The sequence below is a fragment of the Nilaparvata lugens genome, chromosome 1, assembly GCF_014356525.2.
Source record: "Nilaparvata lugens isolate BPH chromosome 1, ASM1435652v1, whole genome shotgun sequence".
NCBI lineage: Eukaryota > Metazoa > Arthropoda > Insecta > Hemiptera > Delphacidae > Nilaparvata > Nilaparvata lugens.
Genome location: NC_052504.1, coordinates 30,830,666 through 31,078,004, shown reverse-complemented (window position 1 = coordinate 31,078,004; position 247,339 = coordinate 30,830,666). Strand labels below are relative to the sequence as shown.

The window sequence follows — 247,339 nt, the reverse complement described above, 5'->3', positions numbered from 1 at the left end:
CACACACACACACACACACACACAGGACCGGCTCCAGGGGTGGGCGGACCGGGCGGCCGCCCAGGGCGGCAGGTTTTGAGGGCGGCAAATTTTTAGGAACGGAAAATTTTAAAATACCGTACACATAAATGATAAATTCATAATAATGTGGATAGTAAAATTATATAAGAAGCTTTTCCGAACTCGAGCTAATGAAGACTTTTCTAAGATCATCAATGTCCCAGGAACATGGGTTCCTGAGCGGTCTGAGTGGTTTAGCGAACATAAAATAGCTCAGCTCCTAGATCTTGTAGAATTTGTGATGGAATTTTCCCATGCAAAGGTCAGACGAGTTCTGCTTAATCAAACAGGTGTGTTGAACAAACTTGTGTTACATTACTTAGCAAGTTAAGTAAGCCAAGTTATACTCTCTTGCAGTCTACGTCTGTGCAAAGGCTAAAAACAAACTTTCTACTGGTGATATTTTTCAAAGTTTTTCGATTTTCATATTATCAAGCTATCAAAATGAAAAAGTTTTCTCAGGAAAACATTTTTTTTCGATCATTTCTTTTTGAGATGTGAGCGCCTTAAGTTTAAATTTTCGGGACAGAACATTTAAAACTTGGTAAGAGATAAATGAAATTTAGAAGATCAACTCTTCATTGTATTGTTGATTGAATAAAACAAGAAAATTTTGAAAAATTTTCTGAAAATATCATTTTCTGAGAAAGTTAATCAATTTACCAAAAATGACCAAAAATAAATCAAAAACGTTATTTTTGGTCATTTTTAGTAAATTGAACAACTTTCTCAAAAATTGATATCTTCAGAAACTTTTTGTTTTATTGAATCAACAATACCATGAAGAATTCATCCTTTGAATTTCAAGGATTTATCTCGTACGGTACCGAATTTGAAATGTTCTGTCCCAAAAATTTAAAGTCTAGGCGCTCATGTCTCAAAAAGTAATGATTAGGAAAAAATTTTTTCTGAGAAAACTTTTTCATTTTGATAGCTTGATAATATACAAATCGAAAAACGTTGAAAAAAATCACCAGTATGAAGTTTATTTTTAGCTTTTGCACATCCTGTTTTCTCATTGTGTACATGTTTCGAACATAAAAATAGTTTAATCAGATATTTTGTGTTACTGTTCCCCAATATAATTATATTTGTCAAATATTTGTTTAAATGTCAATAAATTATGACTTAAACAGCTGATAATCTTCGGGTAAATTTTCAAGTCAGCTTATAAAAAATATATCTCCATAAAACAGTTTATGAAAGAAAAATAATTATTTTAAAAATCTGGTGTGGTGCACTCACACAACTTTCCTTGCCGTTATGAAAATTGATCAACTGACGCTAGTGTTCCTGCCAGCGCATCTCAAATCTACTTTTCTAAGATCTGAGCCAGCTGGTGACAGTGTAACCGAACTGGCGGGTAGATCTGGTAGCGGGCCCAACCAGTTCGGACATAAACTTAAACCTAGTTAGGAGGTCGGCCCAATCCTGCCTATACGACCCTGGAAGAGGCCCTCTGAGTTCAAGTGGGTTGAAATCTCAACCCTAATGGGAAAGAGGCACAAACTCCTCCAGGAGACGCAGACCACAGCAGAACTGTTCGACTCTCCCTCTTATCTATTTAACATGCCTTAACTAAGTGAGAACAGGGCGACTGGAGAAACAACGACTGTTGAAATGAAATAGATTTAATTTACGAAATAAATTGAATAGATCGATATTATGTATCCCTCACTAGTTCGCAAGAATGTCCAATTAGTTAACGTTGGAACATAAAATTCTTCTCAACTCACATTAAATTCGAATTTTAATACTACACCAAATTAATGCCTTAGACATCGGCTTAAAAAGTAACATAGGTATACACATTTAAATACTCTCTACATCATAAAAATATGCAACTGTCGTCAGGATAATTGTTAACAAAATTATAACTGTCTTCTCGTTAATGGTACAATTGAATAAAATGGACAAATTTATTATAAGTGTTCCTCAATAGTAGGCGAGAGTATCCAATTAGCTGTTAACGTTGGAATATAAAAACCCTTCGCCACTCTCGTCCAAATCAAATTCTAATAAAACACTAACATTTCAATTAAATAACATTCAGAGTAATTATCAACTTGGTCAATTAAATAATATTAAATAATAATAGCACAGTACAACCTATCTCTTACTCCAGCCGCCAAATATACTAAGATAAAAATAATTCTCGACAATTTCAAAGGGAAGGTTCGGTCAAATATTAATCAATTATAGTGGCCAGAATAGATTCACTCACCCGTGATAATAATTCCGAGGGTCACTTTCATTAGGATCGAAAACCGCATCTTGGCTTCTGGATTCAGGTTAGAGTCACACGAATAAGTTCCACAAAATATATCAGAAAACTACAGGCGAACTTTATCGTTCATACTTCAGGAATAAGTTCAACAAATTAGCCTATAACGAAAAACTGGAACCAATCCTTATTGTCCGTATCGCTCGAATAATTTCAACAATATTATAACGAAACACAAAGAAAGATTCTATCGTTCATATCTCACGAATTGTTCAACATAACACAACGAGTACAACGAATTAATTCGACATCAACTAAACACTAAAGACAAATTTTATCGCTCGTAGCACGCGGATAATTACAACTAATATAACGAATCAATTGAACTTGATTTTTATCGTTCGAATCACAAAATAAATTTAACAATATATAACAATTAAAACTTATTTCACCGCAGTGCGTCTCGCGTTCGAGAGTAACCGTTCGCTCAGGAGTCCATCGCTGACTGACTCGAGGGCTGTCCATGGACATTACCCTAGCCTAAAACGCTTGGGAAACTCACCTTTTTCTCACGGCAGAGAAAGAGTGAGAGCTCAAAATTGGATGGAGAAAGAGATAGTTCCTCGTGGAAAACTGTCACCAGATTGCAGTTTTTTCTCCACGAGGCAGAAGAATACGCTGTACTGTGCACAATTCTTATATTCTAAAACGCAATAATCTATTTCTCACACTAGAGAAAATTGAAATACCCTTACGTCTAGAAAAAAAATGAACATTAGAAAATTCAGTCCGATCACGCCATCGAGTCCAAAGTTCAATGATTTTAGATTGGCGTATCATGAGAAATAAAAAAATTAAATTAATTCACCTCCTCTCAATAATTCTACCCATTTACATTGCACCCCCCTTCGGGGAAGGGTGGACATCCCCTTCCGCACTTCTAACCGCACTCTCTTTCTTTGACACCTTGGGAACTTTGGCTTTGTTTATGGCACTATCACTAGAACTCACTTGTTGGGTGGTGGTCACCTGGGGCAGAGGTGCAGGCGCCTCCTCGCCGCTGGGGGTGGGGGCGGTCTGACTGGTCAGCAGCCTCCAGGCCACCGCGCCGCCGGACAGTGCCATTACCATAGTGACCGCTGCTATAACGTAGTACCAGCAGGGAACCAGCTGGTCAGAAGACTCCTCCGCCTCCAACTCTCGTAGGGAGTTCATCAAGTGGTTGACCGTGACCTCTTCCACTCCACTCGTTCCAGGCCAAGCACGACCTTCTTGCAGACGTCTCGCCAGCTGCAGGCGAATCTGGGAAGCCGAGAATCGACCCTCAGCCAATGACAGGGCCGCTGGGATGTCGATGGCCACTGGCCTCAGTCGCACCTCGGTTCGACCACCAAGGCTGGTTGGTGCAGGAATCTGATAAGAGGGGTGACTGAGTGTGCACCCCTTTATCGCTCGCATCGCTCCAGTGCCATGAAGGTGTAACTCGTTCACAGTCGTCTGCCCGCCCGTCTTGCATTGAGAGACGAATCGTTTCTCCATTGACAGGCTATATATCCAGCTGTTATCGCTCCGACGCCATAGCCAGACGTCAGGATGATCCTTAGTCAGCACAAGACGTGTGCAGTGCTGACGGGCGAGCGTGATCTCTCCCAGGAACAAGAGGCTCAGACAGGACGGGTGGTGTCTGGCATAGAGTGGTGAAAATGCTGGACAAAGGGTGAGCGAGCCCACTCGGTTACACTGTTCAAGCATTGATTCACTCAATGTGGAATAACGGTCTCTGTCCTTGCTGACAAATAGAATTGTAGAGTCGAGTTGGTAACGCACACTCACATTAGTGTGGAAGTCCTTGACTGGGAGTACAAGTGCCTGAAACATATCAAATCTGCGTCCAATTGAAGAGAGGGGTACAGTCAACAATAGTTTAATCACTTCACCACTGGTTACCGCACAAGTCTTTATCAACTGGTAAAACGCCATCACTTGAGAAATGTCTGTTCCAAAAACTAATTCTAAGCCACTAGGTAAACTTGACCGAACCTTTAACAATATATTTCTTAATTCTAAAGGCGATAATAAATTCATACTCAATTTGCCGCTAGCAGCATCATTTAGACATTGTAAAATTTTTCTTAAATCTATTAGGGCCTTAAAAGTAGCAAGTTCTAATTCTTCTAATGCAGTAGAAGTATCCATATATACATGTAGTAAGTTTTCTACTTCAATAGTTTTCTTATTAGTTGTCAAAAATTGATTCATGAGAACAGTTAGATTACCATAGATTTCTTGTGAAACCCTTCCTAACTCTTGATGATTACGCTCCGTTTTCCGACTAAGTTCTCTAGTAACGGTCAAGTGTTCTCCTTCAATGTGTATTAAACTGGCAGTTTTCAATTTCGTCAACTCTTCGCTGTGTTGTACCTTCTCTAAGTCCTCACTCTCGGCTACTCCAAATAAAATATGAAGGATCTTCCCCCCCAAGTTTATTAATCCTCTACGGCTCCGTCCATAGTACAGATCGGTTAACGTTTGTACAATATCTTTCAATTCACTTTCCATTGTTATTATTCGTTGAAGTACTTTATGTTGAACTCCTAGAGCAGGGAGTTTCTCGGCCGCTTGTGCTAGCAGGTACGCTGTATCCTCTGTTCGTCCCTGAAGTTCGGCTACTTCTTGTCGAGTTTCAGTGAGATTGATTTCGATGACGATGGTCCACTTCTCTCCGGTAATAAGCGCCTCTCCCATACTTTCGAACCATACTCCCTCCTTGTTAGCTTCGTGTGGAGAGTTAGACATCACACCTGTAACCAATTATATTCGATGTTCTATTCTGTCAGAGTTGCCTTTATTCCACCCTTATTCCACCATAATTCCACCACACCTCCATTAATTTTTATGGGTTGACAATTTGGTTACCCATTCATTCAATTCCGATCAATTCCAATTAAAAACCGGTTTTAATGTCAAGTGCCAATTGAAGTTAACAATTTCTCTGAACAACGGTGACTCAATGTTCATTGTTGGCCTAGGAACGCTGATTCAACAAGGCTGTCACAAGGTAGAACCGTTGACCTACAATGTAAACATTGGACTCCATTGTTATAGTTACAACTGTCGCCGCTAGATTGCGTAAGATTCCAATCGCAGAAATTAATAAATTTTTCTCTAATATTTTTCTCACGGCTGTCGTTCGTTTACCCGCGTGAACATGGTTGCCGTTTCTATTGAGTTGTGGTAAACAATGGGTATTAGCTTAGGCGTGTTTGTCACTTTTCTTCTATCATGTAATTCGATACAATAAATTACCTTCCGTCACAATAATTCAACCCGTAATCTTGAACAAATCATTTTCCTAGATTATAGGCCTGCTTGCAAACCTTTCTATCAATCATAATAATATTATTCTATAGTCTCTATCGTCGTTTATTGGTTTTATTCACATTTGTATTGAAGTACATTTTATCACAACAAAATTTTACTACTAAAATTCTTTCACTACTAAATCCTTACTAAAATAAATTGGAACGTTTCTTGTTCTCTTCTAGAACGTGGGCCTATTCCAGGGAAGTTCAACCAGGGCTCGGTTTGAGTACTACCGCCTACTCAATTCAACGATAGCCCTTACCCCTTATGGTTTTCACTAACCAACTGGTCATCCCTTACCGCAACAGCAATTATAACGTTCTCGAATCAGATACAATAAATTCGTAATATTCCCATTGAAAATATTCATAAACTATTCCACAAAATTCAATGACAATTCAATATTATACAGTTGCAATTATTCTCAACACGACTTACAAGGTAACAATTTAACAATAACTAAACATCAATCCTCATCAATCTAATCTCAATTATAAAATTACAATCAATTACTGCATCTCTGTATCGAAATTAATTTTTATACATCATAGTCACGTAATCTAAAACAATTCTTCCTAACACATTGAACTACAATAATCACGAAATCATCAATATCATCATAACATAATACAACAGTTATTATTTCATAGTCTTGGACTCAATCAAATTAATCGTTATCAATCAAAACATCAAATAACCATAAGCACTCGTTATCGAATTACTCTTCAAGTACAACATAAATCAATAATTCATCGAAATCATATTCTCATCGGAATCATAATTATTGAATCGCAATTAAAGATACATTACAATAATTCGTCATTACATAACAATTATACACAGTAGTCGTCAGCAATCGATAATAGCATTAATTTCCGTAAGCAGCATATGAGTCAGCAACTCAATTTATCACTCATCATTTATCGCACCTTATTCATAATCACATATAAATCAACAAAATAACGTAGCAGCTCTAATCTATAATCGTCTAGTTTCATCAACATCATAATAACGTCATCGTCTTATCAATATTCGTTCATCTTCATACTAATCGTAAATCGTTTTTTTTTTTTGTAAACTAATTCCTTAATAGTTTGTTTGTCGGATCTACCTTCATCTCATTTCGAAGCGATTAGCAAGCCATTGTGTATGCCTTGACATCTTATAACAATAGGCGGCTGTCCGTCTTCTTTCCTTCATTTCATTTCGCTCGTGAATAGTGTATTGATCTATCACACTCATTCATTCTCGATAATAATATTATGAAATTTAATATTATTCATGGTCTTTTTTTTTCATCTCGATACAATAGCTTCTTACTCGAAATTCCTTTCTTATTTCGTTCTACTCCAATTATCACGTAATTATACTCCATTCAATCGTTACATCAAATACATTAATTTTTCCGTACGAATTCATTCATACCTTAAATACCGTTTTTTTTTTTACCCTAATTTTGAACGCAGTTTTATGACATGCTCGGGTCATAATTTTCTCATTTTCCAAATATCGTTCGCCTACCCTAATCTTGAACGCAGTTTTATGACATGCTCGGGTCATAATTTTCTCATTTTCCAAATATCGTTCGCCTACCCTAATCTTGAACGCAGTTTTATGACATGCTCGGGTCATAATTTTCTCATTTTCCAAATATCGTTCGCCTACCCTAATCTTGAACGCAGTTTTATGACATGCTCGGGTCATAATTTTCTCTCATTTTCCAAATATCGTTCGCCTACCCTAATTTTGAACGCAGTTTTATGACATGCTCGGGTCATATTCTCCTTATTCCTTATACTCTAGGTGATTGTGCGTGCTCTCGATCGCAGAGGATATGGTGATCTCTGCTCCAGATTTACACGCTCGGTTGGTTCAAAAGTGAGGTCCCGTGAATCGTCATCAAAAACGTTATCCGGTGAAGAGGGCTCCATCACTTCCACGTTTCCTTCTTCTGATCCCATCTCGTCATTGTTGTCGACGCGATTTCGTGATTCCTCAACATATTCATCTTCGTCGCTATCTGGCTGTTGATAAGGTTCTTCTTCTCCATCTGTTTCGTTCATGTATTCGTCATTGTCCATTATATCGTTCTCGACTTCCTTCTCTGCTTTTGAGTCATTGGTACTTTGTTTCTCCTTGTTACTAGATTTCAGCCTATTTACGTGCACTACGACTTGTCTCCCATCTGGTAGTTGTAATGCATAGTTCACTATCGATAACTTTTTAACAATGATAAATGGTCCATTCCAGGGTTGGTGGAATTTGGTCGCCTCTCCCGGTTTGACAGCAGGGTCGTATAGATAGACTGATTCTCCAACTGCAAATTCTCTCAGCTTTCTCCCTTTATTGATTATCTTAGATCTTTTTTCAGCAGATTGCACGGATTTTTCGTGGGTTGTTCTGTAGGCTTGTGACAATTTATTCCGCAGTTTGATTAGATGGTCGCCCACGGCCGTCTCCTGGACTTCCCTTGGGATTACACAGGTCCCTGGAAATATCATCTCTCTTCCATGTAGCAGATAATAAGGGGAGTATCCAGTCGATGCATGAGGGATAGATCTATAGGCGGCTAATACATACGGTAGCCATTTATCCCAGTCAGCTCCATCCCTCTGTACATAGTGTGCAATTGATTCATTCAGTGTCCTGTGCAAGCGCTCCAATCTACCATTTCCTTCGGGATGGTATGCTGTCGTCCTCAACTTCTTAACTCCTAATAGTTTACACACCTCGGTGAACAGTTGGGAAAGAAAGTTGCGGCCTTGATCGCTAAGAAGTCGTCCTGGTACGCCGTGTCGGGTGATAACGTGGGTAACAAACACACGTGCGATCGTCTCTGCTGTCTGGTCGCGAACTGGCACGGCCTCTGCGTAGCGGGTGAAATGATCAATGAAACTAACGTAGTATCTATTGCCAGCTTGTGTTACAGGCAATGGACCGACTACATCGACACTTATCAGTTCAAACGGATATCCAGGTTCCTCTGCAGTTTGTAAGGGTGCTTTTAACATGATGGGTGTTTTCCTTCGAGCACACTCATGACATCTCATTACGAAATTTTTTACATCTTCGTCTATACGTGGCCAATAGTAACGTTGTTTTATCAAGCGGCTTGTTCGTTCTCGTCCTGGATGGCCCGCCCATGGCACGCTGTGGTTGAGCTCGATTATATTCATTCGCATAGATTGGGGTATAGCTAATTTCCACTGTCTGTTCTCTTCTATATTTTTAGTCCACCAGATTATTCCGTTTTCGCATTGACCCTCTCCGGTTTGTAGAATCTTATTACACCAATCATCCCCTTTTTGTTCTTTGACTATTTCTTCCTCTGATAATTCACAGTTTTCAATCGTCATTACAGCTCGACTAAGAGCATCACAATTTACATGTTTCTTCCCAGGTCGATGCACCACACTGTACTCGTATTCGGATAATCTTAAGGCCCATCGTGTCAACCGTGAAGAAGGATCTCTCAAACTCAGCATCCATTTTAGGGCTGCATGGTCAGTGATAAGAGTAAACTTTCTTCCCAGGAGATAACATCTGAACTGGGTGGTTACTGCCCATATTATGGCTAAGAGCTCTCTTTCAGTTGTCGAATAGTTCCTTTCGGCTGTATTTAATTGTCTACTTGCATAGGCGATAGGTCGTTCCTCTCCATCAAAGTCTTGTGATAGTATTGCACCGACAGCCACCCCTGATGCATCAGTTGCTACTGTGAATGGTTTTGTAAAATCAGGAAAGGCTAGCACTCGGTCTGAACATAGGGTCTGTTTCAAGCTGTTGAATGCCTGTTCTTGTATAACTCCCCAATCGAATTTCACTTCCTTCTTTGTTAATTGAGTCATTGGTCATGCTATTTCCGCAAAATCTGGTACAAATCTCCTGTAGTAGCCAGCTAGACCTAGAAATCCTCTTACTTCTTTCACGGTTTTTGGAGTTGGGAATTTTGCTACTGCTTCTATTTTCGACGGATCAGGTTTCACTCCTTCTGCTGATACTACATGTCCCAAATATTGTACTTCCTCCTTTCCAAAATGACATTTTTCTAAATTGGCTTTCAAGTTTACATTCTCCAAAATTCCAAGTACTTGGTCTATCCGTTTGGCATGCTCTTGAATTGAACTACTGGCTATCACTACGTCATCTAAATATACGAAACATCCAGTACCTTTTACGGAGGCAAGAATATTGTCCATTAGTCTCTGAAACGTTGCTGGTGCTCCACATAGCCCGAACGCCATACGTTGGTATTCAAAATGCCCGCCTACCGTTGTGAACGCCGTCTTTTCTTGATCTTCCTTAGCAATTTTAATCTGATGGTATCCAGCCGTCAAATCGAGTGTAGAGAAATAACAGCAGTTTCCCAGATGTTCTAAAGTTTCGTTGATTAGAGGCAACGGATAGGCATCTGTTTTCGTAACTTCATTAAGGGCGCGAAAATCAGTACAAAAACGGTATTTTGTTGTTCCGTCAGTGGATTTTTTCTTGACTAAAACAACTGGCGCACTATACGGACTCATAGATGGTACGATTACTCCCTTGTTAAGCATATCCGAAAGGTGTTCCTCTACTACTGGTCTTAAATGAAAGGGGACTCTGTACGGTCTTTTCCTGATGGGTCTGTCGTCTGTGGTTGGAATCTTATGTTCTACAGGAACATTACAACCCTCCGTATCTGGTTCACCAAACACTGCCCAAGATTTCATTAGAACAGGCTCCAGGATTGCTCTCTCTCTTCCTGGAAGGTGAGCTATTTTTTCTTTTATCTTCTGACGAATCTCTTGGCTATCACTTTCATCCTGTGATATGGTTGCTATAAATGGTCCAATATTTTCATGATCCAATAATTCACCGGTTCCAATTACTGTCTTCTTCTGTAATTTTATAGCGTTCTCTGTCACGTTAACTATGGAAGTGGTTACACATCCTTTCTTAGGTATGGCTAGAGCTCTGCTAACATACAAACCCGGTATCTGATGGTGAGGTTCAATAATATCGGATTACCGTGTAAATCCCCATCAATTGACAATTTGATCAACAACTCCGACTGTGGTGGTATCACCAAGAATTTGGAATTCCTCAATTCATAAGTGAATTCGTCATAAGCATGGTTTTTTGAAACTGTACCGCGCGCGGTGACGTCACAGTTTGAAGCTCTCCCTATGCAGGCTACAGAGGGAATTTCGTTTCGGCCGCATTGCCGTGGTGACTGGGAATTTCCCTGCGGGTGGGAAATTTTCATAGGTTGCGGAACATTTGATGTCGGCTGTTGGTTAATCTGGATGCGCGCGCAAGGCTGACCCTCCTCCTCCTTCATCTCAACTCGTCTCGTTACATTCTTGTTCTCCTCCTTCTTCTTCTTGTCGGCCTCTCTGCTTTGTGCGGTATTTCGTTTCTCGCTATCAATTCTATCTCCTTGTGCTCCGTCGTTTGTACGCTCCACTCCCTGGTCACTGTTATCATTGTCTATCGGTCTCTCTTTCTTCTCTCTATCCGTTCCACTTCGTTCCACGATATGCACTGCGCTGACTGGCGGTCCTTGTCGCTTATCGCCTATTTCATTATACTCATCTTCTTCTGGTGCGACTCCACAACACGTTATTCGTTTTCTTTTCACGTCTATCACTGCTTCAACTCTGTCTAGGAAATCAGCTCCTAAAATGCCGTCAGCTTGTATTGCGATTTCGGCTATAGAGAAAGGGTGAACAAAATTCAAGTGTGCTATCCGACAATTTAAATATTGTATGCCGAATACCCCCAGTGTAGCGCCGGTCACTCCCCGTGATCTTGAGTGTTTTTTCGATAAATCCACGCCTTCTATAGGATACTTCAGGATGGATATCTCGGCTCCGGTGTCCACTAGCAGGGTTCTCGTCTCTCCCTCTATGCGTAGTCTGACGTAGATGTTGTTCGTCTTGCCTGCTGCGATACAAGGTATCCAATCTACTGGTCCATTTTGGGTCTGGCCGGCATCTGGACCTCTGATACCTGGCCGTTCCCATTTGGGTGATTTCGGATATTGTCATTTTTTGCTCCCTGTCCACGAGTCGGGCAGTTGAATGAGAGGTGATCGGGCGCCCCGCACGAAAAACAAAATTTCGGCCTTGCTTGTCCTCCGTCTCGACGTCCACCTCTCGATGTTCGGTTCGGCTCACTCGGATTCGTTCTCTTCCTCCTTGTGGCGCACTCTCTCCCATAATGACCGAACCCTCCGCACTCGTAGCAGGTGTCTTTCTGGTTGCCTCGTTTCGGAGTAGACTCGTCTCTACGTTCAACTTTTCGACCTTGTATTAAATTGACATTGACGTCATTGTTCATATTTTCAGTTACTATTGCGAAAATATTATTACTGGAGTTAATTGAGGGTTGTGCCTCTGCCGTTCGCTCTGCTATTCCGATCGCCTCCTCCAAGTCCTTGGGTGGGAATACTTGTAGAGTGGTCGCTGCTGGGCCCTTGATTCCTCGTACGAAGGCAGACAGGAGAGTGCGTTGCAGCTGGGCACGCGTCCACTCAGCCTCTTGTCGGTTGCTAGGAGCTGGCATCGCCTTCAATCCCATTTCTCGGCATCTATCAGCAAATGCACGTGCGCTCTCTCCTACATTTTGCTGTACCGTACTCAGTGATAACAGCCAGCGTTCGGGGTCGATGGATCTTTCAAATCTTTGGAGAAGTAGCTTCCTAAAATCTTCAAAAGTTGCTGATTCGAGTGTAAGCTCTGGGTGGGCTTCAATACACGATGCAGCCTAATCCCACCGCTGCCACCAAATAATGTAACCGAACTGGCGGGTAGATCTGGTAGCGGGCCCAACCAGTTCGGACATAAACTTAAACCTAGTTAGGAGGTCGGCCCAATCCTGCCTATACGACCCTGGAAGAGGCCCTCTGAGTTCAAGTGGGTTGAAATCTCAACCCTAATGGGAAAGAGGCACAAACTCCTCCAGGAGACGCAGACCACAGCAGAACTGTTCGACTCTCCCTCTTATCTATTTAACATGCCTTAACTAAGTGAGAACAGGGCGACTGGAGAAACAACGACTGTTGAAATGAAATAGATTTAATTTACGAAATAAATTGAATAGATCGATATTATGTATCCCCTCACTAGTTCGCAAGAATGTCCAATTAGTTAACGTTGGAACATAAAATTCTTCTCAACTCACATTAAATTCGAATTTTAATACTACACCAAATTAATGCCTTAGACATCGGCTTAAAAAGTAACATAGGTATACACATTTAAATACTCTCTACATCATAAAAATATGCAACTGTCGTCAGGATAATTGTTAACAAAATTATAACTGTCTTCTCGTTAATGGTACAATTGAATAAAATGGACAAATTTATTATAAGTGTTCCTCAATAGTAGGCGAGAGTATCCAATTAGCTGTTAACGTTGGAATATAAAAACCCTTCGCCACTCTCGTCCAAATCAAATTCTAATAAAACACTAACATTTCAATTAAATAACATTCAGAGTAATTATCAACTTGGTCAATTAAATAATATTAAATAATAATAGCACAGTACAACCTATCTCTTACTCCAGCCGCCAAATATACTAAGATAAAAATAATTCTCGACAATTTCAAAGGGAAGGTTCGGTCAAATATTAATCAATTATAGTGGCCAGAATAGATTCACTCACCCGTGATAATAATTCCGAGGGTCACTTTCATTAGGATCGAAAACCGCATCTTGGCTTCTGGATTCAGGTTAGAGTCACACGAATAAGTTCCACAAAATATATCAGAAAACTACAGGCGAACTTTATCGTTCATACTTCAGGAATAAGTTCAACAAATTAGCCTATAACGAAAAACTGGAACCAATCCTTATTGTCCGTATCGCTCGAATAATTTCAACAATATTATAACGAAACACAAAGAAAGATTCTATCGTTCATATCTCACGAATTGTTCAACATAACACAACGAGTACAACGAATTAATTCGACATCAACTAAACACTAAAGACAAATTTTATCGCTCGTAGCACGCGGATAATTACAACTAATATAACGAATCAATTGAACTTGATTTTTATCGTTCGAATCACAAAATAAATTTAACAATATATAACAATTAAAACTTATTTCACCGCAGTGCGTCTCGCGTTCGAGAGTAACCGTTCGCTCAGGAGTCCATCGCTGACTGACTCGAGGGCTGTCCATGGACAGCCCTAGCCTAAAACGCTTGGGAAACTCACCTTTTTCTCACGGCAGAGAAAGAGTGAGAGCTCAAAATTGGATGGAGAAAGAGATAGTTCCTCGTGGAAAACTGTCACCAGATTGCAGTTTTTTCTCCACGAGGCAGAAGAATACGCTGTACTGTGCACAATTCTTATATTCTAAAACGCAATAATCTATTTCTCACACTAGAGAAAATTGAAATACCCTTACGTCTAGAAAAAAAAATGAACATTAGAAAATTCAGTCCGATCACGCCATCGAGTCCAAAGTTCAATGATTTTAGATTGGCGTATCATGAGAAATAAAAAAATTAAATTAATTCACCTCCTCTCAATAATTCTACCCATTTACAACAGGACAATAGCGCTGCAGACACACGAAGTTTGCTATCTCTTCATAGTGAATGATTTAATAGAATCAACAGTTTGCAATTGAATAATCACATTTTCTCGAATTTCGAGCTTATTTCCAATTTTAGGTGAAAATGCTACTGAACATTAATTGTAGAGATTTTTATGCTCAATCTTTTCCACTTAAAATTTTTTGTTCAAATTGTATCTGAAGCCTGATAATTGAGAATCTTAAATCAAACTTTGCATAGATGGTGCAGTGCTCCTGAAATTTTTACAGATATGAGTTTTGTGGCAGTTGATACACCCTTATCAATGACTTTTCTAGGTATGGATTTGATCAAAATCGTTGGAGCCGTTTTCGAGAAAATCACGAAAAACCCTGTTTTTGACAACATTTTCGCCATTTCAGCCGCCATCTTGAATTGCATTTGATCGAAAATATTCGTCTCGGATCCTTATAGTGTAAGGACCTTAAGTTCCAAATTTCAAGTCATTCCGTTAATTGGGAGATGAGATATCGTGTACACAGACGCACATACACTCATATAATATATACACACACACACACTCAGGGGACTCAGGGGACCTTGAAACGTATAGAAATTTAGAAATTGGGGTACCTTAATTTTTATCGGAAAGCAATACTTTCCTTACCTATGGTAATAGGGCAAGGAAAGTAACAAAAAATGGCCAATTTCTATATTCAAAGCTATGTATCTCGGTAACCCCTTATTATAAAAATTATTATTTGATCTTGAAATGTACAATAGAATTTCAAAGAATACACACACACACACACACACACACACACACACACACACACACACACACACACACACACACACACACACACACACACACACACAAATCCTTAGATGGGTTTTCGACTGTTACTAAAATGCAAGATAAATTACTTTTAACATGGCTCTTACTCAAAGACGGAGAGGTCCGATGCTCAATCCTCTACTAATCACTCCCATTACGTAATGTGGGAGATAAATTTCTTTTAACACGGCTCTTTCTCAAAGACGGAGAGGTCCGATGTTCTATCCTCCACTAATCTCTCCCACTACCTAGAAGCATTCTCCTTCTTTTGTGTCTGTGTGAGAGAGCTTTGTAACGCTTCGCTCCCCTCCACTGGCAATGCTCCAAAGTGATATGTTTGTGTATGTTACGGAGATGTGTTCATCACAAGAACCTGAAGCGAAATGACACGGCGCATCCAATTGTGCGCAGGATGTCCGTCTGTGACTATGCTACAAACTGTGGAGGGAGAATTGGGTTTCTCCTCGTCATGTTAAAAGTAATTTATCTCGCACATTAGCAGCTTCTCCTTCTTTTGTGTCTGTGTGAGAGAGCTTTGCAACGCGTCACACCAACACTCTCCTCCAGCTATTAATTGCTGGCAATGCTCCAAGTAGTGTACTGGTCAGCAGGTATATTGGTTTGTGTATGTTACAGAGATGTTTTCATCACAAGAACATGAAACAAAACGACATGGCGCATCCAATTGTGCGCAGGATGTCCATCTGTGTCTATGCTACAAACTATGCTACAAACATGTTAAAAGTAATTTATCTCGCACTTTAATCCATATAGCCTAAGATTAATAAATTGCAGCAGTCAACCGCTCTGAATGAAGTTAAGTAATGTATGCCATTAATAAGTGATTACAAAACTGATGGAATACATGATTCCCAATAATAATAAATAACTTTAGTCTCCAGGAGAGAACGAAAAACTGTCTGAATAAGACATGATTCAATCAGGTAAATAAATAATTTAGTTTAGAAAAGTAATGTATGTACTGTACAGAATCTAAAAGCGGTCTCTCATTCAGCTCTGCAAGTCGACCGAATCAGGCTCAAAAAATAGTTATCAGGCTGAGCAATAATACATTAAAAAATACCAAATTACAAAGGACGTGGTGGGGATGACAATAATTTCCCTTAATAGAACGAGAAAGGAATACAACTAACAAGGACAGAATACAGCAAAATTCCTTCAATCGAAGTAGATGACTCATCCAGCAATAGAATGGATGTTCAACTGATTTTTTATGATGATTTTGCATCTACAACAATCCTAAGTACTCAAGGAAAATGTTGGGAAACAATATAGAGAAAATATTAGAATTTAATTACGTAATGTGCTGAATTACTCCAATACCGTGAGAATCACTACTTTAATCCAGCACTCTAATAAAAATTTATCTTGGAAAAGTTATAATAAAAAAAAAATTCGGCACAGTACTATATACATATGTAGTACTATACTTGCAGTAGCATTGTAGGTTACCTAGAATACATTCTAGAATTCTTTAGCATCTAGGATCATCGACCGTATGGCACCTCAAAACAGAAAAAAGCAAGGCAGTAAAAATGCAGCAACTGCACAGAGTGCATAGTAGGGAAGGGTTACTTTACCCTGTTGGGTCTTAAATTTATGTTGGCTTTTAAATTAGGCCTATAGCCTATTATTGCTGGCCCACCGTTGGCCCATCCATTCATATCAATGGCTACCGCCTTACAGCATTTCTTATGAAGTCGTCTGAAGGTCTATTACTGGATTTTTGAGAAAACGCGGCTGAATCCACAAGGACCGCTACCGACCACCACAGAGAAATGTTTCCACTCAGTTTGTCAACGTGTGAGAACTGAAAACGTACTGTAACAAGCGTTCAGCTATTATATATATATATATATATATATATATATATATATAATATATATATATATATGTTAACTTTTAAAAATTCGCGGATGGATGAACATGCTAATATATCAACCGGGTACATCCGATAAGCAGTTTTACTTACTTTTACTCAGCTTACACTGAGTGTAGCTAAAAACTGCGCTCCGAGGATGTCATTTGTTATAATACTATATATGTATATATATAGCTTATATGACTATGGAACAGCCCATGGTAGGCTTTATTTTAGATTAACAGTATATATATATATATATAATATATATATATATATAATATATATATATATATATATATATATATATATATATATATATATCAGTATATGTATATATATTGTGAAGCGTTTTTTAACGGCTTCACATATGTTTAGTGAATCTTGTAATGCTGTATTTAAATGCCTCACGTTGCAAGCCAAATAATGTAGTGCTGTTTTTAAATGCCTCACGTTGGGCCGGCAAATCATGTAAAGCGGTATTTTACTCACCTCACATATGTAGGGTGAATCTTGTACTAAATCAACGGTGTTGAGGTTATAAATTTTGCAATTGTGTGCGTGGACGCTGAGTGTACACCAGACTGATTGATTCACTACAAGATTCAATACAATTGTCGGAATCGCGGGAGGCCTAAACGCTCGCTCACCCTTGATTCTTCTAATGACAGATTGTATAATGATGAAATTTTTATAAGTAGTGTAGCGGACGCTAAACACTGAATACGGATACCTTAAAATTATTACCTGTGAAGAATGAGCATACAAAATCATACAGGTCAAGCAAAAATCCCGATGTAGATAATTTACGGGACTGCGTCTCTAATAAGTTCTGAAGGATTAAAAATATGGTATTTGGACCAAATATCGTTCAGAATATACTTCGAGAACAGAGTCTTGTCGGGTTTTAAGCTCTATTGTAGGAAATTATATGATCTCTGGCTGCATCTGCTGTACTGTTGATCTGTTCACTCCTAAGTTGAGGTTGGTAACAGATAAAAGCTGATATATGAGCAGGTAAGGACAAAGAATAAATATCTCGATCTGACCCCACTCGCTACATCCACTTAGACCTGTTCCAATATCCAGCTTAATTCAATTATTTCAATGACCGTATTCGATCGGTTCTTGATGATATAGAACGTATCAGACACAATAATTGACAGGCTTAAGAAATAATCGAACTCAGAAAACGAATTAACAAAATTGAAATATATTATAATAAAATATGTGATCTCACAGTGCAGATTCAGAATATGATTTACAGATTGAAAGTGGTTTAACATTAACAAAAATGATTAGCAGTTTTGTATTTGCATGATACCATGCGTGATTCGACAGAATTTTACAATTGATAAAATTTAACAGTTTGGAAAAAATAGTGAAAAATGAATTATAAAATATTTTTAAAATGCTCGGGGTCGTGGTTCTGGCAGCGGAGGACAGCTAATCAACTACAAGTTCGTATAAATTAAATATTGAACAAATTCTAGGCTCTTAATAACTAATAAGCACTTGTCGGCGTGGCCAATAATTTAACGAAGAAAATTTTATATCTTTCTGCACTGAAATATTTTCGAAGCGTAGATTGGGGCCCCTTTAAACTTATAACTCACGTGAAATTCCTTGGCGGTCGTGGTTTTCTTCTTTAGATCAAAAAATCGTTTGATCGGCAGCGGGTCCAGGCTTCGGTTTCAGCACGTGGGGAATTTTAATTTAATATTTCCTTCACCAAATTAATTAAGGGATGATTTAACTTTAAACTTTTAATTTATCGACTGATGAAAATAGATTTACAAATAACAAATAGATTAGCCTAAAATATTGGCTCACAAATAAAACATATAAAATCGAACGAGAATTTTTTTACGAATAGGTCTTGGTAATTATAAAGAGATCTGAACGGTGAGGATTTCAAAAGGGAAGTGCTGTCTTTTTCTCTAAGCTTCTTGGCTAGACCTTTCTTCTGAGAATCTCGATGTAATAATTTGCATGAAAAATTTGCCATTGGTAGAACGATTGTGACGTAGACGTGACGTCAGTGGCAGGCAGTAGAATATAATTCCTTTAATTACAATAATAATTCAATTTATGTAATTCTTAAAACTGCTTAATCTTCTAGACATAGTTCCTCTCATACAATGTACATGTTCTAGCATATATGATAAGGCAGGTTTGTTGTCTGATAGTAGATTAACATGTGTTGCTTCCAAACAATCACCTTTTTGGTGCTATTTTTATGCACTATGATTGGCTTAGGCTTGCCAAAGAGATTCAATTACCATGTGGTTCAGTTGAAGTAATAATTAATAAATTAATATTCTTATACAATTTTTATTATGTCTGAGACTGTTATAATTAATTTCTGCAGTTTTTACCAATAATATAATTTCATGCTATGACCTAGTTAGTTACAATAAGACTTGACATTATAATATAATTTCTTAAGTAATAAATAATTTCAACGATAATACATACATTTTATTTTTTTTTATTCGAAATTCTTGGTCCTTTATTGATAGTTTTTTAATTTTTAGAAATGATATTATACCTTGCGTGAAACTGGCGTGACATTTGACAATACTTTGAATCAGTCAGCTGTGTTCAGGCTGCTTTAAACATCTGATCGGCAGTAAACAAAGTGTAACCTCAAAATTCAATGAGCAATTCATAAATAATTCGTGCTTTATTTGCAGAATAATTATAATTTTATTGAATAATTTTCTAGAAAATATTCAGTACAGAACGGTACTCTTATCTAATATACAGTTACTGATAAGTAAGCTTTATTGCTCGGTCGCTAACTATTCCTTTAGCAAATTCTTTCATTTTAAAAGGTAATCACAATTTTCTCTCTTCTCATGAGATCTATTTGAAAGATTCATCACACAAAAGCCCCCAGGATATTTTAAATAGGTAATTGGGAGACGAGTCGAAATAATGACTATTTGAAAAATCTGATATTGTGATGAATACACTATTTCATCTCCTTACTTCTAAGAAAACTCGACACTTAACACTAAAAACGATATATCGTGCACTTTTGGCTACGAGAAAATAAATAATTGATTGTTCCTTCCATTGGATACAATCGAAATACAATAATTAATGAGGTCTCTTTGGATCCTTCATTAAAACAACTCCACAACTTCCATTCACGGGTGGCTTATGAGCAGACCCATAACTATAACAAATGTACAAAATTCAACATATTATCCTCTTAGGATTCAAACAGTATTTGCAACAAATATAGATTTTCATCATTTTTCATGGTTATTACAAGTTTCAACTCTTTGTTCTGGCTTTTACATAAATTGGGTGAGAGTGTGATTTAACTTCGGTGACTTGACAATTGTCTACCGTTTGATTCAAGCAATTCCTTTTTTACGCTTAGTACGTTGTGTACAAACAGGGTTACACTTGAAGTGATTTTGATTTTTATCAATGCTGGTTACAAATATTATGCTTTCAAGATTATATTTATCAATTTGAATTACAATTCATGATCTTTTGATGCAACAATAATAAATTTTCACATTTGAAGGTAAGAATTTCATTTTCTTTTGAGCTTTTTAGAGATACATTTATATGACATAGAACATGCACATTTCGTGCAATTTAACATAAATATATATTTTTGGTTGCGTTTTTCACTTATAATTTCACATTAAATAATAGGTTACATTAATTAATAACGATATTGCTTTGATTCCATTAAAATTGACTCTATGATCTCGCACACATTGGTTAATACCTAATACCTTAATACCTTCAGCTTCATCCATTACCCACAATTGTGGGATCGATGGCGTCAAAAAATCAAAACACGTACAAACACATGAAAAAAAAAACTGTAACAGTTCAGATGGCAGTGATCCAGTGCTCATGCTCTCAATAAAAATTCAAATTATCACTCATAAATTCGTTCACACTGTAGTATGCCTTTGCACACAGTAGCTTCCGGACGGTTCTCTTGAAGGCGGCCTCATCCAATTGCTTCACACTATTAGGCAGCTTGTTGTAGAATTTCAGGGCTGAAATCCTGTAACTGGCCTGTGATCGGTGGAGGCGTCTCCTGGGGATATCCAACAGCTCACTGCGCCTGGTGTTGTGGCGGTGGATGTCACTACGGGCAGCTAGAGTATGCTGTATCTTCTTGACATACACCAAGCACAGGAGAATGTAATGGCTGAAGACAGTCAGTACACCAAGGCGAGCAAAGATGGGCTTGCAGTGGGCAAGATGATCGCTGCCTGTTATAATTCTTATAGCCCTCTTTTGCAGTCTCAGCACATCAGCAGCCCCCGCTGAATGACCCCACAGAAGCAAGCCATAGGTAATGTGGCAATGGAAGAGCGCATGATACATCATTATCAGGTACTTCTCAGTCACCAGGCCCCTCATCTTGAGCAGCAGAAAGCAAATGCGGGAGAGTCGACTGGTTACTTGCTGTATATGACTGTTCCAGCTGAGTTTGCTGTCCAAGACAAAACCCAGCAGCTTCACTGGATTCTGAGGGTCACGCGGCTCACGTGACAAGCTGCAGATGATCCTTTGGGTCTTGTCCTCATTCAGCTGGAATCGATTAGCCAGGAACCATGAAGTGGCAGACTGAAGATGCTCCGCAGATGCCTCCAAAACCCGCTCAAGCTCAGCACCCGATGACAGTAGAGATGCATCATCCGCGAACATCAGAGAGGAACCGTGGTCGTCGAGGTCATTTATCATGACAAGAAACAGTGTAGGCCCCAGCACCGATCCCTGAGGAACACCAAAAGTTACCGGAAGTGTCCGGGAGTCAGCACCACTGAGGGAGACAAGCTGAGTCCTTCCAGAAAGGTAAGAGCCCAAGATGGAAAGGGCAGAGTCTCTAAGACCATAAAAGCTCAGCTTTCTAAGAAGAATGCTATGGTCCACGCAGTCAAAGGCTCGGCTCAGATCACAAAGAGCAAGAGCAAGAGACTCACCATCCTCGAAGGCAGCATCAATACGCTCAGCCACATGGTCGACTGCACCCACTGTTGATCTCCCAACTCGGAAACCAAACTGCATGTTGGAGAACAGGCCATTCTCCTCGAAAAAGGCCTCCAGCTGAGGCTTTATCACTGCCTCAATCACCTTGCCAAAGACAGGAGTTATGGAGATTGGCCTGAAGCTACGAAGGTTCTCACAATCACCCTTCTTGAAGACTGGGACAGTTCTTGATGTTTTCAAGAAATCAGGAAAATTTCCAGACCTCAAGCACTCATTGACAGATGCAGAGAGAGGAACTGCAATGGCATCAACAACCTCTCGAAGCATGCTCACAGACATGCCAAACACATCTGGACTTTTTGAGGGTTTGAAAGAGCGTATGATCCTCCTCAAGGCAGCTGGTGTGGTGGGGCGAAAGAAGGAGAGATGCTCCTGTCCCGGCTGGATTCTTCCTTCCAACAGATCAATTGGATCAATGGCAGTATCAGGCAGGGAATCCACTATATCCTGAACCGAACCCACAAAGAAGCCATTAAAGTCATCCGGGCTTGCAAAGTCGATCTTTTTCCGTGGCATGGATCTGTTTGTATTTATCACATCCCAGGCAGCTTTGCATTGGTTAGGTGCATCCTCGATCTGTTGCTCAGTTGCCAACCTCTTAGCCAGCTCGATCCTCCTCTTGTAGAATTGTTTAAAGTTTCTATATCTAGCAGAGCTGTCAGCATCACCATCCTCACATCAGTTCTTGAGAGCGAGCATGAGTCCCTTAAGTCTGGCCAGATCATCAGTATACCACTCCCTGTGGCCATCCAGATGTCTAGGTCTCCTCCTTAGTGCCTGGGGGCGGTGCGGCCTGACAATCTCAGGAAAAAAGAAATCAAATCTGTCACGAAAATATTGAAAAAAAGCTGCAAACAACTCAGTACCACCTGAGGAGAGGAAAATATCATTCCAGGGTGTACTGGACAAGATACCTCTGAAATTTTCAAGGGCTGATTCATGCACAGGTCTCGTTCGAAAAATGTAATCAGCATGCCAGGTAGAAGAGGGCGCGACACTTGCCTCAGCCGCCTTCGGGAGGATGCAAGCAGTACTCAAAGCAGAGTGGTCATCCCCATGCAACTCTATCACATTTGTGCTGCAAAATTCAGACTGAAGGCTAACTGCAACGTTGTCAAGGCAAGCTCTTCCTCTTGTAGGTTCAGTGCAGGTGATATACATTCCATAACATTTTAGCAATTCAATAACAGATCGAGTTTTTGGGGCATCACTGATAAAATCAACATTGAAATCACCAGCAATCAGAATTTCAGAATCATATTTCTTGGTTAAAAATATCAATAGCCGTTCAAAAAGTTCACAAAAATGCACAAAATTCCCACTAGGTGAGTGATACAAAGACACAATAATAACACGTAATTTAGGCACTGAAATGGCAACCACTTCAAGGTCAAGTTCGCAACAAAAAGGGGTTACATCAATAACATTGAAGTCAAGGTCAATTCGAACATAGAGGGCACATCCCCCACATCTCGTCACACATCTACAAAAAATTGAAGCAAGAACTAGGTCTGATATCTTCATATAGAAATCAATTTCAGAAGTAGTCAAAAAATGTTCATTCAAACATAAAATGTCAAGTTTTTCATTCTCTACAAACAATGAAAGCAAGCCTTGTTTGTTTCTCACGCTCTGGGCATTCCAGTGACCCACAATTATGACAAAGAAAATTTTTAAGAAAAAACACCAACAAAGGTTGGTGTGACAAAGAAAATTATCGAACAGGCTTTGACTCTGAATACATTTTTCTATCGATTCTGTATTTCAAGGTTAGATTTACACATTTTTGCAAATAAACTTTGTTTATATTATTTCCTCCTATTCACTACTAACTTCATCTGATTTCTAATTTACAAGGTATTTTCCATGGATAATATAATTTTTGTTTCTGTTTTTCAGTTGTGCGGATTGTACCAGGCGATTTTTTCTGTGATGACTATGACATGAGGCAGATGTCTTGATCAGGTTGGTGATTTTTAGAGTTGTTTTGTAGTTTTATTCTCTTCTGTTATTAAAGTTGATTCCGATTTCTTTACTTGATGTCGATTGATAATATTTCATATTAGCTGAGATGCGGCGAAGTTAGGTTATGTTGTTGATTAGGCAGCAGTAGAAAGATGCTAGTCTGCAAAGATATGATTCGATGGGTAGGCTGTGGTTATTAAATGTTTGATAATTTGTGTAATCCACGAACGTAGTTTCAGTTAATTAAAATATTATTCTTTCCTCAAGCCCCCATCTAAATTTGATTCGGTGTCATTCAAGGTCCAATTTCAATTTGCAACTATCCGTTTTATCAAACTTGGCTTAAAACGAATGTGCCTGCGAAGTAGGTAGATCTCTTCAGCCAGTGTTGTTCTTCCTTGTTGACCGGTGACATGCAGTTTGATATCCTTAAACCTTACATGCCGGTGGTGTCTGTGGGTTCTTCTAAATAATATTTTCCTTTTCTGCATGCTAGTGTACAGTCTGTTTGATTTCAACCTGACATGACTGCGGTGGTTGTAGGTTTCTCTTGACACTATTTTTCTTCTCTGCATGGCGGGGAAAAATCTGATATTCAACTTCAGCCTAACATGACGGCGGTGTAGATAAACTCTATTACTGCTTCTTCTTTTCCGTTGAACTGCTATTTTGCTTGTGTGTAGTTTCGATTTATAGGTTTTTAGTTTTGGTTGTGATTCTGATTTGTTGTGTGTTTCCGTTTCATTTCTATTGTTTAGTGGATGATCTTCATGAGTATTGGTTTTATCTGTTGCAGGTGCTGTCTTTGATGGCTCGGAGATACAGGCGGTCGGCGGTCCGGGCTGCTCTTCAACTCGGCGGGCAACGTCCTTGGACTCCTGATGTCCGACACGCGGGGGTACGAGCTGTCCCTCTATGCCATGAATGATGTCCTCAGCTTGGCGGGCGATGTCGTCTGGCTCCTCTTGGCATTCTGCGCGCGGTGGTACAGGCTGTCCCTCTATGCCATGGATGACGTCCTCAGCTTGGCTGGTGATGTCGTCCGGTCCCTCTCGGCGTTGTGGAGGGTGCGGTGCAACTTCAGTCTTGACATTCTCGGTAGGTTGGTCTTCCATACATGTGTCACGTTTGCTTGCTTGTTTGACTTTCTCCCCGAGTGTGTCTGCCTTCGCATGCATGGGCTCAGTCTCTGGTCCAATATTGATTTTTATTGTCTGATGATCCTCCTCGATTTGCCGTGTTAACGTCCTGCTTTCCTCTGCTGCTTCCTTCAACCTTTGTTCCGGTTTTTCAAAACCTTGTTCACTTGCTATCCGCATCTGTCGGACTTCTTCAATTATTTCTTCATTTGCTCGTATATTTCCTTCCCATGCATTTTTTACTACTTCCAGGATGATGTTCGCCCAATATAGTGGGATGGATGTGTGGTCTTCGGTCAGGGGTGGGGATTCTGTAGTGTGAGGTATAGACGTCTGGACCTCTGGGACGGCGGTGCATGGGCGTTTCTCCTGCGCGACATCTTTCGTCTCTGAAATCGCTGATGGGGCCTCCAGGATGCGGTGTGGTTCTTCCATAATTTATTGGATGATACAATGATGCGAGTGCAGTGAAAATTCGTTCAATGAAGAAATACAAAAGTGTGATTCAATAATATGTTCAGTGATGAAGTGAATCAAATTAGCAATATCGTTAACATAAAATGATAATGACATAAAGAATACAAAATGGATAATTATGCGGTAACACAGGTACGCCTCTGATAATTTATTATTATTACTATTATAAATATTTTACTCTTATACGTTCTTGCCGCAATTATATATAGGGCTAGTATTCTTCGCAAAATTTTATATGAAAGCAGCAGTGTTCTGCTTGAATTATTCCGCAATATATCTGTGATTTAATTTTACTTCCCTCTTTATGCTTTAAAAACTTTAAAAAATGTAAATAACTTTGATCCTCTTTTCCATAAATTTCTTATAAATTGTTTTGGCATAGACCTAATGCTCTTAAAATAACATGACTTCTCTTATGGTATTTCTTATACCTATAACTTATAGTATGACCAATTTTCGAATAACATAATGAAATTCTGAGTTCGATTTTTTCTCTAAAAAATTCATCAATTGATAAATTTCTTTTCTGTTCAAAAATTGGGTATGGCACGTCTTGCTGTTTTATATAACAGTGAATAGTTAATACTAAATTTGAAGAAATTCACAACCATGAATTTTTCAAAAAATTTTCCCGTTGTCAGCGCTATAGTATACTGAGCAACTAAATAATCCTCGTAGTCGATTATCCACCTCTTCAATGCCTATCACTGTTGGGCGCCAAATCATGTGAAGCATTTTTTAACGGCTTCACATATGTAGAGTGAATCTTGTAATGCTGTATTTAAATGCCTCACGTTGCAAGCCAAATCATGTAGTGCTGTTTTTAAATGCCTCACGTTGGGCCGGCAAATCATGTAAAGCGGTATTTTACTCACCTCACATATGTAGGGTGAATCTTGTACTAAATCAACGGTGTTGAGGTTATAAATTTTGCAATTGCATGTGTGGACGCTGAGTGTACACCAGACTGATTGATTCACTACAAGATTCAATACAATTGTCGGAATCGCGGGAGGCCTAAACGCTCGCTCACCCTTGATTCTTCTAATGACAGATTGTATAATGATGAAATTTTTATAAGTAGTGTAGCAGACGCTAAACACTGAATACGGATACCTTAAAATTATTACCTGTGAAGAATGAGCATACAAAATCATACAGGTCGAGCAAAAATCCCGATGTAGATAATTTACGGGACTGCGTCTCTAATAAGTTCTGAAGGATTAAAAATACGGTATTTGGACCAAATATCGTTCAGAATATACTTCGAGAACAGAGTCTTGTCGGGTTTTAAGCTCTATTGTAGGAAATTATATGATCTCTGGCTGCATCTGCTGTACTGTTGATCTGTTCGCTCCTAAGTTGAGGTTGGTAACAGATAAAAGCTGATATATGAGCAGGTAAGGACAAAGAATAAATATCTCGATCTGACCCCACTCGCTACATCCACTTAGACCTGTTCCAATATCCAGCTTAATTCAATTATTTCAATGACCGTATTCGATCGGTTCTTGATGATATAGAACGTATCAGACACAATAATTGACAGGCTAAAGAAATAATCGAACTCAGAAAACGAATTAACCAAAAAGGAAATATATTATAATAAAATATGTGATCTCACAGTGCAGATTCAGAATATGATTTACAGATTGAAAGTGGTTTGACATTAACAAAAATGATTAGCAGTTTTCTTGTATTTGCATGATACCATGCGTGATTCGACAGAATTTTACAATTGATAAAATTTAACAGTTTGGAAAAAATAGTGAAAAATGAATTATAAAATATTTTTAAAATGCTCGGGGTCGTGGTTCTGGCAGCGGAGGATAGCTAATCAACTACAAGTTCGTATAAATTAAATATTGAACAAATTCTAGGCTCTTAATAACTAATAAGCACTTGTCGGCGTGGCCAATAATTTAACGAAGAAAATTTTATATCTTCCTGCACTGAAATATTTTCGAAGCGTAGATTGGGGCCCCTTTAAACTTATAACTCACGTGAAATTCCTTAGTGGTCGTGGTTTTCTTCTTTAGATCAAAAAATCGTTTGATCGGCAGCGGGTCCAGGCTTCGGTTTCAGCACGTGGGGAATTTTAATTTAATATTTCCTTTACCAAATTAATTAAGGGATGATTTAACTTTAAACTTTTAATTTATCGACTGATGAAAATAGATTTACTAATAACAAATAGATTAGCCTAAAATATTGGCTCACAAATAAAACATATAAAATCGAACGAGAATTTTTTTACGAATAGGTCTTGGTAATTATAAAGAGATCTGAACGGTGAGGATTTCAAAAGGGAAGTGCTGTCTTTTTCTCTAAGCTTCTTGGCTAGACCTTTCTTCTGAGAATCTCGATGTAGTAATTTGCATGAAAAATTTGCCATTGGTAGAACGATTGTGACGTAGACGTGACGTCAGTGGCAGGCAGTAGAATATAATTCCTTTAATTACAATAATAATTCAATTTATGTAATTCTTAAAACTGCTTAATCTTCTAGACATAGTTCCTCTCATACAATGTACATGTGCTAGCGTATATGATAAGGCAGGTTTGTTGTCTGATAGTAGATTAACATGTGTTGCTTTCAAACAATCACCTTTTTGGTGCTATTTTTATGCACTATGATTGGCTTAGGCTTGCCAAAGAGATTTAATTACCATGTGGTTCAGTTGAAGTAATAATTAATAAATTAATATTCTTATACAATTTTTATTATGTCTGAGACTGTTATAATTAATTTCTGCAGTTTTTACCAATAATATAATTTCATGCTATGACCTAGTTAGTTACAATAAGACTTGACATTATAATATAATTTCTTAAGTAATAAATAATTTCAACGATAATACATACATTTTATTTTTTTTTATTCGAAATTCTTGGTCCTTTATTGATAGTTTTTTAATTTTTAGAAATGATATTATACCTTGCGTGAAACTGGCGTGACATTTGACAATACTTTGAATCAGTCAGCTGTGTTCAGGCTGCTTTAAACATCTGATCGGCAGTAAACAAAGTGTAACCTCAAAATTCAATGAGCAATTCATAAATAATTCGTGCTTTATTTGCAGGATAATAAATAATTCAATTTTATTGAATAATTTTCTAGAAAATATTCAGTACAGAACGGTACTCTTATCTAATATACAGTTACTGATAAGTAAGCTTTATCGCTCGGTCGCTAACTATTCCTTTAGCAAATTCTTTCATTTTAAAAGGTAATCACAATTTTCTCTCTTCTCATGAGATCTATTTGAAAGATTCATCACAATATATATATACTGTTAATCTAAAATAAAGCCTAATCTAAAATAATATGTAATAAATATACAGTATATATATATATATATATATATATATATATAATATATATATATATATATATATATATATATATATATATATCAGTATATGTATATATATACTGTTAATCTAAAATAAAGCCTACCATGGGCTGTTCCATAGTCATATAAGCTACGGAATAGTACTATATGGGGCCATGCGGGTAGCTGTGAAAGGATTCTCCTTCTACAGAAGAACGTTACCTTCTTGCCATCACGTCATCGCATTACCTGGAGCACTGCCGACCAATTTTCAAACGTCTGAAAAATACAGGCGTTTACACTATTAGTCAAGTATGTATAAAATGAATGTATTTTACAAACTTGAAGTCTCAGGTTTACAAGAACAGAAATTACCTACTACCTAGTAGTACCGTACCTATACCAATGTAGACCCTGCTTCGTAGATGTTGAAATGTTTGACTTTTGGATTCAACTTGATTTTGAAGGTACAATTTTTTTCAACCTACAAATGATAAAATAAGTTGAAAACAGTTTGTCAGTCAATGTGGAATGTATAAAAAAATTAAAAGAAAGGTAACGGTAAGAAGAAAAATTAGAGATTACGCATTAACTTACGGTAATAATATTTGTTTACTTCACAGGCCTAATAATACTTTTTGAGAAATATGAATTCAAGTAAACTTGAATTGAAGTTTCCAAAATCGCCCAATTGACTCTAACGTTGAAAAAACGTGAATTCAAGGAAACGACTAATGTAACTTCAACGGTTAAACCTTACATAAGTATGAAAAAGGCAATTCAAATGGAGACGCGGCCCCTACGCCCTTTCTGGATTCAACAATAATAATTATTATATTTGATTTATTTGTCAATCTATTCACTTCCCTTGATGTAATTGTCATTTTTAAAACATTATATTAACGCTACATTTGAATTTGACGTTATAAAACCGCGCCACGGCCACGCCGCCAATGGTAGTGACGTTGACAACGAGAAGGCCCCGGGTTTTCTTCAGTTTAGAGGGAGACCAGGAGTCTTCTCGTTGTGCGCTAAACCGCTAATTATAGTCACAGCTGACGATGACCAGCTGACAGAACGACAGAAGCACATACTGTGGCAGTGGCACAGCACAGAAGAGTAAAGAAAAGTTGGTTATGTTTCTGACTCTGACTTACTGTACTGTGTTTATCAACGAAATTGATCTGAAATTGAATAGTTTACTCATTTAAATTAAATCAGTTGAATCTTTTCTTTTAATATAAACGTATCATAACGTACAACCATTGATTATTCACTTATTTAAAGGGTACAAAAGTAGATTATACCTAAGTTATTTGGTACTGCAATTAATAAGCTTATGAATTCACGTTTCTGTTCAACGTACAGATCTGCATTTACTTTTCATTTATCAAATTCAATAGAAAGTGTGGAAAGTTCATGGTTTTTATTTATTGTAAGTATCAAATTTGTCTATTCCTAACCCAATTTTATCACGGTAGGCTCTATAACAAATATATCAATGACGTTCGGATGAATGATCAATTACCGTTTGCCTCTTAAGTGCATAAAATATAAATTGAATGTTTATTGAGATAGTACAACATTTATTGTCATACTGTATGTGCAAGGCTTTAAAACTCAACAAGTCCTGACATTTATGGCTGGTCTACAGCTTGAAAAAATCAGTGACTACTTCAATAGTGCTACCTTTAATTAAGTAAACTGATGAATAAACATCTGAAGCAGGGTGTTTTCCCAGACCTTCTCAAGATAGCCAGGACAGTGCCAATTTTTATAAAAGATGACCCAAAAGAACTTATCAACTATAGGCCTATAACACTCATACCAATTTTTACAAAGATTTTAGTCAGTTATGTAAATTCATCTTTCTGTCTATTTTAAGAATAATTCCCTTTTCACAAAAGATTAGTTCATCTTTCGTCTAGGGAAATTACCTACAGATGCTGTTCAACGCCTGGTTGAGACTTACTTCAGGCAATGGAAAATAATAACTCAATTATTATGACACTTTGTAATCTAATAAGAGCCCTTCGATTGGGTCCCCCATGATATACTGTTGGGGAAACTTGCAAAATATGGTGTATGTGGAGTTGCCTCGAGAACAATGGAGTTATCTTTTGGATCGCAGACAAGTTGTGACAATTGATAGAGCCAAATCTCAGGCAATAAAAATCAACTTTGGAGTTCTACTGGGTTGAATTCTAGGCCCTCTGCTTTTTCTCATATAATTTATATAAATGATCTCAGCATGGAGGTAAAAGCATAACTGTTTGCTGATGACACTACTCTAATCGCCCAGGATAAAGATCCTCATTTGGCTATTCTCCTATCAGCACAATTGCTGGAGGAAGCCAGCTCATGGTTTAGAGTTAACAGGCTGTGCATGAACAAGGCCAAGACACAAAATGTTCTATGCACCTTGAAGCGTAGTCTACCTTTCTTTGGTGAGGTCGACGTTAAACTTCTTGAATTTATGGTAGATGCCTCCCACTCTACTCAATGGGTGAGGAGGAGTTCACAAGTATTGTCCACCTATTTGGCATGCCATCTTGATTAAGTGTAATTGATGTGAAATATTGTGTTTTTATTCTTCTATGACGAAATCTATCCAGCACAAGCTGGTCATTGGTTCATGAAAAATTGAATTGTATTGGCTACGAAAATTAGTAGAACATTTAGGAGGTAGAGATCAGGTAACTACCATTTAGGAAATACATTCAGGCTACATTATTTTTTAGTTCAATGTAGAATCTATAAGCTATATATTCTTTTAATGTCAATTCCATAAGGTTATTATTGCAGCCCTGTCAAGAAAACACAAAACAAGTAAGCCTGCCGACAAAACAAAACAAAGAAAAGCAGGCATAGAGGTGTGATCGAATTGAATGCGTATATGCGCAAGTGCACGTTCGATTATGCATGACCAAGCATGCAGATGAGAAACAAACGGTGGAAAAACAATACAAACACTTAGGCCCGGTTGCACAAAAGTCGGTTAAATTTTAACCGTGATTAATTTACCAAAACCAATCAGAGAAGGCGTTTTTGAAAAGACGGCTTCTCTGATTGGTTCTCGTAGAACTAATCACGGTTGAAATTGATCCGTCGTTTGTGCAACCGGCAAGTAAGTTGAACTCATGCATGTAGTGGGTGTGTTCACTTCAGTGTGAGCAGCTACATGCAAGTGTGATGGTGATGATATTGTAATAAATTAATTAATTATGGGTTTGTGTTTTCATAGAGATAAATTTAGTATGGGTTCATTCCAAAAGTGTAGAATTAGGGCTTCAACAATGAGACTTTAGCTGAATTTTGTGTATACATTTTTATTTTTATTTAAATTTTTTTCCTGTTGAAAAATAATTTTCTCACATTAAGATTTTGCTAACTTGCGTCCGGGAAGACTCCAATTTCATGCAGGGTTGAGCTATTCTCACGGAACTGTATTTCCGTTAGCGATGGAAAATACACGAGTATTTGGGAATATTTCAAACTTGCATTATTTTCCTTTCCCACGGAATTATGCTCGTCTCCACATGGACCGTTGTCTCGTTGGAGGAAGGGGAACATAATTTGCGTGGAAAAAGAGCAGTTCCAATCAAGCCGCGGCCGGAATCAGATAAAAATCTAGAGGTAGCCTTGAAGGCCCTATTTGAACGTGTTACATGTGGTGAAATACAAGTAGTGTATGCATTTTCAAGATGTTTCATTCGTCCGATTTCGTGAAGTTATTTAAAGTAGTTTGAATTGTGTAAGTATTTTTTTGTTTATCAACAACGTAGTGTAGTGAAAAGTTTCAGTCGTGATGAGATTAATAGTTCTAAAGATAGCGAGTGCTATAATGTCTTGCTCATGTTTTAGAAACCCAAATTGACCGAGTCCCTAATTATATTCATTTAGTAGAAAATTGAGTAAAGTCCACGCTACCTTCGTAAACAAACTACCAGAGATCAGAGTTAGCAAAATCTTATAGGCGTTTTTTTGTCATAGAATGTGTAATAAATTGTTGCAGCTTTTTTTGTTGTCCAAATTCAAATTAGATTGACTCATTGAATAAAATTTAGAAATTGATTAGAATGCAAAAAGTTTATTATTAATCAAGTTCCATGACTCGCCCTTTAGAGTTTAGAGATCTCTGAATTCTACCCCCATCTGGGTCAGTTACACAAGTCGCAACGTGTTTCAATGACACTTTCCAGATTTGGTGTTTTGGCTCATGCATGAGCTGACGTGCATTTGCACATAGTGTACACATTCAATGTGATCACACCCTTAACACAGAAAAGAATAGTAAAAAAATATGAGCTTAGCAATAAGTTGCTGTCCAATATGAAAAACTCACGTAGTGAGCACAAAGGCTCATCCAATAATAAGCCTCTCAACGCCCTCCGAAACTGCCCAGCTGGTAAAAAGACTTCAAAATAATTGGGCTCTACCATCATAGAGCCAGACTTCAAATTATAGATCATTATATTTTACTTTCCTTGCCCTATTACCATAGGTAAGGAAAATATTGCTTTCCAAAAAAAATTAAGGTACCCTAATTTCAAGTTTTCTATACGTTTCAAGGTCCCCTGAGTCCAAAAACATGATTTTTGGGTGTTGGTCTGTGTGTGTGTGTATGTGTGTGTGTGTATGTGTATGTGTGTATGTCTGTGAACACGATAACTCCATTCCTAGTTAACCGATTGACTTGAAATTTTAAACTTAAGGTCCTTATACCATAAGGATCCGACAATAAGAAATTCAATTCAAGATGGCGGGAAAAATGGCGGATAATTACTAAAAAAACCATGTTTTTCACGGTTTTCTCGAAAACGGCTTCAACGATTTTCTTCAAATTTATACCATAGATAGCTATTCATAAGCCCTATCAACTGACATGAGTCTCATTTTTGGGAAAATTGCAGGAGCTCCGTAATATTCTTGAGAAAAATGGCAGATAATTACTAAAAAACCATGTTTTTCACGATTTTTTTTAAAAATTACTTGACCGATTTTTTTCAAATTCATACCCTGTATAGTTATTTATCAGAACTGGCATGAGTCTTTTTCCTGGGAAACTAATGGGGGGTCCACCCCATCCTTGAGAAATGGACTTTGTAACCTCCTCGTGCATGAGGTAGGTAGGTAGAGCACTTCATAAAAGAACACAGTCATAGTCGAGATATTTCATCTGTAGAACAGCTGTTTTGACAACTTTTGAAAAAATCATCGAATTTCACAATTTACACAAAGGAAAAAAGGAAAAAGTACTCTGAAAACAATTATATATACACATATAAAGTAGTCTGATCGCAAAGTTAGTAGACAGAAGGTTGGTCACTCGTCTATAGTATTGTAGTTGAAATGCAATTGGAGTGGGGGAACTGCAGCCGTGACGTAGGCTGTAGTACAGAGTAGGCAGAATATCGCATTCTTGAAAATCATAGGGTGACGTATAGTCAAATTATATAACACAAAAACACAAACATTTTCTGACATACAAGCTTTCTGTTTCTGCATTACAATAATTATCAAAGCATTCAAATAATACAAGCATTTTGCCATATAAAAGAAAAAAACCACCTCCTAACCTTCCCTTTCAAATCCTTAAAAGGTTTTTTCATCTTTAGGTCGTGTTTATATTTTTTGTAGTTTGGCTATAAATCAACTTGTGAATTTCGGGGATGAGATATTTTGATTCTCGTAGAACATGTGCTCGATACCAGCATGTGTTCATTGCATTTATATGAATGAAATTCATCGGATTTATCGGGTTCGGTTTATCGGTTTATTGCAATACATTGGTTTATCAAGATTTGTTATGGATTAATCTGAAATTATAATAGTATAACGTTGTCTACTTACGCTTTTCCAGTTTATTAACTTTTTCTTGTCATGTTTTTAGATTCTTGAAAAACTTTCAACTTCATTCTATTCATACAAGTTGAATGAACTTGAAATATTTAACAACATCATTAGAATCGGTGATTCATTCGCTATAAATATGGAGAACTTTTAAGTTCTAGGTCAATCTTGAGGAGATTAAACGACGATGTAATTGAAGATACAGTGAATAAACTGTATGCTCAGTGTGGTTACTATCACTTTTTTACTACACGTGACGTCACGCTGGCGTTCCCCCCACCACTTTGAATCTTACACCTGTGAGTGATCAACCTTCTGTCTACTAACGTTGGTCTGATCGTAGTTGCAAATATTTTGCCGCCAATCGTCATTATGTTATTGCCCTAAATTATTCTCGTCTAAGAATGAGGCTTACAGTTCATTGAACAAGGAAAGTTGTGTGAGTGTACCACACCAGATTTTTATTATAGTATTACTGGGGTTGATAGAATTGGCTAACTCGAATTCGCTGACTCCATGATGAACTGCCGTATGAATCAAAACTGCTCTGATCATAATATGGTACCGTATTGATTCATATGGCGAGTCAGCGAATTCCGAGTTAGCCAATTCTATCAACCCTATTACTGTATATTTTTGAGATTTTTTCAATACAATTACTAATAATAAGACTTACCATAGCAATTTTTTATTATTTGACATACGGATCAGAATAGAGTAGTTTGTAGTGGTTTCAAATATCATAATGAAGCGTTACGGTCATTGTAAATGTACTCTTTAGTCTATAAGAAATCATAGAAGAAACATAACATTAAGCGTATGATTTCTATATTAGGCCTATCTTGAATTTCTTGGCCAGCGGCCATTGTAAAACATACGAAGCTTACACATGAGCTTGCTAATAAAGGCTATCTAATATGACTTTTAAATATTTCAGAATCTCAATGATTGTTGTTCATTTTTCAAGCATCGTTTTATTTGTTTCAGATTGAAATGAGATAAGATTTTTCAATTCAAAATGGAGAGCGGCGCTCCTTTATTTGCTGGAATGACGTTTTTGGCAATGCGTCACTCTGGTGAACTATGTGGCAGTAATGGCCTTCCTTTGACTCCGAATTCCATCACAATCTACGGCCGAGCACAGATGCTAAAAAAGCTTGAACATCCCAATCTCTGCTCTTATCTGGATATCATAAGAGGAAAACATGGTAAGCTTTAAATTTCTTCACTCAAATCCATCCTCAATTTTCCTTACCCTAAATAAAACAGGAAGCAGTTGGCTTCATGATCGCGCTGATGAGCTATTGGAAGGGTGATCATCTCTACAGCCGTAACCACTAATATTATCAATTTTGAGTTTGAACATTGTTTCCCTGTGGACATCGCCCTCAGCAAAAATAAATAATAAAGCTCTCTTAGAAATACTGCAATAGTTACTGTAATCATCTAGGAAGAATTCAGAATCTGACTAGTTCAATTTTACGCAATCTACTTTTAAATTGAATGTCCAACATTTTTGTTCGATAAGTGTAAAATTACTAGTTTAATAGTAGAACAATTTTAATCGGCTTTCATTTTTCAAAACAGCTCTGTTTTTATGATATCTATATTTTAATAAACATGATTCACGAATCATTTTTAATTTCAATCCTTCAGTTAATGAAATTCATCAACCTAATGCAAAAATCAGTTGAAGGATGTCAATGATTATATTGAAAATACGATTTGTCTTACAATACTAACTAACTTGACAAAACTTAATTTGTTCATTTATTTAGTTGTAATAATAGAACCAAATGCTAGGTTTGATGAGCAAAATGCTAGGTTTGATGATATGAAGCAAGAATTTGCTAGCATAAGACTAGAGCAGGTTAGTATGAACCTTCTATTGAAAAATGCACATGGAACATTGAGTGATAATCATGAAGATGAAAACAAATTGAAGCAGGATAATAGTAGTGTTAAGATACAGGATCAACTCATTCAAGTTTCTGACAATGTAGGCCTAGTTACTATTGTTGAAAAAGTCAACCCTAATGAGATAGTAGAATTGAGTAAAGAAGTAGGTAGGGAGTTGTCTTCACTGAAAGTCAACTATCATGAAAGTAATATTGCCAAATTGAAAGTTAGGAAAACAGTAGATAAAGTGAATGTTTACATGAGACAGGTTTCTGTAGAGGTTAGGAACAATGTAAACAAAATGAATCTTGCTTTGTATCAAGTTGATGAATTCAACTTTCAACTGAGAATTGAAAAGGTGTATGCAATGCATTCTCAAGTGAACATGACTAACTTTTGTAAGCAAAATGGCTTTGTTGAAACAAATGAACCCATGAATAAAATTATGTTCTTGAAGAAACAAAACACAAAGTCACCATTGATGTGTTAGTATTCAAAGGTTGTTTCAAGTTGCTTATTTACAAGATGATGACAGTGAATCACATGATGAAAGGGTATTCCCCAGCACACAATGATTAGGAATCCTGTGTTATGCCAGGATTCAGAATAGCATAATCGCTACGCAGTGTATGGTAAGAGTCCATAATTGTGTCTTTTTTCTTTCCTGTAGCCTATTTTTCTTGGCCCTTAATCTTTTCAAATTTCGATTCTTTCCTGTCTTTGTGTAATGTTTAGTAAAATTCTTCTATGATGCATATCTTAACCAATCTTGTCCATAGTCATTTAAATTTGTATTCTTCTGAAATAATATTAGAAGTTAAAATAGTAGCTTATTTTCCCAATCTTTAAATTGTTGATAAAACTTAACTTTTCTAAAATCTATCCATTGTAGTGTAATAATAGTTTGCTTGTGGTATATTTTTTCATCATGTATTCCATATTTAATCATGTCTATTTTTTTTCAGGTATCATATTAGGTAATTAGGTTTTCAGAGCAAATTATGTCCCATTTTCTCATTTTCAGTATATTATTAAATATACTTCCTCATGAAAGTTTAGTACTGACATGTAGGATAGGCTCTAATTAATCTTTCTCTTCCTTGTATTATTTAGGAAATTTATTTACCCAATTTTCTTTTTCTCTTGTTTGTATTTTTTTTAGGGAACTTATTTACCCATTATTAATCTTGATCATCTTTGTATTGTAATCTTGAAATGTTTATATTTATTATACAGTCTTTAAATTATAAATTATTTTAAAAAATAAATGGTTCAATTTAGAACATGCTGAAATCTATTCTTATGTATAAATTCTTTTGTTATAATAAATAAACTTCAAAATTTGAAAGTATTAATGAATTGTGTAGCCATATATATGTGATGTATTAATGAAAGTTAACTTGAATAATAATGTTTTCATTGAATAAAAACGTTGTGTTATATTATCAATTGAAATGAGTTAAAGGTTAAAATTTTTCTAAAGTTTTTGTAATTGATATCTTTTTCAAAAATTTAAAACTGTTTGTTCTATAAATTTTGATATGATTGATTATCGTTTGAAATGGATGCTGGAGTGTATGTAGAATTTTTAGTGGGGTTTGTTGATTAGAATTTTGCTGGTATGTGATTGTTTTTTGAGATGGAAAACCATTATTGCCTAAAGAAGAAATGACCAGAAGGTTATGACTTAGAGAGGCAATAATGAGATAATATTTTTTGTGTTGATTAATAATGTTGATTGCCATAGATGCGGATTAATTATGAATATTGATTGCCTTTGAAGCAAAATATTATTGATGTTTTGAATGATTTCTTGTTTAATGATTGATAGTAAAGTTTTGTCATGAAATGTAGTTTGTGTTTAGAACATTGAAAAGTCGAAATAAACTATAGTATCCAACATACGATGATTAATAATATTGAATAATTTGCTTTTTATAAAATATTTGAACAGTGAATAGATGGAAATGAAATTATTTTTTTTTTAGATTGAAATTTATAATTGATATCTCCATATTTCACAATTTATGTATTGCTGACTGTATAATAAGATGTTAACAAATTTCAATTTTATATTGATTATATACTTAAAAATAATTATCATGTGTATTAGATTGTATTGATAGCCTAATCAAGATTTCTTCTTAGTTTATAAGCATTTTAAGATAACAGGTACAGCACAGACATTAACATTGAAATAATTATCATGTGAATCTCGAAATCAGTGAACAAGTGAACGCCATGAAAAGTGTTAAGAACATTTGGGTGATTTTCGAACTAGTGTGACTCAACTACGCCAAAATCTACGCTGATGCCTACACTAATAACTACGCCAATGTCAACACCAATATCAACACCAATAACTACGCCAAAATCTACGCCGATGCCTGTGCTGATGCCAACGCCAATATCTACGCCGATGCCTGCGCCAATGCCAATGCCTGCGCCAATGCTGATGCCAATATCAACGCCGATGCCAATGCCGACACCAAAGCATACGTCAATAACAATGCCAACGCTTATTGCTGACTTTGTATCTCAAACTTCAACACTACTACATTACCTGGAGGTAATTGCCATCCATGTTCACGTTCGCAACTTTGAATTCAGAATAACAGTCACAGTATCATGAAAGAATTAATTCAAAAATCCTCTCCTAAATTATTCCTGTATGCAGAACTCTAAACCTTGAAAGCTGAAAATATCAAAAAACCAAACCTTACCTAAATTAATCCTGTATGCAGCGTCTATCTCTTTTCCAAAAAACGAATTACATTGTCATTTCAAGCCTGAAATGTACATTGTATAATTACAAATATGATACAAAATTTACGTGACTCTGTATCGAGTTTGGTATGCAGCCGTCTACTACAAGCATGAGGCAATGCTAACTGAGATGTCACCTGTATCGAGTTTGATATGCATCAGTCGACTACAAGTATCAGCCCAACACTACGAGTATTCGGATCAGCCCAACACTAACGTCATCACATTGGAGTCACACTTAACTGAAAATCATACTGAGTGCCTTAACGGACTGTTTTCCAAAATGTGCATCGATGAAATCAACCACGTCAATAGTGAAAGAAATGAACATTTTTTGATTTATTGAAATTTTATGTGAAAATTAAATGTAACAATTCATCAATTCATTTAAAAAAAAAATAATAATAATAAATTTTTCATTCAACATACTAATTTTTTTTTTATGCAATAAAAAATTAAATTTTCTATCTATTAAATTTATGTGCAATTTCAAAAAAAACAAAAAAACCACCTCCTAACCTTCCCTTTCAAATCCTTAAAAGGTTTTTTCATCTTTAGGTCGTGTTTATATTTTTTGTAGTTTGGCTATAAATCAACTTGTGAATTTCGGGGATGAGATATTTTGATTCTCGTAGAACATGTGCTCGATACCAGCATGTGTTCATTGCATTTATATGAATGAAATTCATCGGATTTATCGGGTTCGGTTTATCGGTTTATTGCAATACATTGGTTTATCAAGATTTGTTATGGATTAATCTGAAATTATAATAGTATAACGTTGTCTACTTACGCTTTTCCAGTTTATTAACTTTTTCTTGTCATGTTTTTAGATTCTTGAAAAACTTTCAACTTCATTCTATTCATACAAGTTGAATGAACTTGAAATATTTAACAACATCATTAGAATCGGTGATTCATTCGCTATAAATATGGAGAACTTTTAAGTTCTAGGTCAATCTTGAGGAGATTAAACGACGATGTAATTGAAGATACAGTGAATAAACTGTATGCTCAGTGTGGTTACTCTATCACTTTTTTACTACACGTGACGTCACGCTGGCGTTCCCCCCACCACTTTGAATCTTACACCTGTGAGTGATCAACCTTCTGTCTACTAACGTTGGTCTGATCGTAGTTGCAAATATTTTGCCGCCAATCGTCATTATGTTATTGCCCTAAATTATTCTCGTCTAAGAATGAGGCTTACAGTTCAATGAACAAGGAAAGTTGTGTGAGTGTACCACACCAGATTTTTATTATAGTATTACTGGGGTTGATAGAATTGGCTAACTCGAATTCGCTGACTCCATGATGAACTGCCGTATGAATCAAAACTGCTCTGATCATAATATGGTACCGTATTGATTCATATGGCGAGTCAGCGAATTCCGAGTTAGCCAATTCTATCAACCCTATTACTGTATATTTTTGAGATTTTTTCAATACAATTACTAATAATAAGACTTACCATAGCAATTTTTTATTATTTGACATACGGATCAGAATAGAGTAGTTTGTAGTGGTTTCAAATATCATAATGAAGCGTTACGGTCATTGTAAATGTACTCTTTAGTCTATAAGAAATCATAGAAGAAACATAACATTAAGCGTATGATTTCTATATTAGGCCTATCTTGAATTTCTTGGCCAGCGGCCATTGTAAAACATACGAAGCTTACACATGAGCTTGCTAATAAAGGCTATCTAATATGACTTTTAAATATTTCAGAATCTCAATGATTGTTGTTCATTTTTCAAGCATCGTTTTATTTGTTTCAGATTGAAATGAGATAAGATTTTTCAATTCAAAATGGAGAGCGGCGCTCCTTTATTTGCTGGAATGACGTTTTTGGCAATGCGTCACTCTGGTGAACTATGTGGCAGTAATGGCCTTCCTTTGACTCCGAATTCCATCACAATCTACGGCCGAGCACAGATGCTAAAAAAGCTTGAACATCCCAATCTCTGCTCTTATCTGGATATCATAAGAGGAAAACATGGTAAGCTTTAAATTTCTTCACTCAAATCCATCCTCAATTTTCCTTACCCTAAATAAAACAGGAAGCAGTTGGCTTCATGATCGCGCTGATGAGCTATTGGAAGGGTGATCATCTCTACAGCCGTAACCACTAATATTATCAATTTTGAGTTTGAACATTGTTTCCCTGTGGACATCGCCCTCAGCAAAAATAAATAATAAAGCTCTCTTAGAAATACTGCAATAGTTACTGTAATCATCTAGGAAGAATTCAGAATCTGACTAGTTCAATTTTACGCAATCTACTTTTAAATTGAATGTCCAACATTTTTGTTCGATAAGTGTAAAATTACTAGTTTAATAGTAGAACAATTTTAATCGGCTTTCATTTTTCAAAACAGCTCTGTTTTTATGATATCTATATTTTAATAAACATGATTCACGAATCATTTTTAATTTCAATCCTTCAGTTAATGAAATTCATCAACCTAATGCAAAAATCAGTTGAAGGATGTCAATGATTATATTGAAAATACGATTTGTCTTACAATACTAACTAACTTGACAAAACTTAATTTGTTCATTTATTTAGTTGTAATAATAGAACCAAATAGCTATTGCGACATTGCACTACCTATATTGTTTCATAAAAAATGTACGGTAATTGTTTTTTCATTTTTTAGAAAGAACTATTGTTGTAAGCGAGTATCACCGGAAAACATTGAAACATATGAAGAATCTGAATGTTGGACAAGCAATTGGAATTGCGAAAAGTATATTAGATGCTTTATCATACCTCAATTCTCACAGAATCGTCCACCGCTGCCTTAGTCCTGAGAACATTCACGTAGATTTCGATGGTAATATCAAACTCCTCAATTACGGATTGTATTACATGACTGGTGGCGGAGCAGACGTTTCATTTCCCATTGGGTAAGATCTCAAGTGTATTATTGTATTCCATCATAAGCTGTTCAATACAGATAATTCAAATATCTTTCTAATTTTAACCGTAATAATTAAAATTTAGTGTTGAATAAAATAAATAAAGGGTGGGTGATAAGTCCGAGAACGGCTTAATATATCATACACAAAGGAAATTTGACAGTGGGTGTGATTGGGGAACCTACTAAAATTGAAAATACTACTTTACTATGACTTCAAAAATCTGGTCCGCTATCTTGGATCCGTCATTTTGAATGCGACTTTGTTTTTTACATGATTTGGAAACGAAATTTTATGAAAAAATGAATGACGAAACCGCACATTGATATCTCGAACCATTTCGAAGATATTCACAATATTAATCAATACTATTCAAAGCAGAAGGAAAGAAAAAAGTATGAGAACGGCTTAGTATCTAATGGAAAAATATGATTTCAAGGTGGGTGTGATTGGGGATCCTACTCAAATTGAAAATACTACTTTACTATGACTTTAAAAATCTTGTACGCCATCTTGCATCCGCTATTTTGAACGCAACTCAATTTTTTTTTAAATAGGAAGGTGGTCATGCGATACATAATTTCAATACGGAATTCCAAGATAAAATGAATGGCGAAAACCGCACATCGATATCTCCAACCGTTTCGAAGATATTCACAATATTAATCAATACCATGCAAATCAGAAATGAAATAGATGATGATTTCTTGATCCATTCCGAGCTGCTTTGTATAAACACACTTTTTTATGTATTTGAACACGACATGCAGTCGATTATTAAGTAAATATTAAAAACTTTTACTTACTGACTGGAGTACTTTCAATCGTCTGGCAATCGTCTGTTGACTGTTGAAAATGATCGCCAGACGATTGAAAGTACTCCAGTCAGTAAGTAAAAGTTTTTAATATTTACTTGATAATCACTTCTCTTTAATTACTTTATAATAATAACAATAGTCTGTTGACTGTTGAAAATGATCGCCAGTCAGTAAATAAAAGTTTTTAATATTTACTTGATAATCGACTGCATGTCGTGTTCAAATACATAAAAAAGTGTGGAAATATATGAGTGGTATTGATTAATAATGTGAATATCTTCGAAACAGTTCGATATATTGATGTGTGGTTTTCGCCATTCATTTTATCTTGGAATTCTGTGTTGAAATCATATATCGCATGACCACCTTCCTATTAAAAAAAGGTGCATTCAAAATGGCGGATCCAAGATGGCGGTCCAGATTTTTTTAAGTCATAGTAAAGTAGTATTTTCAATTTGAGTAGGATCCCCAATCACACTCACCGTCAAGTTACGTTTGTGTATGAGATATTAAGCCGTTCTCGGACTTTTCATCCACCCTGTATGAAAAGGATGAGGACCTTTTGATTTAGTATAAAATGAATAAATGAGAGCATTCCGAACTGTGAATATCTGAGCCGAGATAAAGGAAACTAATATCATGGACATTTTCTATAAATTATAATCAACATTTCAGTCAGTAAGAATTAAACAAGATTTCAGATAACGCTTCGTACAAAAAAAATAATGAAGAAATATTCTAATGAATTAATTTGTATAGACACTTGAATATCTCTATTGTATGAGAATTCTATCTTTAATGATTGATTCAAGAGATGCATACAATATTCTGTTATTACTTTTTTATCATATTGTTGTAAATTTGCTTTTGTAATTGACACTTTATTAATTAAAAGTTCACATTGAACAAGATAAAAAAAAAATCTGGTGTGGCGCACTCACACAACTTCCCTTGCCATTATGAGAATTGATCACCTGACACGAGTGTTCCCGCGCATCTCAAGTCTACTATTCAAAGATTTGAGCCAGCTGGTGACAGGGCAATAACGCTGGAGTCACACATGAGGTCTGCTATCTCTTCATAGTGAATGATTTAATAGAATCAACAATAATTTGCAATTGAATATTTACATTTTCTCGAATTTAAAGCTTATTTTCAATTTTAGGTGAAAATGTTACTGAACATTAATTGTAGAGATTTTCATGCTCAATCTACTCCACTTGATTTTTTTTTTTGTTTCAATTGTATCTGAAGCCTGATAATTGGGAATCTATCTGCATTGATGGGGCGGAGCTCCTGAAATTTTTACAGATATGGGACTTGTGGCAATTGATAGAGCTTATCGATGACTATTTTAGGTATGAATTTGATCAAAATCGTTGGAGCCGTTTCCGAGAAAATCACGAAAAACCCTGTTTTTGACAACATTTTCGCCATTTTAGCCGCCATCTTGAATTGCATTTGATCGAAATTGTTCCTGTCGGATCCTTATAGTGAAAGGACCTTAAGTTCCAAATTTCAAGTCATTCCGTTAATTGGGAGATGAGATATCGTGTACACAGACGCACATACACTCATACACATATACACACACACACACACACACACACACACACACACACACACACACACACACACACACACAGTCACACACACACACACATACAGACCAATACCCAAAAACCACTTTTTTGGACTCAGGGGACCTTGAAACGTATAGAAATTCAGAAATTGGGGTACCTTAATTTTTTTCGGAAAGCAATACTTTCCTTACCTATGGTAATAGGGCAAGGAAAGTAAAAATACAACATCATGTTCTAACATCTCTTATAAAACTCTCACTTAAAACTCAACTAGTTATTTTCTCATAAACAGTTCGTTGTCAAAACAGTCACCTTGGCAACCGGGTCCACATGATATTCACGTAGGGCTAGCCTACATCAATATCATGAATTGGAGTTTGCTTCCACAAAAATGCTTCATACTAATAATTGTATAATACTCAACAATCCAAGACACTCCACTTAGTACTAGGGAGTCGTTGATGTAATTTGGAGTTGAATTCTATCAATAAATTTGAAAACCATCTATTACTGAAGATATTACTGTTGTGTCATGGAGTACTTAATGCTAATTGATGGTACTCAATACATGGAGTATTTTAATGAAAAACGCCCTTTATCCAATTCTTTATTCATTGTATGGTGAAAATAACAGAATAATATTCAGAATGGTACTTATACTTACTTCATACTTTCATACTTCTGTCCTTCGTCATTGACCAGCTTCCTGGATGGACGGCGACATTTTATATTCAGACCTAATTTGGTCGTCGTTGATTGTAATTTTTTTTTCAAAACTTGTCAAACATTAACGTTTTTAAAGCTTAAAAATAGATTGAGATGGTCGGTCGGATTCTAAATCACTTGAATCAAATTAAAGACTTGTCGGATGGTGAAACTAATACATGCTTGTTTATATGAATTTCAGATCACCCAAATACACCGCACCCGAAGTATTTCTCATGTCCAATTCGAAACAAAAATCGTGCCAATCTGGCCCCAAAGTCGACATTTGGTCATTGGGTATGATCATGGTTGATATTCTTCTTGGATGCAGTCTTTGGTCAGATTTGAAACTGGGACAATGCTTGAGAAAAGTGCTTTCACTATTGCATTGTGATGGAAGTGTATTTGAAAGACTTGCTAGAGAAGCTGACAGAATGGATGTCTATCAGGTAAGTTATTTGTTGAAAATCATCTTTTTAGAGTACTAACTATGGTGTAATAACCGAAACCGGTCTTTCTGAGTATCAATAAATCTGTGGTTTTTTGACAATTTCTTAGTTTTTTTCATTTAATATGAATAATTACCACAATATCAATTTCTCAACTAAAAAAGTTAATTTAATTGCTTGACAATAATTCATTCCATTCATGATTTTGTATAATTACTTTAAGGACTGAATAGGTGTGAGTTCCATTTTTAATCTCGATAACAATGTGTTGCAGGGTCTTGATGACGTGGTTAAAGATTTTGTAAATTTATGTCTTACAAAAAATCCTAGAAATCGTCCAACAGCTATGCAGCTTATTGACCATCCTCTATTTCTAGAAAATTATGAGAAATTGGATTCAAACATGGATGATGCCTCTATGGATTCGTAAGTTTTGGCAACTGTCATTTTATTGTTGAAATAAAAAAAGATTAGAATTCCATTAATTGTATAGGCTACTCTAAAATTGAATTTTTCCATCGTAATTTACTATCAGTCGTAAAGTTTAACGTGCAGTATTCTTATTTCATCAACTGTAAGTAAAATAAATTATTCATAGTTCATCAAGTGTTGAATTAAATGTTCAGATTTTTTGCATTTTATTATTATTTGGCATAATGAGGTAATACTAATCAATAAAAAACGATTAATTATTAAATTTTATCCATCTTTATATATTTCCAATATTGTAATAATTAAGTGAGAATAATATTAAGGCAGAATTCTGCAGGATTTTTATTTTACAGTTATTATAGATAGGAATTCTTTCCCCACACACGGACCAATAGTCTATGTGGGAAAATAATTATTTCCTGAAAATATGTATTATTGAATTTTAATGTAAATATTTTATTAATGTATTTTTTTGATGGAAATAAATTGAATTGAATTAATTCTGAATACTTACAATAAAAGACATTTTTTTGAAATATTTACTTCGTCTTATTGAGACTGCAATACTTGAAGATGATGATGCTACAAAAGCTAGTACTACTTTCAGTCACCGATTTTCAATACATGAACGGTTACACTTTTTTCGTGATTTTAAATTTGAATTATATGCTATTGACCTTACAGGCTTGGAATAGAACTTAATTTATCCAAATAAATCGTAAGAAGTGATTAATTATTGGATTACGTCGAATTATTCATGGAAATTTAAAAGGGATTAAGTTTTGGGCAAAGCCTGTCATTTCTTAATGATTTGTATTAATAAATAAATAAAAACAGTCTGAGAAAAGTCTTTCTGTAGCATAGTGGCTTTATATACTACTGAGCCTAGAGCTCATGTGGATATCACCCTCAACAAAAGAATAAATTGAATCCGATGTTCTTTTTAAAAGAAAATATTGCTGTTGAGATAAAGCTGTAAAGTTATGAAATAGTTTTGAGAAACAAATCACTCTGTCAACAAACACTTATTATTTGAAGACACACATGTTGCCATCTTGATGAAGCTATTAGTTGATAATTACCGTAATTAATATCTTCTTCAGTAAATTACCGGTACTTGATGGTCAAATTATTTTAAAATTTTCTTCTTGTGCAGGTTTCAATCGTGGAAGAAGAATAGATTGAGTGAAAGATCATTATCAGAGCTGTACTGCATGTGGCGCCTAGCTGGAGGTGACGTTCCTGGTGAAATGAAGAAACAGGGACTAATCAGAAACAAAGCACCCATTCTATCGCTTCCAAAGTAAGACTGACACTTTGAATTAGGTGATTTCCATTATAACTCACTCTTGTAAATTATAATTCAATAAGGCTTTTGGAATGCAAATGATAGAAATTCGAATTTTAATATTAAATTTATTTGGATGATACAGTAAATACAGTATTTATGTAGAAACAGGTTACTGAGAACAAGAACAAGCTCGTTCCTTATCCAGTAGTCTGTGTAGTTGATCATGTGTCTACAACAAGGTCAAGATAAAACACTTTGAAGCATCTATAACAATTTTTGATGCCTGGGTAATGTTAGCTTATGAGCATATACTGCAGATTTGTATTTTCAATAAACTTGTATGAACTACCAAAAAATTTATCAACTATGAATTGATGGGAATGCTTCAATACTGCGAGTTTTCAATTTATCTAGTGTATAAACATAGCCTAAAAGGTCCTGTTCAATTAGATTTTAAATGTAGAAGGAGAGGTTAGGGAGGTTAGGGTTTGGCTTTTAAATGGCAATATGTGAATTTTATTTGAAATATATTGATATTTCTATAAATACAAATAACAAATAGTTGAAATAATCGCACTTTTGAGATATTGCACTCACGGATGACACCCGAATTGATAATGAAAATTGAATTTGTTGAGTTATGGTAATAAATTCATATGTTTCATCAATATTTCATATTTTTCTAATTAAATAAAGTAAATTGAGATTCACGTTATAAATTTAGCACCTGAACATTGATTTTCTATCCTTGTTTGTCATTTGATAAATCAGGTAGCTCCATTATTTTCTAGCTACCAAATATCCAACGTTGCCGAATTGTTTGTTGGCTTTGTAGAATTATGAAGTTTCATAATATCTAACCCCAATATATATTATAAAAAAAATATTATCAAATAATGAAAAAAATACATTTTAGTTACATATTTTCTTGGTTATTATAGTAAATTTTAGATAAAATCGATCATTTTCAACAAGAATCAACTAGTAATATATCATAAAAAACGTGATGACTTCAATTAAATCTATTCACTATAGAACGCTATGGACAAATAAAACTGGCAACTATGCGCCCTATCATTGCCACTGACTTAACGTGAATATCAGAACTCACTGCAGAACACTTTTGTTGTTTTAAGACACATGTTTTGTGAACTATATCATTTCAATTGGGTAAACTTCTAAATAACCCTAAAAATAAATCATTAATAGTTTTCATAACTGAACATCGTTTTGTGTTTGATTGCAGCCTTGTTCTGCTGGAGGGAACATCATTCGGACAATGTCGAGATCAAGCAATGTTGTTGGATCTGAGATTAGTTGCCTTACCTATGAGTTCTCTTGTGCAGAGACTGAATCACCTTCCCGTCACTGCTTTTTATCCTTTGATTGAAGTCAAGTGAGTATATTTGTTAGCTAGTGTATGGTAGTGAATGTGTCGGAGAGAGTCACTAGTGAAAGGTTCCCGAGAGCCTTTACTACAGCCTTAGGCGGCGTTCAAATTGGCACGATACGCGATATATCGCAGAGAAAATATCGTTGAGATAAATTGCAAGGAAGTTATATGACTATACTCACAGCATCACAGCCTTCTCTGATAGGATGCGCCTATAAGGGGATTATCAACGTCTCACAATCAGGTTCAGTCAACTTCGATACTTGAGCAATGGAAATTCCAAGATAGGTTAGAAAGCATTGAGTTGTGCATGCATGCCGCAGCTGGCAGCTTTTAAACCTACGTTTGCAGTGTTGCCAACTCGTTGGGCATGACACTTATTGAGGTGGCTGTGATAAGTTTTACGGCAAAGAGCGCCTCTTGGTGTATAAGTAAGTTATAGAGTTTAAAGAGCAGTGCTGCCATATCGTAATGTTCAATACTCGAACTAGGCAGGCATGCTTATGGGACCAAAATAGCTAATATCGATATAATAGAAAGTTTATCTTCATTTCCTGTGCATGCTGTTGAATTAGACCTACCCAAAATTTCATACTACACCGCCAAAAAGTGTACGTGATACCGATGGGACTAGGCGCCATGCATTGGATAGAGCATCAACTCTATTCCAGCTCAACTCTTAACCATTCATTCCAAATCCTGAATATTCATAATAATCATAGATATTCAGGATTCATCATAATAAATTGTTGTGTAATTATTATAAAATACATGTGGATTCAAGTAAAATCATGTTCAGTTATTTATCTGATATTTTTGGCAACGCTGCAGGAATATGATTTGCTTGCTCTGAAAGTGACTCTGAGCTCACGACCTCAGTAGCCTTTAAATGTTCATCAAAAGAAACTCAAGAGAATTATTCTCTTGTCATAAGCACTGTAGAAACATTTAGTATATTTGGACTCTAGTAATTCTGTGGTTGTTTCTAAATAGAAGTTGGTGTGATTATAATAATTATTATTATTATGTTGATGTGGAAAATAATTAACATTTGTATTGAATTATATTGGAGGACTTATTAAGCTGACATAATAAACAAGAGATTCGCGAATTTTCAAGAGAGAATTTTCAGTGTTACCGTTCTTCTGAGAATGATTTTAACATTGATATTTTCAGATCAGATATAATTGGTGTTGATGAACAAAGCGATGCTGAATCCCTTCCTCTGGTGATTCGAGAGCGCGACACCGAATACCAGTTCCGGAGGATAGTTCTCTACGACAGTCTGTTGAAGGTAGAGTACCAAATATAACTGCATCATATTCTCACTTAGTATTCAAAAATTACAATCACGATTATTATCTGGTTACAGTATGTAACACTAAAACTATAACATCGGTTCCTGATGTTGATCGGTGTAACCTGATGTTACTTCTAGCTAAACTAATTGTAAATTTTATTTCATTTATATTTATTGTGACAAATTTTCTCTGGTAGACTGTATACATATTTATTTTTGTGTAATTCTCTCTGGTAGGCTGTATTCATATTACATATATCTGGTGAACTGTGTCACTGTGAACTTATCTGTATGTACTTGCCCATGCATGTATGCACATGATAACTTGAGCACATCTAGTGAATTTTGTCAACTCAAGCTCAACAAAATCATTGAAATGACTGGTTATCTATTTCTTCACAGGGTTATCCTTACAAGAGACCTGCAATACTGAAAGAAGCCCACAAAGATATTCCTCCTTTCTTCAGAGGCAGGTTGTGGGCCGCTCTGCTGGATATTAGAGGGGACATCGAGAGCAAATATATTTCTGTTGATAAAGAAACACCCACAGACACCGATCGACAGGTACGACATATTGTCATAAAAATACTTTTATTAACTATTTTTAAATAACAAATTGGAGTTTTATTATGTTGCAGCTTCGGAAGCTGTAAAGTTGCGGATTTCAAAGAACAATACTAAAGTTCATGAGTGTGTTCTCCTCCAACACGGGGTTCACTAGTTAGAAAATACCGGGTGTTTCAAAAAGAATGACCCAATTTTAAGCAGTCCAATTCATTTCAAAAAATGGTGCACACAAACCAATTTTACTTCAAATTACTCACAGAATTATCAAGTTTATGATGATGGCTCGGACGACATCTAGACGGTAGTCAAATTCATTCCAGACTGTTCGCAAGATGTCTTCTCGGACTGTAGCTACTGCATCAGTTACCCTGGTTCTTAGCTCCTCAATATCAAGTGCTAATGCGAGAACATAAACACGATATTTAACGTATCCCACAGGAAAAAATCATACCATGTTATGTCAGGGGACCGTGGAGGCCAGGAATGCATAGCCAAGTCTTGCTGTCCTGTGCACCCTATCCAACGTTGGTGTTGAGGAAATGGCGTACATCTTTGTGCCATCAAAAGGAAGGCACATAGAACACTTATAATACATCATCATAAACTTAATTCATCTGTGAGTAATTTGATGTAAAATTGGTTTGTGTGCACCATTCTTTACAATATCTAACTGTTTGAAATTGGGCCATTCTTTTTGAAACACCCGATATCTTTTATTCTTGAAACTTTGAGCGAGCTCACTGCAAAGCATCGCTGTAAAGGAGCGATAGTCCGAGACATATTACTTTAACATGAAGAGGGGAAACTGATTACTCCTTCCACAGTTTGTAGCATGACAGAGAAGTGGAGCACACTTCGCACAATTGGATGCTGACACAGAAGTAGGGAGAATGCTTTTAGGTAGTGGGAGTGATTAGTGAAGGAAATAGCATCGGGCCTCTCTGTTTTCAAGAAAAAACAGTGTAAAAAGAAATATCTCTAGGACTTTAGTTGTTTATTGAGTGTATTTGGAGACGAAACCATTTACTTGGGCTTAATTGTGGGACAAAAAGTTATTGAATTGTTGAATATTTTGAACAAGAGTCTCCAAGGGGAGAAGAGGACATTGGCAAGGCTGTTTGGAGCCGTCCAATACATTGTTGAAGAACTGGAAAAATAATAACTAACGAAATGTTCTCTTACATCTTCCAAGAGTTCTTAAAGAAATAGATAAGCTTGGCTTACAGGAGTCAAGACTACCAAGAGAAAATAGGACACCTAAAAGAATATCTGAGGAAGATGATGATCATAGATTCAACTCACCAGAAAAAGATTTTATGCGGCAATATTTCGGAATCATTGATACAGCTAGTCAAGACTTGAGAGCACGCCTTCTTGAGCCGGCTGGAAAGAATGGAGTTTGAAGATATTTTGCTTGGAAAGGATACTGGTGATGTAAATATCACCATATCCTGAAATAAAATTGTCAGATTCCACGAACGGAGTTTTGGTACTTGGCTCATGAAAGATGGAGCTTTTCCTCTACATAAAGTGAGGAAAAATCATAATTGATCAGGTGCAACATGAAAACTCAAAACCTGAGTTTTATACTACCTCAAAACCTGAGGTAGCCAGGTCAGTCGAAATTCTGCGGGGTGAGATGTCTCCTCTATGGTCTTTGTCTTTCCAAGAATATTAGATCTATTGTTTTAGATATACCGGGTGTTTCAAAAAAAATGTATACACACTTTGAACCTCCATAGAAAATTTATTTACAATTCTACAAAGTTGAATTTCAGAAAATTGGAAAGCTGAAAGTCCAATATAAATGAAACATAAATAACAAATGTTAATACTGTTTAAATTGGTGACCTGCAGCATCAATACAGTTCTGAGTACGAGTCACCACTGATTTTGTACATCGTATCAAAACGTCCAATGAGATTTCTCTACAGACGGCTTGAATCTCATTCCAAAGAATGTCTAGGTTACGTGGTTTACGTTTGTATACCTCTTGCTTTACTGTGCCCCATAAGAAGAAATCCACTGGTGAAAGGTCTGGAGAGCGTGCTGAAAACTCGATTGGCCCCCTGCGTCCTATCCACTGGCCCGGCGAATTTTGATCCAGGTAAGCTCGTACGTCCCTGTGATAGTGCGGCGGGGCACCATCTTGTTGGAAATGAAAATTATCATTACCGTATAATGCACGAATGGCAGGAAATATGGAATCAGCAAGCATTTTTAGGTAATTAATACCAGTTACAGTGCCTTCAAATCGAAAAGGTCCAAGGCTGTTCGAGGTTGACCTGAATGACCTTTATGCACATCGCACACTGTTCCATGAACTACAAATTTATCTCATATGCGTGTAATTGTTAACCTTGAAGGTGGTTCTGTATCATATCCCCTTCTCCACTGTCTTTGAACTTCATTTACATTCTCGAATTTCCAGTACCACTTAATAACCTGCTTACGTTCTTCAAAACTCAAACGTACGTCCGCCATGTTGATATTACAAATTCCAACTGTCAATATAACATATGACAGTTATATGCTGGCACCTGGCGAAGAAATATAACATTAGCCTTGTAGAGCGGGAAATCTACTATAGTTTAAAGTGTGTATACATTTTTTTGAAACACTCTGTATTAAAAGCACAATATCACAGTGAAGCTAATTTTCAATATATTCATATCTTACTACAGCACAAGCGGGTTTGAGAGAGGCGGGGGAAAAAGTGACCCAAAGGAGAGTGAAATGTATCGCATTCTTTCTAATTTATCTTGATTTGGATGAGCCTGAGTGCTTCTATTTTAAATGTTTATACTTCTTTTTCTAGATCGAGGTCGATATCCCACGGTGTCACCAGTACAACGAACTACTATCATCCTGTGAAGGACATAATAAATTCAAGCGTGTTTTAAAAACATGGGTCGTCAGTCACCCTCAGTACGTTTACTGGCAAGGACTTGATTCACTGTGTGCTCCATTCCTGTTTCTAAACTTCAATGATGAAGGTAGACCTACATTATATTGCAATGAAAAGAAATTTGCGAAACAGAGTAATAATTATTATTATCGTGCTTTTATTAACAAAAATCAGGGATACGTATATCCTTAGTTGAGTGCCGAATTCGATTGGTTTAGACGTTGGATTTGTGAACCAGAGGTCCTGGGCTCGTATCTTGGCGAGGGCAGATATTTTTTCGGGCCACTCTCGGATTTCAGATGGACACGGCTGCCTAAAAGCATGCTAGAGGCCCTGAAATTGATCAGGTGAAACATGAAAACTCTGACACCAAACCTGAGGTAGCCAGGTCAGTCGACATTCTGCGGGGTGAGATAAATGGTCTCCTCTAATGGTCTTTGTCTTTCCAATAATATTCGATTTATTGTTCTAGATATTGTAAAAGTACAATATCATAGTGAACTAATTTCCATTATATTCATATCTTACTTTTTCTAGCTTTAATTTACTGTAGCATTTTATTTTCTCTGTAGATCTATTTCCTTGAATCATAGCATTTGAAGAATTTGAGCTGATATTATTGCTTATAATTAGATTATCAATTTATATAATAAAATTTTAATTTCTTCGTGTAATGCATGCAAAGTGGATAATTAATGAATATTGTACCAGTGAATAAATAATTGAATATTTCATAATTTGACAGAAGCATTTGAAACTGAAAACTCACAAAACTGTTTTGCTTCTTATTTTGAATAAATAGTTTATAATTATTTAGTAGTGTAGTTAAAGCCCAAATTAATGTTTGTTTCATTCTTTCTTTTAATTTAACATGGAAACCTTAAAATTCAAGTCAAAATGAAGCAGAGCGATTATCAATTTGAATCTTTAAAAATTTGCAATTTTATTTATTTTCAATTTTTTTTGTGCAATCATACAATCCTCACTCAAGCAGTAATATGTGTAATGACGACAGATTGTTTGTTAATAAAATTCAAGTTGTGAAATTCAATTAAGTATTTGTTTTATTGTTTCAGCCCGAGCATATGCGTGCTTGTCAGCGTTTGTTCCCAAATATCTGCATAACTTTTTCCTGAAGGATAACTCTGCCGTGATCAGAGAATACCTAGCCAAATTCTCCCACTTGATAGCATTCCATGATCCTGTGCTCGCTAATCATCTCCATGACATCAATTTTGTTCCGGAGCTGTTTGCAATCCCTTGGTTCCTGACGATGTTCTCTCACGTTTTTCCGCTGCATAAGATCTTCCATCTGTGGGACAAGCTGTTGTTGGGCGATGCCTCGTTCCCTTTGTACGTGGGTCTGGCGATTCTGCAGCAGCTGAGGGACACTCTGCTTCCGTCCGGCTTCAACGAGTGCATCCTCCTGTTCTCCGACCTGCCAGAGGTCGATATAGAAAAGTGTGTGAACACGTCGATCGAGCTCTACTGTAATACTCCTCGCAGCATAACCTATCGAAGCCATGAGCTGCCCTGCAAACAGCGGGCTGTTGACTTGGACCCGAATCTGGAAATGAGTCCTCTGACGGTCGCCCAGTTGCAGAACGAGTTCAGTCCCCGGATCAGTGGCACCGACCTCCTTCAACTGCTCAACTCCAAAGCCACTCGTCCCAAAGTACTGATTATCGATGTGAGGGATCACGACCTCTATAAGGAAGGAGCCATCATGTGCAGCATCAACATTCCTCTCGGCTTCATCGATTTCGAAACCGAGGATTACGATTCAGCCATACCATCTTGCCCAGAGCTCAGTGTTCTTTGTAATTTCAAGGGTAAAATAATCATTTTAGCAGGAGATGATCCAGCTGAAACTGCTAAATTTTGTCGAGTATTAGTTAGACGCAATTTCTCTCATGTTTGTTGCCTTCATAACAGTATTGATGCTCTCAAGGGAAAGGGGATAATAGGTCCTGTTTTAATATAATTGAATCTTGATATTCATACTGTTGAACAGTAATTTATAGATCAAAATTATGTAATGTCTACATAATTATGTACCCTACTTACTGTATATTATTGATTTTAAAAAGATCTACATTCATAATACATATTGTATATTATTCATTTATTCCATATTGTAAAATACAACATTTATATTTACTATTATATTCCATATAGTATTTATACAGGTCTCAATCTAATATTTTAAGTAGGATTTTTTATTGAAGATTCTATGTGATACCGTAATCGTATTTGTTGTATGATTTATGTACAAAAATGATACAATTATAAATAAATAAATACTGCAGAAGAATACTCATTAAAAATGTTATATTAATATTTGTTGTTTTTTATGACACCTTTAGACATCTATGGGATGTAAGATGGATGACCAGATGGATGTAAGATGGGTGGTGCATAGACCTGCGAATTTTGATGGGTTCTGAACCATTAGATCATTATAAATCCCCTCTTAGTGAGAGTCTTATGTTAAATTTTTGAAATTGACTAGCAAGGCCAAATGATCAGGACAATAATTCATTCATTTCTCTCTCTCTCTCTCTCCCTCCTTCTTCTGTACGTTACATTTCGAAACTTATTAGATTTACTGACTATTACGATTTATTGAGTTTCATGAATTAAACTGAAGTTATCGGCTTCAACTAATCGATACAACTTGAAAAACACATTTAATTCAAAAACAACAATTTACCATAATTATTGTTTTTGAAGCAAGTGGTCAAAATTAATTTTTCGCCACACTTGGATGTAATGAGCTGGTTTACGTGCGTCATATGGAGGCCGAAAGTGATTGTTTTCCGACCAGGCCGGTAAAACTTTACGGCCCTAGGGCTGTAAAATGACCTTGAATAACAGCTGATCGTGTCCGATCTCACAAAAATCATAGAGATAATCTCATAACGACTGTAATAATCTATATAATTATGTATCGTGAATCGCGGTATCATGTCTATAATATATTTTATGAATTACTGTTTCATAATTTAATATTTATTATTGTGTTTTTGATATCAAACAATAGAGTACCATGATATCTCCATAGCCTCAACAATATAATGTTGGCTGCATTGTCCAATGTCAGAAAGGTACGTATCGCAAGTATTTAAAAGTGAAGAATCGAATTTGAAATCAAAGTACAATAATTGTATCAATATTTAAAAGTGAGGTAGAGTAATAATTGTTTCTTTTTTATTATCGAATTCCACTTCTTAATGCAATACAATCAACAATAATAATAGGAAAATACAGCAGTGATTTAAAGTTTAAGGTAAGCCTACTGGTGAAACTCAGCCTTGACTGGAAAATTCCTAGTAATTTTTCTGTAATTCATTATTAAAACTTTTAGATAATTTTTCTTCAATATCAAACCATATAGAGAAAACATTAGGCCCACTCAAGATTGAATCTTCGAATGTTTTCTCTATGATTTAACTATTTTCAGAGCAATATTTTGTTGTGAAAATGCCGGCAAACCGGCTTTAAGTTTGCCGCTATACACTATATTATCGTTACCTGACTTACAGGCCTCTTCGATCAAGAATATGCAATGGCCGAGAGCGTAAAGGCGTAATACCTCAAAGCTCAGTGAATTACAAACATGATCTAGGTTCGAACCTCTCGGTCAGTGACATTTTTTTTTGTCGATGAATTTCGACTTTTATTAGCTATTTTTTATATTAGTTACCGTAATTTAAATTTCAATCAATTTTTTAGATATATTTTGAGACAAAACTGTGAAATATGGAATTATATTAATTTTTTAATCACATTATTTCAAAATAGTAATGAAAATTCTATTCATCCATCTATCCATGAGTATTGCACCAGGCGCAAAGCGCGAGCTATAAAAATTCAAACAATTATTTGAAATATTAATAGTATAAAAATATTGTCACTATTGTAAATTATTAATTAGTAATATTGAAATTAATTGACAGTGAAAGTTGACATAACCAAGATTCAAACTATCAAAATAGGCTGTTTGAGTTTTATTTATTTTTTAATTTCTTATATATTGGGAAGTTTTTTTTTGGTGTGGCAAAAAATAGCGTTCGCACCATGGGCAAAAATGTATTTCCGGCTCTCAATCTTTTCTAGTCCTCGGCCTACGGCCTCGGACTTAAAAACCGATTTCGAGCCGGAAATATCTCATTTTCGGCCCTAGGTGCGAAATATACTATTGTACAACCAACATTTTTTTGACTTCCATTGATAATATTATTGTTCTATCTAATAACTTATTTGAAGAGCTGAAAAGATTTCTTCATTGGAATTAAAACTTATAATAGAGCCTGGATATCCTATTACAGAATTATAGAAACAGTAATTAGTAAAAAATCAGAAAATAGGCCAATCACTGATGAATTTTTTCAAAAAGATGAGGAAACGGAAAGGTATAAGCTAACATAATAATTAAGAGGTAGGCAACATTATTTAATAGATTTATTCAAACATTTCTTGATTACATCGGTGATTAATCACCCGAATAATATTGTTTCTAAATATGAATTAGACAGATAATTTATTAAATAAATTCAGCCAAAAAGTACAGTCTTCGCTTCAATATTATAATGTTGGATTAAAAATTGCGTTTTTACATGCAGTAATATATAGTTAATTCAAATAATATATAGTCAAACATTGAGCCATTCGTTTTTCTTAATAATTAAGCTTCCATAGTAAACTTAAAATTAGATTTAATAAATTCACTTGTTATACAAAGCCCACTATAACCAGTATTTAGCCGGGTTTATGTTTCATGTTATCAATTTATCCTCTACCAACAATCTGATTTGCTTATGCTGCGTTTACACCAAAGTTATTAACTTAATCTTTATAGATTCTATTAAATTGAACATAAATTATCATACACATGATGAAATATTTGTTTGTCAAGTTCCGTTCAATCTAATAGAATTTATAAAGATTGAGCTATTAACATTTTTTTAATAACTTTGGTGTAAACGCAGCTTTACCATAAACAACTATTTTGACTCTATAAACTTGGGCTACTTGGAATGAATTTCTACTCAAAACTAGTACTACTTGAAATGCTACTTTTAGCTTCGAATATCGACCAGATCTTCGCTTGGTTAGGATAGTACAGATATTTATAGTACTTGATATAGTTGGAATAATAGGAAAGTACAGTAATAAGTATACTGTTACTTTTCTAGACAAGCCTTATAAATTATCAAAGTCAATGAAAAATCTATGTCATTACCTAGAAATATATATCAGATGACAAAAACCTTTAAGGCACTATTGGAGTAATCATTAATTCAGCTTCATGGAAGAAATCATTATTTAGTTTGGCATCCATAATACCTTTGGCAAGGATGTATGGTATGAAAGGGATCTCAGTACAAAATTGAAAGTATTTCTATTATAATTGCCCGCAACTAATAGTTTCTTCAGTTTTCTATGTATGCTATCATCAAAATTTATTAGAGCATCATAATTGGGGTCAGAGTTGGCAAGAGGAAATAGATTTTGTGGTAGCCCACTCAACAGTAGGATTTCTATGAATTGGTCATATTTATTGGTTTTACCATTATTTTTAATTAAAAAAACCAAGGGAGCTCCATAGCAAATCACTGGAGCAACAAGTAAAGCTAGTTCTTCAAAATCATTCATATCTGAAGGAACAAAAGTGTAGTCCAATGCATTTGGCTCAAATGAAATCTGATAGAGGCCTTTCTTTGTTACAATCGATGCACTGTGAGTGGATCTGTGGCATTTCTCGGCAAAGTAAGAAAAGATGTCAGCTGCATGCTGGACTTCTTCCGAATCAGTACTGTAAACAGAAAAACAACATAAGCATTTGTCATATGGGACATATATATGAATAATATGTTTATCTCATATTGATCAGGATTTTAGAGTTTTTATTTTCCTTGCCCTATTACCATAGGTAAGGAGAGTATTGCTTTCCGAAAAAAATTAAGGTACCCCAATTTCTAAATTTCTATACGTTTCAAGGTCCCCTGAGTCCAAAAAAGTGGTTTTTGGGTATTGGTCTGTATATGTGCGTCTGTGTACACGATATCTCATCTCCCAATTAACGGAATGACTTGAAAATTTGGAACGTAAGGTCCTTACAATATAAGGATCCGACACGAACAATTTCGATCTAATGCAATTCAAGATGGCGGATAAAATGGCGAAAATGTTGTCAAAAACAGGGGTTTTCGCGATTTTCTCGAAAACGGCTCCAACGATTTTGATCACTTTTATACCTAAAATAGTCATTGATAATTTCTATCAACTGCCACAAATCCCATATCTGTAGAAATTCCAGGAGCTACGCCCCATCTATGCAAAGTTTGATTTTAGATTCCCAATTATCAGGCTTCAGATAGAATTTAAACAAAAAAATCAAGTGGAAAAGATTGAGCATGAAAATCTCTACAATTATTGTTCAGTAACATTTTCACCTAAGTTGAAAATAAGCTTCGAAATTCGAGAAAATGTTATTATTTCAATTGCAAACTGTTGGCAACTGTTGATTCTATTAAATGATTCACTATGAAGAGATAGCAGACCTCGTGTGTCTCCAGCGTTATTGCCCTGTCACCAGCTGGCTCAAATCTTTGAATAGTAGACTTGAGATGCGCGGGAACACTAGTGTCAGGTGATCAATTCTCATAATGGCAAGGGAAGTTGTGTGAGTGCGCCACACCAGATTTTTAAATTAAAAGTTCAATGAACAGTATTTTGCCTTTGAACAATCTTTGTCATCGACAGAAAGATTGTCTATTTAATTTGTTGTCAATATTAACGTTAGCTCCTCTCTGTTTCTAATAACAAACGTGCCGCTTGTGCGACAGATAGAAATATGTACTTGAAATGGCTTTCATGTTTGGCATTGACTGAGTTTATATTAATACCCAAAGTTTAGCTTTTGGGGCAGAGTTCATTCAATAGGACTGTGAGTAAAGTCCGGCTGTTCTTGTGAAAAGGATAGATTTTGCTCTTGTTTTATAATACAGTTTTCCTGTCGCAGTTCGGGCAGTTTATAGAGAATTGTATTATTGAATAAGACGGGATCTGAACCCATTCCACTAGATCAGTTATTTTGATTTTAACTAATAATTAACGTCGCGTTTCAACCAGTGAATGCCAAAGAGGGAAGCCATCTTCAAAGGTAGGTGTTATCCATTTTGAGTTTTCTTTTTTCATAACCACAAAGATTGTATCTTTAGCAGCAAGCAAGTAGTTCCCCCATTAATTTCATTTTAATATTGTTTCCTTATAATAAAGTAATCTTGATTGTTTAAATGTAAATAATATATGTTGAAGATTCATTAAATTATATAGTAGATTGTTCACCTTTTGTTTTATCTTTATAACCACCAAAACATATTACATATACTGTAGTAGTTCTTTTCCCTCCTTACACATTTCGCAATAGAGAACTATTGATGTCTCGCACTGAGACATTGATTACACTGCAGGGTCGATAAAAATATATTAATGCTTATTCTCACAGTAACTTGACAATATCACAAACTACATGCGTTTGCTAAGGACGATATGATGAAACATTTCAATAGAGATAACGAATACATCCAGAAAGTATGTCACTAAGATGGTCATGACTAGCTAGTAGGGTGCTTGGTCTCAAGTTATTGAAATCGAGAACACGTTTTCGATTACAATAGCAGCCAGTCTCTATAACTGTATAAAATAATGTTGATATTCGTATTTATGTTGATATTCGTAATTAGGTTTATTGTAAGTATGTATTGAATAAAAGCTCATGTTAGACAATATTTTGAAGACATACCTGTCGGACGATTCAAGGTGTTACTGAGATAAGACGGAGATTCAAAATTGAGACACCAACTGAGGAATCGAGTAGCATACATTGAGTATTCAAGTAACTCATAGCTGAAAACAATCTGGAAACGTGCACTGCATGCTGAAGTTTCAAATAAACCTTGTGTTCACTATAATTATCCAAATTAGATAGATTAATTCGTAATAAGCTAATTCTTTCTTCACTCCATTACATATAATTGGAAAATGGTTATGAAGGCTGAGTTAATATAAATAATAAATGGATTGATTGTTTTTGACATACCTTTTACGGAAATTGTAAGCAATATTCGATAGAGTTTTGGCACGTTGTAGCAAATCAACTTTCTGCCACTCTTGGGAAGCCTTTGTAGCCTTCTGCTTAACATTGTTTGGGCACACATTGATTCCTGCGTACCTAATAAGCAATGAATTTTGAATTGTTAGTGAATGCAGCCATACAATTAATAACAAAAATATTGGTGATATGGAAACAAACTTTTCAAGTTCGGTAACAAGAATATTATAAAGTGAAAGTAAATCAGTCAACAGAAGTGTTAATTCATCTTCACCGCACAAGGTTTATTGTAAGTATCAGAGTAGCGTGTTATATGTATTAATTTGTTCATTCCGAATTTACAAGATGTATACCGTAATAAAAAAAAATATGTGCGCCCGAGATGCCCACATTTGGGGCATTCGCAGGGGTCAACCAAGTCGCAGAGCAATGACAAGGCCTCGCCCTGGCGGAACCGCCTTCTTGATCACGGTAACCCCCACGCCAGGTAAGTATAATAAAAATTCACTATTTGCTAGCACGCTGAGCTATTTCGTGGGAAGCGCCCGTGGCGGAACGTTTTTAAATTAAATGAGAAAATTAGAACATAATTTGACACGGGGAGGATAAGGATTCCGCATAAAAAACTCCAAATAGCTATCATTGCCTCTTCAACTGTAAAGTAACGGTAATACAGTCTGATCGAAAAGTTGTGCACATCGGATTAATTTGGACAATAATTAATTTGATTTTCTATTTCGATACATCGAATAGTACTTTATTTAGAAGTAGGAATTCAAGAAATTTAAATTATTTATAGTACAAATTAATCCATGATTTGCGTATTGCTGAGCGCGACTTTTCAATCGCACTGGTAAGGAGCTTATTTTATCAATTCCTTATTCCCAAACATTAATTGGCTTGATGGTAGCTTTCAATAAAAATTGGAGAATACATGCATAACCGGAAGTAATGTAGATTTACTTCAAAATCTTAGCATTCCTTATAAATAACATTATTTTTTCTCTTCAATTAATTACCTTTGTCCAGGAGGTTCATTGTGAATCCTTTTGCGATAGGTATCTGGAACAGAGTTATACATACTTTAAAAATAGTTAAATCGGAAACCTTCGGAATCGATTGTTTTAAATCGACAATCACATAGTTTCAACATTGAAAAACAATACAGTAAAGAGCAGCAGAATATGAACAGAATAGCAGTAGGCAGTTAACCTTTCAAAGAGGAAGCCTAACAGAGGTTGGGCTGAGCAGACTAAAGCCGAGGACACACCTGTCATGCAGATTTTCCTCGTTCCCAAATATATTCCCTCGTACTGTACGATATGAATTAGTACGAAAATTCCGCTTTTCTTTGTTTTGCATCAATTGTTCGTTGAAGTTGATTTATTCATCAAGCAGACACTTTTTTGTTTTAAAAATGATAAGTATAATGCGAATTTTATTCAATTTAATCAAATCATATACTATTATACATGCTGCAAGTTTGTAGGATGTAGGATAACATGAATGATTACATCGGCAACGTTTGATTTTTACATCTTAGATGTATTTATTATAAGTGCTATTTTTATTGTTCATGTTCATATTAATCATTTAAAGCATGGTGAAATGATTCATCCAACCAACAGGTCATTATTATGTAAGCATTCTATTTGATAGAAGCATTTCATTAGAACTGAGATCAGAGTAAAATTCATTCACTATACAAAACAAATTTTTTGGTAGAATCAATTCAAATTCGATATTTGAAATACGGTTTTATATATTTCCAAGACGATAGTGTTGCAATAACTATAAACTATAGTACAGAATTATTCTGTGTTGATTATAAAACTTACCCCATTTGATCGAGAAGTATGCCATTTTAGTTGGACAATAAATCGGTACCAGAGGGTCCATTAAACCATGTGCATTCAGCCAAATAGTGTTCATCTGAAATATCACAAATAATACCATTCATCTTAATATGGTTAAGTAGTGACAATTGCATCAGTCGAGTAATGGAGTATTCAGTTCCAAAGTCTACAAAATTACACTCCACCCCAAAAAATATCAGCAATGATTGATTGTGTGAAGGTTTTACTTTTTCAAATTTATAGTTAAAGAGCAGGTATAACCCGTGCTCCGCAAGGGTCTTTGAGCAATGCAAGGGTTGTTGAAGCAATGAAAATTTCACCCCCTACATTGAAGCTGCTATAAAAATGAAAGGAAAATTTTGAATAGTGAAATAATAATAGTCATTTCAAAGAGAATTCAATGCTCTACAAATCCACGATAAGCATCAATTTAATATCACGAAATTCCATTGAACAAAAAGTGTAGAGAATTTAAAAAAGCTTCATTTTTGGATAGTTATTTGAGTTGGTTGAACGCATTGTTCTCAAGATATGAGCGTGGAAGCAAAACGCTGAAAAATGCAACTTGTAAACCACCCTCATCCCCTTAGCACATGGGTTAGGAATGGGGACTTTTGATATGTTCTCCTCCTAACTAGTCTCAACAAAGCTGTAAAGTCAAAAAATTTGTTTAAAACATTTCCTCCAAATTCCTTTGTCAAGAAAAATTATTAGAAACACTATAGCCAAATTTTAATTCCCTAAATCATACAAATAAAAAAACTGCACTATAAATATAATCAATTACTATCATTTTATGGTGATCTCCATTCGATTTGGTAAACAGAACAAGTCTTGTGGTTTTGGAATCTAGTTGGATTTCCTAGGTTAGGTTTCACATGTTTACAACGTGAAACAAGTGTCATGGCGGCTCACTGCAATACCTACTATTACTTCAGGCCCCACAACTAATTAATGACGTCATAACATGTAGATTGATTCTTCGTAGAATTATAGTAGTTTCTACTAGCTTATCAATGTATGCTCTCTAACTATTGTTACTGTATCGATTTTTTATTGGGTAAAATACTATCTAAATTCCAGATTAGAGACATTTGTATTTTATTAAATAGAAATTTTATTCAAATAAAAACACTTTATTCCACAAATGCCATAATTTATCCATACTTTCAGCTTGATAGACATAGTCTGTCATTTTAGTTGGACAATAAATCGGTACCAGAGGGTCCATTAAACCATGTGCATTCAGCCAAATAGTGTTCATCTGAAATATCACAAATAATACCATTCATCTTAATATGGTTAAGTAGTGACAATTGCATCAGTCGAGTAATGGAGTATTCAGTTCCAAAGTCTACAAAATGACACTCCACCCCAAAAAATATCAGCAATGATTGATTGTGTGAAAGTTTTACTTTTTCAAATTTATAATTATAATTATAATTATAATAAACAGATGTAACCCGTGCTCCGCAAGGGTCTTTGAGCAATGCAAGGGTTGTTGCAGCAATGAAAACATTACATTGAAGCTGCTATAACAATGAAAGGAAAATTTTGAATAGTGAAATCATAATAATCATTTCAAAGAGAATTCAATGTTCTACAAATCCACGATAAGCATCAATTTATACTGTTGGGAATATCACGAAATTTCATTGAACAAAAACTGTAGAGAATTTAAAAAAAGCTTTATTTTTGGATAGTTATTTGAGTTGGTTGAACGCATTGTTCTCAAGATATGAGCGTGGAAGCAAAACGCTGAAAAATGCAACTTTTAAACCACCCTCATCCCCTTAGCACATGGGTTAGGAATGGGGACTTTTGATATGTTCTCCTCCTAGCTAGTCTCAACAAAGCTGTAAAGTCAAAAAATTTGTTTAAAACATTTCCTCCAAATTCCTTTGTCAAGAAAAATTATTAGAAACACTATAGCCAAATTTTAATTCCCTAAATCATACAAATAAAAAAAACTGCACTATAAATAACATCAATTACTACTATTTGTAGGCTGATCTCCATTCAATTTGGTAAACAGAACAAGTCTTGTGGTTTTGGAATCTAGTTGGATTTCCTAGGTTAGGTTTCACATGTTTACAACGTGAAACAAGTGTCATGGCGGCTCACTGCAATACCTACTATTACTTCAGGCCCCACAACTAATTAATGACGTCATAACATGTAGATTGATTCTTCGTAGAATTATAGTAGTTTCTACTAGCTTATCAATGTATGCTCTCTAACTATTGTTACTGTATCGATTTTTTATTGGGTAAAATACTATCTAAATTCCAGATTAGAGACATTTGTATTTTATTAAATAGAAATTTTATTCAAATAAAAACACTTTATTCCACAAATGCCATAATTTATCCATACTTTCAGCTTGATAGACATAGTCTGTCATATTCTGATAGACAAACCCAAAGACCTTAAAGAGATATAGACCCACAATGCCTATGCCTTCCCAATGATAGCTCTTACTTGAAATTGAAGGCCGTCATTGGGGTATTTTAGCACGAGATATTATACATTATATATTTGTAAGACTACAGATCACAAAGGCATTGGTGGCATTGGTATGTAATAATCTTATGGGTTGCCCCCTCAATGGCGGATTTCAATTCCAAGTACGACACTAGCGCTGCATGTGAGTCTATGCATCTTTAAGGTCTTTGGACAAACCATATTCATTGAAATGGCGATATTCATTGTGAGACCGTGAAAATTGGATTTGTAATTCCAATTTTGTTGATTAACATATTATCAGATGTGATAACAAGCATCAGCGCTCTTATTTCGCTTGCTTACCGCCAGTAGATCATTGATCTACATGTGATGACGTCATAGTTTATTAAAGCTTCAGTTGTGGGGCCTGAAGTAATAGTAGGTATTGCTTACTGCTACCCTGATCCACTCTAATCTGTCGTTTAGTAATGTAGCATTAGTTTTTGTTGGTGAAATAAAATTTCTTAATCTTTCGTTAAAGTCATCAGTTGGTGTCTGGAGATTACTACGGAAAGCGTTAATGTAAATTTGGTGAAACTCACCCTTAAGCTGCGTTTACACCAAAGTTATTAACAAAATGTTAATAACTTAACCCTTATAGATTCATAAGGGTTAAGTTATTAACATTTTGTTAATAACTTTGGTGTAAACGCAGCTTAAATGTTTATTATGGTGAGTTTGTTTCTTTAATTAATAAAATTTTAAACACATGTTGCAAACATGTGTGTGATGGTAACTTTCAAAATGAAATATTTCCTACTATTCGGCCATTCTTATGAGTTTTGCTTGCCCTCAAGCCACACATTCACCCATTCACCTTCACTAAATAAAACAAACAATTTGGATTCTTCGGATTTCCAATAAAACCCAAACAATTATGTATAGCAGCATTCGATCCTAAACCTTGTGGGCTCCATCGCGTCCCCACCAACGTTTCTCAAACCTCCCTGACAGATATCCATGCTTCTGCAGTTCTGGACAACTGTGCTTCCTCTCAGCTACGTGCTGAGGACTGAGGAGTCCCATTCGAGCTAGTCACACCTTCACTTGTTACTGATTTTCTTTCTCACTTATTTTGACATTCTGAATTTGTTGAAACCATGAAATGGAATAAATTGGAGAAATAGAAGATATTATTATTATTGTCAAAGGTTAGAAAGAATATCAAATGAACTGTTACCTGATAAGCAATAAAGCTTACTTATCAACAGCTGAGACTGAGATAAGAGCACCGTTCTATATGGCATATTTTGAAAGAATTATTTATTGAACATTGTAATTTATTGCAAATTGTTTGTAGTCAATCATCAAATTTAGAGGTTATAACTTTGTTTACATTATTGAACAGCTGTTTTGAATGCAGTCAAAAAATTAGTTAAAATGATTCTGTGTAGTACTGACTTTACGACTGAGACAAGACAAAGATATATACGTATAAAACTAATAATTATTGTGAAAAGGATAAGAGTTTCAAAATAAAAAATATTTATTATTGTTAAAATTATTTATTAATGGAAATGTACAACATGTTAAATATTATAAAAGCGAACAAGATCATGATACAAGCATTATCATTGATAAGAACAGTCATAACAATTATTCATTTTTTGTTATTTATGATTGTAATAAGAATCTTTTGTATGAAATGTTAATATTATATAATTATTATAAAATCAACCGAATGGATTGATGTAAGAATCTCTGTGATCAGTTCAAGCCAATCATAGGTTAGAAAAATAACACCAAAAAGGGATGACATTCAAACTTGGTATTCTAATTTGTTATCAGCGATTAGAATGGTCTTATCATAATATGTGGTAACACGTTGTACGTTGTATAAGGGGAAAATATGGAGAAAATTTATTTACTCATAAGGGCAGATAGTTTGAGTTTATTTATTGTAAAACAAGAACTATTACGTATACTAATACGTCATACTAATTTTACCAATAGCAGAATTTCTATGCAAATTAAGTAAGATGGAACTGTTCTGCCAAAAGCTTAGAAAAGCAAGACACTTCCCTTTTGATGCCTTCACCGTAAAGACCTTTATTTAAAAAAAAATTATCATTTTCTAGTGAGATTCTTGTTCGTTCAATTTTATGTATTTTAATTATAAGCCAATACTCGAGGCAATATTATTTGTTACATTTTAAATTATTCTGTCAGTTGATTACTTCTGTAAATTTGAATTCTATTTTTCATTATTTAATTGGTGAAGGAAATAATTAATTTCAAAAATCCCCACGTGCTGAAGACCGAAGTTTGGACGAGCCACCGATTATATAAATTAATTTAAAGAAACCACTACACCAGGAAGGATCACGTGAGTTCTCTTTTTTTATGGGGCCCCACCCTTCGCTTCGAAAAAGTGCAGAAATTATTTCAATTTTACTTCGTTAAATAATTTGGCCACGTCGACAAGTGCTTAGTTATAAGAATCATTCTGAATCAGAACTGTAAAGTTTTTGTGGTCAATTAACTGTCCTCATCTGCCTGAACCACGACCTTGATTAAGTCTCTAATATTGTTGTATCTTGGTTGAATCATTTTAGAATTTTTATTTCTTTGTAAGTTTTTTTAAAACTTTGTAAAAAACGTGCATGATAGCAAAGCATCATAGCACAAACTCAATTAAGTCTGTCAACATTAAATTATTCAAAACTTGTTTTCAGAATCAAATTCTGAAACTGCACTGTTTGTTAATTATTATTATTGTTTATTATATTTCCAATTTAAATTCTGCTTCCTGAGTTCGATTATTTCTTTAGCCCTTCAAATTTTGTCCCTGGCACTTGCTTGCCCTGGCACCTGTCCCTGTCCTTGCTTGTTAGGAGCCGATCCAAGACGATTGTTGAAATAATTGATCCAAATCTGGATAAAGGAACAGATCTAAGTGGAAATATTGAGTGGGGTCAGATCGAGATCATATATTCTCTGTCCTTACCTGCTAATATATCAGCTTTTATCTGTGCCTAACCTCAACTTAGGAGCAGATCTCCTACTACAGAGCAGAGGCAGCTGCGGTAATAATTTCACACAGTAGAGCATAAAGTTCGAAAAGATTCTGCTCTCAAAATATTTTCTGAACGGTATTTGGTCTATCAAACCTATCCTAGCCCTTTGGAATTTATTTATGGAAGCACAGTCCCGCAAATGATATGCATTGAGGTTTTTGCTCGACTTGTTTGATTTTATATACTGTTTTCAACACAGGTAATAGTTTAAGGTCACCGAATCTAGTGTCTAGCAATCGCTACACTACAACCTACACTTGCAAAAGAACATTATTCTCATACAATCAGTCACGGGACGAATCAAGGGTGTGCAAGAGTTTATGCCTCCTGCGATTTGGACGATTGAATTTAATCTTCTACTGACTCACTCAATCTGGTGTTTTATAGTTTTCATTCACACACTTACAAATTTAAAGTTATAACACAGAGGACTCAGTATAAGATTTTTCATATGTGTGACGTCGTTATCTGGGGCATTGCTCAAGTATTATTAGAACCCCCCCAAGGAGCGTTATATTATGCATACCCTAGTGCATGTTGTAACCTGCACACACTAGGCCTGTGCACACACCCTATTTGTGACTTCCTTGAGGCACCAAACAATGTTGCTTCCGACGGCCTGCTGCTCCCAACTATTCATATCTGATACTCTAGGTCGAGAGATAAAAATATACCCTTCTTATCTTGGCAATATCATTGAATAACTTTCAGTTTTTAAAACCATTCCACAATCATTCAGATAATTCTCAATTTATCCCATTGCACCGAGTCATAAATTCCCAGTTTATCTATTTGATTAAAATCATTCTTCATTGATCAAAGGAATTCGAATTCATAAAATCTTGTTTTAAAATTCATAAAATGATTAAATCAGTCAAACGAGGTTACAAGAAAATTGACTCCAATCGTCTGTATCTCTTGTAAGCCTCTCCAACAGATTCTTGGTAAATTTTTTGACACATTTCTTGGTAGATTCTTGGACATATTGAGGGAAATATCTTCACTTCACTTTTTGACAAAACACTTCCCGTTCAATTCAATCCAGGACGAGCCCCCAAAATGTAGGATATCTTATATTTCAAAATAAGACTCTCCTAACTCACTTCATAAACTTCTGTTTATTTTCGTTTTACTACTATCTTTTTCGCACAACATAATTATTTGAGCCCATTCCAATGACTAAATGTTTATTTTGGCGAGTTTGTTACTTTGATTAATAACATTTTAAACACACGTTGAAATCATGAGTGGGATGGTAACTTTAAAAATGGAATATTTCCTACAGATTTAATGTAATGTAATATTGCCACTGACCCGCAATAGTTTATGGACTTTCATAGCCAACGCCTCAGATTCAGTCCAGAGAGAAGCATTGGTGCACCAAATGTTGTTATTTGCAAGAGTAATGCACTCCTCAGTAGTTCGAAATGGTTGCGTGGCGATGAATGGTAGTAGAAGATTATTCTGATTCAATGATGCACAGCTTGGAGGTTCGCCTTTAAATATTATTGGGCCCTTCAAACCAGTCTTTGAAAATGTCGTCTCAAGAACCTAGAAATTGAGAGATGATAAAATTAGAAATAATCTTGAGAAAAATTTAGATGATCGAACTCAATATTACAATGATAAAAAGTTTCCAAAATTCATCAAATATCACTCCCAAGATCAGCGTTTAAGAGAACCATTTATAGTCAGCACTATGTGCATTGGTGATTGCATTATACAGAGTGTTTCCTACCAATATTCTAGGGAACTGTTCCTGTGTACGAAGCAGATCTAAATATAATTTTCAAACTGTCTGAAAGTCCTTAATTACTTACACAGCCGCTATTTTTTCAACTTACAATTTATTTTCTAAATAATGGCTGAACACACGGAAGTGAAACTTTGTACAATAATTTATGTCAACAAGACAGAGCTTCAAAAAATATTAAAATTCTTCGAATACATAAAACAATATGGCGACCGTTTAAAATGTTATTTCTTGAATAACCAACCAAAAAACCGTTTATTTTCCAAAAAATAAAAATAAAACAGAAAACCACACGAATTAGTCAAGTGCTGAAATGTTGAGTGAAAGGGAGTCGGCTATCAGCCGTGATAGAGAACGGAGAACGGACGCTTGTTGTCATAAGAGAGCTCTTATCGCTTTAAGCTAACTGTTTTCGCAACGTGAATCAAGTTGAAATTTCTAACCTTACTTTGTGCAATTCTATTCGTACAATTAAGAATATTGTGTTAATTTTTACCGAATGCAAAATACTGTAGATAATTATTTTTCAAGTGCGAGTGGTAGAAGAGAGAAAAGATCTCTTAGTTCGCCGGACAGCAACCAACAGAATAAAAAGCCAACTTCAGTTACAGTGTCAAACAATTGCGACTTGGAACTTTCATCAGTCATGACAGGTAATTCAGAAAATATTGAAAATATTCTTAGTAAACTACTAGATCAGAAGCTTGGCTCCCTGGCGTCGAAATCCGACATTGCAGAACTGAAGAAATGTTTCAGCGAATTATCCGTCGAGAATAAACAAATTGAAAAAGAGCTGTCAATTCTAAAGTCAGTTAATAATAGGCTTATTAAAAAAGTTACTGATTTGGAAGATCGTTCTAGAAGGAACAATTTAATCTTTAAGGGTATAAAATATGGAAAGAACGATGTCTGCTGCGATGTTATAGAAGATTTTTGTGTGAGCAAGCAACTCAGGTGATTAGTGTAGTTAAGGAATGTATGGATAATTATTCAGAGAGGAAGAGTGTGTGCAAAATTTAAGCAAGCATGGTATGATTGGGAATGTGAGAGAGCGCGATTGCGTAGTTTTAAGAATTTGAATTTATTTAGGAATAGTAACACCACTTATGCAAAGGAGGCTTATCTCGAGGCTAAAAACTATTATAAAAATATATGTTGCCAAAAGAAAAAACGTTATTATCAGAGTATGAGTGATAGATTAGCGAATGTACGAGACTCCAAGGGTTTTTGGGAAGCGGCAGAGGTTTTCAAATTTAATAAGAAAATAATAAACAATTCTATACGGTCAGATGAGTGGACTCAGCATTTTAAGGAAATTTTCACCTCAAGTAGAGTAGCAGCATCAGCAGACTATGTAATTCCTTTCAAAAGAGATGACATACTAGACAGTGTGATAGAGATGTCAGAGTTGAAAGCTGCATTGAAAAAGGCTAAGGAGGGAAAAGCACCGGGCACGGATGGGGTACCTATAGAGTTTTTCAAAAACGCGTCAGAAGAGCTTTTTGAAACGATTTTGGGACTCTTCAATCATGTATTAGAAAATGCAGACGTACCAACCAGTTTTAGGGATGCGGTCATATTCCCTATTCACAAAAAAGGAGATACGGCCAATGCAAAAAATTATAGAGGCATATCATTTGTGAATGCGCTAGCAAAGTGGTTTGCAGGTGTTTTGCTGGCTAGGCTTGAAAAGTGGGTACATATAAACAATGCACTCTGTGAACACCAAGCGGGGTTTAGAAAGGGCTATTCCACGATTGACAATGTTTTAAATTTACATAATATTATAAGTTTGAAATTAAGAGGAAGAGGGAAGAAATTATATTGTTTCATTGTGGACCTGAAATCCGCGTTTGATCGAGTTGATAGGGCTGCACTTGTTCTTAAATTGTATGATATAGGTCTATCAAATAAATTCGTTAGAGTTATCAGTGAGCTATATAGAGATACAAGAGCTAGTATATGGTGCAACAAAGAGATGACAGATTTTTTTCAAACAGTCAGCGGTTTAAAACAGGGCTGCTTGTTATCTCCAATTTTGTTCTCCTTGTTTATTAATGATTTGCATGATAACATGGTGGAGGGTGTATGGATTGATGAGCTGAATGTTAAGTTATTACTCTATGCCGACGACTTGGTTTTGTTTGCCTCTACTCCAAAGGCCTTACAGAGAATGATTAAAATGTAAATGAATACTGTGACAGATGGGGATTGGAGATTGATACAGATAAATCAAAGATTATGGTATTCAAGAAAGGAGGACGATTGGCTGCACATGAAAAATGGACCCTATGTGGTAACTCTATTGAGGTGGTAAACAAGTACAAATATTTAGGAGTAGTGCTTACCCCTCAGCTTTCATTCACACAGCATGTAAAAGAACGTGTATCGGTAGCTAAATTTGCGATAAATGGAATGTGGAGAAATTTTATTGCGAAGAATGATGTAGGAATTGAAGCAAAGTGGAAAGTATATCATGCTGTTATGAAGTCTGTGGCAGTGTATGCAGCACATGTCTGGGGGTTCAAGTACTGTGACGTATTAGAGTCTTTACCTAGATTTTTTGTAAAAAAATTGTTGGCATTACCTAGAGCCACACCCAATTATATATTACAGCTGGAACTGGATTTAGAATCAATGTATTTATATGTTTTAAAAATGCACATCGAGTATATTGCTAAAACCATGAGTCTCGGCAGGCACAGATTAACAAGAAAATTGGCTGAGAAAATAATTAGATATAAGATATCTTGGTTTAAGGAGTGGATGCGTTTGGATATAGAGTATGAATGTAACTTAGCAGAATGTTTGGTGAATGGAAGTGAATGGAAGAGTGAATTTGAGCGTATGCATGAGAGAATGAAAGAGAAAAATAGACTGAGTTGTTTGCAAAGCGCAACTAATTCACGATTTCACAGCGTTTATCATATTTTAGACATGAGTAGAGGAAAGAGCTATTTGAAATCTGGATTGAACAGGAAAATGATGAGTTCTATTCTAAAAGCTAGAGGTGCATTATTAAATTTGAACTATGGACATGGAAGAGAGGAAGAGCAGTGGATTTGTTCAATGTGCAATATGGGGCAGAGGGAAAATATTAAACATTTCATTGGAGTATGTCCAATCCTAAGTGGAGTTCGAAGAGCCTTTTTGGGGAAAGTTGAATTGAGTGACTCAGAGGTCATTGATTGGCTCAATGGAAGTGATTGGTGGAAGCTGGCACGGTACGTGCAACAAGCAAGCAAAATAAGAGAGTCACTAATCAAAGAATTCAATTATTGAATTGAGTAGGTCATAATAGTAGTAATTAGTAATTTGGCTATATAGTGGCGAAAGTATGCCATTCAATTAAAATCATTCAAGTATTGTTTTTTTTCTGTTTTGTTTTGATGAAGGGAAAAGTTTATTTATTCACTATGTATTTTCTATTCATTATTTTAAGAATATTGCATATTATTTTTATTTCTAGGATAACAGTATCATAATTATAATTATCAAATTGTTAACTTTATTTTTAGTTTTGTTGATCGAAGGATATTAATCAGTTAGGATAAAGCATTGTAAAAATGATTCAGTAGATACCGACTCCTGACAGACAACCTTCCGGTTATGTCAAATTAGTCTTTTATACAGTTCACTAGGTTTATTAAGAAGTATTTTTTTGTTTTGAAAATATTTTGTTCAATATGTTGTATGCTTGATGATTCGTTTGTTTTGTTTTTTAAATAAAGACGCTTATTATTATTATTATAAATGTTCAAATGGAAGTGCAAAAGCAGAGTATCCTAGTTTGATGTGAAAAATAACCTTTAATTAAATCCTAGATCAATATAGAAGACTGAACCAATGGGTTCTACCTTCACAAACAACATGCCTATTCTTATGAATTTAAGTTAAAATAGAATAGCTTATTAGTATTTAACTAGATACTATGAAAATCATGAAAGAAAAAATACAAAAAATTACAATGATAACTTTTTTAGTAAATTTAATTACAAATCGATTGGCACCTCATTTTTCAAGATTGAACGATTATTAAGTGAGATATGACTGCTTTAGGGATCGGTGACCTACCTTCAGAAGGTTATGTAAGTTTTAGTATTGTTTGAAATAATCTAGAATCACTTACAAATAACATGTAAAGCAAATGGAGATTGTTCCATTATTGAGGTGGAAAGTGAATTTATAACCTCATTCTTTTTTGAAACTTTTATTTGTAAAAAATTGGGAGAATACAGTTTTGGGCTATGCTGCCTGTTGTCTTCTCCCAATCATATTATATTTCAATTATGATTTGTGATTGTAAATTAAATAAATAATAAATAAATGAGGCAGACTACAGTATGCCTTTATGTGCTCTGTAACAAACCTTTAGCGGTCACTTATCGCAAAAGCTGCCGATTTTCACCATTTAAATCTATACTTCAAAATCCCTCTGGGCGTAATTTGTGCTCTACAACCTGAGGCCAGGTAGAGTGTAAAAATGTCACAATAATAAAGTAATGTGATTTAATACTATAAAATTTTCGACTGTCAGATTGAGTAGAATTTTAATTAGAAAAGACAAGTAAAAAATTCAACTAAATACAGTACTTACCTCTATTCCAACCGATTTTGCATCTGAAATATTTTTTTCCAGTTCATCCAGATTTTTGGCATAGTCTGATGGTAGAGAATCGATTTTAACTATTTGTTTCACAAGATTTTGAATGAATAAGTCGTATACAGTTTCTTGAACAAGTACTTTCTTAATTATCCACATTCTCTGAAAGGAAAGCATGAAAATAATTTAATCAATCAAATTTCATTGCACGGCCTATCCATACTAATTGTCACGTAATGCTATGACATTACCATGAAACAATGAATCCCAACAAGAAGTTCCGGACGTTATATTAATATAAATAAGTTCAGGTAGAGGTAGAAGCGAAATTAACTCAGAAATGAAAAGTGCAGTCTCCAATACTGAGACAGGCGTTTGGTGATTTAACACAGTCAAAAATCAAAACTACAAAAAGATCAATTTACAAGTTGGAAAATTTCTAACCTTATAGAAGACACTCATTGCGTATTAAAATTGCCAAAGAAGTACGTATTTACCTGTTTCGGTCCATGCAAATAGTTGTTGATGAGAGTGTCTATTGCACTATCAACGTCACCGTCGCCAAAAACAAGCATTACTCCTTCTTCTATTACTGAGGTTTTTAATTTGGATTCACCTGGAAAAATTGGACAAAAGTCGGTCAATGGAAAGTATCCGATCAGCTCAATCAATCTAATCAATTTTCACTAGAAATTAATAATGTGATAGAACACAATGATCACCATTAAAAAGATAATAGAATATCGATTAAAACTCTATACATCTAAACTCTTCATACTTCATTAGATAGCAGATATAATCACAAAATCAAGATTTTAATAAACCACAGGGAGTGTATCATAGCTGGCGAAATTGATGAAGTCTGTAAATTTTCACAATCATGGACTTTATATAGATAGCCTGTCTTATCGAAATAGTAGTTGTATCTATTTTTCAAAGGAAGCTACTCTGAAGTAACACGAACTACTGAACTATCATGGTTTCAGATTTTTTTACAATCATATTGTATTACTATAATCATTGTTGGATTATAAGAAAAACAACTAGCTTTATTGAGAATTAGAAAGTATTAATTTGAATTTTACAGAGGATAGACTAATGTACGTATGTAAAAAATTCACAACGGGATTTGATTAGCATTAAAATAGTAGTTATACCGTATATTTCGTTTGCTCTGCATCAAGCCTGTCGTGATTACACTATTGAATCACATAAGTTTGTGCAGCAATAAAAAATTAATTCATCACTCTATTCAACACTTGATTATTCTAAATAATGATAAGCATCTACTTTTCTATCGTTATTATAAATATTTTGAGCTAAAGCAATCATAGCTTAGCTTGCAGTCTCATGTAATTTTTTGATTTTGTTTTCTCCTTGAACGTTGAATGATTCAAGTAATTAGAATGATTTAATTAAGAATGATTTGATTAAGAATGATTTTCTGTTTGATTTATTGTAAGAATCTTACCCTCTTTCACGACATGGACCTTCCAAACCGAGTCTTCTGTGAATCTGAAATTTCAATTCAACATGATGTTGCCTTATTGTGTAGGAATCAGTGAGGCAGTATTTTATCAAACTGGGTTGTACCAACCGGGAACATTTTTTGTAAAACTAGCATGTTGAACTGAATAATTGCCAGTCGATAGGTTAATATTAGCGGTCTCGATCCGTACAAGTAATATTCACAATATTTATTCCAACATGTATAATAGGTTTAAATAGACAGAAATTCTTTTCTGCATTTGAATAGTACATGCAAGTTATATGAGTAAAAGCTCAATGTATTGCACTAATGAATGTTGTCAGCAGTATTGTAATTAGCTAGTAGAATTCAATAATGTCCTGTATTAACCGTAGAACCTGTCAGATCTCCTGTGAATGTATATCAGAATATTATTCGTTGTAAATTTGTGTTTGAATATAAATTGAATACTTTTTAAAGTTCCAGTATAATCAAAAGACATATGCGAACATACACAAATAAATGGATGAGTTTAATTAATATAATGAGTACCGGTTCTTCAATAACATAAAAGAAAAGATTATACAGAGGGGTTCAAAAAATTATAATTTTTTATGGAATTATTCACTCTTAGGCTGGCCACAAACGGTAGAACATGTACACATACACACATGTTCAACATCAGCTAGAGGCTTCTAACCTGAAATAACCAATAATATTAATAATTCATGAAACTATAATATTATATAAAGGTTATAATAATGTCATTATATAAATTATATTACAAATCGTTTGATACATATATAAATATATATACATACCCAGCCTTGGACATAAGTTTCATGAACAGGAGAACAGGAAGAAGAAAGTCTTCAGTGATGACTATATTATTATAGCTTTTACAAGGAAATGCTCCAAAGTAACTGCACAGCTTGTAGACATTGTCTATAACTAAAGAGAATAATGTTCTTTATTAGAAATAATAGTTTATTAAAAATACGATTTTAAAAATACTACTATATTAATACTATTAAAAATACTACTAATATTTTTAAAATACTCGAAACTTGATTGAACATACGAAACTACCTAGTTGTTATTGTATTTTATATACAACTGTTTTTTAAGGGTAAGTTACCTACTATGAAATTATTTTTTATCTAACTAAAGAGAATTTATTATTTGTTTATTAGACTTTTGTTCATTAGAAATAATTAGTGGTGTGCTATCCTTATCTGTCATTTAACAAAGCAGATAGCGCTATCCTTTTCTAGCTCCGCTACGTTGCCAGATCGTATTTCAACAATGTAGAAATATAATTAATAAACAAAATATTGTATCTCAATATTATGAAAATTCATTAATTAATCATTGAAAAAAATTTTCTCTTGACGAATAAAATATAATTGATTATTTTAAACAAGAATGAAAAGTTAATACTACATCAGATATATCGGTATCAGCTATCTTCTACAGAAGGCAGTGGCAAGGCAGATAATCGGCAACGCTGTTGTCCTATCTTTCTCCACTGCCATTATAACGTGGACCTCATTATAGTCTATAGATGATTTGGCTACATTCAATAAACTGGCATAATATGGACTTTTTGGAAATTGAATTTATATAAAGAATGAATAACAATTGGCAATTATTATTTCCCTGATAAGTTAGTATCCTTGCATTACGTACTTACCATCATCGTTAACGACATGCGAGAAATCCATTTCCAATAAATGAGAAATTGTTGGATCTTGAACACATAGATTGAAGATTTTCAAACAATCTTTCAAGTAATTGACATCATAATCCATGAAGCACCCAAGCTCCCAGTTCTCTTTCAAACAAGCCAATTGTCCAAACAGTTCGGCATGTTCTTCGAATAGAGTTATTAAACTGAAAAATAATAGCAAACAAAATTTTAAGGTATTAAGCAGTCTACAAACAAGGACAAACTAGTAGCGTCAACTAAGCGTTCAATAGCTATCGTGGGATGTCCTGAGGATATCCCGCACGGTTCCTGTCTGCAAAAAGGGTGATCCCGAGTCTATGAACAACTATATTAACCATTCCTATGTTGGGTAAGGTGTTCAAGACACTAATAAAGGATCAGCTTGTGTTCAACTACGAGAGAAATCACCTTTCCTCTGTTGCACAGCATGGCTTTAGAAGCAAAAGATCCACGTTTAAAGCTGTCTCAGAAATGATTGATCGCCTTTGAAAAAAGGGGTCTAGTGTACCTGGTACTTGCTGATTCGAGCGTGATTCATGGAATCCTTCTTGAGAAGCTTGCCAGGTATGGACTTGATGGTGAGGTGCTTGAAACCCTCAAATCCCACTCAACTTGAAGGAATCAGATCATATCCATTGGAGGTACTCTCTCACAGACTTTGCAGGTTGATCATGGCGTACCACAAGGATCGGTGATAGGCCCCCTACTCTTCCTGGTCATGATCAATAATCTTGTACTCTTTGGAACGGTGCTGATGTCTTCGGATTACATCACAATCAATGCAGAGGGCCGATAGTTGAACAGGCTGGTTTGCAGACTCAGCAGGTTTTTTTATATCAAGCAGTGATTTGAGAGAAATAGACTCTGCTTGAATGAGGACTTCACAGCCTTGCTGACTCAGCTCATAAATCAGCAATGAAACTGCTGGGATTTGTTATTGACTCGAAGTGGGCAAGCCACATTGATGAGGTTTGCACCAGGCTGGCACGGGTAGTCTACTTTCTGCTTAGACTCAGAGCCCTCCAGAAGGAGAGATTTGGTGATGGAGTACTTCGCCCTTTTCCATTCCCATCTTCGGTATGGAATCTAGCTGTGAGGGCATGCGGCGAGTTGCAAAAGTGTACTGATGCTCCAAAAGAAAGCACTTCGAGTGATCACCTCGGCAGGGAATCGAAAGCACTGTAGACCAATCCTATGACAGTCATATGCAGAGAGTTGATGTTCATGCATATATTACAACAAGGAGGAGACTTGAAATTGACATACCACGCTGCAGAAACAATCAGAAAAACGCCTCCTTCCCTATATTTACACTGTTAGATGTACTATATATGATATACCAAGAGACTTTTTTATGGTAGGCCTAATTAGCAAAACAAGATCAAGTGATTACCCATACAATGGGAGAAGCGGGCGCCAAAAAAACGTGAACCCACACGATTACTGCAAACCTAATGTCTCTTATACAATACAGATGCTATCACTTGAAGAAATGCCTGGTATTCACGATTCCAGTGATGTTCTTGTTACTGAAGGCAGGTTACCAGAAGCAAGCAATTTGAACCATGTATACACTTACTTCAACATTTTTCTGGCAACCTGCCTTCTAGCAGGCTCATCCAGTCTACTTGCACAAGACAACTAGAGAAGTAGTCAGCTTGAAAAAGGGTGGCCCCTGAGGGTTGAGGCCCCTTCCAAGTTTCTGGAAGCAGGTTGAGGTCTTGACATTGTGTTCCATTTTCAATCTGAGCTTGTTTACATCTTAGTTGTGCATTAACAAATTATTCTAACTATGAGTCAGTGGTGTTATTATTTTGGCCTTATGGAGAGAACAGAGGCAGATTGTACACGGGCTAACAGGTTTCGTGCCCACATAGTTCAAGTAAGTGTCCAGATGATGCAGGTTGCATGCTTCCTGTATACAGGAGCTACAACACCAGTCATAAGAGTATGGCAAGTAAGAACAGTTTATCTATCAAATGAGAAGGCACTTATAGCACTTATGGTAAATCATCTCTACAGCTTTTAGTAAATACAACGACTTACCTCTTTGATGCTGAGATCAATTGATCATGAGTAATTTTTTTCACCTTATACGCATCACCCATTATTAATTTCTCTTGTAGATGAAAATTTTCATGTTTTACTTCCAATTTTCTATTTAGTAGAACATTATTGATCCATTCTAGATTCGAATCTAACCATTTCTGAAAAAAATTACATAACTTACAGTCATGATTGTACTAATTACTCTACTTCTAAATGTTCTAATAATAGCCACTGGACATACAATGAAAAATGCTAAAAACTATAGTTAAAATAAATAATAATTTAAAAAAGTCATTGGCAACTCGAAATTTTTGAAAATAATCCAATAGAATACCATTTTCATGAATTTCATTTTGAGAATTCCAGTTTTGAGATTAATATAAAAGTACGTAATCGTTATCACCGTACGTAAAGTACTGAATTTCATAATTCGACATAATTTACACAGAAGTGACGTGGTAGTGGCGTGACACTTACTTTTTGTCGCTTCCACGCCACTCATAGATAACCATGTGATCTCCAATTCAAACAGAAAGAGCGTTTCGCCACTCTACCTCTGTTTGAATTGGGCCTAATAGTTCCTAAATAAATCTATAAATCTATAAATCTTGGTCAATAAATCTATACCAAGTTCACAAATATTTTGAAATACTTTAAATTTGAAATTTTTTTTCACAATAAATAAATCCATATCAAGTTCACAAACATTTTTATGGTTTGTTCGAATATAATTTGGCTACTGAAATTAAAATTATAATTATCAGCTAATTGGAACAACTAATATGTGAAAAAATGAAATAAAATCAAGCCAAGCTTTCAATTTCACGACTGTCACACTAATATAATTGTCCATTGTACTATTCCATTCAGAAACGATCTACCTAAGGATTAGGTCTATCTAGGATTAGACCATACATAAGCTAGTTAAACTGTTCAATAAGGAGATTACTAACATTGCGAAAACATACTCTTTGAACAAAGTTGGGATGTTTAATTTTCCAAGAATATTTCATACTACCCAAGGACTGCATTTGAATGTAATAGATAAAAACATGTACACAAATGAATTGAGAAAGATATTTAAAAATCAAGATCGGCGCGTTTTACTATTTATTTTTAGAGAAAGAGAACCAGATTTATAATAATTGTCTTTGATTTCGGATGTCAGTTTTTCTCCTTCAATTGAATCTAGTGAGAGAACACTTGATGATGAACAAGCAGCTAATGATTGCAACACAAATGCTGACTTTCATTTTCAGAAAAATCTCACGAGTCTCTGGATTTGATCAACTCAACCCCTTCTTCCATATTCAATTAAAATATTCAGGGTGTCAATAATAGATTTGAAGAGTTAAATTTTATCCGATCTTGGTAAACCTTTGCTGTTTCTTTCAATGAGCACTGGCTAGACGCAGCTAATGTTTATGTTTTGAATTCTCTGAATGACTAGCAGTAAGCTACAGCTAATCTATAAAACAGAGAGGTGGCACTAGTATACTCATAAGAAGAGGACATAAGTTTGCAGAGCGAGAGAATATTAATAAGCTAACTGTGGAGAATGCTTTTGAAAGTGTTTCAATTGATTCTCAGGTTGGGGAGAATAGAGATTTCTGTATTTTGACATATTTTTGTAATGGCATTTAATATTGTTTATGGTATTTTGACATTTGCTATAGAGATGTTCTATAGAACATCAATATAGATGAATTTATTCTTAATTATAATAAAATGCAACATCTTTTCAGGCGCGAGTACAAAAAAGAAACCATTTTTATTTGTGAAGATTTCAATATAGATTTGTTGAAAGACACATAAAAACCCACCTTCTTGAATGCCACGGAATCAAACAAATACGACACAATGCCGACATTTCAAGGTGCTGACAAGGGTAACTCTCAGTTCGTACACATGTTTATTTTTATTCAATTTCACTGTTTGTGAGTTGAACTGCAGATTGAAATAGGATGGATGAGATTAAAATGATTGTTAGCGGTCCGATGTGGGCATAAATTTCTCGGTTCAAAAATCTACAATTGTTTGCCAAATGAATTAAAAAATTAGACAACATGAGTCATTTCAAAAATAAACTTGAAGGCTCCCTCATCAAGATACTATACTACATCATTCAATAATATCGTGAATGAAGTACATCACACTGGAGACCAGAAGCAAGTTAAAATTACCGCGTTTGCAACCATTGACGACCACGGCGTTGATGCGCTACCAGTGGGAGAATTTCAAGTATCAAGTAACTAAGCAAGTATCGTGTAACAATATCAAATGTATTCAATCAGAAAACAGCGGTAACGTCTACGACAACTTTGTTTGAGAGAGGGTAATTTTATTTAGGGTTGAAACTTTTCAACCAGATCAGCACATTAGTGAGAAGTTCAGATGCTAGACTGCTTTTGAGAACTGTCACTCAAAGACTCGTATATAGAGTGCCCTACACTGATTCCTGTGAACCTGTTCCGATAAAGATTACTATGACAACAAGAACTTTAAATGTTGCAAGCTGCAAGAGCTCTGCTTACTTTAGATTAGAAGTATAGATTAACAATTTCAAAATAGCTACGGTAGACTAAAACAACAAGTTTGACAAAACTATTTACATCTCAGCAAATCCAAATAAGTCTAGGCTTGACTTGAATTTTCCATGAAAATTTCTAATAATAATAGTTTCGAGTGACCTGGATAGCTCAGGTGACCTAACGACTGCTTATTAGGCAGCCGGAACTGACGACTTGACGTGTTCATCGGACACACGGGAGTGACCCGAGATAAATATCTTTCCCAGGTCTCTGAATCATAAAGCCAGCATCTGATCCACTCGACTACGGCCTCTCCTAATATTTATAATGATTACAACATACTATGTTGACGTTGGTTTTGAGAATCTTAGCTAAGTATAGGCCTAATATAATGCTCAAGATATACTATAGGAAATCAGATAATACTCAGTTACTTGACGGAAGAAAACAAGGCTGCACTTTAGTATATGGGCCGCGGAATCCAACATTTTTGGTTTAAAAGAGGTGAATTTGTTTTCATGGTGATTGATAGGTATTTTAAACTATTGGATTTAGTAGAATGATAAATTCTAAAGAAAAAATGTTCAGTCACTTGATAGCCTAAACTCAAAATTGTTCGAGATATTTGGGCAAATAAAAATATTGCAACTCCATTTTTTGCTACCTAGGGAGAACTTAGGTTAGAAAAAGCTTAGATTGGGGAAAGCTTAGGTTAGGAGGAGCTTGGATCAGGAAAATATTAGGTAAGGGGAAGCTTAGGTTATAAAAAGCTTAGATTAGGGAGAGCTTAGGTTAGAAGCTAGGGTCAGGAAAAGCTTAGGTTAGGGAAATCCTAGTTTAGGAAAAGCTTATATTAGGAAAAAAGCTTAGGTTGGGAAAAGCTTAGATTAGGAAAAGCTGAGGTTAGGAAAAGCTCAGGTTGGGAAAAAGCAAAGGTTAGGAAAACCTTAGGTTAGGGGGAGCTGGGTCTGAGATAAGCTTAGGTCAGGGAAAGCTTGAGTTAGGAAGACTTACATTAGAAAGAGATCTACTTAGGAAAAGCTTAGGTTGGGAAAAGCTTAGATTAGAAAAAAGCTAAGTTAGGAAAAGCATAGGTTAGGAGAAGCTTAGGTTAGGGGAAGCTGTGTCTGGGGAAAGTTTGGTCGAGGAGAAGTTTTGATTAGAAAAAGCTTAAGTTAGGAGAAGCATAGGTTAGGGGAAGCTGGGTCTAAGAAAAGAATAGGTTGGGTAAAGCTTGGGTTAGGAAAACGTAGATAAGGAAAAGCTCAGGTTAGGAAAAAGTTGAGGTTGAGAAAAGCTTTGGTTAGGAGAAGCTTGGGTTAGGTAAAGCTTAGGTTAGGGGAAGCTGGGTTTGGGATAAGCTTAGGTTGGGAAAAGCTTAGGTTAGGAAAAGCTTAGATTAGGAAAAAGCTTAGGTTAGGTAAAGCTTAGGTTAGGAAGAACTAGGTTTGGGAAAAGCTTAGGTTAGGAAAAGCTTGATTTGATTCAATTATTTTAACAATCTTTTAAAGCTTCTGAATTGCATTGGAAGCTGAATAAAATGTGATCCTCAATATCGGTCTGCACTATGCCTATGCAAACATATTGAACTCTTCTAAAGCTAAAATACTACATTTTCTTGTATTTTTTCCAAATATCTTAATAATCTATAGAATTTTCTAACCTCAAATCTATTTTAATGGATTCCCTGCAAAAATCCCAATAAGATTTAGCCAATTTAGTAGTTACTAAAAGTAAAAAAAAAATAGAAAACTTTTTTGAGTTTGTTGTGTAAGTGTTTTTGGTGTTTTATTAACTTACATTTTTATTAAACATAGCTTGTTTTCCATAGCAGATTGTTATTTATTTATGTAATTATCATTTATAAAAATGGTAATCTCCTGCGCAGCATATAATTGCAATGAAATTTTTGGAAAAAAAGTGGAATATCTTTTCATGCGTAACTTGAAATTTATACCCATAAATATTGTGAGTTGTAACTGTAATATTATCCTTGGTTATTATGATGTAAGTGAACTCATTGCAGCATGACAATAAATTGGTTTTGTAGGCTACGGTACCTTATTATTTTCAAAACACATTATAACTTTGAAGCCGATATCACATAACACATTATAACTTAACCGATATCGTTTTTGCCCGTAGCTAGAAATAACCTAAAAACAATATGAATCTGAAAGTTTTCCAAACGATGCGTGACGTCAAGATGGGTGGATTTGGCAGTAGATGTTGGCTTCAGAGGCTAGACATCCTAGCGTGTCTATTCTATAACTGGTCTAAGGCCGTGGCACAGAATAGGTACAGAATGAAAACTTGTAATCAAACGCCTATCTAACCAATGCTTTTTACATGACGCAAAAACTAGACACGTCACGTAACCTTAGGAAGTTCAAATCCAATACAATATGTATGGCTCTGGTTGACGAATGGAAATGGGAAAACTATTAATTAATATTTCTCTTTCGGTTTGTATTTTAAATATTGGGCTGGTACAAAGTGGGACGACAATGAACTGGGACTATTCCAATTTGTATAGTGTAGTTATGATAGAGTATTCGACTATAATAGTAAAGTTCACGTTAAATGGCAGTGAAGGAAGATGGGATTACAGGGTTACCGATTCTCTACATTTAACTCCATTTTGCCACAGACTGTACCATAACACAGCCATCATTATTGGATAGCTGTAACTAGAATATTTCAATTAAGACTGATCTAATATTAATTTCATTTTCTTTGATAAAATGATCAGTTCCATGTTAACTGACCCCCAGGGGGGAACAGCTCACTAAAGAACGGTTGTATTGTAATCTTTGAAACATTAAATTATACAGTGAGAATTGTGAAAACATGCTATATATTCATTTTACAATACTACTTTGACAGTAGGTTTCATTGAGAATCCTAATTTGAAATGAAAAATTAGGTTGTCTGTCGCTTCAACATTTTAATGCAAATTCATTTTTTTCAATGAGAAGGTGGTAATTTGATACATGATTTCTATACAGAGTTCTAGGAGAAAATAAATGGCAAAAACCGCAAATTGATATCTTAACCCTTATTAGTTGAAAAAGTTGTGAATTATGTTGTACATTAACAAGCTGAAATCATTATTTGAGCTACCATGAAGGTTTGTCTGTGTGATAGTTTTCAAATAGCCTCAGCTGATGTAATGAATTGAAAAACTGTTTTATTTAGTATTTATTTAAATAAGTCCATAAAAGGGATCACTAAAGTGAAGCCCACTGGGACACATCAAAAATGTAAAACAACTGCCTAGAGGCAGAAATCAAATACGAAAATAGGCACTCACCACACTGCTCTCCAACATACAGAGCTCACGGAGTGAGTACAGAGGGTGATCCGTCAGCAGGCTCCTCAGAGCCCCTTGAAACCGCACCGCAGGCAGATCCCTGGCCAACAGAGGCAGCCTATTATAGAGGCTGATAGACATATGAGCCAGACCAGTCCGAGTTCTGCTCAGCCTCTGGTAGGGTAAATCCAGCCTGAGTCTACCCCTAGTCTCATATGGGTGGAAGCTCTGTTGGGTCACGAGCAACCCCACGTTCGCATGTGTTCTGCAAAGGGTATGGAGAACATAGAGGGAGAAGACGGTGAGGATCCTCTCTTTGATAAAGAGTGGGCGACAGTGGGCTAATCTACCAGCCCCACAAATAATCCTCAGGGCCCTCTTCTGGAGACGAAGGACTCGGGCGACATCTGTGGCTCCACCCCAGAGGGGGAGGCCATATAAAATCACACTCTGAAAAAAGCCAAAATAGCACATTTTAAGATAATGAGGTGGCACACTGTATTTGAGACCCCTCAGCAGGAAAACCACTCTGCTCAACCTGGCGCAAACTGTCTCAATGTGCTCGCCCCATGAGAGCTTCCTGTCAAGGGTAAACCCTAACAGTTTGACAGGCGCAAAATTGTATTCATTCCCATTTCTGAGACTGAACACAATAGACTGAGTTTTGTCTTCATTGAGGAGGAAGCGATTGGCAGAGAACCAGTCCGATGCAAATGCTCCAGTCTCCACCATAGCGGCCCTCAGTCCTCCCATCTCACGACCAGCATTGAAGAAGGTGGTGTCGTCCGCATAAGAGACAACACACCTGCCATCCACCTGAGCTATATCGTTAACTGAAATAAGAAACAACAGAGGCCCCAGGACAGAGCCCTGAGGCACTCAACAGTCAACACAATCCCTGATCTCAGAGAGAACTCCATTAGCCAGCACCGCCTGTCTGCGACCCCCCAGGTAGGCCTGAATCAGTTTGAGATCAATAGGCCATTGTATCAAATGTCAGGTAGGCCATTGTATCAAAGGCCTTGCTGAGATCACACAAGGTGAGCCCAGCAAGTCCACGTGCCTCAAAGCAATCAAATATCTTGGAAAGCAGGAAATCTACTGCATCAGTGGTGGATCTATTTTTCCTGGAACCAAACTGGGTGGTTGCAAACAGGCCGCACTGGTCACAATAAGCAAGGAGTTGCTCAGCAATAAGAATTTCAAAAATCTTCGATATAATAGGCAGGATGGAGATAGGCCTATAGTTAGTAGAATCATGCTCATCACCCTTCTTAAAGACAGGCACTGTCTTAGAAATTTTAAGTTGAGAAGGAAATACAGACTGCTGGAAACACAGATTAATACAAACAGTCAGGGGAGAGACAATAAGAGCTAATACATCCTTAATAGTAGCACTGGTCATACCATAAATGTCTTTACTAACCGAGTTGCTCAAACAGTTCACAACTCGAGTGACATCATCACAAGTAATACGGCGCCAGGTCAACAGCCGAAGAGCGGGGGGCCGAACCGAAGCCGAGAGCAAATCCGCCGCCACCACACACAGGGGAAGCTTGGATCCCCTCGCAGATACCGCGAATAGAGCTGGTCCACGCGTCGTGAAGATCATCTGCAGATACCGGAACAGCACCAGGAGCTGGTACACCCGCAGCGGCCCTGATGATACCCCAGGCAGCTTTACACCTATTGGGTGCCCGGTCAATCAGCTCAGAGTTGTAGCGCATCCTGGCCGCACGAGCAGCCCACTGGTATGATCTCCTCAGTCCCATGTAGGTCCGTTTAGAGGACAGGAGTCGATCAGCCCGAAACCGCTCATACGCCATAAGAACCAGGTCTCTCAAGTCAAGAAGGTCGTCCGTAATCCACAGTGGACCACGTTTACCAGGCCTTCCAGAGAGGAAACGTTTTAGTGGAAAGCAGTTGTTGAAGCCAGTCAGGAGTCTATCAAAAAACGCCGTGAAATTGAGCTGTGCATCAGGATGATCCTTCAGAAAGCTCCAGTCAATCAGAGTCAGATAATGCAGAAAACGCTCGCGTCCACCCTGTGTGATGGGTTGCACCCAAGTGAATTGATCACGCCCTGCAGGTATAGAGGCAGGGTAGGTGGAAGTTGGCAATTCCACATTGCAGCCGAGTGCCAGGTGGTCACTGAGGAGAGGATTTACAATTGAACAACTAATGTTATTGCCAATGTTCAGATTTGTAATCACATTATCGAGGCAAGCATCAAATCTAGTGGGCTGCCAGTTAGCCACATAGAGGTCCAGAGATCTCAATAGGTTAACAAACTCCCTTGTCCTGTGGTCAGCCTTCAACACGTCAATGTTGAAGTCACCGCCAACAATTATGTTAAAACCTGGATTTAAGTTAGCTAGCTGAACAACAAGTCCCTCAAGTGAGTTGAAAAAATTTTGAAGGCAACCAGCTGGTGACCGATAGATTGTAATAATGTATAACTTCGCATGCAACAGGGATACACATGCGAATTCATGCTCTTTTTCAACACAGTGCATAGAAATGTCAATGCATGCAAAGTGGGCAATCACAGATGTGTCTATATAAATAGCAACCCCACCACACTGGAACTCACTTCGACAGAAGTAGGCCACCAACTCATATCCAGCAATTTTAAAAAGTTTCAGATCATCCAAGCACATCCAATGCTCAGACAGACACAGCAATTTAAATCTCATGTTTGTGCTAAGAAACAATTCAAGTTCATTCACTTCATTTTTAATGCATTGCACATTATAAAAAAGCATGTCAAAAAGCAGTTTATCACAAGGGAAATCATGCATGGAAACACAATCGTCAGAATTGATTAGTCTTTCAGTTGAGGAGCCAGTTTTGGACTGCCTAAAAAAACATTAGATGATTGCTTATTTCTCCTGTTAGCAGGGATGTATTTTTTAACTAAAGTCCCCTCCGTCCAAAATTCAGCAGACAGCACACGATCAAAGAACTTATCGGCTGTTGTAATTGCATGCGATGAATTCTTCAGCTGACTAAATGATGAATAACAACAATTTTTCCCTATGCACTCTCAATGCTATTTGTTACATCCTGAAAAAGGACGAGGGAGTAAGACAATGTCCAACAAACTTCACCTGTAATAAAGTTTGAAGCTAATTGATTGATTTTTTCCAAGGTTATTGTAGAACATACAAGCAGACAAACAAAGACTTTGGCCGTCAGTAAGTCAAACCTGAGAACTCGTTAATGCTCCTTCAAATATTAAATTCATTGATAAAATATCATAACTTTTTACATAATTTGATTCAAAATTATTTCAACTGGAATCAGACTTTTTTGACCGAGCGAAGTGAGGTCTAAGATTCAAGTCGACGGTTAGGCATTTCTCTTATTGTTTAAATGTTCAAATGCTTAAATGTTTATATGTTGCGCATTTACGACGAAACGCGGTAATAGATTTTCATGAATTTTTACAGGTATGTTCCTTTTTTAATTGCGTGTTGACGTATATACTAGGTTTTTGGAAATTTTGCATTTCAAGGATAATATAAAAAGAAAAAGGAGCCTCCTTCATACGCCAATATTAGAGTAAAAATCAGACTATAGAATTATTCATCATAAATCAGGTGGCTGACAAGTGGATGTAAGTGAACTTATTGCAGCATGACAATAAATTAGTTTTGTAGGCTACCTTACCTTATTATTTTCAAAACACATTATAACTTTGAAGCCGATATCACATAACACATCATAAATTAACAGATATCGTTTTTGGTCGTAGCTAGAAATAACCTAAAAACACCATGAATCTGAAATAGACACAATCTGAAAGTTTTCAATACGATGCGTGACATCACTTTTGTGACGTAAAGGTGGGTTAATTTGGCAGTAGATATTGGCTTCAGAGGCTAGACATCCCAGCGTGTCTATTCTATAACTGGTCTAAGGTTTCAATCAGGTACTCTTGTAGATGAGAATACTGCGTGAGGCCGTGAGGTCTACTGTTCATAAAACTACTAGTATTCTAACAATCATAATATACTCATTTTCTTAATTTCAAGTTGAATAGAAAAAATCTTTTACAAAAAAGACCCAGTTTGTCGTAGCTCTACAATGTCGTTATACCGCTTTGTCGGGGTTCCGGAATATTCAAGTACAGCGTTCCCAGTTCTGTGATTCTGATTTCTGCTGAACAAGTTGCAGCTGCGGAGCTGAACAACATTCACCGGATGGATCAGCTTTTTGTTGAATACAATAATAATAATAAATTTATAGTAAATTTTGTAATTTGTTGGTGACATTGAACAATATAATTTTGACACTTTATTGTAATGTAATGTTGAATATAAACATTTCATTGTTGGGTAAGTACTGTATTCAAATAACATTTTTGGCCGTTATTTATTTTTTTTTGAAACCGTACTGTAAAAGCAGAAAAATATTAATAAAGTTAAATTATATTATAAGGTTAGCAGATCAACACAACATCAATTGTGATTTCATTTAGATCTATATTGTGCACTTTAAATTCCAATATTATTTCAAAATATGAGAGATCAAGAAACAAGCCAGACTATAACTTAACCCTAGAAAGACAACACAAAACAAGCAACGTTTAAATACAACATTGGGTTACACATAAGGCATAACCCCTGAGATAACAGAATCAAACTCGATTGTTTTGGACGTTCAGGTGCCCACTGTTAAGGAAAGATAACCCTTATCGCAATCTATAGATCACCTTCAACAAATACAGATATATTTCTCAATGGTTTAAATGATTGCTTGCATTCTATTAGAAACCGACCCAACATAATTTTTGCAGGTGACTTAAATATTCATTTAAATAAAAATAATTTAGTTGCAAACGAGTATTTCGAAATTTTATCTCTTAATGGTTTGAAATCCTTTATAAATAAACCTACTAGAATTCAAAACGGATCAGAATCATGTATAGATCACATATTTTTCAAAAATTCTAACTTTAATCCCAATAATGTAATGAGTTCAATAATAAAAACAAATATTACCGATCACTTTTGTGTCAGCATCCACATAGATTTAAACACAGACCTTATTAGTACTGTAAAACCTAATCATTCATTTTCAAAAATAGACTATAATCAATTGCTATTATCAATAGAAACTGAAAAGTGGGATGACTTATTAGAAGCTAATTTCCACGTTAACGAACTAATGAACATTTTTACAAATAAAATATCTGATCACATTGAACGTGCTACTGTCAGAGTAAATATCTCTCATAGATTCCAACCTCTTAAACCTTGGATCACACGTGGTCTTATAAACTCAATTAGAAATCGTGACAGGATGTTTAAAACACTAACCAAACAACCTTTCAATACAATATTGAAGGAGGAATATATGGCTTATAGAAATTTTCTCAATAAACTACTAAAACAAAGTAAATGTGATTACTATAAAAGCAAAATAAAAATAATACTAAACAAATTTGGGAAACTCTGAATGAAATGTTAGGAAAAAAAAAGAAGTACTTAATCTCCAAAACTTGATGCCGATGTACTTAATCAACATTTTGCACAGGTCGGAATAATCTATGCTGAAAATTTGAAAAAAAATAATCCCATCTCAACTGCAGGTAACAAATTCAAAGATTCATTTTTGCAGAATTCCCATGAATCGTTTTTCCTAACACCTACAAATGAAGAGGAAGTCTCCACCACTTTGAAATCTTTGAAAACTAACGCAGCTCCAGGTGTGGACAGAATTAATAATAAATGCTTGATAATTATTTGGCCATTTATTGTCAGACCTTTGACAATAATAATAAATCGTTGTTTTTTGGAGGGTCATTTTCCAGATAGTTTGAAATTAGCAAATATTATACCCTTACATAAATCGGGTGACCCTTCAAATCCATCAAATTACCGTCCTATCAGTATGTTGAGCAGTTTTTCTAAAATATTTGAAAGATTAATTAAAACCCGTCTAGTTACCTATTTACAAAAACATAATATCATTCATAAACATCAATTTGGTTTATCAATCAAATAAAAGTACAAGAGATGCAATTTCTCTTCTAACCCAGACGATTTCTAATAATTTTAATAATAATATGAAAACCATAGCCATATTTTTAGACCTTGCCAAAGCTTTTGACACTGTCCCTCATTCTAAACTTCTAACAAAAATAGAAAAGCTAGGCATTCGTGGAGTACCCCTCAAACTTTTCACCAGCTATCTAAACAATAGACATCAATTCCTCAAAATTGACAACAAAACTAGTTGCAAAGAACTCTCTGAATACGGCCTACCGCAGGGTACAGTACTATCACCAATTCTTTTTCTTGTATACATCAACGATCTTATCAAACTAGAAATAGAGAATTGTGTGACAATCTCCTTTGCGGATGACACGTCATTGTTATTCACTGGAACTACATGGGAGGAGGCCAAGGATAAATCAGAAACTGGTCTTAAAATTATAAAATCCTGGCTTGATAATCATATCTTAACCTTGAATATAAATAAAAGTAACTTTATGACATTTTTTAACCAACTGCTGCTGGTCAGCCATATGCTCTTGACAACATCATTATACATAATTTAAAATTGTCCAGACACTAAATGTTCTTGCTCCAAGTTGAAAAAACAGAAACATGTTAAATATCTTGGCATAATTGTTGACCAACATTTACGATGGGATGTTCACATAAACACCACTTGTAATAAACTTAAACATTGGATAAGTAAATTTCGCAATATCAGCCAAGTTAGTGACAAAGAGGTTTCAAAGCTTATATATTTTGCTTATATACAATCTTACCTGGGATATGGGATAAGAATATGGGGTGGATCTTATTCTAATCATATAGATAAAATTTTTGTTATTCAAAAAACCCTAATCAAAGCCATACTAGGAAAACCTAGACGCTATCCAAGTGAAAATCTTTCTCTTGAATTCAAGGTTCTAACAGTAAGACAGCTATATATCAAAATTCTCATAACTTATATAAATGAACATAAAGATCTATTCAATTTGCGTGAATCTACTTATAATCTTCGTCCCTCATCCATAACTTTTCAGGTTGCTGACACTAATTTGTCCATTTGCAGAAAACAATTTTCATACATTGCATCTAAACTCATTAATAAAATCCCTCATCATTTCATCACCAATAAATTGAGTAAAAAGCTGGTAAGAGATATAAATGAATAGTTATCTTCGAATGACATTAGTTTTTAAATATCTGCTACTAAAACTAAGCCAATTTTATCCATTTTTTTCTCTTGAGAAATAGATTAATTTAATTCTATTAGGTATCCCTCTTCTTTCTTTCCTGTCCTTTCTGTTCTCTCTTTACCTTCTTCCTTTTCCTCTCTTTTTCTTTTTAAGTTAAGTAACTTTTTTTCTAAGTTTAAGAAGTTTAATATTTTTCTATCAGTTATTATTTTTCCTTTCACTGTAATTAGTTTAATATTTTTTATTAATTAGTTTATCTTTTATCCTGAAATTTAAAATATCTAGATTTTTAACACTCGGCCCCTGCGCACAGGTTCTTTAACCTTGCGGGGACCTTCCTTATATTCATTGTATAATTCAATTTTATACTGTAATACATCATTCTAATGTAATTCTATTTCTATGTTTCTGATTTTCTGTTGATGTTATTATTATTAAGGATAAATAAACGATTTTGATTTTTTTTTGATTTGATAACCCCAACTTGAAAATATCTAAAAAAATTACTACTAGATCCATTTTTTACACTGTTTTTCATGATCAACCTTTCAAGTATCATCTTTTGATATCTTACGTGATTTTCCAAATTTCATTAACGAGATGAATTTAAATTAATAATATCAAATAACCTTATGGGCCACCAAATTTTATACTTTATGCAGCTCAAAAATTAATACCCATAATTTTCTATTCGATTGTCATGATTAGTATTCAGTCTGTTAAAAAACATGTTGATAACGTGTCTATGAACTATAAATATCAATTTAGAAAGGTCTCAATTTGAAAAATCTGGTGTGGTACACTCACACAACTTTCCTTGTTCATTGAACTGTAAGCCCCATTCTTAAACGAGAATAATTCAGGGGAATAACATAATGACGATTGGCGGCAACATATTTGAAACTACGATCAGACTTCTGTATTTATGTGTATATTATAATAATTGTTTTCAGAGTACTTTTTCCTTTGTGTAAATTGTGAAATTTGATTATTTTTTTAAAAGTCGTCAAAACAGCTGTTCTACAGATGAAAATATCTCGTCTATGTGTTCCTTTTATGAACTGCTCTACCTACCTAGCTCATGCACGAGAAGGAGGTTACTAAAGTTAAATAGGTAGGTGAAATGTTAGGGAATTTTCAAAAATATGATATAACTAGAATAGAAAATGATAATGTACTATATAAGGTGAATAAAGATAATAAGGCTAACACAGGTTTAGAATCTGTAGAGCTTGCTGAAGAATCTAATTGTGAATATAGATGAAAAATGTGCTCTTATGTTATTTTTAAACACTCTACTAATATTATCATTGATAAGTTTGAGCATATTTCTAAATATGAATTTATAATTTGGATCGTATACATAAATAATATTCGAAAATGAGCAACATTTTCGAGCAAAGCTCAATAATTGAATCAACTATACACTAAAGACAACAGGGGTTTACGCATAACCCCAAGGAATTTTTTCACCCACTTCTGACCGACTTACAGCTTCTAAATCGCGTGTGCAGGAAGTTGATGGACTAGTTAGAGAATACAAAAAATCCCAGATCTGCAAGTTTACTGCAGCCAAGGTTACAATAGAAAATATAATGATCTGGGGTTACGCATAGTCCCTGTTGTCTTTCTAGGGTTAAGATCTGTTATTTATCAAAGTGAATTTGCCAAAGATAAGACCTGATGCGAAAGCTGAAGAGGCAAGTACCGACCAGGTACCTACTAACAGCCTATCACGGTCTCTTCCATATTCACATTAACTATAATTATTATGGTATTGTGATCTGGGGCCATGTAGGAGCATGTGAAAGAATTCTCCTGCTGCAGAAAAAAGTTCTTCGCATCAGCCTATCAGTGGTGCACCTCGCTTTGAACTCTGTATGCCAATCTTTAAAAGACTGCAAGTGCTAACTGTCTTCAGTCAATACATCTACAGCTCATTGCTGCAGCTGAGAGGGGAACTCCACAGGTTTCAGGTGAAAGGTATATTACATCAGTACATCACCAGGTGGCGCACTGATATCGACAAGCCATACTCCAAATTTCCCCGTTCACATAGCAGCTACATCATTCAAGCTCTAAAAATTTACAAAAGACTGCCACAGAATGTCACTATATATTGTCATCCACTGGACCTCACTATATATTGATGTAGTTGTTACATTTTGTATTCAATACCACACTTGGCATTGTTCTGATTATTCAATTGTAGGACACAATTTTTCAACGATTGTGAGTAGCATGTAAATTAGTAAACTGAATCTGTGGGTGGAACTGCAACTTGGTGGTGTTGATTCAAGCATTCCATTTGCTACATTCCAACCACAATAATAAGAATTTAATGCTACATAGTTTGAATTTTTTTCTAGCCAAAACTAGGTATTGATGTAGTATACAAAATCTTATTTATTTAAAATGTTTTACAGATTCATCTATCTGAAATGGACTCGAACCGCTCATCGGATGCATCTTCTTCAATTGCAGAATTTCTAGAAAAGGAGAAAATATGCCAGGTAATCACTGCTTTAAAATTTTGTATCTGCCATATTATTTTTTCTCAAGAATATCAGTTTCTTAGTCAAGTGTTGCTCATGTTTTTCTTTAAAAATTAATAAATGCTCTGTACTTACAATTTTTGTACCATTCAAAGTAATCTGAAATACTTTTAATTTTATCGTCTCCTACTTGAACCATCAAGAGTTCATGTCTGATGGTCTCATCATGAATGTATTTTAAATGATTAATATTTTGGTCGAAATGTATAATTATTGAATGTCATACTAATTTTGAAATAATAAAAAGGTGAAAACGTTTGTTCCAAATTAACTTATAATAGAAGATAGTTCAATCTATGCTATTTCTCTTTTCAATTTTTCTTCTCTTATTATTATTATTATATTATTATTATTATATTATTATTATTATTATTATATTATTATTATTATTATTATTATTATTATTATTGATGAACGTAGTTATGACAATTCAAATTAAATTTCAAAGCTATGATCATGTTATTATGTTGAATAATCCAGTATTTTCTATCACAATTTGGTTTTCATGAGAAACATTTGTGTCAACTAGGAAACATTTTTGTTTCATTTGAAACTTCATTTGAGGAACTTATCCTCCTCAATAGAAATGGGTTTATTTATTTTTCAATCCAATCTCAACTAATGTGTTGCCTGGACTTATTCCAATTCTGTTTTGCTATATTCCTAATTCATCGGCATCCGATGCTCTACCATCGTACTTTCTCTGATTTAAATTTCATGAAGTACCTAATTCAATCTCTTTTATTTTGCTTGAAGCAATAATCATATATTGTATTACTGGTACCAGTATGTGTTTCAAAGATCCCTGTGTTAACTCTTGAGAGATTTTATTCGGTTTCCAAATTTTGTAGAAATGACAGTCTTTCAGTCATGCGTGATTCCTGTAAAACTTGTGAGTAGCGTAGATATGTACAGTCATAAATAAATAAATTTTTGTTGTCATTAACCAACATTGGCAATAGACAAAGTCAAAACTAATACTAGGCATTATATAAGTCAGAAGGATATGAGATAATTTATTTGAAAGTATGTATGGTATACATATATAAACACAAACAACTATATCTGAAGTAAACCTAGAAGATCTCAAATATTCATCACTGTACAAACACAGTACTAAACAATGCCAAGTCAATATGGTTGAAATAAGGAAGAAAAGTTTAAAAAATCAAGGGATCAAATATCAATAATCATATCGGAATCGATATGTCTAATAAAACGCTTCTGAGAAAGTACATGTTTTCTTATTTTAGAATCGAAGTTGAATCTATTCAACAAATTCATGGGTTTGAGTGGAATTCAATGGAATTTCTAACGTCTATCGTATATATGAAGGAATGTCTATAATAAATCAATATTCATTTTCTTGTACCGGAAATTTCAGTAATTTCATTCTGATCTTCATTACTGGTTTATAGAATTTATCATCATATGCATTTTTATTCCAGGTGGCCACAAATGATGCTATTTCTTCGCTGAGGGTGATGCCCACATAAATTGTTCATGAGTTTCTAATGATATCAATGTTTTGTCCCTGATATTTTTGTATCATCATAAAAAACTTCAAAACTTCTAAAGTAAATACTAGATTTTATACAGAAATTTATTTCGAACAAAAATCTCATGAGAAATGTTCCAAAAATGGTCTGCTTTAAACTTTTAATTTAAAAGTAAAATCACTTTATGGACAAAACATTTTCACAGCACTTTCCTCAAGTCACAATTTCCTTCATTATATACGATTTGTGTATTGTTTTCCACACTTTAGTGTTCACTGGAACTTTTAAAAAGTAATCCACTGTTGACCACACAGTTTTAAATTTGTTTTGTTGTATTTTACTTTTCTAGGATTCGCACAAACAAACTGAAATTGCTGGCACAAATTCTCACATAGATTGTGTAGTATCGGCACATGATAATAAAAACTGCTCCATTTCATCAGGTATGCAACTTAATAACAGTAGGCCTATTGATTAATTATTCTTGAAATGTATTTATAAAATATTATTATAATACCCTTTTTTGAAACTAATAAAATAATAGATTAAAAATACAAAATAATTATAATATATAATCAATATATTTATTAATTATTATTGTATATTTCTTCTCTTGTTATTTTAATCTTTTGAGGATTGAAAGCCTCTCGCTCAACTTTTTTCTCATTAAATGTAGTTTAAGAAGTTAGTTTTAGTTTCTGTGACTTTTGTGCAGACCAAGTTTCATTCGTAGCAATAAGTCTACTCAGGAATGTTTTCCGAATAGTGCCTCAATTCCTGCCTTCATTGGAAAATTTCTTCAATCCATTTTAAATTGATAACGAATTTTGTTCATCTTGTTCATTTTGTCTAGTTATTTAAGTTATGAATAATAGTAAGATGCACGCAGAGCTTTAAAGTGAATTGAATTGATTATTTTTTGTATCAGTGTCACCTACTTTCTTTGTTCATTTATGTACTGGATACTATTCTATCAACAGATAAAAACCCCTAATTTATTTTTCTTTTCTTTTAGCAGATGAAGAAATCGGAAGCCTGTTATGTCAAATGAAGGAATTGTTATCGCCTGTTGACTTTGACTATTTGGGTTAGTATAAATTTCATACATTGCTTGGACTTTCCATCACAATCTTACTCCATTCACCTTCAAGATTATTCCTCGAAGTATTTGCCATGAAGGCATAATTTGTGTTAGATGAGACTAATGTTTGTGTTATGAACAAATCTAGCTGAGTTCTATTTGCTACCTATAACTTAGAACTCGGCTGTTAGGAACAAAGTTGAGCTCAGCCGAGCTACTTTCCTACAATAATTAATAAATATGGTCCAAAAACTCAGGGGCACAAATAGTGTTCTGCGTAAAACTATAAACTTCAGCATTAGCGTTGCAATAGTCCTATGCAGTAATTGTAGTTGATTACAATTGGTGTAATCCATGAATAACGTAATAATACATCATTATAGACAGAAAGTTTTATAATTAAAGATAAGAAACTTACAATGATCGAACTTATTAAAATATTCTATCGAACTGCAAATATCTATAACTATAGTATAGAATATCGCTTATATGTACATAAAACAATTGTCAGCCTGACTTCAATATACCATTAAATCTGTACATGGATTTCCGTAGTTTCTCAAGAACACATTAATATTTTCAAATGTATGTCTTATATGTTAAAAGGTTGATTTAATTGTGTATCTTATTTTTCATTCCATAGTCTATACATCACATTAAATATTGAATGGATATCTACTTATAATCGGAAATGTTTCATTTGTCATTCAATAATGGACTCTCTATTTAAATTTTTATTTGGATCAATTACATCTATTCTCTAAAAACTGTTAGTAGAAAATAATTTGTTACAGTTTTGTGACTGTGATGAGATTTCAACATCTTGAAATCCTTGCATTATTTAAATACCTACTACATTTATCCATTATGTTTTTTCCAGACGCTCATGAAGGTCGATCTGTTGAAGATTTATTGAAAGAAGCCAGAGAACTCATGCGAACTTCGCCATTATACAATCATCTTGAAAAAAACTCAATCTGCATTGATGCTCTAGACAACCATAAGTTGATTGATTCTCCTACTTCTCCGGCCAAAGAAGAATATGTTTCTCAAACGCAAAACTTGAAAGGTACCGGATCAAACATTTCAGAATTATCAATCTTCTTGAATTTCTCGATCAAAAAACTGTCATTTTTTGTTGTCATTGAATAATCTATGTTTATTTTTTCTGTTATAAATTAATTGTTGAATACATTTAATACATCATGATGACTTCTGAGATACATAAATTTTAATGTGTTTTAGCTTTCTGATCGTTTATTGTTATCCCTTCCAGTTTATCCTGAGCTGCTTCATCTAGAAATTTAGATAATAAAAACCCTTTTCCAATGTGAGAAACAATTTGAATACTCTTGAGTCTCTAATGTATTGAATCAACAAGAGTCTTTAATGAATGAATTTGGCTCTTTATGCTATAGGTTCACCAAGTAATAATAGGTTTACGTATATCCACTTCAATTCACAATTAGAATATTCAATTCTCAATATTGACTAGTACTTTTATTCATATTATTTTTAAGTGGCTGTTCTCTGGTCTATTTGGCTCAATTTCATACAGTTTCATCCAGTAAATTGAAAAAAATATATACTAAAACCATCTAGCACGTGTGTAGCACCTATCAATTTATAATCAACTCATCATATATATTATTCTATAATCACTAAAAATCATAATCCTACCCCCAATGCAAAACAATAAGAATCAAGCTTATTAAATAGTTATTTCTCTACAAGGTTTTGACGAATTATACAGATTGGTATGTGTTATCACAAATATGCAGAGCGTTTTTAAAAAGTCGCCTAGGTTTTGAAATTTCATAATTATTACGAGTGAGTAACTGCCAGTCAGAAAAGCATGGAGTTTGCATAATTATGTTCTCTTTGTTGTTATATTATTTATTTCACAAAAATGCATATTCGAGAGCACCAATATGAATATTGGTTCATAATATAAATATTGGAGCACCAATGCTTGCTTCTCTGTCATTCCTATAATTATGGCTTTTTAAAGCGAGTTTTATTCATTTTTGCAAGAGCTTCCTCTCATATAGAGTGCCTTAGAAGTCACTACTCATTAGGTTTTTTCATAATCTTTATGATGGATGGTGTTTTTTGGGCCATCTTGTATCATGATTTTGAAGGCAAATATCTGTTAACTTATTTTAGAAAATTATATTTTTGTTGCAGGAGTTGCTGGTGGCACTAGTAGAATAAGTGAGTTGGACATGGAGAGAATGCAGGAAGCCTATACAGAAGAGATAAAAAGACTGAATTTAACAATCGAGCTTCTTCAATTGAAGGTGATTGCCGTTTTATTCAATGTACGAATATGTAATGTAATATGCCGTAATATTTCATTATCGTAATGTGTAATATTGCTGTTATATTATTATAATTATTTTCGGCTTATGCGATAAAAGTCTTTATCCTCACAATATTTATGCTAGTGGTAATTGAAACAGTATAATTTGCACCAGAATACAATACAGTTACTCATTTACAATGTTTTGTATTAACAGATAATATAATAAATAGAAGCATTGGCTTATACACGTACAGGATAGGAAATCCATGAATGACGCATCATCACGACTGAGCTACTGGACTGATCAACTTGGTATTTTGCATATAGATTTTCAATTTACCGACGATGATTATAGACCTATTTTAAACTCTTCAATATTTCAGTAGGTTCAGCTTTCAGTTTGTTTAGTTTTTAATTTGACTCTAGCAGAGCACGGGATACCTGATAGTTTTGTAATAATCTAACAAATTTCCTACACATAGCCTACCTATTATGATCGAAAGGTTTTGAAATCTGAGCTTTCTCCGCAACTATCTATTCTTATCATAGAAATTGTAGAATTAAATTGGTTATTCACATGGTTTTGCATACACCTCAACAACTTTATTCCCAAACTTTTTCATCCATAGTAGAAGTTCATAATATAAATTCAATAATTTCTATTTCAGCTTGCTAAATACGAAGCCGAAAACATGCCTGATTGTGCAGGTGATAGGGAGGCAGTTGCAAAGGATTCGGACGGCGCGGACCGCCTGAAAGCTGAGATACACACTCAGGAGCGACTCATTGCCGGATATCAGAAGGAAAACCAGAGACTCTTCCAACAAATAACAGCCGCTAAGGTAGGATTCATCAAGTCCTTCATTAAATAGTCTTAAGTGTTTCAATTGATTTTCTGATTCTCTTTTACATAAAATATCCATTATCATTCGTGTGAAATACTCAAAGTTATTTATGAATAATAAAACTATTTATATGCATGTAATGTTTGTATTTTTAGAACTCGTCCTGAATAAATTTTATAGTTACTTGACTTTTGGCACATGAATGGAACTATCTCAACCCCAATTTGAAAGTTTTTCTCATCTGCTGGATTTCAGATTTCTTGATCGATCTATTCGATCTTGATCTTCGAATTTGTGTTAAATGCTTGATATCTTGGCTTTCTTCTTGTAACAGTGACCGTATTTCAGGATATTTCTCTGTCTTCTTTGTGACAGTTCTCTTCCTAGTTAAGAATTTGAAATTGAATATGCAAAACTCCAGAGAATCCAGCATCAACGAAAAATCTAAAGGTATGTGAAATTATCTACTTTTGTCACCTCTGTAGTTTCTTAAACTATCGTTTTTCACCATTATATCAACTAAGATCGTTATTTACTTTGATCTGATCTGAAGCTTTGATAGAAACTAGCACTTTTCAAATTATTGGAAAAGATGTTATCAGAATAGACAAATACAGGGTCTGTATAATAAGTAACCGGACTGACCTCAAGAAATTTTTTATTGGCGAAATATGTGCAATATTTCATTAGATATTTACAAAGTAGCCCTATTGGAGTCGATAACACGCTGATAACGGATTTTCAAATCTCTGAACGCTCCCTGGAAGTCGGCAACCACTATGCTGTCTAGAGCCCTCGTCGTAGCACGTTGAACGTTTTCCAGAGTCCCGAACCGCGTCCCCTTGAGTTGTCTCTTGATCTTGGGGAACACAAAGAAGTCCGGTGGTGCCATATCTGGGCTGTAAGGAGGATGTGGCAACGTTACCCTCGACTGTTTGGCCAACTGCTCGGTGACGAGCAGGCAGGTGTGCGATGGATCATTGTCGTGATGGAGGATCCACGAATCGGCAATCCCCGGACGGACTCGACGAACCTGAGCGGTTAGTCAACGGAGCACCTCTCTGTAGTACTGGTCGTTTACAGTTTGGCCGGGTGGCACAAACACTTTGTGAACGGCGAGTTCTACAGAGAGGTGCTCCGTCTTCTAACCGCCCGGGTTCATCGAGTCCGTCCGAGGATTGCCGATTCGTGGATCCTCCATCACGACAATGCTCCATCGCACACCTGTATGTTGGTGGACATTTTGAAAATAATAGAAGATATTTCCATTGATGAATATCGTTTCCAACGATAAATTTTCAAGATTAATCATAAGTCTCGTTTCAAATAACGAAAAGAAATGGGCAAATCAATTGAATGTGACTTGTAATACATATGAGAATATGAATATGTATACATAATACGTATATTGAATAAGTCATACATACTCTAGTATCTAAATGAACTACCATAGTTTTTATTTATTTATTCATACATTGATACATAGGTTACAATATCATTCTCAACTATGAATGATTGGAAAAGGAACAACAGACTAAAAGTCCAAAACTGTTCCTTTCCCTTAATTTTGGATAGAAATTGTCCAAAAATAGGTTATGTTGATCACTCTATAAGTTTTGTCTTTATTTGAATGGGTTAATCCCCGCTTATTCTTATTTTATCTCTATATCTGCTTAGTATTGATGATATTTTGTATCTTAATATCTCATGTATTTTTTGTAATTCCAGTTATAAAGGAAATTAATGTAATATTAATTATAGGTACGGTAGTGGTTTTATCAAGTATAAGAGTAGCGTATACTTTTTTACATGCAGTAAACATAATAGTTTTTTACTTTTTAAAGCCCCATTTTACCTGTTTACTTGATGTGTACCGATTATCCTTTATTTAGTGATGGTAGGTCATCTACTCGAACATCCGCTTTCAAACATTAGTTTGGAAAATACTTTTTTAAAATAATGCTCATTATAGTTTTTAATATTGTTCAGTTTGATAGGTATCTATTATTTAGATTAAATAATTTGAAAAGAAAATTAGAATGGATTCTTTGACACATTAATATATATTGATATAGCAACCAATCAATACCATTCAATCACACTGGAAAGAAACAATTTATTTAATATAATTTATTAGAGTACTTGAATTTTTAATATGCAACAAATAGTACTCCTGATGAAATAAATTTCATGGGGACAAACAAGGAACATCTGAAATAAAATGATTAGTACAAGTATTTCATCAGCAATTTCCTAATCTGAATTCAAATAAGCAGCAATAAAAAATGTATTTCCGGAGTATATCAATGCACATCAAAATACGGTACATAATAAATTTTATTACTTTTGCAAATAAACTGACAGATTGATAGAACTGAAAACCATCATTTTTTTATTAAATATGATTATTATTAAAATTATTAGCAATGAATTCATTTAAGGATCATTTAGAGCCGGTTTCCGAGCTCGGGATTTAGCTAAGCTCTAGACTTTGAACAGCTGGAGTCAGAAAAGTGGCTTTCCGAAACGGGGCGTAGTCGCTGTCATTGTCAAAGTCACTTTTAAATTCAATTTCGAAAAACTAGATAATTGTAAACAAAATGAAATAAAGAGAAAATAGTGTAAAGATTCAGCTATTTTGAATTATTTGGGAATGTTTAATTTCGCCAAGGAAAAACGTTTCCAATTACAGAAATGAGAAAATAAAGATTGTCATAAAAACTGCGACTACGCCTCGTTTCGGAAAGCCAATTTTCTGACTCCAGCTGTTTAAAGCTAGCTGTTTAATCTAGAGCTCGGCTAAATTCCGAGCTCGGAAACAAGCCCTCAAAATTAATAAACAAATTAGTAACTTATATGAGAATGGTAAGTACAAAATAAATGCATTTCAAATTCATAGACACTCCAATATCAATAAAGTAATATTGTATTCACTAAAATTCATTACTTTCGAGTTCTATTCAGCATGATAACCTAACCTAGTGAAGTGGAAACCAATCAGCCATAGCCATTTAGTGATAACATGTAGGTGTGGTAAGCGAAATTCTTTATCAAATAAGGACACAACTAAACATAACAATTTAATTATTTCAACTTGACAATTCAATTAAATTAATTTTTTCAACTTTTAGTTCTTGATATCGCTTTTTCGCAAAGCTCTTTTCCTAAAATATGACATTTTCTTGCTTATAATCCTTGGCGATACAGCTCATTCAGAGCCTTGACCTCCTTCAAAAAGCCTCTCCATTCGTCTTTATCGTCTTCATCGTCATACTAAGACAATAAAATTTTCTTTTGACTATTGTACAATATACTAAAAAAACTCAATTTAATACTTGATTTTCTCTTTTTTTTATTTTGTGTTCAATTTTCTAGTTCAAATTTTAATTCGTGGACTGCCACTACGCCCCGTTTCGGAAAGGCAATTTTCTGACTCCAACTGATTAAAGTCTAGAGCTTGGCTAAATCCCGAGCTCGAAAACCTCTCAATTTTGATTTATTTGAATATGAATCGCCAAAGCTATTAATATTTTTATGGATAGTTACAATGTCTTCTTCATTTTGGAGATTTATTTCAATCTGTTTTTGGTACAATGTTTTATTCCTACCCTCACTCTAAGTTTTTCATTCAGAACTACAGTTTTTGTCATTAAGTTTGGCAAATTAATTTTCATTCAGTTTTCTTTTCACTGCTACCTGATTTTCGATGGTATTCATAATTTAGCTTGATAGCATCATTTGGCGTTTAAACACCGGCAAGTGATTCTATTCTCTAGCTTAGTGTAGTTAGTGGAGCTGGCCTAATTGTCTTCCTTCAGAAGCAGTTATCTGAGAGATGAGATCCCATGTTAACTGCGCGTACTATGACAATTACTTCTTAAAAATTCAAGTGAAATCTCTTGAACTTGATTAGTTAATATGTTTATATTACAGAAGTACAATAATCTTCAAAAATAAAATAATATTCTATAAAAATAATTATCAGTACATGTTGTAATAATCATAGTAATATTATCAATATAGATTATTGGATTATATTAGAATCTTAGTTGTTCTGCAATCTTATTTCATATTTCTTATTTCTGCTCAGGTTGCTACTTATCAAATTTGTTATATATGTGCTCACTCCTCCCATATGTGTACACTCTTCTCGATTCATTATTATCAGATTTCAAATACAGGTAATTCAACTCAGTATCATTATTCTCAATATAACTTTTATTGTATCTACTCTAATACAAATATTAATTTGAAACAACTAGGCTATTCATTCATTATCAAATAATAACAGTACTACAGGTAGGAGCAAGATTAGGAATGAATTCTCTTGAACTTGACATCGAATGTTTTGAATGGAGGTCAATGTTGCAGCTTCCAGCGCTTATTGCGCTTGTTCCGTCTCCATCATGAGATTCTGCGGTTGACAGAATGTCAGAGGTTCACTTTGTTCAACGCTTTTCAATAACAGAATTTCAAAGATGACGAACTCAATTAGACTTTCTCTCATGAAGTTTGATAATTCTCGTATTTTTTGAACGAGCGTAACGAGCTCTCACTTGTGACTAGAGTTTTGAGTTTTTGTCCGTTTCTGGGTTTGTTTGTTCGTTCGACGATTACTTTCGTATGCTTTCATAGATCCAACTTCAAATTTTCAACAAATATCCTATAAACCTTTGAGCGAGTTCTCCAGCCTGGGGGCTCACCAGTATCTATTAGAATAACGTTTTTTGTGAATTATGAATTCTGTTTGGATATTATTGAAAAAACTCTTTTTGACTAGTGTGAATTATCCTCACAAAAAATTGCAAACTTATTTATTTATCCCACATATAAGTACCAAACTTATTCAATAATAGCGAAACCCCATGCAAAAATGTCAATCACTTTCTGACCGTTTGCTTTCCTCAGCTCCTCCTCTCCCTAGCCATAGGTCAATATGCCAATCACACTGAAGCTTCATAAGTGAGTTGTTCATGTGCACACTAAACTTTGACCAATTAATAGAATAAATGTGCATTCTAGACTTTGACCAAAATAATAGAAATTAAATTCTAAACGACTCACTGAATTTATGTGGTAGGCTTCTTTAATGCTTTTGGTACGTCGACGATCAATTTCCAATTATTTCAAGTCAAGTTTCGATTATTCCTATTGGTGAAACTTTGAGGCTTGATTTACGGGAACTAAAACTCTTACTGTGAATGGAATATACTAATTCCACCACACATTTTTGACCCCAAATTCTAAGGGGTTTCTTCGTATACCATTTTATATTTCTTCCATTCATAACATTTGCTACTCCCATGTGTTGACTCCTTTTATTCAAGATAAAACATTGTTTCTCAATTCAAAACTTGATGCTTGCTTCTTTACAATTTTTACTTTCCTTACCTTATTACCATAGGTAAGGAAAGTATTGCTTTCCAAAAAAATTAAGGTACCCCAATTTCTAAATTTCTATACGTTTCAAGGTCCCCTGAGTCCGAAAAAGTGATTTTTGGGTATTGGTCTGTATGTGTGTGTGTGTATGAGTGTATGTGCGTCTGTGTACACGATATCTCATCTCCCAGTTAACGGAATGACTTGAAATTTGGAACGTATGGTCCTTAAACTATAAGGATCCGACACGAACAATTTCGATCAAATGCAATCCAAGATGGCGGCTAAAATGGCAAAAATGTTGTCAAAAACAGGGTTCTTCGCGATTTTCTCGAAAACGGCTCCAACGATTCTGATCAATTTCATACCTGTAATAGTCATTGATAAGCTCTATCAACTGCAACAAGTCCTATATCTGTAAAAATTTCAGGAGCTCCGCCCCATCTATGCAAAGATTGATTTTAGATTCTCAATTAGCAGCCTTCATATCGAATTTAAACAAAAAATTTCAAGTGGAAAAGATTCAGCATAAAAATCTCTGCAATTAATGTCCAGTAACATTTTCACCTGAAATTGAAAATAAGCTTGAAATTCGAGAAAATGTGATTATAAAATTGCAAACTGTTAGCAACTGTTGGTTCTATTAAATCATTCATTACGAAGAGATAGCAGACCTCGTGTGTCTCCAGCGTTATTGTCCTATCACCAGCTGTCTCATATCTTTGAATAGTATATTTGAGATGCGCGAGAACACTAGCGTCAGGTGATAAATTTTCATAACGGCAAGGAAAGTTGTGTGAGTGCGCCACACCAGATTTTTATGCTTGTAAATTAAATTAATGGATGATATAATACGTATTGTTTTTCATGGAAGAAGGAATTTCTTGTAGTTTGATTAAATTTAAATTTCTTGTAAATTAAATTAATGAATGATATAATACGTATTGTTTTTCATAGAAGAAGGAATTTCTTGAAGTTTGATCAAAATATTTGAAGCACTGTTTCGAGAGAAAGATAAATAGAATTAGTCACTCTACTAGACACTCCATGGTTTCAAGAAGTAATATTCATTAGAATCATTTCATAAGCACTGCGTTTTTATTTTGATATGTTGAAGAAGGAATGAAACTTCTTATTTGAAATATAATACGTATTGTTTTTCATGGAAGAAGGAATTTCTTGAAGTTTGATTAAGATATTCGAAACACTGTTACGAGTGAAAGATGTACATAATTTGAATTAGTCACTCTATTAGACACCATTAGTCACTCCATGGATTGAGATAATTTTCATTAAAATCATTTCATAAGCACTGCATTTTTATTTGTTGAAGAAGAAATGAAACTTCTCATTTAAAATCTTGAGCATGTCGTAGACTGTGGATTCAATTTTATTTCATTGTTATTATGCAATGTATTGGAAAATAATTGAAAAAATCTACTTGCAATAGAAGAATAGATAAACGAGTTATGGTTTCTATGGAAGAAAGAGTGAATTTATGAGCTTAACTGTGAAAACGCTTGTTAAATGTGGTCGTTGGGCTTTCGGCTTTCAACGAGAAGGCGATAAATTAGAATAAGACAATGCGGTTGACCAGATGCCCCAAAGCCTCAGTTACAGTTACTTGTCTTTAACTAGAGGCACTTGCTCCATCATAAACACTTCTTCAAGTTGGCTTACTTTTAGAAAAGTTGCTACTGATAATTCATTAACATGCACATGGCTGTTGGGATTCTAATTTGAAAGCCGGCCGATTCTTCTTTGTTGTAAAGTTTTCTTTCTCATGTGATTAATGATTTTCTATCAATATTCTGTAATCTGTTGCTTAACATTGTCTTTCAATTTGTTCTCTCTTATTGTTGTTCAAAATTCTTCAGTTATTAATCTATCAATTCTTCATAATTTATTTTTTTAAATCCCAAACTAAGATGCTGTACAACATTATTGTTGTAAATCGCATTTATTATTCTTTGACAAATGTTAATTAATTTTCAATACCTCCTGGTGAATTCTAAAATAGTATCGTATGGAAAAGTAGACAGAAAATAAGATTTTTAATATTCTACCTTCACTTGATGAATCTGTTTACCTAGCTGTCCAAACTGTTTGAATGTTATGAAAATTCTAGTCAACCTTGATAATTAAGGTTAATGAATTATTCATAGACCAACATTCTATCAATTCTCATAGACCTTCCCTTGATAATTTCGTTCTAAACTTTGAGTCTGCTTTTTTCCTTTGCAAACGAGAGACTGTTCATCTGCATACTAGGGTGTTCTGTTGCACCATCCATAGCTATCTTTATGGTTTTTAGTGGACTGTATTAATTAGTATGAGAAAGAACTCGTTCATTGTAATCATTGATTACAGTTTATTGCACCGTGTGTAATCACGTATTATATCAAAATGAATATATTATATTGTACTCGTTATCTGCTCTTATTGTGCAAAGAGGCTTCCTTTTATTTGTTCAATCAAATTAGCACAATTTTCATGACCTTTGTAATCAGTCTTATTTGGAAACAGTCCACTTTTAAAATTTTCAAAACGGTCAGTGTTAAAATTATTTTAATCGGACTAGAAGTTTGAATCAAGATCGTGGTTGATAGTTGTGATAATTTAAACAAACTATACAGTTGAGAAATAATCCGAGAAATTAAATTAGTAGTTGACTTTGAAATTGAAGCTCATGATAATTTTAGAGTGAGTGATTATCAACTTAGGGCATAAGTTACAAAAAGTCAACAACAAATACTCTTCTTCATCCAATATTTTAAATATTGGGTTCAAACAACTCTTACAGTTTCAGGGATCAACGGCCTTTCGGGGCACTACACAGTATACCTAATACTTTTATGGTGTTGGTGGCATTTTATCAACAACAACAACAATCCACTTCCCCCTTCTCTCTGCCCACTTGCACTCGTAATATTATCGAAGTGGTGCTCTGGTTGTGGTGAATGGAGTGGAGTACCACCTAACTGTAATACTGGCTGACCCACAGCCACAGCCAGAGCCAGAGCCGACGGTTCGTTCCGTTAACCGCCCACGCCATCAACCAAACCTGGCCTTGATCTTGGAGCGCCATATAACCTTCTTCGCCCGCCGCTTGTACCTTATTAGTAGATCGTTGCAGGCTATTGCTCCGGAACAACGCTGTATCTTTCCGACTGTTTGATTCTCTAGTTGACAGTTGTGTATCGCTACCATGAACTCGTGAAGTTTGCATGATGGGATGATGATAATAATCTTTATTTGCATAATTTGCATAATACATATTTGTATAATTTGCTGAGAAATATAATACTGAAACTCGTAGGTAGTAAAAATATGCAGGATAATGAACTATAATAGAATTGATTTCTGTAATGAAACAAAAAAATCAAACCTACTTTTAGTAGTCAATGATTCATTTATTTATTTAATTACTGGTAAAAAGTTCAATGTGCAGCCTTAAAGCCTTGTGCACACCGGTGCGATATGCGTCAGGGCGACGGATGTGAGAAAATTTCAACCATCTAACCAGTTAAAAATTCTCGCCGTCACGTGTTTCTTAATGAAAAATGACAACTTGATAGAAGCCTAAATTTGGAACATTGACTGTTAAGTATTGACTGGAAATGAACTAAGATTGGAAAGTTGAGGATAGCAATTCACTTGTAGTTGAGTAGTCATTCAGTTATAGTATAGTATAGTCTTGTAGTAGTCAAGTCAGTCGCTTATAGTCAAGTCAGTCTTATATTATTTTAGTCTTGAAGGGGTTTGCAGTCAGTAATGGATAATTAGAGCATTCTGGAATAAAGCTCTTTATAGTGATCCTAATGAATCACTAAAATGTAATGAAATAGTATTACAGCCATCTCTAGAGATGGCTATGATAGTAATCAATCAACAATTGTTTCAAATTTTTTGCTTCATTGATAGATTAGAACATTAAACGTTTTCTAATATTCACTTCATTCTGGATTAGAAAACTTAATCAATGTTATTATTGTATTTTTTTTCGTTAGGGCAACTGTTGAATATAAATGAAAATAGAAGATTGTGAGTAAACAATTCTAAAAAGGGTACTTAGATTTATATTTTTATTTATATTCGATGTTATTACTGTATAGTTCTTTGTCAATCCGAGAATCGATTCATTCATTTAGTTTTTCTCGCTCTCTTCTATATCCTAATTCCTCTCTCATTCGACAATTAATTTCTAAATTTTGTCAAATTTTTGTAAGTGACTTCATCTTACATCAACATAAATTATGGATGACTTATAGCATAGCCACCGGCATGACTTATAGCATATAAGGCCCCGGCCTACGATATTGCAACGTCGCAGTGTAGGCCTACAATCTAATACATGATTGGTGAAAAAGATCAGCTGGTATTTTTTTAAATCTTTCTGATTTTAAATCAAAGATTTTATCACGACACTACGCAGTGTAGGAGACGTTGCAATATCGTAGGCCGGGGCCTTTTATTGGAAGTGGCTCTGCTTATAGCCATTGAAAGAATAAAGCCTCCATGCTACTCCAAATCTTTAAATCTGTATGAAAAACAACGTATTTATCACCCCTTTCTCAGGTTTCTTTCTATAGATTAGTAAAACTCTCTTTTAGAATAGTTCTGAGAATTAGGCCAAATAAGAATGATAACTTATTTACCACGTAATATTAATTCATATGGCTATTAACTAGAAATTTCAGGCGCCAGTCTGTTTTGTTTGATAAAATATTTCCTTGTTGGAAATAGGTTCATCAAAAATATAATGCATTGGATACTGATCCCAACTAATGGATTCTTTATTATAATGTAGTTTGTCGAATATTCGACATATTATCGAACTATGTCCTCAATCAGTTTGTTTAAAGGAAACTCAAGATGGACATGAATAAAAAGTTATTAATAAATAAACGATTCCCTGTCATCAATATTAATATAAAAAATTAATTATCCTTTTGTCGGAGAAAGTAATCTATATATTTTATTGTAAAAGCTAACATGAATCTATAGTAGGAATATAGTTGTTACACAAAATAATAAGTTTGATCGGTTTTGTAATAATTGGTATAAAATAGTTATAATAGTTGTAATAATTTGTGCTTCAATATTCAAGAATTCAAAAGGTTTTATATAATACTATAATTCAATTTGTCTAGTCGAATGTTTTTAACTAAGATGAAAAGCTTAAATTTGTATAATCCACAAAACAATTTGGCAATGATTGGGAGCTTTTCACGAAAAAGCATAAAACACTCTTTACAAATTGTGATATTTTTAACAAAAATCAATAGAATGATAAAAAATTGTTTTGTTTTTTTGAGCTGGTAAATCAAAAAGTACATTTTAAGCCTTCACAATTTGTTTGATTTTAAGAATTTTGAATAAGACATGGAAGATTTATAAATGACGGGTGGCTAAAAAAATGTTATTGCATGAGCCTTTTCCAATTTATTTGAATGGAATATAAAAATTGCACAGTCCAGCCTATTCAAACCTGATGAACCATATTTCTTCAATAATGTGTTGTAGTTGGATGAAATTTATTTCCATTAGTCATGAGGTTCGGTTGAGATTTTCAATAAAACTGAATTATCATTCAGCATGATGATTAGGCTATTTATCTAGCTGAAACACTGAAACTTCTCATGGTAGGTTTTACCTCCACCATAAACCACTTAGTCAATAGGCTTAATTATCCTATCAAACTGGAATAATTAACTATTCTTGAAGCCATAAGAAACAAATTTCTCAAGTATTGTTGTTTGGAGCAATTGAATTATTTTCAAGTCACTACTCAATTATTATCATTAAGATTTCCACCTCTGTGGTAATGATTCCTAGTCAATTGTTGATTGAAATAAATTTACCAGCGAGTTGGTAAACTATTATGTTTTGTGGTTATCTGTGATTAAGACGGCATTCAAGTGCTATAAATTCTTATGAAGGAAATGTCTTGAATAATCATCATCATCTTTGTCTTATTTTTCTCATTGCATGCGGTTTTTTATTTTTAATCTATATACTCTTCGACATGCTTTCCATGAGGATATTTTGTCCTGATAGCTCGTATGTATAGTATTAACTTTCTGGTTCTTTTGGCTGATAGATAATTGAATAGTTGATAAGTGAAGAAATCAATCCTTATTTCATAGAAATTTTTCACATTGAATATTTCGTACAAGTATATTTCGAATATTATTAATTCCAATTAATAAATCGATAAACAATCAATAATTCATAAAATTATGTAACTTCACTACAGTTGAGAAGAAATAAAGAAAAATATTCTTCATTCATTCTTCATACTAGTACACTTCTTGATTTTACTCTTCTACTCATGTTGTCTACTTCTATTAACGTTTTGGTAGAGAGTTAGTGGGGAGGATATTTTTAATATTCTTTCCGAAGAATGGACATTGATATGTCCAAAGCTCCGCCAATTTATGTAGATGCATAACAATATGATTATTATCTATAGTTATTATATTACAAATTGCTTTTTCATATCATATACAGTTCAATAATTATTTTCTTAGTCTATTATATTATGTAAATTCATCTATAATTTTGCTGTATTGTAAGCTATTGTATATAAGTGTATAAGCCAGTATATATTGTAATCTACATAAATAAAGTACTCAATCAATCAATCAATCAATCCTTCATATCTTTTCAGTGTGATGATATATTTATGATGTCTGCATAATTATTACGAAGAGGATTTATGAACTGTGTATTAGCCACATTTATCATATTATTATCCAGTTTTGTACTGGGATTCATCCAGAAACATCAATTTTATTCTATAAACTCAAGAAAACCCCAAACTTGGCTTTTGATCTTGTACATGAAGATGTATTTTAGACTTTATTCGCATACATTTTTTAATCAAATGTACACAATAACACAATATATAATTATTTGAAATTTATGTTTCATTCTTGTCATGAATTGACCAGCTAAAGAGACTGTGTCATACTTGAATCTGGTTTTCCAGAACATGAATTACCCACTTCAGATTGGATTAAATATCTGGTGTTCCCTTGAAACATTCACCACAAAAACTAATAACTCAGGTTGTGTAACCTTTGGCATCCGTAAATTTGTAAACGCTTTTTACGAACTATTTGTTTAGAAAAAAGGTGGAAGTGATGTTTTATATTGGAAATTTACGTAACAAGGACAATGGAACCTGGCGAAATGCGACACTCGATTGTTTAACTCGATGAATCTTGATCAGGGCCGATAATGGAAGGAGAAGGAGACAACACGCGAGTGAAGCGACGCTCTCAATTCGACTTGTGTGTTGGGCGTTAGTGAGACAAATTGCAAACAGTTGGCTTAATCACAATAGATCGGATTCCCTGACGCGGAAAACACACGTTTGCCAACATATTGTCAAGTGAAACGACCTTCCTGGAAATCGGTGTCTTTCTTTTTAATCTGGAAACGACTTTTTGGGAAAGAAGTAGGTGTAAACCTCGTTGAAATGTCGAATATCTTCTCGGCTTGTCGAAAGAAATCATTTTTAAATTAAATTTTAAACATTGTGAAATTGATAGCTGAAAACGGGGTTCCAAGCAGGAATCTTTATGAGGCTCTCAGCTGTAAACGTAGACAAAAATAAGTTATCGTCTGTAATAAAAAATATATTTGAAAATGGTAACATCCAACTTATCAATAACTATATTACAATATTTTAAAATCTTATTAAATACTAGCAGATAACCCGTGCTCCGCAAGTGTTTAATTAGAAACTTGAAAAACTGAAAACTCGACCTACTGAAATCTTTAAGAATTTCAAATAGGCCTATAACCATCCTCGATAAATTGAGAGTCTATGTGCAAAATTTCAAGTTAATCATTTCAGTAGTTTAGAGGTGATTATACTTTTTTATGAATTTCCTATCTCGTACGTGTATAAGCCAATTCTTCCCTTTATTATATATTATTATTATATCGGGTGCGGCAGCAATAAACTTAATTTTTTAAAGTGAACGTCATTCAATCAGCTGATATCGTAGTAGAGCAAATTTGGTCTCGTTAGAAAGGTCAGATCATAAAGTCTTTTTCTCCGACATGTTTTTCGCCATCATACATTGTAACAATGAGAAGCGTGCATTTGCCTTTGAGACTTATTTTTCGAGCGGATGTTCTATGATCACAACCCAGCAGGCATTTCGAAATCGCTTCAATTTAGCCCCTTCGGCTACTGTCCCGGACCGGAAATCAATTGTTACTTTGGTCACTACGTTCAGACAATCTGTAAGTGCGACAAGACGAAGAAGTCCCTCGGCCCATTAGGTCACCTGAGAACATTGAGGCAGTGAGAGCTTCAATGTTGCGATCACCACAGCTTTCTGCGCGCAAACATGCGTCTGCTCTTGGACTTTCCGATCGTTCTGTGTGACGAATTCTTCATGATGATGATCTTCATTTCCATCCATACAAGATGGCAATTGTGCAGGAACATTCTGAACTTGACTTCAATTGAGGAGCGATTTCGAGTGGCCGTGATTTATGTGAACCGCCAAGGACCCGACAAGATTTGAAGACCAATATCAGAGAAGAAATTGCTAACATAACGCCTGTAATGATGGCAGGAGTCATGACAAGAGCCAGAAATCGGTTTACTCATTGTATGGAGAATGGGGGACGTCATCTATCTGATTTGATATTCAAAACCAATTGAAACAAAACTTTAAATATGAGTTTACATTACAAAAAATGAATACAAACTTCTTATCCATACAAAGAGTTTTATTTACTTAGAAAAGGAAGTTTCGCTGCCGCACTCTGTAGAAAATAACGATATAGCTCATATATTACTATTACTATATGGTGTTTAATGATATATGAGAACTCCGCAATAGGAATAACCAACACATAGGGCAAAATGGGATTATTTATCTTTTTGAGAATTCGCAAAACTAGAACACGAATAAAAGATAATTACAACTGATTATTTTCCATAGTACTTTGCATATTTCATTAATGTGTGCAATTAATGTAATCCTCAAACTCATACTAAATAATCAAAACCCAATTTAAAAATGTTTATGAAATGGGATTTTTTCAACTCCCCATATTTCTAAAGATACAATTCACAAGATGTCAAAATGAATTTCCAAAAACGTCTCACAACTTCTAGAATTTTATTTGTTTAAAAAATCTGATGATTAGTTTTTGCTTAAGGGCAGACTGATTTTCAAACGCTAGGAATTTCTCAACTGACCATGATCGCCCAGGTTTATGTACCAACAGATGCTTTCCTGAAGAACATAGCATATTCAAGATACAGTATTTTCATGCTGACACATCTTATAAATAGTAGGTGGTAAAATAATTAATAGCTTGATAAGACGATAACAGGTAGGTGGGTGATGCGTTGCATTTTCATTGAGCCACGATGGAAATGTGCAGTCGCCTCAAACCAGTCAAATTGAACATGTCAACTCCACTTTACTTTGCAGTCAGTGTGAACTCAAGTGGAGCCAAGGTACTAAGCCGGTCACTATTTATAGTTTAATGTGTAGCTCCTTCGCAGTAATGAATGGCCGTAATAGAATGTTATGACTCGACAAAATAATACTGACGCGTCGGTCGTTTATCTTTCTAATTAGGCCTGTATTTTTTATGTAGAAAGAAATTGCAGACCTCTCTGAAAAACTTTAATAGCCTATTAATACATTAATTCCATTTCAAGAAATAAGAACAAAAAAGTAGAGGTTAGATCAAATGAACAGTTTTAGTTTAATATTTTATGATGAAAAAACTTTTCCAGTTCATTTTCACTTGTAATATTTATTTTAACGTGTTAAGTTAGAATAAGTTCAATAGCATTAAACTTCACAAACCTTTCACATGTTTTCCATGATCATTTTTATTGTTGTTCGGAAAACCTTCAGTACACTAGGTTTATTCTTCCTTTCTCACCTAATAATTTATCTAAAAATGTGATTTTCTGTTATTGAAATAAACATTGTGCAACGAATCAGGCTTCCTGCCAATCAGGTAGTATAATTTTTTTCAAATCTTTCGTTTAATTATGGCATTGTAAATTATATTATCATCCTCATTATTCTATTCTAAATTGTTAACTCATCCTAATAAAATTAAAAATTATTCTCGACCATCACAATGAATTCTGACATCAATTTTCATCATTCTTGTTTGCTTCCAATCTTTTCCTTCCATTTATTCTGACTGTGAATGATGTTTACATGAGCCCTAGACTTGTGCTTCGGTAACGGGAAGAAGATTCAACAATTCTCAGTTGATTCAGGTGAGCTTCGAACCACCAAAAGTTATTTTTGGATCTCATATCTGTATTTCCACGGAGCTGGCCTGAGGCTCTTCATCCTTTCCAACGGATGAACCAAGAGCACGGTGCTTATCTAAGATAGGTGTCTGACTGCAGAGTGCAAGTCTATCCCTCAATTCTATTTTCTATTGAGCATTATTTAATTGTATCTAGTTAGATATTTCTCAAACTTGAAAGTGATGCTATTGATTTGTACATAATTATATTAACGTTTAGATTCTATGAATCAGAGAATTCTTTTTTTGTAAGAAAACCATAATGTCAAGGTAACTGATTACTTTATGCTGAATTAAAAAAGCGTTCAACTTTCACAATCTTATTTACTTGAAATACTAGCAAAAAACAAAATTTACAATTAGTAAATCACGATCCAAATGACTTTTTAATTGAATTATTTGATGCTACTTAAAATTCTTGATGCGTATTTATTAGTGTACGATTCATAAATATCTTAATATCTATCTATGGAAAATTGAATAATGGCATCTCAATAAAAATTATAATATAAATAATTAGCGCATAGGAAAGTTAATCCGAAATATATAATTATATTTATAATAATTTATAAATATAATGTGATCAGATATATTGATTAGAAACACTGAATTAATATATGCGTTATATGCAACATACTGAAAAATGTATTAATACATATTATTTGTTTCATGAATAGTAAAAACACTTTTAGAATCTAGACTCGGATTGTCAGAACTGAAAATGAGAAAAATATTCTTCCTTTGAAGGATGAGAAATCATTTGTATAACTCATTCGTTCCAGAACTAATCTAGCAGCAATTTCCTTCAGGCGCTGCCTTTTATCGTATGATCATCTTTCTTTTTAAAATTTGAATTGCTATATACCTAGCATTTATAGACAAGTTTGCTCTACAGTTGGCTCACAGTGTGAATAACATAACTATAAAAATTAATTGCCAACATCAATAAATCATGGTGGAATACCTCATCAATAAATCATATCTTTTCAAAGCGTTTAGACGAAACCACAACCTCTTATCTGCAACATGAAATATTTTTCAATGAATTCCATCCAACAATTTCTACTGAAGTTCATTAAAAATATTCAAGAAATGAAGTTTTTGAATTAGGATTATTATTTCAAAAGTGAAAAAAGCTTACAGTAGATCGATTGTCTAGAGGCTTCCAGCTTCATTGTTTGAAAATTCGAAAAATTCTGTACATTACTATCATTAAAGGCTTGATATTTCATTAGTGCTTCATTTGCATCATTGTTTATTAGTTGAGGAACTCTGGATTTGTGGTCAACCTCATAAGGCTAGCTTCACACACATTCGGTTTCATTCGGTTCGGTTCGTTGCCGAAAACGAATGAGGCTTTCATACATATCAGGTTTTAATTCATACGGTTCTAATTAGGTATTTTCTTCTCAAACACAGCTGTGTTTGGATTTTTACAATTCATGCTGTTAATAAAATATAAAAGCTGGTGTTCAAACAGTAAGATGTGATTTCTTGAACAACAAAATTTTCAATTTAATTAAAAATTGTGAACTATTTGAATAGTTTATTTTTTATCATATTAATTTTGGACATTCAGAGTGATTTTTTTTTAATTGAAAATGTGTTTCAATTTTGACACTTGGTACATAACGTTCATCTCATCTCTCCATTAATAAAATCATGTAATTTTCATGGAAAAATAAAAATAATAAAAATAATTCTCCCTGAGTTTTAATTTATCATCATATTTCTTTTAGCAAACTATTCATTGAGAAAAAAATGCTCCAGTGAACTAACATAAATGAATTGACTATATGATTTTGACATGGAAGATTTTTGAACAGATAATTACGATATCAGGTTAAAATAAAAAACAAAAAAGGGAACGTGTGTGAAAGACTTTGTTTCTATTTCCGGTTTCCTAGCAACGAATTCTAATATGATAAAACCTATTCGTGTCGAGGGGGCGTTCGGTGCTATGCGGTTGCTATTCGGAACCGAATTCAAACCGAATCACCGTTTAACACTTATCAGAAAACGAAACGAACCGAATGTGTGTGAAACTAGCCTAAGTGTTTACTCCACTCTGTTCACTCAGAAGTGTTCACTTTTAGTAGAATAAATCGATGCTCATTGTAAATGATTTGTCTTCTTTCTTCGTGAGTTGCAGAACTCAGGTCAGGATATGTGTAATTGTGTGTTTCTCTCCATCAACGTCTTCACTCCGACTTGACTATGAGTAGAGTTAGTAGTTCATTATGGATGATCTCCCATCACTTTCCAACGTCATTTTTTTGGGTTGTAAATCTCAGGATCTGTGCGATACATTTCACCATGGCTCTATGTACTTCGCTCAGTGCTTTGATTCGAAAATCAGTAAAGATAATACCTTATTGTGGATGATCTCTCAGTTGTGCATTATGATCAATATTTGTTTATCAGTTTTGGAACTCAGGATCTGTTGGTTCGAATTCATCACCGTCTTGTGTAGGTAATTCATTCTGTGCACTCCAATTTTACTATATTAGTAAAGGTAGTTGTTTATCTCTCAGTTTCACATTTTGCTGTTATCCCTGTCTATCAGTTGTGTTGTATGGTAGTTCGAAACTCACCTAGAGGTGTAGGTCTTCTCATCTCCCATCTTTATCTGTATCATTTCCCGAGCACAAGCCAAGAGATCATTTATGGGCATCACCCTTAGCAAAAAAGTTATGTGACTGAGGAAGTATGTGGTACAATCTGTGTGGTACATCTCAGAACCCTCCTATGTACTTAGATCTGTTTGACTTTACTCTTTCAGTAAAAGTACTTACTGCCTTTTAGGGATGTAACATTCCTTGCCATTCAGTAAAAGTACTTACTGTCTTGTTGTGGGGTTGTAACATTCCTTGCCATCCTGTCCTCTTAATTCATCATCTGTAAATATAGTGTCTGAGAATTTTGTGAAGTGAACAACTACAAGACTTAACCTATTTCGGACTATGTGTAACCTTGTCTAAATTTGGGAGAGGAATAGCACAAGGTCACCTTATTTTTTCTCTCCCCATCATGTTTGATGATGCACTTTTGTATGAATCAATAAAGGATAAAGGATGTGGATGCAATATCTTTCTGAACTGATCACCTAAATTTGGAAGAAAAAATAATACAAAGATTGCCTTAGTGTTAGATCTACCAATGTTTTCACATCAGTGTTTTTTGTTATATAAATAAATACACATTCTTTGTACTTGGACTCATCTCTAGAGGTATTGTGAGGAAGTAAAACTCAAACTATTAACACTCCTTATAATGTTGTAATCCACCCAGTGCTGCCAGTCTGAAGAGATTCTCGCTGTAGTGGATGCAACAATGTCATCCGCATCCCTAGTGTTGGTCCAGAGCGGAGCATGCAGCAGGGAGGTGGTGTAGGGAGAGGGGAGGGGTGTGCTTGGGGCTATAAAAGGGAGTGGCAAGAGCAGCGAGCGGCCAGTGTCGTGCGATGCTTCGTCTCAGACAGTGGTCGACGCTGGTCGTCGTCTTCACTTTTGCCGTCGCCGTCTCCTCAGCCGCCGACGATCAAGATGCAGCCGCCGTCGGTCAAGATGTAGCCGACGACAACAAGGTGTCGTACGACGGCGCACAACTCTTCCGTGTGCGCGTCAATAAGAACACTAGGAAACTGTTGGACAAACTCGACGAATCGGGAGGTAGCCTACACAACTGTTTTCGGTTTTCATACTATTCATTTAAATAATAAGCAACTAGCGTGGGAATACTTAACATTATTTGTTCCCCGTTTTATATCTTTGGAATAATGCTTAAAAATTTATATAAACGTATTTGTTAGGGTTAAAGTCATTGCATGCGAATCATTTGCATGATTCATCTACATGAATTTAAATAAACTTTAGTATTATATTTGTTTATCTTATTTGAAATTTCAATTAGAAACATTAGAGATTTGGGAGTATTTCGATTTGTAGCTCTTCGAATTACCTTCCAATAGCAATCTTTTGCAAGAATTAAAAAACATATATTTTGCACCCCCTTTAAATTACCCTATTAATAATAAATCAACATTTCACTTCCTTCAATCTTATGTTTTGTTGTTTTAAAGAAAGTAGTGTCTTCCAGGATTAGCGTCCATATCGTATTTATTAATTTTAATTTTTTTTATAATGGTTATAACAAACAAGGAACATACAATAATTGTATGATCATTCGTACACATACATAAAATAAGATTGCAACATGAAAATAAGATATTGTTCTTTCGTTTATTCATATTAAAACATGTCAATCAATTGTTGAAAAATCACAATTCAAAAATGTTTTTCCATTATACTTATATTAAATATTTAGCTATTTTTTCCATGAAGACAAGCGAAACATTTATAGAAAGTCAGTGAAGAAAAGAGAATTATTATTAGAATATTTTTGCTTGAAATGTGTTCATAAAAAATTCGAGTTATTAAAATAGTTGTCAAAACTATTCAAGTGAAGATCAGTAAAAATTAAGTGAACCGGTCAGGAAGTTGGGATAGAACCGCTGATTGGAACAGTGAAATGGTTAGCGCATTTACCAGTTCGCCAAATAATTAATTGAATGACAAATCAAGCCTTGGGTATGAAAACAGTTAGAAATTGCAATTATGAACTAATATTTTAGGAAATTTTCTTGATGATTTGCATAACACTTCAAAGAAAAGAGACCATAAAGAAAATAGAAACATAGTATTAATAATTATTAGCACTCTTGTAGTGAAAAAAGTAATCTTATAATAAAAAAGCAATCAATACATTGAGTCATTCTGTTGATTCACTATCAAGACATCTAGAATAGTTCAGGATATTGATGAAAGGGGAAGTTCTGGAAGTCATTGATTCAAATACTAGAAGTGAAGGATTCAATATTCATTCAAAATACTATTTTTACAACTGCTACATGTCAATTCTCCCAATCTAGCTTCTAACTCATCATATTATACCTCCATAGATGTAAATTCTTCTCTGTGACAAGATTCTACCCTCTTCTCATCTATATTCATGTTTGCATTAAAAAACTATGAAGTGTTACTTTGAAGTATTCAGATATAGGTACTAATAATACATTACAATTTTTTTTATTTTTATATATTATAAAATTGTTTCTCCTTTATGATAAATTAAATTCCAAACAAAATTTATCGTAGTATCAAGCTCTCCAGTTTATAGTTTGGTTGTAATTCGACGGATTACAGTTTGTTCAAATCAAATCCCGATTATTTTGATTGAGAATGGCATTGGCTCAGATATGGGTAATTTATCGACAATATATTGAGCCTTGAAACAAATCACAAGTATGATGAAATTCTTGCGTGAAATTTGCTGCTGGACCTGCGTTATTGGAATACACATTCATGGCTGTGACATTCATGGCAATAATGTTCAATTCTATTTGAATTCGGAATCAGGTTGAGTCTCATCTAGAAGTTGTAAAAACTATTCACGAATCATGAATTTCATGCTTTCCGGATGTAGAGGACCAAGTTTCCAGATATTTTCTGAAAAGTATGTCCTTATATTATTTCTTCAAGTGTTTTCTCCATAATAATCTCATAGTTTCTAGTCAAAGGTCAAAGAAAACTCGCATTCTGCACAAAATAGATTCTCAAACATGTAACTTCAACTGATCACTTCTAATTATTTACTCATAAAAGTTCTAATACATTATGATACAGATAAAATGATCTCTTTCAATTGAATATTCAGTAAATTAAAAAGGTAGGTACTGCAAAACAATGAAATGTCTTCAATTATTTGATAATTGGATTAATTTATTAATGAGGAAATATTTTAACATGTTCGATAAGCCTCTTATTTATGTTCGTAAAATATTTTTTCTTCGTGTATTGTCCGATAAGAAATGTCTACCAGATGATGACTTTTGTCCAGCAATTCTAATGTGCCATAAAGGAGGAAAATCAAGTCCCTGAGCATTATAAGCTACTTCAGCCTGAGCCAAATTTGTTTGTCATGTTATCTCTTATGTATGAAATATTTCTATAGTCGGTGACCTAACTTGTCTGGCTTTCTACCTCAAAATTATTAATGGTTCAACCAAGGCTCAATTATAATTATAAAAATTGTATTATTTTCTTAACCTTGCCATTGTCCGAAGCTATTTAGAATTTGATTTTTGTCAACTCATTTTACAGTTCTTCTTCCGAGGTCATTGTCCTCAAAAATTCAGAAGTCTTTTTGGAATGTCCATGGTTTTTAAGATGGCTTTTTATAGCCTAGCTTATTTTTTAGATGTTTGCTCAGAGGTTGTAGGTGACATTGAAAGGTAACGGATTTCTTATTGAATTGAACTCAAGAAGATCTTGCTCCTGGACCGTTCAAACTCTTCGTCTTTGATGGCAGTCAACATTGTCAGAGTTTCAGTTTTAAAGATACGTTATGAGATTCTTCACAAGGCCATTAGATAACTAATCTTAATTCATTAACTCTCCTACTTGTTAGCCATTAGTTTCAAAACGAAAGTTACGGTTTATTTTAGCTACCATCAAACTCGGTAGGTGATTGATATAAATGTCGGTACTGTATTAGTGATCAACCAGAAGACTGAATAATCTGCAAACTATGAAATGTAAGAATGTTATTAACATATTATGTTAATAACATTATAACATTTCATAGTTTTATGAAATGTAAGAATGTTATTAACATATTATGTCATAATATATCAACATATTATGTTAATAACATTATAAAATTTCATAGTTTGCAGATTTGCAATACCGTGTTATCAAATCGGTCGATTCCATTATTATTTGACCCACCTATTCTAATAAATAATTTAATTGGGATTCTTCCAGTTTACGGTCTTACACTCAGTCCTTGAAAAGTTCATAAGTTTTCGGTTACCCACCATTGTATTGTATTAATACTCGAAGGAGACTCTTGCCTCTTGCCATGTTTGTTGCTGCATTACTTTAGTAGTTGGTTTGAAACCAAAATCAATTCAAAATTATGTATAATGGGCACATGCAAAGAGAATAAGATAAATCAAGGGAGTTACCAACCTTTCGACACATTTATAAAATTAATATTATTACTGCTGTCAGCCCAATAGTTTTCAATTGCAATGGAATCCAATGTAATGAGAATACAATAAGTTATAATCAGGATTATCAAATTCTTAGACATAATACAATATTCATTCATTAACATGTTTGGCATGCATATCGCTCTAACTCATTGGTTCCCAGCGTTTCATGTTTGGCGAGCCACCTATGCGTATTTTTCCATTTTCATGAACCACTAAATCCCCCCTCCCTCAACAAACTGAAATAGATTTGATCATGATTAATTTGATTTCATTTTTGATCATACTCTCCAGACCATAGAATCTTGATTCTTTCCCAATGTTTTTGGTTTCATAGATTTTCAGATCTTCTGATGAAGGAGTTAATGCTACTTCACTGTTTTGATATTAGCGCTGTGCTCTATGCAATTTATAGATTTATCACATTTGTTATATATAATTCCCATCATTTTATAACCGAATATAAAATTATGAGTTTGGTTAATCTAGTAATGTTTTAATAGAGAAAAGTACAAGTCGATGGTTTACTAACCCCATACCCCTCTCTTGGAGCATTTAATCGCATCAAAAATATACTGTCTTGTTATGTTTGAACATACTAATAACATTATTTCACATTGTTGAAATAAAATTAATGGTGGATAATCAGTGAATTTGTTCAATTTTCAGTAAGTCACAACGCGACCCACCATAACTCTTTGATGATCCACTAGTGGGTCAACCTCTGCGAGTTAACTGATTTCAGTTCCAACCAAATTTGAAGTTGAAAAAGCTTAATTTTTGAAAACAGGATTTCAGATATTGACAATATTTTTTGCTCCATGTAATTGCTGTATTGAGCTACTGTACCTCTAGAATTCCTATCGATAGACTAGTAATTAGATGAAGAAGTAGTGATCAGTTCTATTCAAACGTCTCCTCTCGGGTCCTAATCGATGGGTGCTTTCACTGGCTCATCGAGTTATAAAAACTACCTCATTGTTAGAAAACTGTCCATTCTGTTGTGTATTACTAAACTTTTACATTATAATGAGCTAGCTCCTTCTAATCCAACATTTCTCTAGTCGATCTCGTAAAATATCGTACTTTTTCATCATGCTAGTTATCAACTCCAAAAACATTCTCCTGGAAGTCTCAGTCCAAGCCAATTCAGTCCTATCGAGAGAGAAGTAATTCGATTTAAAAAAACTTATAATTATTATGGAAATTCAGTATTAAAATACTTATTTTAATTATTATGAAAATGCTTTGTTTCAGTCTAATTTTATAAAATTCACACTAAATATACTACCCTAAAAGACTATCATTCATCTTTTCTTGTTCCACTTTAATTACTATAATTATGCTATAAAAGCTACGGACTTTGCGATTTCTCATTTTGAAGTGTATATTTGGACTCGCATACTATTTTAATAAAATGTTTTTCAATTTTACTTTAAATTCTCTTATTATTGAGCTTTTATTTTCTTTGAGACACTGTTTCATGTGGCCAATTATTTATTTTACAAAAACTTGAAATTTAAATTGCATTTTTTTTAAGAAATAAATTTAAGGATTTCTCAGATGTATGTATCAGCAAGCATATAATTATTCTAATTGATAAATCACTTATCTATAATCTCTTTCTTAAAAAAAGAACAAAAAAATCTACTTGCTCATTTTACTGAAGTATAATTAAATCCTTCCAATTCGAAGAGGATATGTGCATAGATGCAAGATCAGAAGGAAAACTAGCATTACCTTTTCCTATTGTACCTATTATGTAACTCAATGTATTCTGACAAATTATTACATATCCTTGAAGTAATTTTTCGAATGACAATGCTGTTATTGACCATGCAAACCTTGTTAACCGAAGAGTACAATAATAATTCACCTCATTATTTATAAAATAAGTACAGTAAATAATTATTATCTAGCCTATATTTGTTGAAAATATTTCTCACGACAAAGAATAATGATATAACATACTATCCTTCACAGCATCATTTTTCCTTTCATTTCTGCAGAGTCTTCCTCATTATTTCTGTTATCCATTCTATACTATTACTCATTAGAGAATATATCATATTCATGGTTGGTATGTTTCATGGCGTTATAATTATCTTTTGGTTGAAAAGTGCGTTAAAATTGTGCATGAAAGACAAACCTTTATTTGGGACTGTATCATATTATTACCTAATAAAATCCGTAGAAAAATACACTGTATTACTCTTCCACTATATATATATATATATATATAGGTACTCTTCACTATATATACACTATATATTACACTATATATACCTTCCACTGTTATTCACAGTTACCTTTTCAAATAATGAATAGGAAAACTTATAGAATTTATGAATTAGGATAATAGTAAGTATTGAAGATTAATAACTGTTTAGTTGTGAACGAACATACCAAGTGTAGGTTACTGAAAACGAGGGATAGAAACTTGGTATCTTTTTAATTATTTCAAAATGATACACTTCACCTTGAATTTATGTACAAACTGAATAATATGAAAACTCTTTGATTAAAAACAATAAGAATCCACTTGATCCTTAAAATTATGCGGAGTATATATTGAAACATCTAATAAATTAACATCTAATAATTGGCTCTATAAATTGGCTATGTTGGTGATGCATTAATTCGTAATACAAAAATATTGAAATATAGATATTCATATTTCTCCACACCAGGGTAAATAAAAATCAATGTTTTGTCAAATGACTAAATACTTTTGAATACTTTCTTCCAAGTACGTATTGGAAGTAATTTTAAAGAGCTTTGAGGTCTTGTACAATATTAATTGAATAAGATTCTCTGTTAGAAAATGTGACGCTGCGGAAACGCTTCAATATTGTTCTGGCTTTTTCTCCCTCCCAAGGTAATGATTAGCCTACCGGTACTCATATTCAAGAAGGATTTTGGCTGCTATATCACAGAATCCAACAGCTTTTCTTCCTGATCACTCACAGTCGTATCTGAATTCCCTTCTCTCTTGCTCATTGTCCCTTCATTTGTTATGCCCATTTGATACCTCTTTGTTCAGATGTATATTCATTGAACTTGAAATAAGGGAGACTTGGCTGTCAAATGCATTCGCCATGCTTCATAAACACATACAATAAAATCTCACAACCTTGTTTACAAGAGGAGAAACATTTTACAAGGATGCTAAATGATTGACCACCAAGAAGTGAAAGAAAGTCTGCGACAGCTTTAATCACTTTCCATTCATTTTTTAAATCATTGTTCATCTCATTTCGAGCGGCTGCTGAGGATAAATTTCCTACTATTGTGTGGGAGAAGAAAAACAACTTTCTGGTCGCTGGTCTCAAACGGTTATTATAATAACTGTGGCCATTACTGACAACAGTAATTCAGATTTCTTCTAAGAGGAAGTTTAATTATCATACCTTTCATTGAAAAATATCTCTACTGGTGACGAGTTTCCTTTTTCAATTATAAGGATTGTTTCAATTGAAAACATTGTTGTTAGTACAAGCTGACTTAACTTGTTCAATTAACTTTGAACTAAAATTTATCACTTTCCGCATTTCATTTCGTAAACTATTGGAATTATTCAATGAACAAAATGTCGTACAAAAAGTACGAAGTTGTCTTTTTTCAATTAAGTAAGAAAGTACTTCAATTATACGAAAAGACGTACAAAAATCTAAAATTAACAAATTCCACTTTTAAAATAAAAATAAAACCTAGTTAATCACCCTAATGATAATTTTAAAGTTGTTTTAAAATAGTTAATATTCTAAATTAGTTTTGAAACAATTCTACTTTCTTTCGAAGTCTATTATTTTTTCTTATTCTCTTACAGTATTGACAAAATAGGCTACATCATAATTTTGTGACGATATAACAGGAATCGTGACTAATCGTGGCTAGCTCCACTAACATTTTTCTGGTAGTTCTGATCCCACCTAAAACTATAGGCTTATGGATCCCCGCATAAGAACTATAGATCTATTTATCTTCTTTCTTCCTTTTCAAGCACAAGTTCAAAGCTAAGCGCATAGTCATCAAAAAATAATAGTCTCTGTGGATAAATTACTCGGAATATCAATCCATGCAATCTTGTATGCATTATTACATTGCTCCATGTACAAAATGTCCAGTAACATGTATTCAATATAAGTTTTAATTTGCCGAATAATGTTGCAGCTGCTGAAAAATGGAGAGGAAACGCCACAGAACAAGATCTGATGGTGCGCAGTGAGAGGATTGATGAAGTCACTCAGTTTCTCAACTCCAATAATATGACTTTCAAAATAATCATCGATGACATTCAACGTGCAATTAGGAGTGAAAATCCAGATGAGCAAAATGATAGAAACAAACGTAAGTAGAAGTTTTTCAAAAGTCACTTACATGGTTCAAAACATTAAATTTAGTTGGTGGAGGTTTAAAATTGTCTTCATTTGTCTTTTAGAAATTTGATTTTACTCATAACTATGTTATCTCGTATATATCTTCATTTGTCTTTCAGAAGTTGTGATAATACTAACTATGCCGATCTATAGATCATAATATTTAACCCTGAAATTTAATCACAATTTACATCCTTTATTGATATTGTTTCAATCGATTCCAAGGAACAGAATGTATTTTATTTATCAACTCAATATATTTAAAAAATTGGATCGATTTCGTTAATAATTTCAAAATAGTTGAATTGAAAATCTTCAAATCCAGCCTAATTTTTGCTTAGCAACTGCATGATATGAAAGTAGAATATGTTGTGCAGAAATATTTTATTGTACTTTCTTATAATGTAATGGTTGCTTTAATCTTGATCTTCAAAAACATTATCGTATTTCATGTATCGTAGTTCTAGGTTTGGAGAATGGAATAATATCTCAAACTGAAATCAAACACTCCTCGTGATTTGGTTGGCTTATTATATTATTCTTCATCAAGCAAAACTCTAAACATTATTTCTACATCAATAGTATTCTAATACATAGTATTTTTCGATTAGGTACGACATACCGGTACTATATTTATTATAAGTCAATGTTCTCAAATTCCCTCTTACATCTCTCACATCTTTGGTAGAGAGTTAGTGGGGAGGATATTTTTAATATTCTTTCCGAAGAATGGACATTGATATGTCCAAAGCTCCGCCAATTTATGTAGATGCATAACAATATAATTATCTATAGTTATTATATTATTACAAATTACTTTTCATATCATATACAGTTCAATAATTATTTTCTTAGTCTATATTATGTAAATTCATCTATAATTTTGCTGTATTGTAAGCTATTGTATATAAGTTTATAAGCCAGTATATATTGTAATCTACATAAATAAAGTACTCAATCAATCAATCAAACATCTAGTTTGTCAAAATGGATTACCTTTCAGGAAATTGTCTTATGCACAGCTAGATCACGATGGACGAGAGACATCGCTTATATATTAAGATCACCAAATAAGGTCATCTGGAACGTCGTATTGCCTTCTAGGAAAAATTGGGCAAGGAAAAGAAAACCAACTTTCGATAGGGGTGAGCTTGGTTTGGGATCGTTCTTCCATTTCTGTTCTGGCACTTGAATGCTGCTATCACTTGCAATGCTGTCATATTGCAAAAAATAAATATTTCAGGTTACTTCTGTCTGAGCTATTGGAAACTCGGTTAGATGCTTCTATTCTACTATTCCAATTATCTTCTACTATCCTATTTTACTGTATATTTTTAAAATGTTGCTATTCTTTTCAAAGATAATCAACTGATGCATGATTCTTTCATCAATCTTATTATTCACGCAATATATATTTATTTTTGCACAACAATTAATATGCTTTGTATGATAGCTCAGTTCCAATTATTCTATTTTCAGCTGTAAACTCATTTTACTTGTATATTCTTAAAGGTGGTAATAATTCAATGTAGCATATTATGACACATGACTGAATTGATTGTTTATTCGTTGCACTTGATAATTCTATTTATATATTTTTGTGTTGTAATATGAATCCGGCTTTCCATTGAAATTCGTTTCCATCATATTCCTCACCTATGCACAATTTTCGTAAGACGGGAAATCATTTTTTTTACCGACAAATTTTTCTATTCACAAAATTATTTTTCAAAACACTATCTCCATATTCATTCTTCTCATTATGAACAGAATACAATCTTGTTTGAAATTGATTTATTGTTAAAAGATTCATTATTCGTGCAATTTTTTTATTCATATCTTAAACCAACCTATCAATAATTTTCTCGTTGGCTGGAAAGCTATCTGTCAAGTTCCAAGATATCTTGAAACTATTGTATTAGAGTATGACTAAATGGAATGAACTCTATTATTGATGTCCTAAAAAGGTTGTTCGTTGGCTGCAAAGTTACACTACACGCTTATTGGATGGGTGTAGAATTATTTTTCATAAATTACAAAAAAAAAATTATTCAGATCTAGATAATGCATGTTCAACTTCAAGTTCTATGATTTAGTCATGTTCTTGAATATCTTGCGATTTATGATAATTGTAAAATTATAGGAGATTCATTTGAAATAATTATTTCTGTCATCCTTTAGTTTGATTAAGTCATTCAATAGACTAATTAATAAACTATGTAGTATAAATTTGACAAATGCAACTTAACATAGAACACGCTGTTCAAATTCAACTGAAAGTATTCATAAATTATAATTAATGTATATCATTTTGTAAAATAATATTGATTCTACGATTATTACTACTCATTATTTTGGAGAAGAAAATGAGGAAATGTTCATTATTATTTTATCGACAGTAAAAGTTTATGAATGTATCTTCAAACGCTTCTTGAATGGTAACTTCTCCTCTTAAGTTACTTGACAATTTAATTATAACCAGAAATTCCATGTACTAACCTTCTGTTCTATTAAATTTTGCAGCTTATAGACTGACATGGCAACGTTATCATCGCTTGAGCGATCATATGGAATTCCATGATTACCTGCAAAAGGAATTCCCAAATATGGTTCAAGTGGTGAACATTGGTACCTCAGTCGAAGGAAGACAGATGAGAGTTCTCAAGATCTCATCAGGACAGCCTAACGCGAAGGCTGTTTGGATTGATGGAGGTACGATATTGAAAAAAGTAATTTCAATCCCCTAGTCTTGAGTATTACTCAGTCTTGATTCTCCAAAACTCTTTGATTGCCACATTAAAATCCATAAGAATACTCATTCTTGCTAATTATCTTTGTCTTACTCTTACAAGATTTTGTGATCATTCACAAATTTTACATGAATGTTGTCTTAACCACCATGAATATTAAAATATTTATAATATTGAATTACCCACTTGTAATGAATATGTTCTTAGATCATCTTGAAAATATATGTTGCATTCCTTTCAATCCAAATTCTATACAAAAGGATTTATTCATTGATTAATGTATTGACAATAAATACAATACGGGAAGTTCAACTTAAAACTCAAGATTAATTGCTAAGAACGGCTCTAATTCCTATTCCAAGTGAATTTAGTTCATAGAGCACGAACTGCATGACTTTTATTACTTCTTATTTTATTTTTCTCTATGTCTATCTTTCTATCTTGTTTTTAGAGTAATTCACATTTTTACTGTACTCATTAATTTATCATAATTGTAGTTTTACATTGATTTATAGTTTATTCATGTACAGTACTATTTTGTTTTGTACCATTGTTAGACTGAGTGGAAATTATAATATTGTATAAATAAATAAATAATAGAGTATGAATGTCGAATCTCTAATTTCTGTGAATAAAGTTTTTGTACTATCAGACGAAAATTTCACATCGTGTAGTACCGTAATCTCCATGGAATTTCGCTTTACTAAAATGTTCGTTTAAGAGTAGTTTGTAATGTCTCTGACTTTTTGAGTTTTGGATTATCAGACAAAAAATTAACATCTTTTGGGTAAGGATTGTCCACAGTGGGAATTTCGCATGAGTAAATTGTTTTTCAAAGAGTCCTATCCAATGACTAAAAATGAATTAATTGTGCAGTTTTGGTTTATTTTGCATATTTTGGGTGTGGACTCTCCACAAGGGAAATTCACATTAGTGAATTATTGTTCTTAGTGAGACAATTAGATATATCTGATACTGATGTCTGTACTTGGCAAAGTTTGTTTTATCAGACAAAATTTTTACATCTTTTGGGTAAAGACACTCCGCAAAGGAAATTTACGTAAGTAAATTATTGCAATTTGTACAATTAAATGTCTCTGGTACTGATGTCTCTGATCTCTGTACCGTACCGTACTTGGCATAATTTTGCACAGGCACTCACGCGAGAGAGTGGATCTCGCCAGCGAGCGTGTCGTACATAGTGAGCGAGTTTGTGGAGAACCGGGCGGCGCACGGGCCGTACGTGGCGGGCGTGGACTTGTACGTGGCGCCGTTCGTGAACCCGGACGGCTACGAGTACTCGCACGCCGTCGACCGGCTGTGGCGCAAGAACCGGAAGGCGGGCGGCAGCGGCACGTGTGCGGGGACCGACCTGAACCGCAACTACGGCTACAAGTGGGGCGGTGCCGGCTCCAGTCGCCAGCCCTGCAAGGAGATCTATGCCGGCAACCGCGCCTTCTCTGAGCCCGAGACCGCTGCAATCTCCCGCTTTGTGCTCGCCAACAAGGACAAGATCAAGGTCAGTCTCCTATTATGATAGAAATAGAAATATTTATTATCCCATACTTGAAATAATACAGTGGGCCATGTCACATAATAAGGATTACAATACGGAATACGGTACATTCATAAGTATAAATTTCGATATAACTTGAATAGATCACAAGAAAATTTGTGTAATATAGTGATAACCTCCTATATAATACTAGCAAGAACCCGTGCTTCGCAAGGATCTATTTTAAAACTTGACAAAATGAAAATTTGAAGAATTGAGAATAGGCCTATAACCATCCTTGGTTAATAAGAATCTATAAGCAAAATTTCAAGTTAATTAGTCCAGTAGTCCATAAGCCAGCTCTTTACTTTATATAATTATTACAGTTAACGACTGCAAGAGATAGGACTGTGGAACAGAATAGTGGTGAAACTATGGTAGCGCCAGAAGTGTCTCAAACACAATATTAGGTACTACATGAACTTTTTGAAAGTGATTTGAAAAAATGTTAAAACAACAGAACTGAATCCTTATCATTCTACCTTCATTTAGAGAGGCTTTTGTTTGAGCCGAATGGAAATCTATTTATAAAAAATGAATGTCTGTTTGTGTGTTTGTTTGTATGTTTGTTTGTTCCCTGTAGACTTGAAACTTTGGGAATATGTTGTGTGAATATTGGGGATGGTTTCTGAACAGAAATTTTAATAGGGGGGCTAATAATAATTATTTATTAATCCATTTTACAGACATATATGTTTTCGAAATTTTCGGCCGAGCGACTACTGAAGAACGAAAAGATGATCATGATTCAAGATCATATATATGTGATAATATGATTTAGCATCTAAAGTTACCAGCTGTAATAAACATATCACCCTGTGATAAATTATTGTGTACTGGTATTAAAACGGTAGTTTGGAGTTGAAGTGTAGTTGATTGGTCCAGCTGTTGATAATGGTTCCTTAGAAGACCTATACAAATAATAATTATCACTTCCCTATCATTGAGAAACTGGAAAATGTTGAAAAAAATTATTCACCTAATGAAAGAGAGTATATATATATTGTATAGTATATATGTATAGTATTCATATTGCATTCATTAATTACTGAGAATGAAAGAATAATTTACAATTTTTTGAATTTAGCTTAGCTTATATTCATCCTAAAATGGAAAGAATATGGAATTCTGTGTGATTCATCGTACATCGCATATTTCCTGGACCATATATCGACAATCTACAGCTATGAAAACATTGAATATTTTTCTTTGAAACACTGATATAACCTTTTCTTTAATATTGAAAACTTTACTGATAGATATTACTACCAATTGATTGAGAAGAATAATATGTTTTCGGAATAATGAATGCTGCATGACTTAGCCCATAGGAAGTCTGTATTGAGATGTAAATGAACATGTTGATTGTCAGATAAATTTTATGATTCAACAAATAAAGTCAAGTGTAACATGAGATACATTGGCGATACGAAGTTCGCTGGGTAAGCTAGCTGTAAATCAAGCTTTATTATTAATAGACAACGCTGAAAAAGACAGGCTCAATCACCAGGAATACTATAAATCTATGAGGGACCAGTAAACCATTAATTTTGAGTAGTTCAATTACTTCCATCATGGACACTGGATACATTATGGACAATCAATACGTATGAAATTTATTAGCTACCGTACAGAATAAAAAATTTTTATTGCAGTGACCCCGACTACTGTATTATGAATAACCATTCGGATCAAATATAAGGAATTACTCGCATCTCTCATCAACTCGTAATTTTTATTCACAAAATATTAACAATATTATATATATATATATATATATATACAGTTATATTTAATAAACTCACGGCTAGTACTCAAGTTTGTCTTTTTCTGGCCGTGCTACAAATAAATGTAGGTATATGTTTGACATTTTGTTTCTGTAATCTTGTTGTCTTGTAAGAAATTTTTCAATGTGATTTTTGATGGCTATAAAATTTGAATTTGAAAAAATAATTATCAACAAACTCCTAACCAAAGAGAACCTTTGTGCTCTGTTCTAATCGGACTGTATGAGACTCCATATACAGCTGATAGAAGGCGCAAACCAAACTGGCCAAGCATACAACGATGGAACAAACACGTGGTAAGCTCGCGCTCTCAATCAACGCAAAATTAATTCGATCAGCTAATTGATGAAATTGTTTCAAGCTTTCCAATGATTACAACATATGTTAGAATATCATGTGTCAATTATCTCAGTTCCATATGGAGTTCACCTTACCATAAGCTTACTTGAGAAGAAGAAGAAGAAAAAGAAAAAGAAGAAGAAGAAGAAGATAGATTATTATGTTGCTTTGGCCTGTGATCTGTATAAATGTCCTGTAACAACTAAAGGTGCGTCCACACATGCCGAACCGAACCTCGAACCGCGCAGCAAACCGTGCATTCCTCCGAACATCTTGCCTTTCAACGAACATGAGCATTTGTTTTCATAATGTTAAAAATCAGCTGTTAATCATTCGCCGTACCGTACTCCGAACCATTCGCCGTGCTGCTTGCATCTGTTCTAACTGCTCGCCTCACCTCACTCCGAACGCTGAACTTTTCAGCCAATCAGAGCCCTCGATTACAATTCGCCGTGCAGCTTGCTCCACAATATTTTGGCTATCCATCACAAGTGGCAAACATGCGAACATGAATACAGTATGGGCAATTTTTAATTTTATTAAATTCATGTTTTGAAGAATTCATTGTTACGAATGATAAATTGATAGGAGCTTATAAATATTTTCTAATTCAAATGAAATAACTTCTGAAAAAATAATGATTGGATGAATACCAATATTGAATTATTGTTGACCAAGAACTCAGTACATCGACAATTCATTCAACTAATTCTGTATTGATAAAATTATAATCATTTTCTCTATTGATAATCAATTTCATCAACTAACTGAAAAAAGTACTTCAATTTCCATGAATTTATTAATAGAATTATATAAATCTAAAGTGTAGGTCATATCTAAATTCACAAAGAGTTCGATTCTTGTTGGCAAGATAGATGTTATTCAATGCAGAAATCATTGTTATTTTACTAAAAGATAGGATAAAATGAATAGTTCTCTTTCAGGGGGAGTTTTGACAACCACAAAACTCATTTTTCATTTGAAGAAATAATATCAAAAAGGTGCATAGGACCTTACTTTTTTGTTCAGCTTGCCAAAATACCCCTCATTTCAATATTAAAATTTTCGACTGACTGTACAGTGAGTCAATCATTCTATCAAGGCTTGAATAATTTTGAAATTTTAATTAAATAAAAATGGTAGAGAATAATTATCATGTAGATATCAACACCTTTATTTAAAGACATATTAACTGCATGCGTTTTCATATTGCCGATACAGCATTGATAAAACTGTAGACGTTTATTTAGCAGTCTCAAAAAACTGTTCTAGCTGAAAAATTAATAATACATGCCACGTGTAGGCTTATACATTGCATCAGGAAAACGAAGTTCAAAACTATGGTTTTCCTAAACATATGTTTTTGAGATAATTTCTTTGATGCAGCTGTTTCACATTCACCATTATAAATTATACAGAGTTTGTGAAAATAAAAATATTTATTGATTACCAAAACAATACTATTATTATATTAATGATAATAATTAATTATTAAAACAATACTTTTATTATATCAATAATAATAATATTATTAAACATATTTATCAATTATCAGAACAATATTATTGAGGTTGAGTGGAATCAGGTAGAAAGCAATAATAGAACAGATGTTCTTTTTTGAATTTCTATCATATTATTTTGTTATTTCCAATGATTACAACATATGTTAGAATATCACATGTCAATAAATAAATTATCTCATTTCCATATGGCACTCACCTTACCATGTTCATAACCTTACTTAATAGGATCCTTTTTCATCCTTTGAAACCCTTAGAGGCAAAATATCTCAAAATCCGTTCTTAGTGCGCGTCTAGCATGTTTGAAGAATATTTGTGCAAAGTTTCAAGTCTGTAGGACAATTAGTTTGAGCTGTAGTGTGATTTTACATCAAAATTTTCGAAAAATGCCCTCTCCTGGACCCCCCTGTGCTCCTGATCGAAATTTTTCTGCATAGATCTAATTTTTTTCGTAGCTGAACAAAAAAGTTCCTCATGACTTTGCTGTGCAATGAGCGGTTAAAAAGTACAAAATTTTGGGGGGGCCCCAGCTCCCTCAGGGGGGCAAATTTCTGAAAATCCTTTCTTAGTGGATGTTTTCAGGCTACCATAAACAATCGTGCAAAATTTCAAGTTTTTAGGCTCAGTAGTTTGGGCTGTGGTGTGATTTCACTCTGTCGGGGCTTAGCCTTTTATAAGTATAGATATATAGAAGATAGTGATAATCACTTTAAGGTTGTACAAAAGAGTTTCGGGGATATTTCACTTGTGTCATGTTTCAAAGTTTTTCGATTTGGATACTATCAAGTTACCAGAATGAAATTAATTCCTGAAGCTGGCCACTAACGGTAGAACATGCATGATAAACATTGATTGTTTATCATGCACATACACATGTTCATCATCAGCGAGAGGCTTCCAACATAAACAACAAACAACCGATAACAATAAATAAACCACTGGAAAATAACAAATTATAATGATACAAAATTCAACCTCACATAGAATAGAACACAAAACAACAAAATTGAAGATACAAAACCCTAATCAACATTTTGCTCTAAGACTTTCGTTGTGATGACACAACAATGTATGACGTCATGTGTACAAACATTTCCATCATGCATGTCCTAACGTTAGTGGCAAGCCTGAGAAATTATTCTTATTATTAATTTTTGATCTATGATCGCATATAGTTGAAAATTTTCAAATTATTCATTTCAAAATTGGTGCCAGATAATCCAAGTTATTATTCAATTGGTACATTCTTCAATTTATTGTTCATAATATTATTTACATAATTTATCAGAATATCATGTTTAGGGAAATTTATTGCATTTCTAATGCATAACTATAATGGAGTTATTATTCAAAATCATAGGCTAATACATTTGTCTAGAATTGATATTCCTAGGAATCAAGTGAGTAATGCCTTGAAGAAGTTTCTCTAAAAATCTCATGAATTGATTTGCTAAGTTACTAATACTGTATTTTGAAATGATTTTTTTTTTAATTCATCTTCAAACGCTCGTATCTCGACAATTTTCAATGAAGAGAATTTCCTTAGTAATATTATGTTTGAAAAAGGTAGTGGAGGCAGAAAAACTGCCTCCAGTAGCACGTTTCCAAAGCCCTATGCACTACCTTGAACTGTTAGCAGACGGGTTGAATGGGAATATTATTGATGTTGTTTATAAGGAATGCTGACAGAAGTCAATCTCACTATAGACAATTTATACAGATCATTTTTCTAATATCTCTCTTGAAAAATTCAACTTCTACTTGTAATCGTGGGTATAACGCTAATTAACCATGCTACTACTGTATTTAAATAGATTTGATGTATCAATAGGATGCGTTTTTCCAATAATTAATTGGTACCTATCGATTGATGGCTTGTTGCAGGCGTATGTGACATTCCACAGCTACGGTCAGTACATCCTGTACCCATGGGGCTACGACCGGAAGGTCCCTCCAGACTACGCTGACTTGGACAGAGTGGGACGCAAAATGGCCAGAGCCATACAGTCGGCTGGCGGACCTTCATACACGGTTGGAAACAGTGCTGCCACCTTGTATGCTGCTTCAGGTACAATCAAATGTTGTCTAATATTTATATAATTAATACAATATTATAATATAATTATAATTAATACAAATATTTTCAAATATTCATTCCACATCTTCATTTAGGCTTGATGAGACCCTTCTCCTCTATGATACTTGCCTTCGAACTTGGCAGTTCCGTTGAGTAGTAGTTTGCGTCCCCTCACTTCGCGGTATATGTGAACAAAAGGTGATCGCTTGGAGGTGTGGGGGGATAACACGTGTGGCTTCCAGCCATAACCAAAGTCTAGATAAGACTCACTTTAGATAACAAAAATTATAATATCATTCATACTGTTTAATGAACTTGAAAGAAAGATAAATATAAAATATAAAACGGGTAGATGATGATTAAACTTCAAAATTGAAGCATCAATGATTGTCATTATAATTCTGAATCAAGTGTAAAATGTGAAGGTTTTCAATTGCATATTGTTAAAAAAAGTTGCTATTTACTAATGTACTGAGTATATGTTTACAGAGAATTTCGAATTTATTCATAAAATTGTTTCTTGAAATTCATATACAGTACAGTTTATAAAATTCATTCAGATGATAATAGATCACATTAATTGATACTATGATATTCTTGTGTCCGTCACAATTATATCAACTTTCCAATATTATACAAAATGCTTTAGTACACAATAATGAATTTTGAATTAGAATGTATTTGTAACTGTAGGTGTAGCCTTTTATTGGATAATAGAAAAATGATTGAGCAATACTGTAGCCTGTTTTTTCTCTGAATATTGTATCTGTTTGCTTCACAATAAGTGAATGAATATTTCATTATTAATACAAAAAATAGCATCAACTTAAAACCATAAATTGTTATAAAACTAAGCTACAATAATGGTTCATTATCGGATAGTTTATCGCTGTAAACTATTTGTAGAACTGTACAAACTCACCCAAATATACCGTGACATCTGTGTTGTTCTTCAAGATAACTGTAAATATTTCCCAAAACCTCTTGAGTTGGTGAAATAACTTGAAAGTACCATGTGATATTTACTTGAAAATATATTTTATTACACTTGAAAACACTTTAATCGAGAGCAGACATTTGAAAGTTATTAGGTAGTTATATGATTTTTAATATTGTGTTGATGTATTTCAGGTGGAGCAGATGATTGGGCGAAGGGCGCGGCCGGAATCAAGTACACCTACACAATTGAGCTGCGAGACAACGGAGCTTATGGATTCGTACTCCCGGCGCAGTTCATTGAGCCAACCGCTCGCGACGCCATGGCTGCCATTAAAGTGATCGCCGAAGAAGTCTACAACTTGCCATAGACATCCAGAATCATTGAGGGACTCCGATAATTGTGATATTAATAGTTTACTATTACTCTAGCTCAGTAATTCCATTCCATCTGTTTTTCATATTAGTTTTTCTAGTTTAGAACGACTTGTTTATCTTTTTCCATGTTTGTTTTTGTCTATTTAAGAAATTATTTATTTATTGCACGTAATGTTTTACGTTATTCGTTAAGTAATTAGACTGTAGTTATTCTCAATCAAAGAGAACTTCAATGATATGAAAGACAATAAATCAATATTTTTATATGTTGCAATCATTATTCAATCCTTTGGTCTATGTGAGGAAAATTTCTTCGCTAATATAATGAAATGAACGGCATTATATAAAAATCATAAGGATTTCTCTATTAAAGAATACTATAAATTATTCAAAAATTGATTATGTTATGAATTCATTCAACACTGATGTGTATTTCATGCAATTAGTACCAAATTGACGATTCTATAAATCAATATTCAAGTTCCTCTAAAAAATACCCTGAATCATGATGTCAATTTCATGCAAACCCAAACAAACAATCAAATGCGATATTATTGATCACAAATAAGCTTGATTTTTCAACCATATTCGATCCAATTAATACCATTCTTAGGCTCCCTTTTAAATTACAAACTGAAAAGTTTCTTACTAATTATTTGAATCTGAAGAATCAGGAAATTCAGAACAATATAATTTCAAAATGAAATGTGGATTCATAATAATATTGATTACTTACTACGAGTATCAACAATTACTGAGCAATGAAGAACCCCTTTCAATTGTATCTATTTTAGTACACAGTCAGACGTAGTGCATGAGTTATATTTACGGAAATGTATGGTTATTGTTGATATTCAAATTATGCTCATTAATCTAGTAAACAAGCAGTAACTTCTATTCGCAAAAATTATACACTTGCAGCCTGTATAATATTATTATTTCATAGAGCGCACAATTTGCATGAAATTAGTACTTGAGCTGAAGATTGTTGAGTAACAATAATTTCGAATCGAAAACGAGGTCAAATAATTCAAGGATCTATCAAAGCACCTACCACATCTTGTACGATGTGTAAATGATTTTTCATATTTATATTTTCCTTTAGAAGGTATATGATTTAGAATGCACTCAAGATTCAGAACAGCTTGTTACAGAACAAGTAACTTCAATTAATGACTAAGAGCTTTCTATTAAAGGTGCTTATAGCGCAATAGACTTTTTAATTATTTGAGCTTCTGTCTACGATTTAAAAGCTGATTTCTATCTATTGTATATGGAAAATCGTCAATGAGCTTTGATTGTATTATGTAGTACAGTGATGCGAATCTATGTCTTGATATTATACAAGCATTGACAAATATTTCGGAACAGCTTGATCGAGAATAGAATCAATTAAGATAGCGGTGGTGTTCATTGATGTAGTAGAGTTAAACCTACTGTGGCTCAGTGGCTCAAACCTACTAACTAACTACCTATGGCTCAAAAAATACACAATTCAATATTAAACCAACTTCGGTTTGCACTGTAGTTACAACAATATATTCCGCTGTATATCTTGAAGTAACGGCAGTGTGGACCGATAAATAATCATTACCGTATTATGACACTTATATTGATCCACAATCAATATATTAAGGTTGCATTTTGTTAATAATAAATTAAAGTTGTTTCAGTAGTACAGAATAGAATCAAGTTGAAATATCTTAATTTTGAATTGTAAGAAGGAAAAACGATAAAGCTGGATTGCACCTATCAGTTTTAATCCGGGAACAGCCTATCCATGATAGTTGATCCCGTTTGGTGCAAAATGCGATAAAATAAAGTTTGTTTCCTGTCAATTCTATTTTTTTATTAACAAAGTTGTCGATCTGGTCATCTTTATAATTCATTCATCTATAACATGTACACATAATCATAGAATGATTGAGATATAAAAATCAGGCTTGGCCGTCACTATTTCATTCCTAAATTTTTCATTAATAATATTCGATTGAGTATTGCTAATGTTTCTTCCTCCATTAATGTAGCCCGACGGTGTTTGTATTTGATACTTTCCAACTTGACTCTACTTCATCAAGACTATTCACTACTACTACTTGTAAGTTTTATTCATGTGATGAAAAATATTTCATCTCACAAAATTATTGATTTGTTGTTGTTGAGCAGTGATTTTTACACTTCTTTCACTTTACAGGTTTCTGAAATTTGAGTTCTGGAAAATCAGAAGCATGACTGACTTCTCCTCTTCAATGCGAGTCTGGTGCTGAGAACCATTTTCCATGACACCAATAAACTAAATGGTTTACCGGTTTCTCATTCTTTTTCTAATAAACGCTGATTCATGTCAGAGATAATCCATTTCATGTGCCAAAAGTTCCCTAAAAATAGAAAAAATGACTTCTCACAAGAAGTTTCAATTGATCCAACTCATGCTATCCATTAAAATTTAAATATAAATAATTCTATGAAAATGTTCAATGTCTGATATGATAATATTGAAATATTTGCTGATGATATTCATGATTTATCATTGAAGCGTGTTGTTTTTATAATTAATTCTATTCTATTATTTATTGCAGGAGCAATGGAAGAAAGAGAAGGAACGACTAGAAGAAGGAATACGTATAGCATCGTCGAGAAAAATGAAAAACACGCAAGCTCTTGAAGAACAATTGAAAGATGCCAAAGAAACTATTGTTCGTTACAGAATGGAGTTGGATAAATATAAGGTAATCAATCTCAGTTTTATCAATTCTCAGATTTTCTATAGAGAGAATTGATATAGAGCTAAACAATATTCTTAGTTTTATGAATATGCTACGAATTAAGAGTGGATACAGAACTCAAGTTTGACTCAGTTAGGAAGGCAGATCTAAGAAAATGCATCAGCTTGAAAATTGACATGAATCTGAATAAAATTGATATTTTTTTTTCAAAATTCTGCAACATTAATGATTTATGTCTTCAATAATTTGGAGTGTACGTCTGTGTACATAATTCGTTATCTTCCAGGCAAATTACCACCAGTTAGGAATAATTTTAAAATCAGACGAACTTTATATTACGTGTAAAATTAATTTTGGACGAATGAAAGAGTACAATTATGGCTAATAATTTTTTATCTTGATGTGGTTTTCTGATAATCATTGTCATAAAATCTCTTATTAGATGATTGTGTGATTCCCTTGGTTTAGTAGATTTGAGGCTGATTCACAATAAGCTATATTTTTCAACTTCATCAATGATTTATTCACTTATGAATGAAATCGGATAATAGGCGATTACGGTTAACTCATGAATGAAGCAAAAACTATCAATCAAATTTCGTTTAATATATTGTGTTTCCTATATGAGCCATCTTCGGAACTTCAACTTACTGTTGTAAATAATATCTTCAACTTTTTTTATTGTGAATAATATCTTCAAGTTTTCTGTTTGTAGGCTGAGAATGAAGAACTTGAGGATGAATGCGAGCAGCTGAGAGAGACAATAACCCTCCTAGAAGCAGAGGCCAACGACCACCGGAGACAGATTGACGTACTATCTAGTCAGCAGTCAGCAACGAATAAGGCCTCCACTCCCACTCCTCTTCGCCCCAACGCTGAGTTAGCTCTCACCCAACAATTGACAAAAGCGCAACAACTCTTGTCCGATAAAGAAAGCCAAGTAATAATTAATTCTACTTTATCTTAATTTAATGCCATTCATTTTCTCATATAAGTTCACTTAGTTATTCATAGAAAGATTCAAATGTTCAAGAAATAGGTAGTTCAGTATTATCTGATCTTGGTTTTAAATAGACAGTAGTTCATTAAACATTTTTTACGGATATTAATGCCGGTTGCAGACGATCCACAATCGCATGTTGGATGTGGGAGCTACTATTTTCTTCTGTGATACCTCAAACGCATCGCATATGGGATGCATTGACAGGCATGGCAGTGGCATTGATACTTCCACATGGCGTTGCGCGCTGTGGTAGGGATTATTTTCCTTGCGATTGTGGTACCACTGGTTTGAGCACCACACTCCCCCTAGCTTCTGTACATAATCCCACAATCGCACTAATGAGCGTTTACTCAAATTTAGTGTGAAAGACTGCGTTAGTCGTATTGTTCTGTGGTATGTCGATCCCTTATCCCACATGCGATAGTGGTTTGTCTGCAACTTATGACGGAATATACTCTATTCCTCGTTATTTTAGATGATATCTAGTCCATGACAAGTTCATTCTTTACCATTTAATATAAAAAAGTGTTTTCCATGGAGCTGTAATAGTATATTTCGCACCTAGGGCCGAAAATGAGATATTTCCGGCTCGAAATCGGTTTTTAAGTCCGAGGCCGTAGGCCGAGGACTAGAAAAGATTGAGAGCCGGAAATACATTTTTGCCCATGGTGCGAACGCTATTTTTCGCCACACCCAAAAAAAACTTCCCAATATATAAGAAATTAAAAAATAAATAAAATTCAAACAGCCTATTTTGATAGTTTGAATCTTGGTTATGACAACTTTTACTGTCAATTAATTTCAATATTACTAATTAATAATTTACAATAATGACCATATTTTTATACTATTAATATTAGGCGCGAGCTTTGCGCCCGGTGCAATATCATGGATAGATGGATGAATAGAATTTTCATTACTATTTTGAAATAATGTGATGAAAAAATTAATATAATTGCATATTTCACAGTTTTGTCTCAAAATATATCTAAAAAATTGATTGAAATTTAAATTACGGTAACTAATATAAAAAATAGGTAATAAAAGTCGAAATTCATCGACAAAAAAAAGTCATTGACCGAGATTCGAACCTAGATCATGTTTGTTATTCACTGAGCTTTGAGTTCTGACTGATGTATTACGCCTTTACGCTCTCGGCCATTCCGTACTGTTGAACGTTGGGGCCTGACTGATAACCCTTAGCATACACGTAATACTGTAATACTAGACTTCTAAAAAGTTTACTTCACTCCTAAAAAGCGTACCGTACAACAGACTTTGGCTCATGACTTATATTATTAAAATTAATATTATTATCTGTCTCACAATAAAATTTTCACTCTGAATTAAGTCAGATAACGTAGGCTATGTAGGCTACTATAATAATAGAGTATAGCGCAAATTTGAAGCCGGTTTGCTGGCATTTTCACAACAAAATATTGCTCTGAAAATAGTTAAATCATAGAGAAAACATTCGAAGATTCAATCTTGAGTGGGCCTAATGTTTTCTCTATATGGTTTAATATTGAAGAAAAATTATCTAAAAGTTTTAATAATGAATTACGGAAAAATTACTAGGAATTTTTCAGTCAAGGCTGAGTTTCACCAGTAGGCTTACCTTAAACTTCAGATCTGTGCTGTATTTGCTTATTATTATTGTTGATTGTATTGCATTAAGAAGTGGAATTCGATAATAAAAAAGAAACAATTATTACTCTACCTCACTTTTAAATATTGATACAATTATTGTACTTTGAATTCAAATTCGATTCTTCACTTTTAAATACTTGCGATAGACTACGTACCTTTCTGACAATGGACAATGTAGCCAACATTATATTGTTGAGGCTATGGAGATATATCATCGTATTCTATTGTTTGATATCAAAAACACAATAATAAATATTAAATTATGAAACAGTAATTTATAAAATATATTATTATAGACATAATACCGCGATTCACGATACATAATTATATAGATTATTACAGTCATTATGAGATTATCTCTCTATGATTTTTGTGAGATCGGACACGATCAGCTGTTATTCAAGGTCATTTTACAGCCCTAGGGCCGTAAAGTTTTACCGGCCTGGTCGGAAAACAATCACTTTCGGCCTCCATATGACGCACGTAAACCAGCTCATTACATCCAAGTGTGGCGAAAAAATAATTACTTTAAAAGGAAGCTCACTGAGATGAGTACGAGAATCTCATAGCCGTGGGCAATAAGGGTCAACTTCTCAGATGTCAGCAGAAAATGTTTCGAAAATTGATTACCATACAGTAGAACAAAAAGACTAGTGAATAACTAGTCACATCACTCTTTTGGATAAAATAAGATCTTCAACTTTTTTTATTGTGAATAATATCTTCAAGTTTTCTGTTTGTAGGCTGAGAATGAAGAACTTGAGGATGAATGCGAGCAGCTGAGAGAGACAATAACCCTCCTAGAAGCAGAGGCCAACGACCACCGGAGACAGATTGACGTACTATCTAGTCAGCAGTCAGCAATGAATAAGGCCTCCACTCCCACTCCTCTTCGCCCCAACGCTGAGTTAGCTCTCACCCAACAATTGACAAAAGCGCAACAACTCTTGTCCGATAAAGAAAGCCAAGTAATAATTAATTCTACTTTATCTTAATTTAATGCCATTCATTTTCTCATATAAGTTCACTCAGTTATTCATAGAAAGATTCAAATGTTCAAGAAATAGGTAGTTCAGTATTATCTGATCTTGGTTTTAAATAGACAGTAGTTCATTAAACATTTTTTACGGATATTAATGCCGGTTGCAGACGATCCACAATCGCATGTTGGATGTGGGAGCTACTATTTTCCTTCTGTGATACCTCAAACGCATCGCATATGGGATGCATTGACAGGCATGGCAGTGGCATTGATACTTCCACATGGCGTTGCGCGCTGTGGTAGGGATTATTTTCCTTGCGATTGTGGTACCACTGGTTTGAGCACCACACTCCCCCTAGCTTCTGTACCACAATCGCACTAATGAGCGTTTACTCAAATTTAGTGTGAAAGACTGCGTTAGTCGTATTGTTCTGTGGTATGTCGATCCCTTATCCCACATGCGATAGTGGTTTGTCTGCTATAGATTCATGAATAGCCAAAAGATGCAGTTGTGATAGATTACGCGTGGATATACGTTTAGGTGATCTCCAAACCATAAATAAGCAAACGATAATTTTTGAACGAACATGATAAAAGCCAAAATTTGAAACCAAAGTACAACACCCAGTTGTACCATTACAAAATCAAATTGTGCTGGACATATGTATGTAAAAATAATTACTTTAAAAGGAAGCTCACTGAGATGAGTACGAGAATCTCATAGCCGTGGGCAATAAGGGTCAACTTCTCAGATGTTAGCAGAAAATGTTTCGAAAATTGATTACCATACAGTAGAACAAAAAGACTAGTGAATAACTAGTCACATCACTCTTTTGGATAAAATAAGAGTTTATTGTTTATTAAAATAACGTTCATATAATATGGATGCCTACCACATTATAATGTTCACTATAACATAGAAAATTGGTTACTTTGTTGACATTTGAAAACTCTTACTTATTTTATTCGTTCCAAGTAATAAATTAGTATAGGTTTGATTAATGGAAGTTTTCATCCAAGCCGTTTGTTCTCTTCTGGTCATATTTTTTGTTTAATTTGTAATTGTATGAATAGATAGATGAAATAAACTTCCAAATTCCTTGATTTGTATTGAGCGTGTACTTAAATTTGTTCAAACTCATTTAATTTTTGTTTGCACAGCTAGAAGACCTGAACAGAGAATTGAAAAGCTTGCGATCAGGACCTGGAAGCTCAAAAAAGGAAACTGAACTGAACACAGAAATAAACTCTCTGAGAATGACAGTGTCCCAGTTGCAGAGTTCATTAACACTGGAGCGAGCTCAGAACAAATCACTGAACAAAGATAAAAGTGTACTTGTTAGAGAGAATAGCGATTTGAAGCGTCAGGTGAAAGAAGTTGAAGGAATAATCAAGCAGCGCAATAAGAGTGACTCGGCTGTGGCTAGTATAGTTGGCGGAGAAAATAGGGTGAAGGAGATGGAGGACCTGTTGGCCACTCGTCAAGCAGCCATTGTTTCTATGCAGGAGCAGCTAGAAGAAATGGAGGTATGACATTTTATTTACAATAGAAAAATTATGATAACGGAAATAAGAGCTTGTAGTTTCTTCATCTGGCTTCAAGGTCTGTGATGGGTCTAAATCTATTTTTAAACTTAGTCAGAGCAACAGGTAGTTGGAAAGGGTCAGCTATTGTTCCTAGGTATATGAATGCCCATTGTTGGTGGCTAGTATGAAAGTTGGACCCAAAGGTAATTTGTCATCTAAAGAGAACACGATTTGGAGTAATGTGGAGTACTAGGCTACACATGCATATTGGTGAGTGGTCCTATGGATTTAGGAGTTTAAGGCCTATGATAATAATTATTGTTACTAGTGTTATTACTAGTAGTTCTGTGAACAGTAGACCTCACGCAGTATTCTCAACCACAAGTACCTGATTGAAACTATAGACCTTATGGAAATACAGCAATAGACTGGCTTCTCCACACATCTGTGTAATCACTTGTCAGCTGATTTATAATAATTCTTTAGTCTGATTTTTATTGGCGTATGAAGGAGGCTCCTTTTTCCTTTTATATTATCCTTGAAATGCAAAATTTCCGAAAACCTTGTATATACGTCGATGCGCAATTAAAAAAGGAACATACCTGTCAAATTTCATGAAAATCTATTACCGCGTTTCGCAAATGCGCAACATATAAACATTTAAACATTAAGAGAAATGCCAAACCGTCGACTTGAATCTTAGACCTCACTTCGCTCGGTCAACAAAGCCCCCCCCCCCAATCTATTTCTACTATATAATTTAGCATTATCTATTGATAATATAGCAGAGCTATCCACAACAACTTTCAGGTGACAATGCTTGTTTCTAAGATAAAATTTAAACTAGCTCAAGTTAAGCGTGGGGAAAGCGAGTCTTTATCACATCATTAAGCAATTGAAATTCATATTAGGCTTATCTCATTTACCATTTTGATGCATTTTCAGCTACTACATGAGTAAAAATACAGCAAAAGTAAAATTACTTTGTCCAGGGAATTATTTGGCTCGGAATCAAGTTGGTGAGAAGTATGAGATGTTCAACTACCTTCTAACCTACCTCTAGTTCATTTGACGAGAAGATAAAGTAAAATCATTGAGAAAAAATGAAGTAAAATCAAACTCTCTAGAGGTCTATCTGTCTATGGTAAAAGAAAACGATTATCTGTGTATCTATGGTAAAAGTAAAAGATTATCTGTGTGCCGCAGACAGATAGATCTCTAGAGTGTATGATTTCCTAATGCTTTTACTTTATTTTCTCGTCAAATGAACTATACTAGATACTGAAACTGAAGATTTGATTCGAAATAAGAATTTTGTGGTGTAATGAAAGTTTGAAGTGTAACTTTATAGCAGTTTCATATCGGGCAGTACGGGGTTGAATAATACGAGCGGTACGGACCTCTCATGGGTCCACAAAATATCTACTCCGAAACGTGCTATCTATAGTCAACAGCAACAGAGAAGGCTCAAAATCGAGAAAATGGTCATACTTTCCAACTAATATAGAACAATAGAAAAAGAATGAAGGAAGAAATAGTGCCACCTTTATAAACAATAGGACAACCCTTTCCGATTCCATCAACCTGTTGCATTTCTACCTTCAGGTAGTTGAACCCACCAGAGACCTCAAAGCCTTTCATCTTCATTCATAGTTTCTTTTATTTTTTTCTAGTTACTAATATAATTTGATTTACAAATAATTTCTAGCACAAATTTGGCTAATTATCTATATATTTTTGTTCTAAACTACTAAAAATTTGACTGCAGGCTGAGTCATTTCTACCATAATTTAGCATAATTCGTTTTTTCTCTCATGGTGTGAAACGTATTTCTCATTTCATTCCAATAGAAAGAACACTTGAATTGAAAAAAATGTGTTGAATAGATTTTTCTTTCTTGTTATAATGAATACTAGATCCAATAAATGCCATATTTAAACATAAATCTATATAAATAAAAATCGAGCCTCAAATTGAGGCGGTAGGTGCAATAAGGGCCTATAGGCCTATAAGCCCTTATTGGGGAGAACTCGGAAATGGATTCTCCATAATTTCTTCTATATAAATGTGAACATTTCATTCAAATATCTTCATTCTTGAGGTTGGTATAACTATTATAGCAAACCCATGTTCAAGCCCTTCTTGCAGAGAACAGCTAATTTTCCTTACTTTTGTGGTTTTATTCACTATAACTTGAAATATTACCTATTAAAAGCGTTGCAATTCAGCACAGCAGTATTGTATTATCAAATACAAACCTTGTGGTACACTTGCTGTGTCTAAATCATACTCTCAAGTGTATGAACCTTTCAAATATTTGAAGCAGCTCCCTGAAGAACTTTCTTTGTCTATTGCACCAGCAGTTCCACTTAAAATAGGAAAAATCAAAGATGTTAAAGACCTCTATCCTTATTTGAAACAAGAGACGACAGTTTTATGAAGTTTTTTGTGAGAAGGGAAACTAACCAAGAAGCTGAAGGAGAAGTACACAACTTCTTTACTGATTCAGAAGATGAAGAAAATGATGAACCGCAGGCCATGGATGTTTCGTCATAAGACATTCACATATTATTTTCAAATAGGATAACACTCATATTTGGGGCATCATCTCAACTAATATTTGGCATCTGGTTTCAAGACTTCATTGAACTATGAACACTTTTGAAGTTTTATTTTTCATAAAGACATATAGTTTTCAGCCCAAGTTTACAAGATTATATTCAATATGAATAAATAAGTAATCAAATATATTAAACAGTATTGTAATATTTATTACCTATACGAAATTTACTTATTAAAATAACCCAAGACCTTATTGGGGAGAAGAGATTTATAAGCCATTATTGTATAGAATGTCACAGAGAGTATTCTCCCCAATAAGGGCTTTCAACATACTACCATATTATATTAAATTGAAAATGAAGTATCTTGAAATAAAATTTGTTTTTATCAATTTACCACAGAGAACATATTTTCAAAAGAATTGAACCATTCATATTTCAACATTGATAACCAAATGTTACAAGATATATGTGTAAAAACGTTGGATCTTCATATCTCAGAATGATAGTTTTGAGTTACATCCCTTATTGCACCTACCGCCTCAATTTTGACATTCAATAACTTTTTTATGTGTGCACCGAATTTGATGATTTTCTTAGCTGTGTTCCTTATGTTCAGGACCAGATTTAAGGCCTATCAAATTTATAATCCAACTTCAGGACTCTTTCTTACGGTCTTTCAAAGTTCACATGTAATCCTCATGGGAGAAGATTTGTGAACTGGCCACACACAGAAATGAAAATCAGCTGTTATGATCATTGCGTCATCCAACAGCCGTCGATAGATAGTACACAAGAGTGTGTGCTGCTCCATAACCACCCATGTACTTTTTTTTTCTAAATGATTGTTCTGTGTGTAACCATCCAGCAGTTTGGCCTCAGGTTAAAGACCTTCGGTTTTTAGAATTAAATGATTTATTTTGGAGTTGGATAATTATCTATATAAATGAAATCCATTAAAATCCCCCGAAGCGAGTAACTTATTCAAATATCAGTTACTCATTCAGTTACATTTATATTAGAGTCAGTTATTACATATTTTAGTTATTAGCCACATATATTCAGCTACTTATTCAGATTTATTATTAATCGATCTTTTTCAATACTTAATTTACCGAGGATGGCTGTAGGCCTATTTTCAATTCTTCAAGATTTCAGTAGGTCAAGTTTTTATTTGGACCCTTGCGGAGCACGAGTTACCTGCAAGTTTTTAATAAAAGTTGATATTTGAAGCTATTACTGATAAAAGTAATCAATATTGTACCATTGATTTCTATCGAAATCCTCGATTATCCAATTGAATTGAAAATTTCTTTATTCATCAAAATGCACAAAATACATCTGAACAGTGTCAAATTACAAAAATAATTATTAATATCGTCACAAAATCATCCTTTACACATACAGAAGTCAAAAATTCTGATAAAAAAACAAGATTCTAAAATCTTACAGTCAAATTGACATACTCCTGCAAAGAGTATAGAGATAGTCCCATCAAATATTCCTTTAATTTTTTTTGTAGGTATTCAACCTCCTCTATTTCTTTCAACTCTCTAGGAAGTATATTGAAAAATTTTCTCCCCATAAAAAGTGTTTTTTTCTTAAAGAAATTCAATCTATGCCTCTCCTCGATCCTTCTTAATCTGGTGTTGTAGCCATGTGTTTCGTTTCTTGATCCTGTTGACGAGCATTTTTTAAAGTACATGACTACGTCAAAAATATATTGCCCATAGATTGTTAAGATTCCAAACTGTGGAAAACGAGTTTTACTGAGTCTAATCTTTTTAACTTCATTATTATTCTGAGAGCTCTTTTTTGTTGTAATAGTATCTTATCAAGGTTACTCTTGGTTGTACTTCCATAGATAGCAAGTCCGTATGCCAGATGAGAATGTATTAAAGAGAGGTACAGGGATTACATTGTCTGTATACTGCAGATATCTGTCAATTGCCGCAAAGCAAAAAGGCCGGGGGATATCTTTTTTACAACCTGAGAAACATGTTTATCCCATGATAAGCTGCTATCAATATCAAGGCCTAAGAATTTTGTGCCATCCACTAATTCTAAGGTTTCGCCATTTATTTCAACATTTGGGGACCAATGATTAATTCTTTGCCTTGTAGAAAAAGGAACTACAATAGACTTGCTGGCGTTTAAAAGAAGATTCCTATTATTTAGAAATTTATTAATGGAATACAAGCCAACAGCGGATGCTGCTTCAATCTCTTCAATGGATTCACCCGAGAAGATGATGTTTGCATCATCAGCATAGAGACAAACAGCAGCTTTCCCCTGGACCACCCTAGGCAACCCTTTGATGTAGCACAGGAACAATAAAGGACCCAATATTGAGCCTTGAGTGACACCATATTTCAGACTCCTCAGGTCAGAGCGGTATCTGATTTTATATTGCAGCGCATGCGTCTCTTCAATATGCTCTATCTCAACAAATTGTTGTCTATCCTTCAGGTACGATTCAAACCATGTCTGTTCTATTCCATTTACACCTCGAGTTTTCAACGTATCTATCAAAACATTATGCCTCACACTGTCAAAAGCACGAGTCATATCCAAGAATATGACAACAATTTTCTCCCCTTTGTCGATTGCATTTACGATAGAGTTAATGAAATCGACTCCAGCCGTTATCGTGGACTTTTTAGAGCGAAAACCATGCTGTTCTTTGTCCAAAATGTTATTTGTTTCTAAATATTCTATTAGCTGCATGTACACCACACGTTCAATAATTTTAGAAAATACTGATAAAATAGATACTGGCCTATAACAAGCAGGTTCTCTGACATCACCCTTCTTAAATATTGGAAAAACCCTGACTACCTTTAAAATGTTTGGAAAATGGCCCGATATCAAGGAGGAATTTATTATATGAGTCAGGGGTTTAATTATTGCCGGCAAGACTTTTTTAACTATTGTAATTGGGATGTCATCTGGCCCTGAAGAAAGTTTATTTTCAAATGACATTATTATTTTTACTAACTCATATTCTGAAATAGTTTTGAATCTGAATCTCAGTGTGGATTGACAGTTTGGATAAATCGGGGTTTCAACAGGTTCACATCTATCAGGAATATTTGGTATGAAAAACTTATCTACTGCTGTAACAAAGAAATCATTAAATATATTACTAATAGTAAGAGGGTTTGTTACATGAATTCCATTATCTATAACACTTAAATTTGAGTTTTTATTTTTGTTTTTACCAACATTATCGTTAACAATCTTCCAGATAACTCTATTTTTATTTCTTGCATTGGCGACTTTATTGTCAAAGACTTTTTGTTTATTTATTGCTATTTCCTGTCTCAAATCTCTCTTTCTAGTTTTAATTTGATCTTTTAAATCATCACTCTTTGTATTTCTAAATATTCTTTCAAGCTCCAATAAGTCTCTCTTTTTCCTAATGACCTCGCTGCTCGAATATTTATCCTTATTTGTTTCCTTCTCATTCATAAATAGCTTTGGAATATTAATGTTGAAATAATATGAAAAAATTGAAATAAATGCATTATACTTATCACTTACTGAAGATTGATAAACATCCATCCAATTGACGCTCTCTAAATCTTTGAAAAATATATTGGAATTACAGTCGTCAAATCTCCTGCTAAGACCTCTTATTGGTTTTTTGTGAAAGTTACTAACATTAAGAATTTCAAATAGCTGAGCATCATGATCTGATATATGGGTTATAATGCCTGACACTTTCAAGTTCTCATCACAAATATTTGTAATAAAATTATCAATAGCTGTTTCAGAGGTTGTAGTTATTCTAGTTGGAAAATCGACCTTAAATGACATATTATACATTTTTAGAATATTTCTGAACTTAAGGTAAACATTATTCTTTTCTAGTACATTAATATTTATGTCACCTGCTAGTACAACATTTTTGTATTTCCTGCACAGAATTTCAAGCAATATTTCAAGTTTTTCTAAAAAAGAATCTAATTAACAATGTTGGGGTGTTCTGTACAAACAGGCCATAACGAAAGAGAAACTATTAATAGAAAATTTGGTTACACAACACTCAAATTCTTTTTCCATCGTTATAGACTTTATTGCCGGCAGTTCAACGGGCTTGCAACTTGAATAGATTTTATTACTAACTAAAATCATGACCCCGCCTCCCATATTATTACTCCTAGAGAAATTCGAGCTTATAAAGCTACTATATAGAGCTCCTCTAAATTAATTCTTAGCAAGTCTAAACGGGATGGCAAGTGCTGAACATTCTGATGTAAAATTGATATTCTTCCGGATCCATCCTGTGAGACACTTGTAGCTAAGGTTGAGTAGTTTCCACCGAGCGGCAGTCGTTTCCCAAATTTGCCGCAGGAGATGCAGCGATAGACTGGGACTCGACCTCGGGAGACTGCATGTCGCCGAGCCGCCCAATTGGTGACCGGGGTGGAGAGGCCACGCAGCCTTCAGAAGCAGCCCCCCGCGAAGGTGAGCCGTCATCGGCCAGAGAAACAGGAGAGTCAACAATCGCATAGTCACCGTCCTCAATAGCCGCAGAAATCCTTCCAGCCAGCCAGCCCTTGCCCCAACGGTTGAGGTGCATGCCGTGTCGAGTGTGGTGGAATCTTTCTGCCCGACTTGCCTCTACAAGTATCACATTCTCATACCTCCCGCCAATAGCTTTGAGTAAACAGTTCGTCCGCACTACTTCCATGTTTACACAAGACCACTCAACAAGGTCGTGTCTGTTTGGAACATCCACTAAGACAATTTTTTTTTTTTTGAAATCGATTAATCGTCTCCTCGATTCTCGTTAGTGCCTTTTCTGCCTCGTTTCTTGCAACATCGTTAGCGCCGCACAATATAATTAGAATATCATTATCTGCAATTTCACCACATATATTATCATGGCATAAAATCTGTTCAGTCCTAGCGCCAGGACTTACAAAACCAATACATTCATAGGAGTGTTTCAACCTACCATTCAAATGCCACGTTAAATTCCTTCCATGACTATCAGATACCAACAGTATCTTCTTTGTTTCATTGAGCATATTTTTAGGGAGATTGTTTTTTACTAATTCTGGTGCATTTTTTTATTGTGAGGTCGTTTGCGTTTTGAGGTAGCAATCTCTTCAGCCATTGCAGCAATATTTGCATCTATATCCTCCTCATTTACTTGAAGAGGCTGGTAAAAGTTACGTAGCTTGACGTTGAAATTGCTAGGCAGACTATTCCTTATTTATTTCTCCTGTTAGTAGGTTCTAACTGGAAAACCAGAGTATTACGCTTGAGGTCAACTATTTCTTCATCTCTCTCCAAAATATTTTTTTTTTAATTTACAATTTCCTTCCTAGCCTGTTCTAAGTCTTCTTTAAGCATTCCTAAGATAGCTTTCTGGTTCTCAATTTCCTCTATGAGAAGGCTATTCAATTCTACTTTTAGATCCCCCTCATTTTGTTCACCATCAGCATTAGATGAAACTGAGATTGAGGTCTTATCGTAAATCTTATCCGATGCCTGTACACTACACTCGACACAAGACCATATCATTTCACCATTTTTTATTAACTCGTAATCATCCTTAGAGAGACCAGTGCATTTTACTAAGTGGAACCACTGCGAACAGTTTCCCCTGCAAAGTACAGCTTTATTGCACTTATTTACATTTTTGTTACATTTACCACAAGGGTACTTTTTTGTTCTCTTACACATGCTGTTCAAATGCGAATCGTATAAAAAACTATTTTAATTGGTAAGGAAATTGACAGGAAAAAGAATGCTAAGAGAGCAGTCAAAGCAGTCGGAAAATTTGGAAGCTCCTGAAATTGAGAAGGACTGAGGAAGAGAAAGATAGATTGGAGAAGGAAAAATTGGATAATAATAATACAATCGATGTGAAAAAGTAGGTCAGTGGGTTTATACCGAAGAAGATAGCAGATAAGAGAAGAAAGCCGATTGATGAAGCACGCTTATATCAAAAATAGTATTGCCGCAGGCAACTGATAAGGAATCACAGAACTGTAGTTGGAGCGCAAAACAGTGTAGTAGCAGACGACAATACAGCCACCGGCTGGTGAGATCAAGTTCAGCAGTGCAAAACAACAAATAACTTAATCATGTTGAAACCAAGTGCAAGAAGATGCGGATATGGTATAACGAATGAATCGACCTTACTCACGAACCACACATATGTCCAGGTGGGTAGAGTGATAATACAACATATAGATCACAACAGCACAAAAACTAACTCAAATTAACGTGTAAAACAGAATAATTAACCGAAAAATCACAGAGCCATAAAGATCATGATCATCCACGACAGGCAGTCCTGCCAACATCTAATTATAATTCCCACATCAGGGTTCATCGTCACTCACCAATTATTTAAAAAGTTTGTGAAACAATTAATTTTCCAAGATCACGCATTAGATTTAAGAGTTTTAAATCCCCTGCATGTTTTGAGTAAGAAGAAGGAGTTGACGGGGGAGCATATGTGATTTATGCAAAAATATAGCATAGCTTAAACTATACATGTCGATTAATGATAAGCGTGATCAATTAATATTTTTTCAGTTATGATTTTATCGTACACGCACATGAAAAAGTATGCTGAACTGATTATTTGGCCAATAAAAAATAATAGGATGGTCTGGATTTGAGGATTGTCAGTATGGGTTATAGATTTTGATGTGTACATCCAGCTAAAGTTTGTCATGAGATGCATCAAATATTTGGCGTTACGAAGTTTGCCGGCCAGCTAGTATTGAATAATTATCATCAATTTGGCAATTGGAAGTCTAGTTATTTCAGTTCAGAAAAAAACACAGTTCAAAAAGAGTGGTGTGAATTATTCCATCGTTTCTCGTTTTTTATTGATGGAAGTAATTGAAACACAAAGGTGTGACAGCTTAGTTTTTTGACAATTTTCTTAAAAATTTAAATTCGATTAAATGAATCTTCATGTTATCTCAGTACCAAAATATGATCAATGATTTATTGGGACTAAAATATGACCAAAATTACCAAAAATGGTCAATAAATATGATTTAAGAATAAGTTTAATAATTTATTCAACACCTCTCCTCACATGATTTTTTACTTTTGTTTGATAAAATGAGATCGATGGAGATTTTTTTTCATTGATCTTGAACTAATCCAATGTGTTATTCCTTCTTCAGGAAAAATACGAAAAACATCTCACCGAGCTAGAAAGGAAGCTGGTTGCCCTCAGTGAGGAGAACAAAGCATTGAAAGAGAGGAAAAACGAGACAACAGCTAAGGATAGTCGAGGATGTGAGCCGTCATCTTCGAATTTAAAGAAATGCTCCAGCTCCTCATCCCGATGTGCTCCTTCATCTTCCAACTGCAACGCCGCCGCTGCAAGTGCTAAGGAGGATGCACATCTGTTGGCTACCATTCGAGGCATGAAGCTGGAACTGTCAAGTAAAGAGAAAGAAATGCTGAAGCTCAGTAGGGAGTTAGAAGATGCAAAAAAGACTAACAAACGACTACAGAGAGAGAGGGAGAAACAACTGAAAACCGCTTCACCTCTAAAACCATCTTCTGAAAGTGCGTTCCCCTTTGATATTTTCCCCATTGCTATTATTATAGATTGTAGTTCTCAATAGTAGAGCAAGGAAAAATCCATATCAAATTCAATTATTTCAATATGATATAGTGTTTGATTTGATTTTGATTTGATCTCAATACATACTTGAAGTACCGTATTCTTTAGGATTTCCAGTCATCAATATTCACCTCCGAGTTACATAAAACTTCAAATTCTTCCAGGATAATTTGAAATCAATTTCTGATTGAATTACTCGTGTTTTTAGAATATTTCCAACACTTCTACTTTGTCAAGAATATAATTTCAGGAAATTTTCTAAAAAAATCATTTATGCTGTTATAAATGGGTCAAATTCTTTGGTATTTTTGGGTGACATTCCTGTTGTCACTTTTCCGTACATGGGATGGAACGGTGTTTTCAAACCGCAAACTTTAAAGGATATTTCCTACTAGAATCATTCGAATGATTCTTATTCACTGATGCTTGTGGTTTGTTTAATTTGAAAAGTATTTGTTTGTTGTCCAGTGTCAGTCAAGAGCGACAAATCGACCTCCGCCAACGTGGACATCGCGGATTCCAATCCTGTGAGAGGTTACAACCCAAATATGTATCAAGGTAAGTTTATTAAAATATAAACTATCGTTAATATTTGTCTGTTATGATTTTACGTATTCCATCTTGGAACTGAATCCATATAAATATTGGTATAGGATACTAAGTTATTTATGTTGACTGTGACTATAATTGACTAGCTGATTTGACGTTGTCTATAACTGTTATTATGTTGAATGACAATAAAATTCTATTATTATTATTGTGTAAAAACATTTCAATATCCCTATTTTTTGTGAAGCTCAAGTCTCATTTTCATTGTATTCTATAATTCCACCTATCTAGTAAGGATCTTATTATATTCCAGCTTACAGTACTACAAAATTCCAGTAAAATATTTCGTGTTTTTGTCCAGGGATTCTTCAAGATAGTTACGTAAGAACAACATTCGCAGTAACAGAAAATGCTTCTGAGATAATAATGAAAATGTATGCTAGAACCTTTGACTTTGAATTTTGTTTCAAATTGAACAATTATAAGTAAATATTTACGGAAATCTACGCATAAGACAAGTTAGTGTAGTAATGGAGATTTATACTTACCTATTTCGCAAGTCTAGACCAGAATCTTATTTCAGTGAATAATCTTTTTTTTGTATCAAATATGTTTTTGAATAATCTTCCATTCGTACCTAATATTGATAACTGCTTCTTATTTTACAGAAGAGATTGAAGCAGCGGCTTTGATAAAAATGGAAAATAAAAGTCTTAGAGAAGAAATCAGAAGACTTGGTAAAGATATTTTAGCGCTAAACAACAAGCGGCTGCAGGATGTGAGTATTCTGCATTGATTGTGTTAAAATTATGCTCTTTAGTATAAAAAATGAGAGACTCTTCCACCCCTAATCATACCAGTAAAATACTTTTATGAATGATGAATCAACAATGCTGGTTATTTCCTCAGAACTGCTGCAATCTCTTCGAGGAGTTAATTGAATAGAATACCTCAAACGATTACCTTCAAATAATTTGAACCCTACGTGTCGACATGAAAAATCTCACGTTGGTATACTGTTTGCGCGATCGAAGCTCACATTTTTTACCAATATTTCTACTCTTCCTCGTGTTGTTTTCATGCATGAAACGTTATTTTTAAAGAATTACCACCATTCATAGTGAGGTCCACGTTATAATGGAAGTGAAGAAAGATAGGAGAACAGCGTTGCCAATTTTCTGCCTAACCACTCATTACCTTCTACAGAGGATAACTGATACCGGTATATTCTATGTAATATTAACTGTTCATTCTTGTTAAAAATAATTATATTATATTTTATACGTCAAGAAAATATATTTTTCAATTATTTGATTATAAATTTTCATAATTGAGATTGAATACTTTGTTAATTATATTTCTAAATATTGTAGACAAGGATAGCAGCACCAATGTCAATCAAATACTGCCATTATAACATGAACCCCACTATAATTCTTGGAAATTCAGTTGTATTCTACTTTCAAATAAATTATTCTCATAATATTATCTTTTTAAAATCTAGGCTATAATTTAATAAAGGAAATATTCGGCTTATACATGCTCCAAACTTTTCTGACCCACGGCTCCCTTTGAGTACAGACGGTACTGGCGTCAGAACAGGATTGAGTACAGACGGTACTGACAGTATTGGCGGCGCACCTAGTATAATTTATTTGTTTTGCATTGCATTATTTATTATAATCAAACTATTAGTTTATATTCTTAATAGTTATTTCTTAATATACCTCTATAGAAATTTTATGACATAGATATGAATGAAGTGCTCACTTGGAAAATGTTACACTTAGTTTAGCAAAGTCCATGGCAGCAGTCATGAGCAAAGTCTGATTTAATGGGAGGGATGCACTTGTTTCGCTTTATAAGTTTTTTGTACCTGGAGTTCATTCTTCAAACTGTTTTGCCAAATCATGTCTTCTTGAATGCTTACTAGTCGTCGTCGTCGTCTTCTTACAGGGGTAGGCATTAATACCTGTTCCGCCTTCAAACATTCTCCCACCTTTTTCTTGGTCTGCCAATACTTCTCCTCCCTTCTGGCTTGTAAGCAATGACAGCTTTGGGGATTCTTCCGTTTCCCATTCTCTCAACGTGTTCCCTCCACTGTTTTCGATTCTCGTCAACTCGTTGAGGTATAGAGATCACATTGAGCTCTCTACGGATATCAATATTATAAAGCCTGTCCTCTCTGGTGCATCCCTTCACTGACCTTAAAAATCTCATTTCGGCCGCCTGTAACCTGCTCCACTCCCTTCTCTTTGGTACCCAGGTTTCAGAGCCATACAAAAGTGTAGGGACGGCCATTACTTTATAAAATTTGAGCTTCGTCTCTTTTCGGGCTTTATTTTTGAGAGTTCTGTTGATAGTTCCGCATATGTACTGGAATCTGTTAATTTTTGCATTCAAGTCATGGTCTTCCTTGTATGTAATATCACATCCCAAATATTTGGAATGTGATACCTGTTCCAGTATTCTCTTGTTGAGAACTATTTTAGAACGTATCGGAGACTTCCCCAGAAATGCCATCACTTTTGGCTTGTGCAAGGAAATCTTCATATTATATTCTGAGCTCAGGAGATGGAGTTGGTATATTGCTCTTTGCAGATCGTCCTCTGATTCCTGCAATATCACTTGATCATCTGCAAACCATGATGAATTGACAGCAATAATGTGTCTTACTAGTCAATTGAAAAATATCTGCTCTGAACAAAGCTCAGGCTAGAGCTACCAGAGGACTGTAATTTACTATTTAAATAATCAAATACAAACAAGGGGCAAAATTTAATTTTCAATTTGAGCCAGGTTATTTGTACAGTTAAACTCTTCATTAATGAACAATAAAAAAGAGCAAAAACTTACCAAATTTATTCCAATCTTGACTACTTGCCCTTCAAAGCCTTTATTAGGTGTTTTGGTCAGGTTCAGGGTGGGACGAAATCTGGGAATAGACAGGTTCTTGCTTCTGGGCTGCCTTTTCGCGTTCAACTTGCAGGTTATGCACTGTGTTTTGAACAAAGCTCAAACTGGATTCTTTATAAATTCAAATCCGATTCAAATTAATTCAATTCAATACTATTTACGCTGTTATATTCATAATTCACACACACGACACTCAAACAATTTACAAGAAATTTCCGATCGAAAATTACATGACAGACAAACACAATTTTGTCTTGCAAAAGAACGGGCTGATGAGACAAGACAGACGACTCACAAAAACATCGACAAGGCCAAAGCAGCAGGACGGTCTGCACCGGTGCAAACACAAGCCTGCTATTGGCAGAACTGCAGTCTGGCATTCTGGCGCTACAATTCGAGTTCTCTGGCCAGAACAATATCCTTATTCTTTCCCTGCAAAGACTTGATTAGAATGTTCAAACGTTGAAAAATATCTGTTAGGAACACCAGTTTAAAGAGAAAACTTCCATCAATAAACATGTCAGCAAGAACATTATTTTCTTCAATTAGAAATATGTGGATTTCTTGCCTAAGTTGAAATACTCTTAGCAGAGAATCGCCCAGAGATAGCCATGGCGCACTGCTACAGTACAAAAGCAATGAGTGTTCAGCACCTGTGTCATCACACAGTTTAGAAAAAAATTGGGCCTTCATTGTTCTGGTCTTAAAAAAATTAATTACTTGTATCACGGTTTTTATAACTGCACTTAACTCTGGACTGAATTTTGCTGCTGCCAGTGCTTCTCGGTGTAAATACAGTGTGTCCAAAGAGCGTTTGGGGCTTTTGACCGAATCAGAGATTGCAGTCCTTGGTAGTGGCTCGACATTGACCGGCCTCCATCAGTACACACTCCAACAGTCTTCCCAGTTGATATCATTCGTCAGAAGTTAGTTTGGTTGCCGCAGAGCCAGAGCCGCACTGCGCACGCACAGACTGATCCGCACTGTTTTGTAGTGTGACTCTATGATAGACAACGGCGGCGCACCTGGCACTAGCTCGCGCGCCGCGGCGCACAGTTTGGGAGCCTCTGATGTACGGGATAGGAAATTCATGAATGATGCATCATCACGTCTGAACTACTGATTAACTTGAAATTTCGCATATAGATTCTCAATTTACAGAGGATGGTTATAGGCCTATATCAAATTCTTCAAGATAACAGTAGGTCAAGTTTTCAGTTTGTCAAGTTTTTAATAAGACCCTTGCGGACCACTGTTTCCGGCTAGTTATACATATATCTCATTATATGATTATTATATAAATATCATAAGCTGATGAATAGCATACATGGTGTGTGAAGCCAACATCGATTTTTGGACGTACATCTGTTTGCAGTCATTATTAACTCTACGAGATTGAATGGAACTTTACAAATACATGATACACTGTTGACGCATGAATATGTGATTCAAATAAAAATGAAACTAGCTTTACCGTGCAATAAAAGAATAGGACAAGAATAGTGAAATTCGATGTAAAAATGCATAATTCCCAGAATTAAAGGAACAATAATATAGAATATCGATCTAGCATCTCTTAGAAACAAGTAACGTAGAAGAAACTAAAAACCATAACAAACATGGGTCGATGGGTCGCACACTGCTTTTGTTGTCTGCTATAAGCTATATGATGTCACTGTCGCAACTTACTTGCTAGAAAACTTGCATCCCACACTCTGACATGTATATGAAGTTTCAGGACAATACATCTAAGCTTTAAACAACTACAACAAAAAAGTAGCAAAGGTGAGCGAAGCGGTCATTCGTCGATTAACGGCGGGTTATCTATACTTTAAATCTCAACAATGTATTTCTTATTTGCAGCTGGTATCGTTGCAGTCTGAACATCAACAAGAAATCCAGCGTCTCATAAATGATTACACTAACAGGCATTCTCAGACAGCCATAGCTGAACTTCAAGGCCAAATTTACACTCAACAGATGGTCATCAATCACTTGAAAGAGCAATTAAAACAGTGAGTTTTCTTATTTTCCCACTTGAAAATATATTTATACAAATATATGATTTTGATCCCATCATTTCATTTAATAATTACATTTTAGCTTTCCCGTTATCCTATCATTTGCTATTGATTGATGGAAACGTATTTGATACTTAATTATGAGTTAATTGAGTCACGTATCATGTGTCATGCCATGACGATACATTCTTATCATCAAAATTATCAAGATTTTGGTAAACGTTGTAACGTTTTATGCACATTTTCTCAAATGATAGACTTCATAAAGAATAAATCCTAAATGCTGTTAGAATGCTGTTCACTGCATGCTGCATGTTCATTGGACGGAATATGTATTAGATAAAACTGGTAGGAGACTATGAGAACGTTGGGAACCGTGTTCTCTATCATAATAGAGTATCTACTGCAAATATTAATATTGGCCCTTGTCACACATGCTGATTACCAAAATGTGCTCATATTTTGTGCATATAGGAAGTGGAATAGCCAATGTTTTTTCACTTTTTCAAGTTGTCGCTGTATAGTATATAAAAGGACTATGCATGCTACATCCATTGTAGAGCTAACGTCAGACATTTCTTTTTGAATCGAATATACCAACATGTTTGAGGTTCTGTGCCACCATTAGGCTTGATTCAGTATTATTGTATCATTACATAGAGTGAGAGTTGTAGCAAGCCAAACATTCCCATATTCAAAATTTGATTATTTACCACTTCTGTCAATTTTGAAGTCCAATCCCTAAACGGCGACTGTAGATTTGCCACGCGGCTAGTCGACAAAAATGATATACTATAATAGACTATAGCCGTTAATACAGCATAGTCACGCGGCTACAGTCGCCGATTAGGAATAGGACCTTCGTCTTTACAAATGAGTATTCTTTTATGCCTGAAAGTATCCTTGATTTAATTTTTATTTTGCGAACGAAAATAAGTTCATGTAATTTATTTGTTATCTGTTTTACTTTTCAGACTGACGCTACTGCAAGAAGAGAATGCGATGCTGAAGCTTGAAAGAGATCATTTGGAGAAAGCGTTGATGGGAGCCAACAAGAAAGTTCAAGAACTCGCAACACCTGTACATTGAAAATGATTCTAAGCATGCTTGTAGATCTCTCTTTTCCTGTCTACTCAATTCTTGTTTTTATTTTATCAAGCTGCAAATCCAAAGGCTTCAAATACGAATATTAATATCTTGCTTCAAAATATTTGATTCTCAACATATTTGATGAATTCACTAATTAAAAATATTCAATAACTAATGTTCATTTCTGTGTCAATTTACTTTACAAATGAGATTCTTAAACTCACTAGTTAAGATCATATTATGTATAAAAGTAATAAAGAAATTCAATAAAATTGTCTTTAGAATGGATGCTATTCAAGGTACAACATAAATGCAACCCTGAATTCTCTCATACTAGCTTTGGTTGGCCTAAATATTATGTGTCCAAGGTATATAACCGAAATAAATTACGTTCACATTTCTGTCAAATTCAACCCAGGTTTAGCTTCGTAGTAGATAAGTTATCATTTAAAATTGAAAAGCCATATTTTTATTAATGACTCACTTCACAAGTGGTAATTACCATAATTATGACCTATTGTTTATGTTCTAAAAGAACAAATGTGGAAACAGAAATATATCATGACAATTTTTAGAAATCACTTCTTGTTAAGATAGATCACTCAAAGTAGAGCCTTTTCATACCTTATATCTGCATATCCTGTAGCCATACTTTACGTGTTACAAGTAAATATATTTCATTCCTCTCCTATTCATTTCCCCATTTCCAAATCATTGTTCATGATAAATATATGCTGTGCGTTTTAATTTTGCAGGAATCCTGCCAGTACCGAAATTTGTTGGAGAAGTTTGAGAATCTGGAAAGGAGACACGAAGTGAGGGAGCAGAAATTGCAGAGCATCGTGAGAGACCTGCTGGCCAACAACAACTCCGAGCCAGCCGTTACATGTGGCACTGTGTGTCGCAACAAGCTGCTCGACAAAAACCGCGAGATCTGCTATTATCGGGTAGAAATGGACAAAATCCTAGACGCTCTTCGTGAATTCAAACGATCAAAATAGATTAATCAGTTTTTACACTGTAGTTAAATATGTTATCGGCTGTGATCATTCCAAATAACTCCACTTCTAGTGATATTCTAACATTCAAAAATGATAATAACGCTTTAATCCATCCATACTTAGTCCAACCTTAGCAGCCCAGTCCTCAACTGCTATAAAAATGATAATTTTTATAGATTTTTTATCTTAGTCCATTTATCGCAATAGTAAGTTATTATTAAAATACTCTAAATAATTCATTATATATTAGAAATTCGTTATATTCTAAAGAATTATTCTATTATGACAAATGGGAGCTTCATTGTTGAGAGTAATACATGAAAGTTTATTGGGACTTGGGAAGGAACTGTTGAGCTTAGAAAAAAAATGTGTGATGAACGTTCTCTTGTAGTAGCCAAAGATTTTCAATGTTAATTAAGCTTGGCTGTGGTAAATATTTTTAACGTAGTAAATCATATGAATTCCATTATTTAATAATAGTTTATCAAACTATTTAAACAGATTATAAACAGCTTCATGCTATTTTTTCGTAAAAAACTGAATCATTCTTTAAATAAAATATAGGTACGTAATCTTGAAAATTCTATTGTTAAAAGTGATGTACATTAGAAAGAATTGACTTTGAATTAAGTTCCAAACGAATAAATATGACTAATTCAAGGTTTGTAATCTAAATCAAATTGTAAAATCAAAATGTATTATCGTTGGATTGGCTGATGATGTTGTTTTTGAGTAGATTACTGTAATTCTGATCATTTTCTCAAATCACTTATCTTTTATACTTAAGATCATATCACACGAAGTAAGAATACGATATTTACATGAAATAAGTCTTACAGCCAATATTGAGGTATTCACCTCTATGTTGTGGAGGAATCTCATCTTGTTCTGAAATTATGTTTTTTTATTCACTAACACAAACTGCACTTTCAAGTTAAAATGAAGATTAAGTTCACCTCATTGCACAAAATTTGTAGAAATTTGTTTTAAGAATATGCTTTAATTGAAAGTTATATGTTAATTATATTTATGTGATTAAGTGAAAATGCTAAACTCAAAAATGACAAATGTCTCACAAATCACAATATTTTCAAGTGAAAACTTCCATAATCAAAAAGAACTATAATAATTCAACATGACTATATTAATTTTTAATTACAATAAATTCCATAGCACCAAAAAATAAATGAGTCTTTTTCAACGAACCTCAAATATTTATCATTTTAATAGAAAGAAAAATCACATCCTCAAAATTTCACTCCAATTTATCGATAATTGAAAAATTGAAAGAGTCAAATAATTCAAACGGTTCTCGACATTATTGATGAAAACAATAATAATAATTGATGTTAGGATTGAAAGCTATAAGTTGAAATTGTCCTTGAAACATTTATGAAATGAACAAGCATAGAATTTTTCATCACTAATTGTGAGCATGATTATTATATTGCTTAAGAGCTAATAAACGTATCGTGAAGAAGAAAAAGTGATGATTCCTTTCATATAAATATCACTCAATGAATGTGATCATTCTTCTGATCCCAACAAACGTACAATTCTGGCGCTCTGTTTCTTTATGTCAGCTCTAGATGGCACTGATGGATCTTCTATCATTACCACTTCTTTCAGAATCTCAGACATAGCTGTTGACAAATATAAATGCTGTTATGAAAAGTTCATAATCCACATAAAGAAAGAATACAATGAAATCGTGCAATATTTTATGGTGAAAGATTGTTTCAAATATTGTCTCTTTCCATCATTACTACCATAATTTTTTTGTCATAATGCTTTTGATAAACCAAGACTATTTTGTTGCATTGATATTAATATTTTATTGTTATTGTACATTCTCGAAAGCTCAGAAACACACACTTTTACAATTCAGTATTAAAAATATTCTACTGAATAACTTATCGATCAATACATCGATAAATAATAAATTTATACCATAAATAAATAGTAAATGAAAGAATTGATATTATAACAGAATAATAGATTAGAGAAATAAAACAAACCGTGTTCATAAACATCCTCCACAACTTCGGTGGCATTGATCTGAATGATTTGCTGCTCAAGTTTCTTTTTGCCTCTCAAATATTGTGCATTGGTTAACGGAACATCAATCAGCTTGTACCTATTTACCAGCATCAGTAGTTTTGTGTTCACACTTTCCAAAATCGAAAGCGCTAGAACATTCAAGTAATACATTAATTACAAAAATATTCCATTTTTTCTCCATCGTATTCTATTTATTTGGCTCTATTTCATAGGACGTAAAGAAATATTATAATGAAAGGGCATCGGCATGAGTTGAATTGATATTGATTACTCTTTACAATGCTGAAATCAATCAAGAATGCATTTGAAAAAAAAGTTGCATCAATACATTATCCACCTTCGAATAGACCGGTTCAAAATAACTGCGAAAAATTGATCTCAGTTCCTCCACGACGCTCTAGACATGCCAAAAAAGCCCATTGAACGATAAACTAATTTACAAAAGATGTTTAATCAACAATCATTAATGGTGTAATAGGTAATCTTCTATTAAATTTGATAGTCTAATATGGATTACGGATCAAAATATTTGATCATGTAATCGGTCACAAAGTAACACATATTCCCCTAGAATTTACGATTTGTAATTGAAATTGAATTATACACAGTATATATAGGAAATTCATCAACTAGAAAAAAATGAGCGTTGTTTTAGTCTGAGCTAAAACTAAGATCACGTTGTAGTGTTGAGACCAATGACTGCAGTGTCACCATTGTGAATAAATTTGCTTCTTTTTTAAACATAAATTCCCAAGTAGTCTCTGAAGTCAAAACTAACAGCATGGCTGAAGTACTGAAACAAAACTTGTATGACTAGAAAACCTTATTCAATAAAAATGTATTGTTCCACTTACGATCAGTTGTTGAAGATGGAAGTATGTCATTGGTCTCAGAAACGCATGGATTCTCCAATTTATTCAACTGTGCTTCGTATCTTGACAGCCTATCAACCCGGTCCAACTTTCTGTTGAGTGTTATCAAACCCATCCTTATGTCTGACACATATGCTCCTATGTATTCTCTCTCTTTCTCTGCAAGTTTCTTATCTTCTATCATTTTATTTGTTTCTTCAACCAACTTCTGTTGTTCTATCTTGAAACTAGAATTATACATTCAATAATGAGTTTGGTAACTTTTGTAGCATGGAGAGAATATGGTACTCAGTAGAAATTTTAGCAAGTTGAAATTTATTCTATTGATTTAGGCTTGTTCTTGGTGACTACAGCTATTGAATTGAATAATTGCTTTTCTTAAGGGCGAGTTAGGACTCTAGGTCCTGTCTGCAGTCTGCTTTACAACCCTAGTAATGGCCACACACTCTAGTAACCTAGTAACACAAACCTAGTAATCTGCCACACAACACAGCTATTATGAGACACAGAACACTGATAACGTATAGGCTACTAGGAATGCAATTTGAATTCATTGAAATCACAAAATCATTCCAATATCAAATCATTGATTAACTCAATCAGGTCATGGAATGAAGTAATGAATTATGTGTCTATCCACTCCTTATAAAGCCTAACAAAGTTCTCAAGTATTCTTCATTTTGAACAATTTTATCGCCCATATCATTTATTTGGTTCTATAAATAATAATAATAATATATCTAAGCTGTAAACTGTTTCATCAATACCATCTTGACCAACATATTATGTTGCCGATACATTATAATTATTATCCTTTCCAATTATTTTCATCACTATTATAATAATATAATAATCAATTAGACCTATCCGTGATTGCCAGGTTTTCTACCTTTCTGTGGATGGCACTATTGTCTGCTCAAGATGTTCGCAGCAAGCAAATAACTCGGTATTTTGTTCCAGTAGTTTTTCTCCGAGCGACTCTTGCTGTTTGACCATATCTAGCAAGGCATTTCTAGTGTCATTTTGCAGTTTCATTCTGAAAAATAAAATACGAACGTCAGCTTCTATTTTTGAATAGGCTAATTTATAAGATACTATATGAACAAGTTGATGAAACTATTTTGAGTGCTGAAGATGGAAAGTTTATGAGAAGAGTTTCTTAGGAAATGATTCAACAAAATTGTTTTATAGCCTGTATTGAAATTGCAAGCAATTAACCCTATCACTTCGTTGAACAATAAAATTTAACAAAAAGAATAGAGTTATAAAGAAAAAGAAAAATCTCAGTACCCTTTTTGAAATATTTTATCACAACATGTTAAATATTTCGAAAAGAGTACTGAGATTTTTCTTTTTCTTTATAATTATATTACAAGTAGCCCTATACAGAAAAGAGATAAATAATAGAGTTGTATAGCTCACTACAGTGCAACCCCGATATAACAAATAACCCGGTATAACGTTCTTTTTTCCGGTCCCTTGAAAACCCCATAAACCTTAATAGAAAATTAACCCCTATGTAGGCCTAGCGTACAAAATACGTATTCGTATACACCTCTATATAACGTTTGGTGTGTTTAGTAATATTTTGACCCCTGTATAACGTATATAAAAATTAGCCTCTATATAACGTATTCCCACGGTTCAGACCCCTGTATAAAGTATTTTATTCTTATCTAGGCCATCACTTGAGCATGTTTGAACATGAAAGTTTTCATTTACCCCCCTTCCGCTCGCCGCCCATAATAGAGTACAGTACTGTCTGTAATGTTCTATATATTCTTGTGTATTCTCAGACAGTGAAGTCTGAAGTGTACGGTTGCAGATTTTGAATGAAAAGTTTTTGTGTGACTGAAAGTGTGTTTTTGTGTTTTTTTTTTTTTGCAAGTTTGTTTTTGAGTGTGTCATGGCCGAGAAAAGAAAGTCTTTGAGTGTTGACTTCAAACGTAAAGTTTTAAAATTCATAGAAGAAAACCCTCATAAGAAGAAAGTGGACATTGCAAAGGAATTCAACATTACACCAACAACTCTTTCAACAATTCTTAGAAATAAAAACAGATATGAAGACGAAGGTGAACTTTCTGGTCAGTGTAAAAGGGCTAAACCAGCCGAATTACAGGACGTTGAAACTGCTGTCATGTTATGGCTTAAACAGTGTCGTGACAAAAACGTATCCATTTCGGGACCTATACTTCAGGAAAAAGCTCAACAATTTGCCGAGCAGTTGGGCCATAATTCTTTTCGAGCAAGCAATGGCTGGTTGGACCGCTTCAAGAAGAGGAATGAAGTAACTTTTAAAAAAGTGTGTGGTGAAAGCGGTAGTGTTGATGCAGTGTGCGCGGAATGGAAGAAAAAACTGATAGACTTGACACAAGGATTCAATGAAGATGATATTTACAATGTAGACGAAACAGGCTTATTCTTCAAATGCCTACCAGACAAAACTTTGACTTTCAAGGGTGATCCCTGCAGTGGAGGGAAAAACAGCAAGGAACGGCTTACGGTGATGCTTGGGGCTAATGCATCAGGTACACATAAGCTGAAGCCCTTAATAATCGGAAAATCAAAAAAGCCACGCTGCTTTAAACACGTTACGTCTCTGCCAACAAAATACGTTGCTAATAAAAAAGCTTGGATGACAGGAGAAATTTTCAGCAACTGGCTAAAAGAAACAAACATACAAATGAAACTGAGAAAGAAGAAAATCTTGTAATTTATAGACAACTGTTCGGCCCACAAGGACATCCCGAAGTTGACCCATATTAATCTCCAGTTCTTGCCGTGTAATATAACATCAAAACTTCAGCCCATGGATCAAGGGATAATACAGAATTTCAAAACACTCTACAGACGGGAAGTGGTTAGACAATACCTGAACGACATGGATCACTAAACTTCAACTAACATCAACCTTCTCGACGCCATGTGGATGGTGATGAAAGCATGGAATAATGTTTCTCAACAAACAATTGCAAATTGTTTCAAAAAAAGTAGTTTCAAACTCAGTGTGCAAGAGGAAGCCACGGATGAAGAGGAGTTGGATAACCCGTTACCCGCACAGCCTGGTTTGAATGTCGAAGCCTCCTGGCCAAGAATTCAAGAAGCATTGGATATCAACATCGAGTTTGAGGAATTTTGCAAACTTTGATGAAGATGTTGCAGTATGTGGGGAGCTTACTGATTATGAAATCATCTCCAAAGTAACCGCAGATCCAGAGGCAGATGATGACGGTGAAGGCGAGGAAGAAGAAGACGTCCAAGCTGATGCAGCTGTTGCCGATCGACCGGACCCTACTTCAGAGGATGCTCGTGAAGCTCTGAACGTGTTCAAGTGTTTCTTTTTAAAGAAGAGTGCTGTATCCGAAAATACTATGGAATCCATCACCAAGCTAGACTGTGCATTGGACCAAGTGAAACTCTATACAGCGAATACACAATCAAAAATTATTGATTACTTTGGGCCAGGCAGCAGCCGTTGTTTGCTTGCTAATTTGATTGATTGAACTTGCTAATTAAAAACTATTGAAAATAATACTGTATGTATATTTTATTCTGAAAATATATACGTGAACAGGTAGTTCTTTTAATTCACTGAACAAATTTCCTAATTGATTGAGCTATACAGTATATGTGAAAAGAAATAGGATACAGTACAGTATTGCTATTATTCAACTACTATTGAATTTTTACTCATTTTAGCATTTTTTACTCAATTGCTATTTTTAATACGGTATTTCTATTATTTAATAGCAATTGAATAATTGCAATATCCTATTTCCTTCCACCTTTATAGAGTAGTTAACAAATCTGCATTTATTTTTAAGAAGCCAAGTTGGCTAGTTACAAAGGTGGAAGGAAAATGGGTACTGTATTACAATTATTAAACTGCTATTAAATAATAGCATTTATTTAATTGCTATTTTCAATACAGTATTTCTATTATATAATAGCAATTGAATAATTTCAATATCCTATTTTCTTCCACCTTCTGTAGCAGTACAGTACTGTACTGTAATATAAAACATACAGTACATTACTGTAAACTGTATATCTAAAAATCTACTTCAAATAGAGGTTGAACGTGCTCAATATACTTTATATGGAGGTTATAACTAACCCTTATATAACGTATTTTTCCAGACTTTAACCTCGATTTAACGAACCTCGTTTTCAAGTAAACCCCTACATAACGTACGAATTTCTTGGTCCCTTCAAATACGTTAAATCGGGGTCCCACTGTATCTGTGTACTATAGTATTGTGTAACCAACCTACTGGTAGAGGGCTACATACAGAAAGTATATGTACTACTCCATTCTCCTGTATCGTAAGATAGAAAATTAAAGTAAATTTAAAGTTTTTGTCCAGTAATTTCACCTTGGATAAATATCAGCAATTGTCAGAACCTCGGTGATATCCTTCAAATGTAGTAGATGTTTTTCCAGCTCAATCAATTCTTCTTTCAAATTGTCTGGTACAACTGAGTCTTTATTAAATTCTTCTTCGTCATCATACAGAATAAGACTCTGTAATCAATTTTTAACACCATTATTTATTTTTTTCAATTGCTTGGAAGTTGAGTTAGATTCATTCCAATCAACATTTTGGAAATATAGTTTGAATTTGATATTTTTTTTTGAAACAGTTTGTATGTGAAAATAGTAAATACACTTGTATGAGGTAATAGGTACGATGATGATCTTGATCTTCAAGAGATGGGTTTAGCTAACATCACAATTACATTTCAATTTATGGAAAGGTATTATTGTATATTGCTTTCAGATTCCCAACTTTGAATAGCTGAGCAATCCTAAATAGTTTAAGAACACAACGTTCAATGGGCTGAAAAAGTTACTTTAATCTCAACAGGGGTAACCACAGGGCCTCACGGAGGTGTTTAAAATGACTTCTGACGAAACTTTTTGTAAGGGAGGGGGGTACGTATTTCTTCCAATCAAATAAAATTGATATACGGTATTCATAATTTCAATTCATGTTTAACATAATACGGTACTTCACTAAATACTATTGAATCTGTGTGTAAAATGAAGTGATTTACCACAACTTTGCTTTAGATTAGACAATCAAATTTTTTCTCTAGTAGAAAATGTTAATGAATGAATTAGGTCAACTTACATCCGCTTGTCCAAATTCACGACAGCTATTGGTGATAGTTTCCAATTCTAATTTCAAATTCCTAGTTGTGAAATCCATTTTCTTCATGAATCTCCTCAGTTTTCTCTCTTCGAGTCTATAACAGTCATGGAGTTCAGCTAGTTTCTGAGAAGCCTCCTGGCCAGTCTCAGTGGCTCGCACTATGCACTTCGCCTGGGTAACTCTGTCCGTTTCCATGCTTTTCAGAGTTTTATCGAAACGCAGAGACTCCTGCAAAATAAAAAAAAACAATTTTAACAAAAATTATCAAAATTATAAAATTTTTCTTAGGTTAAGAGCACTTAAACTTACAATTCGCCAATTTCGAATTCCGGCAGTGCATCTTGCTTGTCTGTCGCTCAGCCTACGCCTCCAGCATTTTCTATTTTTTGCAGAAACAAATAACTTTTTGACAAATATAATTTTTTATCAAAATCCTCAATCTAAATATAAGCAGTTATTAGATATGAAAAGTACCGTACAGTAGTTAAAGTCTAGAACTATCAATGCTTAGGCCTATCTATTTGATATGATAGCATGATTACCATCTTCTAAAGTTTCGTTTATGAAATAGTTTATTAAAATGTTATTCATACCTTCTCAAGCATATTGAATAGTTGCTCGTATGAATCATTAACAACTCTAGCTGTGTTCTGCTTCTTCAACATGCTTTGGATTTTGTTGAGAATCTCTTGTTCATCATGAGTGTTTGAGATGAATTTTCCTGGTTTTTTCAACTCTTGTAACTGCAACTGAAAAAAGAATAGAAGACAATTGAATTAGCAAGTAGGTATGAATCTAATTGTTAATTTTGCTCATGAAACATTATAACAATATTCTGAGTTAGCTAGCCTTCATTAAAACCTACACTAGAATTTAGAATCATCCATTGATGATTAGTTGAATCTATATAAGCGGTTCATTTGATTTCGTTGAACGCTGTTTTACAATACCGTATAATAAAAGTTTGACCATTATAATAAATGCAGTGTTTATTTCTGTTCACACTTGAAGTACGTACGATAAAAAGTAGCTTACAATAATGAATTACATATTCTACAGTTCCACTCGAAATATTTTGTACTTCATTACTTACCTTCAAATTGACAATATGTTTTCCAATTTACTCCTTTCATAGCCAAGTTTATCACATTCCTTTCTCGTTGTAATATCCTTTGTTTGATATTTTCTACCGCATCCTGAAGAAAATATACATTAGCGTGTAAAGGTAGGCGCACACAGATCGTCATCGGACGGACGGCATGCATCGGACGGATCGGACGATTAGATTTGATGCATTGTTTTCAATTGGAGTGCGCATACCTATACGATGCGGATAGGTATGCGCACTCCAATTGAAAACAATTTAATCGTCCGATTCGTGCCGTCCGTCCGATGACGATCTGTGTGCGCCTACCTTTACTCAGAGTACATAATTTAGTATATTCTGATAGTTCGTGTAAATGAATAACAACAATTAGTCGACAGTGCTCATCAATGAGTTGAGTTGAGTGCTCAGTATCTAAATTACAATAAATTTATTAAGATGTTCAATTTGTTTTGCACTATAGTGTATTTGCTAAGTGTATGAGTATCATACCAAGTTAGTTAAAATAATGAATCTTTTATCTTACCTATACCTACTTTAAATAATCTACCAAGAAAATAATGTATACTTTAATTTATTAGTAATCTAGTACCCTATTACTATTTGATTTATAATTCGCTAAGCTTATATTATTGCGCTAAAAGAATTGGAGGTAACGTAGCTGAATCAGTAAAAATCTAAACTGAGTTATTTGCAGTTATATTACACTTTAAGCGAATTAGGTTTCTAGTTTATAGTGAATACAATAAATTTACTTTGGGGGTACATTCTGATAGGCAAGTTGATAAAATTTATTTGTTTGAAAGCATCCTGCTTTCCTTCTTGTCACCAAGGATATAGGATTTTAACTTCTCCCTGTTCTCTATTAGATCCTTTTCAAGCTTCTTTATGTATTTTATATTTCCTTTTTTAGTTCTGATAGCTTCCAATCTGCTTTGTTTTGCAGTCCTTTCTGAAAAAAATATATTTATTTGGATCTCTTTCAATTTTTTTTTTATAAATAAACTATCAAGCCAAAATACATTAATGTGCAGGTATCTTATCATTATAAGGTATCGAAATATTACATCATACATCATACTATTATAATTATCCTGTCAATAGGCTTACATATGGTTGTATGACATGCACTGGTGCCTGGTGCAACTGAAAAGAAAACTGTTATATGGAATGAATTAAAATATGAGATGAACGTGGAAAATAAAGGATGATAGACATTTTCTTTCAAATTCAAGATTGAGCTGGCAAAAGTGTTAATAGTACAGTGGTATGATTTAGGTGGCCTATAACTTTAGGTACCCTTTCTCATCATCAAACTTCAACACTTATAAAAAATGATCTATACCTGATTTACCAATCTGATAATATTTTAGAATTCAATCTTAAACAAAACAAAAATAATTTATATTTATTTGTAATAAACAAATTAATAGTTTAGATTTTTTAACGCACCTTTTTTATAACATTTATTGACTTATACGGTTTTACTAATTGAACCATTATTGTCTTGGTAATATTACAGAATATAGGTAATATCAATAAAATGAAATATTTTTATTTATTTGGTCTCGCATAGACAAGAGTTATTTGGAACCTTATCTAGGGTATCTAAAACTAAGCATTAAATTGCAAAATAAATCAACACTTACCTTCTAGTTTCAGAGCATTCTGTAGCTGAGCTAGTTTATCAGAAGTGGGAAGCTTATTTTCATAAGTTTTATGCATTGTGCAGAATTTAGTTACGTTTCTCAAGTAATAGAATTTAAAAAATTGCACGATGAATCATGTTTTTAAATCAATGCTTTTTTAACCCTCTTTCTCAAGTGTGATCAAGCTTGTTCACAACATATGGTTGATATGAAGTATGAAGTCAGTGTGCAAGAGGAAGCCACGGATGAAGAGGAGTTGGATAACCCGTTACCCGCACAGCCTGGTTTGAATGTCGAAGCCTCCTGGCCAAGAATTCAAGAAGCATTGGATATCAACATCGAGTTTGAGGAATTTTGCAAACTTTGATGAAGATGTTGCAGTATGTGGGGAGCTTACTGATTATGAAATCATCTCCAAAGTAACCGCAGATCCAGAGGCAGATGATGACGGTGAAGGCGAGGAAGAAGAAGACGTCCAAGCTGATGCAGCTGTTGCCGATCGACCGGACCCTACTTCAGAGGATGCTCGTGAAGCTCTGAACGTGTTCAAGTGTTTCTTTTTAAAGAAGAGTGCTGTATCCGAAAATACTATGGAATCCATCACCAAGCTAGACTGTGCATTGGACCAAGTGAAACTCTATACAGCGAATACACAATCAAAAATTATTGATTACTTTGGGCCAGGCAGCAGCCGTTGTTTGCTTGCTAATTTGATTGATTGAACTTGCTAATTAAAAACTATTGAAAATAATACTGTATGTATATTTTATTCTGAAAATATATACGTGAACAGGTAGTTCTTTTAATTCACTGAACAAATTTCCTAATTGATTGAGCTATACAGTATATGTGAAAAGAAATAGGATACAGTACAGTATTGCTATTATTCAACTACTATTGAATTTTTACTCATTTTTAGCATTTTTTACTCAATTGCTATTTTTAATACGGTATTTCTATTATTTAATAGCAATTGAATAATTGCAATATCCTATTTCCTTCCACCTTTATAGAGTAGTTAACAAATCTGCATTTATTTTTAAGAAGCCAAGTTGGCTAGTTACAAAGGTGGAAGGAAAATGGGTACTGTATTACAATTATTAAACTGCTATTAAATAATAGCATTTATTTAATTGCTATTTTCAATACAGTATTTCTATTATATAATAGCAATTGAATAATTTCAATATCCTATTTTCTTCCACCTTCTGTAGCAGTACAGTACTGTACTGTAATATAAAACATACAGTACATTACTGTAAACTGTATATCTAAAAATCTACTTCAAATAGAGGTTGAACGTGCTCAATATACTTTATATGGAGGTTATAACTAACCCTTATATAACGTATTTTTCCAGACTTTAACCTCGATTTAACGAACCTCGTTTTCAAGTAAACCCCTACATAACGTACGAATTTCTTGGTCCCTTCAAATACGTTAAATCGGGGTCCCACTGTATCTGTGTACTATAGTATTGTGTAACCGACCTACTGGTAGAGGGCTACATACAGAAAGTATATGTACTACTCCATTCTCCTGTATCGTAAGATAGAAAATTAAAGTAAATTTAAAGTTTTTGTCCAGTAATTTCACCTTGGATAAATATCAGCAATTGTCAGAACCTCGGTGATATCCTTCAAATGTAGTAGATGTTTTTCCAGCTCAATCAATTCTTCTTTCAAATTGTCTGGTACAACTGAGTCTTTATTAAATTCTTCTTCGTCATCATACAGAATAAGACTCTGTAATCAATTTTTAACACCATTATTTATTTTTTTCAATTGCTTGGAAGTTGAGTTAGATTCATTCCAATCAACATTTGGAAATATAGTTTGAATTTGATATTTTTTTTTGAAACAGTTTGTATGTGAAAATAGTAAATACACTTGTATGAGGTAATAGGTACGATGATGATCTTGATCTTCAAGAGATGGGTTTAGCTAACATCACAATTACATTTCAATTTATGGAAAGGTATTATTGTATATTGCTTTCAGATTCCCAACTTTGAATAGCTGAGCAATCCTAAATAGTTTAAGAACACAACGTTCAATGGGCTGAAAAAGTTACTTTAATCTCAACAGGGGTAACCACAGGGCCTCACGGAGGTGTTTAAAATGACTACTGACAAAACTTTTTGTAAGGGAGGGGGGGTACTTGATTTCTTCCAATCAAATAAAATTCATATACGGTATTCATAATTTCAATTCATGTTCAACATAATACGGTACTGCACTAAATACTATTGAATCTGTGTGTAAAATGAAGTGATTTACCACAACTTTGCTTTAGATTAGACAATCAAATTTTTTCTCTAGTAGAAAATGTTAATGAATGAATTAGGTCTACTTACATCCGCTTGTCCAAATTCACGACAGCTATTGGTGATAGTTTCCAATTCTAATTTCAAATTCCTAGTTGTGAAATCCATTTTCTTCATGAATCTCCTCAGTTTTCTCTCTTCGAGTCTATAACAGTCATGGAGTTCAGCTAGTTTCTGAGAAGCCTCCTGGCCAGTCTCAGTGGCGCGCACTATGCACTTCGCCTGGGTAACTCTGTCCGTTTCCATGCTTTTCAGAGTTTTATCGAAACGCAGAGACTCCTGCAAAATAAAAAAAAACAATTTTAACAAAAATTATCAAAATTATAAAATTTTTCTTAGGTTAAGAGCACTTAAACTTACAATTCGCCAATTTCGAATTCCGGCAGTGCATCTTGCTTGTCTGTCGCTCAGCCTACGCCTCCAGCATTTTCTATTTTTTGCAGAAACAAATAACTTTTTGACAAATATAATTTTTTATCAAAATCCTCAATCTAAATATAAGCAGTTATTAGATATGAAAAGTACCGTACAGTAGTTAAAGTCTAGAACTATCAATGCTTAGGCCTATCTATTTGATATGATAGCATGATTACCATCTTCTAAAGTTTCGTTTATGAAATAGTTTATTAAAATGTTATTCATACCTTCTCAAGCATATTGAATAGTTGCTCGTATGAATCATTAACAACTCTAGCTGTGTTCTGCTTCTTCAACATGCTTTGGATTTTGTTGAGAATCTCTTGTTCATCATGAGTGTTTGAGATGAATTTTCCTGGTTTTTTCAACTCTTGTAACTGCAACTGAAAAAAGAATAGAAGACAATTGAATTAGCAAGTAGGTATGAATCTAATTGTTAATTTTGCTCATGAAACATTATAACAATATTCTGAGTTAGCTAGCCTTCATTAAAACCTACACTAGAATTTAGAATCATCCATTGATGATTAGTTGAATCTATATAAGCGGTTCATTTGATTTCGTTGAACGCTGTTTTACAATACCGTATAATAAAAGTTTGACCATTATAATAAATGCAGTGTTTATTTCTGTTCACACTTGAAGTACGTACGATAAAAAAGTAGCTTACAATAATGAATTACATATTCTACAGTTCCACTCGAAATATTTTGTACTTCATTACTTACCTTCAAATTTGACAATATGTTTTCCAATTTACTCCTTTCATAGCCAAGTTTATCACATTCCTTTCTCGTTGTAAATATCCTTTGTTTGATATTTTCTACCGCATCCTGAAGAAAATATACATTAGCGTGTAAAGGTAGGCGCACACAGATCGTCATCGGACGGACGGCATGCATCGGACGGATCGGACGATTAGATTTGATGCATTGTTTTCAATTGGAGTGCGCATACCTATACGATGCGGATAGGTATGCGCACTCCAATTGAAAACAATTTAATCGTCCGATTCGTGCCGTCCGTCCGATGACGATCTGTGTGCGCCTACCTTTACTCAGAGTACATAATTTAGTATATTCTGATAGTTCGTGTAAATGAATAACAACAATTAGTCGACAGTGCTCATCAATGAGTTGAGTTGAGTGCTCAGTATCTAAATTACAATAAATTTATTAAGATGTTCAATTTGTTTTGCACTATAGTGTATTTGCTAAGTGTATGAGTATCATACCAAGTTAGTTAAAATAATGAATCTTTTATCTTACCTATACCTACTTTAAATAATCTACCAAGAAAATAATGTATACTTTAATTTATTAGTAATCTAGTACCCTATTACTATTTGATTTATAATTCGCTAAGCTTATATTATTGCGCTAAAAAGAATTGGAGGTAACGTAGCTGAATCAGTAAAAATCTAAACTGAGTTATTTGCAGTTATATTACACTTTAAGCGAATTAGGTTTCTAGTTTATAGTGAATACAATAAATTTACTTTTGGGGGTACATTCTGATAGGCAAGTTGATAAAATTTATTTTGTTTGAAAGCATCCTGCTTTCCTTCTTTGTCACCAAGGATATAGGATTTTAACTTCTCCCTGTTCTCTATTAGATCCTTTTCAAGCTTCTTTATGTATTTTATATTTCCTTTTTTAGTTCTGATAGCTTCCAATCTGCTTTGTTTTGCAGTCCTTTCTGAAAAAATATATTTATTTGGATCTCTTTCAATTTTTTTTTTATAAATAAACTATCAAGCCAAAATACATTAATGTGCAGGTATCTTATCATTATAAGGTATCGAAATATTACATCATACATCATACTATTATAATTATCCTGTCAATAGGCTTACATATGGTTGTATGACATGCACTGGTGCCTGGTGCAACTGAAAAGAAAACTGTTATATGGAATGAATTAAAATATGAGATGAACGTGGAAAATAAAGGATGATAGACATTTTTCTTTCAAATTCAAGATTGAGCTGGCAAAAGTGTTAATAGTACAGTGGTATGATTTAGGTGGCCTATAACTTTAGGTACCCTTTCTCATCATCAAACTTCAACACTTATAAAAAATGATCTATACCTGATTTACCAATCTGATAATATTTTAGAATTCAATCTTAAACAAAACAAAAATAAATTTATATTTATTTGTAATAAACAAATTAAATAGTTTAGATTTTTTAACGCACCTTTTTTATAACATTTATTGACTTATACGGTTTTACTAATTGAACCATTATTGTCTTGGTAATATTACAGAATATAGGTAATATCAATAAAATGAAATATTTTTATTTATTTGGTCTCGCATAGACAAGAGTTATTTGGAACCTTATCTAGGGTATCTAAAACTAAGCATTAAATTGCAAAATAAATCAACACTTACCTTCTAGTTTCAGAGCATTCTGTAGCTGAGCTAGTTTATCAGAAGTGGGAAGCTTATTTTCATAAGTTTTATGCATTGTGCAGAATTTAGTTACGTTTCTCAAGTAATAGAATTTAAAAAATTGCACGATGAATCATGTTTTTAAAATCAATGCTTTTTTAACCCTCTTTCTCAAGTGTGATCAAGCTTGTTCACAACATATGGTTGATATGAAGTATGAAGTCAGTGCCAAGACAGTGTACCTGTAGTAACAAGCATTAATAATGTTTTGGATTATAATACGATTTCCTACGTAAATCAAACGATTTCTTACCTAAAACCATAAAATATAGTTTACAAAGACATAATTAATATCACAGTATTGCGCTAGAACTCGTAGAGAACGGACGTATAGTGGAGTAGTAATAGTGTAGTGTAGAAGTAGTGAGTCAGCAGTTTGTTCGCGATTAAAAGTGGAACAAAATTATTGCATCGAGTATCGGTCGTCAACCGCGGTATTTTATGCAAGCAAAGCGACTTGCTTTTCGCGGCGGTAATATAGCTCCGTTCGCGTTTCCGTGTGCGTGAGTGTTGATTACGAGTGCTGTTTGAAATGTATGGTAGCGAAATCGCACTATGTCCGACTTAGTGAAGCCACCAAGTTTTCCTGCATCAGAGCAAGAAGAAAGGGAAGCCACTAACGAGAGCATGGACACCAACAACATGGCAAATACACCAGAAATCCAGTGTTCACCGGATCAATACATAAAAGCAAATAAACTCAAATCTTCAGCCGAGCAGGTACTTTTCATCGCCTGGAAGGAATCTGATGAGAAGAGGAAGGAGCTAGAGAGAAGCAACGCCAAACTCTTGCAAAAAATGCAGGATTTGGAAAAAAGATTTCTCAATATTGAGAAAAAGATCCATAGCCCACAGCCTACTAGCTCAGCAGCCGAGAACTACTCGACAAATGAAGAAGAATTGGCTAAAGAAACTGAATGGATCAGAACTCGTACTAAGCGGGCTACCAAGAAGAGGAAGCTTAGCACCCCATCGCCAGAAATCAAAAATGAGTCTGCAAAAAAGAAGCAACAAAATTTGAATAATAAAATCACTCCTGTGGAAAAACCAATCAGTGAGGAGGAGAAGAGGAAGAAGAAAGAAATGCCACCACCGCCAATCATTGTGGATGGTATTAAGAATCTGAATGTACTTCTTACGAGTTTGAAAAAAGTGTCACCAGCTGACAAATTTAGGATTAAACTGTTAAGTAAAGAAACATTTAAAGTAAATGCAGTTGATTCGGAAACTTATCGGAATATTACCAGAGAATTGATTAAAGATGGGCTCAACTGGCACTCCTATGAAGATAAACAGTCGAGACCAATAAGAGTGATGATTAAAAAGCTTCATCACTCTTGTAGTACAGAAATGATTCTGGAAGATTTGAAAGTAAGAGGATTGAAAGTTCTAGAAGTTGTAAACAAGCTGAGGTGGAAGACAAGAGAACCATTAGATATGTTCATGGTATCATTCAGCGCGGAAGAAGATATAAAAACAGTATTTGAATTGAAAAATATACTTGGCTGTAGAGTGGAAGTTGAAGCATTGAAGAAGGCCAATCTGATACCGCAATGCAAACGTTGCCAAGCATACGGCCACACTCAAAAATATTGTAACAAGGAGCCTAGGTGTGTTAAGTGTGCAGGTAAACACCAAACAAAGGAATGTTCGAAACCCAACGATGCTCTACCAAAATGTATTCATTGCGGTGAAGCACATCCAGCCAGCTATCGAGGTTGCACTGTTGCAATCGAATTGCAAAAAATCAGGAATTCTACTAAAACAAAAACTATTGCAGATTCACGAAAGAAAATCATTCAAAATATCCCACCAAGAATCACGGAAAATACAGAAGCTCACAATCTAAACAATGGTAGTGCAGTTAAGAAATTGACTTTCGCCCAGATTGTCTCAAAAGAAAATAGATCGAAATTGGAAGAGCCAAAAAGTGAAGTAGAAGAAGGCACCAATAATATTTTGCAGCTAATCTTGGCAAAACTGGATAGACAAGAGCAAATAATCACCTCACTACAATCTAAATTTCAGAAGTTAGAACAGAGTAGACTACTGAAATTCAAATGATTCATTCACTAAAAATAATGGAATGGAACGCGAATGGATTGTTACAACGGCAACAGGAGTTAGAAGCAGTTCTAGACATAGAAAAAATAGATATATGTCTTATATCTGAAACTCACTTTACAAATCAATCGTTTATCAAATTCAAAGGCTTTAAGATCTATCATGCTTTACATCCCAGCAATGTCGCGAGGGGTGGGAGTGCCATCATTATCAGAGACAATCTACAACATCATGAAGAAGTGAAACATGAAAGTGATAGAATTCAATTGATAGGTGTAGCAGTTCAAGCAGTAAATTATAACTTTGTTGTTGCAGCTATTTACTGTCCTCCCAGATATTCCATCAGAAGAGAGGAGTATTCGACATTGCTTGATATGTTAGGAGAAAAATTCATTCTTGGTGGTGATTTCAATGCAAAGCACGTGCATTGGGGATCGCGCTTAACAACTCACAAGGGAAGACAGCTCTTCGAAGCAATGAAAGAGATGAGGTGCGAAGCTCTTTCAACTGGTAAACCAACCTACTGGCCCACCGATACGAGGAAAATCCCAGATCTCATAGATTTCTTCCTGACAAAAAATATATCAGTTAATTATTTGCATTTAGAGGATAGTTTCGACCTTAATTCCGACCACTCACCCATCATTATGACTCTGAGTGATTCAATTCTACGGAAGGAAAATACTTGTCCAGCGTTAGCAAATAGCCGCACTGATTGGGATGGCTTCCAACAGATGCTGGAGGAAAGAATAGAATTGAACTCACCATTAAGGAACGAAGAACATATTGATCGGGAGTTGGAGAAGTTTGTGACTGATATCCAACAGGCAGCATGGTGTAATACCCCACAAATCAGAAGAAGAACCACTGGAAATAATTACCCTGCGGAAATCAGAGAATTGATTGTTGAAAAACGAAGAGCTAGAAGGAGATGGCAGCAATCACGTTCCCCCCAAGACAAAAGAGTTTTGAACAATTTAACTCAAGAACTAAGGAGAGAGATTCAATGTATCAAGGAAGAATCAATTAATAGTTACTTGAGAAACTTGACAGCAGAATGCAGCACGGACTACTCACTCTGGAAGGCAGCTAAAAAAATAAAACGAACCATTCAACAATCTCCTCCTCTCAGAAAGCAGGACAGACAATGGGCAAGGAGTAGTGATGAAAAGGCACAGACATTTGCGGATCATCTTGTAAACGTTTTCCAGCCAATCAACTCAGGTGAAGACGAAACTTTAGAAGCGGATGAGAATATCTTACAGCCGAATCAAGAAATAATGCGTGTCACAGTAGAAGAAGTGAAAAGAGAAATAAGAAATCTGAATAACAAAAAACCCCTGGATTTGACATGATAACCGGCTCAGTCCTCAAACACCTACCAAGGAAAGCAATAGTGAAATTAACAAACATTTTGAATGCTTCTTTCAGACTAAAATTCGTACCAGGAATATGGAAAGTAGCAGAGGTTATAATGCTACTGAAGCCAGGTAAAGAGCCACATGAAGTATCATCATATAGGCCAATATCATTGTTACCGGTCCTATCCAAGTTGTTTGAAAGGATTTTACTTAGTAGGCTAAAACCAATAATTGAGAGACAGCACATAATTCCAAATCACCAATTTGGCTTCAGAGTGAAACACTCAACAATAGATCAAGTGCATCGGATTATAAATGTAATAGAGAAGTGCTTAGAAGAGAAAAAAGTTTGTTCAGCAGCTTTCCTTGATATAGGGCAAGCTTTTGATAAAGTATGGCATGAAGGTCTCATTTTCAAGCTCAAAAAAGTGCTACCAAAGCAATATACAGATATATTACAATCCTATCTCACTGACAGATACTTTAGGGTCAGGCATGAAAGTTCATATTCTGATTTGAAGGAAATTAAAGCAGGAGTTCCTCAAGGCAGTGTTCTGGGACCAGTTCTTTACCTACTCTATACCAGCGATATTCCCAGCCTTGATGAGAATACTACAGCAACATTTGCAGACGACACAGCCATATTATCAGTAGACAGTAATATACATATTGCAACAGAGAAACTACAGAGATCCATCAACAAAATTCAAGATTGGACTAGAAAGTGGAGAATGAAATTGAATGAAACAAAGTCGATTCACATCAATTTTACCAATAAGAAGGACCTGCCCATACCAATAACTATCAACAACCAAGTTGTACCATATGCTAATGATGCCAAGTATCTAGGTATGACCTTGGACGCAAAGCTTCGCTGGAAGGCCCATGTCAAGAAGAAGAGAGAAGAGCTTGGAATCAAATATAAGAAGCTGTATTGGCTGATCGGAAGAAACTCTGTCCTTTCAATCCGAAACAAAGTACTTCTGTACAAACAGATATTAAAGCCAGTATGGACGTATGGTATACAACTTTGGGGGTGTACCAAAGACAGCAACATCAATGTCATTCAACGTTTTCAAAACAAAGTGCTAAGGAACATTGTGGATGCTCCTTGGTATGTCAGGAACAGCGATCTTCATAGAGACCTTCACGTCGATCTGGTGTCCACCGAGATCCAGAGGCATGCGGAGAGGCACGAGGGGCGACTGCACCAACATGACAACGTCGAGGCGATCCAGCTGCTAGACAATGGAGGGTTGGTGCGGAGGCTCAAAAGGAGGAAACCGTTTGAACTAGTGTAGTGCTTGTTCAAGTAGTGTCCAGTGAAAGAGCAGAGCAGTGATTGAGTGAATCTAGCTTCTATAGTGCAGTCATTAAGTGTACATATTAATTAAACAATAGCAGTAAGAGTTTCTAATGAGAAATTCACTGTTCAATTTTTCAAGTAGTAATTTAGGATAGAAAAAATTAGCTCATTAGACTTTAGACTAGATGGCTATAGTATTGACCAATAGAAAAAAAATAAAATAATTAATATAGAATTCAATTCTTAGAATAATAATTCCAGTAAAATAATTGAACAAATTTGTACCGTAATTCTACAATAAATTCAAAGAATTTTACAGATACAATTTTGTTTTAAATTCTTCGCTATAGTTGCATGTCATTGACCATGATTTAACTCACACAGTACCTTTCTAGTTTAATCCTATTATATTAAGCGAGCAATTTCTGTTTATCTGTTTATATTTTTATATCTGGTTATTTATGTTCAACGGACCTTGAAAACGGCTCTAACGATTTTTACGAAATTTGGAAAATAGAAGGTTTATGATAATATAAAAATTCAATTGCACTAGGTCTCATCCTTGGGAAAACTCGCTGAACGACATTAAAAGGATAATTCATCCTTGGCTGAAACAGCTGAGACTTTCGTCGTCTGTGGATAGTAAAAAGTGAGCGAGTGATTCTGTAGAAAATCAAAATATCGCATCCCCGTAATTCAAAAGCTGACGTATTAATAGCCAGCTGTAAAATATAAAACAAGATCATTTTAGAGAATAATTGTGTTTTGTTTATCAATAAATAAAAATAACGATTGGAGCTCGGTGCCCCGATATTAAAAATTATTACTTAATTGGCCAACTTATTTCTACAGTCTCATTATGAAATGCATCTTGCAAGAATATTACAATTACAATAGTTTTTTATTGTGTCAAAAGTACTTTGAATAGATAATTCAACAGAGAGTTACTCCCATAAGTATGTTTAGAGATTTACAGGACACTCTGTATAATTAGAGCTCCTGCAAGCAGGGACTGTATTAGGAAGTAACCATGCCAACAAGGTATCAACCAGTAAACTGTTTGGCAATCCTTCCACTACTGCGTTGGCTGTGGGTAAGTGAGGTTATTGATGAGATTAGAATAATTATTTAAATTAAGGTTTGTACCTCATAAAGTTTTGATTATTTCCAAAATGGAATTTAATAACTATGTTATAAAATTTGATTTATCTATGATTTATGGTTCTTTCTTTTAACCTACTACCGTAATTAATATTTAGGAAGAGGAACTTTCATTGCAAATGGACTGCAACTCATGAAACAAATTGATTAAACAATTATAATTATACATTATTATAATTATTATAGGCTACATAGGTACTTATAAAAAAAATCAAGTGTAAATAGATGTAGACACTATTATTCCGTTATAGTTACACCTATATCGATAAAAATGAATAAATTAAAATTGACAGTGCAGGAAGAAATAATTACATTTATTCATTCATTTATCGAAACAGTAGCAAACAGGATTTCTCCCAATGATTGCTTTCATAACACAATATGTAACTATAGTTTGTCACGCATTATGTAAAATGTAAAATTACAAAAAAAGTATAATAATATTCACTATGAAACTACTGCACAATACTACAGAGACGATGAGTAGTAAATTCATATAAATGAAACTTGGTAAAACCATTACAAGTTCTATTTATGATATTAATTATTGTAGTATGGTATTAATATTAGTAAAATAGGTACCTCTGGAGTGGTATTTATATCATACCACACATAGGCTGTTAATTATTTTTTGTATGATTCAAATTCTTAATTTTGTAAATAATTTCAAACTATTTTTCAGGAACGCCAACCAAATAGTCTAAAATGAATCAAAATTCTAATTTTCATAAAATTGAATATTTTGATAACTTTGTTTCAAAAGTAATGAAAGAATGTTCGAAAAATGGATGTGCAACTACAGAGACTCTTGCATCTCATGTGGTTTGTATTGTTGTAAAATACTTCATTCTATTTATTGCAAATTTTTGTATTTTGAGAAAAAATTAATGTACGGTATTTGTATAGCTCTTCAAGAAGGAAATACTGATATTATAGTTTTAAATTATGTTTACATTTTCTTGACTGCTATACTCAGGAAGTGGGATTTTTAATAATATTAATAAGGGAACGCTTTTTCATCATGTTAGTAAGCTCACATAATTAAATAATACAATGTGAATAGAAAATTCCATTTTTTATATTATGAAAATGTAGAATGATTTTCAATTTTGATTGATAAAATGCTCTTTGAATGTTTTTTATTATTCTTTCTCACTATTAATTTCAACTTAGAATTTAAAATTACTTTTGAAGTGGAAACTTTTAAATTTTAGCGGTGATGACTTTTATACCTGTAGTAGTGGGTCATCTTTATACTGAGGAAACTGACTCTTCATCTGACCGGATAAAGTATCAGCTTCCTCAGTCTGAAGATGACCAACTACTAAGTTACAGGTATAAAAGTCATCGCCGCTAAAAATTAAAAGTTTTCACTTCAAAAGTTTTTTTTTAATTGAAAATGTTCCTGTTCCTTGACATGAATTACTCAGTATGCATATTACAAATATTTAGTGAGAATTGTCATATATTGTATTTTTGAGACTTGTATTTTTGGAGCCACCTGGTTTTCTAGTAAACTCAATTCATTGTGATCCTGATCGACATAAGGTAGATGACTTATTATGATTATTGTTCAAATATTTGTCAAATTGAAGCAGTAGAGCCTATTAGATTCAATTTGTTCCACTCAGACTAAAACAATAGATCTATTTGAAATATTTTTTCAAAATGCATCCATGACTTGATATTGAGAGTTACAGGTGAGAGTGATGATGAACCACATCGACTACCAGCATGAGGTGGCAGAGTCGGCCACTGAATATAACAACCCCGAAATCAAATTGCTGGCTTTATGTGTGGAAACCCTCTGTCAAACTGACTCACCTCCGCTTCTCACCATGAAACTGCAGACCCACTTGAAAACACAACTGTCATCAAAACGTGAGATATTCATAACATCTAGTTATGAAAATGAAATAATGTAGACTGTACAGCCAAATTGAGATAAACTGCATAATACTACATTTTCGAGGTGCCACCTATATCATGATTGTAGAATTTACCGGCCTGTCGAGTAACTGCTATGATATTGCTCATTGGCTATTATAGAAGTGAACTATTGTTTGTAGATTAACGTTGAATCAACATAGTTTTCAGTATGATTTAGAACTACAATATTGCATTCAGAAATCTGATAACATGGATTTATCTTTCTTGAGAGTTACTTTTGTTTGACAATATTATCTTATATAATAACAATTTCAACATTATATAACTGTATAGGCTTCAATTTTATAATTTGAAGCCTTTATTTGAGGAAAAACATATTGTGAGCTCTGTGAGGAATTCATGGAAACTGATTTTACAAAGGTTGTAAAATTATTCATCACTGAAATAAAAACAATAATTTGTTTATCTGTATGAATAAAAAAATCGAGCTACTATGCTACTACCATATAATATTTCAATAAACTTTAAGAAGCACTTCTCACAATTTTAAAGTAGGCTACCTACTGTTTGTAAGAGTGTAAGAAGTACTTCTTAAAATTCAGTAATTACCAACAGTTCTAGTTAGGATGGAAACCTTAGAAGAAACTATTTTGATCTTGAACAATAAGGCACATTATATTATATTCTTGAATAATTTGTACAGTAGAGATGAATTCTTAGGAGTTAGGATCTGAAACATCTTCCTGGACCTTATTTTCAGATCAGATTGTCATGGATCACAGAAATGCTATTCAGAAACTGACGCAGCCGCTACTGTCTGAGTTAACTGACAGACATGTGAAGATGTCGGAGAGAATATCACTTGAAAAAGATGACATTGAAGCATTGTATCACAAGCTTGTGATCACAATCACACTACTCTCTGGGCTAGGAAATCCAACACAAAAGCCAATACTCATGTCAGCAACAGGTAAAACCTACACTAATTTATAAATTTTTAAATATTTTTTTTTAAACTGATAATAATAGTAGCTTACTAGTGAGTTCCACGTTATAATGTCAGTATTTGATTAGCTTATCACAAGATTATTGTGAAGTGAAATGGTCTTGCTGCTCCACGATCTACTCCGGCCCGTACGCGCATGCTTGTTTACATGTACTCTGCTCCCAGAACAGAGTGTAGTCCTTATAGTAAGATCCACGTTATAATGGCAGTGGAGGATGGATGCATAACAGCGTTGCCCTTGCCACTGCCTTCTATAGAAGATAGCCGATACCGGTATATCTTATGGATATTTCTATTATATCTAATGGATTGTTAATTCTTGTCAAAAATAATCAATTATATTTTATAAGTCAAGGAAATATATTTTTCAATTATTTAATTATAAATTTTTATAATTGAGATTATGTATTTTTATAATATTTCTATATTGTTAAGAGAGTAGGAAAGGAATACTGAAGTGATCAATCACAGTACATGATTCAACGTGAATGAAACAATTGTGATTAAATTCATAGCTAAAATAGTTATTGATAAGCTCTATCAACTGCCACAAGGCCCATATCTGTAAAAATTTCAGGAGCTCCGCCCCATCTATGCAAATTTTGATTTCAGATTCCCAATTATCAGGCTTCAGATACAATTTAAACAAAACATTTCGAGTGGAAAAGATTAAGCATGAAAATCTCTACAATTAATGTCAAGCAATATTTTCACCTAAACTGAAAATGAGCTCGAAATTCGAGAAAATGTGATTATCCAATTGAGGAGTTGAATGGAATAGGGGCGTAACCCAGAAATTGAGATTTCGTGAAAATGGGCCTTGAAGTTTTCAACTAGTTTCAAAATAGAGAGGTTTTTTCTAAATATTTGTAAATTGTATTATATGGTAGTTTGATATTTTATGAATAGAGTGGAATATAAAAATTCAAAGTATATCGCTACAGTTAATCTATATTGAATGTTTAAAATATGCTTGTAACTGCCCTTATTCCATTCAACAGCTCAATACTGCCCTTTTTCCGTTCAAGTCACATTGAATGGAAGAAGGGCAGTTTCAGTCATTTGAGACTTTGCATCATGTTTCAGCTGTGGAATGATAAAAAAAAATTGAATGAATAATTAATAAATAAAAACTTAATAATGATGATATTTATTGAATTTATTTTTAAAAAATAAATGATAACAAACAGAAAAGTTATAACTACCTAAATGGTAGTAGTCTGCTGGACTTTGCAAATTTGGTCGAAATAGGCCTTTATGAGATAGTGATATACATTTTAATATAAAATGCATTATACATTTTATTTTGAAAAAGTTATATACATTTTAATATATAACTTAAGTGGTAGCTGCCTGAGACTTTGCAAATATATTGTCAAAATATGCCTTTTGGTCATCACTCAGATATGGGTAAAGACGTAGGTTTAATAGAATAAAAATAATCAAGTTCCAATACTTTCTATTACTCAAAGTTAATTCTAATATTTCAAAAGCAAAGTATAACGTTTTCGAGCATAATAATCATGAAGCATTTCTGTTTACAACCAATCCAGCTTTTAGCTGGGTTTACACCAAAGTTATTAACAAAATTTTAATACTTAATCCTTATAGATTCTATTAGATTGAACGGAACATGACAAACACATATGCTTATCATATGTATGATAAGTTATGTTTGATCTAATATAATCTATAAGGATTAAGTTATTAACATTTTGTTAATAACTTTGGTGTAAACCCAGCTCAAGCTGAAAGCTCTGATCACATACTGTGGAAACGAGAACTGCTGACAAACATAACCTCCTAAAAATCAATGTCATGATCTCGAGAAAGAAGATATTAGAGTGAAACTTTGCAGGTATACCAACTAAACTACGTAGATTTCAAAAAAACATTTAACGGAAAAAGGGAAGAACTTGGTTTACGCCCCTATTCTATATAGCTCCTCAATTGCAAACTGTTGACAACTGTTGATTCTATTAAATCATTCACTATGGAGAGATAGCAGACCTCGTATGTCTCCAGCGTTATTGTCCTGTCACCAGCTGGCTCAGATCTTTGTTTATAAGTAGACTTGAGATGCGCGAGAACACTAGCGTCAGGTGATCAATTCTCATAACGGCAAGGAAGTTGTGTGAGTGCGCCACACCATATTTTTTTTTAAATATATTTTTTTTAAAACTGATAATAATAGTAGCCTACTAGTGAGTTCCACGTAGTAATGTCAGTATTTGATTATCATTGGTGCTGTTATCGTTGTCTATCATTTGACAAAGCAGATAGCGCTATTCTTTTCTAGCTCCGCAACGTTGCCAGATCGTTTCTTAACAATATAGAATTATAATAAAAATACATAATCTCAATTATGAAATTTATAATTAAATAATTGAAAAATATATTTCCTTGACTTATAAAATATAATTGATTATTTTTGACAAGAATTAACAATCCATTAGATATAATATAAATATCTATAAGATATACCGGTATCGGCTATCCTCTATAGAAGGCAGTGGCAAGGGCAACGCTGTTATGCTACCATCCTCCACTGACATTATAACGTGTATCTTACTATAAAGACTACACTCTGTTCTGGGAGCAGAGTACACGTAAATAATATAAGCATGCGCGTGCGGGCCGGAGTAGATCGTGGAGCAGCAAGACCGATTCACTTCACAATAATGTTATAAGATAGTAGGAAAGGAATACTGAAGTGATCATCACAGTACATGTTTCGACGTGAATGAAACAATTGTGAACTGGTATACACGTCCAAAAATTAATAGATGGAGAGTCATCACTTTTATATTCAAACCAAACGCAAAAATATATTATCACCGTATTGTCTCTCCTTTCGATGAATCTTCTCTATATTTATAAAAGGCTAAGCCCCGACAGACTGAAATCAAACCACAGCCCAAACTACTGAGCCTAAAAACTTGAAATTTTGCACGATTGTTTATGGTAGCCTGAAAACATCCACTAAGAAAGGATTTTCAGAAATTTGCCCCCCTGAGGGAGCTGGGCCCCCCCAAAATTTTGTACTTTTTAACCGCTCATTGCACAGCAAAGTCATGAGGAACTTTTTTGTTCAGATACGGAAAAAATTAGATCTATGCAGAAAAAATTCGATCAGGAGCACAGGGGGGTCCAGAAGAGGGCATTATCGAAAAATTTGATGTAAAATCACACTACAACACAAACTAATTGTCCTACAGACTTGAAACTTTGCACAAATATTCTTCAAACATGTTAGACGCGCACTAAGAACGGATTTGAGATGTTTTGCCTCTAAGGGTTTCAAAGGATGAAAAAGGATCCTATAAAGTAAGGTTATGAACATGGTAAGGTGAGTGCCATATGGAAATGAGATAATTTATTTATTGACATGTGATATTCTAACATAAGTTGTAATCATTTGAAATAACAAAATAATATGATAGAAATTCAATAATATGATAGAAATTCAATCCAATAATATCCGTAATTCCAGAGTGATCGTTTTAATTTCAAGTAAAAATGATATCTTCTCTTTTTATCGGAATTTTCTTTCTCCATTTATATCATAACATAAATGGATTTACTGATGCTAAAGCATTGCATAAAATTGTGAGTGCATATTCTTCCATTCATACCAGAAATCATATTCCAGACATTCAAATACATGATGTTGAAACAGAAAATTTTGAAGACACAAGAAGTTCGAAACAAGGCTCAAATATAAAAGAGAATACCTATGATGATCACAATACTAATTTATTAATTTCTAACTTGGCAGATAAACCACGAAATATAAATGAAATATTGGAGCAGATTCTGAGAAATCGATGAAAGGAAACCGTAGGGTATATGTTTTTCTGATTATAACAAGACGAATTATTGAAAGTTGTATCCAAAGTAAACTTTCTTAATCGAAACTTTCTTAATTAAATTAAATAGAAATGGGACAGTTTAATGATGAAAATTTAACTCAAACTTCAAGAAATTGAATTGTTTAAACAAGAAATAAATGTGAAATTCAAAGAAGAACATCTGTTCTATTATTGCTTTCTACCTGATTCCACTCAACCTTAATAATATTGATCTGATAATTGATAAATATGTTAATAATAATATTATTATTATTATTATTATTATTGATATAATAAAAGTATTGTTTTAATAATTAATTATTATCATTATTATATTATTAATAAAATAATAGTATTGTTTTGGTATTGAAAAAATATTTTTATTTCCACAAACTCTGTAGCCTATAATTTATAATGGTGAATGTGAAACAGCTGCATCAAAGAATTATCTCAAAACATATGTTCAGGAAAACCATAGTTTTGAACTTCGTTTCCTGATGCAATGTACAGCCTACACGTGGCATGTATTATTATTTTTCAGCTAGAACAGTTTTTGAGACTGCTAAATAAACGTCTACAGTTTTATCAATGCTGTATCGGCAATATGAAAACGCATGCAGTTGATATGTCTTCAAATAAATAAAGGTGTTGATATCTACATGATAATTATTCTCTACCATTTTTATTTAATTAAAATTTCAAAATTATTCAAGCCTTGATAGAATGATTGACTCACTGTACAGTCAGTCGAATATTTTAATATTGAAATGAAGGGTATTTTGGCCATCTGAACAAAAAAGTAAGGTCCTATGCACCTTTTTGATATTATTTCTTCAAATGAAAAATGAGTTTTGTGGGTTGTCAAAACTCCCCCTGAAAGAGAACTATTCATTTATCCTATCTTTTAGTAAAATAACAATGATTTCTGCATTGAATAACATCTATCTTGCCAACAAGAATCGAACTCTTTGTGAATTAGATATGACCTACACTTTAGATTTATATAATTCTATTAATAAATTCATGGAAATTGAAGTACTTTTTTCAGTTAGTTGATGAAATTGATTATCAATAGAAAAAATGATTATAATTTTATCAATACAGAATTGGTTGAATGAATTGTTGATGTACTGAGTTCTTGGTCAACAATAATCAATATTGGTATTTATCCAATCATTATTTTTTTCAGAAGTTATTTTATTTGAATTAGAAAATATTTATAAGCTCCTATCAATTTATCATTCGTAACAATGAATTCTTCAAAACATGAATTTAATCAAATAAAAAATGGCCATACTTCTGTATTCATGTTCGCATGTTTTCCACTTGTGATGGATAGCCAAAATATTGTGGAGCGAGCTGCACGGCGAATTGTAATCGAGGGCTCTGATTGGCTGAAAAGTTCAGCGTTCGGAGTGAGGTGAGGCGAGCAGTTAGAACAGAGGCAAGCGGCACGGCGAATGGTTCGGAGTACGTACGGCGAATGATTAACAGCTGATTTTTACATTATGAAACATATGCTCATGTTCGTTGAAAGGCAAGATGTTCGGAGGAATGCACGGTTTGCTGCGCGGTTCGAGGTTCGGTTCGGCATGGTGGACGCACCTTTAGTTGTTACAGGACATTTATACAGATCACAGGCCAAAGCAACATAATAATCTATCTTCTTCTTCTTCTTCTTCTTTTCTTCTTCTTCTTCTTCTTTTCTTCTTCTTCTTCTTCTTCTTCTTTTTCTTCTTCTTCTTCTTTTTCTTCTTCTCTTCTTCTTCTTCTTCTTCTTTTCTTCTTCTTCTTCTTCTTCTTCTTCTTCTTCTTCTTTTCGCTTCTTCTTCTTCTTCTCTTCTTCTTCTTCTTCTTCTTCTCTCTTCTTCTTTCTTCTTCTTTTTCTCTTCTTCTTCTTCTTCTCTTCTTCTTCTTCTTCTTCTTCTTCTTCTTCTTCTTCTCTTCTTCTTCTTCTATTTCTTCTTCTTCTTCTTCTTCTTCTTCTTCTTCTTCTTCTTCTTCTTCTTCTTCTTCTTCTTCTTCTTTTCTTCTTCTTCTTCTCTTCTTCTTCTTTCTTCTTCTTCTCTTCTTCTTCTTCTTCTCTTCTTCTTCTTCTTCTTCTTTTTCTTCTTCTTCTTCTTCTTCTTCTTCTCTTCTTCTTAGTCTTCTTCTTCTTCTTCTTCTTCTTCTTTTCTTCTTCTTTCTTCTTCTACTATTTCTAAAAGGCTAAACCCGATCCTATTAAGTAAGCTCATGGTAAGGTGAACTCCATATGGAACTGAGATAATTGACACATGATATTCTAACATATGTTGTAATCATTGGAAAGCTTAAAACAATTTCATCAATTAGCTGATCGAATTGATTTTGCGTTGATTGAGAGCGCGAGCTTACCACGTGTTTTACGTGGTAAACGTTCTACAGATTTAGTATTCTGGTGATTGAGCCTGTCTTTTTCAGCGTTGTCTATTAATAATGAACTTAATTTACAACTAGCTTACCCAGCGAACTTCGTACCGCCAAGTATCTCATGTTACACTGATTTATTTGGTGAATCATGATATTTATCTGACAATCAACATGTTCATTTACATCTCAATACGGACTTCCTATGTGCTTAGTCATGCAGCATTCATAATTCCGAAAACATATTTTCTTCTCAATAAATTGGTAGTAATATCTATCAGTAAAGTTTTCAATTAAAAAAAAGGTTATATCAGTGTTTCAAAGAAAAATATTCAATGTTTTCATAGCTGTAGATGTCGATATATGGTCCAGGAAATATGCCGATGTACGATGAATCACACAGAATTCCATATTCTTTCATTTAGGATGAATATAAGCTAAGCTAAATTCAAAAAATTGTAAATTATTCTTTCATTCTTCAGTAATTAATGAATGCAATATGAATACTATACAATATATAATATATACTCTCTTTCATTAGGTGAATATTTTTTTTAACAGTTATAGTTTCTCAATGATAGGGGAGTGATAATTATTTGTATAGGTCTTCTAAGGAACCATTATCAACAGCTGGTACCAATCAACTACACTTCAACTCCAAAATACCGTTTTAATACCAGTACCAACATTATATAACTGTATAGGCTTCAATTTTATAATTTGAAGCCTTTATTTGAGGAAAACATATTGTGAGCTCTGTGAGGAATTCATGGAAACTGATTTTACAAAGGTTGTAAAATTATTCATCACTGAAATAAAAACAATAATTTGTTTATCTGTATGAATAAAAAAATCGAGCTACTATGCTACTACCATATAATATTTCAATAAACTTTAAGAAGCACTTCTCACAATTTTAAAGTAGGCTACCTACTGTTGTAAGAGTGTAAGAAGTGCTTCTTAAAATTCAGTAATTACCAACAGTTCTAGTTAGGATGAAAACCTTCAGAAGAAACTATTTTGATCTTGAACAACAAGGCACATTATATTATATTCTTGAATAATTTGTACAGTAGAGATGAATTCTTAGGAGTTAGGATCTGAAACATCTTCCTGGACCTTATTTTCAGATCAGATTGTCATGGATCATAGAAATGCTATTCAGAAACTGACGCAGCCGCTACTGTCAGAGTTAACTGACAGACATGTGAAGATGTCGGAGAGAATATCACTTGAAAAAGATGACATTGAAGCATTGTATCACAAGCTTGTGATCACAATCACACTACTCTCTGGGCTAGGAAATCCAACACAAAAGCCAATACTCATGTCAGCAACAGGTAAAACCTACACTAATTTATAAATTTTTAAATATTTTTTTTTTAAACTGATAATAATAGTAGCTTACTAGTGAGTTCCACGTTATAATGTCAGTATTTGATTAGCTTATCACAAGATTATTGTGAAGTGAAACGGTCTTGCTGCTCCACGATCTACTCCGGCCCGTACGCGCATGCTTGTTTACATGTACTCTGCTCCCAGAACAGAGTGTAGTCCTTATAGTAAGATCCACGTTATAATGGCAGTGGAGGATGGATGCATAACAGCGTTGCCCTTGCCACTGCCTTCTATAGAAGATAGCCGATACCGGTATATCTTATGGATATTTCTATTATATCTAATGGATTGTTAATTCTTGTCAAAAATAATCAATTATATTTTATAAGTCAAGGAAATATATTTTTCAATTATTTAATTATAAATTTTTATAATTGAGATTATGTATTTTTATTATATTTCTATATTGTTAAGAGAGTAGGAAAGGAATACTGAAGTGATCAATCACAGTACATGATTCAACGTGAATGAAACAATTGTGAACTGGTATTCACGTCCAGCAATTAATAGATGGAGAGTCATCACTTTTATATTCAAATCAAACGCAAAAATATACTATCATTGTATTGTATTATCTCTCCCTTCGATGAATATACTATAGTAATAGTAGACTAGTTTCATTACTAAAATAACATTTATTAGAAGTATTATGAGCAGAAGACCTTGTGCAGCAATCTTAAACACATTTCATAGTACAACCCTATAAAACTTCCGATGAGGAAGTTGATGACATGAACTGAGATATTAAAGAGAAAAATGGAACTGCAAATAGAAAATAAATTGATTATTCTCTATGGATTAGGCCTACTGTAGTAGAGTTTAGTAGTTCAAGAAATGGAAATATTGTTTCTCAATCCTTGAAGCTTCTTCAGTGCCCTCTCAAAGAAAATTGTGGTTCCTGGGCATTTATATGCAGGCTACATCTTATTATATTAAAGCTGCAGAAGACAAAAAAATACGAAAAATTCTCAGCCAATACGGCTAATTGTCTCGGAGAACCAACCTCGAAATCAGTTGGAGAACACACTGGAGGCTATGGGAAAACCTCCAAATCACGAAAATTTTACCCCCCTGGCACCCTTAGAGGCCCCCAAATTTTTTCAACCCATTGGAATAAGCCTCGCACAGAAAATTCGATAAAAGCTTTTTTGTCCAGCTCCCGGAGATAAGCCTATATCCATAGTTCGATTTCGATCAAATTCAAATGGCGACCCGGGAAATTGAGTTTTCATCGAAAATTTGAAGTTTTCCCAAATACGAAAAAGTCTCAGCCAGAATTATGAGTTCACTGTGAAAACTGAACACTAAATCTGTTGCATACTACACTGGAGGCTACGGGAAAACCTCCAGATCTTCCAAATTTTGCCCACCGCCATCCCTGTGCTCCCCCAAATATTCGGGACACATTTAAATTTGTTTCCCACAAAAATTTATTACAAGCGCTATCGCTAAAAGCCATAGCATATATGACTGGAGTCTCAGCGAAAAATATTATCAAATTAAGAAAAAAATTATAGTACTATGTTGTTTGTGAAAAAATCAAGCAGACATTTTTTTATTCTTTTTTTTTGTTGCAGTTGCACTATCAAGTGTGTTTCCAATTTCTGAAATCGTGAGGTTTCTTTCACTTGATGAAGAGGATAAAATAAAACAAATAGAAGATGTTGCACATATCGTCGCTGGAATACGAATTTTCAATCATTTCACACACAATCATTCAGAGGGAATAGACGACTGTAAGTGGAAATATTTAATAGGAATTTGTTTCTCGCATATGATTCTAACTGTTTATCGGTGTCGCCTACATAATTTATTTCAGAAACTAGAACCTCAATGCATCCATCAATTATTCAAGTACGGTGCACATTTCCTACCGTCAATTAGTTTCTACTCACGAAGCATGTTTATTCCAATTTTTTACAGTTGCCTATGTTATTTAAATTTACAAATATAGTCTGTATCTGACAAAATTTGATTTTCATCTTGTATTGGATGCAAACAAGATCCTCCTGATAGCCCTCCAAATTACAAACAATATATTGTTATTCTATTTCCATTAGGACTATTCTACTATGATTAAATTAGAGAATAGGAAACAAATATAAAATTTGAAATAGGCGCTTTGGGCTAGCGTCTGTTTTTCATTCCGCTACATTAATTTTCATTCCATGTATGAAAAAATGAATAAGTAAATGACAAAAATGATCATTTCAAGAATAATGTAGGAAGCCAGTTTTTGTAGAATTACATTTCTTATGCACTGATTGTAATTCATTACAGTTTTATATTATGAACCTATTGTAATTTAATATAAAATATATTTTAAATCAATCGAAACTATCCTATATAGTAGATATTAGTACCAAATTAAATTTTATTAAGTGTTAATTTATTTATTTATTTTTTATTAATCTCTCTTAACACATAATACAAGTAAACAATTGAAAATGCAATATTTTATACAAATATTGAAAGAAATAAAATGCTTTACGAAAAGTCTCTCTGAAAAATATCCATTACAGAAACTACGTGTTAAGCATCATGGACAAAATTAACAAAAAAATAAAACATTTTTCATTTCTCTCTCTTCATGTCTATAAAGCTTATGTAAATGTTGGCCTATTGACTTATCAATGGTTTGTATTCAACTGATTTTAGTACCAAATATTCTGAAACCAGCTTGTACTGCTTTGAAGGATGCAGTTCTAAGAGAAATTGCAGACAACGAGAGACGTTTGCTGTTGCTGGAAAGAATCATGCATCTTGCACAGACGAATAGTGAAGACGATGAGTCGAATTGTGAAATTTCTTCGAATGATGATTTCATTCTTCCAAGCGTTGATTTTATCAAGGATTTCATTGTGACTAGAAGACAGATGATCATTTGTTTAAGGTTTGTTCACAACAGTTGAATTGAATATGAATTCATCATAAATCTGAAAACTCTGGAAATCGTTGAGACACCATTAAAGAAGCCTGTTTGCAAGAAACTGATAATTCCAGACTACATCATTCATACGCCATCATCTATTTATAAATTATTTTTTGGTTTAATACTGGTATCGAAGCAGTTATTTGAAAATAATTCTTCCAATATAAGAAAATGGAAATCATTATTCTTGAATTATAATAACATGTAAGTAATTAGCTGTGATATCAAAAAAGTATCTCACTTCACTTCTCTCTTTTGGTCAGACTTCATCTGTTGGAAAATGAGTTTACGATTGAAGACGAAATTACAAAATGATATGGAATCCTCTTGAGAATGTTCTATTCTTTCAGAGTTTCATTGATTACACATTTGATGCTCAATATACGAGTAGAAGAATTATAGAAGCTCAAGTTGAATAGCTTGAAATGTTTCTATGTTGAATGAGAGAAGAGACGGATAAAATTAATAAATTATGAAGAAGAACGTAGAGTTATAGAGTTGGCTATACTGTACCGTATTTTCAATTTCATTGGAGTAGGTAGTTTCCCTCTTATTCTTGTCTATGACATGTAGGCCTACTGTAATGTGTTTTCTTTAGACAGGTGCTCCAGGAGGTGGAAAACAGTGAATCATGCTTACAAGAATTCGAAAAAGGACTGAAACAGCAAATCAAAGAACTTGTTGAGATTACCAGCCATAAAACTTGTATACCAACTGAAATTGTTTTTGTGAGTACCAAGCTTTAGAATTGCTACATTGCCTATACTGTGATAATTTGATCCACCATCTTCCCAATTAAATATTTATTCAGAATTATTGACAAAATAACTTTTTTTTTTAAATGTAACTTCAATTAAATATTATTTCTTCAAGCTCTAATTCTGAACTGGAACAAACGAGGTCGTTCCAATCCAGGATTAGTGGTATGCTTATTTTATATATGTTCGGCTGATAAGAGATTATAAAAATAAAGAACACTGCATATTTCAAATTAGGAATATTCCTCTCCTCTTAGTAATTTTTAACAGATTTGTTATATTATGTTGAATTTGTATATTTTTAGCTAGATAACAAATTCCATCTTTAGTTCAAAATATAATTTTTCCCCTCAAATGTAAGAATAGTGGTCTCATGTAAACATTATTGTCTTCTTACATTTGACCAACTTCATTACTTTTGTTTCAGCCAGGGTTTTTGGAGCTCTCAACAATGTGGTGCGTTCTTCAAGATCAAGTTATCATTCTCAATCACTTCAACAATATACTCAACTTTCTCAGACCTTTTTTGAAAGTGAGTTCCTGTTATGTCTATTTGATTGTTTAATACTGTATTATATATTATGAGAAATCTATAAGGAAGAAATGGGGAAATTACCCTATTTAAAAAAAGGTCTCGATTTTGTGGAAATCAAAAGGTTCTATTGCTCTTAGTGATTGTCTGCTTGAATTACTCTTCACAATACTGTTATCAATCCACAATACAATTTTGCCAAGATCAGCTTATGAGTGCTAATATGATTGCATCCAATCGCGCATTATTAATAATTTATTGATTATAAGAAGTATTCATATAAAAAAAACGAAATGAAGTAAAATTATTGAACAATCATAAAATTTATCTCTCATGGAATCAATTGATTTATTTGGATTAATTGAATCAATATATTTCCGAGTTTGAAAATATAATTGAAAGATTTATACAGATGTAGTCCTCTTCTCTCTCTCCAATGTGGAGTTCAAAAAAAATATTATAACCAATACAAATTGAGCTTACCTTGAAAAAAAATCATTCAGGTGATAAACCCAAAGCCTTTTTTGAAAAGGGCGTACACAAAAAGTATTTAGGAATAAAATGTCACATTTTAGAAATGTATCAATCTATTGTTCAATGGAATGTTCTATTTTTCCAGGACTTTGACGAGGAAAAATACTTGCAGGAAGCAACCAAAAAAGGTTCCACCGAAGAGCTATTAGATAAGAAAGTTTGGAATACAATCGATTCTTCTAAATTACATAATTGTCAGGTTGTCCCTTACATGAGCGAGACTGGTTTACCAAAAATTGAAGTGAGTAATTATTGTATCAATTTGAAGTGTAAATATCAATATTGTAATGATTAATGCAGAAAAAGCAGTTATTGTTCAATGAATGACTAGAAATTCATCAGTACTATGATGAAATATTTATCATTTATCAAATATATTTTTGTTTGAGATACTGTAGATGAACAATAATTCTATAAGATCGTGGTACTAGTTGAATGTGAATAATAGAAATACCGTATCCACGAAATTTACTATTTTTTCAGTTAGCTACATGATATAGACACAGTATACCAATTTACCTAAAATACATGTATTCATATCAAGGGTTATACCAAACTCACAAAGAATGTTTGAGATTAGACAGAATAATTATTATTAAAAATTTTCTTGGCACTTTAAATAACTTAAATTAAAAAGATTGATTAGTTCATTATCATGTTATTTTATTCCACAATTTAACCCTCATTCCATTCTCAAAGTAATAGCCTATTCACATTTGAAAATTGTATTCTATCTGGATTGAATTATGTCTTGGAAATGTACACTTTTTTGTTTGACAGTTTCTCAGTTGCTGTGCATACAAATTGATGGACTCTGATGGATTGCTCACTCCTGCTAATTTGAGCATTGGGGTTCTGTGTTACAATTCAAAGTACTATGCATTTTCTTCATGCTGGGCTGCTTACAAATTCGACAAAGATCCTGAAATGTAAGAAAAATAAGACTCAACATTGACAAAATTAACATAGAAACTAACTATAGTGAATGAAGGGTTAATTATTAGAGGAATAAAAGCATATCATGAAACGTTTTTTCAACTCAAATATTGGAATAAAATAAATCTCAAACTTGGATTGGATTGGGTATTCCAAAGTCGATTTCACCATTCTGGTGCAAATTAATTATTCTTTGTATCTAGTTACTAAAAGATCTCCAAATGCTAATGATAACAGTAAATTTTTTTTACTATACTTCAAGAGAAATACAAAGTAATACACAGGCATCTTGCCTCTTGATTGTTTGATTCACTTGGTTGAAAAAGAACGCCGATAAAAGGAGTAGGAAAGATCTTGAACTGTAGCTTGACTTTTATTCTTCTGAAAATTTCGATGATAGGCCTATTGAGTGCGTCAATGTGTTATAACTAGGTACCGGCACTGTAGTTGTATTATTTAAACGTAGTTTCTGATGCTTGTTTGAAATTTTCAGGTTTCTCGCGGATTTAATGGAAGTTATTTGTAGACATCCTGAACTAATTCCATTGTTTGGATTGCAAACGGTCAAAATCAAAAAAATAAAAAGAGAGAGGTGAGTTGATTGAATAAGATGAACTTGAAATCTCGAATACATTCTGGTAATAAGTAATAAATTCTTGCAACGAACCTAGAGAATATGAGTCGAGTTTTCTCTACCATATACATTCATTATTATGCATTTTAATTTTGATCAATGGAAAAGAGCATTTGAATCAAGGATATGATGAAGGAGTTCATAAGTGAAAATCACAATTTCTTCCAATGAAATATATCTCTCTATTAGATTACAATCTTCTTATTTTGAAACTAGAGACAATCAGATAGTGTGAGTGAAATTTCATCTCAATATCCTCATTCAAATAATGAGTTTTTGAATAATTATTCTATTCCAAAATTTATTCCAGCCTGCCAACACAAATTGAAGGTAAAGAAGATTTTGAAATGCAAACATCAGCTCCATTTGAATGTTACTATGACAAGGATTATACTTGGAACGTATGGGACCTGAAACGGAGAGCAATTCATCTGGTAATTACTGAATTCATTTTTCCTTTATTTTATTTGATTTAATTCTGCATTTATTTAAGTTCATGTTTGCCTCAATGTGATCTATAAAATCTTATTTGCTCAGAACATTCAAAATTGTTATTTCTTTAAATTATTGCATATTAATTTATTTATCCAATTCTCAACCATAATGGAGTGACAATTATATTGAAAGTTTAATTGAAAAACTTTATTCAAATATAATTAGGAAGATAATATTATTGTAGAGATTACAGCAGAATATAATATTATAAAACGGGGAGTCCGATCTCACTAGACGTCAAATCTGCAAAACCGTAGAAACCAATCCACAAAGAAAATAAATGAATATGGGTTGTCAGTGTTGATACTAATGAGATTAATAGAATGGCATACTGACATTGTGTGGCGCATTTCGCTTTCCCATGTTTTTGTATGGCAATCCATAAGGATCTAATAAATTATTGTTTTGTAAAAATTATCACTAAATATTATATTTCTATATTTTCAGGCAAATATCAGGAAAATGCAAACTCATTCCACGCAGACTGGTGCCAGTAATAAGAGAACGTCTGTTGGAGTGCAGACTTATGAAATGAAAGATGTTTCAACTCAAACTCGAAAAGACAATTCCACCAGCATGCCGAAACTATACAATTTCAGATTTTTCCTGAATGGTGACGAAGAGTATGATGAGAACATCATTAGGATGACATCAAGAGCTATCAGTGAATAAGTGGAGATGAAGAATAAAACAAGAAATTGATGAAGCCGATCAATTGGGGACAAGAAATTTTCATATTTTCAGAGAATTGATGAAAAAATGAAAATTTAGGCCTATCAATTTTTATTTATGTCTTCAAAGTTTAAGATCAATATTGGACAGTAAATTATCATTATTTTGAGAATTTTACTGAATCATAGGCCTGTAGCTGATAGACCAAAACTACTTTAATGATTGCAGAACATTCAATAAATATTCAATTTAAAGAAAAATGGCAAAACGTTTCGTTTGTATAATGAAATTTCCAGTAATCTTGCGACTCTTATATTTCTCAAGCTCTTGCTTATGTGTCTCAAACTCTTCATTATATCTATTTACAGTTCAACTCGTTTTTTGGTGGAAAGTGTAATTGTATGAATTTTAAATTATCTTTCTATTATCTTCTTAAGCTGCATTACTTCCAAAGGTTTACGGATTGCTTAGTGCTTTACTAATTGTTTTTTGATATTTATTTAATAAAAAATCCATATCATTGCCGGCTAGATAGCCGAGTTGACTTAAGCCCCGCACACACACATCGATTTTTGTTCGTACGGTATTTTGCCGTCCTTATAAATCCTATTAGATTGAACAGATAATGTTTGTCAAGTTCCGATTAATGTGATAGAATTCATATGCACGGCAAAATATCGTACGAACAAAAATCGATGTGTGTGTGTGCCGGGCGTTGCACCCTTCAGGCCCGGTTATAACACCCAGTTAAATTTTAAGCGTGATTAATTTCACGAGAACCAATCAGAGAATGCGTATTTGATAAAAAATCTTCTCTGATTGGTTCTTAGTTCTCGTGGAATTAATCAAGCTTAAAATTCAACCAGCTGTTGTGCAACCGGCACTTAGTCTGCTAGTGCTACGTGGTCGCCGGTCGCGGGTTCGAATCCCGCCGAATCCCATCGAATAGGCATGGACGCTTGCTCATCTGATAATTCACACTCGCACTTCCCATTACCCACGCACAAGCAAAAAGCTCATGTGGGCATCATTCGCAATAAAAAAGTATATATATCATATTTCTTATTTAGTTTGAGGGAAATTCATCCACAGACTCTGTGTACGTGAATTAGCCCAATACTGTCAACGAATCTAGTTTATAAGCAATAAACTAATCCTGACTTATAAGCTTCAGTTCGTTTAGTAAAAATAACTTTTTGACGTCATAATTTGTGCTCCATATTTGTTAATCCTTGGTTAGTCTATTTCATATTAACAACTGCTTCCATTATAATTAAAACTGCTACAAAATATATAGGGTTTTTTAAATATAAAAAATATATAAATATCAAGTCTGATGTGTATTTTGATTCATTCAAATTCCAGTTTTTATTGGAAGAATTCCACTCATTTTAATGTGTGTACTGGTTGAACCAGTATATCGTACGTAAATCTCAGTACGGTACGGCCACTCTTGTGAAACTTTTCACATGCTTCAATGCATGAAGTGGTCTGATTGTGAATGGCGAATTGTTTTCAGTCTAGTGGTTAATCCAGCCCTGCTGTAAGTGTGATCGTTTTATCTGCTACATAGTAGGCCTAAGATCTGATCTCAAAACTGCTCTTAGCGTACGATGACTATACGGCACTGCAGTTCCATTCATAGACTAGCCTATATCACATCGAAAGATAGTCGAATCAGTGAGCATCAACCTTCAACTAGATTTTAACGCATAGGTGAAGGTTGCTGTGTTACAAAACAAAGTGCTGAAGAATGCTCGCCATCAAGCTCTACTCGTCATAACCTCATAAGCGCTCCATGTCTGCATGGATTGTTATCACGTTCCAATGATCTTGTACAGGAATCTGCTATATTCACCATGGTCTAATTATTAACAGAAGGACCAATAGCCGAATTGAGTAGAATATATCAAAGAAAAGTTACTATAGCTATAGGCAACTGTAAAAACTATAAATCATATGGAATATGAGCTAAGTAACCAAACTGAGTGGAATATATAAAATAGAAGTTACTAAAGCTATAACTATGAAAACTATAAATCATATTGAATATGAGCTAATAGATTCATAATATTTTTCAACTATTCCTTCAACAAATCAATGTGGATAAGAGAAATAATGCGATCTAGTAATGTGCAACATTTACAAGTTACAATGTTACAATATTGTTTGTGAGTTCCTAATGATTGAAAGAATATTCTATTCATGCCTGTTAATAATCTACCGGGAGCCTATTCAATTCTGTGAACAGTTTTTGGCACGCGGAAAGGAATATTTGTTGATAGCTGTAGAGAGATTCTTATTCAAATTAATTGGTGGTACACAGAATTGGTGGTTTAATTGGTGGTATACTTGAATAAAAAAAATTAAACTCAATTTATTTGAATACGGTAACATGAATACCCAACGCACTGAAATTCTCATTGATATGCTCATAATAAGTCGTTTTTAACATTCAACTAAAAATCGTAATTCAACTGAATCGCCATAAAAATATTTTTTATTGAGGGTATCATTACATTTTAATTTGTTTCTAGGATGACTAATAGTGAATGCCTTTATAACTTAACTAGCAGGTAACCCGTGCTCCGCAAGGGTCTGTTTAAAATACAAAGAGATTGAATTTAGTTTTATAGTTCCATGCTGGTATGTTTAAGCAACTGTAATAATTCACGATGGAAAACCCATTTGGATGGGCTTTTACCTCACGTAAACTTTTTATCAAAAAATTTAATAAATTTGTTTTCATTATCTCCTGACATCCACGGTTTAGGCATGACCTGCCTGTTCCGGTCCTTGAGTTAGCCCTGTTGTAGCAGCTCTTTTCCAATATTTTTAAACTCAATTTTGTTCCCATCTCTTTCTAGGCCACCCAAAATCACTCCGTCCTGTCAGAGCATATTGTAGAGCTTGAACAGGGATCCCACTGATTGGCATTCTTCCAAGGTGCTCCTTCTATCTGACTCTATACTTTGTTATCAAAAATTTAATGGTTCCACTCTTAGTTCATTTCAAATGTCTTCATTTCTCAAGAGATCCAGTCTTGTACATCCCTCAACAACCCCAGAAGCGCATTTATGCCGCTTGGATCCCGCTTGGAACCTTCTTACCAAGGACCCAAGATTCACTCCCATATTATGTCAAAACAGAGATAGCCATGGTCTGGTAGAATTTTAATTTAGTGTATCTTCTGACTTTGTTTCAATTATTAAAATTATTGTTAATCGATTGATGAAAATTAAAATAGGCCTATAACAATCATCGGTGAATTAAGAATCTATAAGTAACATTTCAAGTTAAATCAGACGTGATGATGCGTCATTCGTGTATTTCCTATCCTGTAGGCTACATGCATAAGCCTATTCTTTCATTATTATATTATAAATACGGTAGATTAATGGATACACCACTTCTCGTATGAAAAATTCAGAATAATCACTGTATTAAACCATCAATATAATTATTGTTTATCCTTCTCTCGATTTATTTTCATTCACATGTTTTATTGCTTTCAATATATTTTGTCTTATTCAAGGAGCTGTTCAGTAGCTTTCCGTCTTACTCTTTCTAGATACTGTACTTTGTCATCATGAATCTGACAGAGTTTAAAAATTACAATGATTGTGTTAAATGGCAGAACAGTGGTCTCCAGCTAACGCCACTGAACTGCATCGGTATCATAATCTTTCTGATATTAGTGCTGATATTGTGTGCAACCTAGAAACGTTTTTGATTGGAGCTGTTTGGAAAGAAGGTGTTGGGAATAATTTTAAAAAGGGCAAATGCTGATGATGTCATAATTGGGCTTCTAAACATTTTAACCAGAGCTATTATTTTCTACTCAGTAGGTATTCAGTCAAATGCGTTCTGAAGGAAATCACAAATTTACTGGAAGTTATTCGCTGAAACTCAGATAGGCTACATTAAGAGAGGGATAGTTCTTGTTGATCCATAAAAAATAGCTTCAATTGTTATAAAATATTAAACATGATTGAAAACTCTATCCTCCTAACAAATTTTGTTTCACGATCAGGAATCAGGCAGCGGCATTATCAATATGATTAACTAATGCAAGAAATATTTATTTATTTAGGCTATTTATTCCATTGACAATCACAAATCATAATTATAATATATAATATGATTGGGAGAAGAGAACAAGCATAGCCCAAAACTGTCTTCTCCCAAATTTTTACAAAAATAAAAGTTTCAAAAAAGAATGAGGTTAAGATTTCATCTTTCACTTCAAACCGTCCAATTTCCACTTCAAAACTAATGCATAAACTAAAAATTTTAAATTTTGATATTCAAAAACTAATTAATTACAAAAATATTTCACTCAAATCTCTACAAATTGGAAATTTTTGAGTAATTTTGCAAAATTTAGAGCCAGAAAAAAGACAAAACTTCACTATTATTGACTAGGAATTATTCTTCTATAGATACGGTAGTCAATTATGTAAGTAAAAATTGCGTAGATCAGTTTGAGCTTTGCAGGTCAACGCTACAAAATTATCACCATAAAACTAAATTTATGAAGTCATCTGCCAATAGTCTGGAGTACTGCCTGGGATATTTCTTGCCTGAAATACTTTGGTTGAATCAAAAGTAGTATCATTCATCACTATTAAATGAAGGACCTGTGTACGGGGAACGGGGCAGTATAACTCCAATAATCAGATGGACTTGGAATTCTGATCAATTTGCTCACGAGATTTTCATTTGAATGACTCACTTCCCTAAAATATCTACACGGTCTAGGTGTAGAATATTATAGAATCATTCTCGTGAAATTTATCACAGTAGCAAACTGAGTATAGGTTACCACAGCATGAATCAAGCTGCTATAAATTGGTGTGCGAATCGCGCCTCTCTTACATTTCACTCATTGCTGTGCCGGCTAATCCTTAGCCGTTGTTTTTTGTGCGGGAGTCACTCAACATCATCATGAAAAGCAAGGTACGTTTCCCAGACTGTTCTTTTATTATTCTTCTAATTATTATTCATCATAATAATTCCGGTTGGTATGACCATCATTGGAATCTTTCATAGTAATTTATAGAAATAATAATCGTCAGTATAAATTTTTCTTCAACATGCATTCTGGAAATGTGTTAGAAATTCACCGTGTTACTCTTTCACGTTTTCAAATGTTATTCTCTTTCTTCAACAATCTAACACGGAAACCATACTGGAGTGGGACTACAAATTTTATAGACTCAAGAATGGGCAAATTACTATGCTGCAACACCTTGGAGCAAAAGGGCTACATAGCTATCAGAATTTATAGACCGCCGTCATTGGAGCAAGGGAGATTAATTCCCACATCAAGACCCAAAACATAATATGTGCATAATACACTTATTCGTTTTGCGTGTCCGTACGACAAGAGGGAGTGCTAGCTTGCAGCGCATAAACCATGACGATACCCAACGTGGCCCACAGAGGACATAGCCCAGACTAGATCTATGGTAATTGGATAGCACATATCAGTTGGAAAAGAATGGAACATTTTCCGACACTACACTACCTATGTGTTGATCCTTGTTTTTGTTTGGGGCTTTAATACAAATCTCCCTCCTCCCACTTCCCGGACACTTTTTAATACTAAACTCGTCCTTTCTGGCTAACTCCTACTCCTCCTCCTTGGCATCCTCCTCCACCTCCTCCAACTGCTGCTAGAGGCAGCCTTGACTTTGGGCCCGAGTGAGTGCAAAGTGAAGAAAAATAGGATGCGATAGTCGGAGTGGGCCGGGCCGGCATTGACGATTATCCTGCTGCTATAAATTGGTGTGCGAATCGCGCCTCTCTTACATTTCACTCATTGCTGTGCCGGCTAATCCTTAGCCGTTGTTTTTTGTGCGGGAGTCACTCAACATCATCATGAAAAGCAAGGTACGTTTCCCAGACTTTTATTTCATGTTATTTCACCACTTGAAAGTTGAAAGTTAATAGGAATTTCCTCGAAAGTTAATTTTGTCGAGAGTCCGAAAACTCTTGATCATGTTGATTGAACTCTACTTCAGCTTGTAAATTTTTATGCCATGGTAGAATAAAAGATAAATTTTTAATGTGATCTGTATCTTGTTTCCTTCGTTCTGATTCTAAAATTTGCTTTTTCTCGTAGGTAGTTCATTAGTTCACCAGTTTATTATTGAAAAAATGGATGGTGATGGTTACTGTGAATAGATTATTGTAACATTTAATTTTTGTGTGGCATGTAGGTCTATCTGGGAGTTGATCTAAGAATAGAATAATTTTTCGAATTCAAATCGGAGTAGGTTGTCGCGGAATCGACTCATAGGTCGTCACTGTTTCCATCATATTATAGTATTTATATGGTTTAATTCCACAACATCATACCGTAAAACGGGGTGAATAGGGACGCAGGGGTGAATAGGGACAAAAACTGGGAAAATTGAAAATTTTTCAATAACTTCTTTCTTATTGAATTTTTATAGCTATACCTGATTTATTCTGATAGAGGGGATTTTTCTGTACACATTAATATAAAAATCATCTATTCAACTTGATTTCTATGCTGTCGGCAGCTGTGCTTCTTGTTGCTTCTTTCAACAGATAGAAACGTAACCTGAAAAGTTTTGTCTGGACATTTGAACTGTTTGTAGTCACAAGCTTGAAGTATTTTTCTATGAACTCTACAGATTCTAATAAGTAATAACACATTAGATATATAAGCTCTAACTGGAATTTAATTAATTCTAGATTTTTTTTTTAATCTTGACCATTTGGATGTTGAGGTGGGGTGAATAGGGACACTGCCTAAAACTGGTGTTTGCTGGTTTTATAGAAGTTTAAAGACTTATCTTGAAGTAGTCAACGTTGTTGAGGAGAAGAAGGAAATTGGGTGCGAGTTAAATTCCAATATGACACAGGGGTGAAAGTATTTATTGGGAAGGTTGAAGAAAACGTTTCAGGTGATAAGTTCATGGGATCATTCCTTCGACAAAAAATTCCGTGAAAATGCAAAAAAATGTTTATATTTTTCCAGATGTCTGCGAATTCAATAAGGAGCAAGTTTTAAAAATTCTGAAAGACCCCCTCTAGTAAGAGAGGAAGATATTTTTTCAATGAAGAGCTGATACAATATTGAACTTTGAGCTTCTAATGACTTAATTATGGATTTCATTTTTTATCGAATATTTTTTAACTTCAAATTATTTTTTTCTTAGTTTATTTTTATTTAATATATATTTAAAAATATTTTTCTATTATTAATAAGGTCTTTTGCGTCCCTATCCACCCCATAATAGGTCGGAAAAAAACTTGCATGCTATACACACTTGCGTCCCCATTGACCCACCATTGGGGTGAATAGGGACAGCAATAAAAATAATAATAATGAAAAAGAGGATGGATGCAAAAAAAATTGTTCAATCCAAGAGATACCTATATCAAGAGTGAAAGCCATAAGTGGATCACAAACAGAATAAAATAATTTATGTGTAAGTTATGAGAAAAAAGTGTGAAAAACTGTCCCTATTCACCCCATATTCTACGGTACTAGTTTAAGCCTTTTTAATTTACTTAGAAGGTTACTTTAAAGCTTTTAAATAATATATTTAATTTACAGACCAAATTTTTGGTCAGTGGGCATGCAAGAGTGAAAAATAAAATCATATAGCAAGTGAGAAAATTGATCCCACTTACAGAGTTTCTGGTTTTAGGGCCAGGGGATGGAAATTATTCTCATGGCGTATATGGTATAATTCCACAACATCGTACTAGTTCAAACCTTAATAAGATACACACCCGGTTGCACAAAAGTCTGTTAACTTTTAATCCCGATTAAATGCCACGAGAACCTATGAGAGAAGTTCTCTTCTTAGGAAAACCTTCTCTGATTGGTTCTCGTAAAATTCAGTCATGATTGAAATTGAAAAGGCTTTCGTGCAACTGGGTCTCTGACTGTATTGTTTATTGTTATAGACATAATTTAAACTTGACATAACATTATTGACTAAGGTGATATTGTAAGATACAGTAGGCTACCGGTAGGTATGAAGCTCCATAGATTCTGTGTATGAGAATAAAAATCCTCCAATAATTGTTTATTCCATGTCTAGACTATAATTTCTTTCCGTGAATTTGAGATTTTCTTGATAAAATATCTAACATCCTGTTTTCTATCTATGAGATGATAGTGTGAGTTTTAATGGTGTTTAACTGGTGTTAGAGGCTCATGTTGAACTTCTTAGGTACAGTGAGAGAAAACTTCTAACCTAGATTGTTTATTCTGAGGTACGGTTCAATACTTATTATCGTATAATTATTACTGCATAGATAATTCTGTCTCATGATAATAATTTGCTTTCTGAGGGAAAACGAAGAATTAGCAGCAACAAGGAAAAATAAAGCAATATTCACAAAAGTGATATGACTGTTCACATCCTACACAATGCACTGCACATAGCAATTCGCTTATTGAACTCCAGATTGATCTATGTACCTCAGTTTTGTCCATGATGGGGGGGGGGTGTACAGTTCAAAAAATCCCTCAAAGGGGGGTGTGTCCAGAAAAAGGCGCACTACACTCTGCAGTAGTGTGTGTTTAAAATAACTTATGAAAGAAAAGTGTAATGCCAGACAAATAGAAAAAAAAACTTCTCTCTAATAAACGCCCTACCTGTTCAAGATTGTCCTCTTTCTCGAGAGGGATAATAGATAATATTAGAATTTAGTACAATAATATCTCTAATCATCCTTAATTTGGACAACTCTGATAGGAGAGAATTGGGAAAATAAACAAGGGTGATTTAGCCTATTTTTCTGATATTTCCAATTGGAAATGCAAACCATTATGAAAGCTTGAGATTATACTAATAAGATGATTATACTAATTATAAGATGATTCTATATGTTTAAAGCTGCATCTGATACCTACATCAATATTATTCAGCTTTCACAAATCTTTTATTTGAAAAAAATTGAATAGATTGATCTCAATCGACTGCTTACTACTCAATATTGTGAGCTGTCCCACAAACGCTCACATTTTCTATTTAAAAACTCACTTTTACATACACACATTTCATTTAAAGACAGATTCATTCAATTTCAGATCATAATCTGGCTTTCTTAATTTTCGATGATTCCTATCATTATCGTATTGTATCATATAATTCGCAGTATATTACTTGAACTTACAAATCTTACATACTGACTTGAACTTTTTTCAATTTCATTCTTCCTCAACAGTGGAATTGTGTTTTATGAGTTTTCTTATCCAAAATATTTTTGGAATGATGCTTCAACATGAATAATCGTACACTCTCATAATTTCATCATCATGGTATCAATCATCAATATTTCTCAATCAATAATGATCCCTCCGAATTCTCCGAACTGTTTTGATCCCTTCATTTTTTTACTTCCCTTGCCCTATTACCATAGGTAAGAGAAGTAGGCCTATTGCTTTCCGAAAAAAATTAAGGTACCCTAATTTCTTAATTTCTATACGTTTCAAGGTCCCCTGAGTCCAAAAGAGTGGTTTTTGGGTATTGGTCTGTATGTGTGTATGTGTGTATGTGTTGTCAAAAACAGGGTTTTTCGCAATTTTATCGGAAATGACTCCAACGATTTTGATTTAATTTATACCTAAAATAGTCATTGATAAGCTCTATCAACTGCCATAAGTCTCATATCTGTAAAAATTTCAGGAGCTCCGCCCCATCTATGCAAAGTTTGATTTTAGATTCCAATTATCAGGCTTCAGATACAATTTAAACAAAAAAAAATGAGCGGAAAAAATTGAGCATGAAAATCTCTACAATTAATGTTCAGTAACATTTTCAGCTAAAATTGAAAACAAGCTCGAAATTCGTGAAAATGTGATTATCCAATTGCTAACTGTTGGCAACTGTTGATTCTATTGAATGATTACTATGAAGAGATAGCAGATCTCGTATGTCTTTAACGTTATTGTCCTGTCACCAGCTGGCTCAGATCTTTGTTTATAATTAGACTTGAGATGCGCGTGAACACTAGCGTCAGGTGATCAACTCTCATAACGGCATTTGATTATTTATTACAAATTATTCTTGTAATTTTCACAAGATTCATGAATAAGTTTGGTTCTCAGGCATTATGTTACCCAAGTTATCAAAACTTAAAATTGAATTTTGAAACAGCCTTTTAACCAAATTTAAACCATATTGATGTTTCTCAAACCATTACATAAAGACCATCTTGAACAAATTAAAACCATTAAATGCAAAACTAACAGACCAAGTCAAAAGCGAGAGATCACCTCCAAAAATCACTTCATTATTCTTTTCATTTTCAAAAGTGGATATTCAGTTCTTGGAATACATTTGATGACTTATTGATGCAAAATAACTTTGCATTCATGCCATTATGATAATATGACATTCATGAAATTATTACGTCATGATTTGAGAAGGGGTTGTTTGAATAAATTCAGGCTATAATCTCCTCAAATCAAACAATTTGAAGAAATATGTTTCAGTGAAAAAGTTATGTACTTCAAATTAGTAAAAATTGAAAAATTTGAATTATTTAATTCATTATAATGGAATTTTCTAGTGGTATTTTCTCCTCCACTTTAGAATCTGATCACGTCTGGATTAAGTTTCAGTTCTAATTCAAGTGACAACGTTTCCATGAGCATCGAAACTTAATTTGCATCGATAAAACCACCCTAGTAGGGAACAGAGTACTGTGGAGTTATTTTATTTTTCAGTATAGTTAGTTACATCGAATTAACTCAAGGGAACTTATAACTTTTAATTCTTCATTGTTATTTTAGAAGATTAATTCATGATACTTCAGAGTTGTATTATTTTATTCATTCATGATACTTCAGAGTTGTATTGTTTTATTCAATCATGATACTTTTTTATGTGACTAGAAGATGACATTTCCCTCAAAAAATATATTGTCCAATCAGCATGAGAAATGTATGGTGAATGTTTGATTAACTATATTACATGGTTTCAAATACGGTATGCAATTAATGTTTCAGATCCTCATCCTTTGTGCCCTCGTCTACCTGGGATCCTGTCAGGAGGACGAAGATGACGGCTCTTACAATCCAGACAAATACGAGAAACCATACGAGAACTTTGTGGACGAGACTTCTGCGGAAGAAGCAGGCTCACCCGCTGCTCCAACTCCAAACGCATTTGCGCCGACGCAGCAGTTTGCACCTCAACTCCAACAGACTCAGCGCTTCCAGCAGCCTCAACAGTTCCAGCAGCCTCAGCAATTCCAGTTGCCTCAACAGTTCCAGCAGCAATTACAACAGGCTCAGCCAGCTCAATTCCAGCAGCAGTTACAACAGACTCAGCCAGCTCAATTCCAACAGCCTCAAGATTTCCCCCAGCAAGTATCACCCATCCAGCTTCAACAAAATGATGTTCAGCCTCAATCTTTCCCTCAGCCATCAAGACAGCCATTCAACCCATTCCCAAACAACCCATTTTTCCAGCGGTTGGCAGCTCAACAAGCCCCAGTTCAGCCTCAACCTCAGCAGCCAGCTTTCCAACAGCCAACTAGTTTCCTTGGACCACAGCAGGCTGCATTCAGGCAACCAGCTCCTCCCCAACTGCAGATCGCTCCTCAAGGCCAAGTTCAGACCTCAACCAACTACAGAACCAACGACGGCCATCAAAGATCTGAGTCTGTTGACGCCAACGGTAATGTCCTCGGAGAGTACAGCTACGTCGACCCTAACGGCAAAACCATCACTGTCAAATACTCAGCTGGCAAAGACGGATTCATGGTTCAGGGTGACCACATTCCGAAGTCCCCCGAGGCTCAACCTCAACTGCAGACACAACCTCAACCAGCCTTTAGACCTCAGCAACCTCAGCTGTTCCAAACTCCCTCTCAGTTCTTCCAGAACTCTCCCGCCAGTCGCGATCAGCTTCAAGTGAGAAACGCCGTTCAGGTGCCATTCACACAGGAACTACCTTTCAACAATGCCGGAAACTTCAATCTTCAAATGGGATTCCAGTAAAAATCCAATTGAATTCATTTACGTCTCAAAAAATTCAAACACTGAAACAAAATTATTTCCCATTTTTACAAAGAACTGAAAATTCACAGTGAATTACTATTTACTCTATAAAGAAACTATATGAAACTATCAGAAAACTCAATTCTTGTGCTCTAATCACAAAATAATAAGGCTCTTATCTTATCAATAATCTTGAAGGACTAATTGATGACTATTTGATGATACCTATTTGTTGATTTCCTGATCAATCTGTATTTACAACGAAAAATTGTGGCATAACCATTGTGAGAGCTTATCGAAATGTCGATAATGTATGTATGAGATGTGATTAATTTATTATATCATAGTTTTTAAGTCACCTCGAGTTTTATTCTAGAACCTATGAAATCACGTAAATTAGTTCTCGCAAGTGTTGATTTTCAAGATCTCTTTTCTGTTGTAATTTTATTTGAAAGGATATTATTATGGTAAAATCTTCATCCGAGCATTAACTAGCCACACTTCTATATTTATCTTAGTAATGTTTTTCCATTCGATAACTTGTTACATTCTTTCTAGGCAAATCCGAATCGTTTGTCCGTTTGATGTCAATTCTATTCAAGGTCTTCCACGACTGATGTTTGTGACACTGGCAGACTTCATCCGAATCGAGATACATTTGAGGAAGTGGGTGATTGATACTCATTCACTCTCCAAATTTTTAAGGCTTATCATATCGACACTCCAAGAGATAATTTCTAAAGCACTCCAATCTTGTACCTCCGTTCAAAACTCTATTGTACGTTCAAAGGTCAATCGAAAATTGATTATAATTTCCGAAATGAAAATGACCGTCACATTTGAAAAACATCATATTTTTCAATGTCATTTGACAGATGGAACTCTACTCGCAATAACTACAATAATGCAGGTAAATGGAAGTGACTGCTCCATCATGTCCGTATGCGATGACTTTAATTGATAATGAGCCATTGAATTGTGCTCATTTGATTAGGCGCTCGAAACTCCACTGTGAAGCCTCGAAAATGTCCTCGATCATCAACTAAAACCCCTTCATAATTGAGATTCCAATGATAGATCAAATGATAATCATATTAGATAATAGTATTATACAGCTTCACTAAATGTAGGCCTAAAATATTGAATGATGTTGTCCTTTATCATAGAGATTATCCTATATGTGATTAATTTTTGGAGTTTTCGATTTCTCTCACTCTACTCTTTAAAAGTTGTGATGTGTCTGCGTCACATTTTGTGTGTATTATTTTCGAGTGAAAATAACAAACCTTTAAATAATAAACAGTAATCAACCTCATTAATACGTTAAAATGGAACAGTCTTGAAAAATATGTTCAATGACAATAATTTTTCGAGTCTTCTTCAAATTCTTTTATTCGCATTTTCATTGTTTAAACATTGAATGAATCAAGTTTTAAACATTTATGATTCGTCGATTTCGTCAATTGTTGATATTTGAAATAGTTTTTTGCTTTTTTGCTTGATGAACTGAATTTTGTCAAGTTCTCATCATCTTTTAACAACGTGACAGGAAAACGACAATTCTGTGTTTTATACTAAGGATAAAATTGATATCACGTGAAATTCGTGATTGATTAATGAATAATGAGATAAGCTGAGCATTCTGCTGTTAGCATAAGATCTCAAACATTCAGGGTATTTTGAAAAAAAAAATGCAAAATCTACACCTTACACGTGTTTACGGAAAACAAAAATCCTAGAAGGATTCAATTCATATTTACAAGAGTCATTAACGAATTCAGAGATTTTCTAAAGATTGGAGCATAAATTTATTCAGTCACTGTACATTCATAACTGCATCCGACATCAGAAAACATATCATGCTTTGTAATGTCAGATGCAGTTGATGTCGCAAGGTCAATCATTTTAATCCCGGATCAGCGCGGTGCTTCAGCGTATTCAATAATATTTATGCGTATTCAATAATATTTATACTTGATATATTATACAGTACTGTAGTTGATCCCGGTTTATGTAGCCCAGCTTGAATGAATATCCTGAATATGCAACATACACTGATATATTATACAGTACTGTAGTTGATCCCGGTTTATGTAGCCCAGCTTGAATGAATATCCTGAATATGCATCATACACTGCATTCAGTAAATTAAACCTTATACTCGATCGGTGCCACTTATACCAATCTTCAAGTATATAGTAGCCTGTAGTAAATTGGTGTTCAAGAGTAATAATTATCAAGTCTCTGTCAGTCAATCTTCAATTCACCAGTTCATCTATCCTAATAATAAATGTAAAAAAGTCTTCTCAAGTTTTTGAAACATTTGAGATCTTCCTTGTTCTACATCAACAAGCTATTTCAACAATATTCTCAATTTAGAAAAGTGTATCATTGTCCAGAGATACTCATTTTTTGAAAAAAAGTTCTATCAAGTTACCGTATCGTAGAATGTTAACATTGGTTGCTTGCACCAATGAGATCAAGGTTCGATTTCCGATCAAATTCCTTACTAAAATTCTCATTTAATAGGCGATTAACTTCAATAGCAGATTCTGTAACCGTCCATCTGACATATAAAAAATATTTCAACAATTCACCCATTTTTCTAGAAACCACTTGATCTACTAACTTGTTCCCTTTCCAATCCTAATCCTTAGAATTACAATAAAGTGGGGACGAGTTTAAAGTTCACGGTGCTGAACTATTGAATCATAGTATCGATCCAGTATTTCATTGTATTGGAATTTTGATTAACAGTCTATTGCGAAATGTGTTACATTAAAGGTCAATAACCTATGTAGGCCCCAAACGTACATGATTGTTGTTCAAAGATAATTACTAGCATGAGCATGGAAGCATCACTTTTATGAACTAAAAAAATAATAATTTCAATCCAGGTACAATTAACTACAAAAATGTATTCATTTAAGGTGAAAATGTCTCAAGAATTCTTAAGAAGCTAATTTTGTAAGGTACTTTAGGTAGGCTACTTTGGGTACTTTGGGTACTTTGGGTCACTGCATCTGTACATCAAGCCCAATTTCATCAGGTAATAGCTTTAATTCCCTCAAAACTATTCACTCTCATTGAACTCACAACTCGCTTCACACCTCCTCTTCTTTTCTACCTCCAGTTATTCAACTTACAAGATTTGCAAACCACAAATGAAAACAAAGCACTGCAATCATTCACCTTGATCTTGAGTGATTTAGATTTGCTAAAGTGGGATGTGGAAGGGAAGCGGATGTATTGTTTTAATGAATGCTAAATTGAATAAACTTTCCTCAGTTCATCAACACTGGATGCGAGCACTTGCGATTGTATCCAATCTTGATTTCTATGGGTGAGAGTCGTGGGCTGATCTGGCCACCCACACATTTCAGTTGATCTGCATCGGTCAGTGCTTACCTAAGCATAAGCAAAGCATTAATGTTTTCTGCTCGGCTTATAATTATTGTCCAGTTGTCAAGCTGGTCACGTTGCCTTGGTCGCCTTCGCCTTGACGTAGGCAGACGGTCGACAGACGCAACGCGTGATCACACCATGTGCGGAAGACAGAGTAGTCTCATGTTCGGGCGTGGCTCCACCGCAGGCCACATAATGTGATCTCATGCTTTCTCGTCTATTTGTTTGTTCGCTATCTCTTTTCTCAGCTTCAACATAACGGCGTCTTTCCATATCTCCCCTTTCGCTCTCGTTGGCAATCAAGGCTCAGCAACCGGTTACTCTCCGAGCAACAATTGACGCTCCAAGCAACTGTTTCACTTTGCTGACACTGACCTTGGCGACGTCAACCTTGACTCCTTCAGTACATTATCATTTTTATGACTGTTACTGATTGATATATCTATCATGTTTCGCATTCGAACAGGGAACAGCGCTCTCAATCTGATACTGCTGGACCAAACCTTCAATTATCACTGATTCCGAGTACGCCCACTTCATTCGAATGATTCAAGCATGACGTGTATTCGAACAAAAGACTGCTAACCAGGAGAAATAAACTTGGAAAGGAATTCCTCCTTTTTATATTGAAACTGAATAAACTATACAGCTGCAAAGCGAAGAAAAAGTGAACTGGTGAATTTTCTATTTTTGATTGTACAGTACTCTACTACTTATTTTCGTAAGCTGTAAAAGTGTAGACTGTACTGACTGTTGAAACGTTAGTCAAATGATTATGAAGTGTCATAATAATTATATGGTCATGATTATTGTAAAGAACATTGTTGAGATGTTTTTCTGAAAATTTATAAATTATTTTTGCAGAAGATTATTTTGACATCTTATAGAATGTTTGAAATACTCCATCATGATAGAAAATAGTATCCATCTTGGAATTAGCAAAAAGCCTACATTATAACTGTAAATTGTAGAGCGGTATTAGTTCAGCGGTATTATTATTAGCGGAGCTATATTCGAAATAAAACACAGTCGAAACAAACTTATAATCTTCTCATAGTATTTAATATCTACTGTACAAATTTCAAATCAGTCTCATTTATTCAACTTAGTTTTTGTGCTAAGTAGTATGTTTTAAGAACATATTATGATAAACAGCGATTCAAAACTTAAATTTTACTGATTTTGAAAAGTGAGACAGCAACAAAAAAGAGCGAATCAAGCAGTATTCCTGGTAATAACTTCCATTTTGGAATCTAACAAGCGATTTCATTATATACTAATAATGCCACGAATCCCGTTTAAGAATAATTCTTTGTTATAAATTATTTATAAAAAGATTCTTGTGAGAGGAATTATTATAAGGAACAATTATAAAAAGATAGGTAAGAATCTATTAAAAAAATAATCATTCCAGCCAGGATTAACTTGAAGATTAAAAAATTAAAAAGAATACCTTGAAAATTAAAAAAATCCTTTGACTCAAATTCTCAAAATAATTTTTTTTTAACAAATAGAAATTGAGCAAATAATTTCAGTTCTGTTGAAAATGAACATTGTTCTACCTAAATTAATCACTGATAAATGGATTTATTATTTAGATATGGTCATAAATATCTATTTGTTTATTCAAATGCATCTGTTTTCGATTTAAGTTAATGTTTATTAAGGGTGGTCTTTGAATTTGATTATTTATGCAATAAGACACATTTGAATTGGAATTTTTGAAATTTTTTAATTTTTAAATTAATTATCATAAAATTAGTTAACAATTTGAAAAGAGAACCTAGTTTTTGCTAAAAGTATAACTGAAACCGTCGGGTGACCTGTTGAGGCTGAGCTTGCCTGGAGGGTAGAACCTGTGGGGAGCGGGGGTGGTGGTCCACTGTTGTGCGGGGGGGTTGTACTGGGGCTGCTGGGGGGGAGGGTTCCACTGCTGCTGCTGGGGTGCAGGGGGGTTCCATTGGGGAGCAGGAGCGGGAGTGTTCCATGACTGCTGCTGGGGAGGGTTCCACTGCTGGGGAGCAGGAGTGGGCTGGTTCCAGGCGGGTGCAGGGGTGTTCCAGGACTCCTCAGGAGGGTTGTACTGGGGCTGCTGGGGGGGAGGGTTCCACTGCTGCTGCTGGGGTGCAGGGGGGTTCCATTGGGGAGCAGGAGCGGGAGTGTTCCATGACTGCTGCTGGGGAGGGTTCCACTGCTGGGGAGCAGGAGTGGGCTGGTTCCAGGCGGGTGCAGGGGTGTTCCAGGACTCCTCAGGAGGGTTGTACTGGGGCAGAGGGGTGTATGATGGACGGGGGGCGGGCTGGGGAGGCGCAGGGGGGGCCTGGGGGAGATGGTCGCCGGTTGCCTGGAATCCATTCTTTCCGGCAGTGTAGGTGACGGTGCGACGCTGGCCGCTGGGGTCGACGTAGCTGTAGGACCCGCGACGGTTTCCCTCACCGTCCGACTCCTCCTTGAACTCAACTCCGTCCTCCTGCGAGTAGGCGGCGCCGAACTGGCCGTCTCCGGTCAGGTAGCGCGCATCGCTCAGGATGGCTGCGTCCTTTGCCTTCTGGTATTGCGCTGACGATAGAGCCGCTAGGGCAGCAACTATCAACTGAACAAACAAAACCATTCAAATTAGAAATCTAGTCGAGTCATGTTTTACAGAATTTAATAAAATAAATCGATGATAACTGTTGGTGTCATAATATTATATTAAATAATATAAATGAAATAATATATTATACCAGTTATTTATTAATAATGTATAAGTATTGCTTTCGATAACACATAATCAAACTCTCAAATAGAATGACTTCCTATTTAATGAATAGGCGAAATTGAACAAAAGTATAAAATCCATCAGGTTCACTCGTACATATGGGTCTATCAAAAACGTTGAAGTAAGACTCTCGTCATATCATTCTTTCAAAGTAGAATCAACTCTTGGGTACGACTTGAACTTTGAAGTCATGAAATTCAATTACATTCAAACAGTAGTGGGAAAAAATGGCTTTCCACCATGATATAGTTTTTCCTTGTTAAATTTGAGTCCATAGACAATTATTATAGTAAAAAATCAGAAAATCTAATGAGTTGATAAAACAAATTAATAGATTCTGTCCAGAATATGAACTCCAAAAATATGATTTGCAAAACTGTAAAGCGAGTAGAAGGTTGAAAATTGAAATAAATCGATGATGATGACTATTGTGCCATCTAGGATGTATGATAACAGATTACAAGATTACATTATTTTGTACACCCAAAACTGGAAGGGAAAGGAACTGAAGCATTTTCATTCTTTTTGTGAAGAATTTAAATTGGATCTGTTATAAAATAATGTGGCTCCAGTAGGCTAGCTTCTGTTAATAAAAGAAAAGATGATCGTGATTGAAAAAGTTGTTGATGCCAATTCGAAGCTGTTTTATAGATACAGTCAAACCATAGTTGGATTTGCAAAAAACAAAAGGAAATATAGTGTGCCCTTGATTAATGCTAAATTGAGTGCTTTATTAGGAGTCAAAAGAGAGAGGGCGAGTGAGTGGTGAGGACGTGATATAGAGCGTGAGTGAGAGACCCGTTGAAAGAGAAACCATAAAAACATTCCACTAAGTTACTACGTAAGAATTGAGTCATTCAGTTCCTTGTTAGTGGTTTCATTAAATTTAATAAGACCGCTGTTAGATGTTAAGTGCTGCGGCTTGAGTGCGAGATTACTAATAACCTGTTTATCAAGTATGGCGAAGACAACGGTTAGCCTAGTCCGTTACACTGATGTAATTCGTCCAATTAACTAATTAACTTCCCTTATAACTTGTGCAGGTATCACTTCTATTCTCAAGCGTTCTGATTTGAAAATTGAATTTGGTATTCTATCCAGCAAGAGCCAAGAACTTGACATTCAATATCTTGTTCCAACACAAGTTAAAACGTTTGTTGATACTCATAGTTTGAAGTAGTTATAGATGATTAAGTTTCTGAATGAATTTATTGGCATGTGATGAATAGCAGTATTGAAGCTAGATAAACCAGAATACAACTTCATGACAGTAAATGGGTTGTAAGTAGCCTACGCAAAAAATGATAGGATTGGGGAAGTGATCCAAATAATGTCAGTTGTACACCGCCAAAAGTTGAAATAATGAAAAATTTAATATTTCATGAAAAGCAAGACGTATAATGTACCCAGAGAATAAAACATGAATAAAATTTCATAGGCTACATAATATTCAAGTCCATGTCTATAAAGAGCTATATTAAGATTTGTGATAGGATTACCATGTTTCAAAAATCATGCCTCATGATTCATGCTAGCTAATCTACCCTCCCCTCACCAGAAATCTGAAGTTCGACGATTTCAATCTCGTTATCTCCGTAATATAGTTCGAATTTCCAATGAGATTTATCGAAAGAGAAGTCACATTCTTTACAATTTAGAAAATTTAAAACAATTTTTTACCAGTTTAAGATTAGTTTCATTATAGTGTGTAAGAACATTTACATCAGCTCTACTGTATTTCCCCCAATACTTACATAAGCAATAAATAACTCTATTGGCCTTACTTGTCACTCTACAATGATACTTAACAACTTAGTGCTCACAATGTATTCACTTCCGGAACGGTAGATTCTGCCATATTTGTTGGATGAATTGGTTATTGCTCTTTAGTTTTTGTAACATTGAGCTTTTTAATTTCCTTTATATTACTTTCTTCTATGAATACAATTCTGTACATGGAATAGATGAGTTTTGGAAAATATTGGAGCTTTCAGATGACTATAATGTTTCTCAGCTCTCAGATGAGCTATAACTAGATGGCTAGGAATAAGAAAATTTGAAATGCCCTTTCCTCTGTTCCATTCAATAAGAAAGATAGTTTATCATTTGGAATACATTATTTATAAATATGAAAAAATAACAGAATAGTATGTGGAATACAATGCAAAAATATCATTAGAGTTTATAATTCTATTAATAGTCGTACAAATGCAAGAACAAATCTCGTACAAATTTGAGAATGAAAATAAGTCATGGAAAGTTATCGATGAGAGCTGCATGCAATTTTAACACTTTTGGTTTAACAATTTTAGTATATAGGGTACCGTCATGCATCGTTACTCGTATTTCGACTGTTTCATTGATTTCAAATTTCCATTAATCTTCATCTTCATCATTATTATTGAAATTGTGCTGATGCACAACATGCTTGGGCTCAGAACTATTCAATAAAAAATGCATGCAGAAGTCAATACGTGAGTTATGTATGTACTGAATGAGGAATTAATCTCACCATATAATGAGGGAAACACGAGGATAAATAAGTACAAATAATAGTAACCATGATGATAATAGAAAGCAAAATTATATAATAATGAAGATAATATGATACCCTCTCACTACTGAACTATTTAAATATGTTGAGTTGGAGATTATTCTCCTCAAAGTACTGTTTAGCGTAGGACAGTTTGAAAAGTGAGGAGATGTTTATTCGAATAATAATATAAGATATGATAAATATTTTACTAGAAGATACCAACAAAACTTAAACCAGTGCAAACAGTGAATCTTCAAATACTAACTTGTGCATGTTGAGTTGAAAATTATCATTCTCCTACAAACACTGTTACGGGTAGGACAGTTTGAGAAGTGAAGAGTAGTGGAGTAAGTGTGGCCATACTACTTGTAATAGTGGTCATTCAATTGACGATTTTTCAAACGGTATATGTTGTCATATATGGGAATGGACTTCATTATTACAGTAATAAGTACAAATAATGAGTGATATGACAATGTGTGTTGGTACTTACAAAACTATACCGGTGCATGTTTGCAGTGAGTTGCGCTGCTACAGAGAGTGCAATCAGCGTGTCAAGAGCCGGAGTCGGTGTGGTCAGCAGAAAGTGTTTCTGCTGGTGATAAGCGGATTGAAATTAAGTCCTCCATTACTTTTATATATAGAAGCGGACTGTGGATGGCGGCTTGCCTTGGGAGCAAGGCCGGCATTCCTTGTCCACCACGGCTTCCTCCTCCACTTCTCCTCCTGCAAGCGACCCTCCCGATTCCTGGCATCGACACATTTTCTCCACAAGAAGACACTCCGTTCATCCATTGTTGAGCTCGTGGACTGTTTACGGAAATTGTGGACCAAGAAATTGAGAAGCCATCTCTTGGCCGGTGAATTTTCATGATTACCGTACTGTACTGTGCAACCCCTCGTCGATCATCACGAAGCTAATCGTCGTATTCACGAACATTCAAAGACTCTGGTGAATTTTCCCCAATACTTACATAAGCAATAAATAACTCTATTGGCCTTACTTGTCACTCTACAATGATACTTAACAACTTAGTGCTCACAATGTATTCACTTCCGGAACGGTAGATTCTGCCATATTTGTTGGATGAATTGGTTATTGCTCTTTAGTTTTTGTAACATTGAGCTTTTTAATTTCCTTTATATTACTTTCTTCTATGAATACAATTCTGTACATGGAATAGATGAGTTTTGGAAAATATTGGAGCTTTCAGATGACTATAATGTTTCTCAGCTCTCAGATGAGCTATAACTAGATGGCTAGGAATAAGAAAATTTGAAATGCCCTTTCCTCTGTTCCATTCAATAAGAAAGATAGTTTATCATTTGGAATACATTATTTATAAATATGAAAAAATAACAGAATAGTATGTGGAATACAATGCAAAAATATCATTAGAGTTTATAATTCTATTAATAGTCGTACAAATGCAAGAACAAATCTCGTACAAATTTGAGAATGAAAATAAGTCATGGAAAGTTATCGATGAGAGCTGCATGCAATTTTAACACTTTTGGTTTAACAATTTTAGTATATAGGGTACCGTCATGCATCGTTACTCGTATTTCGACTGTTTCATTGATTTCAAATTTCCATTAATCTTCATCTTCATCATTATTATTGAAATTGTGCTGATGCACAACATGCTTGGGCTCAGAACTATTCAATAAAAATGCATGCAGAAGTCAATACGTGAGTTATGTATGTACTGAATGAGGAATTAATCTCACCATATAATGAGGGAAACACGAGGATAAATAAGTACAAATAATAGTAACCATGATGATAATAGAAAGCAAAATTATATAATAATGAAGATAATATGATACCCTCTCACTACTGAACTATTTAAATATGTTGAGTTGGAGATTATTCTCCTCAAAGTACTGTTTAGCGTAGGACAGTTTGAAAAGTGAGGAGATGTTTATTCGAATAATAATATAAGATATGATAAATATTTTACTAGAAGATACCAACAAAACTTAAACCAGTGCAAACAGTGAATCTTCAAATACTAACTTGTGCATGTTGAGTTGAAAATTATCATTCTCCTACAAACACTGTTACGGGTAGGACAGTTTGAGAAGTGAAGAGTAGTGGAGTAAGTGTGGCCATACTACTTGTAATAGTGGTCATTCAATTGACGATTTTTCAAACGTTATATGTTGTCATATATGGGAATGGACTTTATTATTACAGTAATAAGTACAAATAATGAGTGATATGACAATGTGTGTTGGTACTTACAAAACTATACCGGTGCATGTTTGCAGTGAGTTCCGCTGCTACAGAGAGTGCAATCAGCGTGTCAAGAGCCGGAGTCGGTGTGGTCAGCAGAAACTGTTTCTGCTGGTGATAAGCGGATTGAAATTAAGTCCTCCATTACTTTTATATATAGAAGCGGACTGTGGATGGCGGCTTGCCTTGGGAGCAAGGCCGGCATTCCTTGTCCACCACGGCTTCCTCCTCCACTTCTCCTCCTGCAAGCGACCCTCCCGATTCCTGGCATCGACACATTTTCTCCACAAGAAGACACTCCGTTCATCCATTGTTGAGCTCGTGGACTGTTTACGGAAATTGTGGACCAAGAAATTGAGAAGCCATCTCTTGGCCGGTGAATTTTCATGATTACCGTACTGTACTGTGCAACCCCTCGTCGATCATCACGAAGCTAATCGTCGTATTCACGAACATTCAAAAGACTCTGGTGAATTTTCATAAATTCATGCAACCACGAAGATAATCGTCGTAAGGGTGTCTCACTGATGCTAATCGTATTCCAAGTTGATCATCTTTCCCTGTCAATCGACGATGATTGGTTCTGTGTATGTTGTGTATGGAGACTAATAATTGTCAATATTGATATAAGGAATGATAATTTTGAGTCATGATCATTTAGAAATAAACTAGTGACCCCCTGGGTTGGAAAAATCGCTCATGAACTGTTGTATTGTATCTTTGAAATCCGCAACTTTCAATTATACAGAGTTGGTGAAAATTATGGAAACAGCTCAATATTTTTTCCCACTAGAATAATTAGGTTTCATTGGGGATCCTATTGAAATTAAAAAATACTTTTCAAAAATCACATCAATATTTTGGTCTCTCATATAAATCCAAATTCATTTTTTTAAATAATATATTTTTAAGGTGATAACCCGATACATGATTTCGATACAGAGTTCCAAGAGAAAATGAATGTCGGAAACCGCACATTGATATCTCAAACCGTTTCAGTTTGTGATGTAAGAGTTGTAAATTATGTTGTATATTGACAAGCTGAAGTCATGTGTCAGCGCATGCCTGTCTGTGTGATAGCTCCCAAAAGAGCCTCAGCTGATGTTATGAATGAATTTCATGCAATGAATAGGTTACTCCAGCTGACTGAATAATAAATCACACAATCTTTTCTTATGTACTTTCAATTTTATTTGTTTTATCCAGGAAAAGGACGAAGGATTCAATACATTTTATTGTCCAACAACGTGATCTGTAAAAAGGTTCGAAGAATATTTGATTAGAATTTGAAGCAGATTAATCAAGTCTTTCAAAAGTTATTGTTGAACATACACACAGACGGACAACGACTTGAGTCATAATAAAGAACTCGCTAACGCTCGTTCAGAAAGAGGAACATAATTGAGAGCTCAGTATATGCAAAATTATAGTTTTCACTTCGTAAACACGTATTACTTCGATATACAGTCGTATACATGCGACTGAATCAATCAAAACCTGAAAAATTAATTCTTAAACCTACTTTTATCAATATTGTAATTAGGGTTACCCACAGGGGCAGGTGCAGACGCCGTCTTTGAAATCTGAAACCTGTTGAACAAATCTTCTTGGTTGTGGGGGGGTGTTAAGGGGTTGTATTATTTATCTTCTATATTATAGAGAAAAGAATTATAGGCTACATGCACGGAATAAGAAATAAACGAATGACACATCACCACGTCTGAGCTACTTAACTTACTACCTTGAAATTTTGTAAATAGATTTTTAATATACTGAGAATGGTTATAGGCCTACTTTCAGTTCTTCAAGATTTCAGTACAAGTTTTCAGTTTTATCAAATTCAATCTATTTGTGTTTTAAACAGATCCTTGCGGAGCACAGGTTACCTGCTAGCCAGGATTAAATGGATTGAAATCGTATCACAATCATAAATTTATTAGAATAGCTCGATTACTTTCGAAAACATATTAATATCATGATAAATTAAACATTGAATGGATCATGATACAACATCAAGATCATGATACTTTATTTATGATTTGAATATTTCAAATTTAGGGAATTGTTTCGCACATGAAATTACTTTCCGGTTGAAGGTTACCGAAATTTATCGAATGATAATAAAGCTCTCTGAAGCTTGAGATGACGATTGATGTTGATGTTGATTCGATGATGTTGATATGATTGGTTTGTGCTCGTTCATCCGTATAGACGCTATAATATCAATCACTGAATTTCAGGGTTCAATTTCACATGAAATTAATGGATGTACATAAGGAGAAGAACGTATATTATATAGCTGCATGAATGGCGTTATTAGAAAACTTTACTTTCTTCATTCGTGTCAAATGTCGTGCCCAGATCAGGATATAATATTGAAGAGGGTTATCATGTAGTTCAACTATACCAGACATTAAAAATGAAATTAAAAATGGGATGTGAAAATTAAAATTATGAACATTATTGACTGAGCGAAGTGAGGTCTAAGATTGAAGTCGACGGTTTTGCATTTCTCTTTATGTTTATATTCATGTTCCACATTTACAGCGAAACGCAGCAATAGATTTTCATGAAATTTGACAGGTATGTTCCTTTTTGAATTTCGCGTCGACGTATACATACGGTTTTTTGAAATTTTGCATTTTAAGGATAATACAAAAGGAAAAGGAGTCTCCTTTAAACGTCAATATTACCGTAAAAATCATACTTTAGAATTATTCATCATAAATCAGTTGTCTAGTAGACTATAATAATACCCATTCAAAAACATTGAACATCTTGAAAATGTATCTTTTCAACCCATCAGAGAACATTCTGTGTTGTCTTTGTCTTTCCATAAGCTGAGGCCATGATTCTAGTTTGGAGTTTGGAGTTATTGATGGATTTTTTTTTACATTTTTCTTTTTCAATCTGATGATTAAAATTGCAACAAATATTATTGAAAATAAATTGATTTCTAAAATCATGAAAAGTGAGAAATTAAGTTTTTAGGAAATCAGCATTATGGTAGTTTATTTTGTTAATTTCAACACACCGATTTTCCGCCAACACGACAACACAGAATGCTCTCTGATGGGTTGATTGGATTGGCGTATCGACGGCAGCCAGACCCGATAACAGCGGTCACACTCACATTCCGGGACGACACGTCACGGTACGATAGGACAGAAAGCTCTATGTTTATTTAGGAATTTTTCTAAACATTTTAAATTGATAAATTTATTTTTGAGAAGACATAACAACTGGTCAATGTAACTTACTGAGCGCGAGGTCTACTGTTCACAGAACTACTAGTTACACTGATGCACGATAAAATATTCAGAGTGAATTATAATGTTTTTAAGAAACGTCTTTCAATAAAATAATTTCAACACTTAATTTAAAACAAAATTCAACACTTGAACAACTGGAATAACTCTCTACATTGCATAGTATAAATTTAGACGAGAACATACTATGCAATGTAGAGAGTTGTTCCAGTTGTTCAAGTGTTGAATTTTGTTCAAGCTGAAAAAACTTTCCTTGATTTATGATTGATTTTTACAAAAAGCAATGAGATACCCGCTCTCAACTAAGATTCTCATCTCGGCTACCGGTATTGCATTTTTTGGGAGTATGAAGGGAGAATATTCCAAAAGCATTATTGATCATATAAATAATAGTATCATGCTTCTACGATGAATTTATTGTGACAACCATTTTTAATTCTCTTAAATATAACTGTCCTGCATTGACTCAGTTGTACCTGTACCAAGGTTATAACAGTAACCGCAATAGATCCAGTTGCAATCAAGTTCAAGTTCGGTCTATTTTTATCTGCTCAAAATGTCGATGCATTTATCAAACATTCTTACACTGATTATGCCCCTATTGTACAGGCGAGCTTTAGTGCCAAGTATTGTTATGTATGCAATTGTTACTTTCATTAGCCTTCACCTACAGGATATGCTACCATTTCTTTATAATCATGTTAACAGATTCAACCATATTGAATAATTAATAAATAGAATCAAATGAAGAGATATACGAAAACTTCATAGCAATAAGGGAGTTAATCATTGAAGCACATTGAAGAATAATAATTATGATTTCCAGTATTGGCAGGGCCATGGAGATAATTTTTTTGCAATTCCGTATAATAATAAATAGTGGATTTTACCATTTTTATGGGGTCCAATACTTCGAAATAAGAATGAGCTATCAAATAATATTGTTTTGCTGATTGTAATGGCCACATAAATAAAGGTTGTTCTTTAGATTATAAATGCTGAATTAGCTCAGTCTAGCTGAGGTAAGGAAAGTATTGCTTTCGAAAAAAATTAATGTACCCCAATTTCTAAATTTCTATACGTTTCAAGGTCCCCTGAGTCCAAAAAAGTGGTTTTTGGGTATTGGTATGTGTGTGTGTGTGTGTGTGTGTGTGTGTGTACACGATATCTCATCTCCCAGTTAACGGAATGACTTGAAATTTGGAACGTATAGTCCTTACAATATAAGGACTTGACACGAACAATTTCGATCAAATGCGATACAAGATGGCGGCTAAAATGGCGAAAATGTTGTCAAAAACAGGGTCTTTCGCGATTTTCTCGAAAACGGCTCCAACGATTTTGATTAAAGTTATAGCTGAAATAGTCATCGACAAGCTCTATCAACTGCCACAAGTCCCATATCTGTAAAAATTTCAGGAGCTCCGCCCCATCTATGCAAAGTTTGATTTTAGATTCCCAAATATCAGGCTTCAGATACGATTTAAACGAAAATTTTCGAAGGGAAAAGATTGAGCATGAGAATCTCTACAATTAATGTTCAGTAACATTTTCACTTAAAATTAAAAATAAGCTCGAAATTGGAGAAAATGTGATTATCCAATTGCAAACTGTTGGCAACTGTTGATTCTATTAAAAAAATGATTCACTATGAAGAGATTGCAGACCTCGTGGATCTCTAGCGCAAAGACCTTAAATATATCTTTAAGGTCTTTGCTCTAGCGTTATTGCCCTGTCACCAGCTGGATCAAATCTTTGAATAGTAGACTTGAGATGCGCGGGAACACTAGCGTCAGGTGATCAATTTTCATAACGGCAAGGAAAGCTGTTGAGTGCGCCACACCAGATTTTTTTACATTTTCACCACAAATGCTGTACTCAATCTTTCAGAATACAGTTGAAATCTGTACTTGAAGGACGACTAAACTTTATTATGTTCAAAATCTCATGTAATATGGCACAGTTTAAGGTTCACAGTGCCTGTTATAATGTTTAAAATGTAGACTACTATAACTCAATAAAGTACGTCATTGCTGCATGATTGATGTGCAATCGGGTTTAGGTCATTAGGTCTTTGTAGTTTGTTCTACAAAGTGTGATGAGATGGAATATACCTGAAGTAATAGTTGATTCTGGACCATCAAGAAAGAGAAGTTGAATCCTCAAAATCAGCTGGTCACAAGCAATCTACCTTCCAAGGACTGTCCTGAACACTACATAGGCTACTTGATTTTAAAAAATTACAACGAGATTATAAGAAATTCTGGGATCTAATGAAGGGAATGTTTATTATTCAGATATATATGAATTTGATGAGTTTAATTCACATAGATAAATCTTAAGAATAGATCACAATCCTAATAGAATATATTTCTCTATTTTCTGATAGAGGATGTTCTATATCCTGATAAATGTTCTGATAAATTACAATATTGTGATATGTATTGATGAGACTCTGATGTAAGAGGATATTGAACTCATGTGATGTGATCCTATGCCATCGGATAGAAATCTTGACAGATTATCTTTTCTTCTCATTGGCTGATTAATGCAAGTGCAACTACAACCACAACTTAATCGAACTCCAGCATGACCTTCTAGAACCAAGAGCAAAGGTAATACAGTAATAACATGCAGGATGTAGGCTGCACTTTCATCTACGTTGCAACATTCAAGCTCTCAAAGCAACTAAATCGTAAATTTGCACATTGAACTTGATTCTTATTACAATATGAATGGGAAACTAAATGCACTTGAGATTGATCTCAAGAAATTTTCGCTTCATTAGGAACAGTCCTCTTTTTAATGTCAAGCGTGAAGCTTCATTTTACTTGAAACTGAAAATGAAAAATTACCTTGAACCATGTGACTAGATTCAAGTTAACAATCTTCATTATCTGGACTAGTGAGTCTCAGCTCCAATTATAGATTTATAATATGTTCCACAGTTTCACAATACCGGTGTCAGGTTTAAATCAGCTATGAAAATAATCTACCAAGTACATTCCAGAACAAAAATCGAGCTTTTTTGAACGCCACTTCTTCAAGATCCTCAATGAACTGAAATGAAACAATTCCTTTTTATTTGTTTCCAGGCATGATAGTATACAACAATGAAGCTCCATTCTTTTATTTTTCCTATTACTACCTCATTATCGACTACTAAACTGTGAAATCGATATTGCTAACATCAGTTGAAAATATAGTTTCTTGCAGCTTGGTGGTTTCAATGGATGAGGAAAATAGTAAATATTATTCAACAAAGTCGAAACTCCCCAAGTCGCTATAGATATCGTACTCATATTCAGTATTTTTATTAAAGTCCACTCACATATGATTCAATATATGGTTTTCGTATGTGTCTTTGTGTACTATGTATGTGTAGTCGTCACTTGACAAAGCTAGGCAAATTCACAAACATACAAATGTATTATACGTGTCTATTACGTGTCTATCGTACGTTACATGATAACTCGAGAAGGAACAGATGGAAAACGGTCATCACGTTCTGCTACATTCCCACTGTATAATCGAGTAGTAGATTTTCAATATGAATGAATCAATGGAATAATAAATAAATGGATGAACACATTTTCATGAGCAACGAAATGTTCCATCGTCAACATAAAGCCATGTAAATGTGTTATACGTTCAAAATGTACTATAACTCAATAAAAATTGTGAACGTCACCTGTATGGTTGATATGCAATTTGGTTCAGAGTTTGCTCTACGAAGTGTTATGAGATGAATAGACCTGAAGTAAATTTAGTACAGTGATTGGGGATGATAATGTAAGATTAGTCAGTCCGGCTAGACTGAAGGCCAACCGATACAATGGATTCTGTCTGGACCACCAAGAAAAAATGAAGTTGAATTCTGAGAATCAGCTGGTCATAAGCAATCTACCTTCCAAGGACTGTCCTGAACACTGTATACTTGATTTGAAAAAGTTACGTAAATTACAAAAAATAACATTGTTGACCGAACGTAGTGAGTGAGGCCTATGTTTTAACTCAGATTTTCTTTCGTCTGTCTGTATGTATGTAACGCATTTACGGCCAAACGCGTTCATAGAACTCTATGAGATTTGGCAGGAATCAATGAATGCGTATAGTATACATGCCTTTTTTAACTGCGCGTCGATGTATACACAAGGTTTTTTGAAATTTTGCATTTTTAGGATAATATGAAAGAAAAAGCAATTTCCTCCATACTCCGATATTATAATTATCTACTCTGAAGATAGGATTAATCCGACTATAGAATTATTCATAATCAATCAGCTGACAAGTGGATTATTCATTGCATGCATTACACAGATGTCTGGAGAAGCCGGGGAACAGGTGACATCAGATACTTGTGGATGAGAAAACTGCGTGAGGTCTACTGTTCACAGAACTGCTAGTAAATTCTGCTTACAATCTAATAAAGAGAATGATCATTATTGAGATCGATAAACTTCATGAGTCCAATTCACATAGGAAAATCACTGAAATCTTGAGAATTGACGACAATACCTAAAACATAATAAATAAATGTTGAATTTGGCAGTTTATACAAAAAAATGTCTAGGCGTGGCAGAGTGCGCCTTCAAGTCCCTGCTTCGTTTCGAGGGTCACTTCCCGCTCTGACAATGCCAATGCCAACTGGCCAAATTGGCTGCAACCAACAAAAACAATAATCTAGGATGATCAACGTCCAGGAAGCGATCCGACCCTCCAGTCAGCGCCTCACCTGTCAACAACCTTGAATACTTTGAACTCCTGATCGGTCTTAATCTCGCAAATTACTGGATAATCGCATAATAATCGGCTGATTCTTTCGCAATAGCCAGTCAAATTTCTCATTTGCACATTCCTCTGCGCAACCCATGAGTCACAGTGCATATTGCACGTTCGTTGTCTCAAGGAAAGCTCAAGGCTGAACCCAGTGTCGGATATTCTCAACTTTGCCACTCTGAGTAAAAATTGTCATGTTCCTCTTAATTTTCAATAGTTCAAATCTCCTCTTTACGAAGGAAATATTCATCTTCAATGAACAAATTTTGAAACTATATTATGATTCATCTAGAAAATACAATTATAACTATTACCTATGATAATGATGATAATTAGATAGCGTAGTTTATTTTTCGCTACAGTATATTGACTAGGGGATTGTCAAATTAGTGCTTCCCCCATAATATGATGACCTAAGTATGATCATAGACCTTAAACCCCGAAAGGACTATCTTAAAAATGCTTAAATGTATGTTCTTGAACATATTCCGAAATTGTTGAAATTTTTTGTAAGGTTTTTTCCGAAAGTCCTATATGGTTCCGTTTATCAATCAAAGGATTTCAAAATTTAAGTTTATACTCTTATTCTTGACTTGGAAGTACCTATGTGTGAAACGATTAATTTCAATTCAATTCATGTTCAACTATTCCACTTTAATTAGAGTTTGAAATGTATTTGTGCGAATGGTTGTTATTTCTACCCGCATCGCATGTATGTACAAATATACATAAGCTATTCTTTTAACATTATCATCATCCACGCACCAGCTACAAGCATAAATATCATAGAGAAGTCATTTACAGAAAAACATACAGAGAAGATGAATATTAATAAAGACGCAAGTTGAAATTTTATGGACATGGAATGTTTGTTTGTTTTTAAAAGATCTGAAATGTGTAAAACTATATGTATTAAACTTGAAATAAGTTATAACTCATGAGCTCGTGTAGAACTCGATTTCGATAAAACACTTGTAATATTGAAAAAAATAGTTTACCACTTCAATTCTTGATACATTATTTAGAGCATCACATATGCTGGATTCAGACTGTAATGACAATTATTATCATCAATGAATTCAATAGTTTCTCTTGTGACTCGGAGCATTCGCTTGATATTCAATGCGCTCTAAAATCACACTTTAATTTTGAAATAATAGCTATTATTTTTTGAATAGTTTTATCAATATTCACATACCGCTCATAAGCTTGACAATAATCTATTCAACTTGATCTCGTCTTTATTTCAGCTTGTTTATCAAAACATGGCTATCGGGAAAAATGGGAGACGGTTAGATCATTTCACGAACGAAAGTCTAAATCTTGAAGCAAAAGAGGTAAATTACAAAGAGAGCTGAGAATTTAGTGAACAAGATACCTTGCAACTCAAAGTTACAAATAAAGTTGATAACCTGCTCGTCCTGTTGCATATGGACTCCAAAAAAGCCAAGAATCTGTTAGTTGAATGCTTGTTGGGGCTGAATCACACGAGGCGTTTCTCTACATGAGTCAGTAGGGCACAACAGGACAGGAAGCTCTCCGATTGGCTGATTGAGTAGGCGTATCGAGAATCAGCTCATTATAGTTCCCTGTCTTTTCGTGCCGTGCAGACTCATCTAAAAAAAAAAACGCCTCATGTATTTCGGCCCTTACATTTGTAGGTGGGTACAGTGGATTTTCAGAAAAGGTTATTAGCCCACGGTCTATGTCTATGAAGATATTATTGCTAAATCCATGATGTAAAACATTTTTAATGATAATATCTCGATGGTAGAAAACTGAGTATCATTCAAACAGTAAACAGTTACTCGAGGCTACTTAGTTACTCAGTAATACTGAGTAAAATTTCGTCACGACAAGTAAGCAATATTGTTACTCGAGACAGATTACCGGGAGCATGTACTTGAACTGTGTAAACACATACTTCAACACGTTACAGGTTCAAGTGACCGTCCACATGTTTCATGTTATAATGGCAGAGTTTGATTAGCAATTTATTGTATTGCTTGCTATCCTTGTCTATCATTCAACAAGGTGGATAGCGCTATCTCTTTCTCGCTTTGCTCTGTTGCCAGATCGTTTTTAAACAATGTAGAAATATTATTAATTAACAAAATATGTAATTTTGATTATGAAAACTAATTATGAAATCATTGAAAAATATAATTTTTTGCTTGATAAAATATAATTGTATATTTTAAAACAGAATGAACATTGTTAATATTACATCAATAAACTGGTATCAGTTACCCTCCATAGGAGGCATTGACAAGACAGAGGATCGGCAACTTTGTTCTTCTATCTTTCTCCTCTCCCATTATAACGTGGACCTCACTATAGTGGAACGTCTATTTTAGAACGTCAACTTGAAACTCTTCAATGATGTGTATTTACCCCTTCAATTTTAATGTATGCAACCCTGCATACGCGAAAATATATTTTTTGCAGTCACGTTTGATCAGGCGCTTTCTACTGACTTTCTGCAGTACTAGTCAAACTGTTAGCATTGGCAAGCTAGCCCCAACTTTAAACCAGCAAAATAATCACTTATCAAATCAAGTACATACAGGTTCAATAACATCCATATAATTACGAGTATTCTGAATTCACATATGGATTCGGCAATTTCAGCTAATAGTCCAGGCAACGAATGCTTAAATAAAGGTATAGAGAGGAAAGTTTGGAACACAATTTTCAACTTCACAGCTCTTTTAAGGATGGTAAGAAGATTAACATATCAAAAGTCCTCACCCCTACCCCCTGTGCTAAAGAGGTGGGGGTGGTTTGAAAGAACCATTTTTTCATTTTTCGCATATATATCTCGGAAACTATGCATCTTATGAACATTTGTATTCTGAGCAAAATTGAAGCTTACAAACTTGCCAACAAGTTTTGTCCCATACATTTTTTCTATATTTCTCATAGTTTCTGAGATATCCGCTCTTGAAGGTGAGACATTTTTTGAAAAAACACTTCTGCCTCCAATTTTTTCATCTTTTCGGCCTTATAATTTTTGAACGATTGATGAAAAAAATCCTTGCTGATTATGAGCTGATAGAGCATCAAATTATCTCCAATTTTATATATTTTCACTATTTTACGCATCTCCCTACAACTTTTGCAGCAGTTTTAGTGTTGAGAGTAAAATTTTCTGAACAGCAACAATAGATCAGTTAACAATAAAATTTGGAGGGAATGTTTGGAACAAAATTTTCGACTTTGCAGCTTTGTTGAGACTAGTTTGGAGGTGAGCATATAGAAATTCGCAACCCCCACATCATGTGCTGAAGGGATGAGGGTGGTTTGTTTTCGAACTTTTCTAAGTGGAAAATTCAACTTTCAAACCACCCTCATCCCTTCAGCACATGATGTAGGGGTTGCGTTTTTTGATATGCTCACCTCAAAACTAGTCTCAACAAAGCTGCAAAGTCGAAAATTTTGTTCCAGACATTCCCTCCAAATTTTATTGTCAACTGATCTATTTTTGCTGGAAAGAAAATTTCACTCTCAACACTAAAACTGCTGCAAAAGTTGTAGGGAGATGCGTAAAATAGTGAAAATATATATAAAATTGAAGATAATTTGATGCTCTATCAGCAAGGATTTTTTTCATCAATCGTTCAAAAATTATAAGGCCGAAAAGATGAAAAAATTGGACGCAGAAGTGTTTTTTCAAAAAATGTCTCATTTTTAAGAGCGGATATCTCAGAAACTATGAGAGATATGGGGAAAATGTAAAAGACAAAACTTGTTGGTAAGTTTGTAAGCTTTAATTTTGTACGTAATACAAATGTTCATTAGATGCATAGTTTCCGAGATATATGCGAAAAATGAAAAAATTGTACATACAAACCACCCTCATCCCTTTAGCACAAGGGGTAGGGGTGAGGACTTTTGATATGCTAATCCTCTCACCTCCTTAAAAGAGCTGTGAAGTTGAAAATTGTATTCCAAACTTTTCCGTCTATATTCTTTCGTTGACTGGACTATAAGATACTGCAGATTTATGCTAAGATGCTGAAATGAGATAATAGGGTATGCTAAGATGAGATTTTGTGATTAGTGAAACACATTTAGATAGAGTGTAGTTTGCGCTTGATGAATAAAGATCACTCCTTGTACATACCGTATACAAGTGAACTAAAATTACATATTTTGTAGAACATTCCTGAATATAGGGATGAATTTGATCCATCAAATCTTCAAGTTATATCATAGGGAAAGATAGCATAAGATTTCTCTCTACATTTTGTCTTCCATGACTTATCTTCTTATTGTATATTCTCCTCATATTCATATTTATTTATTCAAACTATGTTGACTAGAGACTAGCGAGCTTTACTAGAATTATATGTTAGTTCTTTTCAGAATATTTCGAAGTTAATAATTCAATCCCAAACTCAAAAAACCTTATCAGATGTATTCTTTCAGTATTCAACTTGAACCACGCTGTTTATTTGTCGAAATTCACTGTGTCAAGTTTAAAATCCACTGCTAGGAATTTCATCAATTGGTGACACATTCTATTCTGTCAACAAGCATTCTTTGTCGTTAACATAGGAGTGTTTGTAAATGACGAGGAGAAGAGAGAGTGGGATAGAGGAATAATAGAGTGATATGAAGAAAGTGAGAGAGTGAGAGATAATGATGGGTGATGATTTTGTGGGTGAGGGAGGCAGAAGTGACGTTGAAGGGCTGTGAATGAGGCTGTAGATAGATGCCTTCGGCTTTGTGGCGGTCGGTAATCACTGGGAGATAATGTAAATAAGACACAATGGACGACGTTGACATGTGACTGAGGGTTTCAGCTCTAGAGGGGGGAAGAATGAGGGGGTGAGTTGAAGCCGCAGCTAGGGCTGATCTGGGGGGCGACCTATGATTTTTGTATTATTCCCGTCTTTGGGGTTTATAGTGAGCACTAAACGGTGTTCTCTTCCTCTCTTCCCCCATCACTCTCACTCACCTTCTCACTCTCTATCCACCAGTCGCGCAAATTTATCCTTTCTCCTACCCTTTATCACTGTTATTCCCTATTGTGATTCCACATTGTCGTCTGCTCTGGTAACACGATACAATTGTAGTTGTTTGTAGCAATACACGATTGCCGATGCCTTATCTCAGTTGCAAGGGATGCAATATTAATGTAGCAGTATACAGTTGCTCAATCCTTTCTTTCTTTGGAAACACACCAACACAATTGCTACTAAACCGCTTCCCCTTCGTTCATGACAGTAATTACCGGTGACTTGAATAGACGGTTTGACGGTGTTCAAAACAGATTAAACATCTTTTCTGAATCCAGACAATAAGAGCAATATTATTGTTTTCCTGGTCTAAAATTTTTCATTGCTGGCGCTCAAGTTGTACTTCTGCCGGCAGTGCCAAGAAAAGTTAATAAGGTGCTATTATTAGGCCAAGATAGGCTTACAAGTATTTTTATTTGTTAATATTAAAAGTTGTATTGTGTCAAATTTTGTATATATTGTTTTTTGCACTTTGTTGCTTCAGTCTGCATAAGAATTTTGTATTTGTAATTTTTTTTTGACAATAAATAAATTCAAATTCAAATTCAAAATTCAAAAATAATTCTTCTCGACTCATTCGTAGATGGATCGACTCAGTAAGTAGACCTATGCGATAATTTGAATTGGAAACAAGCCTAGTACGATTTTGTTTCTCTGCAATATTCTTATATGTTTATTAACAACCTAGCTTTATTGAAAAATGTCCATCCTTATTCATTACAAACATATTCTATTCCGGCCAAGCTTAAAGAACTTCGACTTTAATGAAAGTGAATATCAAAGGATAAAGTTTTTCCAAGATGTAGGAATTGACTCATTATTATCGAAATAGTTTCCATTATGTAATGTGTTTTTCCATGTGTGAATAGAATTCTTCAAACGTATTCCTTAGAGAATCATCCAACCTTAGAACCTAAAAAACAAATGCTGAGTAAAAATTACTAGAAGCCGTACCATTCTGGATCAATAGAATAGTGCTTTATCATCCGATTAATATTCTTCTCTTTCTCAGGCTGCCAGTTCGAACACTGGCGATCTTGTAGGCTATAATCACTTTATTGGTTGCGCTCCGGAACAATTCAGTTGAGGCTTTTCCTAACTAGGCACACAGATTGGCTAACCAGGACATTGTCATTCGTCCTGGGCGTCTCCTGCCTTTTCTCTTTCTGAAGCTTATATTTGCCCGGAAAAAGATAATATATTTTTTATGAAGATATAATACAGCTCATAGAAAGGATACTTTTTAGAAAGATAGAACTGCCTAACTACCCTTAGCAAATTCTTCAAATTATTTTAGTATTTTATATTTCATGAAGGGGACAATTTCCTGTCCTGATATTATTGCCACTGTTATTTCATTATTTTCTTTTCCACTTATATTCTAAATTTCCATTATTCGCCCTGTTTCACTCCAAGAAAATTATCACATTTTTTACATAACCTAAAACTTATAATCTGATGAGCTCTCAGTATTTCATATTCCACATAATATAGTGCTATTTCTGACTCTCACGGTCATCTATAACTCTCAAAATAACTTTGTGATTCAAAAGTTTTGTGTTTGATTGACATAGCGAGCAGTTTGAATGCAGGGCACGGGTCCATTATCGGAGCGTTTTGGCATTGTATTACAAGTCGGGAATAGACATTTCCACAGCGCTGAGAGCACAAACGCGAGTTGTGCTTAGACTTGCCTGACGAGGGATGAGTTCTGATGGCTGGAGGGCGCCACACAATAAATAAAGTCTCGGACGGGGCAAAGCCGAAATGGCAATTTGTCAGTGGCTTTGAAAAACTAGATGCGAGGACATATGCCTGAGGGATTATCTGCTGAACAAAGAGTACTCGGCAGTCGCCAGCTGCTCCCTACCTGAACCCGCCATTTTGACTCTACCCCAACCCTCCCTTCACTGATAAAACCGAAAAGATCACCGAACGCTTGTTGCAAAGATCGACGACTGAGATTTCAACAGCAGATCTGATGCAGCCCACTATTTATGAACTCTCCGACACCCTCTAGTCGGTCCAGCGACTCCATTAAATACGCGTTCATTCCCTCTGCCTCCACGCTACAAACAGACAGATGTTGCGCGGGTTAGAGGCACTATCAGTGGATGTGCTTTTCGATCCACCCATCGCATCTTCAATCACCTTTTTTTTGTTGAACAGGTTGACTTACAGCAAAAGAAGAGATTTCTCAGTTCCTTACTGCTGAGATATCAGTTGTGATATTCAACTCAATTGTTGCTAGTATGATGTACTTTCAATTCTGTGTTCTCTAGTTTTCAGATATAAGCTTTTATATGATTAAGATCTACCCACTCAATTATCTATAATGACACTTCATGAATCGCTCTGCAGCCTTCTGCTCAAATCTGTTACTTTTCTAATTTAGAATATAAATACAGTATGTAGTTCTTACGTGTTGCTCTGTTGGAAACGTTAATGATTGTTTACGAATAGATGAAAAAATAAAATATATAATCTCGAAGTTAAATCTCGAATTTTGGGTTAAAGAAAGGAGACGAGGCCGCGCTACCTGTACACTGGGCTATTGTTCCAAAAGGGTTCATCCTCCAACTCTGGACTATCACACTCTATTGTCCTCTGAATCCGCTTCATTACCCTAATTAGTAGCCGGAGTGGCCCCGTCTGCTTTCTTGAAGGCAGTTTTAGCTGGTAGGGACTCATCTATTACTTTGCACCTTACATCTGATAGTTGTATTTTCTAAAATTTATTATTGAATCTAGATCAGTGATCAAGTACTTGTTATTGAATTATTCCCAATGGTTCATTTGATGAAAATCAAATATGCGTATTATATTAAATTTGTATTATTATAATAATCATATAATCGAATATATGTATAATATGATAATTATAGCATCATCTTATGGAAAGCTTACGGCGTATGTTCGTGCTCATCTATTTAGTCCCATCATGTACACTGAATATAATAGGAAGTAAGGATAAGTATAAAAGGACGTATTAGGACGTAATCTTTTAAAAAAAATAATACGTTCTTAGTTTGACAAAATTTGTACTTATAAACGATAGTAATGTGTGTGTTTATCCAATCACTGTAGGCTACCACTGGTTTACAGCTGAAAATGCCTTTAAGTAATCAGACTGGTGAAAATGCCTTTAAGACCAATTTATTCCTCGGAGTGAAATCCTTAACAATAGACCACGAATATATCGAAATTCAATAACAATAGGCGACCACTGAAGGGTCACTGGAACTTCTACCTGTTCATCGATTGTTTTCGGCGGCCCCGGCTGGTTTCTTTTACACCAAATTTTAATTTGTCTTAATTCCGACAGTATTTTACAATATGTACAGAGAACGGAAGAAAGTTGTTTAGATAGATATACTATTTACATGAAAATGATTATAGTGTTATTTCATCTCTGTAGCTATTTTGACTGACTCCTATTTTCCATACTATTTCATTATTCACCGACTTGTCATTATTCAGGAACTCCTGTCAAGAAAGTACCTCCCTTGACTTTTATAATTTTTTAAGGCCTGGATAGCCTAAGAAACATCCATTACATGTATCCAATGCAATGTATACAATTAGTTTTCAAAAACCATCAGGTCTATCTATACAATAATTGATTCCAGAAAGCACAATGCATTCAAAATCACCCCTTGAAGAGACACCATCTTCATCTTCCTAGTTGGCCAATACTGGTTCAGTTTTGAGCGTGCATTGTTGAGAAAGGAGTCACAAAGGCAATTTCAGAAGTAGCTCATCGCAAGGGAAACCTGAATGCCAACAAAGAGCATCCTTTTAAAATGTAGAAGGGTGAATCGGTAAACAATTTCGTCATTTCACTTGCAGTCAACCATTAATGACGGTTACAACTCAAACATCTTCAGACTTCACAAAATTAAGAACCAAGCCTTTGTCCTCTTAGCATTGGAAATAAAAGTCTTCTCACTTTTTGAATTCCATAACACTGAAGATTAAATTGGTTGCACAATTTATGGAGCTCTTGGTCCTTCAGTTTTTCATGCCAATAGTTTTTTTTTGACCAATTTAGACGATTCCGATTTTGACCAATTTTGACCAATTCCAGGTTTCATCATAAAGTTATTCATATACGAGATTGACAAGAGAGTGTAGTGCGCAATATTGCTTCTTGCAATATCTATCAAATTGGCTTGTATTCTTTACTGCTTTGATGATTTTCTACATTGCTGTAAAAATCGATTAGTTGGAAGCAAACGCGTAGACCTATTCACCGTGGGTAATATTTAAAAATAATATTGGCAAGCATTTATTATTTCAACGGGATGAACAAATTTAATAAACAACAGATTAATTGAAATTTGATTAAAAGTGGAATGAGACAATCTAGATGGAATCTTCAAGGGAAGCTCACTATTATTTGACCATTTTTGAGAAGAAATCGGAAATACTGAATCAATATAATCATTATCGTTTGGGAAATATTGTTCCTGTTTTGAAAGTGGGTTCATTTTATTATAATTGCAGTCAAGTTGATATAATCAACTTTACTCGACTAGAATAACAACACATTCTAGAAATACGTATTTTTTAATTTGTTACATTCATAGATCATTCGAGCTTTAATAATCGTGGATCCATTCTTTTGATGAGGAAACATGCAAGTTTTTGAGCTATTGAAAATAGAAATGTAATTACAGATGTTTCTTCAAAATGAAACAATTGTTTATAAACAAGAGTTATTAAGTTGAAATGCATCTGCTGCTCTGAACAATTACAACTCTGTAGCATTCTCATACTTGAAACAGTCTCTAATCCACTCTCGATTTGCTTTCGCATTAATCCTTCATGTTGGAGTTGTTTAAACATGTGGGAATGCAAGTAGAACAGGGGCAAATCGTCATGAAATCACAATGCTACGGGTCATTTGTATACGTAAATGCGAACAAGTATGCCTACATAGCATTTCATCTGGAAGCGAAACAGTTTCAGACCATTCAGAAGTTTCTTTATGAGTGGGAACATTTGAATAGGTAGTGAAGTACTTGGAACAGCAACAACTTAGCATGACCCGGCCGCACTTGAGCTGTTCGCCCTCAGAAATAA

The 247,339-nt window shown here is 34.3% G+C and overlaps 10 protein-coding genes and 1 non-coding gene across 17 annotated transcripts; 6 read left to right on the top strand and 5 right to left on the bottom strand.

The window, feature by feature from the left end:
• The first annotated feature begins 29,942 nt into the window (after positions 1-29,942).
• On the top strand, positions 29,943-56,262 carry LOC111050984 (TBC domain-containing protein kinase-like protein). Of its 2 annotated transcripts, none has more exons than XM_039425526.1 (11): positions 29,943-30,287; positions 41,153-41,373; positions 42,035-42,284; positions 45,605-45,851; positions 46,126-46,277; positions 47,440-47,586; positions 48,821-48,970; positions 50,144-50,261; positions 50,670-50,831; positions 53,653-53,830; positions 54,819-56,262. In XM_039425526.1, exons 2-11 carry the CDS (start codon positions 41,184-41,186, stop codon positions 55,724-55,726), a joined length of 2,502 nt encoding a protein of 833 aa, XP_039281460.1. In that variant the 5' UTR covers positions 29,943-30,287; positions 41,153-41,183; the 3' UTR covers positions 55,727-56,262. The 2 variants fall into 2 exon arrangements, with proteins under 2 accessions (XP_039281460.1, XP_022193066.2); XM_022337374.2 differs by lacking the exon at positions 41,153-41,373 and adding an exon at positions 35,693-35,913 and having other exon boundaries at positions 54,819-56,082.
• Positions 56,263-58,189: 1,927 nt separating this feature from the next.
• On the bottom strand, positions 58,190-87,438 carry LOC111050983. The gene is made up of 12 exons (XM_039421723.1): positions 86,686-87,438; positions 80,839-80,999; positions 78,757-78,956; positions 77,885-78,014; positions 77,067-77,110; positions 76,093-76,211; positions 75,590-75,757; positions 70,554-70,790; positions 63,700-63,793; positions 62,881-62,923; positions 61,850-61,981; positions 58,190-59,560 (listed from the first exon to the last, which is right to left on the bottom strand). Exons 1-12 carry the CDS (start codon positions 87,436-87,438, stop codon positions 59,071-59,073), a joined length of 2,571 nt encoding a protein of 856 aa, XP_039277657.1. The 3' UTR covers positions 58,190-59,070.
• LOC120349541 lies at positions 62,191-62,356 on the bottom strand. The gene has a single exon (XR_005570381.1). It is a non-coding gene; the product is annotated as a U1 spliceosomal RNA (small nuclear RNA).
• A 3,202-nt stretch (positions 87,439-90,640) lies between the features above and the next one.
• LOC120349962 lies at positions 90,641-100,274 on the top strand. The gene is made up of 6 exons (XM_039421640.1): positions 90,641-91,025; positions 96,313-96,399; positions 98,290-98,383; positions 98,959-99,027; positions 99,902-100,090; positions 100,267-100,274. The coding sequence occupies exons 2-6, from the start codon at positions 96,328-96,330 to the stop codon at positions 100,272-100,274; spliced, it is 432 nt and encodes a 143-aa protein (XP_039277574.1). The 5' UTR covers positions 90,641-91,025; positions 96,313-96,327.
• A 937-nt stretch (positions 100,275-101,211) lies between these two features.
• Positions 101,212-166,967, top strand: LOC111052853 (carboxypeptidase B). 3 transcript variants are annotated; one of them, XM_039425469.1, is made up of 11 exons: positions 101,212-101,321; positions 101,995-102,168; positions 143,222-143,371; positions 144,084-144,308; positions 148,165-148,530; positions 158,255-158,645; positions 159,172-159,261; positions 159,921-160,030; positions 164,032-164,183; positions 165,164-165,269; positions 166,034-166,967. In XM_039425469.1, the coding sequence occupies exons 1-11, from the start codon at positions 101,247-101,249 to the stop codon at positions 166,277-166,279; spliced, it is 2,085 nt and encodes a 694-aa protein (XP_039281403.1). In that variant the 5' UTR covers positions 101,212-101,246; the 3' UTR covers positions 166,280-166,967. The 3 variants fall into 3 exon arrangements, with proteins under 3 accessions (XP_039281403.1, XP_039281411.1, XP_039281417.1); XM_039425477.1 differs by having other exon boundaries at positions 165,164-165,298; XM_039425483.1 differs by lacking the exons at positions 101,212-101,321; positions 101,995-102,168; positions 143,222-143,371; ... (6 more) ...; positions 165,164-165,269; positions 166,034-166,967 and adding exons at positions 121,312-121,538; positions 129,095-129,271; positions 130,304-130,445; ... (2 more) ...; positions 139,136-139,319; positions 140,460-140,909.
• Positions 166,968-166,991: 24 nt separating this feature from the next.
• Positions 166,992-175,564, bottom strand: LOC111052856. Its single transcript, XM_022339660.2, has 8 exons — positions 175,462-175,564; positions 174,962-175,117; positions 174,348-174,596; positions 173,589-173,737; positions 170,102-170,248; positions 169,195-169,439; positions 168,298-168,468; positions 166,992-167,922 (listed from the first exon to the last, which is right to left on the bottom strand). Exons 2-8 carry the CDS (start codon positions 175,031-175,033, stop codon positions 167,807-167,809), a joined length of 1,149 nt encoding a protein of 382 aa, XP_022195352.2. The 5' UTR covers positions 175,034-175,117; positions 175,462-175,564; the 3' UTR covers positions 166,992-167,806.
• On the top strand, positions 170,255-172,610 carry LOC120350763 (tigger transposable element-derived protein 6-like). The gene has a single exon (XM_039425516.1). The coding sequence runs from the start codon at positions 171,119-171,121 to the stop codon at positions 171,923-171,925; it is 807 nt and encodes a 268-aa protein (XP_039281450.1). The 5' UTR covers positions 170,255-171,118; the 3' UTR covers positions 171,926-172,610.
• Positions 175,565-178,630: 3,066 nt separating the features above from the next.
• Positions 178,631-182,679, bottom strand: LOC120350748. Its single transcript, XM_039425465.1, has 6 exons — positions 182,263-182,679; positions 181,364-181,563; positions 180,594-180,698; positions 180,093-180,248; positions 179,479-179,727; positions 178,631-178,867 (listed from the first exon to the last, which is right to left on the bottom strand). The coding sequence occupies exons 1-6, from the start codon at positions 182,336-182,338 to the stop codon at positions 178,715-178,717; spliced, it is 939 nt and encodes a 312-aa protein (XP_039281399.1). The 5' UTR covers positions 182,339-182,679; the 3' UTR covers positions 178,631-178,714.
• Positions 182,680-187,624: 4,945 nt separating this feature from the next.
• Positions 187,625-206,819, top strand: LOC111052861 (cilia- and flagella-associated protein 206). Of its 2 annotated transcripts, none has more exons than XM_039425463.1 (13): positions 187,625-188,146; positions 188,897-189,036; positions 189,915-190,095; positions 198,480-198,689; positions 200,325-200,483; positions 201,406-201,640; positions 202,278-202,407; positions 202,865-202,969; positions 203,589-203,744; positions 204,284-204,432; positions 204,933-205,031; positions 205,384-205,507; positions 206,016-206,818. In XM_039425463.1, exons 2-13 carry the CDS (start codon positions 188,920-188,922, stop codon positions 206,238-206,240), a joined length of 1,890 nt encoding a protein of 629 aa, XP_039281397.1. In that variant the 5' UTR covers positions 187,625-188,146; positions 188,897-188,919; the 3' UTR covers positions 206,241-206,818. The 2 variants fall into 2 exon arrangements, with proteins under 2 accessions (XP_039281397.1, XP_039281398.1); XM_039425464.1 differs by having other exon boundaries at positions 188,131-188,191; positions 206,016-206,819.
• A 4,262-nt stretch (positions 206,820-211,081) lies between these two features.
• Positions 211,082-218,599, top strand: LOC111052857 (transcription factor SPT20 homolog). Of its 2 annotated transcripts, none has more exons than XM_022339662.2 (2): positions 211,082-211,199; positions 217,246-218,599. In XM_022339662.2, the coding sequence occupies exons 1-2, from the start codon at positions 211,188-211,190 to the stop codon at positions 218,239-218,241; spliced, it is 1,008 nt and encodes a 335-aa protein (XP_022195354.2). In that variant the 5' UTR covers positions 211,082-211,187; the 3' UTR covers positions 218,242-218,599. The 2 variants fall into 2 exon arrangements, with proteins under 2 accessions (XP_022195354.2, XP_022195353.2); XM_022339661.2 differs by lacking the exon at positions 211,082-211,199 and adding an exon at positions 211,949-212,135.
• Positions 218,600-222,689: 4,090 nt separating this feature from the next.
• LOC111052858 (extensin) lies at positions 222,690-229,350 on the bottom strand. Of its 2 annotated transcripts, none has more exons than XM_022339663.2 (2): positions 229,192-229,350; positions 222,690-224,239 (listed from the first exon to the last, which is right to left on the bottom strand). In XM_022339663.2, exons 1-2 carry the CDS (start codon positions 229,207-229,209, stop codon positions 223,430-223,432), a joined length of 828 nt encoding a protein of 275 aa, XP_022195355.2. In that variant the 5' UTR covers positions 229,210-229,350; the 3' UTR covers positions 222,690-223,429. The 2 variants fall into 2 exon arrangements, with proteins under 2 accessions (XP_022195355.2, XP_039281386.1); XM_039425452.1 differs by lacking the exon at positions 229,192-229,350 and adding an exon at positions 227,437-227,590.
• Positions 229,351-247,339: the final 17,989 nt, after the last annotated feature.

What these genes read in the sequence shown, in the direction of transcription:
- LOC111050984 (XM_039425526.1), top strand. Translation starts at nt 41,184, where the DNA reads ATGGAGAGCGGCGCTCCTTTATTTGCTGGAATGACGTTTTTGGCAATG. An exon ending in TCTACGACAGTCTGTTGAAG is followed by an intron (nt 50,262 to 50,669) that starts GTAGAGTACCAA and finishes ATTTCTTCACAG; the next exon opens with GGTTATCCTTACAAGAGACC. An exon ending in TCTAAACTTCAATGATGAAG is followed by an intron (nt 53,831 to 54,818) that starts GTAGACCTACAT and finishes TTATTGTTTCAG; the next exon opens with CCCGAGCATATGCGTGCTTG.
- LOC111050983 (XM_039421723.1), bottom strand. Translation starts at nt 87,438, where the DNA reads ATGGGAGGACTGAGGGCCGCTATGGTGGAGACTGGAGCATTTGCATCG. An exon ending in GGTCCATGTCGTGAAAGAGG is followed by an intron (nt 76,212 to 77,066) that starts GTAAGATTCTTA and finishes CAATTTTTCCAG; the next exon opens with GTGAATCCAAATTAAAAACC. An exon ending in CAAAATCGGTTGGAATAGAG is followed by an intron (nt 70,791 to 75,589) that starts GTAAGTACTGTA and finishes CTCAATTTCTAG; the next exon opens with GTTCTTGAGACGACATTTTC.
- LOC120349962 (XM_039421640.1), top strand. Translation starts at nt 96,328, where the DNA reads ATGGACTCGAACCGCTCATCGGATGCATCTTCTTCAATTGCAGAATTT. An exon ending in AAACTGCTCCATTTCATCAG is followed by an intron (nt 98,384 to 98,958) that starts GTATGCAACTTA and finishes TTCTTTTAGCAG; the next exon opens with ATGAAGAAATCGGAAGCCTG. An exon ending in TGTTGACTTTGACTATTTGG is followed by an intron (nt 99,028 to 99,901) that starts GTTAGTATAAAT and finishes TGTTTTTTCCAG; the next exon opens with ACGCTCATGAAGGTCGATCT.
- LOC111052853 (XM_039425469.1), top strand. Translation starts at nt 101,247, where the DNA reads ATGGAGAGAATGCAGGAAGCCTATACAGAAGAGATAAAAAGACTGAAT. An exon ending in TGTCCGATAAAGAAAGCCAA is followed by an intron (nt 144,309 to 148,164) that starts GTAATAATTAAT and finishes TTGTTTGCACAG; the next exon opens with CTAGAAGACCTGAACAGAGA. An exon ending in CAACCCAAATATGTATCAAG is followed by an intron (nt 159,262 to 159,920) that starts GTAAGTTTATTA and finishes CTTATTTTACAG; the next exon opens with AAGAGATTGAAGCAGCGGCT.
- LOC120350763 (XM_039425516.1), top strand. Translation starts at nt 171,119, where the DNA reads ATGGCCGAGAAAAGAAAGTCTTTGAGTGTTGACTTCAAACGTAAAGTT.
- LOC111052856 (XM_022339660.2), bottom strand. Translation starts at nt 175,033, where the DNA reads ATGTTGAAGAAGCAGAACACAGCTAGAGTTGTTAATGATTCATACGAG. An exon ending in ATAGTGCCATCCACAGAAAG is followed by an intron (nt 169,440 to 170,101) that starts GTAGAAAACCTG and finishes GTATAATTCTAG; the next exon opens with TTTCAAGATAGAACAACAGA. An exon ending in GGAGGATGTTTATGAACACG is followed by an intron (nt 167,923 to 168,297) that starts GTTTGTTTTATT and finishes ATTTGTCAACAG; the next exon opens with CTATGTCTGAGATTCTGAAA.
- LOC120350748 (XM_039425465.1), bottom strand. Translation starts at nt 182,338, where the DNA reads ATGCATAAAACTTATGAAAATAAGCTTCCCACTTCTGATAAACTAGCT. An exon ending in GAATGCTCTGAAACTAGAAG is followed by an intron (nt 181,564 to 182,262) that starts GTAAGTGTTGAT and finishes ATATTTTTTCAG; the next exon opens with AAAGGACTGCAAAACAAAGC. An exon ending in ACATATTGTCAAATTTGAAG is followed by an intron (nt 180,249 to 180,593) that starts GTAAGTAATGAA and finishes TTCTTTTTTCAG; the next exon opens with TTGCAGTTACAAGAGTTGAA.
- LOC111052861 (XM_039425464.1), top strand. Translation starts at nt 188,920, where the DNA reads ATGAATCAAAATTCTAATTTTCATAAAATTGAATATTTTGATAACTTT. An exon ending in AATACTCATGTCAGCAACAG is followed by an intron (nt 198,690 to 200,324) that starts GTAAAACCTACA and finishes TTTTTGTTGCAG; the next exon opens with TTGCACTATCAAGTGTGTTT. An exon ending in TTCTCAGACCTTTTTTGAAA is followed by an intron (nt 202,970 to 203,588) that starts GTGAGTTCCTGT and finishes CTATTTTTCCAG; the next exon opens with GACTTTGACGAGGAAAAATA.